The sequence below is a fragment of the Notechis scutatus genome, chromosome 2, assembly GCF_049901735.1.
Source record: "Notechis scutatus isolate UNSWTSFEM ecotype Mainland chromosome 2, rNotScu1.2, whole genome shotgun sequence".
Classification (NCBI taxonomy): Eukaryota; Metazoa; Chordata; class Lepidosauria; order Squamata; family Elapidae; genus Notechis; species Notechis scutatus.
In genome coordinates, this window is record NC_142010.1 from 28,509,114 (window position 1) to 28,797,471 (window position 288,358).

A 288,358-nucleotide genomic window follows, 5' to 3' on the forward strand; every position below is an offset into this window, starting at 1 on the left:
TGTTTTCTTTAACCCCTTTTGTTTTCTGTATTGTGTCCTTTTAGATTTTAATTGTGGAACCAGCACAACTTTTGTCTATGGAGATTCTCATTCAGGTCATAGTTGTCCCAAAGGTCCTCCCCCCACCCCCCAAAAGCAACTGGACTGTTTTGGGGGGAAGAAGTTTCACTTCTCATTCAAGAAACTTCACCAGTTGTGATTAAATATAATTTTTATAGCCCTGTGGTAGATCCATCAAAAATTATGTATAAAGATTTATAGTCATTGGTGGTATCTTAAGTTTCCTTCTCTGTCCTGTAGCAGCCTATTGGTGGCACCAATAAAGCAGAAAGCATATTTTCTAAAGCGCCTGAACGCCAGACAAGGAATAATGGATGGAAACTGAACAAGGAGAGGTTTAACCTGGAAATAAGGAGAAACTTTCTGACAGAGAGAACAATCAACCAATGAAACAGCTTGTCCTCTGAAGTTGTGGGAGTGCCATCACTTGAGACTTTAGTTTGTTTTTTTAGTATTTATTTGAGTTGTCAATCACTTACAGGATACAGGTATAAGAATAAACATAGTTTTGAATACATGAGATACTTATAAGAAAAATAAAAAGAAACAATAGGACAGGGACGGTAGGCACGATTGGTGTGCTTATGCACACCCCCTACAGGCCTCTTAGGAAGGGGGTGAGGTCAATGGTAGACAGTCTAAGGTTAAAGTTTTTGGGGTTTGGGGAAGAAACTACAGAGTCGGGTAGAGTATTCCAGACATTGACCACTCTATTGCTGAAGTCGTATTTCCTGCAATCAAGTTTGGTGCGGTTAATCTTGAGTTTGTATCTATTGTGTGCTCTTGTATTGTTATGGTTGAAGCCGAAGTATTCATTTGCAGGTAGGACATTGCAATGTATGATTTTATATACTATATTTAGATCGGACCGGAGGCGGCGTAGTTCTAGGTTTTCTAGGTCTAGAATTTCGAGTCTGGTGGCATAAGGTATTCTGCAATGAGTAGAGGAGCGGAGAACTCTTATTGTGAAATATTTCTGGACTTTTGTGTTAATATCAGGCATCTGTCAGAAATGGTGTAGGGTCTCCCGCTTGGGTGAGGGTTGAACTAGATGACCTACAAGGTCCCTTTCAACTCTGATTATCTGTTATGTTATTCAAGCTGGCCAAGGGAATGAAATTATGATATGCTGTAGCAAAAAGGAGGGAGCTCCTTTTTCTCTCTAATAAAGTTCGGATGGAGATAAACTGATCTTGGGTCATGCTCACATCATGCAGCAGGACATCTTTGAAAAAACATAGCATGGTTTACAAGATTTGTGACATCTGGCCACAAGGGAAGAGCTGCTACAGACCAGTTGCTGAGCACTCAAGCTAGTAATATTTATGGTGCTTAATAGGAAACTTGACTCTAAATGAACATGGCTCTTTCTTACATTAGGTTAACATGGACATAACCCAAAGCCTCTCAAATGCCTTTAACAAATGGTGTGGCTGGTAAATCCTGGTATTTTACTTCTGGTCTGGTTTCAGAGATATGGACTGTTTTCCCATTTGGAGTAACTCTGCTGGTTCCTTGTTGATTTGAGACTGCAATCTAAATAAATGTGTTACATTTGGGAAAGTGGGATTTTTTGTTACAAAGCTTCAAAAATATCACCCAGAGGGAAGATGGTTACTACCATTAAAAAAACAACAACCTCAACAACCCAGTTTGAATAACTAATCAAAAAGCACAGCTGTTTAAGGAAAAAAAGCAATTACAAAATGGACAGTAATGTAAAGTTAACCCATCTGCCATTTATTCCCATTTGCAGGAAACAAGAGTTCATGTTTTTCCCCGTTTTAGAGTCATCCTTTGATTTCAAAATGAACCTAAAGAAATAGAACAGTGAGACGTATTAGTATCATGTTGGTATTCATTAAAAAAATGAAAAAAAGGGCCAGCTGGAAAATTCAGCCATTTCTTCAAGGTATCTCTCTATAGATTTTATTATACTCTTCCTGCTTCCTTCTCTTTGCAAAACATTTAATTCAGTCCTTCAAATATTCATCTGTATCTTTTAAAAAAATTAGCACAGTACTTTTTTTTGTTTTCTTCCTCTTTCTGTTAGCCACGATCCTGTTATTCTCAGAGAAAAAAGCTCTTCCATGGTATATTTGCATTTTAAAGGTTCCCCCAAGAGAAGCAGAGAAATCGCCAGAGCGACTTCTCATGCTTATTGTTACAAACCACCAGTTCCAGAAGGTTTGCAGACACAAAGAACAACATCAAACTCTCTCCCTTGTCATTTTTCAGATGCCATATGCCAAGTGAGCCATGGAGCCCAGTATCCAGTCGCAGCTGGTGTGACATCCTGTAAGGGAAACTGTCACAAAGTTTGAGAATTTGTCAAATGAGATCCCATGTTCAGCAGCGAGGCTGCATTTGCCTTGTTGAGAAATCAGCTCCGGTTAAGGCCAAGTATCTAGTGACGGGAGCCGTCTGTTGAAATCCTTGAGACCGATGGGAGTTCCGCGAGCATTAAAAATCACGTGTGGGAAAATATGGTAAGCTAAATGTTGAGAAGATTTGATCAACCCACAAGCGCTCAAAATTCAGCGGGGGTGGAATTTTAGCTTTAATTTTTCTATTGCTGTTTGGAAATATTGGTATTTTTGATCACAGAATTAAAACTCGGTTAATTCAACTTGCGTTCACGTTTGATAAAAATCACAATCATATAATGAGATTATCCTGCAATTATGTATTTCATAATTTCTATAACATTAAAAATCACCATTGTTTGAGATCTCAGGAGTCACATCCGAGGAAATCGAGGGCTGCACGTGGCTTGGGACCTCAGATTGTGCCCTTGGGTTGTGACGGTGATCAGAGAAAGGGTTTAGCACGTCTTTTCACTTTTAGTACCATTTTCTACCTTTCATCTCAACATGGCATCTTTTGGTGTTAACACAGAAATTAATCTCTTATGGCTTTAACAAATAGGACTGGATAGTGTACAATTTTCTGTCTCTAGTTTGCATGTGGGAAAGCCAGCCTGGTATCAGGCATCAGGCTAGAAACCAGACAACCATGGCTTCTTGTCCTGCCTTAGTCTCTCTCAGCCCAGCAGTGGGATCCCACTTGTTCCATTACCGGTTTGGTGATCCTGAGCGTGCACCTAATGCGCGTGTGCAGCTTTCCACACACAAGCGGAGGCCTGCAGTACCAAATCAACTGAGAGGATAAAGAAATGTGCAGGGGAGGTTGGGAGGGCCAATCCTGCGCTTTTCTCTTCTTTCTCCTCTCAGCTGATCGTCAAGAGGCCATTTTTACTACCAGTTCAACCGAACCAGGCCGAACCGATAGCATACCACCACTGTCTCAACCCCAGGAAAAAGGCAATGGCAAACTGCTCCTGAACATCTTGCCAAGAAAACTGCAAGCTTGCCTTGTCCAGTAGTCACCAGGACTCCACACTGACTAGAAAGTAAAAAAAAAGAGAGAGAGATAAGTTAAGCATGTACAGGAATCCACTACAACGGTATTCTCAGAGAGTATCTACTACACCCAGAAGCAATCTGTCCTATTGAACAGATCTTCCCTTAGAAAAACTTTCCAGATGTTCAATCAAAATTCACTTTTTAAAAATAATTAAAACCTGTTCTTTCTTGTCCTGTCTTTTGAAGTCTAAAAGACATCCCAAAAATGCTCTTTCAGGAGGCAACTAGACTTTTCTTGTTTTTTCTTTGAAGACATTTCGCTTCTGATCCAAGAAGCTTCTTCAGCTCTGACAGGACGGTGGGGAATGGAAGGATTTAGATTCCTTGTAGACAGCTGGTCATTTGCATCCTTTTAGAGAGTCGTTGAGGCACTTGGAGGTTTATCTATGTCCTCAGGATCACCTGAGTAGTGCAAATCTTCCTGTAGTCTACAATTTATTCTCTGGAAATCCGTTCATACTCCCATACCATTTGAAGGGTGTTCATCCCAATGTGCATAGCTAAAAGTCTACAGAGATTCTCAGTCATCCAGGTCATGGTTGTCCCAAAGGTTCTTCTTTGAAGACATTTCCCTTCTCATCCGAGAAGCTTCCATTCCCCACCATCCAGTCAGAGCCGAAGAAGCTTCTTGGATGAGAAGTGAAATGTCTTCAAAGAAAAACAAGAAAAGTCCAGTTTCCTCCTGAAAAAACATCTTTGGACAAACATGACCTGGATGACTGAGAATCTCCATAGACTTTAAGTCTAAAAGATCTGGTCTCTCTTCTACACAATAGCCATTCAGATGCCTGAAGGCAACCATTATGTCCCTCTCGCAATGTTTTTTCCTTCCCAGGCTAAATATATCTACACTCCAACAATTCCACATTAAACTTTTTGCCCCCAAGGCCTTTTATCTCTTCTAAACATGTTCTTAGTTGTCATTAACTTTCCTAAAGTACTGCACACAGACCTGAATACGGTATTCTGGGTGTGAATTAGCCAAAACACAAGAGAAAGGAACAAGAATGACTTATCTTGATCCTGACACTATACTTCTCTTGAAGCAACCTAAGAATACATTTTTTTTTCAGTTGCATCTCTCTGCTGAATCATTTCAACTTGGCATCCACTAAAACACCCAAATCACCTAATAGGTTCCCTTAGTGTTATATACAGGCAGTCTACCACTTATGACCATATTTGAGACTGGAATTACAGTCGTAAGTTGTGTCGATTATTAAGTGGGTCACCTTGATCGATTTTACAATCTTTTTATGGCAGCTGTTAAGGGAATCACCAATATGGTTAAGTGATTCAATTATCTGCACATGTGCATTTTTTTGCCAGAAAAATGAAAGTAAACTGGTTTCTGGAAATAAATGCCATAATTGTGGTCATGTGACTGCAAACACCGAGGGAGTGGAGGGAGACTTGGCTGTTGAAATTTTGAATCTGGGTTGTAAGTAGCCCCACTGTAGCTCTGAATGCAGTGACGGATTAAGGCTCACTGGTGCTCTAAGCACTGAGAAATCTTGGTGACCTTACTGTACAAACGAAGCCATATTCTCAACTTTGTGGTGTCCTCTTTGGGCCTGGTGCCCTAAGCACGTGTTTAGCCTGCTTAATGGTTAATACACCACTGTCTGAATGGTTGTTAAGTGACTCGTCTTACATCAAGGGTTACTAGTACTCATAGCTTTGACTTTTCCTACTCAAATGCAGGACACTATATTTGTTTCTGTTGAAATTCATTGTCCTGTATTCTCCCTATTGTTCTATTTTGTCAAAATTCCCTTGAATCTTGACATTATCCTCTAAGGTGTTTATTATCCCCCTATTTTTTTTTAAAAGAATGTTTTAACAAATAGCAGGAAGAAAAAAGAAACGACAATTGATTGAGGTACTTCTTTTTGAACATTGTATTTTTAAAGTACAAAGAAGCAATATATTTCTTTAAATGACTGGGGATAAAAAAAAAGGACTAGGTAAAAAAAAATTATGCAAGCATTCACAGATTAAATCCAGGACATATCTTTGATTTGGTGTAATTCAGTTCACATGTAAGGAATCTTTCATATTGCAAATAATAGGAACAAACTAAACAGGTACAAAAGTCAGAAAAGCTTTCTACGCACTCTGATAAAAATAGCAGAAATGGAAAGAAGAGACCAAAGTATTAAATGGTCTTTTCACGTGTTTCTCTGTTTGCCTTTGGAGCAGGGAGAATAGGATTTGCCAAGGCTCTCAAGTGCTGCCAAAGTTTGTGTTCTTTGTGGCGCTCCGTATCTCTTCACATATCTATGCCAACTCGTAATATTTTCCAGTCTCGGGATCAAAGTAGCAGTTTAGGCATGGGTCGTACAAGAGAGTCAGAACTTCATCTTCTTCCTTCCCTTTGCCTTCACCTAAAGGGAAAGGCAAAACAACAGATGATATATGAAAGATTTGCTTTATCTGCAACAAGAAAGAAAGAAAAAGAAAGGAAGGAAGGAAAGAAAGGAAAGAAGGAGTCAGGGAGGGAGGAAGGGAAGGAAGGAAGGAAAGGAAGGAAGGAGAAACCCAACTAGAATGTTTTAAAGTGAGACAATATGCTGTAGGAAATGACTCACAGCTGTACAGGTTGTCTTTGACTTATGATTGGTTGCTTAACAAACATTCAAAGTTACGACGGACCTCCCTGTAGGTATTTACAACTTGGGTCTGAAGTTCCGATGGCTGCCCTATTCAAAGTCATGTGCCTGAATGTTGGGCACTTGGGAGCTGCCCGGTATTTATGGCTGTTGGCAGTGTCCAATGGTCATGCGATTGCATTTTATGACAATTTTGCTTCAAAACTGGCATTTACTTCTGCTTTTCAGCAAAACCAGCCCAGAGCGAACAACATGCTTGCTTAATGACCATGGCATCGGCTTGATGACAGGCTCCATGATGGTTTTAAGTCGAGGCCTGTACTCTATACCAAAGGTCTACTGAATGCAGCAGTTTTTCTCTTAGAAGGGTCAGAGCAGATGCTCTGGGAAACTTACAAGCAAGCTCCTAGGAAATTGAAATATTAGAAGAGATTTCTTCACTACAAGAAATGTCAGACAGTGGAATTATTCTTCATGAAACAGTATGTTTCGCTTCATTGGAAGAGTTTAAACAAAGATTAGATAGCCATCTGAGGTGAATTGGGCCGAGAAAGAATGACTGGCTCAAAGTCACCCAGCTGGCTTCTGTGCCTAGGGTGGGACTAGGACTCATGGTCTCCTTATTTCTATCTGGGACTTTAGCTCACTAAGCCAAACTGTTCTGAACGGTGGTGCCATTTGGTAAAAGAGCACTGCCTTTTTGTTCTGCCGTTCCTCATATTTATACTTTCTTTACCTAAAAAGACAACTTCAAAAAAAAAATATCCCTTAAAAAAACTAAGATAAACCAATGCTGTCAGGTATTTTTCATATCAGAGAGTTCAAACTGTAGAGTAGTTCCTGGTTTAATTTATTTGGATTGGATTTTAAACCCCAATTAATCTTGAAAGTTTGAGATGGTTTCCAGAGCTGAAAAGTCTATAAAGTAATGAACAATTCTAAGCATAAATAGGCGATAAAGGCTAATGTAAGCATTTTTCCGATACCTCATAAATTGGAAAGTCATGCCTCCTCCAAATGTGCAAGGAAGAAGAGCAACATTATAAGTGGAATTGTCCAAAAACCCACCATCCAATTTTTATTGGCCGATCAGGCTTTGGAGCACTATCATCCTCCATCTGCTCTTCTTGATCATCAACAGTCAAAGGGAAGCAGTTGAAAGGTGGGCTGGGGATTAAAACAGGGAGCATAAAATTGGATACTACAACATGTGTAGAACTCCAGCACAGAGGTTGCTTTGCTATGTAAACTGCGTATGCATATTGGAGCACCATCACATTTGTATATATTGACTATGTGGCATTAAGCGGTGGTGGGATTCAAATAATTTAACAACTGGTTCCCCCAGGGTCAGGTTGGACATCATGGGAGGTGTGGCCCATCCCCGTCTTCCAGCTCCGCAATGACCAACCTGACCCTGGGCAAACTGGATGTTAAATTACCACCCCACCTACTATCAAAGTGGATCCCGGGTGCTGTGCTGCAATGGGAAAATGGGAAATGGAGCAGCTGGCATGAGGGAAGGAGGAGGAGCAGGGAGAAAAGGGAAAGCGGCCTTCTCTTTCTTTCGTGCTGGCCATTCCTGCAGCGCACTTTGATAGCGGTGTGTGTATGTGTGTGTGTAATTTAACAACTGGTTCAGTTGAACCAGTGCGAACCAACTGAATCCCACCACTGCCATTAAGTCATTTTCAATTCCCAGTGACCACATAATTCTCCATAATGAGCCTGTTCTTAGCCATTGGAACCGAGTCTGTCCATTTTGCTACTGATTGTTGTCCTTTTTTTTTCTTTCCTTCCATCTTTCTATCATGGCTGACTCGCCACGTGCCCCTGTTCACAACCAGACAACAGAAACAGGGAGTGGGGGGGAGGGAAAGTATTAGAATGCAAGGGAGGCTTGGGAAAGAATGAGCTGATGCAGCCCAGGACAAAAAATCAGGTCAAACACCGGGAACGCTCTGGGCTGCTCAGAATGTTCCCAAAACAAAATGAATACAATTGATTTGTGGACAATGAATTGTGGGGAGGTCCAGGGGGAAAAGGGGATTTTACCTATGCCTGTTTTTGCACAAAAACTTAAGAACTGGCTTTGCTACTTCTGGCCCTATGTGGAATTATCAGTAAAGTTATACTCTTTGTAAAATAATGTCCCAGGAGTTTCTTTTGTTGCATTTACCAATGGGACGGTTGACACTTCCCCAAAATTAGAGTCTTTTCCAAACAGCCGGATCTTTATATGATGTGTCCAAAGTAGGATACTTAGAGCCTGGCCATTTGCGCCTCAGATGAGAACACTGGATTGATTTGTTCAATTATCCATTGATTTAGTTTTCTTGGCTGTCCACAGCACCTTCAGGAGTCTTCTCCAATGACAAAGTTCAAGGGAATCAATAATGTCCTTAACCTGCTTGTTTAAAAATCCAACTTTCATGTTCATAGAGGAGACCAGGGCATTTTACAGTCCGGGGGACACATTTTACAGTTCTTGGGACACATTTGATTTATGGGCAGTCCTAGTCCTGCCTGCTGTGCTGGTAACAGTGGGGGGGGGGGTGCAGGATGTTGGCAGTGTCGGGGTAGGGCAGCAGCAGTGGGAGGTCAGTGAAGCGTCGGCAGAGGGGTCAAGGCATTTTGGGTGGAGGGTATGCAAAAGCAGTGTTGGGAGCAGGGTGGCAGCAGCATTGGGGGCGGGGCAGCAGCGGTGCCACTCCACAACAGTCCCAATTTCTCATATGGCTCCTTAATTGCTCATCCCTGCCACAGAGCGTCACAGGAACACCATGGTTTGCATGATTCGGATCTCTGTAGGTAGAGGTACATCATGGTAGACGTACATCATGGCATTTTCCAAGGTCTTCATGGCTGCTTTACTGAGTGTTAGTCTGTGGTGTATTGTTTTGACTGTTTGTTCCTTTACTGTTGTTAGAGGATCCTAAAAGGCAGAAGTTCAATATCTTCATCGTCAATTCTAAGATGGTTTCTTCTACCTTTTGTAATGAGCTTGGTCTACTTTAAACGCAGTGGTTAGAGTGCAGTACTGCAGGCTATTTCTGCTGACTGACGGCTGCCAGCAGTTTGGCAACTCGAATCTCACTAGGCTCAAGGTTGACTCAGCCTTCCATCTTTCCGAGGTGGGTAAAATGAGGATCCAGATTGTTGGGGGCAATATGTTCACTCTGTAAACTGCTTAGAGAAGGCTTAAAACACTGTGAAGCAGTATGTAAGTCTAAGCTATTGCTATTTATATTTAATTTTTAGTCCCATTTCTTCACTGTTCTCTTCACTGCAATATTTATATATATACAGTGTCCCAAAACATGCATGTGCAGTTATAAAAATATTAAAATGAGAGCAGCAATGTGGCAATGTTAGCCACTGGATGAACAGAAAGTGAATAAAAAAGGGAAGAAAAAGAGCCTTAGTAGAGAAGATGACAAGCCTTCATCCTTGGACAAGATCTATCCGTTCCATTATTCAGTTCCCATCTGCAGCCAGCCAGATGTTTCCAAAAATTTACAAGGTGACAACCCTCTTGCATTATTTTATCCCCATTAGTGGGGTGTTTGCTAGTATATTGATATTGCAGGTGGTGATTTCATTAAGCTATCATGGTTAAAGACTTTTGGTGGACCTATCTATACTTTTCAAGGACATCTGCAATCTTTTTAAAAACTTGTGTTGCTTTGCTATTAAATTACTCAATACTCTTTCTGTACTCTGCTCGCATTCAACAGCATATTGTCTAGCAAGGGCTCCCTGCTGAATTCTAATCTCTAGCACTGATCCAAATATCAAGAGTAAATAAATGTGAGGTATACACACACACACACACACACACACACACACACACACACACACACACAGTATATGGTGGGTGATAATGTTTTCACCACTCTGCTCTAACATCTATTCTGGGTTGCATCATCAAGGCACATAGAGAAACTTGACTAAGAAATTCTTCACTCACTTTGTATCTAGTGGTTCTCGACATTTTCTAATGGAAAAAATTTGTTAAAGCGATGGCAAAGAGCTATGAGCTTACTTGACAAGAGTCTTTTTATAAAAGCTAAAAATAATGTGAATGATACCAAGCCATGATTCACAATTGCACGTGAACAGTTTTCTACATTTCATCCTTTCTTTTTGGCAAATACACAGTAACAATATTGCATGCTAAGCTTCTTCAAAGAAATGGCTTGTTAGGCTAACAGCAACGGGTTTTACAATGTTTGAAATGTATTATTAGCTGGGAACCTAAAAGCTCTGGGTGATGTTAGATGAAGAATGCAGATGGTGCATAGATAACCCTGCACTAAACACTCCATTGTTCCTTCCCTCTGGTCCTTTTAGGGGCTATGCTTTGTTTCATAACATATCTTTCGTACCATCTCCATTTTTTAAAAAGGATATTGAAACAATTTCAGTGGCTGAACCTGCCAAAAGACACTCCACACACAGTATATCCTTGGGACATAAAGACTCTGAGAAGGCATTGCAAAGTGGCAGGTGACCATAACTTTTCTGCTCATCTCATTGTTTTTTGCACAACCCATGCAACCAGAACTAATATAGATTTTAGCCCATGCATTTTGTGTTAAGTGGCTCTGTGAGCCAAGCTCTACGAGTGAAGAGGAGGATTGATGAGGTTCTTAGATCACTGTCCTTTTTGCAGAAAAAAACTAGCCACCTGTTTGGGAATATTAAATGCAAAAAGCTGCTCAAAGGAGACTTGTAAGATATTTGGGGGCTATAGGTGGTCCATATAGATGTCTATAAGTTTTTAAGAAGAGATCAGACAACCATTTGTCTGAAATAGTATAGGGTCTCCCTGCCTGAGTTTGACTAGAAGACCTCCAAGGTTCCTTCCAACTCCGTTATTCTATTATAGCAAGGCAGCTCAAGCTTGATTGGCTCCAAAACAACATTCTTATTTGGGGTATGGCCAGGGGTGGGATTCAAACGGGGTAACCACCGGTTTGGTGATGCTATGCACGCGCGGGGTGCATTTGAAAACAGCTCTAAAACTTACCTTCTACTGCAGCCCTGGTGAGTAAAACAGCTGAGGCGCGGCAATCCGCTCCGCCGCGCCTATCAGCTGGGCTTCAAACAAAGGAAATATAGGACAGACTAGCGGAGGGGTGGATAGGCGGGGGCTAACTCATCTCCGGAACTATTGGTTCACCTGAACCAGTCCATACCGGCTGAATCCCACACCTGGGTAGGGCTATTCTAACTACCAATTTATTTCTCTGTGAGATAGAAAGTGCTGATGATGGAGTTACTTAAAGCCTACAGCTTGGGCCAGGGGTGGGATCCTACTGGTTCTGTCCACTTCTGTAGAACCGGTTGATCTGAAGAGCAGCAAACAGAGAGCATACAAAGAAACCGGTTCTATGTTTGCTGCTGTTTTGGCCCACCCGGGCTCTTACCTGACCTTTATTTCCTGCGTTTTCAACTGCAGCTGCTTTGCGCGACACAGCTGCGGTTGAAAAAGCAGGAAAAAAGGGCTTTTCCAACCGCTGTGCACTTGCATGCAGCGCTGCTCACCTGTCCGGGCAGCTCAGCAGGTTGTAAATTGCACTTGCACGACTCGCGTGACTTGCGTGCGTGCGACGCAGAGCGACAGAACTGGCAGTTATACTGGTTGGATCCCATCCCTGGCTTGGGCCTATATGACTTTGGAAGAGTGCTAGAACACTTTCTTCTCTATGATTAACTCATTAACAGAGCTTTGTTACTTAAAGAGAAATGTCTTATTATGGGAGTGTTGTTAGGGAACTTTGCGCATTAAAACGCTATATAAGAAAGGCAAGTGATCTAATATTCTCCAGATGCTGTGAACATCAGTTCTAATCTGCCCCTGTCATATGGCCAATGGCAAGAGATTATTAGAACTATAATTCCAGCCATCTGGAGATACTTCATTGCCAGCCGTGGTACATTAAGAGCCATCTTCTTTTCTCAATTTTTTTTTTTGGGGGGGGGCTTATTTTAATTTATTGATTAGAGAAAAATGGAGCATTTGTCACAATTATATATCAATCTGAAACGCCTTTTGAAAGCCCAAACTGATGTGATTGTTCTGGGGTTTGCATGTAAACTCTAATTGCTAAATAAATATTTTACTTATTTTTAAATTGGATGTCTGAATGCTAAACTCTCTGTAACACAAATTATATGTAATTTTATTGCTTTGATAATTGAATGATATTAGGGGCCAAGTTGTCATCATCATGCTCCTTCTCCTTGTAAGTAGATGACAACAAATAAAACTGACTTTTCAGACAGTACAACTCCTCCTCTCACACTCCCCTAATGCATATTACTGAATTAAGTACGGGAGTTGATCCAAGGCTACTTTCCATCACATGTTGATCAATGTCTGAAAAAACTGAAAAATCTATCACCTATTAAACTAAAGGCAATCCAGCATGTATCCACTAAGCCACCGTTGTGTTACACTGCATAATAAAGGCAACTGACAGACTACCATTACTTTTGCTTGGGGGAATAATTGAAAGGGTGCAAATCAGAGGTGGGTATTCAGCAGGTTCTGACCAGTTCTGGAGAACCGGTAGCGGAAATTTTGAATAGTTTGGAGAACCGGCAAATACCACCTCTGACTGGAGATTTTACAGTATCCTTCCCCTCCCACGCCCACCAAGTCACGCCCATAGAACCGGTAGTAAAAAAATTTGAATCCCACCACTGGTGCAAAGGATTTACAGAATCAAGACATTGTCACTGAATCAGAAAATGGTACCAACCATCTAACAATGCCATTTGATACAGAGAATTCTAATTCAACATACATTCAGGAAAGGATTGAGGGAACTGCAGCCTAAGGAATAAAACAAAATTATCTTACAAAGCTAGGTTGCATTTGGCTGCTGCATTACAAGAGCAAATGGCAGGATAAGGAAATCACTGCTTGTTCCATTCATGCAAGCTCAGAAGTATTAAAGTGGCCTTTGCTTCGGGAATAAACCTGACTATCTGGATTTGGGATTCTGTTTGAGAAAGACGGCTCCTTGGTATGAAATAAAACTAAAAGAACATGGCACATATTTGAAAAGGGGATTGGTTTTTAAAAAGAATGTTATTCATTCCTTCTCCCATGACTGCATTCCTTCAAGGCCTAAAAGATCTATTGAGGAAAAAAAAACAAATACTTCACAAACAGTCAAGAAGCTATAAAAGAGAGAGAGAGAAAAAAACCTAGGTCTTTTGTATATTCACAATGAATTATGTCTCAAATAAAAGATACCACAGAATTCTTTTACTAGCAATAAACAAAACTGGTTGTTTTAGGATTTCATTAGAGTAGCATATAAAAATCGACAGGGATATTCTGTCCAGTAGTAAATAATCATGGGTTTTTATGACTGGTTTTGTTATTTTCAAACTTGTCTTTTTGTGATTCAGGAAGTTACACACTTTCAAGTAGCAACTGTTGTTTGAAGCACTGTTTCTCCTATGGCTACAATCCCCAATAATTCCTGGAAAGCATTATTGGTCCAAGTAAAAATGTGATTTTTTTAGGAGACTCAGGATTGCTTTGGACTAAAAGATCACAACATTTCATATAAAAAAATCTGCTCTTTGCTCCCTACCCCTCATATATATACAAGTAGTCCTTGAGTTACAACCATTTGTTTAGTGACCGTTCCAAGTTACAACAGCACTTTTCAGGCTTATGACTGGTTTTCACACTTATGACCAGGGGTGGCTTCAAAATTTTTAGCAACCAGTTCTGCCTGGTTGCTGGGTGGGTGGGCCATGGTGGATGTGGTCTAGTCGGCCTCCTGTACCACGGTGGGGGGGCATTTTTGCCCTCCCTGGGCTCCGAAGGCCCTCTAGAGGCCGAAACAGGCTCGTTTCTGGCCTTCCTGAACTTCCGGGAGGCCCATTTTTCGCCCTCCCTGGGCTCTGGAGGCTTTCCTCAAGCCTCCGGGAGGGCGAAAATGGCTTTCCCAAGCTCTGGAGATCCGTTTCTGGTCTCCCGGAGCCTCTGGGAGGCCTGTTTTTCACCCTCCCCAAGCCTCCATGCGAGCCCTGAACTTACCTGGGATCCAAAATGGGCCGTATGGAGATTCCTGGAAGGGGTGGGGTGGACGGGGCCATCCAGAGGTGGGATTTGCCAGTTCACTGAACCAGCCACAAAATTAGCTACCTGTTAGCTACAGGTTCGTCTGAACTGGGGAGAACCGGTAGCAGCCCACCCCTGCTTACGACCATTGTAGCATCTCCACAGTCACATGATCAAAATTCAGGCACTTGACAACTAGCATGTATTTATGACAGTTGCAGTGTCAAAAATCATATCATACAATCACTATTTGTAACCTTCCCAGCTGGCTTCCGGCACACAAATTCAAGTGTGTGTGTGTGTGGGAAATGCAGGTGTTTCACTTAACAACTGCATTGATTTGCTTAACAACGATGGCAAACATGTCATAAAATGAGGCATAATTCACTTAACAACTTTCTTGCTTAGCTCCAGAAATTTTGGGCTCAATTGCAGTAGTAAGTTGTTGTATCTCTGCTGCATTATTATTATTATTATTTAAAACAATTTTATTGATTTTTTAAAAACAAACAAAACAAACAAGACATAAACAAACGAGACATCTGCTGCATTATTCAGGGTGGAAGAAAGTCAGTTGACTGTCCGAAATTCCTGCTGATTTATTTCTTGTATGCCTTTATTTTTATTTTTTCATTTGTTGTTATTGTTTTTTTCTCAGGTTTTATGATACTAACTTGTAGCGCTGGCATTTTTTTTAAAAGAACAACTATACAATATGGAAGCCACCAAGAGTCATTTTAAGACTATGGCAGAGCAGAATTCTAATCAATTAATAAATTCAGGAAATGCCTCTGGATAGAACTGCAAATCACTTTTTAATATGGAATAGTTGAATAGAATCTTCCATGCAATTTTCTTGGCTTTTAAGATTTCTGAGAACAGCAGCAGAGCTTCAGAGAAAATGGAATTTTCATTAAATTAAAGGTTTTCTCAGTTCCACATTTGAAATAATTATTTACTAGGTGTTTGAATACAAAATTATAACGATAATTAAAGTGGCATGTTTAGCATCTTTAACATTATGTACAAAAGTAATGCCTGATCTTGAAAGTTATTCTGCTGTTATAACATATTGTATATTTACATCTTTCTGAAAAGACTCCCTGTTTTACATGGCATGATCTGTGTTAAGGAATCCATTATTAAATTTCCTTCACTCCTACAATAACTAAAGTACAGTCAAATCTTGATTTTATGGAGTCCTTTCAGCAAATATCTGATTTAATGGAAAAAACTGACTTCAGACTTTGCCCTCCAAATATGGAAGAGTCTGTTTTATGGCAAAGTAATATGGACAGTTCACATAAATAACAAAACATGCATGTTTTTCATAAATAATATATTAATTGCATGTAAATTACATTAATTTTGTGAATTATATAAATCGGGTTTAATGGACAATTAGATTTAACGGACAGCTCTTCCTCCACATATTTGCTGCTTGTAAATACACAGTTAAGTTCTCATAGGGAACTGTGAAAATGATAGGAATCCTTGGTGGATTGTAGGGTGCAAAAGGTGAGAAAGGAGAACAGAAGTGGAATTCTTAGGCAAATGCAAACAGTTTAAGATTTCATTCATGGCAGAATTGCTTCATTCTTTTCTACGAAACAGACAGTAGAGTTTTCTTTCTCATTAGGTATAATATGCAAGAACAGAACAATGTGGTATTGGTGGATTCCTATGTAGGGATGCTAAAAGAAGGATTATCTGAGGTATTTGGGAAGGCACAAATTATATACTAATAGAAGACAAAATATGTAACTCAGGGATGAACTATGGAGTCCTTCGTGCTCTCTGAGCATAGGTTTTTTCCTGTAAGTGTTTCATTACCCAACTAGGTAACATCATCAGTGCTATAAGGAATGGGATTTCCTTAATGTCATAATACAGGCACAGGTTTAACCATAGTTTCAACTGGGAAATTTGAGCATCCTAGATCAAGCTAAATCCCAAAATGCCTGGAATTCTTGGAAGCCTGGCACTCAGCCAACAACAGGCACATAGAAATAAAGAACAATTATGTAACTTTTATTCAAAAGAGATAATAGAAAAGTTAAAAGGGAAAAAGGCTAGAACCTCTCTGGCCAGCAATTAACACTCAGAGACAGGCAGAGATTTATACCTGGATTAACACTAGACAATCAAGCAATAAACAACAGTCCTATTAAGGAACTATCAAAGATAAAACATCACACCTATCAACACCAACAGGATAAGCTCCTATATATAAACAGAGAGCAAAGTCCTCTGCCTTTTAGTACTGAAGATGTTACCTAGCTGGGTAATGACATGTCTGCACAAAAATAGCCAAATTCAGAGAGCATCAAGGACTCCACAATTTGTATACTACCTGGTATGTGGAAGAGTTAATGGCATGTTTGTTGCAGTTTCTAGTATCCTTTTGCTCTCACTTCAATTCAGTGGCAATTTTTCCACTCATTTCCCACTCATTCTCACCTTGGGCACTTATGTTTGCTGAAGCTTTGGTATATTCTGCCACCTGTTGGCTAGGAGGAATGATAGGAGGGCTGAAGACTTGTAGCCAATCCCTGAAAAACACAATTTAAGCCATCATATTTCTGAGGAAAACACAGATTAGTTTATGAATTATTCAATGCAAGTTGGCACAACATAACAGGTCCTTCTCTCCTTCTTCTCCTCTATGACTTCTGCTTTTTCATAACTTGTTTCAACTTCATAAGTCTAAAAACATGATGTACTACCAAAATTTATATATATTTATATATAAAAGCTTTCTCATCATGGGCAGGCAAGGGTGGCCCGCTGTAAATCTGCTTTATATTTGGCAGACTAGCAATTTATAATCCTGTACTGTGAAATACTTCATAATCAATAAATCTTATTATACACACTGCATTACCTGTTGCAATGTATGGAAGGATGGCAGTGTCTTAGGATGAGAAGCATAAATACACATTTATGAGACTTATGAGTACTCCATAAAAATGTTCTTAGCAGGGCATATTTAAAAATATCTGCAAACAACTAAGACCTTTATGCATATGTGTACGCATTAATTCAAATTAACACAAAGAATGATATATAAAAAGTCAAAAGTCTACACAACAGCTCAATTCATACAAGTCATATGGAAGGAATTACAACATGATACTAAAGCATACACTATAAAGTGTTTTCTATCATTTGTTTCTAACTCATTATGAAAAGGACGAAAGAAGAATGATAGAAATTAAGGTACAATGATAGATAGTGAATAAAAATGTGACAGTAAGGGTTCGGGTGTCAAAGGAGGAAATCCAACTGAGATGATCCAAACCTTGATATTTCTGGAAGAATACTATCCAAAGTTGTGATAAAAAACCATTTATCAAGAAAACCATCAAGACAGAGCAGATTCAAATGATTGTTTTATTACTCCAAAGCTAGCAAGTTCATCATGCCATTGGTCTCTTGCACCCAGAAGTGCCAAGAACAAGAATCAGGTCACATAAATGTTATGTAGGAAGGCGGAAATTTGTACACACTGGGAGAAGACTGCAAATAAAGAAGGAATTGTTTTACAACCAATAAAGAAAAACATAACTACAAGTACAGTAGAACCTCTGGTCATGAACACTTCTGACCACGACCAAATCGGGTTCCGACCAAAAAATTAACACATCCCCCCATCCCCCCACCCCCCGTGGCTGATTTCCCCTTTCATGGCATTTTTTTTGTAAGTGCCAATTTTCCAAAGTTAGATTTAGGTCACAAATTATGCTCGTGACCAGAGGTTCTACTGTATGAGGTATCTTTATCTTGTAGTCATTTACTCCTAGATATTAGAAGAGGACAGTTGTGCTAGCTGATGTCTTTCAATCAAATTCATTCGTTGGAAAGGGTACAATCAGGCTCTTCTGACATCACTAGGGATGCAACATAGCAGCTTTGAGGTATAAGTGGAGTCCGAACTCTTTTTATTCTAAAAACCTGACCCTGTATTTACAGCAGAAAGAGATAAGACACTATGGCAGTCCTGCCTTCTCTAAAGATGTCCGATGATTGATTGGAACACACACAAACACAAAAACCTGTAAAAGCACGGAGAGAGAGAGCTTGCAAGCATTTTTATCAAATGAAACCTAAGCCATTCTCCTCTCCCTGTAAAACGATTGCCAGTTCACTACATGATGGTGGCATTGGAAGGAATTAGGGGTCCCTCCTAATGGATCAATCCATCAATAAAAAGAGCATTACAACATCTTCTCAGCACTTTGGGACAGTGCCTGACCTGATCCATCTAGAAAGACAACTTGAAGAAAGTGGCTCTTTGAAGAAACAGTCACCTTTCCTGTAGGAAAATCAGATTCTTAATCATAAAAATATATACAGGCCTTTTTTTTTGCCAAACTTGGAAAAAAAAAAAGCATCAAGTGATGTTTCCCATCTCTCCAATTTCTTTATTTTATGAAATACTTTACTTTATGAAATAATGACAACAATGGGGGTCACAAGCAAGTGCTTTCTGAAACTGCTAACAAAAATAACAAATCTAAACAAAGGCAATCAAATAAGCATCAAATATGAAGGAGCACTAAAACAGCACTACTGTGATAAATTAATACTTTAGTTCAGTTTATATTCCTCCCATAGCTGCCATTTTGTGAGTAGGCAATCCCCCATTCATATTTCTATTTGTGTCCACAAACTCTCAAGATTCCAGATGTGCCTCCAAGCACAAAAACGCCAGAAATGTGATTGAGATAATGTTCCACCCCATAACACAATGCCACACTATGAACGGGATTAAAGAAAAACCAAAAGTACACATATAGATTCGGTGAAACCAGGCTTAATAGCAGTAACTGTGAGAGGGATCTTAGAGTCTTAGCGGACAACCAGCTAAATATGAGCCAGCAGTGTGTAGCAGCAGCCAAAAAAGCCAATGCAATCCTAAATTGCATTAACAGAGGGATACAATCAAGATCAAGTGAGGTACTAATACTACTCTATAAAGCCTTAGTAAGACCACACCTAGAGTGCTGCATCCAGTTTTGGTCACCACACTATAAAAAGATGTTGAAACTCTAGAAAAAGTACAGAGAAGAGCAACCAGGATGATTAGGCGACTGGAGACTAAAACATATGAAGAACAGTTACAGGAACTGGGCTTGGCTAGTCTAGTGAAGAGAAGGACCAGGAGAGACATGATAGCAGTCTTCCAATATTTGAGGGGCTGCCACAGAGGGGAAGGGGTCAAGCTATTTTCTAAAGCACCTGAAGGCCAGACAAGGAATAAAATGGATGGAAACTGAACAAGGAGAGATTTAACCTGGATATAAGGAGAAACTTTCTGACAGTGAGAACAATCAACCAATGGAACAGCTTGCCCTTGGAAGTTGTGGGAGTGGCATCATTTGAGACTTTCAAGAAGAGATTGGACTGCCATTTGTCAGAAATGGTGGTAGGGTCTTCTGCTTGGGCGGGGGGGGGTTGGATTAGATCAGTGGTCGCCAATCGGTGGGCTGCGGCCCACAGGTTGGCCATGAGAAAATTTTGGTGGGTCGCAGAGAAATCTCACCCCCAGAGCACCCCCACAAAGCAATTAATCCAGGCTGGGCAGAAACACAAGGCTGCGCCGCCCACATACCCCGTGGGAACCCTCCCCTCCTTACCTGGTAAACTTGCCTGATAAATTGCTATTTCCAACCATCATCTGTTGTGCTGTGCTGGGAGATTTAGATTAGTTAGGAAGCAGGAAATGGTTGGATTTCTTGCTTTCTAGCTAGTCTTTAGATCTTTGGCTCAGCACAGCCAAACCTCCCTTAGGACTGAAGTTTTGCTTGCAAGCAAATTCAGTGCAGACTCACAACAAGCAAATTTGAGAGACTGAGCTAGCCGATGGCACATAGATAGATCACTGAATGATTCTGTGAGCAACTCAATCTGCCTGCTTTGCCTGATTTTGGGTAAAAGTTGCTCTTTTTTAAAATAAAAAATTCAATATTTATATAAATATTTATAATATTTGACATTGCTAGCAAATTTTATGCCATGTGACCTGAGCTAGCTAATGGCAGATCTCTGAATGAATCTGTTATTCTGTGAGCAACTCAATCTGCCTGCTTTGCCTGATTTTGGGTAAGTTGCTCTTTTTTTAAAAAATATATTATATAAATATTTATAATATTTACATACAAGCCATGCCCACCAGTCATATGACCAAGCCACACAAAAATTAGGCCACACCCACAGAACTGGTTAGTGGTCCCTGGGATCTAAAATTATGAGTTTGGTGGTCCCTGAGGTCCAAAAGATTGGCGACCCCTGGATTAGATGACCTATAAGGTCCCTTCCAACTCTGTTAATCTGTTAAAAATATGAGTGCTTAGCAGTGAGAGAAAACCACAGATTGGAAATAAATCTGAAAGCAAGTTCAAGTTGTTAGGAAGAGGAAGTCTTCTCATGCTGAGTTCTCCTTTCCTCAGGACTGAGGAAAGGTGATTAATAGTACTAAGTTAAATTGAATGGAGGGAGCTCAGCTGGGACACTGTTGAAGAATTATTAAGAATTGTTTTAATAGATGATGTGGGGTGGGAGGAGGTTCTTGCCAATTCTCTTTGCCAGAATTTATTTATATTTATTTATTAAATTTATATGCCACCAATCTCACCATCCAAAGTGACTTCCATTTATGGCCAATATGGCTGCAAATTGTTTTGAAATAGACATTGAAACTGGGATGTCGGAAACCAAATCAAGATATATTCCGTTTTTTCTTATAATAAAATCAAACTACACACACTTATTGCAAAATTTCCCTTCTTTAACACAAAATCCAAAATCCAAAAAATAGCTTCTGAGGCTGCATTCTTTGATGTGTGTCCAGTGTGAGCACCTTAATCTTCTTTCTCCATCATTTCCCATATTCAGATTGGGTGCCTTTAAGCTTTAACGGTCCCACGAATAAGAAGAGTAAAGCATTTGAGACAGGCAATATAGAGGATGAAAACAAAACATATGGAAGGTTTAATGAATTCTCATCCAATCCTTCTCCACACACTTAAATATTCAAAAGAAGATGATAACTTGGATTTTAGGTTACCCCCCAATCTCCAATAATGTTAGCAGAATTTGGCTTAAACCTCCTGTCACCACCGCAGGAATAAAGTAATCCAGCATCATTTTCATGACTGCACAGAGAAAATTACAGAACACCATGGATAATGCCTCCTCTAGGAAATAGAAGAAGCGTTTTGCTCCAGTAAATAACACAATTTGTTGGGGAATTCTATAATTAAGAAGGGAATTTGGGTTGGCTAATCCATGATTCTTCATACTGCCTACTTATTACCTTATTCAATCTGATCTACTTTTTGAAACCTGTACGCAAAAGGTTTTGAATAAATGTTTGAAAAAAATATTAAAATCACATTCATGCGGCATTTCAGAGATTGACAAAATTATGTTGGTAAAAGTCAGCACTGAATTGATGGTACACAATGGGCCAGTCAATGTATTGTGGAATAGGGAAATTTAACTTCAGTGAGACACAATATATTTATTTTGAAATGTTTATTGACAGATTCTAAAACCAAACCCAGAAAAAAGCTAGATAACCTTGATAGAAGAGTATTTGTAGCTCAGGGTTGAACTGTGGGATCCTTGCTGCTTTTTGAGCTTAGTTGTTTTCTTGCAGATATTTATTACCTTACTAGGTAACATCTACCTCTAGCTGGGTAATGAAACACCCACAAGAAAACAACCAAGCTTAGAGAATACCAAGGACTCCAAAGCTATGTAAACTACTTCTATAAGATTGCCAAAAAGCACATCCATACAATCATACGTAATCAAGATCAACTTGAAAGAATGATTACACTTTTACAATATGTTTACCGTTCTCATTGCCCCATCTGATACCTGTTGGTTGTGGCAGAAAGACAGCAGCTACCATAGGCACTCACCATGAGACAAAGATTTATAGAGGCTGTATTTGAGAAAAGCTCATGGAGATCAATAAGACTTACGGATAAGACCTCTGCTTAAAGCCCAGCCATGCAGAGTTACATCTATGGTTGACTGACAGTAAGATCCTAGATGGTCTACTGGGTAGTATCAAAATAAAATGCATAAGTTGTTTGCCCTTTGAAAAATAGGATGCTGCTTTCAGAAAAGCCGTGCTGATTCAAGATAAGATTTGCTTTCCATAAACCATTTTGGAATGCCCTGAAAAATGTTGAGGCAGATAAAACTTTCTCTGGCTTGTTTTTCTCCTTTGGCACTTCTGCTGCTGATGGACAGGATGTTCAAACTTCCATGCAGACAATCTGGGGTGAATCAAGGGACAAACACCTGCTCTTTGTCAGCCAAGATAGAGGAAGGGGAAAACAACTTTAATTTTCTGCTTTGCTACATAATGCCACTGATGTGGAAATGCCTCTGTGTGGAATTTGGGGGAAATTTTTTTTATGAAAAATCCATTAAGTTCCGTAAGAGCAAAAATAAATGCAAACTGTGTCCTTTTCCTTCCCCTATGACTGACAGTCAGCTGTGAGAATTAAGAATGCATGCACACAGAGATGTCGAAGGAAACATTTCCATCAAGTATCCCTTGCAGTGATGGGTTTCAAAACACAAGTGTCAGCCGGTAGGTCAGTGTTCCTCAACCTTGGTAGCTTTAAGGTGGGTGGATGCTGGCTGCGGAATTCTGGGAGTTGAAGCCCATCCACCTTAAAGACCTGACCTAGAAGTGCAACTGAGGGATTAATAATGAAAGGAATACCGCAGGGGAGATCAATACCATATAATTAGCCATTATAAAAATGACATCCCAGTGAAGCTTTACCAGAATCTCTATGTAGCAGCCCAGGTTACAGACTCCATAACCCAAATGATGGGAGAGCCTGAGTCAGAGAAAGTTCCATTAAGTCCTTTCCAGGACCAGATCAGAGGTGGTATTCAGCAGGTTCTGACCAGTTCTGGAGCGGACATTTTGAGTAGTTCTGAGAACCAGTAGCAGAAATTTTGAGTAGTTCGGAATACCACCTCTGACTGGCCCTGCCCCCAACTATTCTCTGCCTCCCGAGTCCCAGCTGATCGGCTGGGTCTTCTTTTGTTGCCCTGCACAGGAGAATGGTGCTGGAAAGCAGGTTAGAGGGGTGGGGAGGGAATGGAGATTTTACAGTATCCTTCCCCTGCCACGCCCACCAAACCATGCCCACAAAACCAGTAGTAAAATTTTTTGAACCAGATGATTTAGTGAACCCTACAATCAAGGGTTCTCTTCCTGTTTTTTTTTACTCCCACCCCCAAGCAGGTTTCAATGAGATGCCACCTCATCACCTCCCACTGATTTTATCTAACTTCTTTTAAAGACATGTAAGCAGTAGCAATAGCACTTAGACATATATATACTGCTTCACAGTGCTTAACACTTCTCTAAGCGGTTTACAGTCAGCATTTCCCCCCAACAATCTGGGGCCTCATTTTACTCATTTCAGAAGGATGGAAGCCTGAGTCAACCATGAGCCTGATGAGATTTGAACTACCAAACTGCAGGCAGCCGGCAGGCAGCAGAAGTAGCCTGCAGTACAGCACTCTAACCACTGCGCCACCGCAGCTCTGTTAAGCAAGTGCTATCAACTCCTGTCCCACAGGGTTAGGTAATCCAAGACCCATAGGTTGCATGCTGCTCCCAGTTTTGTTTGGTGAGTCTCTAGAGCATCTGCACATTATAGGCAGACCTTGAGTTACGACCAGAGTAGAGCCTGCCCATTGTGGCTATAAGACATAATGGTTGTGACAAACCCGGTTTTGGTATTTTTTTATTTTTTTTGCAATAGTTATTAAGCAAATCACCATGATCGTTGATTGAATCCATGATCATTAAACAAATGCCGTGGCACTAAGTGAACCAAACGGGATAGGCATGTTTTTGCCAAAAAACACAAGTAGTTGCTAGGTTTTGGTAAAACCATAATAAAACGCGGTCATGTGATCATAGGATGATGCAAACGGCTGTAAATGTGGCTGTGTCATCAAGCGCCTGAAACAATTGGCCATAAGTCAAGGACTACCTGTACTCTGCAAGAATAGCACCGAATTTCAGCAGCATAATTTTACTATTTTTGCCACACGCATGTAGCTTTAGATCATTTCCCCCAATAAATAAATGAACAAGTGTAATGTCCATATGTTTGGTTTTGGGACTTGTGTGGAGAAGAGATGACATATATGTCGTATTCGTGCAAAAATACCGAACATTCAAAAGGGTTCACAAATTTTTAAGCACCACTGCACACCCCGCAGGGCATCCAAATGACAAGTGGTTTCCTGAAACTGGTGCCTTTGTACTTTCAAGCTCTACTAAACCACTGGCATTATCTATAATCGTATATTGTTTTTCTTGCAGAGAAAACTAAGTGATCCACTTAAAGCATGGATAAGCAATCCAAAGCCTTAAGGTGCATGAGGACATTGGCCTAATTCCATTTAGTGTTCTGCAAACCATCAATCCAAGCTTCTCTGAAGAGCAAACTGTCCAAGCCTGCCATGAAAGGGAAGGAAAAGGAGACATGGTTGGTGATTTTTGACACTTCTTCTCCTTTTCTTCTCACATGTTCCACTACCACATCAGGGAAAAAAAAAAGAAATGTTAAAAACGCAGAGGACGGATAATCCCATAAAACTTTAGCTCCATTGATTTCAACCAAAACAAGGCAGTTCCCAGAGAACATAACCCTTACCTTAAAACCCCTCTCCCTGCTAATCTTACTTGATAATACTGGTAATCCTCGACTTACAACAGTTTATGTAGTGAGCATTTGAAGTTACAACAGCACTGGAAAAAAAAAAAGACTTATGACTGCTTTTCAAACTTACAAGACATTGCATCATTTCCATGGTCACATGATCAAAATTCATAAGTGTGGCAAATCTCTTATATATTTTATGACAGTTGCATTAAGTTATCACCATTTATGACCTTCTGACAAGCAAAGTCAATAGGGTAGCCAGATTCATTTAACAACAGTGCTACTAACTCGACAACTGCAGTGTTTCACTTAACAACTATGTCAAGGAAGGTTGTAAAATGGGGCAAAATTCCCTTAAGAGATGTCTCACTGAGCAACAGAAATTCTGGGCTCAATTATAGTGGTAAGTTGAGGGTTACCTGTACTGATTTGAAAGCAAACATACACTTTTAAGCAGGGGTGGGATTCAAAATTTTTAACAAATTTAACAAATGTGGCTTAGGTGGTGGATGTGGCTTGGTGGTCATGTGACTGGGTGGACATGGCTTGATGGTCATGTTATTGGCTGGGTGTGGCCAACTCAATATCACTCACATTGAGGCACGCATCTCCTCGCCTGGCCTCTCATGACTGTGGGGATGCTGCAACAGTCGTAAGTGTGAAAAATGGTCATAAGTCACGTTTTTCAGTGCCATTGTAACTTTAAATGGTCACTCCACACAAGCAAAGTACCAGCATAGAAGGGGAAAAAAACTCCAGAGAAGTTCCAGAGACAGGAAGTCTAGTCCTGCCAAGAATGTAATAAGGGTTAACGGAGAGGCAGTTTCTGTAAGCAACACCAGAATGTTTCCTTCCTGCCTTCCTTACAGGATTAGGCCAGTAATTTCTTCTAACAACTGGTTCTCTGAACTGCTTAGAATGTTAACAACCGGTTCTAGAGAATAGGTGCAAACTGGTAGAATCCCACCCCTGCTTTTAAGCAACCATAACCAGAGAAACAGGAATTTTTCCTGTTGTGAGGAAAAGTTATGTATTTATTTATTAAATTTATATGCCACCCGTCTCATTATCGAAGTGACTCTGGGTGGCTTCTTGCGGGAGGAAAACATCTTCAGAAGCGTATTTCAGAAGTGGAGGCTTTGCTAATGAAGTCAAAGACTCCTTCAGAAATATTCTTAACCAAGATGAGCATAGTTTAACTGCATGACTAGTGAATAATCATCATACTGTGTATATCTTAAATTTAAATACCAAAACACCCAAAGATAGTTTTTGCTTTTAGTTTCAATTCCTCTGTGTTAGTTATGGCAATGTTTGGTCTGGAAATAGTCATGCATCCCTGTGCTCAAAATAAATGGGTTTGGGTCGTGTGTCCCTCCCCCGATATCTGATAGATTATAAGTTCTCTTTCAATTTATTATCCTTCCTTTTTCTCTAAAACTGTTACCTTGATGAGAATGAAAGCAGCTCCAGAGGATAAGGTAGATCTGCAGAGTTATGAATGAGGGATGTTATATAGATAGTGAAAGCAGTCATTTTTCACTAAAACACTGATCACATGAGGTTAATATTCATAATCAAAACAGTAATGTCATATTCTACATTTAAATACAACTGCTAAGACATGATAAAGGACTATAAAGCAGAGCACTTGCTTGTATATTCTAAATATTGCATATTAACATTGATTAAGTAGGCACGCTGCATTAATCAAAAGAGGAGACCTAGCTGGTCAAAACAAGTATCTTTAAAGCAAATGTAACTGCTTGATATTTGCTTTTTTCTTTTTAAAAAAAATAGTTTTCTTATGTGTCTGCTAACAGCCTCTGTAATGTTTGCAGACCTATCTTTGCCATCTTACTTTCTGTAAATACAAGGATTAAAGATGCAATCCATTTCTTGGAAAAATCAATAGAAATGATATCAATATAGCTCAGTTAGTTTTATTTCTCAGTCCAGCAAATTGCCAGAGGTATTAATTCTCCAAGATCTATAAAGAGCTATGCTGCCTGCATGTCCTCTCTATTTAAGAGAGGTTGCAGTGTCTTCCTTTACATAACCAGTATTGTCCTTGCCACTGAGAAATCATACTGATCATGAAAACAAAATAAAATAAATATCAGTAAAATTAAATTCTATAGGCACACTAGGGCTCATTCACATCTCTGGAGAAGGATATTGATCTTTAAACGTTGCATACATTACCAATCTATATGCCTAAATCTAATATTTGAAATGAATGCTGGAGAAAGATTCAGGGATATTAGTGCTCTGACAAATTAAGCTAAGGATAGAATTACAATTAACACATTATTGGGGAATACTATCTTTTTTTCTATAAAAAGTGCAGATGAATGACCGTGATGTGATTTCCTCAAAATCTGACTGAATAAGGTCTAATAATCCCCCCAGTAAAAGTCGGAGCCTGGGCCTGAGGAGGAGGATGAGATGGAGTTAGGGCCAATGGAAGAACAACTGGAGAAGCAGGACGAGGCAGTCCCGGTTCCCTCGGGCCTGGGAAGGGTTGCCAGTGAAAGAGAGTGGGTGCAGGACAACCAAGCGAGGGGGAAGGAGAGGGCAGGCAGCGAAGCAGAGGAGCAATGGAGGTCTGGTGACAAGCAATTGCCTCGAGCACGGAGAATGGAGAGGAGACGGACTCAGCGCAGGGCAACCCGACAACTCGGGAGGAGGGCACCCCGCCCCTCCTCACAAGGCTCACCTGAGGAGTGAGATTTAAAAAGACACCATTGGGAGGGGCACTTGTTGGGAATAAGCATTGCCTTTTTCCAGTCTCACGTGCTGTTACGTCTCGATACTTCGCTGTGCTTTGCCCTGTTTGCCTTGCTTGCCTAGCCCTGTGCGAGTTTGCAACAACACAATCCTGCTCCGGATTGTGCTGCAGTCCCAGTGAACTCTTCCTGTGATGAGAACTCCCTGGAATCAAATTCCCTGAACTGTGGCTGTTCTCAGAACTGTGCTGGTCCTCTGGACTAATAGCAGCCAGGAACTATTGGAGGTGCGTGTTTAGAGGTTGGCTCCTGGACTTGCAGTGAACGGTGGGACTTTTGGGGAAAAGTTTGAGCAATAGACACACGGACAGTTTTCCCCAAACACCATCACTCTGCTAAACAAATAATTCCCTCAACACTGTCCAACTATTTACAAAGTCTGCACTACTATTACTATTAATCTTCTCATCACTCCTTATCACCCATTGTGATGACCCGTAGGCTCTCAAAATAACCCAAAACCCAAAACATACATTAAAGTCCGGTAAAGCCTTCAACTTAACTTCACTGTTTTATTAGGCACAGTTTAAAGTCACAAAAGTAAATAAGGAGGCAGAAAGAAAACCAAAACAAACCACATTGATTGGAGTTCCGAAGCAAGCCAAGAGAACTGATCATAAACTCCAGGAAAATAACCGAGGAGAGTCCATGGGAAGAACGCCAGCAAAGATAAACCTCTAAACTTTACAGAGTAAACACTAAACTTTGACTCCAGCAATTCTAACTGTGTAGTTACATATACATAGTTCCCAGCTGCAAACCACGAGAATCAAGGTAATCTCCTCTTGAGTAGACCTCGCTTTTCCCTGATCCTCTCCTCCCTGCGTGACCTAGGATGGATAGGGGATGGGCCTGGATCCTCCTCTGACTGCTCAGCCGGCCTCTGCCCTTCCCCAGCTTCCTCCACCAACTCTGGAGCCACACTCCCACTTCCTGTTGGCTGTTCCTCCTCTTCCTCAGAGTCAGTCTCCACCAGGGGCATGACCCTATCCCCCACCGCAGGGCCCCCTCTCCCGGGACAGGCGGATGAGGAAGTTGAGGAAACCGAGCATGAAAGTCCTGGACCAAGCGAGGAGCATGAACATCAGTGGCATCGACCCAGGTGAAGTCCTTTGATCCATAACCTTTCCATGCCACCAAATACTGAAATCGGTCTTGCAACTGGCGTGAATCTCGGATGCTATCCACTTTGTACTCCTCCTCTCCCAGAGGGAGCTACTGGGGCTGGCTGTGATGGAGCCAGTCTATGCGGACTGTCGGCCAAGGCAGGGTCTAACAGGGAACGATGAAAAACAGGATGGATACACATGGTCCGTGGCAGGGAGAGATGATAAGCCACAGGATTGATCACCGCCTCGACCGGAAAAGGTCCCAAGTAAAGGTGATCAAGCTTTTTCGATGGTCGCATCATTGGTAAGTATCAAGTAGAGAGCCAAACCCGATTGCCTCCGCTAAAGGCAGAACATCACGATGATGTCGGTCTGCAAACCGTTTATAGTCTTCCTTGGCTCTCTCTAGCTGATCGCGGAGCATGTGGTGCATGGCTATTAACTCCTGTAAGAACGTATCCACTGACGGAACTGGGGAATCAGACGGGGCTAAAGGGAAAAGTCGTGGATGAAACCCATAGTTAGCAAAGAAAGGGGACACATGGGTGGATGCATGTTGAGCATTGTTATAAGTGAATTCTGCTACTGGCAGCACTTCTGCCCAATTGTCTTGTTGAGTATTGCTGAAACAGCGGAGCTACTGCTCCAAAATAGCATTCACTCTCTCTGTCCCCCCTCATCAGTTTCACCAACGGAACTTCTCCCCCTTCTTGAGCAGATTAGAAAGGGGAGCAGTCAAGGCAGCAAAGCAGGGAATAAATATGCGGTACTAGTTTGCAAACCCCAACAGCACATCCTTATCCCGCTGTGGAGGTTCCCACACCTGCAACGATTGTACTTTTTCTGGGTCCATTTCCACCCGGCAGGTGAAATACGATTTCCCAAGAAGTCAATCGTGGTTTGTGCAAACTGACACTTCTCACACTTACCAAACAGGTGGTTATCATGCAAACGTTGCAACACCAGCCGCACATGTTGCCAGTGTTCCTGCAGGGAGTCTAAGTAAATTAAAATGTCATCTAAATAAATGACCACGAATTGATCCAACAAATCACGGAAAACATCGTGCATGAAATGCATGAACACTGCTGTGGCATTGGTTAATCCAAAAGGCATCATGGTATACTCAAAATGCCTGTACCTTGTCCGGAAAGCTGTTTTCCACTCGTCCCCTGCACGAATGCTAACCAGATTGTAGGCCCCATGCAAATCCAACTTTGTAAAGATCTTAGCTTGACGAAGCCGCTCAATCAGTTCAGGGATGAGGGGAAGCGGGTACCGATTCCTCACTGTGACTCAACTTGTGGTAATCACAACACAAACGTAGCTCCCCCAATTTCTTTTTTACAAAAAGCACCGGTGCAGCCAATGGGGAGGTAGAAGGCCGGATAAACCCTTTCCGAAGGTTCTTGTCAATAAAATCCTGCAACGCATCCAACTCTGGTTCTGACAGGGAATATATCCGACCCACCGGCAATTTTGCATCGGGCAACAAGTCGATTGGACAGTCATACACCCGATGCAGAGGCAACTGATCTGCCTCCTTCTCCCCAAACACATCAGCAAAGTCCACCAACTCCACAGGTAGATCCAGGTCCACGGGCGTACCACACTCCCTGCACAGGAGTGCAAGCAATGGTTGGCACACTTCCTATCAAGAAACTGCACAGCTCCAGACGGCCAGACAATCTGTGGATCATGGGCCTGTAACCACTCCAAACCCAGCACCACCGGAAAATGAGGCACTGCGGTAATGTAGAACACGGTTTTCTCCACATGCTGCCCAATACGCATGCAAAGGGGTTTGGTTGCAGCAACCACAGGTCCCAAACGAAGGGGCTGACCATCAATTGTCTCTACCATTACTGGTGGGGACACCTGTTGCTGAGGAATGAACCACTGCTCTACAAAATGAGCATCCATGAAATTGGCTGTGGCCCCTGAGTCGACCAAGACTTGGATCTCCACCGCTCCCATACCAGGCACAAACACAGTTGCTTTCAGCACACGATGCTTCACCAATAACAATTGTGGTGGAGATGTCAAAGGTGGCGAAGATGGCAAGGTTGGTGAAGATGGAGGGCCTAAGGACTTTACACCCTGACCTACAGACCCCCGTAGGCCGAGCGATGCTTGTTTCCCACCACCGCAGGCGTCGCCACTGTGGATGTCTTAACAGGACATTTGGCCACAAAATGGCCTCGATTGCCACAACAGAGGCATAAATCATCAAGACGACATCTATCCTTTTCTACTTGAGTCAGGCGAGGGCGGCCAGCCCCCAACTGCATGGGTACCTCCAAAGGCACTGCCACCAAGGGCGTTGTCTTGCTGGAAACAGATACGGTCTCTGTCCGTCGTCGCACCTGTCGCTGCTGAAGTCTAGCATTGATACAAAGACACAGATGCATGAGCTCCTGAAGGGTGCGAGGGCATTCAGTGCACACCAACTCATCCAGGAGCTCCGAAGACAAACCCTCCTGGAACTGGTCTAATAGTGCTGCCTCATTCCATTGTACATCCTGAGCAACCACCCGAAAACTAGCAATATAATCCATGAGTGAGCCACGCCCCTGTTTCAACTCTCTCAAACGTCTGTTTGCTGTTTGGCTTCTAACAGGGTCCTCAAACATGGCCTGAAACTGACAGCAAAACTTGGCGTAATTGTCCAACACCTGGTTGGGCTGGGTCAGCAGAGGCGTCGCCCAACGTGCTGCAGAGCCTGACAACAAACTAATCAAAAACCCCACCTTATCCTGGTCAGAGGGAAAGTCCTCAGGCTGAAGGCTCATGTAAAGCTGGCACTGCCCAACAAATGCTGGAAATTGGGCCAGTGAACCATCAAATTTATCTGGCACTGCCACTGGGCATTTTTGGCGTGGCTGGGCAGCTTGCATTTGTGCCACCTGTGCAGTCAAAAGAGCCACTTGCTGGGTTAACTGGGCAATCTCTGCTCTGAGCTGATTCATGGTCACCCCACAAAAAGCAAATATAAGTTGAAGGGGTGGCTGGAGTCAAAATGTGATGACCCATAGTCTCTCAAAATAACCCAAAACCCAAAACATACATTACAGTCCGATAAGGCCTTCAACTTAACTTCACTGTTTTATTAGGCACAGTTTAAAGTTACAAAAGTAAATAAGGAGGCAGAAAGAAAACCAAAACAAACCGCATTGATGAGAGTTCCGAAGCAAGCCAAGAGAACTAATCATAAACTCCAGGAAAATAACCGAGGAGAGTCCATGGGAAGAACGCCAGCAAAGACAAACCTCTTTCAAAGTAAACACTAAACTTTGACTCCAGCAATTCTAACTGCGTAGTTACAAACTTATATACATAGCTCCCAGCTGCAAGCCACGAGGAGGATCATGGTAATCTCCTCTTGAGTCGACCTTGCTTTTTCCTGATCCTTTCCTCCCTGCGTGACCTAGGATGGATAGGGGATGGGCCTGGATCCTCCTCTGACTCCTCAGCTGGCCTCTGCCCTTCCCCAGCCTCCTCCACCACCTCTGGAGCCACACTCCCACTCCTGTTGGCTGTTCCTCCTCTTCTTCAGTCAGTCTCCACCAGGGGCATGACACCCATCTCCTCCCACTTGTGACTGTATGACTGTAACTTTGTCGTTTTATGTATCATTTGTATGATTTGATTGCTTATTTGTACCCTATGGCTATTATTAAGTGTTGTACCTGATAATTCTTGACTCTTGACAAATGTATCTTTTATTTTATGTACACTGAGAGCATTTGCACCAAGACAAATTCCTTGTGTGTCCAATCACACGGCCAATAAAGAATTCTATTCTATTCTTATAAAGGGGATTTAAGCCTTCGTTCCGGCTGTGTTGCTTCTGTGCTCAGCCCCAGGTCATCCCAAGTATATATTATTTTGATCAAAAAGCCATGTGTTCCAGAATTCAGTATAGCTTTCTATATGAATATATCATCATTCAGAAAGTTTATGTCATTTCCAAGGTGAAAAATTATTGCAACATAATCTTCTGTGGATCACTTCATTAAATTTTAGATTGCTGACAGCAAGTGATACTTTTAACAATACAGCCATGATTTCATATGTTAAAGGTGAAAAGTAAAATCTTCATCAGGTTGAGTTTTACTGCTTCTGACCATATGTCCATGTACTTTGCTTGGTAACATTCCACTAGCGACTTTCTATTGACTGCTGTGCTAATTAATGACTGCAATAAAGTTAACTAAGTACTTCTGCCTGCTTCTAGATTTATTTATTTATTTATTTATTTATTTAACTTCTCCAGTCTAAGTCTTCAACCTTGGGATTAACCAGGTTGCTTATATTTTTAAATTTCAGTCAAGGTCAACTAAGTCTTCCCACTTGTAATGATTAAGCTTCAAAGAAGGCAGAGAGAAGATAGAAACTGAGCTCATGTTGCAAAAAAAACCATCTCTTAAACCTTATTTCCTTAGCCCTAAGAGAAAGAAATGTATGAACTGAAAATAAAGAAAGAAAACTAATTATTATAAACTAGGCTGAAAGCCTTCTTCTGGGACTGCATATAACTAAAACATCCAGAACTGAATATACACAATGATAAATTATCTTATGTTTAAACTGGTATGAAGTGGAATTAGAGAATGTTTGATCATAACTTTCTAACCCAGATAATTATGTAGTTCCATCCAATTCCTGATCAAAACTAATGGGATCAAGTTATGGAATAGATGATTAGTGCACAACCGGAAAGTTGAAAATTAGAAAAAAAAATATCTTGCAGTTATTTGCATCAAGAGTAGTAAATTTGCATAAACAAATTAAGAAGGTATTGCCAGCAAACTATGATTTTTTTTTCTTTATAGTTTTAAAATGCAGCAGACATGTATATTTTGGAAGAGGGCGACAAATATTGTTTAAAATTATTTTAAGATAAAACCAGAGACCTTTGATGATTTAAAAATGCAATGCAAGTATGACAATACATTACTCTTTACTCTTCTGTAGTGTTATTGTAGTATTAAAACATCATTAAATCAGCACAAACCAACACTTATCATTTCCTGCACATTTTTCACAGTAAGCTGCATTCTGACTATGAGTAATCTGTTAATCTGTTCCTTGCCTTACAATCCATCAAAGTGACAGATTCTTTCCATTCCTAATACATAATGTCCTCATTTACTATATATATTTGTTTTCTTTCTTTTTCTTCTTTCTTTTCTTTTTCTTTCTTTTCTCTTTCTCTCTCTCCCCCTCCATTCCTTCCTTCCTTTTCTTTTCTTTCTCTCTCTTTCTCCCTTCCCTTCCCCTCCCTTCCCTTCCCTACTCTCCCCTGGAAATACAACATCACAATCCTTACACTTGCAACTTCCCACAGCCTTTCAAATATCTAGACAACTACATTCAAAATGCTGTTACCTAGCTGAGATTTGCTTATGTGGCACTTTTTAAATCACTTACACCACAATCCCCAAACCTCTTGTTCTAAAATCCTTCAGAATTCACAATGGGACTGATTTGCACTTTGAAGGGCTTTGATAAGTGCAGCCTGAATAACTGGAGGCAGCATAACAATACTCTGTGGGACCACTCTAAATGCACACTGCCAAACTTTCCCAATTTGAAGAGATCACCTGCATGTATAACCACAGCACTGTGAGATGAACAGGACTTGCTTATCATCTGAAATCAGCTCCGACACAATAAAAAAACAGCCTTTTAAATTATTGTATATAAATACATCCATTAGCCAATAAGTGATGAATTCATAGGGGCTAATTAAATTGATAGGGAAATGAAAATTAATATTTTTCTTTTTCAAGACTTCTGAGTACCAGCATTCAGAGTGGGGAACCCTTCACTGGGCAGCTTAGTTTAGCCCCAATTTTTAGAAAAGTTTCCAGTACAAGTTAATGCGGTACCACAATATGAGACACTGTGTTAACTTCAGTGATCATTCCCCAAGTTCCTAACTTGATATTTTGAAGCTCTTAGACGGCACACATTAATTATGAGCCACGGTGGCGCAGTGGTGAGAATGCAGCACTGCTGGCTACTTCTGCTACCTGCTGCCTGCCTGCAATTTGGCAGTTCAAATCTCACCAGGCTCTAGGTTGACTTAGCCTTCTATCTTTCCGAGCTTGGTAAAATGAAGACCCAGATTGTTGGGGGCAATAGGCTGATTCTATAAACGGCTTAGAGAGGACTGTAAAAAGCACTGTGAAGCGGTATATAAGTCTAAGTTCTATTGCTATTGCTATGCAATTCGGTTTCCAAAGGCAAATAGCTATTTCATCCTTTTGTAAATCCCATTTACTGTCAAGAATTTGAACATGAATATGATTATGATTACATGAAATAGGTACGAATAAAAGAGGACATTAGGACAGGGATGGTAGGCACATTGGTGCGCTTATGCACACCCCTTACAGACCTCTTAGGAATGGGATGAGGTCAACAGTAGACAGTCTTAAGGTTAAAGTTTTGGGGGTTTGGGGAAAAAAACCACAGAGTCTCAAATATCTGTTATAGATTTTGTAGGTAGAGTACATATTATGGAAAACAGAGAAAAAATATTGTGTAAGCTTAAGCCAGCTCATGAAATATTGATTTCGAATGAAGAATTCATTGCTTTGTGTAAATAGTAAGGTAAAATCAGGGTAGCACATTACTGTTTAAATCATACATTTAGATTTTGCCTTTCTTTCTTCAAGCTGTCATACATGGTGTCTCCAAGTCATCCCTCCTCAGACACTGATCAGACCTGGTCAGACTTTCTTTTTATAAATTAGAGAATGAAATTTTCTCAGACCAAACATGGAACACCATCTAGCAGGGCTCTCACTTGTGACTTCATCCAACACGGTATTTTAATATCCAGTAAACAGCAGAAATCCCTGACATTGCTGCGACAAACTTCAATTGCTAAACTACATTGCAGGCCCTTAGATTGACTTATGAGACCTGCCCATGATTTAATGCTGACAGGGGGAAGCAGATGAGACTGCCATTTTATTACCAGAATTTTCTGTCTTTCTCTTCTGTAGGTGCTAACAACAGAAGAATGTTATTTATAAAGCCTTGAAAACAAATATACAGTATTTCAGGTCATAAAGGCACAGTGTTGGAAAGGAGGAGGATCTGCATACCTATTTGCCTATGGAAGAAGCAATCCTTTTTAAAAAATGGTCACATACAATTCTCAGTGTCTTGTACTTATTTTTTATTGCAAAACCTACACTATAGATTGACAAACAGTAACTCAGAGAAGTACCTTGATGAGGTTTGGGATCGCCAACTGGGATTCCTTAGACAATGAAATCAGTTTCTTTTTTATATTGAAATTTCCCTAAATCTTTGCAAGAAATCTGTCTCACATGTAACCTGCATCTGAATAGCCCACCAATTTCACTCTCTTTCCTCCCTCTCCTATCCTCTTACATCTCACCCCAATTTAAATCCTACATCAATCTGTGCATCTGATGAAATGAGCTGCTTACAAAAGTGCATGTCTATTAATAAGGGGGCATGATGGCTCAATGGTTAAAGACAGAGCTTATCAGCTGGAAAGCTGATAGCCCAGGTTCAAGACCCTAGCACTACATGATGGAGTGAGCTCCCGTTGCTTGCTCCAGCTCCTGCTCATCTAACAGTTCCAAAGCAGGCAAATACAAGTAGATAAATAGGTACCATTTCGGTGGGAAGTGTTCCGTGTGCCTCGGTGTATAGTCATTCTGGACACATGATCACAGAAACATCTATGGATAATGTTGGCTCTCTCAGCTAAGAAACAGAAATGAGGACTGCACACTAGAGTTGGACATGACTGGACAGGGGAAACGTTTACCTTTATGCCTATTAATAATATTTGTTCTTCAGAAAAGATGCTCTGAGGTTCCTGATCTTCTGCCATTCAAGATTAAATTAGCTTTCCTCCTATGAGAATTACTTAGCTGTCACTTAACTTTCAGTAATCATTTGTGAATCTTCATGTAGGGATATCAAAGTAAACACTGCTCCTTTCTTTTGTTTCTGGGATTCACACTTGAGTGGTAGCAAGCTTCTATCTAGAGGAGTTGTCACAAAATGATGAAGGGGAGGAGAAGTTTCCAGAGCTTGTACTGAGGGTATAAGTCCAATTCAACCGGCTGAATGAAAGTGGGGGGGATGAGATTACGTTGGCTCCCAGGCACAACTCTGCCAGGCAATTATGGCGGAGGAGAGCTGCCAATCCTGCTGTTGTTCTCATGGTGTGAGAACAAATTGGATGGGGCATTGCATGATTGATGCTTGCCGTTATCTATTTGGAGAAACTCCCTTAAATGAGCATGGAAAGCCAGGAATAAATGCTACTCAGGAGAGCAACTGCTGTGAGTTGAATAATCTGTGAGGACTGAAAGGAAGATATCTTATAAATGATATGAAGGCTCCTTTTGTAGGAGCAGCAGGACTGGCACAGGGATGCGCAACCTGAAGCCAATTCTCTAAATAAAGAAACAAAATGATATCTTGGAGGCTGAGGAAGTCAGCCAACCATGTTATTTAGAAAAACTCACAAGGCTGTGCGCACGCAAACTCGGGAAATTGATCTATGTACTATAACACATAGGAAGGATAACTAATAAACATATAATACATGAAAGAATATGCCCCCTACATCTAGATGCAAGCAGTAGTCCTTTCTGCAAGGATGGAAGCAACTGATATCCTGAATGAAAGCATCTCAAAAGTATTTCCTTATAAATCTAAGCCTAGTATCCTTCTTAGTAACAATAAAATACTTAGAAATCAAGATGGGACTCTAGTCTCCCAGAGAAATACCCTATCAATCCTTTTTGCAGGAGAGAGGAACATTTCCTGATATAACTCTGGACATGCCTTAGAAACAATGTGATAGTTTAGCTTAGAACATGCTATGAGACATTTGCAAAACAACCGACAAGATACTGTTGGAAGAAATATCCACCTGGTTCAGTTCCAAGTGGGGTTCCAAATGGGGAGAAAGACACTGGAAATGGAGGCTGATTGGAAAGATGGTTTAATGGCGAACAGGACCACCAAGCATATGATCCTAGTACAGCTGACCAAATAGAGTTGAGAGAGAGAGATATTTATAACCTCTCTTGGGCCTTGCCCTTGAGCTTCCTGTTCCTGTGCAAGAAATGTATTCTATTGGTTACTGTCAGGCTCCCAGGGGGCTATGCAGGAGTCATAGCTAACTTTTTTAGGCTGTCTGTGTCCCAGGCTTTGTTGAAGCTTGCTGATGCAATGAAGGGGCTTGTTGGGTAATTCTTATTATGGCTGAATGGTTTTGCCTTGAAGGATAATCCTATCATCCTGGAGCTGAAGGTCTTTTGTCTTGTAGATAGGCTGACCCAGTCTTTCTTAATGTGCACCAAAGTATCTGCTGGCGGCAGGGAACTGGGTTTCTGTTTCCTTTAAGATTTTTATTTCTCTTTTAGGGGAAATATTTTATCCTGCCTTTTTGAATATTTCCTAAAATGTTTCTAGGAGAAGGGTGGGTGCTAACTTTCTACAATACTAAGGTTGTTATGGAATCCCACAAATCTTCAATGTGAACCATATGGTCTCCCAAAAAAACTGGCAAGGGGGAACATCAAGACCAAAGACTTGGAATTTGGAGACTGATTCTGTTAAGTGCCTATAGTGGTGCCAATTTCCTCCATAATTCCTGGAACAAGGAATTGTAAACATTTTTTATTTGAAAGACTAGTGACTTGTTTGTTGAGAAGTGAGAGTACTTAACAAGAAAGGTGAAAGAGGGTTGTAACAGCTCCCATTTTCATGCAGTCATTTTGAATCCTATCTGGGTGTCATCAGACTTAGTGCAGAATATTCCACCCTTATCAAAGGGAAGGCTCTCACTTCAGCATCAATTCAGTGGAGCAAAGTCAGGCATGACAAAGGAGGGCAACAAAAGATACCCTGCCTGATAAGCTACTTATTTAATTCCTGTTCCACAGCAGCTTGAAAAAAAAAAGGATGTAGTAAGTTGCTTCTTGTCCTTTACCAAATGAGATAGGAATGGGCATATCTTTTCCCACAAGAAATTAGGGCATTTCGTCATACATGTTGACATTTGGCTATGCAGACAGAGAGTTCCACAAAGTATAACTTGTATCTATAGTCAAGACCTTGTTGATGATCCAAGCTCTGTCAAGGACCTTGGAGTACTCATCTCAAAAGACCTAAGTGCTAGAGCCCACTGTAACTACATAGCCAAAAAGGCGTTAAGAGTTGTTAACCTAATTTTACGTAGCTTTTTCTCTGGTAATATCACACTACTAACTAGAGCATACAAAACATTTGCTAGACCAATACTCGAATGCAGCTCATCAGTCTGGAACCCACATTACGTATCTGATATTAACACAGTTGAGAAAGTCCAGAAATATTTCACAAGAAGAGTTCTCCACTCCTCTACTCATTGCAGAATACCTTAGGCCACCAGACTTGAAATTCTAGACCTAGAAAATCTTGAATTATGCCGTCTTCAGTCTGATCTAAGTATGGTATATAAAATCATACATTGCAATGACTTACCTGTCAATGAATACTTCAGCTTCAGCCAAAACAACACAAGAGCACACAATAGATACAAACTCAAGGTTAATCGCAACAAACTTGATTGCAAGAAATATGACTTCAGCAACAGAATGGTCAATGTCTGGAATACTCTACCTGACTCTGTGGTTTCTTCCCCAAAAACTTTAACCTCAGACTGATCACTGCTTCCACTTTCACCTCTCAGCCCCAATCCAGGAGCCTTCACAGGCAGTAGCTTTCGTGACAAGCTATTTTTGTGTTGAATGATTTCTTTGTCGGTAATTTCAACACAAAAATAAGTTCTGGATTGTTCTAAATATGCAGAAGCACAGAACTGGGGTGCATCATTAACAAATTTACCTCTGTAGCAGGTGGTGAAGGATAAAAGGAGGCACCACAAGTACATTTAAAAAGGGTGGGAGCTTTGAGTTGTTATGGATGGTTACAACAGAATGAGACTAAAGCACAACTGTTCTGCTACCAGCTATGCAAGACGAAGAAGCCTTGCAGACTCCCTGTCAGCCTTCAAGATTTTTCTCCCTTTGCTTTGCTTCTTTCGGCTGTCATAAGTAACGGGGGGAGGAGGAGGGAATGATTATGAGAAGTGAGCTGGAGGTGTTACAAACCAGAACTGTACAAGCTGGGGGGGGGGGGGTACATTCTTGCTTAGGTTTCTATCCTATGCTATGCGCAGCTGCAACCCTTTATCAAACTATGTCAAGGTCAACGGACAGAAGCCTCATCACCACCTGGAGATGCCCACATGATGATAGACACAACTTTTAACTGGATGAGCCAATTGACCTATTGGGGGTGGGAACGTTGCCATTACTTTGTATATGTGATTTACGCGCCCATTTTCTCAGATTCAGAATTCTTTTGTTGCTACCACTTGATTTCCAGTAAAAGATATCTTTTCTCTGATTAAAGGAGTCTAAGTATTTCTTTCTTGGATTTTGAATGGAGCACCAGCTGACACTCCCAGATGTTTCTGTATAGAGTCTCTCACATCCTATGTTTGTTATGGAAGATCCAAAAGGTTTTAAAATAATAATTCTACAACTATCTTACATCTTTTACAATAACCATACTGCGGCATTGGCTGGATGATGATATAAAAGGTGTCAGTGGAGGAAAAGTAACATATTGTCTTATTACGAATAGCAGCAGCCACAAAATCCTGCGCTGCCCTTTTTGCTAACTTTGATTCATGTGTTTATCAGCCTATTAGCTACATACAAATTACCATAAGAGACCTGCACAGGGGAAAGCAGATACTCGGCAAGATCCCAGCATATTCTCATTTCATCTCAGTCCAACAGGCAATAATGAAGCCTATCAGTTACGAGCTGTCAGGACTTGGATGTGCTTCTCTGCAGTTTCATATTCCCATGCATTTAACCAAGTGTCAATTAGCTGTTTTCTTATTTAAAAAAAAAACATGAAAGCTGAGCACAAGCAAACCATTCATTATAGGAATTATGTTTTAATGCTTCAGCAATTCATAAAACACCTGAAGCTGACTTCCAATAACTGGCTGTCTCGCATTTAATAACGCTTGCCTTCTCTCTCGCAGCCGGCTGCTGAAAGCTTTCTCTTATTGCGTGCTACAGATTGCCATCCATTTATTCTTAATGGATGACTAGTGAACAAGGGCTTTAAAGAACACAAACAGACTAAATCAATGGACAAGAGTCAATATAACAATATCTTTAGAGTGGCATAATCAGATCTGTGGAAGGTGCTGTCCAGTAATGTAATAAAAAAATCCTATATTTTGCAGAATTAGGGGCATTCAAGCTCACATTTGTTTAGGACTTCAATTGCTGGAGCTGGTTCGACTTTTATGGCATTCCTTTCGGGGAGTTTGAAGCTCGGATTTCATTTAGGGAGATCAGGAAGGAAATGTGACAACCCAGGTAAATCTTCAGTCCACTTACAGTTAAAGAAATCTAAGCGGGATGGACTGCAACTTAGCATGCTTTCACACGGTTACTCTACCTTCAGAGTGGACAGTTTTTGGAGAGGTGAAGAACTGAGCTTAGTACTTTTTGGGTGGCTAAGGACTATTTATGGTGGGGTGTTGATGGAAATGTGCAGGGCTTAGATTCAAGCGGTGTTTTTTTTCCCCTTTGCGTTTTTGCAATTTGGAAATGTTCTGATGATGTTAGTACCGTACAATGATGCTGGTTTGAAGTGCTATTCAGCCATACTAATCACATGGCCACTCAGGCTGGCTCTAGATTTTCAAATAACCTGCTTTGAGGGCTCATTTCAGCTGTTTCTGATTGCAAAATGGGGAAAACCCATGCTGCTGATTTGAAACAACTGAGACCAGAATTGGGTCCAGGAGCTGCCAAACTAGAGTCCCAAATTTGCATAGTGCCTTGAGGTGGTGATGGTGGATTGTCCTACATTCTCTTCATTTTAATGATACAGTAAGGCCAGTGATTGTGGGGAAGACAAGCAAATGTTGCACATGACATTCTGGAGTACAAGATGATGTTCTCATTTATTCCACATCCATTGGCAAATAAGTGTGGTGACTGCAGTGATGGGACAGTTTCTTTGTTTCACGGGTGAGGATAACAGATAAAGAATCATCTTCCAACAGAGAGACGTTCTAAAGTGTGTATTGCTGTATGCTCTTCCTTCATCTCCTCATTTCCAATTTTATTTATATTTTAATTTTGAAGAGAAAAAAAACCAAATAATCGTAATACTTGTAACATTAGTATCCTAAATTGCAACTAGTATTGATGGAATATCTATTTTTTCCTCCTTCTTCTCTGTATGCATTCCTCCAAAAGTGCCTCAATAACGGAACATTAAGAATTTAAGTATATTGTATAAATATTATTGTACTGGAATAATGTATTGTATCAAGATTTATAACAACATAATACAAATAAAAAAATGTGTATTGCTTGCTTTTACAAGCACAGTGGAATGGGAGGGTGGTAGCAAAGAATTATTGCCAAATAATTGGAGTTTTTGGAGTCAAAAACTATTGGCTGCATTTCACCCAGAAATATCTCAGGAAATTCTAGGGTACTTTTTGTTGACACTTGCCTTATAAATAAGACTTTTGAATGTCTGCACTCTGCAATTGAAAGCTGACAGAGAAGGATTGAGGCATGGCCCATTTCTGGTTGTGTCACATAAATTTTTAAATTATATTTGAAAAAACACTTGTAACGGATGTTGGGACAGGAAACTCAACGGTTGAAGAGCCTACTTCCCAGGGAAATGTGAATAAGGATTGGGGGGTAGTTTTCTATTTAAAATTGGCTTAAAAACCTATTTTGAAGCTGTACTTTTTTTTGCCCACATCATGTTTATACTCCTGACAGCAAACTGGTGAGGAAGGAGCATACAAAGCCTGTTTTGAAGAATTTTATTCAGAAAGTCTATCCATATAGAAGAAATGGGGACATTCACTTGGACCTTGCTCCTGGGGTCACTAGAACTGATTTTTTCTCAACATCCTTTGGGGAATGAGGAGCCCTTGTTCATATTAATCACTGTGTTTTTCTGTGCATACTAATCACTGTGCCCTTGTTAAGATGGGGAAGATGGAGAATCTGAATTCTCAAGGATGGTTACAGAGATATGTTGCTGAATTCCATTAAATTTTATGTATCAACATGGAAATCATGTCGTTCTTATTTTTTGTATAAGATTATGAGGAGAGAATCCAGAGTCAACACACAACTATATGTCAGCAGACAACTCCCTGGGGTATCCCAGATTTTCTGCACCGTTGGATTTTAATTTCTGTTTAAAATGTTCTTTTTAATTTAAAAAGCAACAATAAAAGAGACGTGTATCTGCTGCAAAGCAAAGCACCTGCCTCTATTATCAATTGAATTCTACTCTGAAGCTAAAATGTATGGGGGGGAGAGGAGGAAATGTAAGCTTGGGTGCTAGAGATAGCAGGAAAGTCTCCAAATGTCATAACCATCATAATCTCATGTCAGCCATTTTATGATTGCACCAACAAGGCACCCTCCAAATTCCAAACCTGGTTTTCTTTGTTGTTTTAACTTTTAATTAGGAGCTGCCCAGAGTTGGTTATAAGATGGATGGCTATAAAAATGTTTTAAACAATAAACAAATAAATAAATTCTGCTTTTTCTGATCTATAGTAGGTAATCTGATCTAAGTGGTATAGTGAAGGAGAGGGTTTATGCCTTTCTAGTTGCTAGAAAGAAACTTCTGCTAACCTAAAAAATCCTACCTTTTGCATTTTTATTCTAAATTAATTACATTTAGAAGCACTTTAAATTCCTAAAGTTGGGAGGAGGGATCTCTCAATCATTACAATAATTTAAGATTGCATATATGGAAACCTTCTACTTCAAAGTTATTGAGAGAGTGATTTCTCCTAATTATTAAAGACGATTCTCATTTACTATCCCCTTTATCCTTTTTTCTTTTGATGCAAGAGCAAGGCTGATAAATAATGAATAATGTGTAACAGAACTAATTTTGATTAAGTAGAATGTAAGTCCCTTGGAAATTTACTGAATTCTGTGAAGTACTCAATAAATCCAAATAAAATCAAAGTACCATCATGAATGTTGCTCACTTATTTTGGCACTGGCAAGATAGCTCTATACTTCTTAATGTTGTGCTGTCAACTGCGTATGATCAGGGAAGTTGTGTGATCTCGTTCTTCTAATGAATCATAAAAATATGTCTTTCTTGAACATGCCTTATTCATTTCTTTAAAAAGTACTTATTTGAGCTATTTTGGAGTTAACCTCCCCCCACCCCAGGTTGATGAACATGTGCCAGTCCTTTGAAGCAAGATCCAGATCCAGAACAGAACACAGCCTCTCTTGGAACTCTATTATGATAAGGTATAAGAACAGAGCTTTGAAAGTCTGCCATAATTTCTCCTCTGCCCTAACCCTCTTATACCACACAGACTATGCATTTCTTTCTCATGCTTTCTTCTTCAAGAGATCTTGCATCCCAGGAGGTCTTCTCTCTACTTCTCTGCAATATGTGATGGCATATATTTGCAATGTAGAGCCACCTCCCAAAATATGGGGCACCTCTACTGCATATACAGCATATGCACATTCCAAAACAGGTAGTCCTTGGGTTATGCCAAGTCAATGAAGAAGCTGGCAGGGAAAGTTGCAAGCTGCTCTTGCTGCTTTTCCTCCTAAGGATCATTGCTATGAAATATGAGATCCCTCTGTCAGAATATTCATGAAATGGCAGAGACATGGTAGCAAGATCAGTCAATGAATGGCATAGGAACAGATCAGCCAATGGGAGCTGAATTGGAAACTGAAACTTAAGGAGTGAGTCTGGGCATGACTTATCTCTGATCTGTGGTCTGAGCTCAAGTCTCTTCTTTTTTTTTTTTTTTTTTTTTTTTAAAACAAGTTTTATTAAAAGTTTCAACAACAAACAAATCATTACATATTGAATCTTTCCCTGTTTTTCTACAATAATTTCCCCAATATTCTCATAAAACACAAACAGACACAAACAAACATAAAAAAATCTTTTAGTAAAGTACCTTGGCCCCAGTTACCTCTCTTTGCATGGGCTAAAATAATAACACATATCACTCTTCACATTTCTATCTTATTTAATCCATCTTAATTAAATCATTAAATTTGTATCTTTTGCCCATTCATTTATCCTCTATCTCTTCTTATAATAAAAGAAAAAATTTCTCCTGAAATCACTAATCAGAGTATGATGCCTTTCTATCCTCCCCTAAGTTAGTAAAATTAACATTCAACATAACAAATACCCAATTTGGTTCTGCTTGGTACATTCTATCCACCAAAAATGTTTAAATACATTGTATCCTCCTTTCCTTCGATATTTTATTACATTTTAAAAATCAATCATTAATAAAAACTTCAACATTTTAATTTCTTATTAAATCTTAAAGCATTCTAATTTACTATTTCAAATATAAATATTACAATACCATCTTCTGTACCTTAGCAGAATCTTTCTTACAGAAAATTATATTTCATCCTTTATCTCTAAAAAAATCCCTCTTCTCCCATCCAATTTTAAAGCTTTGAGGCTTTTCTCCGCCTTTCCCCTTTCTTTCTTCCCCCACCAAATCTTCCTGCCCCCTTCTTCTTCTAACCTCTGCCTTGCTGGGATCCCTTCTCTGTTGCATTCCCTTTTTCTCCTGTTTGTTATCATTATATTTACTTTGCATCATGTTTTCTCTTTCTCAAATGTTTTTTAGATCTTAAGTCCTTCATTTTCCTTGCTCTCTTCCTTCCTTCTTCCTTAGATAAGTTTTGGAATTCAATGAAGATGGCGTCTTCGTCTCTTCCTTGTTGTTCTTCTTCCATTTCCATCTGTTCCATTGTCTGTTGGTAATTGACCAGCGCCATTTCTAGAAATAGAAAAGCTTTTTCCATGCCATCTTTGCAGATTGCTTTTGTTTGCTCATATTCATCCCTCAGGTCTTCAAAAAGGAAAGCCATTATAAATAAGTCTTTTCTTTTCTTTATTCCTCTTTCTTCTTACACCAACCAAATATTCCGAGAGAAAGGCAAAACAATCCCAAAATCCACAATCCTCAATAAATCCAAGCAAGCCAAAATTCCCCCTTCCTCTTCCAGGGTGGTATCAAACAAATAAAAAAAAAAGAATCCAAGTCTATATTTTTAAAGCCTTATTAAGATTGTATTTCTGTCCTCAAGTCTTCAAGGCATCTCCTCCAACAAGATCCAAATTTATATATTTTCTTTATCCTCTCCCTTCCGGCTTAATTCCGTCGGGAGGGAGTAAACTTTCCCTTCAACACCTCAAAACAGCCGCTTTTTTTCTCTTGTGGAAGAAATCATCAGAAAACCATCTTTTTCCAGGAATTAAATTAAATAAATCTCAAAGCCCTGGGTTCGACCAAGAAGAACTTTTACTTTCAATAACTTTCTCTTCTTCCTCCTGCGCATACTTGCCCGGCTGCAACTGCTAAACCTGGGGTAGGTGTGGCCAGCACATGCTAACGCATCCGACCCTCAGCCCAGGAATTTGACACCCCTGGTCTTGAAAGTCCTTATTGTTATCATAACCCCAGGACTACCTGCAGCTGGATATTACTTTTTGCGATATAGTCCTTCATGGTATGGACCCAAATTACCTGCAGAAGGAGCTAATCTCTTTACAATATTCAGAGAACATTTAACAATCTATTAGTGAACATTATTATTTAGGTTGCAGAACAGTTCCTTCCTTGCAGCATAAACTCAAGTTCTCTTCCTATCAGCCCTTAGTCCAGGCAAGAAGCATAACCTATCACTACTAACACTATTGTAAGATTACAGCAACAGAATCTTAATTGTCTGAAACTTAGTTGTTTGAAAGCACTTCTTTAATTTAAATTTCTAGCAAATTAGAGAGGATCCTTTCTGAGATGCTTCCTATGTCTTTTTTCCAAATGCGAGCTGGGAGAAGGACAGAATAACAGAGTTGGAATGGACATTGGAGGTCTTCTAGTCTAACCCGCTGCTCAAGCAGGATATCCTATACCATTTCAGACAAATGGCTGTCCAATCTCTTCTTGAAAACTTCCAGTGTTGGAGCATTTACAACTTATGGAGGCAAGTTGTTCTAATGATTAATTGTTCTGTCAGGAAATTTCTCTTTAGTTCTAGGTTGCTTCTCTCCTTGATTAGTTTCCATCCATTGCTTCTTGTCCTGCCTTCAGGTGCTTGGCTAATAGGTTGATCTCTTTTTTGTCGCAGCCCCTTAGATATTGAAACCCTGCTATCTTGTTACCCTTAGTCCTTCTTTTCTCTAGATTAGACATACCAATTCCTGCAACCATTCTTCATACGTTTTAGCCTCTAGCCCCCTAATAATCTCTGTCACCTTATGCATGACAGTTGACTAGTCTGTGGCTCTTCCTCCTGTCTCCCACTTTCATTCCCATATACCATTATAGTTTGCCAGTGGTCTACATGGCTTCCTCTATCTTGAAAACTGATGATCTACTCAGCATGTGGAATACTGGCTGTTGACTATAATAAAGGACTGATTGACTGACTCCTTAGTATGTTTTAATCTTAGAGGCCTTAAAGCCTATGAGGATGACGAATAATAATATCTTTGCCCTTAAATATGTGGCTCCTTTTTCTAAAAAAATTATGCTATTACCATTTAAGACTCTGAATAAATAGTTTTGTGTTGCTCTAGGTTGTATAGGGTTTTGCGACTGTAAAAGTAAGATGAACTCAAATTCTCAAGTATAGTAATCTAACATCTCATGTTGTCAAGCAATGAGTCCACCAAACAACGGATCCAAAATAAATTCTCCTCAGCCATATTCAACAGTTCATTTAATAATTTAGGAATGAGATGGGTATGTTCTAATGCAGTATCCATAAATAAACTGAGCAGTAAAGATCTGAAGAAGTCTTTGCTTCTTCATAAGTTTTCTTGTGTTGCTTTTTAATGTGCAGCTATAAAAAAAGCAACTGCAAACAACTTGCCTGACAAACTCAAGGGACAGCTGGATATCCCTATTAACAGTAATAGGGTCAACTACTCATGGCTATGTTTACTTGCCTCTAACCATCTGCTTTTGCCCCACACCTATGCAGACAATAAATTCAGTTACAAGGAAAACAGTGAAAATGTTCAGTTATGCAATGTTTGCTATTGAGATCTCTTGTAAACTTCTACTCTAGTTCAATATTGAATTACACTAGCACAAAAGTTGTCATAATATATAAATCCTTTTCTGTCCCCTCCCTCCTAATTAAAATGATTCTAGCAAACAGATTCTGACCTTATTTTGAGGCCATTAATGTATTTATAATGGGAAGTGTTGCAACTATAACAGGTTATTATATTGAAAATCAGATGGCACAGGCTCTTTGTCGTAAATATAAAATGAATGCTTGTCAATGATTCATAAATGCATATCAGGAAGCTTGTGTTCCTGTGTCACATTTTTATGACAGTTTTTTTGCCTTTGTTTGACTTGTATTCAGCTGAAATTCAGGGTGTATTAGTCTTATTTAAACATATTGTGCACTTTCCCATAATACCTGGGTCAGGTAACATTTACTAACTTCCTAAATAAAAAGAATGCAACAATTTGAACTGTTGAACAAAAGCAGGATACACTTTTAACAAGTACATTGAAAAACTTACTGTAAACTGCCTAGAGTCACTTAATTGAGATGGGCAGTGTAAAACTGTGGTGAGTGAATGAATGAATAAATAAATAATAAATAAAACTGTATTTCATCTTCTTCGTGTAAGTAAAATATTATTTACACAACAGGAGATTGTTAAAATAGAATAGTGTTTCCTTTGACAGAGTGACAAAATCTTCTCGATTACATCCACCCATCCCATCAGATCTGGCAAAAGAGACAGGCAACAGTTCCCTTTGATGGGACCTTGGAGATGAGTCTTTTTTGCTGGGGCATCTGCCCTCTGGAACAGGGGTCCTCAACCACCGGGCCGCGGACCGGTGCCGGGCCGTGGAGCACTCTTTACCGGGCAAAAGAATTTTTTTAAAAAATGGCAGCTTTCTTCGCCTTCGGTGAATGCTGCTGGGATCGGGATCAAGGACACAAATGAAAGAAGGGGAGGGAGGAAGCAACCGAAGCCTGTCCTGCTCTCTGGCTCAGCTCTCTCAGTCGCTCTCTCGCTCCTCCACCAGCCCAGGAAGAAACTGCTTCAAAGAAGCCGGGGGTGGTGGCTTTTCCTGTCGCCGCAGCTTCCCGAGCGCCCGTTTCACCCCACCCCGCCCGCCCGCGGTTCAATCCACAGTGCTCCGTTCTGCCTGCCTGCCTGCCTGCCTTCTTCGTTTCAGAGCAGCTTCGGCTGATAAAAAGAGGCGAATAGTTATTATTCTCAGCCGAAGCTGCTCCCAAACAACCAGACAGGCAGGCAGGCAGGCTGGCAGAATGGAGCACTGTGGATTGAACCGCCAGTGGCGGCGGGCGGTGGGGGTGAAACGGGCGCTTGAGAAGCTGCGGCGACAGGAAGCCACCCCACCCCGGCTTCTTGGCAGTTTCTTCCTGGGCTGCTGGAAGCGATAGAGTGACTGAGAAAGGAACGAGGCAGACACCTGAGGAGGGAGGGAGGGAGGGAGACACCTGAGGGATGGGGCTGAGGAGGCAGGGCCGAGCGCTCCCTGAACTTGGTGGTTTGCTGGCAGGCGTTTTATTACCGACTAGGTAACAACATCAGATGTTACCTAGTCAGGTAATGAAACGTATGCAAGCAAACTACAAACTCGGATTCTCCCGGTCCTTGAAAAATGTTTCTGCTTGAAACCGGTCCCTGGTACAAAAAAGGTTGGGGACCACTGCTCTGGAACATCAGCCCACCTGAAAGAAGGTTAGCTCCAACCCTTGTGCAAGAGAACCCTTCAAACTTGGTCACCTGGGGATCCCCCAATACAAAAATCCTCTGCTTGCATTACATGTAATATCTTCCCTCTTGTGAGCTTATTTATGTTCATTGCATTTAACTGGACTTATAGAATTACACACACACACACACACTATTTTCTTTTTAAAAATAAAACGTGTGTGTGTGTGTGTAAAATATTTTTAAAAAGTAAATAAAAATACAAATTAATGTATTGTAGGAAAAAAGGAAAGAAAAAGATTTTTTTAAGACTTAGTGCAAGAAAGAAAAAAGAAAAATAATTGCAAGTAAACAAAAAGTACAATTTTAAGTTTACCTCTTACTCTATGGTTACAACACATCTCTATAATTCAATCATCAAAATCATAAATTATAAATTTGATGAATACATGACATACATACATGCATGCATACATACATACAATATGCATTGAAATATTAAGGTTAGTCTCACTGCACATATTTTAGTCAATATCTTGGGACGTGCTTGGAACAATAGTACTTAATTGTGGGATATCTGGTGAGATGTACACAGAATCAAGTTTTCTAAATACACTTTTCTAAATTACACTGTTTTGACAAACATACTGCAAGGTTCTCTTCAGCTGTTCCCTGTACTGCAACTTTTAATAAAAGAGGGGTAATGATTGGCAACAATCAGCACTACAGGTAGTCCTCGACTTACGACCACAATGGAGTCCAAAATTTCCATTGCTAAGCAAGACAGTTGTTAAGTGAATTTTGTCCCATTTTATGTCCTTTCTTGCCATAGATGGTAAGTGAATCACTGCAGTTGTTAAGTTAGTAACATGGTTATTAAGTGACTCTGGCTTGCCCATTGACTTTGCTTACGATTTACATTTGTATCGTTACAATTTATATTGACTGTTTCCTAGTATGATTTGATTGCTTATTGTACCCTATGAGACTATTATTAAGTGTTGTACCTGATGATTCTTGACTCTTGACAAATGTATCTTTTCTCTTATGTACACTGAGTACATTTGCACCAAGACAAATTCCTTGTGTATCCAATTACACTTGGCCAATACAGAATTCTATTCTATTCTATTCTGTTCTGTTCTGTTCTGTTCTGTTCTGTTCTGTTCTGTTCTATTCTATTCTATTCTATTCTATTCCATTCCATTCCATTCCATTCCATTCCATTCTTGTCAGAAAGTTGCAAAAGGCGATCACTGGATGCCAGAACACTGCAATCGTCATCAATACATGCATCATACATACATGCCAAATGTCTGAATTTTGATCACGTTACCATAGGGATGCTGTAATGGTTGTAAATGTGAAAAACAGTTATAATTCACTTTTTCAGGGTTGCTGTTACTTTGAACAGTCACTGCAATCAACTACCCATAGTCATACAGTGTTATATTTGTGAACCAACCTGAAGGTCTTGGAAACAGTCACTACTTGCATCAAACTCCACTTTCATGGCATAGCTCAAGTGTGTGGTAAGAAGGTTAAAGAAGGGTGAATAGAAGTTGAGGTAAATTTATTTCAAGGGCAAGCATGCTTAACTTGGGAAATCTTTTTTACAGTTAACAAGATAGCAGGAGGGCAGCAAGTGCAAGGCCTCATGCCACAGTGATTCTGATTAAGCAAGGTTACCATTTTTCTGAGAATGCTAAGCACAATTAGAGCACTGTTTCTCAACCTTAGCAACTCTGAGGTGTGTGACTTCAACTCCCAGAATTCCCCAGTCAGTATGCTTCTGGAGAATTCTGGAAGTTGAAATACATGCATCTTAAAAGTTGCCAAAGATGAGAAACATTGAATTAGAGCATTGAAGAAGAAGGAAAATAATTTGCCTTTTTAATTCCCCCCTCCCTCCCATAGGCTGTTCTGTATGATGTGTGACATTAACATGGCTTCTTTTAGCAAGCTACATTGGTGGTCAGAATTATTTCTTTAAAACTAACCCATATTGGACATTGTCAGCCTTAGAGACACAGAAATGAAAACCGCTGATTTTTGGTCATAAAAACTAATGTAATGCTATTCCAGAAAGTTTTATTCCAAACATTTTGCTCCTTAACTTAATCTCCCATGTGAAACTCTCCAAAATGGACAAAGTGGAGAAAGAGAAGGATCAGAAAAAAGGACATAGGTTGAGGAGCGATCACATTCACATTTCTCCTGGAAGAGAAATCCAGAAGGCAGAAAGAGTATTATACTGAGTAACATGTATCCATCTTGCTTAAACTTAGTTAGACAGAGAACTTCCATAGTAACTGTCTCTATTTCATTCCACTTGTCTTTCTGAAGCCATGAAGAGACAGAGTGTACTGTATAGTTTATAATCTGGAGCACCTCCTCTGGTTCATTTTATTGTTCATACGGCTTCCACTAAATCTTGCCTTTTTTAGTATTACAAATTGGTAAGTTCATATTATTATCCTTCTGGAAGCAAGCATACTTTATTATTCTGACAGGATTTTAGAATGTCAGATTTTTAGCTGCTGCTTTGGAATACAATTGGGTGCAATCTGTTTTATCAATGTGCTTTTAATGGTATTTTAATTAAGTTTTTAATTCAGATTTTTATTAATATGTTTACTATTTCATTTTTATTGCAAGCGTTGAGGCTGGTGAGGTGGGAATGATTAGTTTAGCTTGAGAGAGATGTTATGCAAAACTTACCTTAGCTCTCCTCCAAGATCATCAAACCCATCAGGTGTCTGTTAATGTGGAAGGATAAAGGAAAAGAAGTCTAGAGTTTAAATTCTGGAAACTGGACCCATATCTCTGTGATTCCTTTGTTCTGCAATGGACAATTGTCCACTGTGTTTTGCCTTCATTCTAGACTACATTTCTAATCTGGCCAAGCAATGTCTAGGGATCTGCTACCAAATTCAACTGAGAGCTGAATTCAGGGTTAAGTATCTGAAGACTTACAATCTACTGCTGTAGCCTAGTAGAATTCAGTGTATCTTAGAATAATCATTTGGGTTCAGACATATGATCTAGATTAGAGGGAGATTCTTTGTTTTCTCTCTCCCCTCTTTCTGGAGAAGAGGGAGAATTGTATCACAGTTGTATGCTGTCCGTTCCTTGAGGAAATATAAATTGCAGCCTGCAATGATAGCCGGCCAGCTGAGCATTTCACTATGTGTTTAAAATGAAGCATCCTTTTCTATATGATTTAAACAGATTTCAGGACCTTTCTTCACAGCCCACTTGTTGCGATTTTAGTCCTCCAACCAGCAAACTGAATTGTTGTGTTTCCTCTCTTCCCTACAGAGCCTTGGGAAGCAGTTTCCTTGAATTTTTTTCAATGACTTAGTACATGTCAACAGCCTGGAGGCCATTTTAGTAGCAATTGATTTATTTTTTCAGATGTTCTATTTCATGGATGAGAATCTCTCTCTCTCTCTCTCTTGTTTTGTTTGTCCATTCTTTCTTTCCTTCTTTTTTCCATTTCAGCTATTATTTATTTTCCCATTTTGTTTTGTTAAGTAAATAAATAAATAGCCATTTCATTTCCTGCCATGGCTTCCTATGCATCCTGAGATGCTTTGTCTTTCCATTCTATACATAATCCGCAGCCACAATGTACTCAATAATCTGACAAAGTCTATAATTTATGATATATTTTTTAAAAAGCCCTATGTTATATTGCATATAATGTTCAGAATGTCCCCTGTTGGATTGCAAAATAGAGAGGATGGATCTCATGTTAAGTATGATTAATGTAACAAATATTATTAATATTACTATTATTATTGTACTTAAATGAATGATATCCAGATACCTCACTGTTCATATAATGATACTGATGTATATTTAAAAACAATTATTTTTTAGAAAACTCATGTTAAAGCAGGGGTATCAAACTTGCAGCCCGCGCGCGGCCCAGATGAATCATAGACTGGCTACCCCCATCCCCATTTTAGCGAAGAGGAAAAAAGTCATGATACGCTATGTGACGGCGTGAGTTTGATACTCCTATGTTAAAGGAATACCCTTGCTGCTTTGTAAACTAAAAGCAATGCAATTGGTCTGACTTTTATCTGTGCCCAACCTCACTTATAATGACTCATTTCCTATTTCCACTAAGATGTCACTAGAGTTCACCTAATATATAGTTTAGTTTAGTTTAGTTTACCTTATTGTCATTGCACCTCGTACAACAAAATCAAACACCACCTTCAGTGCACATCATAACCATGAAAATGAACACAAACACACATCCTTTACACTCCACACATTGAACCGAAAACCCCCAATACCGCACCAATACTGCACTATACAGTAGAATGCAAAAGAGCTACTGCTATAGGGATACAAGCTGTTTTTCAGCGTATTTGTGCTTGTTTTTATTATTCTGTATTGTCTGCCAGGTGGTAATGGTTAAAAAAAAGGGTGCCCAGGATGAGATGGATCTTTGAGAATGTTTTGAACTTTCTTAAGGCAGCAGGAGCTATAAAGCTCTCCCAAAGAGGGGAGAGGGCAACCAATGATATTCTGGGCAATGAAGTTAACCCTCTGGAGTGCTTTCCTATCTGCCACTGTGCAATTGGCAAACCATACAGAGGTGGAATAAGTTAAGATACATTCTATGGTGCAGCGGCAGAATTGTCGCCAGCAGTTTTTCATTCAGTTGTTGTTTTCTGAGAAGTCTCAGGTAGTATAATGTCTACCGGGCCCTTTTGACCAGGGCTGCAATGTGAGCACCCCAGGTCAGGTCCTCTTTTATGGTAACACCCAGAAACTTAAAACTGGCCACTTGCTCTTCTCTGTGTTCATTGATAAGCAAGGGCTGGATGTCTGATCTGTTCCTTCTATAGTCCACTATAAGCTCCTTGGTCTTATTGGTGTTGAGGACCAAGATATTGTCTCCACACCATGAAAGCACCTCATCTCGGTAGGCAGACTCATGCCACCTGGAGATGAGTCCCACCACTCATAATGGTATCACCTATTACTTTCCAGCCAATTTTATTCCAGCCTTTCTAGCATTTTCCCAATCAAAAGCCTCCTAGTTTCTTCACAAACTCCAAGCTGCACAGAACCTTCTTAAGAAAATGAATGGGATAGCATAAAACCTACGGCTTCACTATCTCTTCCAAAGTTGGAAATCCTATTCTTATGCTTCTTTTTCTAAATAGGCATATTTCATAATGATAGAGATATTTCAATATCTCCTGCTAATTTATATAAATTATACTGAATTCCCAAATGCTAACTTATCTGCTTTTTCTGAATTAGTTTTATTTTTGTAGGAGGTATAGTATTTATTAAGCAATCAAATTTTTTTGATTGATTTTTTTTCTTAAAGGAAGCAATTTGATAAGTTTACATGTTAAAGAATACTTCCAAATCATAGACTAGAGAAATGAATCATGTTTTCTTCCTTACTTTTGTTTTGTTTTTGCTTTTGGTTAGAATTTCTTCATGTTATCTATTCTCCAACAATTTGCTGATTTTTTAAAAGGTCAACAAGATGGGCCAATCTTTCTTAGGCTATATATTGCACCTTGCTACATCTAGCATTTTTTTCATAATGATGTAGGTTGATTTCATAATCATGTCTTTCTATATTTATAGCTTAGGAACATTTTTTTGGCAGGCTGCTGAATTCATTGAGGAAATAGCAAGTGATGTATTTTATAGATTACTTGTGCATCTCAAAATGAAATTAAGACTTTAAAGTGCCTGGATCTTGGTATTTGTATTTTCATTAAGATAAATTTTAATTTTTAATAATTAGATTACAGTTAACCAGAATTGTAACGGACTTTGTAGGTCATCTAATCCAACCCACTGCCAAAGCGGGAGACCCTACACCATTTCTGACAAATGGCAGTCCAATCTCTTCTTGAAATTCTCAACTGATGGCGCTCCCACAACTTCCGAGAGCAAGCTGTTCCATTGGTTGATTGTTCTCACTGTCAGAAAGTTTCTCCTTATTTCCAGGTTAAATCTCTCCTTGTTCAGTTTCCATCCATTATTCCTTGTCTGGCCTACAGATACTAGCTTGACCCCTTCCTCCCTGTGGCAGCCCCTCAAATATTGGAAGACCGCTATCATGTCTCCCTTGGTCCTTCTCTTTACTAGACTAGGCAAGCCCAGTTCCTGGAACCGTTCGTTGTATGTTTTAGCCTCCAGTCCCCTAATCATCCTGGTTGCTCTTCTCTGTACTATTTCTAGAGTCTCAACATCTTTTTTATAATGTGGTGACCAAAACTGGATGCAGTACTCTAGGTGTGGTCTTACTAAGGCTTTAAAGAGTGATATTAGTACTTCCCTTGATCTTGACTGTATCCCTCTGTTAATACAATTTAGGATTGCATTAGCTTTTTTGGTGGCGGCTGCACACTGCTGGCTCATATTTAGCTGGTTGTCCACTAAGACTCCAAGATTCCTCTCACAGTTACTGCTATTGAGCCTGGTTTCACCCAGTCTATATGTGTACTTTTGGTTTTTCTTGCCTAAGTGTAGGACTTTACTTTTCTCTACATTGAATTTCATTTTATTAGATATGGCCCAGTGTTCTAGTCTGTCGAGATCCATCTGGATCTTGAGCCTATCTTCTTGGGTGTTAGCTATTCCTGCCAGCTTAGTATCATCTGCAAATTTGGTAAGTTCCCCTTCTATTCCCTCATCTAAGTCGTTAATGAAGATATTGAAGAGTACTGGGCCTAAGACAGAACCTTGTGGCACCCCACTGCTTACTTCCCTCCATGTAGACTTAGACCCATTAAGGACTACTCGTTGAGTACGGTTTGCTAGCCAGTTGCAAATCCATCTAGTGGTGGTACTATCTATTCCACTTTTTTCTAGCTTACTAAGAAGTAGGTTGTGGTCTACTTTATCGAAGGATAAGATTCTTTTGGTTGCTTTATGTACTTCTGGACAATAAGGAACCCTTGCCATGATTATAGATGCGTATTGAGGTTTTCCCCCATAGCAGTGTCAATGTGCTTTTCTCCAGTCCCTCTGATGTGGCAGAAATGTGTGCTGATATGCTTTACTTTGCCTGTATTGGTAAGTCATATTGTGTTTCAGTAATAAGATAACAACTGGTGCTGTCCACCCACATATAAAGCGGGACAACTTAAGGAAAGTGATTGATGGATTCCCTGCTGGTAGGAAAATCAACTAACAATTGCTCTCCCTATGGAGAGAAAAATGGTTATATCAGTTGTCAAAATGTAGACCTTGGCTAGCTCATCTACATGTGTTCATTTGTGGGCGCACATCTGCATGATAAAATAGGCAATGCAACCCTGCTTGTCTGGGTAGAATCTGCATGGATTAATAAGTACTGTACCAATAAAAATGTACAACCCATTTTGGAGGGGACCGGTTGTGTATTTTGTCCAATAAAGCAGGTAACTATAAAGCTGCTCATATTTCTTAAAGCTTTCTAATTCTGCATGGAAGAAGCAGTGAAGCACCTGATCCATAGGAAGGAAGGGTGGGAAGACACAAAGAGAAGTAGGGCAAGGGGCTCTTTGATGCTACTATACCCCCCATCCAGTCCTGCCTCATCTATCAGGAACCGAAGCTTTCTTGCATTGGGAGAGCTAAATAACACCCTCAACTTTCTCATGCAGGGTTTGAGGGCAAGTTCTGGTTGGAGAGAAGGAAGTAACAAGTAAGATACTTGTTGGCAAAAGGCCTACTTTCTTCTCATTTCCTTCTCTTCCCTGCTTCCTGGAAACCTTGTGGTAAGGCTGCTCTTATATGGTTCAGATACATGCATAGCATGATATATATAAAAAGGTAAAGATTTCCCCTGTCCAGTAGTGTCCGACACTTGGAGGCAGTGCTCATCTCTGTTTCCTAGCCAAGGAAATCAGTGTTGTCCAAAGATGCTTCCATTATCATGTGGCTTGCATGGTTATAATCCTGAAGGTGCATGGAAAACTGTTATCATCCCACTGAAGTGGTACCTATTTATCTACTTGCATTTGCATGCTTTTGAACTGCTAGGTTGGGCAGGAGCTGGAGAAAGAATGGAGCCTCTTCCTGTCATGTGGTACTTGAGTCTCGAACTGTCAATCTTTTGGTCATCAAGCCCAGTGTCTTAACCTCTAGGTCACCATGCCCCTATAGCATAATACATTGGTGTCCCAAAGGTGCTTTTTTTCAAGAGACAATTGGACTTTCTGGGGTTTTTTTAAACAACGTTTCGCTTCTCATCCAAGAAGCTTCTTCAGAAAGTCCAGTTGCCTCTTGAAAAAAAAAAAAAAGAACCTTTGGAACATTTTCACAGGTCTAGTGGTCTTCTAGGAGACCACTGGACATGAATCAAAAAAGTTATGTGCCATGCATCAGATTCTCTGGTACCATTGGAGATGGAATGTGTAGGTTTCTAGGGAAGAGTGGCTAGTGAGCCATTTGCCCTACTTTCCTTCCCCTCAACAAATCTATTATTCTAGAGATCATCTGCAAGGTATCAGATAACTTGTGGCTAAAGATCAAGTTCTTCCCTTTTCTTGCCATTCTTCCAAACACCAAAGGTCAGTAAAGTGCTGCACATCTTGCTTTCTGAATTTGCAGGAAAATTGGGGAGGTGATGGTGGGGAGGATGAAGCAAGAATTTCTTATTGGAGTTTGGTAGTTGAGTTAAAGAGAGAATCCTTTTCCTTGACATCAATACCTTCTAGTTAGCTAATCCTAGAATTTAAGAAAGAATCTGTCAGCGATAAAAGTGCTTAAAAATGCAAAAGTGACCACTGGAGAGAAAGAACTTTTCAGTTGTGAACTGTAATGGTTCTGATATGTTTGGAATCTTACTACAAAACTAGAAGAAATTAATCACTTCCCTATTGTTGCATGAAGAAAAAACTAGAAGATTGGAGTAATGAGTAACCACATCTCAGTGAGAGAAGAAGTTTATCAAATAAAATAAAGGAGGTTTTTGTACCAAGAGCTGTAAGAGGAAGACCGTCAAAACGAAGCAATGCCAGTGAGTAAGAATGTCCATAAGCAGATTTAGAAGCTATTCTGCAGTAGGGAAATTTAGAAAGATTTAAGAACCTGACAGAACAAAAAAGGGTTTGAGACTTCAGGGGAAAAAAAAATGTACCATGGAACAGGAGATAAGATAGTGGACCCTCAAGGAGAAATAAAATGAAATGAAAAGTAGAACCTTTATAAACTTTACAGTCTTTGTTGCCTAATGTATAGAGTGTGGAAAACAGATTGAATATATCTGAATTGCTACTACAGAAACTTTGATTTAATTATGCATGGAAAGCTGGGTCAATCACAGGAAGGCTCTTAAAAAATCAAGGTGTATTTACCCTCATCTACCTAGAGATACAGAAATCAGTTCAGTTGCCGGAATTCTCATAAGCCCACTCTTATCTTCTTAATAATATTGCTAAACAGGTGATATGAGAATCATGCTTGGAAAGAACTAATTTTAGTTTTAAGCAGCTGCCAGCAAGCTTTATAGTATGACACAGCAAAAACTGAGGTCCAGACAGTACCAAAGCCCACTGAACATGCTGATGTCTTCAGCAATTCATTGTAAGCTTATCCTCCCCAGTTCTCATCAGATTAAATTCAAAAATCGTAGGATAATTTAACACAAATTTGGAAAAATTCTTCATGCTTTGCTGCAATGCAGCAAAGATAAACAATGGGTAAGAATTTTCTTAATTCTGAAGTCTTTGTACAAAGTGCTTTTGGTTCCTAAGCCAGATTTTCCTTGAGCTAGATTTTTAAGAGTTTTCTAATAGTCATAGCAATTGTTTTAGCAAGGGATTATTTGAAAATCTGTCCCTTAGGCAATCTAGAAAAGGGGACACAATGCCCTTGCCCTATGGAAGAAAGCCTGAGCTATGAGAGTGTCCCGCAGAGGTAGACATTTCACCTTAGCCCGTGCTTCTTATGAAAACAAACTCTTTAGTTAAGAAATCAGCTTCAGTTTAAATAAGCTAGGAAAAGATTCAATGTTTTTCAATTTTTGCCTCTTTTCTAAAGGGGAGCATTACTGAATTCTTGAAACTACTTTCAAGACATAAGAATACAAAAAGATAATAAAGCACTGTTCTAGGTTCAACACAGCCACTTCTGAATTCCAGGACTTGCAATGATAAATACTTTCCAATTTATTTGTTTCCAGAGTCTGCGGACACTGCTATTGTTTGTGGTTGCTAAAAATGAATGCACTGGTTCAAATACACTCAACTGCTGAGCCACATATCAGCAATCAATTCCATTCTTCAAGGTTTCTACTTATGCGTGAGTATAAGTGTGGTCAAGGCTGCAAATACACATTTCTTTTTAAGATGGAGAAACTGGCAATAAGATTCAAGAGTACACAAAAGAAAAGTTACACTGACTGGTTCTTCCCGTATTCTCAACACTTCGGTTTTGCTTGAGCTGTAAACAACAACTTACCTTGGGTTGGACTGAGAAAGAGGGGTCATTTCTTTCTGATAGTGACTTCCTTGATTAACAGGCTGTGAAAGATACAAGAAATAAGGAATCAAACAATGATTTTGCCTGCGTTCTTTCAATGTATATAAATCTGAACTGTAATTAACTGTCGACAAAGTATATTGTGTATATTTAATTCTTACAAAAAGTAAAAAAAAAAAAATACTTTCTTAGTTTCAAAAATTCCCCAAAGAGGTTGGTGGAAATATGGAAGGATAGCAAGGCGCACATCAGTATAATATAAATTCACATAGGCAGTAAGATAATATATTTTTATATTGAATGAATCTGTGACATAACGTTGTGATGGGTAAGCATCTCCTTACATACAGGTTTCACTTTTCAAAGCCTCAGAAATACTTCAAATCAGTTCAACGCTCAATTGTCCTTCATACAGCTGATTCAGAAATATGGAGATTCTCCATGTGTCAGTTAGTACAATCTAGCTGATCAACAAGAGAGCATAAAAATACCACTCAAACAGCACTTACCACCTCTTATGCTTTGTTTAGTTGTTTAGTGAGTTGTAAAAAATAATAGTGCTGAGTGCACTTGTTAAAAGGATTTAAATGCCATGCCATTATGCTTCATGTCCCAAATTTAACAGAACAGTGAATGGTGAAAGATAGCATTTTCCCCATAGAGGTTCAGCATCACTCTTGCTGAACCTCTATGGGAAAGAAGGAGAGCCCCAGGGAGAAAATTCCTAGCATATCCCAGAAATGTACTCCTGAGCTTCCAGTTGTATGTTTAGACCAGCAAAATACTTAACAGATAACAGATAATCAGAGTTGGAAGGGACCTTGTATGTCATCTAGTCCAACCCCCTGCCCAAGCAGGAGACCCTACCACCATTTCTGACAAATGGCAGTCCAATCTCTTCTTGAAAGTCTCAAGTGATGACGCTCCCTCAACTTGTGAAGGCAAGCTGTTCCATTGGTTGATTGTTCTCACTGTCAGAAAGTTTCTCCTTATTTCCAGGTTAAATCTCTCCTTGTTCAGTTTCCATCCATTTTATTCCTTGTCTGGCCTTCGGGTGCTTTAGAAAATAGCTTGACCCCCCTCCTCTCTGTGGCAGCCCCTCAAATATTGGAAGACTGCTACCATGTCTCCCCTGGTCCTTCTCTTCACTAGACTAGCCATGCTCAGTTCCTGTAACCGTTCTTCATATGTTTTAGTTTTTTAAAATATGACAGTATCCAAGCTGAGAAGGGCTTTAACATTGGCCTGATTTAATGGTCTTCTTTTGGCCATTTTGAAAGGCAGATACAAAACAATTTTATTTGCTGCCTGATTATGTCTATTGTGCTACAGCCCACGGGTCGGATGCGTCATGTGTAGGCCATGCCCACCCCAGTTCCACGAAGGGAAAAAATGGTTGCGATACCTCACGTGACGGCGCGAGTTTGACACCTAGAATCCTTTGCTCACATTTTACTGTACTGCGGATCTTATATCAATATTAGAATCTGTTTTATTTCCCCATACCTGGTAAAACTAGTTTTCTCTGCCACTCTGATATCTGATTTCTATGTATAAATTCTGCTTTCTGATCAAAGGGGCTTTAAGCTCCTGGATGTTGCCATATTCTCTTATGCTGCTAGTATGTGAAGATTAAAGCTGACCAATCTTCATCCCTTAAAATAATATAACTGGCCTAACTTTTGAACACTATTAAAAATTCCACTCCTGTCTTAGATTTTTAGCTTTTTGACTTAATTTCAGAGAAATAACATTCAGGGTTGTTTAGAGGGGGAGGGAGGTCCAAGAAGCATAGTTTCCAATGGTAAAATAGTGAAAATAATATTGTATATTTGTATTATTCTTTTAGTTTGTGTTTTATGTTTGGTCCTCCTCTTTTACTTTTAAAGTGTTTGCTATTTTTTTGATTCTATGCTGGTCTTTGACCAAAATTTAAGTATTCTAAAAAAAAAAATCCTACCCTGAAGAAAACGGCTTATCACCAATGTATTTGGAACACCACTGTTTTGTATGTGGAAAATCAGACTTGAAATGCTTCTAGATATACCACAGCTGGAAATAAATTGATTAGCTCCTGAATGTGTAAGGAGATTACCTCATTCTCTTCTTTCCTCAATTCCCTTCCTTCTTTGCAAATTCCAGAGTTGGATTTGATGCAAAACAGTCACTTTAAAAAAAGTGTATTATACTTGACAGCTAAGCAGAAGAATGTATAATTCTCAAAGCTATTATATCTTTTGGAGCATCTGCTAAACAATTTATATTTCAGTAATATTTCCTGACACACCTAGTTACTACATTTCATTTTTTGTTAAACTATCTTTGACTGCAGAGTACAGCTTTAGTGCATTGTTGTTGTTAATGTATGTAAGCATCTGCTCCTGCCTGCTTGCCTATAGGAATTCTGAACCTTTGTAGCTTGAGAGAAAATCCCTCTCTTCCATCCAATTTTATTAAAGCTACAACAAAACAAGAAGGACATTGGATAATCATGCCACAATAGCATATGGTTGAAGCCATGCCTTGTACAGGAGGAAGGTCAAAGTAACTCTGTACATAAATATGAATATTTATATTAAAATGTGAATATTTATATCAAAAATGTACAAAGCCTACATTCTAAAACTCACAGAAAAGATAAATGATAGACAAAGAACGGCCTTCTGGTGGTGCTGTTGCCATAGATTAGACCTAGGGATAAAGAGGTTATCTCAAATTCAGCCAACATCTAGAACAAAAGCAATGCTTTCTAGTGAGAAGTTGTCTATAATCTACAAAGCAAAAATTAGCAAAACTCTGATGAATAAGTAAGACTGGAAGAAAGTATGACTAATTGAAACAAGTCTGGATGGTATCATTTCTCACAAGAAACGTTATATATAACATACAACTTTCTCCCTCAAAGCAAGGGAAACTAAAATTAAGCATCCATTTTTTTAAAAAATACAAGACTTAGAATATTAACATCACCGAATATTGAAAGAAGAAATAAAGTTGGTTACAGCAGTTTTGTTTCACTTGCTATAGAAATGTTGTTCTTATTTTTATCAGCCCTGGAGCTGTAGATGGTAACATATTTCTGGAAGTCTAAAGCAGACCATTAAGCCTTGCTTAATGTCAAATTCAAGTTCTAATAACAGAGTGGAAGAACTTGACATACATATTCATATAGGAGAAAATATACCATAACCTAGTTTAAGAGACTTTCAGATATATAAAGGAATTCTGAATTTATAACAGATATCACACTCTGAAGGACTGTGTAAATAACCACAAGCTCTCTAACTGGTCGTTAGAGAAGACAGTGATAATGTATTACAATGTAGTACAATATTCAGTTTAAATGTTATTTAAAGTTTCATGATAACCTCACATATTTTTAAATGGATCAATGGTTTGACCATCAAAATTTCATGTATTTGGGGCATTTATAATTTGCACACTCCCAGGGGAGCCGTCTATTGTGCTTAGCAAACATAATTGGTTTTTTAAAAATAATCAGGAGAATCCAACAATCATAGAAAATACAGAAATAACCAAAACTCCATGTGAAATCCATTAGAAATGTGAATATGGTCAGTGCTGCAATAAAAGCCCTTCTTCCTGCCTCTGTACTCAATAATTGGAGGAATTGACTCTGTAGTTTCTTCCCCAAACCCCAAAAACTTTAACCTTAGACTGTCTACTATTGACCTCACCCCTTTCCTAAGAGGTCTGTAGGGGCGTGCATAAGCGCACCAACGTGCCTACCGTCCCTGTCCTATTGTTTCTCTTATTCTTCTTTTATTTTTCTTATATGTACCCATTTCATGTATTCACAACTATGTATACACTTATACTTATTATCTTGTAAACAATTGGCAAATCAAATAAATAAATAAAATAAAATTCTGAGTCAGCAGCACCATTCTGTGAAAACAGCCTTATTGTATAATTGACAACAACAACAACCATTTTAGCCTAGTTATTCTGAAGAAGAATAAAGGGAGACAAGCAAGTTCTTAGTTGTGGCAGATGGACAGGACAGCTTAAGGGAATCTGACTTTCAGCTTTTTCCAATAGCCTTGAAAACAAATCAAGAATTTCAATTGCCAAGAATATCAACTTAACATTGCATAGAACTTATAATCCCACCCCCAAACTAAAGGAAAACACCTCAAAAGAATATACTATAAGCATCAGAGTCAAAATCTACTAAGTGATTACCTCAACAGAAATAATTCATTATCCAAAAACATTTTTTTTTAAAAAAATATTGGTTTCAAACTATAAACTGAGGAATGGGGATTCCAATGAACAAAGATTTCTTCATAGGTTCAGATTTTCAAACAGAGAAGCAACTAGAAAAGATTGTTGTCCAGTTACTTTTGATAATGCTCTTTAATGACCAACTCACTGTATTTCAGAATAAATAAACAAAAGAGATATGTTAGTTAGGCTGCAGCTTCTATAGCAGGGATGTCAAACTGGTGGCCTGTGGACCGGATGTATCATGTGCAGGCCACACCCACCCCAGGGTGAAGGTAAAAAAATCTCGCGATATGTCACGTGAGGGCAACGTGATGCAGCGAGTTTGATACCCGTTTTCTATAGCAGATATAAAAAAAGCTATGATTGAAAGAGCTGAGAGCCAGTTTGGTGCAGTGGTTAAGGCACCAGGCTAGAAACCAGGAGATCTATGAGTTCTAGCTCTGCCTTAGGCACGAAGCCAGATGGGTGATCTTGGGCCAATCACTTTTTTCATCTCCTGGAAGGAGGCAATGGCAAACCCCTTCTGAAAAAACCTTGTGAAAAATACTGCAGGGACTTGTCCAGACAATGACTGAGAATTGGACAGGAATGAAGAAGAAGAAAAAAGAGAGTTGTAATAATCTGTTCTTTCTCCTGTCTTGGTTTTTTGTAATTAACTTCTTATTTGGTTCCTCCCCCCCCACCTCATCCATTTCTTTTACTTTACAATCCAACCATGCCTCTTTTTCATTCTTCTGATTAGCATACTTGCACACAGTCCCTATGGCACTCTGTGTCACAATTATTTTACTCTGTTCCAAGCACTTTCTATATATCGCACCTAGTTTATATTCATTTTGCTGCAGGATTAATATATCTTTTAATATTTTTTTTCATCCATGATTCATACTGTCTCTTCCTGCAATTATTCTACCATCCCTCTCAATTTTCCTCACTTCTTATCTTTACTTTTGCTCGGATTTTTTTTTTTGCCAAGGACCCCTCTGGACACTATCAGAATATCCTTCTATCTTTCACCAATTCTCTAAATCTCTCACCATAAGCAATGAAAGCTTTTAGACTGATATTAATCCCTTTGCCCTATATACCTTTGAATAGATGTGCTTAAACAATATCTTTGGGGGGAAAAACAACAGTTTCCTTTAAGCAAACAATCGTCATTGCCACTGATTCAAGTCTTCAAATTCTCTATAGTTTCTTGTATAGTTTGCACTCATCCATTCATGTTATCTGTTTTACTATTTTTTCTCCTAAATCCCATTAATTCAGAATATCAACAGTGAGATGGACAGCATATAAATTTAATAAAAATAAATAATCTTCCCTCACTTTGCTGATTTGGAGATCTGGAATCTTTATTAGAAAGTGAATACTTCCCTTTAGTTCTGAGAATGTTCCCCCCGAATCAATGATGCAGACAGGACAAAATGAATGCCCTTCCAATGTTCACAATATTTCTAATAACAGTATTGAAATATTTGAAGGATATCACAGAGAAGAGAGAGACAACGTATTCTCCAAAGCACCTGAGGGCAAAACAAAAAGTAATGGATGGAAGCTTATCAAAGAGAGATCCATCCTAGAATTAAGGAGAAATTTATTGTCCGTGAGAACAATTAATCAGTGAAACAGCTTGCCTTCAGAAATTGTGAAGGTGCTCCATCACTAGAGGTTTTTAAGAAGAGACTGGACAGCTGTTTGTCTGGAATGGTATATGGTCTCCTGCTTGAGCAGGGGACTTGGACTAGAAGATTTCCAAGACCTCTTCCAACGCTGCTGTTCTGTAATTCTGATCTGATCTGATGGAATGAAAAAAGTGCTAAAGTGTTTTGGTTCTGAATATTTGAATCTCTGCCCATTTCAAGAATGTGCTCATAATTACCAAGAGAAGGATCCAATGAAGTGTATATAGGGTGTGTTAGGGATAACATTGTTTTACCCTAACTGTTTTGGGTAAAGATAATAAAATGATGAATCATGGTTTGTCAGATAAAGTGTATGTGACTTTAAGCTAAAGGAATGTAATTAAGGGTGCAGCTGTAAAAGTACTATATAAGCAGCAAGGCACTCTCTGGCTCTTACTGGCTGGCTTATTGAAGACTGCGTTCTTGCTGAAACGGGGAGTGAAGAAGTGTGTTGATATTTCTCAACGGAGAGAAGATTGGACTGATTTAATGTAAGTGTACTGACATTGGCTATTCAACACGGACTTTGCAAATAGAGTATCCCTGACAAGACTTGACTGAAATTGATATATGACTACTGGACTGTTTACATGACTATGCTATAATTCTTAAATGGAATAAATTATAATTTTGATAGCACAAGCGTATCTGTATTTTTTACTGCGTGTTAACGAGAAGGCTTATCTCACACATTTACCTGTCTTCCTATCTGACTTGGCTGCACATTCTGTTTAGTTTGTTTTCCTTAACACCCGTTGGGGAATCCAGGCTTAACACTGGTTATGGGCCCAGAGAGACTGCAAAGTCAGTTTAACTAGGATAAAAACAGGTTTATGTAAAAAGTGAGATTTTTGTGTTGTTACACGTTACAGTAAACAAACAGCTGTGTTTTATCAATTATATTTTTATATCCATATAGTGAAACATGGCACAAGTCAGTCTACAAAGTTTGTCCCTTATATCCAAGCTGGATGGAACAAACTATGTTTCATGGTCTATGAAATGTAGTCTACTTCTACAAAGAGAAGGTCTGTGGAACATAATTGAAAATCCACCAAACGTAGAAGAATGGGATCCTGAAGATGAGGAAGATAGTCAAAAGATAAAAGAATTTAAAGAGAAAAATGAACAAGCACTTTGTATCATAGGTCTAACTTTAACTGATCAGCAGCTTGTTCATATACACGGAGAGCAAACTGCAGTTGGGTGTTGGCAAAAACTGAGGAGGATTTATGTTCGAGATAACGTTGGTGCTCACATAAATCTAACACGGAAGCTTTTCCGCCGTATCTCCAAAAGAATGGTGATATGCTCAGTCATTTGAATACTATGAAAGGCATTTTCCAAGAACTGCATGAGAAGGAATTAATTTTCTCTGAACTACACCAGGTCTACATAATTCTATCATCATTAGACGAAAGTTTTGATGACTACGTAACTTCCTTGAAATATTGCCTAAAGAAAGCCTAACTTTAACTGATATCACTGGCAGATTGATTGAAGAGGCCAGAAGAAGACTTGAAAGAGATCAGTTAAGGAGGGAGCAACCTCAAAAGGAAAATAATGAATCTCCTACTGCATACACAATTAAAAAGTGTTTTAATTGTGGGGGGAGAGGACATTTTGCAAGATTTTGTAAGAAGCCAAAGCGCCAGAATGCAAGCCAGAATGCTGTAAGCCATCAAAGAAGAAATAAGAATTATGAGTTAGCAATGTATAGTAATGGAGTTGTAAAAAATAATTTATGGGTGGTTGACAGTGGTGCGTCTCACTGTATTACAAATGATAACAAAAAATTTGTAAAAATGTCCATGAGTTCACAACATATCTCATTGGCAAATGGATGGAAAATGAAAGCAAAAGGTCAAGGTATTGCTCATTGTTCTAGTATAAATGAGAACATAAAAATGTTATATGTACCTCAACTTAAATTTAATTTGCTTTCTGTTAGAATGTTGGTTAAATTAGGATACATAGTTACCTTTAAGGGAGATACTTGTTTAATTGAAAAGGAAGGTAAGAAAATTACTGCATCTTTAAGAGGTGACTTATATGTGTTAAATGATAATGGTTTAGAGTTGGCTAACACAGTTTATGATAATAAGAAACCTCATGAAACCTCACTTGTTACACCGAAGGTTAGGTCATTTAAATTTTAAAATGATTAAGAGAACTGTTCAACTATCTAAAGGAATAAGTTTGAAACCTTGTAATAAGTATTTGCAATGTTCTGCTTGTAATCAAAACAAAAGCAAAGTTATACCGGCAAATAGAGTTGATGGATTTACTACCAAAGAGCCTTTAGAGGTAGTATTTGCCGATATAATAGGTCCTAAAAAGCCAAGTGTAGGTGGTGCTAGATACATATTAAGCATAATGGACCACTATTCTAGGTATGGTTTTTGTTTTTTAATGAAGAGAAAAACTGAAACTGAAACTGAAATTTCTTTAATTGGTTAAAATTTGCAGAGAGGAAAACTAAAGGGAAATTAGTAACTCTTATAACAGATAATGGTGCGGAATTTACAAATAATAAATTCCAGAATAGACTTAGAATGGCAGGTATTCAACATAAAAAGTCTGCACCATATAGGCCTCAGCATAATGCATTTATTGAGAGAAGAGGCCAAACACTGCAATCAATGGGAAGGACAATGTTATCTGATTCTGGATTACCTGACAATTTGTGGGGAGAAGCTATAATGTGTGGGAATCACATATTAAACAATGTTGTTAATTCAACAACAGGTGAATTACCATTCACTCTGTGGCATGGTAGGAAACCTGATTTGAGTTATATTCACACATTTGGTGCACCAGCATGGGTGCATATCCCTACACAACTCAGGCACAAAGGACAACGTAGAGCTAAAGATTAATTTTTGTTGGATATCAAGCAAACCATAGATCTTATAGATTCTGGGAACCAGGTACATCTAGAGTATACTGCAGTGCTAGTGCACAATTCCTAGAACATATAGGATGGAATAGATTAGAGCAGGATTCAGATAATGATGTTATTATAGAACACTACAAGAGGCAGAAAGAAAATAATAGTTATAAGAAAAGTCCAATTAAAGAAGAAATCCATGAAGAGCAAATAGAACCAGATCAAGAGGAAATAATTGATCAAGAAGAGATAGATAGTCAAAAACAGGAAATAAAGGAAAGTCCACCTATAAGTCCTGTTATACCTAGACGCACAACGCAGTATAACCAAACCACCTGAAAGATATCAGGCAAGTATTGTTTGCCAAGTAAATAAAGTTCCTACTAGCATAGATGAACTTAAGATGTATCCTGCTAAGGATCAGGAGAATTGGCAAAAGGCAATGGAAAAAGAGTTAAATTCTTTAAAGGAAATGAAGGTTTATGAAGAAACAAAATTACCTCCAGGAGAAAAATCCATTGGGTGCAAATGGATATTCAAAGTAAAGAATGGAAATAATGGGAAAGTAATTTATAAGGCTAGGTTAGTAGCACAAGGATTTAACCAAAATGTATTTGACTATGATGAAGTATTTGCACCAAATCTTAAGGCTACAACTTTAAGAGCCGCTTTAGTATGGGCAGCTAAGAAGAATTATATAGTTAACCATTTAGACTTAGAAACTGCATATCTGCATGCACCATTGCAGCATACAATATATTTGAAAAAACTGGTTGGTATAAAAGATAATAAAGTAAATAGCAATGATTGTTGGAAACTCAAGAAGAGTTTATATGGATTGAAACAATCTGGCTATGAATGGAACCAATATATTGTGAAAGAATTAAACAATATAGGGTTTAAATCTGGTTTAGCAGATCCATGTATGTTTAAAAGAGAAAATAATGGAACGGTGTCATTATTGTTATTATTTACAGATGATATTGCTTTGATTACTAAGACCAATAATGAAGCTACTGAGATTATTTCATTATTAGCCAAAAGGATAAAATTAAAGCATTTAGGTGAAATTAAAAAGTATCTAGGATTGACAATTAACAAAACCACAAAAGGATTTAAGATATCTCAAGAGGATAAAATTTGCCAATTAATTAAATTGTATAAAATGGAACTTTGTAAGCCTGCAAAGACTCCAATGAGTCAGGAAATTTGCAAAATTGATGCTCAAAGTCCCAAATTTGATAAGACCATATATCAATCTTTGATTGGTAGCTTATCATATATAAGCAATTGGTCAAGGCCAGATATAGCTTATAGTGTTAATCAGCTGGCACGATATAATAATGATCCACATCAATGTCATTGGCAAGCACTAAAGAGAATTTTAAGATATCTTAAAGGAACAATGCATCATGCATTGTATCTAGAGGTGATTTGAATCTTAGTGCCTATGCAGATGCAAGTTTTGCAACTGACATAAACACTAGAAAATCAACATCTGGGATGGCTATATTATTTGGTAAAACTTTAATAGGGTGGAGGTCAATCAGACAACAGCATATTAGCTTGTCAACTATGGAAGCAGAATTTTCATGTCTGTCATTACTATGCACTGACTTAATTCTGTACAAACAGTTATTATTAGACATGGGTATAACTGTTAAAGATTCCATTATTGTGTACGAGGACAACCAGGCAGCTATACAATTAGCTACTAATATTGCTGTAAAGACTAGATCAAAGCATACTGATTTAAGATACTTAAATGTTAGAGAATCTGTGAAAAATGATCTAATTAAACTTGAGTACTGCATGACGGAAGAAAATATTGCAGACCAATTTACAAAAGCACAAGGTGTTGTAAAATTTAAAGAGAGTTGTGACAATTATGATTTGAAAGTGTAAATGGATATATTATTGTAATATTTATTATTATTACCCAAAAGGGGAGAATGTTAGGGATAACATTGTTTTACCCTAACTTTTGGGTAAAGATAATAAAATGATGAATCATGGTTTGTCAGATAAAGTGTATGTGACTTTAAGCTAAAGGAATGTAATTAAGGGTGCAGCTGTAAAAGTACTATATAAGCAGCAAGGCACTCTCTGGCTCTTACTGGCTGGCTTATTGAAGACTGCGTTCTTGCTGAAACGGGGAGTGAAGAAGTGTGTTGATATTTCTCAACGGAGAGAAGATTGGACTGATTTAATGTAAGTGTACTGACATTGGCTATTCAACACGGACTTTGCAAATAGAGTATCCCTGACAAGACTTGACTGAAATTGATATATGACTACTGGACTGTTTACATGACTATGCTATAATTCTTAAATGGAATAAATTATAATTTTGATAGCACAAGCGTATCTGTATTTTTACTGCGTGTTAACGAGAAGGCTTATCTCACACATTTACCTGTCTTCCTATCTGACTTCGCTGCACATTCTGTTTAGTTTGTTTTCCTTAACACCCGTTGGGGAATCCAGGCTTAACAGGGTGAGATAATTTGTTTATTACCAAATAAATGTTTAAGCCAAATCAAAGAGGAAATGTTTAGGAAATATCAGGAATTGTTTAATTAAATGCATAAGGAACTCAGAAAGAAATTTAAAATTTTAGATGTGTGTGTGTGTGTGTGCGTGTGCGTGCACGTATGTGTGTACGTGTACTGTATATATATATGTATATATGTATATATGTGTGTGTGTGTGTATGTATGTATATGCATGCATGTGTATACACACACACATACATTTCAAAAGAATATACAGCTTTCAAAGGAACCCCTTAGAGGCTCTACACCAAGAATTATTGAATTTTAGGAAAAAAAAACCCAATAAAAGTCTGTCCGTGAGGAGAAGAATAAACTCCATAGGGAAACCTGACCATTGTTTGTTCAACTTTGTTTGTCCAAGGAAAGAGATTTTTCCCCAGTGGTCTTGGTAGAACCCCAAAGAATCAGACAATCAGCTTTTTATACAAGCATGGGAAAAAGCATTTCAGAGCTTTATGTGCAGATTCCAATATAAAACTGAACAAAGATGCTCACCACTTCTCCTTCTGAAGTCATTGGGTAGTGATTTTTGTTCCTAGCTGAAATAATTAAATTGACCTTAGCTTGATGGATACATCTTTGTCCAACCTTCATCAATCCAATAGGACCTATTGTCAAGGATTGGGGATAATGAAAGCGAACTGACTAATTATAGACCTACCAGGCTTTGGAGTATAATAAACAAATGATGTGCCAAACACTTAAACCGAAGACTCCAAGACTAGCTAGAGCTTAAAGGTATAACAGGAGACAAACAAGTGAGATTTAAAGAGGCCTCAGTGTCTAGTGATATTCTTGTACCTCTTAATGAACAACCAGAACCATAAAGTGAAGACTGCCATAGGCTTGCCTTGATTTAACATCTGCTTTATATTCAGAATGATATTGTGGGAAAAGCTAAAAAATACATTCAGTATAGGAATCTTCTTTTCTGGATTCAGAAGCTGTACTTCCATGCCCCAAAGCTGACTGAAGAATTCTGGGACTTGAGGTCCACAAGTCTTAAAGTTGCCAAGGTTGGAGACCCCTGATTTAAATGAGTCCTGGGGGCTTAGCTAGAGCACAATAAGGAAGGTAGAATTCAACTTACTGCTGGGAGACATGAATTCCAGGTATTCGTGTCATCACTGCTTGTGCTGATGCTAATATTACAATTGTTGATCTGAGAGGCGCTCAACCCATGTGAAAGTCCATTATATTCTAATTCTTCATTTTGCTGCCTTTTCATGCTAGCCAACATCTGCATTTCAGACATGGTCATGTTGCTTGGCTGGTAGTCTTTCCAATTATATTCCTATGGATTACATGAAATAAAACATGAACATTGTACAGATACATCTGAAGAACTGCTTCCAGCGAGAGGGGCAGCATACGAGTTTAATAAATAAATAAAAATAAAGAACACAAACACAGAGATAAATATATTTCTGTACAGATAGTCCTTGTTTGTTCACTAACCATTTCAAGTTACAACAGCAGTGGGAAAAAAGTGACACTTATGACTGTTGCAATCTCTCCATGGTCACATGTTCAAAATTCAGGTCCTTGGCAACTGACTCATATTTATGATGGTTGCAGTGTCCTGGGGTCGTGTGATCACCTTTTGCCACCTTCTGACAAAGTCAACAGGGAAGGCAGATTCACTTAACAACCATATACTAATTTAACTGCTGTAATGATTCCCTTAATCACTGTGGCAAAAAAGGTCAGAAAATGGGGGCAAAACTCACTTAATAACTGTCTTGCTTAGGAACAGAAATTTTGGGCTTGATTGTGGTTGTAAGATGAGGATTGCCGGCGAGCATGTATAATTTGAAAGACAAGGTATGAATGGATACATTTGCTCCAAACTGTGGATAGCAATTCTTTCTCTTAACAGAGAGGAAACTGCAAAATAACAACCCCAAAACAGTATAGTTATGTACAACACTGCATTACAAAAGCTTAGCTTTCTGTTCTATAGTTTTATGGAAGTGAAAAAAGCATTAAAAAACTGTGATTAATACTATATAAAAGGAGAAGAAAATTAAAGCTAATTTAAGTAAGCTATCCTATGAACACAGAAAGAATCAGTAATTATAATCCAATGAATTCCACTGAACTAGAGCATCTGTTACAAGGTGGATCTACATAATTTTCATACAAATACCAGTATGGTTATTATTTCTATGGGATAGCAATGAGAGGTCCCACAGCTTAGATAAAGAAGATGTATTTTATGCATAATGCCTGGGTGGAAAAGGCTTCCATCTGAGATCATAAAAGAAACCCCCACTAACAGAAGATATTATTGGTTTATATATGCCAGACCCAATGGTTTGACTCAAAAATTATTAATATTCATAAACTGCTGCTAATTTATTTATTTATTAAGCATTTTAATCTGCTTCACTGCAGAGGCTATAGTCTCTGGGTAATGCACAAAGCATTAAAAAGCCCTTAAAAACAACAACAACAAAAAAAACACCTTGATAAGCATATGGCAAACTAGATTGCTGGTTGAAATCTTAATCTTTGATCAAAATCCTACTGGAAAAGGATGATATTTAATGCTTTCAAACATTTTATAATGTATGGGCTATGCATTCTCCTGAGGTAAAGTGTTCCACAGTTCAAAAGCGGCTATGAGAAAAGTCTGTTGCACACTTACTTCATTTGCGTGTGCCACTTTCTGCAAGCCTTCCATTGTTGATTGAAAGGGATGGGATGAGTTGGGACATTAGCTAGGCAGCCTCTGATATAATTTTATGTGATACAGGGATTTTACAGGTAATATCCAACACTCAAAACTGAGGTGAAAAGACAAGCTAGTGCAGTTAACTGCAAAATGTGCACAACACCACTTAAAACTGATTTCCTGGGTATTATTACCTTTATTGTCAGAGTACAACATGTGTACAATGAGAATGGCTGAGCCTCCCTTCATGTACCCCCCCCACACACACACATAACTCGCAGCGAGGGCAGAAGTCCTTAACCCAGACTCAGTCTTATTACTTTATGTGACCTTTTTGCACAATGTGCCGGCCCTACAAGACTGTCATACTATGTTGACATGAAGTTATTTTCCATTCAGAAGTCTGACAGCTCACGGGTAGAAACTGTCCTTCAGCCTGTTGGTGCGGCTGGCTATGCTTCTATAGGTCTAACTGCTGCCTTCTATACTAGTTGCATATTCTGGGTTTGCTTCAAGGGCAGCCCCTTTGCTATAGGACAACCGCATGGTGTGATCCACCAATGAGATGCCAAGATTTCTAAATCCCAGTAGGGCTGTAACATGGTGTACTAAACAAAACCTCCTGGCTATGGCTTCCATCTGCTGTTTAAACAGATGTTGTGGCTTCAGGTGGATCCTGGGGTCCCAAATCAACCCCTTCAAGGGTTGTCTGGAGTAATCAACAAGTCTAAATATCTATGGACATTCTCAATCATCCAGGTCATGGTTATCCCAAAGATGTTTTACAAAAGGCAACTGAGCTTCCTTGGATTTTTTCCTTGAAAATGTTTTGCTTCTCATTCAAGAAGTTTCAGAACTGAAGAAGCTTCTTGGAGGAGAAGTGGAACATTTTTAATGAAAAAAAAAAACCAAAACTAAGAAAGTCCAGTTCCCTTTAAAAAGCACTTTTGAGACATTGGGCTTAAAGTGAACAGATGAACAGCATTTCCATCTTGGTTACTTTTGTTTATGACCTTCAGGCTATAAACAAAAGTTCAAAGTTTCACAGAATCACTGGTCCAATCTGGACTGGTGATGTACAATGAAATGCAATCACTATGCTCAACCCATTCAATAGATGAGCAGTTCCTTAAAGATGTTGAATAGCCCGAAAAAAATTTCATTCTCTCTTGCCAAAGGCTGGGTGAAGAGCCAAGTCTTCACAGCTCCTCTGAACAAGAAAAGAGTGTGGGTCATCTGAATCCTGAGGGAACCAAGATTCTGTTATGTAACCCCTTCTTCCCATCTTTAAACCTGGTTAAAGAGACTTTGGGATAAACATTGCTTCCTTGGTTGGACACTGTTGTTAAAGGCCTGGCAATTATTTTAAAGCTGTCCTTTTTTAAGCTTGCAAATCTACCGGAAAGACATAGTGGGGTCTGTGTTTCAAAGCCAGGAGTTACCTGTACAAATGAAGAGAAACCCCCAACTTCTTCCAAATTTAATAGTACCACACTAACAGCAGTTAAGTTCTGTACTGTTTACACTGCTATTTAAATGACAATATAGCAATTGCTGTTTTGGAACTTTAAAAAAAGGGCTGTTTCCTTTTATGAAAATGGTATTTTATCTTCAAAAGTATCATTTTCCTTTTTTTAAAAAAAATGTAGGTGTGTAGTAGGCCATTCTCAGTTTTCAGTGACATGCTTTTGGCAATTCAAATAGATCATTTGTAGAAGCTATTTGAATAAAAGCCTTCTTTGTTTCCTCTCCAGCACCACAAAGCAGGCCATTCTGCACATGAATAGCAACACTGTTTGATCTATATAGATTTAGAATCAATAATGGGGTTGCTTTATATCTTTAAAAAGGAATAGGTTGAATGAATTGTGGGGGTGGGGATGGCAAAGAATTTAAGAAATTCCCTAACTGTGCTCTGTTCTTTAGGAAACCAAATGTGAGCTCATATGGTGAGCCCTTTTGTTCATAAATAACAATGTGCACTCAACATGTTTAATCATAATATTGAAACTGAAAATAATACAATGAAAATAACGCATGGGAAAGAATAGAGAAAGGTGCCCATTATATATTCTCTCTAGTGAAATTTGAAGTGCCCCCAAAGTCATTGTGTCATGGATTTGTAAAGCCAAGCAAATGGTCTTTAAAGATCTGCAGATTTCTCTATCGCAGTAATTCTGTTCTAGAATATCTAGATTTGCATGAATCCTCTCTCCCCAAAGTCTTTAGAATCAGGTGTTCCGGAAAAGTACTCATTTTTACAAAATCTGAACTTCTGATTGTCAGTTTCTATAAAACATGGACTCATCCTTTGACTAGTTAAATTTGTAATGGTTCATCAGTTCTGATATTACCATATTCCTTCTACTCAAGGCCTTTCGTATATTATTGAAGAGGTAAGACCTGTCAATCAAATTAAACACTAGGGTATCTGCCTTGTCATGGGCAGGTCTGCTCTCTCAAGTTGACATTTTCCCTGACATAGGAAACATTTTTAAGGCAGGCACTCCACACTGTATGAAGATGGGTATAGACAGAGATCTATCATTGTTTCCTAAACTCCCAAAGATATTCAAAGTAGTCTAATCCCACGTTACAGAAGAAAATAATCTACACCCCTTTTCTGCTACCAAATATGTGCAGTAATTCAGACCTAAGAATATTACAAGCAGAGACCAAACATATGTAGCACGGTTTACTGTTTCACCTCATCTTTTCACACGAAACAATTTACTTTTAAGTCCAAGGATGGAGAATTTATATTCAGCTAAAGCATAGCCTTGATATGAAAATCAATAATGAATATATGGAAGAAAGTAGGAAGGAAGAAAGGAAGTAAGTAAGTTAAAAACACAAAAAGTATTATTCCAGCAATTGTGATATTATGCATCAGCCTTATGTTACTTAGTTAAATTGTAGTTATGGCTAAATCCTACTCCTGAATGAGTATTTGTTCCTTTTTTAAATAATACATCTGTAAAAGATTGTTTAAAAGTTTCTAGATCTTTCCCCTTTTGTGAACATTTTTCTCATTTGTCTTATTTTGATGGCAGCATCTAGCTGACCTCATCTGTATTTGGACTATGAAGATAATTGTGTAGGGTTAAGACTTAGTTTTGCGGGGGGCATGATGGTTCAGTGGTTAAAGACATTGAGCTTGTCAAATGGAAAGCTTGGGTGAGCTCCCGTTACCTGAGACAACTCCTACCCACCTAGATGTTCAAAAGCATGTAAATCAGAGGTGGTATTCAGCAGGCTCTGACCAGTTCTGGAGAACCGGTAGTGGAAATTTTGAGTAGCTTGGAGAACTGGCAAATACCACCTGACTGGCCCCACCCCCATCTATTCTCAGACTCCCGAGTCCCAGCTGATTGGCTGGATCTTCTTTAGTTGCCCTGCACAAGAGAACGGAGCTGGAAAGCAGGCTAGTGGGGTGGGGAAGGAATGGGGATTTTGCATAACCTTCCCCCAGGAGTGGGGAGGGAATGGAAATTTTACAGTATCCTTCTCCTGCCACGCCCACCAAGCCATGCCCACAGAACCGGTCGTAGAAAATTTTAAATTGCACCATTGATGCCAATGTGAGTAGATAAATAGATACCATTTCAGCGGGAAAGTAACAGTGTTCCATGCAATTCGGTGTATAATCATGTTGGCCATATGACTATGGAAGTGTCTTTGGACAATATTGGCTCCCTTGGTTAGGAAATGGAGATGAGCACCGCCACTTGGTTTGGACACAACTGGCAGGGAAAACGAAGATGATTAGGGGATTAGAGGCTAAAACATATAAAGAACGGTTGCTGGAATTGGGTATGTCTAGTTTAATGAAAAGAGGGATTAAGGGTGACATAATAGCAGTGTTCCAATATATAAGGAGTTGCCATAAAGAAGAAGGAGTCAACCTATTCTCCAAAGCCCTTGAAGACAAGACAAGAAATGATGGATGGAAACTAATCAAGGACAGAAGCAACCTAGAACTAAGGAGAAATTTCCTGACAGTTGGAACAATTCATCAGTGGAATACCTTGCCTCCAGAAGTTGTGGATGCTCCAACAGTGGAAGTTTTTAGGAAGAGACTGGACAATCATTTGTCTGAAATGTTATAGAGCTTCCTGCCTAAGTACAGGGTTGGACTTGAAAGCTTCTAATGTCCTTTCCAACTCTTTTGTTCTGTTGTTCTATTCTGTTATTTCTTTAAGACTAGGATAGGTGATAATTAGGTAATTTTGGGGCTGTTGGCTACTCTGGAAAATTATAAAAAACATTCTGTACTGTTGCTAAGAAAATTAAGTTATATTCACAAAGTTCCATTTGACAGCAATTTTTTTAAAGAAAACCCACAAACATTGGAAATATAGCGGTTGCTCCTTGGTTCAGTCTTAAAAGTTACCTTGATACCCTGTGAATGATAGCTTTGAGAGCCCTCTTATGAAACCCAGATTTTTCTGTTTATTTTGTGGGATAACATAAATAATATCAAGTAAAAATGGCAGGGTGATGTAGACATCATACATCACTAGGACTCAAATAACTTTAAACCAGCTCAAGGCGATTTATACGGTTTTGGAGGACAGAATTTGGGCAGATCTTTTAACATTTGTAATGGTTGTATGAAAATATACAGAGAAAGTGTGAACAGGGAAATGGAACGCTGAAGCCTTAGCTAGAAGAAACAAAGCAACTTCTTTTCCAGAAGTATAGAAACTTTGCCGGATCCAAGATTTGGATTGTAATCTAATAATATTTTTAAGAAAATGTCTTCAATTTTTGAAATGGACAATTTCCTAGAAATGATAACTAGAAACAAAATTTCTGATCTTTTTTTATTTTTGGGGGTTTATATTTGCATTGTTTGTGACAGCCAAATAGAATTTGGAAATTAAACAAATAGTTAAAATGAAATCATTTTTTATTTTTTAATGGGACATTTAAAAGCTTATATTTTCTTTTTTTATGATAAGAAGCATTTGATTAAGCTCTTAAACATTCAACAGATAGACAAAAACCTGTTATCAAAGGTAGTTTTTACGGTTCAGAGATGCACATAATGACATTTGCATTCTCCCATGTTCAAATGATTTATTCAGATTTATTTAAATTTAGTTGCACGTGCAGGAAAGTTTAATTACCCAGCTATCTACTTGGTTGCAATATTACCCAGAGGACTGCACTTCTTTCTTTAATTAAAAAATATTTGAACTTAATAATAGAGGACTCTATTAAAGCATGAATAAAACATTGTAAGTATACAAGTCCTTAAATTTTACTAAGTAGTGAGCAAGTAAGAGTTGTTTGAGCATTTTTAACAGTCATAATGCAGAAGGGGATTAGGAAGGAGGGTTTTTTAAAAAAGGTCTTCATGCATATGAGCTTTGATGCAAAAGCCAATGATGGAAATAGCACTCTCTCCCCCTCCCCAACTCTTCACATTTTCTTCTAGTACTACAAGAGGAGGGAGATAGTAGAGGATATATATCAATGCTTGTAAACTGCAACTGTTTGGTCAATCATCCAGGCAAGTAGGAACTTTTATGAATTAAAGAATTCTATTTTTTCCATCTTTTTTTAAAAAAAGAATGGTAATATACTAATAATTACTAACAGGTTCATTACTGGATTCTGAGGTCTCAAAACACATTCACATTAAAAAGATGAATTTGTTTTGGTTTAAAATATGTGGCTTTCAAACTACTTTGATCCAGTCCATTGTAATCATTTGAAACTTTAACAGATCAAGATATATTTGGATAGATTCAGTCCATCTTTCTCAAAAGAGATTCCTAACCAAGAGTCAACTGCTTCATTGGAGTTTTCCTTGGATACTGATTACTTCAAAAAAGTACTAGAGGTCATTCTAGTCCCACAACTGGTCCATATCTGGTCAATTAATTTGTCCATGGAAGGAAAGAAAAGAACACCGCAGTTGTGTCTGATAATGTCTATTTTGGAAACAGATTATGGAACAAACTTCTGAAGTTGAGGCAAGCCTCCTCACTATAATTTAGGGTAATACAGAAATACATTTATTTATTCAGAAGTTATTTTACAGTTTTTATGTATATTTTTATTGTTCCATATTTTGTATTTTTGAAAATTTGTATTTTTATGGAATAGCCTAGAACCGCTGAAGGAATAGAAGGCAAGTTTATTTTCCAAAATAAATATAAACATTTGTTAGCTGTAAAGAGTATTACCGTATGCAGATAGGCTTCAATGGTGAATGTCTTTAAAGACTCAAAACAAAGAGTAAACATGGATCTAGAGAAAAACAGTGATGACTGATACAATTAGGTCTCTATTTGGGATGCTTATAGAATCAAAACTTCAGTTCCTTGACTTCTTGGCACCAAAAATATAGATGGAATGTAGATATAGCCAGATAGACATGGAACAGGAAAGTCAGGCACTATAATAACAATACTGTATGTTCTAGACAGGAAAATATAAAAATCTGATAGTTCATATTATCAGAACGCAAACCATTTAAACATTCTGTAAAGTTCCTGGTCATTGCAGACTAATTAACCTATCACTTGAGAAAGGGAAATCTAGATATCAGATAAGAAAAATGTAAAATAGTGAATTACTGTAAGTTGTTCATGGCAGCTATAAGAATGAATCAATGAATCAGAATAGAGCTGGAAGGGACCTTGCGGGGGGTCTTCTACTCCAATCCCCTGCTCAAACAGAAGACCCTATACCAGTGGTCGCCTACTGGTGGGTCGTGGCCCACTGGTGGGCTGCAAGAAAATTTTGGTGGGCCATAGAGAAATCTCACCCCCAGAGCACCCCTCCAAAGCAATTAATCCAGGCTGCACAGAAACATAAGGCTGCGTCGCCCACATCGTCCGCGGGAACCCTCCCCGCCCACTCACTCCTTACCCGGTAAACCTGCCTGCTAAATTTCTATTTTTCCTTTTTCCGACCATCATCTGTTCTGCTGTGCCGGGAGATTTAGATTAGCTAGGAAGCAGGAAATGGTTGGCTTTCTTGCTTTCTAGCTAGTCTTTAGATCTTCCGCCTAACCTCCCTTAGGACTGAAGTTTTGCTTGCAAGCAAATTCAGTGCAGACTCATGGCAAGCAAATTTGAGAGACTAAGCTAGCCAATGGCAGATAGATAGATCACTGAATGATTCTGTGAGCAACTCAATCTGCCTGCTTTGCCTGATTTTGGGTAAAAGTTGCTCTTTTTTTATAAATAAATCAATATTTACATACATGGTGTGTTGTGAGTTAATTTTGTGAGTTTGCTTGCAAGCAAATTTTATGTGACAGACTGAGCTAGCCAATGGCAGATAGATCTCTGAATGAATCTGTGAGCAACTCAATCTGCCTGCCTGTTTTGACTGATTTTGGGTAAAAATTGCTTTTTTTATAAAAAAAATTCAATATTTATATAAATATTTATAATATTTACATACAAGCCATGCTCAGCCAGTCACATGACCACCAAGCCACACCCACAAATTAGACCACACCCACAGAACCAGTTAGTGGTCTCTGGGATCTAAATTTATGAGTTTGGTGGTCCCTGAGGTCGAAAAGGTTGGTGACCCCTGCCCTATACCATTTCAGATAGGTGGTTGTCCAGTCTTTTCTTAAAAACTTCCAGTGATGAAGCACCTATAATTTCTGAAGGCAAGCTGTTCCACTGGTTAATTGTCCTCACTGTTAGGAAGTTTCTCCTTAATTCCAGGTTGTTTCTCTCCTTGATTAGTTTCCATCCATTGTTTCTTGTCTTGCCTTCTTTTTTTTTTTAAGAAAGTTTTATTGAGTTTTAACAAAACAAATAAAACATCTTATTTGAGTACAGCATCGTTCCGGGTTATCACATTTCCATACAGACACAATTTCATATGCATATTCATCTTATGTATTCAACTTCATATCTTTTTACTCTTTTTCCAACTTCTCACTATTTCTCCCTTTACTTCTCTTAATTTTCTTTTATGTTTATCTCATTTTCTTCTTATTCAATTGTATTTCTTTTACCTAAATTTCTATATCTTTTTATTCATTGTACATATACTTTTGCCTGTCTTGTTTACAATTTCATATGTTCTCTTCCAACATTCTTAAGAAGCAAAATTCCCCCTATGATTGCCAATCGAAGTGCAACACCTTTAAATCTTATTGTTATTATCATATGAAATCTCATTAAACATTGAATTTGTGCATGCTAAAATTATAACATTCAAATTTCTAATATCTATTATATATCATGTAGATCTCATCATTTAGACTCTGCTTGGTACTTCCCCTTGAAAATGTAAAAAGAAAAATTCTAAAAACATAGCAAAAACAATATATATATGTATGTATGTATGTATGGCATTCAGCTTTGTTCGGGTATTTTCCCACATCATTGTGCTTTTAAAGTTGTAGCAACGTTTCGGCAGAATCTCATCTGCCATCATAAGGCTTCTGTATAGTGCTGTACTGTATATAACACTATACAGAAGCCTGATGATGGCAGACGAGATTCTGCTGAAGCTGTCAACTTTTTAAAAGCACAACTACAATGACGTGGGAAAATACCCGAACAAAGCTGAATGCCATACATGTAAGTACCCACAAAAATTTGAGAATATATATATATATATATATATATATATATATATATATATATATATATATATATATATAAACAAACATTAGTAAACAAAATAGTTATTCAAAATCATTCTAGTACTGGTATGAACCTTGTAAATCTTTCACGTTTCTTTTCAATATCTATCAATCTTTGAGAACAATTGAAATGTTTCCCTCCCTTCTTCATTATTACTTAACTGTTAATAAGCATACCATTGGATAGTCATACAGTTTTATCTTATAAATTATTTACTATTAATAAGCAAAATAATTATTCAAATTCATTCTAATAACTGGTATAAATTTCCCTATAAATGTTTCACATTTCTTTTCAATACTTTATCAATCTTTAGAAACAACTGCAATGTTTTCCTCTCTTCTTTATTATTGCATTAATTATAAACATACCATTACATAACAATACAGTTTTATCTCATAGATGATTTACTTATTTAATTTCTAACTCATTACAGTATTCTACTGTCACAACATTATCTTTTGTACCTTTGCAGAATCCTTACTTTTAACTTGATTTAACCATTGTCTCTGGGTTTTCTAGCTGAGCAAATACCTTTAATCCTAGTACGTTTCCCCTTTTTATTTCCTGTTTTTGTCCCTCATAAGTTCTTTCCCTTTCTATCTTTCCCCCCTTTTTCTCATCCCCTTTTTTTATACCCTTCTCTCTCTAATTTTCCCTTCTGTAGTTTTCTTTTCTGCTTCTCCTTGCTGTTATACTTCTTTTTCAGACTATTTTTCTTTTTGGCTGTTCCCTTTGATCTCAAACTTTTAACTCCTTTCCCCCTTTTCCCCCTTATTACCACACTTTGCATTATTTGATCATTGAAAATGGCTTCTTCTTTGTCCCACCCTTCTTTTGCTCTTAAAGCTTTTCCTTTTGCTTTTCAGGATCTCTATTTCAAGTCTCTATTTATATGAAATCTATATGAAATCTCTATTTCATCTCTAGTTCAGGATCTCTATTTCAAAAAATTCAAATACGAAGCCAAAGGATCTTCCTCCCCTTTCTGCATCTTCTTTCTGTTTTTTAAGTCTCATCTTCAATTCCTCCAGGACTGATGGCATTTTAAACACTTTTGAACAACCACCCGATTGACTTTAAGTAAAAACAGAAAAAGAAAGAAAAAACCAATGCCAAAACTTTTTTTTTAAATCACCAAATGATCCCAGACTGTTCCTTCTTGTTTCTTTCCTTTACTTTTACTTTCTGCGGGTTACTGTATCTTTTAATAAGATTTCAGTTACAATGTATCCTCGGGAGTCTTTTCAAAGTTTCACTGTTAATCCTCTTTATTTTTCCAGGTGGCACTCCATTTTTCCATTATTCCAAGTCCCACCCTTTTGCCTCCACTCTTCTCCTTTTTAGGGCTTTAAAATGACCAAGAAAAAATCTTTATTCTCCTTTTGACACTTAGATTTCAGCTTAAGGTTGCCTATTAGTGTCAAAATAGATTAATATAAATTTCTTTCCATACCATTTGTAATTGTCAATATAAAGCCCTTTTTTAACCTCCTTTTCTCTCTCCTTCGCCGCTTAAAGATCTTCTTTCAGAAGTATCCTTCTAGATATTTTTAGATTCAGGGTACCTTGCTTAGATGTTCTCTGTTGTTTAGCCCGATCTGACCTGCTTTCCTCTTTGTCTTCCTCCTGCACAATCTTATCTAATCGGGTTCTTCTTTGAGGTGGCCATTTCTGACCACTGCTGCAACCCCCTTCGGGGAAGGGAGTTTAGACCAGCCAAGGAGAGATGCGGCTCCCCTCCACTCGGCTAGCAATCTCCCCCCTCTTCACCACCTCTACAGGGTGGCTTCAGCCCCTAATCCAAAGGATCGGGGCACTCCAGCGGCGAGCACAGATCGAAACTGCGCACGATTGCGGATTTCAGTCTGTCGCTGAAGAGACCCAAACCGGAAGTCCATTCCTTGTCTTGCCTTCTGATGCTTTGGAAAATAAGTTGACTTCCTCTTCTTTGTGACAGTATTCAAATACTGGAATACTGCTACCATGTCACCCTAGTCTTTCTTTTCTCTAGACTGACCAAACCCAATCTCTGCAACTGTTCTCCATATATTTTTTGCCTCCAGGCAAAAACTAATCAGCTTCGTTGTTCTTTCTTAAAGTGTGCTTTTCGAAGTCTCAACATTTTTTTTTTTGTAATGTGGTGACCAAAACCAGATGCAGTATTCCAGGCGTGGTCTTTTTAAGGATTTATAAAGCAGTACTCATACTTCACTTGATTTTGATTCTATGTCTCTGTTTATATAACCAAGGATTTTATTAGCTTTTTTAGCTACTATATGGTGGGTAATAAAATCAGGAGAATAAGAATTGAATTGATGGACATGAGTAAAATCCCCCACCCAAACGGCTTGGGGATTTGGACTATGACACTGTTTGGATTTGGACGGTTATCCTTCAATCACTTCATTTTCTATTTGGTGGGGAGGGGAAGGGCTGCAACAATGTTCTGAAGTGCAGAGAGGAATGATCTTCATTCCACAGATCACTACTGAAATTCTGTCAGTTTTCCTTTCCTTTAAACTGACTTGGCAATGTACCGACTTCAGCAGTTTGCTCTTAAAATTACAATAACCTTGCCTTTTACCCTGTGTAGATGTTTGAACTGTTGCTTGATAATGAAACTTCTCTCTCTCCCCCACCTCCAGAAATCCAGTTTGATAGCGAATGGAAGAGAAATTAAATACCGACATTAAAAAATCAGGACAAAAGAGCTGAAACTCAAGCAGACCTTGGGGATTATCCATGCCAGTAAGTGCTTTCCCTACTTGAGAAGTCTAAGCAGCTATCCATCATAACATACAAGAGAAAGGCTTGTGAAAGCTGCTGTGAAAGGGGCGTATTTGGCACACTCGTTCTGGTCTTTCCTCTTTCTTTTGCTCAAAAGAGAAAACATGCAAACAAAGGTTTACACATTTCACATAAAGGACAACCATCTATGGGGCTGGTATTTTGCTCACCTCTTTGTATAGATTAACAAGCAGAGAGTTGCTGGGAAAATGCTATTCATTCCTGAGAGTCTCATAAGAAAAATAAATGCTATAAGCCAACAGTTGAATTTCTTGCCTATTTTTTTAATGCATCTGGTTGCTAGATTTGCATTGTAGCAGGGAGTCACTTATTTCCAGTCTCTACTGGCTTAGTTGAAAAACATGCAATCATGCTTGCAGGGCAGATAGCCCCAAGTGCTACAAACACAAAAACCAAATCTGGTATTTCAAAGAGGCAATCAATCTGTCAAATTCCATGCCTACTACTATTCTAACAATTGGGGGAAAAATCCTTCTTATGTGGAATTAAGTCAGAGAGCAAATAGCTTTACAAAATCTCTTCCAATGGAACATTAACTATGGCATGTAATTATTGACCTGATATCCCAGTTTCATAAGACTTTAGGGTGGTGCTAAAGGCAAATGTTGATCTCTAAGGATTTCAATTAAAAAGAAAAATAAATGAAATAGATTAGGTGTATGAGGAGAAATGCTCTACATGACACTAAAGTGCACCCTTCCCCATCATTTACATTATATTAACCTAGAGGAAATCCATAAGTAGGATACAAGTGTTGAAACATCTTTCATCGTAAAAATGAACAAAATTCTTCAGTGTCTGCAATTGTTCTAAAAAACTTCTTTTCCTCCACTGCTAGAAACTTTCTGTAGATATACCAGCCATATTTAAATCTGGTTAATAAGAATTCACTAATTTTTCTGCCCTCTTCTTTCACTCATTAATTTAAAAAATGCCAAATTACAATCGGACAGATTGGAAATAAGTTGTTTGTGTAGAAAATGTTTCATTATCCCAAACAAGACTTTGTCAGCCTCTGACAAATCTTGGCATACAGACTGACAAAACATGGTAGATAAATAAGTTTTAAGTTTGATTTTCATAAACAAAAGTTTTGATATTTGCCTCTCTTTACTATTAAAAACATATTTTCTATCCAAGGTCTATTTACTTACATTTATCCTCCAGGCAGATTAAGTGTGCCTGGGAGATTATGTACTTACATTGCTAACTATTCTTGGTCCTAATTAGTAGTCCGATTTTGCCATGATTGTATCTTGTCTTTTTTAAAATGTATAATTAATTAATCTTTGTATCATGGATCAACCTGACAGCTTTCCTCCTCTTCCATATGATTGATCTTTGCTTTATCCCATGGAAACACTTTCTAAAATGCTAATGTTATTAACAGATGCAAAAATGCAAAAGCTTAAATATCCTTTTTATTCCAACAAGATTTATAAAAAATACTTACAGAGATTTGGACTATGGGATTTGAGTCCTCCTGCTGGATTTCTTTTAGGGATTTTCTACTTATGGAACTTCTTAATGCACTGATGGAGAAATCTTTTGAGACCCTAGATATTTCCTTACAGGGTTCAGATAGGTTTCCGATCGGGGATAAACAAGAAGTGGGCAACAAGCTTCTTTGAATGTTATTTGCTTTGTCCATTATCACAACAGCATCTTCAGTACACTGTGGTGATATTTCTTCTTCGGTCTTTTTTGTACAGAAGTTGTATGTCCTGCTTTCAGGACTCTTGGATGCCATTTTGGGAAGAATCTCCTTGGATATTACTGGCTGAGGTAATCCTGATATGAAATAGTTATTTGGAAGATTCTGAGCCTCTTCCACTAGGTCCATGTAACTATCATCCTAGGATAGGGAAACAAGACAAAATGAATTATTTTAAATGCTGCTCATTACCATACGTATTCCAGTCTCCCCGGAATATTAGAAAGACTACAATCATTTTTCTCTTGCCTGAGAGGTAATTTTTACATTGATATTGTCTGGAAGGAGGAAAAAAGGATATTTATGAAAAATAAAGCAAGCACAATGAATATTTTTACTTTATGAACATCTAGCCTGAAAATAATGATGATCTGAAGGTCTATTTCTATCTCATTCCAGATTTCTATTGCAGGAATTGTTACACAATTATTTAATTGTTGATTGGAAAAAACAATTTCACAATCAAAACTGCTGTTATACTAAAACAAAAACTGCTTTGAGGCTGAAACATTCTGAATAACGAAGAAAAGTATTTCTTGTAAACTAAATAAAGGGTATTAAAAAAGCAAAATTTTCAGAATAGGAAAAGCCTTGGAAGAAATATTTTCTATTTCCAATTATATTATTTAGATTAAACTCTGATATGAACAAATCCTTTTGTTGTGCTGGAAGCTCCTTCTTAGAAAGTGTAAACCAAACTAGGAAGCTTTTAGTAAACTATATATAATGTCATGTATTTTACTTTTTTTTCATCACGTTGAATAATCCAGTCCTTCTGGCTTGTTAGTTTGGTAGTCTTTACATTTAATTTTAGTCCCCTTTTCCCCGCACTGTGTTTTTTTTACATTCAGCATTAGAACTTGCAGATTCTTTGCATTTTTGGCTATCAGGATAGCATCATCAGCACAGTGGGTTGGTTGTTGCAGTTTCTTCCTCCAGTTTAAAAACCATGCTTATCCAGGGGTGGGATCTGAACTGGTGTAACTACCGGTTCGGTGGCTATGTGTTGCGTGCGTTTGCGTGCTTCGTGCAATTAACTTACTGTTGAGCTACCCAGACAGCTGAGCAGCGCTGTACATGGGTGTGCAGCGTTTGAAAAGGCACTTTTTTCCTGCTTTTTCAACCGCAGCTGTGCCGTGCAAAGCAGCTGAGTTTGAAGAAGCAGGAAATAAAGGACAGGTAAGAGCCCGAGTGGGCGGGTGGGCCAAAACAGCAGCAGACACAGAACCGGTTCTGTGTCTGCTGCTCTTCAGAGCTACCAGTTCTATAGAGCTGGACAGAACCGGTAGAATCCCACCCCTGATGACACTCCTTTCTTCAGGTTTTGTTCCACAGACTAGCCCTTTGAAGTAAGATGGGTTAAGAGACTGTGACTGGCCCAAAACTTTCCAGTTTACCTTCCAAAACTAATTGTGGACTACGGCCTTGGTTTCCCTAAACCCAGCCCCCTGCCCTAACCACTACAAAATAATAACTTTTCTAATTGACAATTCAACTTTCTTCTGAAGACTTTTTTTTCTAGCTCTATCATACATACACACACATCATTTTTTAACACATATCCATACATGAGGAGGAATCCCAGGTGTATTGCCAGTGGAAATACAGCAAAATAACAGCAAGCCTTTAAACCCATCACATTACCTCTCCATTGCTCTCATTTCCATAGAAATCATCTTCCATTTGAGCTCCTCGACAGTCCTTGCTAATTTCTTCTTTCAAATCCAAAGAAAAAGTGCAATCTTCTGAAGAAAGACTCAAGGGCTTTCCATGTGGCGCTGATCTAGGTTTTGAGGAGTAGGTGAAAACATCCTCAGGGACTTCAGCTGCTTCTTTGTTTTTATATGTTTTGTCGTCACTTGGGGCAGAGCCTGAAGCATCATGGGATGTTTCAGAGGCTATCAGCAGAAGACTGCTGGACTCCAATTGAGAGTTTTCTTTGTCAGGAAATATCCATTCATCTGCAAACATGAAAAGTTGAACAATGCGTATGAATGATTTCTGTATGTCTCCTCAGGAAAAAGCAACAATTCATATTGCAATATAGATAAATAGGTAAAAATGATAAAAAAAATCACAAATATTTAAAAAAATGGTAGTAATTCATGTCTTAGACAAGAAGTGGGGATCTCCAGGTTCAAATCCACCATTAAGTATGGAATTCACTTGGAGACCTTGGGGCCTGGTTACTTTATTATTTCTACTATTTATTTATTTATTTATTTATTTATTTATTTATTTATTATTTATTTATTTATTTATTTATTATTATTTATTATTTATTTATTTATTTATTTATTATTTATTATTTATTTTTTATTTATTTATTTATTTATTTATTTATTTTTATTTATTTATTTATTTATTTATTTATTTTTATTTATTTATTTATTTATTATTTATTTATTTATTATTTATTTATTTATTTATCATTCATTCATTCATTCATTCATTCATTCATTTGCTCACCCACCCACAAGACATGTAAGATTGCTCAATTCAAACAATATGACTTTGGCTGAAGTATAGCATAAAATCAAATAAATCAAGAATACTCCCACCATTTAACATTAAACATCTACAACATATAATCATAAAAAGCACAATATAAAAAGGGTTGTTTTGGTGGGGAAAAACAGCGAAATAAATCTACTAAATAATTAAGTAATAATTCTAATGTCTCAGGTTAGAACAAAATGAACGGTCTTACAAAGACCTTTAATTCGTCTGTCTTGCACTACATATTTGGAGAAGTTCTGCTTAACAAGGTCCTGGTTACATGGACATACTGGGGACTTCAGTACGTAGTATGGTGAGAAATCATAGGGCCTATCAATGAGGAATCCTTCCTTACAATGTTACCAGTCTATTGCATTCTCAATTTTACTGATCCTGTCTTTGGTATTATAATTTTTAACCTCTCTTCTCAAAAGAGTCGGGATAAATAAACCAGACTAGACACACATATTTTAATTTCAATATAGATGATTTTGGAGAAATATTAGGCATGACTTTCTCTCTTAATGTGGCATTTGGGTGTTTATTTTGATAGATCATTGCAAGATTGTTGATCCCAAGGTTGCAGGTGTTTTCAGTATTATAGAAGTACAAGCTTTTATTGAAATTAATTATCTACCAATGACATTCCTCCACTTTTGTTCCTCCATTTTCTACAGGTAGTGTGCCTTCCAGTTTATTGCAAGGGCCTAGGCTCTTTATGTTATAAATCTTTTAAACATGTGGTCACAGAACTACTTTGCATCCTGAAACATTAATCGGTGTAGGAGTGCTGGTAAAAACATCCCTAATGAGCAATATTTGTTCTCCATTGTACAAGAATGTCAAACGTTCTTCTAGATGAAGTACAAAGATGTATCTGGTTATACTATGCCGTGTATCCATAAAGTATAATGTAAACAATAAACAGCAACATAGTTTCTACAAGGTGTATCTTGTGAAGCCTTCTCTAAATCCATTTTAGGGGATTCATTGTTACAATAATATATAAAAAAAATCATTCTTAAAAATGATTCAAGTTTGTTCCTATCTGTTAAATCATATCCCGTCATCGACACATCCCCACTGTATTCTGTTTCTTAGTTATGCTGGGATGTGACTGAAATAATTATCATCACATTTCTTAAAAAAGTGAATGTTACTCTTCTTCTCCAAAGAGGATTTCTTAAATATTCCATCTTTTATTTTCAGCTCATGTTTAATTTATACTTGAATCTCAATTCTATAGCTCTGGGCTGGGGGAGACGGGACATGAATATATCCATTTTACCAACTTCCCTTGTGATCAGGCAATACTAATCTCTTTATTTTTGAACAAACAAAAAGCCACTGATATGGATTTAAATAATGGCTGTCAGATCACCCAGAAGCATTTTTAACCCTTTCATTACTAAATTATATTTTGTTGTTTGAAATGATGTTAGGGAAAATGATAACATGTTTAGGGAAAATGTGAAATAACACCAAGGTCTACTCAAATATGCCTCATTCAATTATTTTTATTGAAGATGAACACCATATGCCTTGGTTGCTAGAACCTTGTACACCTTCAGAAACCAATAATATCACCAACTTAAAAAAAGATCTCCAGTTTAGTCTATTTCATTATTAACAGCAGACAAATATGAAAAGTGTAGAGGTTTTATCTCTATATATGTAAACAAAAAAGATAAAGGAGTCCCTGTGAATTTTATTCCACTAATTGTTGCCAACTATTCCGCTAATTGTTGTCAACTCCATTTCAAGGCCACTGTGTCAGCGTTGTCTGAAGATGTTTCTGCGGTCATGTGACCAGCATGACATTGTGCAGTGCTGTTACATTGCTATCAAAGTGGTACCTATTTATCTACTTGCATTTGCATGCTTTTGAACTGCTGGGCTGGCAGGAGCTGAGGTGAGTATGGAAGCTCACCCTGTCACATGGTGCCCAAGTCTCGAACCCGAGCTGTCAAAGCCCAGCATCTTAACCGCTGAGCCACTGTGCCACCCATGTACACATATGTATGTAATATAACCTATTTTCAATTTTTGCCTGAAATTTTATTGTTTTTTTTGCTTCTGACTCATCATGAGCTGATGGTCATCATCTTGGTAGCATTTTCAGCAACTGTTTTTTTTTATAAATTCTTGTTATGTTTTATTCATCAGTGATCCAGCCATCATATCTTCTGTCCCATTTTTATTGTCATTTATTTTTCCATGTATCAAAGTCTTCTCCCAAGATTCTGGCTTCATCCTGTGTGCCCAAAATATATAAGTTAGAGCTTCAGTATTGAGCGTCCAGTGAGCATTCTGACTTTGTCTAATGTTGAATAATTTGTTCTTTCTGCCTTCCAAAATATTCTCAACAGTCTTCTCTAACACCACCATTTAGCAACATAAATTTTCCACGTTTAGATGGATGGTTCCACTTTCACGTTAATATATCACATCTTGGAAAACCTTGGCCCAGACGATAGGTACCTTTCTCATTGTGATATCTGTGCTCTTTAATATTTTCTTTAGTTTTGTCAAAGTCTGTCTCCCAAGTAGGATTGTATTTATTTCTTTGTGCAGAGAAAAGAGGATTGTGGAATGGGATTCCGAGAGTACTCTATTTAATATGCTTTCTGGGTTCACTCTAATTTACAGAAAGCCAATTTTCGCTATGCAAGAAAATTACTTTTTTTGGCCTCATGACATTGAGCAGAGTATTGGAACTAGGCAAAAACTGAATCAACCACAAATACAATTTAGGAAGGGTGGTAACAATACTCTTGGCAATTTATGATGTTGCCCATTCAATAGAAAGTGAAGAACCCCCTTCCTAAATTGAACTTGTGATTGGTTCCATGTTTGCATGGGGAGGATAGATTTTGTTCAGCTAGATACTTTTGGAGAACTAGATAAAATTTCAATTTAACTGAAATACAAATAAGTGGAAAAACTTCTAGCGAATAGTATTGTGGAACTGTGTTTCACACCAATTATTGCACAGTTCAAAATTCATGTAAATTGTGACCATTGTAGCATTGATACTTGCTTACAAATGAAAGAGACGCTTGTTCTAGAGCAAACAAAATCTTATTAGCTCTGAGTCACAAGAAATGCTGAAATTCTTCTATGGGGAGTCAAGGGAGGATATCAAATGTTTCCATATCAATTGTAATGAATAATTCTGTGTAACTTCTTAGGAAAATATGTAAATTACTGTGTAATCATGGTAGTGCAGCAAACATGATAAATACAAGAATGATCACCTAAATGTCTAATTACTTTCACTGCAGAGTCAGATTTACGCTGGAGCCTCTAATTGCAGCCTCACATTTTAATGAAGGTTTAACATGACATAAAAAAGCCGACAAATGATATACAATATTCATTTGTTTTATTTCTTTCTTTGCCACCAATTTCCCTTTGGTAATGACATTGCGCACCTGCTAGAGAAGATATGTTTATACATTTTCTATGCTGCCAGTTTAAAGAATTTCTGTTTGTAACTGGAACAAATCTAACATAAAGCAGTGCATATTATCTTTGGATTATAGATCAATTCACGAAGGAGACAAATACATATTCTGCACTTCCCTTGGATTACTCTATATCTCCACAATTCCCTCCACATATTTCATGTTAATAGACACAAGGATATTTGTTTTCCTTTTTGCAATATTTCAGCATTTATTTCAACTGTATTTATCTGGGACTAGAATCTTTAGAATGCCATACATTCTCCAGGAAAGAGTCAAAAACTAGTTAAAAAGGAACTAAACTGTTTGGTCTTTTCCCCACTTCCTCCTACCATTTTTGTATATTTGACTCAGTATTTGTCACAGTCAGTTTTGACTATGAAATTATTATTTACCTCAGCATTGAGTTATAAGATCAAATTGTGACTCACCTCACTGTTTTTCCATCTGGTTTGCTTGGTTTCTATGATGGGATAGTGTAATTCTTTGTTAATAAACTCTACATATTAATTTGAGAGACAAATGAGATTCAGCAATGACATTATTCAACCTCTGTTGAGAGAACAGAATAATTGATAGTTTTCTTGAGTCATGACTTTGGATGGGATGGTGTTGAGGGTAATGATTTCACCTCAAGGAGCCCTATGAGGAACTTACAAAATCTGAAAACCAGAAATCCCTTTCCTCAGTTTTATTCACCAAAAGAGTTGAAAATATTTTTTAAAAGGTTGTATTTAATCACTACTGCTGGTGCTTTTATAAGCTTGAAGCTGAACAATGACGTGCTCACTATTTTGGACTATACTGGTCACCCAATGAAATAAGTATGTTTGAGGGCAATGGATTACACTGTATATTGTAAAATAAACAGTAAAAAACTCCATATGGTGTAGTGGTTAATAGCAATAGCCCTTAGACTTATATACCACTTTACAGCTCTCTCTAAGCGGTTTACAGAGTCAGCATATTGCCCCCAATAATCTGGGTCCTCGTTTTACCCACCTCGGAAGGATGGAAGGTTGAGTCAACCTTGAGCCTGGTGAGATTTGAACTGCCAAATTATTTATTTATTTGTCAAGCAAGTATTAGATAACAGGTATAAGTACTGTATAAACATGATTATGAATACATGAAATGGATACGAATAAAAAGGAACATTAGGACAGAGATGGTAGGCACGTTGGTGCGCTTATGCACGCCCCCTACAGACCTCCTCTTAAGAAAGGGATGAGGTTAACAGTAGACAGTCTAAGGTTGAAGTTTTTGGGGTTTGGGGAAGAAACCACAGAGTCAGGTAGTGTATTCCAGACATTGACCACTCTGTTACTGAAGTTGTATTTCCTGCAATCAAGTTTGGTGTGCTTTACCTTGAGTTTGTTTGTGTGCTCTTGTATTGTTGTAGTTGAAGGTGAAGTAGTCATTGATGAGTAGAACATTGCAATAGATAATTTTGTGTACTACACTTATGTTGGACTGAAGGCGGCATAGTTTTAGGTTGTCTAAGCCTAAAATTTCAAGTCCGGTGGCATAAGGTATTCTGTTGCGAGTAGGGGAGTGGAGGACTCTTCTCATGAAATATCTCTGGACTTTCTCAACTGTATTAATATCCGATATGTAGTGCCGGTTCCAGACTGATAAGCTGTGTTCGAGTATTGGTCTAGCAAAAGTTTTGTATGGTCTAGTATAATATTACAGGAGAAAAAGCTATGTAGGATTAGGTTAACAACTCTTAATGCCTTTTTGGCTATGTAGTTACAGTGGGCTCTAGCACTCAGATCATTTGAGATGAGTACTCTAAGGTCCTTGACATAGTGGGGGTCATCAACAAGGTTGTGTCCATTCAGCTTGTATTTTATTTTCTGATTTTTTTAAAATCAATATTTAAGACAGAGCATTTGTTTGTTGAGATTTGAAGTTGCCACTTGTTTGACCATTCTGACACACAGTCGAGGTCTTTTTGAAGGGTAGCAGTATTGTCAGTGGTGTTGAATGACTTTACATCATCAGTGAAAAGAACGCAGTTGCTCTTAATATTATCGTAAAGGTCATTTATGTCGAGTATAAAGAGAATTGGTCCTAGAACGCTGCCTTGGGGGACACCGCTGTTGACAGGTACTGGATCTGATAGGGTGTTCCCTATTTTGCCTGTTTGTTGCCTGTTTGACAGGAATGCAGCTATTCAATTATGCAGGTGTCCGGAGATACCATAAGAATTTAGTTTTGAAAGTAGTTTGCAGCTGGCAGTCAGCAGAAGTAGCCTGCAGTACTGCATTCTAATCACTGCACCATGGCTCTTGAAGCTCTTAAAGGCTTTATCTGACAACAGGAAGATCCAGGTCCACTTTTGGCCATGAATGCTTGCTGGGCAATATGTGCCTGAACACTTTCTGGGAGCTCAACCTACTTCATGGGGTTGTTGCAAAGGAAAAATAAACAGGAGTGGGAAGGCTATAGATGCAGCCTTTACTTTCTGAATAAAATGTGGGATATATGTATAATAAAATAGAAGATTATAAAGATTGTTGATGGCATACAAAATCTAGAGAAATATATGCTAACAATGGTCTTACTTGTTATCTCCACTTTTCACTTTCTTGCTCACCATATTATGAACAACTGACATTTTTTTCTGGTATATTTTTTTATTCCCTAAATTGAGTTAGATTATTCCACGAGTGGTCAGAATGACTATTAGTTAGACAGTATCAAGTTTAACTGAAGCCCAGGAGATCAACCATTCATTAAGCAACTGATTCAACATCCAGAATATAAACTGCATAGCAAACTAACCACTTAAAAATATAATATGTTCCACAGAAATATTGAATACAATAGCATTTAAAACTGGCATTGGCAATTATTTTTGCTGAGAGTGTCATTCTTCTGTTCACTGTTTTTTAAAATATATATATATATATAAAGGCTTACAAGAACAATTTCTTCTTAGTTTTTTATCTTTGTTCTAAAAGCACAAGAAATTCTTTATCTATATGCACTTTGTGTAATTCTGCAAATCCTGATTAATGCTCAGAAGGAAATTCCATTCTGAAAATTTTGATTTTCATAATCCCTGTAATGTTTCCTGAAACACAAGAGATGTATTATCTTACACTGAAAGAGCTGTGATATTAAAGAACATAACATTTACACTGCACTGCTGACTCTTTCTGGACCATTGTTGTAAATTTTCTCAATGGCACAGATAGGAAGGTGTGGCTGCCTAGAAGAAAAAAGTTAGAAAAATAATATTGGCTGTCTGCAATCCTAAATTGGAAAGGAATATTTTTTTAATGAACAGGATTTGCTTTTAAATTTGCAAGACAGCTTTAATAGGCAAAAGCTAATCCATACATGTTGATGAAAATTCTCAGACATCCTTGTAGAGTTGTTTGTAAGTTGAGTCATGGCAACTCGAATTCTTTTTCTTTTTGATTTGAAACATTTTGCTGCTTATCCAATTAGTTTCTTCAGTCTGCAGTGAAGTCTAGTTGCCATGATACAACTTCCAGACTAATCCCTATAGGTTTACTCAGTGAATTTTAATTAAGTTATTATACCATAATTAGGTACTTACAGATATGATTTTCACTATGATCCTATTTTTCAACTCCACATTACTTTTTTCCTATAGAATGAGCTCATATATTCAGTTGCTTGTTATCAAACACACAACCATGAATTTAAATAAATCAAGTTATATACCTGCATATGTAAATCTAGGATCAATTACAAAGTGATATGGATACAAATATGACTAAGACGTTTGCAATAATTCCTAAATATAATCTAGTTTTTGAACGGTTCTTGGCTCTGGAAATATTCTGAAATCAAATCATGAAGCTCACTGGCTGACATGATATGGCTTCTGTCAACTCAACCTGGCTCACAAGAATATTGGAAAACAATTTAGTAAAAAAAGAAATTTTCCTCTCCACAAGTATCTTTCCACTGCAATGTCTTATTGCCATCTCCAACATATCACTTGACAGCCTTCCTAATTTTAAAATCAGGTTACTCACTTGTTGAAAACTCAGTTGTCCAAGCAGTAAAGCAGAGAAAAGTGTTATTAAATTTACGATATAGTTCCTTTAAGCAATTAATAAAGAACAATTTAAAAATGTTACAGCATCAGTTTTTATAACTATTGCATCAGCATCTTACCCTTGTCCAGGGAATCTTGATTTGTGTTACAGATATTTTGCATATTTTTTTCATTTAAAGCCATATCGAGAGATAATGGAGACTGTTTGGTCATTACTGTATCTTGTACTGGTTCTGTTCTCTTTTCCAAACTTGGCATTTGGCATGACCTTTTTGTCCTAATGCTTGATTTTATTATCTTAAAAAAAAGATATTTCCTGATGTTATATCAATTCAGTATAAAATACATTAAGAAACTTAACAACTGCAGTGATTCCCTTAACAAGTGTGGCAAGAAAGGTTGTCATATGGGGACAAAACTACTTGACCAATGTTTCCCTTAGCAACAGAAATTTTGGGCTCAATTGTGGTCATAACTTGTGGACTATTGGATGCTTTCTGCAATAAGATTTAAAATTTTACATTTTGGGTTCTTGTCAGAGCAAGAACTTATGCTTCTGCTCTACCAATTGTTTGGTAGGTTAGGGAAGAACATCAGTGGTGGGATTCAATTTTTTTTACTACCGGTTCTGTGGGGGTGGCTTGGTGGGGGTGTCAGGGGAAGGATACTGTAAAATCTCCAGTCAGAGGTAATATTTGCCGGTTCTCCGAACTACTCAAAATTTCCACTACTGGTTCTCCAGAACTGGTCAGAACCTGCTAAATACCACCTCTAAAGAACATGGTGAATTGGTGATGTAATATCCGGCATGGAGAACTAAAGCTTCTCGCCACCTAGTGATATTTTGCAAAGGGGAAATAACAATCTCAATTCCCTATGAAATAGTACCACAGAGAGGAGGTGGGGGGAAAGGGGAAATGCAGTACTGCAGGCTAATTCTTCTGCCCACTGCCAGGAATTCGATCCTAACTGGCTCAAGGTTGGCTCAGCCTTCCATCCTTCTAAAGTCGGTAAAATGGGGACCCATATTGTTGGGGGAAATAGACTGACTTTGTAAAATGCCAAGAATGCTATAAAGCACGGGGCTGAATATAAGTGTAAATGCTATTGCTATTTGCCTTAACATTGAAGACCATTGTAGTGACAGTGATGTCCTCAACAAAGTGAGCCGTGAGAAGTCAGATGGATACACAACCAACTACAATGCAATTATACTTCCCAGGCCACTATATATAGAACAGATAGCTGAGAGCATCCATTCTGGAGATGACTAATCCAATAAAGAAGATTCTATTTGCAACCATAAGACAGTTTGAATCTATTTTCCCAACCTGTCTCATCTTTATTTTGGATTAGACACTTGAAGTGTGGTGAACTACTGTAGATATGATTGACTGATTGACTACTGATTGATGAGCGATAAAAGTTTGTTTTTGCTCCAGATTATGTTGATTTAATGATGCATATTTATATATAACACATGCATACATACACATAAGGGATCTATATTTTTATGACTTGGAATAATAGTACTGTGAAATATTTGGGTATTGGTCTGTTGTGTCTCTCCATTAATCCCAAAGAGCAGATTATTTAAAAGTTGAATATCTCTTCCTTGCTTCTGTAACAGAATTATCTTGTTTGGGGATAAAATCTCTTGCTGCCATTATTCAATGTAGTTCAGTGAAGATAGCATCCTTAATATTAAGACTTGTAATAGCTATTCATGACTGTGAATTTCTTGACTGTTGCCTAATCTTCCTGTTTAAACAATGGAAAATCTCTACTCTCCCTCTATCAGAAAATGTTAAAACATTTACATCTCACTGAAATCAATAACCAATAAAAGTGATACACAGATGCTCTGTCATGCAGCTAGCAAAAAATGTAGCAACATTTTCAGGCTTCAATAATTATTAGGACAAACATATGAAAGTGGACAGAATACTGCTTTTATTAGTATTAAAAACATAGTACTTTGTACTTAAATACAATAGTTTTCATATATGCAAACACATTTTTGCTTAGTGCTTAGCACTATTAACACCCCATCAATAACTTCAAATGTTGATGGATCTTAATAGAAAGCATTACATTACAAGCAATGTTGCAATCTATCTGTTGCACTTGTTATATTATGAGAAATTGGAACTCTGCATTTCAAATTTGACCAGGAAAAAAACATTGAAAGTTTAAATTCCTCTTCTCATTTCACTGCTGTCAAAATTACCAACTGATATGCTTGGGAGGCTGGAAGGTAGACACAGAAATAAGAATGTCCATGAAATGTAATACAGTAGTATGTAGGAAACACCTTGGGAGACAAGGTGAATAGATACTGCCTTGGGAATGGTCAGATAAGAAATAGCATAGCCCATAGCTGAGTAGTGGCCAGGGCAAAAGGCTTCAAAAGGACTCTTCCAGGGGTGGGATGCAAATTTGGTAACAACTGGTTCTGTGGGTGTGGCTAGGTGGGTGTGGCTAGGTGGGCATGGCCATGTGACTAGATGGGTGCACCTTTTTTGGCAGCAACCCCCCAGTTTTTTGGGACTTCTGGGCTTCAGGGAAGCCTCCTGGGGGGCGTTTTTGCTCCCAGGAACCTTCCCTGGGGCCCAGGAAGAAAAAAAATGGGGGGAGACATTTTTTGCTTTCCTTGGCCTCAAAGAAGCCTCCTGGGTGAAGCAGTAAGTAAGTGAGGGGAATCCCAGCACAGCTGATCATAGGAATAGCTGATCGTCTGGAGGGGGGGAAAAGAAATACCTTAAGGAGTGACTGGGTGGAGAATCAGCGATGTTGGGCGTGCATGCAATGTTGTGCATGTGCGATAAGGACTGACTGGGTGGGGAGGGGAGGGGCAGAGAGGGGTGGGGCCAGCCAGGGGCACAATTTGCTGGTTCTCTGAACTGAGCAGAATCATAACAACCGGTTCTATAGAACTGTCCGAACCGGTAGAATCCCATCCCTAAGTTCTTGGATGTAAAGATGATGGTGTGAGAATTGTACACCTGCAAGATTCTGTTAATGTAGCTTTACAATAAAGTATATTTAGTTTATCTGGTTGTGTTTCCTGTCTTGTCTACCTGGTAAGATTGACATCTATAGTGAGCCAAATATTTCTTACATAGTGAATTCTCATTGTTAAAATTTGACAAGGTAGCAGAATGTCAAAAAGACAATAGAAGGCAAAGGGAGGAGCTGATCACTGAAGATCAGCTTTGTGATGTTACCTGAAAGTAAAATCTGACTGACTGCATAGCCCTGTGACATCACTATCCTGCCTTAATACATCAGGGGTGTCAAACTGGCATCGTCACGTGACGTATCGTGACTTTTTTCCCCTTTGCTAATCCGGCCATGGCTGTGGCCAACGCGTGATCCATCTGGTCCATGGGCCATGAGTTTGACACCTCTGTGATACATGGACAGAACAATACTTTAATTTAACACACAAGACAGTTGTCAAAAGGCAGTGAAAAGACATTCCAGAAAATCCCTTTGCAAGATTATAATGAATAATTCTGATATCCTATCAGCCACATTTTTTAGCATCCTGCAATATAACCCATTTTCTTTTAAATTTCTGCAACTCCAAAACAATCTCTCTTTGCACATTTGTCTAACATGAAATTAACAAAGACAAAACAACCCAACTCTGTTCCTGTTAGTCATTCCTTATCCAAGACCGCCCAAGTTTTTTTTTAAATGTATTTATTCTACCTGTACAACTGCCCATCTCAACCAAGTGACTTTGAGTGGCTTATATAGAACCATAAAAGAATGAAAAACAATAGAACCATCCAGAAAATAAATACATTCAGCAGCCGACATAGTTAACCAATTGACAGTAAAGCCAAGAAACAGGAGCCTTCACACATTACAAGGCCTAGGCCTGGGTATATAGCCAAGTTTTTAAAGCTTTGTGAAAAGCCAACAGGATTGGGGCTCTTCTAATCTCCAAGGGGAAAAATATTCCACAAAGCAGGGACTACAGCCAAGAAAGCCTTCTTTTAGTTTCTATCAGTTGACAGTGCACTATGCCCAATCTGCTGGACTGAATTGGACAGGTAGAGACTCTAGGCCAAGTATGGTCTAAGACAGGGGTCTCCAAACTTGGTAACTTTAAGACTTGTATACTTCAACTCCCAGAATTCTCTAGTAGCGGGTCTAAGAGGAAATACAGGCCTCAGCTGATTTTTTCTATACAGGTCTACCATGCCTTTTCCTGTCAGCTGCTGCCAATCAACTGTTTCCTTTTGCCTTTCAGTTTCATTTACCACCAAAGCTAATTAATCTGGACACTCCATGATATCTCAGGATTTGAGCAAATGCCTCCAAATGCCAGTTGCAAGGATATTATCACAGGACAGGTATAGTGGGTAAGGGGAAAATCTTGAAGGAAACATGGAAGTTCTGTTATCAAGACAAAGCATACTTTAAGCCCATAACACAGAGAAAATAATAACCAGCTCCCTAATTCAGTGAAGTACAAGAAGGAGGATGAGATATAACACAATCAGACTGGCAAGATTTTGTAAGGATAGACAATTGTAATAAAAGTAGTTTTAGGCTTCCTGGGGAGTGGATGGTCTACCTAGCAGAAATGACAGCTATATGTCCTACTTTCAGGCACCCAGAGACATCTGATTCACAAATGTAACAAAATTTTGAAGTAAGATAGGCTTCAGCCTGATTTACCTGGGCCATTTGAATGCTCCTTTCTGGGGCTCCAAAGACAAACAGCATTTAATTACAGCTGCCCAGGATTTTCATTTTCTAAAAACACTGATGGGACTCATTTGGGACCAGAGGCATTTTTTTTTTAAAAAAAATGAAGTGCTGGTGTTTTGTTTTGCAATATGAAAACTCTATTGTTCTTGATCAGATGTTTTTTAAGATATATGAAGCCTAATACATGCAGAAAGCAACATCTGGGGGCATACTAGTATCTTTGGATGGTGGTACTGAGGACCTCAACTTTATTACACTACCAATTATGATAGATGGCCAAATCACAGACTAAAAATGGGTACCTTGGAGAGATTATGCACCACAAAGCAGCCTGCCACACTTTTACCGAGGGAGGAAACAGTGCATCAATTTTGTTTGTTTTTCTGTTTTAATTTTGTTTTCTGGGTTAGAATGGGAGTGGGAGGCCTATGGGAAGAAAACCGCTCTCATTCCTACCATTAATCCTCTATATATTCTGAATTTTTTTCTGGTTTAGGAAGACAAGTGAGGGTTGGAATGGGAAGGATTTGTTTTTCATAGGCTTTCTGTTCATGGGTAGTTCTTGAGTTAACAACCACTCTGATCATTTGAAGTTAATGGAATGGGGAAAAAATGACTTACAACTAGTCCTACAAACTTCCAACCACAATAGTATCCCCAAGGTCACATGATCAACAATATCCCCATGGTCATGTGATCCCAGCTACCTTACAGTAAGCAAAAGCAATGGGGGAAGCTGGATTGCTTAACAACCACCTGAATCCTTTTACAACTGCAATTATTCAGTTAATAACCATTGCAAAAAGGTTGTAAAATTGGGCATGACTCAATTAACCACTGCACTGTTTAACAATAGAAATTCTGATCTCAATTGTGGTTGTAAGTTGAGGACCACTGTATTTTAGGTCTTAATTTGGGGGGTGGGGTAAACATACAGTATTGCCACCAAACCACTGTTCTTAAGAATCTTACCTCCCCAGATGCCCTTGATGTGAGCCTTCGGCCTGAGAGAGGAGGTGGCCCAAGGACTTTAGATCCAAATGCAATGTGGGATATATCTTGACTCTTACTGTTACGTATAGTAGCTGATGCTCGGGTTGTTGGAAGTTCTATAAAATAGCAAAATAGTTAATTTAAACTTTGATACTTTGCACAATGATAAATTGTAGTTAATATATTTTTAACAAATCAAAGCACAAGTACTACTACAAATATTCATTCTAGCTAGAAAATGCAAATAGAAAATGTATAAATGATCTCAAGTTTATACAAATGATCTCTAGCTTACACAATTCCTATGATTGTCAAATTATTTTATGGGGAATGCTAATATGCAAAACTGATTGTAAGATGAATGGTTGTACGTATTTGTACAATAAATATGCAAGTAGCTATCCTGAAATCATTCTCATGTAGTTTATATTTGGTAGCAATCTTTATATTGATGTCGCCTCAATATAATAGCAAAGAAACTATTGATAAGTTTATTAGCCAGCAATTTGTATGCCAAGTAGAAAAAGTGGTCTCGCCTAATGAATAGGTATCTACCTAATCTATTCAGAACATATTTCTCTGGTAATTCTCTTTATAGCACAAACAGATAACAATAGATACTAAAATTTGTCCCAACTTCTAACTCTGAGACTCACTGTATTTGAAGGAACAAAAATGTTTCACTGACAATGTGGTTTTATTTCATTAACAGAGCTGGGGGCTGAAGTAATAATTAGACCAGATCTTTTTGTGGTGCTGGAAACAGAGAACTTTACAGTAGTATGTATGTAAAACTGTCTCAATTTCATTGCTTGATATACATTCCTATATTTTTTATTATTAAATATGCAGTTTGATAGTTATTAGGCTTCTGAATCATTCATTTTGCATTTTTTCTAAAAAAACATTCTATTTGGTTTAGTTTTGGTTAAATAAGATTTTTTAAGATTATACTTGTCATTATACTTGTTATACTTGTCACACTCTTATATTGTGCTGAGAATCATGTCTTATTTAGTCAAAACCATTTGCCTAGTTTCTCTTTAAAATAAAAGGGAATTACAAGCTGTAATGCAGGATCTCCTTTTTGCTGTAAGTCTTCGTAATATAACAGTCTATTCTCATGCTTTCCACTGGCCTCTATTGGCTAGCATTGCCTGGATCCTGGGCACTGTTGACATTTAGTTCAAAGGAGTTTTTCAGAGAAATTCTTGAGGGTGAAGTGTGGTATTTTTGCACTTATTTAATCAGAAGGTAACCAAAACATGAATGTCCTTTCTTTCACCATGTATTTATGTATTTGAGTCATATTCCATATTTCTGCCCAGGAGGTTAAGGATGAACATTTTTCTAATGGTCTACAGGCTTTCTACTTTCTTTGGTTTCAATTTAATCCCATGAAAAGACTTCAGGAACAAACAGTTTCCATTTTCAGAGTAGAACATGGCTTCATCCATCTTCTCTAATAATTACATTCAAAGAGAAATTTAAAAGAAATTTACAAGTTCCCTGAAAATAAAAAAAAAATTATTTTTCTAGAAAAATAGAAGCATCTTTCCCTGGGAAAGGAAATTTGTGAGAAGCTAAAAGCCAGGTTTTGGCACAATATTTTTTTCTACCAACTCTGCTCGTATTCTTTATTGTGTGAAAGAGTGCCATTGTGACTGTGTAAGCACCACGAACTAGAATTAGATAATGATTATGCTATAGCAGCATAGATTTGGAAGACATTTTGCTGCATTAAACCACACTTGTCTTAATTCTGAATCTAGTCAAAATGTGACATAATCATTTCCTTGCATTTTTTGTTCTTTACCTCAAAATCCAGGTTTTTTTTCAACTCTATCATACAGATGGCTATTAATGGGAAATATCAATACACACAAGTCTTTTCCAACAACTGTATTTAGGTAAAAATTGGGAGAAAGGGTAAAAAAGATAAATGAGAGCCAGCTTGGTCTTATGGTTAAGACATCAGGCTAGAAACCAGGTGACTGAGTTGGGTGACCTTGGGTGGGTCCCAATCCCCTTCCTTTGACTCCAAGTCATTTCACAGGGTTGTTGTGGAAAAAACAGGAGGAAGGAGTATTAGATGTGTTTGCCACCTTGAGTTATATATAAAAAAGTCTTTAAAAATGTGGACTCTTGACTTTAACTGGAATATTAAAATGGAAAAGATGAAAAATGGCATTTCAAAATAAATCAAAGCTTAAAATTATCAAAGCACTCATTTCTAGAAAGGTCTGGTTTGGGGTCTCTGAAAGGAAGCGAATGGCATAAGAATTCATCTCTTATTCATACTGCTAGATTAAAAATAAAGATTAAACTCTAAAGCTCAAGGCATTCATTTTCTTTAGTTAACAAGAATTTAAAAAGTGACAGAGCTCAGGGATATAGCCACTAATTATTTTACTACTTTACCAACCAAACTTATGCTAATTTAAATGCTGTTAAAAAAGAATTTTGTTTTGCTTTAACATTCTCATATTTTGGGCTTCCGGTGTGAATCATGACTTATTGCAAATGTCTATGGCTATGCAAATGAGTGAAGACAACTGATATGTAGAATGCAAGACTGGCAAGAAGACCAGTCCCTCAAATTTCTCCAGAGAAGGTGAGATCAGGAGATTGCCCAAGAGTGTTCTGAATAGCAGCTTCTCATGGGAGACTGTAAAACAATGGTCTCTTGTGGGTTTGAGTGCCAGGAGCTGAGGGAGATGACATCTTTGTTCTCAGCAGGGACGGAGCCTTTCATAAGGGCACTAAGCCTGTCAAACTCTTTTGTTTTAACCCAATCACTTTTGGAAATGTTCAGTTTAAGCACTATATCAGAGACCTTCAAAACAGTGAGTTAAATTTAACACTTGGTGAGTTTTACTTTCTTTAGATTTAAGTAATTTTAAGTAGATACTCAAGAATTTAAAATAATATAAAATTGGGAAAAAGCATAAAGAAAAAAAGAGAAAGAGAGAGAGGGGGGATTTTGATTTAAGAGAGTTTTAAACTATGGGAGATCAGAAAAGTTTGGAATATTTTTGCTGTAAGATTTGAAAAAATCATATAATTAAGCAATATACTCATGGAAAGAGACTGAAATGGAACTCATTTCATAGTTAGGAAAGGTTTGATGAAAGTCTTTGCTTTTTCTGCATTTTGTGAACTTTTCTGTTTCTTCTTCTAGTTTATATATTCATTTCCTCCGATATGCCATTGTTCTAAAACATCTTCATTTTTTTCATCTTTAATAAACATTCTATCAAGGTATTTATCTACTTGTTCCAGGATATTAATTTGTATTAGTGTTTAGTATCTTTAATAGAAAAATAATAAAATAAATTTAAAAATAATCTCACTATTTTAAGAATTTTCCTCATTCAATTTCATGGAATTAGTACATGAAATATTAGTACTGCAATATAATTATATATTTATAGCTTATTATAGCCAATTAACTTATATTTCTACATAATTGAAATCTATGTTTGATGAAATCCAAGCTGCTTTCCCTAGTTACTTCTAGGTAACTTTCATATTTTGAATTGTTAATACATAAATATCATTGCTTTTTCTTATATAGTCAATTCCCTCTTCCATATAACACAAGTAGAAGCACTCATAGATACAAATATGTTTATTATTTTTATATTCATTTCCCACAAAAGGCCATATATCCTCCAAAATGCCATCGTTCTAAAATTTCTTCATTTTTCCACTTTTAATAAACAGTCTATCAAGGTATTTATCCACTTGTTCCAGGACTATTATTTTTTGACAAATATGCATAATTTGTCATTATTCACTCATTTTTCCCCTGCCTCGGTCTTTGATATACTGATTTCCTGACCCATACTTCTCATGGCATCATACATTCATTGCAAATAATTTTGCCATGGGTTCATTTGCTGTCCAAATTCATATATACTCACACCTCTAACAAAGCACAGCTACAAGTGTACTTAGAATGTGAAATAGGACAGGATCATGTCAATTTGGGGCAATGAAAAGGGCTTGTGTGAGTAATGTGATTTGAGAGTTTTTTTTTTCAGGGGCACCTTCTTAGTAGGCTAGGGACCATCAGTGAAGCCCATAGTGGCCCATGTAACATCGACTTAAGGCAAATTGTAGCCAGGCTGCAAATTATGTATGAACAAACTTTACTATGGAAAGCTGTTTCTATTTTACCACTATTCTTCATGTCTCATCTTTATTCAAAACTCATAAGTTCATCATTTCTTACAAGTGAGGAAGCATCCCCTCCTAGGGAATGGACAAGTACAATGAGTGAACTGGGCAAGCAGGGATATGATTTGCAGTAAATTGACAATAGAAAGGCAGGATTATTTTAAAAAAAGAAAAACCTTACTCTTAAGGCAGAAATGGACTGAGATATATTTTTAGAGATCAATACATATTGTATTTTGCATAGGGAGATGTGATAAGTAAGAGCAGAAATGAAAGAACAGACTTGATATGATGAAACACGTAACTGGCTTTTATTTAAGATACTGTAGTATCGATCAACCTTTAACACATACTGGTCATAGTATGAGGAAAAGGAGACGCCTCTTCCCATAAAGACCACATATTTATATCCAAATATAGTTATATAAACAGTTACATAACACATCTTGTTTTCCAAATCAAAAATACATAGAATCCCATAGGAAAGTTGTAGGTCTTTCCACAAAAATTCCCCCACTTGACATTGGAAGATTATCAACATTCTTTATTCAGATTTATCTCCAGATTTCCTGTTATTCAAATACCAGAAGACTATAATAGGGTCATTAATTTCTCTTAATGTGACCATATAATGTCAAAACGCCCTAGAACATATCTCTAACTTAAGCCAAGTACACAGTTTTGCAATCTAGCATAATTGTCTAGCAAAAACACATTTCATAACTGTTCTGAACTTTTCACGTTCAGACTGTGAACACAAAATGGCTTCAGTTCGGCTCTTTATATTCTCAAGTGTAATAACCAAATTTCACCTATAACAGAGACAAGATAGTTTACACATAAGCACACCTCGCTGTTCTTAATAACGCAATAGCAAAAATGTTGCTCCTGTGGAAACAAAAAGCATTTCAGCAAAGACTGTTAGAGTTTTGTTTTTTAAAAAAAATAAATTACCAATTTTGATTTGTGTTTAGTAGACCACTGCATATTGCTATTTGCAAAGTGAGCTCTTCAATTTAAGCAACCAGACTTGATTCTGTGTTCAATTAAATCAGGTCCCATTATTGGAGCAGGGAAAAGCTTCCTACATTGACTAACAGTCAGGACTTAATCTGGCCCGGGAATTGAAGAAATTAATAGTGTAAAATGTTAGTCAATTTACACATAAGTGAATACATGCAGGTTTTATTAATTTTGTTGAAAGCTTTCAGAGCAATGAATTGCTCTTTGATAGAACAAAATTACATTTGAAATTCAGGGAAATTAGCTGTAAGCAATGAATTAGGAACTTTCAGTCAAGAAAGGAGAAACAAAAATGCATTGAGATAGAAGGCTTACCATGACCATAATATATGGCTGTAGGATGGTCAATGTATTGCTTTGTCCTTATAATTAACAATAAAATTGAAAATAGCAAGATACATGGAAAAACATACAGTGATATCTAAACATTTGTGGACTCTTTTGAATTTTCAATATCTCTGCATAAATATGACCAAACCCATGATAGATCATAGATCATGCTTAAATCATATTTACGTAGCAATATTACACTGCCATGGTCATTGAGGAGTGCTGCTGTGCAGGGCAGCTAAAAGACCAGAGATGGGGTGGGTAGATAGAAAGGCGGGGCAGTCCAAGAGGGAGCAGTCCCTTACCTTACTGAGGCTCAGGGTTGGCAGGCAACAAGCCAGAATGGCTTGGATTCTGTGGGTCCTAACCTAACAACCAGTTGGATTTGATTAACCAGAGCAATGGAGAGTGGCAGGATTGCTGATGCTAAGCAATGCGGTCACATTTACGACTGCATTGCTTAGTGATGAAAATCTGGGTCCCAAATACCCTCATTCACTGAAAACTACTTGTAAACATGTTTTACTTATTACTGAGGCAACGAGGGCTGGTTAGATTAGCTAGGTGGAAACATCTAACCAACTTTGTGAGATCTCAAAAAAGATAGGCAGGATCGGATCTCAGGAGACCACAAGAAAATCTCAGAGCTATAAACTGGTGTTTTGTTTTGTTTTTTTGCACGTTCAAGTTAGTATTGACTCCTAGTGACTGTCTGGATGAGTCCATGTAGTTTTCTTGCCAACATTTTCAGAAGTGGTTTACCACTGTCTTCTTCCTAGGAAAGAAGGGCTCTTCTTGAGGAAGAGAGAGTGGTCCAAGATAATCCAATTAGCTTTGTATCTAAGGTGGAACTAGAACTCAAGTCTCCTGGTTTCTGGCCTGATGCCCTAACCCCGTGATGGCGAACCTATGGCACGCGTGCCACAGGTGGCACACAGAGCCATTTGTGCGGGCACACGAGCCCCAGCCAAACTTACCTGCACTGCACATGCGCATGCCTCCCAGATGAGTTTTGGCCCGTTTGAGACCTTTTTCTGCCTCCCAGAAGCTTGAAGAAAGCCTCCGCAGCCCGAAAAAAACGGGCGTTTTGGAAATATCGGAAGTGCCGAAAAGGGCCCGTTTTTCAGCCTCCAGAGGCTGCAGAGGCTTCCCTCAAGGAGGTGCACACATGTGCAGTGCAGATAAGGGGGCAGGGGGGTGTTGTGCGTGCATGCGCAGGGAAGATGGGGAGCATTGCATTGTGGGTGCTGGCACGCATGCACATGTGCTGCTGCGAACGCACACGCTTTCGGCACACCATAACAAAAAGGTTTGCCATCACTGCCCTAACTACTACACCAAAAAAGGCCCCCTTGCTCTGTAAGACTGGAGTATTGAAAACAACCTGGAAGAAAGCAACACAAACCGTATCCGTAACATTTAATATTTTAAATGAATTAAATATATAAACAAATCCATAATTTTGCAAGAAAACTATTTGGATATGCCCCTGTGATCACCAGGAGTTATGCTTGATTTACACAAGTATTTTTTAAAAACAATTATTTGCATGTGATATTACATAAACATTTATCTCTGCTATCATATTTGCATAGTTTTGTATTAAAGCACATCCACTAAAGCACATTTAAATGGAATCACCAGGTAATTTTACATCAGAATTAAAAATGTTAATAGTGGTATTAAAAATGCTAATAGTGGTATTACATGTTTTCAAGAAATCCATGCCAATGCTTCTGTAATCATCTTGGCTACCTTTCTTCTCTACATTATGCCATGCATCATTTGTTCTTGAACTTTTAAATAAATTGCATTGAAATTCCTAGAAATACAGTACCCTGAATTTTTATTCAAATTGCAAAATAAAATTAAAGTTATCATATAGAGGATAAAATAAAATTAAAAAATAATTATACTATTAACTGTTAATTCAAAATTAAATGAACTCTATTACCCCTTTTCTCAATTACATCAGATACAGAAAGAGTTTCATAATCTAAATTAAATTAACTCCCTTTTTAATTTTGTTGCAATTCTTATTAATATTTTAGTTTCATAGGCAAATATTTTTTGGGGGGAACAAAGTAGCTTGATGGAAGAGCACACATTTTTCAGATTTTGTTTTGTTTTTAAGTAAGCAAAGTTTAATGTGGAGCTTATTATTCAAAAGCAGTTCTAAATTTCACATTATCCCATATCCAAGAAATGGATTCTAAATTCATACTGAAAGACAACACAGTGAGATTCTGGTGCGCAAGATGCAGGGATAACTAATAATTCCATATCCCTATTCACCCTACTAGTAAATTTGACAAGATGAAAAGGTTTACAAGTAGTCCTTGTTTAATGATTGCCTTGGACAGAGATCACAAATACCATAGTAATAAATGGTAATAAAAATTCATTTTCTGTGGGCATTTATTACAACAAAAGTCTTCAGTGTGAAACTGATTAAGGTCTGGTAAGTTTCAGGGAGCAGCTGCCAGCCAGTCCAAGGATTCTAATCAATTAATGAAGCTCACAGATCTGAGCTTATTAACTTGCAGTTGGACTTTTTAAAGAACCGCTATGCTCTGGAGAAAAGCAGCTCAGGAGGAGATAGCTTGTTTAGGAAATCTCTCCACCCTATCAGGGGGCAAAAAACGCGAAAAACTGTGTCAGTCACAGAATGAGGAAACTTTATCTGAATGAGAAGGCAACAACCAATGATCTTCATAGCATATCTCTCTCATTCACCTGCTTATTTAATGCCCATGTTGTTAAAGACTGAGTTGCCAGAACCAACGGAAGTCACAAAATGAGGACAACCTGTACCAATTTCTATAAACGCATTCATTTCTCACATATGTGAATGGCCGTCATTTAGTTCCAGAGAGATAGTCCAATAGGCCCACTTGGAATCAATGTTCTACACAGGAGGTAGTGTATTAAGTCCGTCCATCCATCCACTCCCACTTTTAGAGAGGAAAATAGGCCATTTTAGGGAAAACGTTATTTTGGTTATTTACAGAAGTTATTTCTTTAGATTGGCTTTATTTATACTTACCTTGTACTGAGCACTTAAGACAACTATAAATTTTTAAAAAGTCAGACTATAAAAGTTAAAACTACTAATAAAACTAGCAATTAAAAATTATAGACTCTGAGACCGGACAATACGCATCTCCCTTGAAAAGGATGGATGGGTTAAACACTGTTGTTGTTTCTTGAATAATTCACAGTATCTGAGTTTCTACAAAAGCTATGTGAAAACAAACATGACATGTTATGGCTTAATACAGTACTATGTGTGAATACAGTCAATATCACCTGAACAAAAGTCCTTGGCCCGAGTAGATATAATAAATAAATATTAATCACAAAAAGTACCTAATTCTGGTGAATTTAAAGGTCGGCCTCTACATTTTTGTTCTGTTTGGTGCAGCTTCTTCATGTTCAGCAGCTGTGTGACTTGCGGCACATCTGTATTTAACTGACAGCCTCGAGGAATCGTATCTCTTGGCCCATCAGCTGTAACAGAAGATTAATGAAATCTGAGTAAACTATAGCAAAGACTTCACTTTCTCATTCTGACTATCTGAACAAACAATTAAAACTAATGACTGCATCAGTGTGCAATAGAGATACTGGAACTCTGTTTTAGTTCCTGTATTTATATAATGAGAAGAACCTTTTATCAGTCTCAAGGATCAGAAAGCAAAGGAAAAAAAAGTCCATACATCTGTTCAATTTCAGTACCTTTTGAAACCATGATTTCTTCTGGACGAGACTCATTATTTATAGATTAGAAATTAGCAGCACCAGACATCATCTTTACTTTACCTGAACAGAAGGGTTTAGTTGTTAAATGATGTGCCACAGCTCCCAACATCAAAAAGGATATGGAGACCATTATATCTCCATCTTACCTCTTTCTTACCAATAACATTCTGATGCTATTAAAAAAAAAAAATCAGTGAGGTTCATGTGAAGAACTGATGCACTAAATAAGTTTTGAGATGAATGCGTTAGGGATGAGGATGAGAGGAAAGTTTCAGGCTAAAGGGAACTAATTGGTCTGTCTGTCCATCCATCCGTCCATCTCATAATTGCATATGAAATTATGATTGTATAATTCTCCAAAACAGCCTCCTCCTATGCCTGAAGAGAAAAGGTTTCGATCAGTGTGCGCTGCCTGCTCTAACATATACCAGTGAAACATGGACACTAACCTCAAAATCAATACAAAAGATATGAGTGGCACAAAGAGCCATGGAAGGATACATGCTCACCATTACAAGACAAGTTAGAAAGACGTGTACATGGCTTAGAGAAAAAACAAAAGTATACAATATGTTCAAGAGAGTAAAAGAATTGAAATGGAAATAGGCTGGCAAGAAGAACTGATGCAGGTGGACCAAGGCAGTCATAGAATGGATCCCACTTGATAACTGCCTCAAAACCTGTCTAATTTAGCTAACTATAAGAGAGTAAACAGGATAAAACTGCTGTTGGGAGGAACAAGCTGTCGGAGCATAAATAAATAAGGCTACGCAAAATTTCTAATTCAAGGCAATTTGATCAAATCATCCTTTCAATCTGAAACTTTCAATTTATTCAGAGCATCAAATCAAATCAGACTCTTCTGAATCCGTGTTAAGATTAAATGGACTTTTATACCTGCAAACACACTTTTTAATCAAGTCAAATAAATTATCTGATGATTCAAACTGAAAATTCAAATAAATTCAACTCATGAAAATGCAAATTCAAACCTGATCTTCAATAATTCATATACTCCAAGTGTTAATATGGTTATACTGATACATTAAACTATTTTCCCTTTTTGGCAGAATCAAAATTACAGTTCAGCAAAGAATTTGAGAGGGCAATGCCCCTGGCTTTGGGAGGTTACATTCATTGGCTATGAAGTCACATACTGTGCACCATGGGAACAGATAATTAATTTCTATCTTGTTGGAATGGTTGGTTAAAGAAATGATCTTAATCTTTTCAGGTGTATAAACCTACAACTAGTCACCAGCTGTGTGTCCTTTCCAGAAATCTTAATTGTATATGCATGATTGCTTTTAGCCCACTCTTAAAATAATTTATGTGTGCAGATAAGAATTAATTAGATTTCAGGACAGTAGAATTTCATAATTAAAAATACTCAGCAATTAGCTAGTGTCACAATTTAGATTGTGCAGATTGCTCTGTGATTTCTAAAGCAGTTATGCTATCCATGAAGTTCCTCTTGTAAGTATTTATTTGATCTGTCAATCGCTTACAAGATAATAGGTATAAGTATAAACATGAGTAAGAATACAGGAAATAGGTATGAATAAATGGGGACAATAGGACAGGGATGGTAGGCACGATTGTGCACTCATGCACGCTCCTTACAGACCTCTTAGGAATGAGGTGAGGTCAACACTGAATAGTAAGTTCAGAGAGGTCAATATATTTGAATACTCAAATACTTTGGCCTAGCTTTCATCTGCTCTATGTTGCTACTATATTGTTCCATTTATTAAAGTGAAAAACATCCACTGCAGTTCCTTTTAATATCAGAATGAACCCAACACCTTTGGCATTAAAATTATATGAAGTCTTTGTTCTTTGCTCACTGAATCTAACCCACACAATTAAACAGTGCAATCTGCTTCCTCTCCAAAGAATATTTTTAAGCATATAGGGGTTTGTCCTGACCCTGCAAAACCATTCTGCTAGACATTCATGGTATTTGACAAGCCCAGACAAGCTTATTATCAGTAATGGAGAAGGACTTTATTGCAAAGAACAAATAATTGGTTCATGTTATTGTACACAATCGGTTACATTAGAAAAAAAACAAAGAGAACCTCCAAATGGAAAAAGGGGAAGGCTCTAGGAGGAGTACCTAAGGAGTTTGCCAATCATTTTGTATCAGAAAGCAAATCAATGTCCTAGTTTAATAAGAAGTGAAAAAGCTAAAACAAAATGTGAGAATACAACTCAAGACTCCAGAAAAATATTCAAAGAGCTTTACAGTGAGAAATTGACTTATCCATTAGATTCCAATTCTGTGTCTCACCCCAAGGCTCAGCCTCATTGCTGTAATACTGATTAAAATGAGTAGAAAGTTTCTGACTTTCGGGTGAAATAATTAGCTTCTATTGCTTTATGAAGAAGACAAATTTCTGTTCATTGCTTTTGTAAAAATAACTAGGCACAATTATGCTTTCTTCTGCAATTCTTCTTCTGTATGAATGCTCAAGACATACCAGGCTGGTTTTTTCCTCATAAAACTAAGACAGGCCTCTCTAGTTTATGTACATATTTCTCCTGTTTATCCAAAAAATGAAATCATATCTTCACCATTTTGTTTCCTGGAGAAAATGGGTATCAGTTCACAATTCCTGGTCTGGGGGAGAGGCAGTAATGGTACTGTATTGAAAAGAAAACTGAGATACTGCCTTAGATAGCTGAAAACTATTTCATAAAGTGTCTCAGGTAATGATGCTGGAAGATAAAAGTGAAATACAACTCCTAAAGCAGTCACAGTCCTTATATCTCATGGACTTGAGATGAAATAATAACAGCTGTCAAGATGCTCTTTTAAGAGGAAGCATGCAAAAGAGAAGCTGAACATCCATATTTCCCATAACGTCTCTTTACAATGACAGATATAAGAAGCAGATCAGAATGGCCAAACAAATAGATACAAAGGTTCTCTGGAATGTGGACGAATTTGGTGGAAAAAATGGAGGTGGACAGATGGATGCCAAACCTTGCTAATGGGGCCTGAAATCAGGGGTGGAATTCTACTGGTTCGCACCTATTCTCTAGAACCGGTTGTTAACATTCTACGCAGTTTGGAGAACTGATTGTTAGAAGAAATTACTGGCCTAATCCTGTAAGGAAGGCAGGAAGGAAACATTCTGGTGTTGCTTACAGAAACTGCCTCTCCGTTAACCCTTATTACATTCTTGGCAGGACTAGACTTCCTGTCTCCAGAGCTTCTCTGGAGGTTTTTTTTCTCCTTTGCTGGTACTTTGCTTGTGTGGAGTGACCATTCAAAGTTACAATGGCACTGAAAAAAGTGACTTATTACCGTTTTGCAGCATCCCCACAGTCACGAGAGGCCAGGCAAGGAGAAGTGTGCCTCGATGTGATGTTGAGTTGGCTACGCCCAGCCAGTAACATGACCACCAAACCACGCCCACCAACTAAGCCACACCCACAGAACTGGTTGTTAAAAAAATTGAATCTCACCCCTGCCTGAGATGCTACCCAAAGGAAGCATTCTTCCATAAATCCCAATAAAGCAGGAAGTGTTATATTAAAACAAGGTCATGCTATATCTTTTAATGAGTCTTAGATAATTAGTTCATTAGGCCAGTCCAATGTGTAACACTGAATTCTGCTCTATGCAAAAATATGTATTAAACTGTTCATCACTACAGCAACTGTAGAGCAAGACCAAGTTAAATAATATTGGCTCAGCTAGACTTCGATTACAGCTTCCTTGTTCCCTTCCATTTTGAAGGGCCATAGAACTTGGAATGACTTCTTCATTATTTTTTATACATTGTGTTTGTAATCTACCTAATAATGAAAGTCTGCTGGGAAGATGATTAACTTACTGTCTTAACATAACATTGATTATGAAGTAAAATGGGTAAGATTACAAAAAAAGGAATTTCAATGAAATCTAAGGCGAAAAATGTGTCACTGGTAGGTATCAAGACTCTCAAAGGTAGAAAGTCTCATAACTCTAATGGTTTGTGACCAATCTTCCGGGCAGTCCTTACTTAACCGAACAATAAGAAACATTTATAATTCTATGTCCCATACAGCATATCATCTGCATGATTGGGAGCCACCCAAAGTTTGGTATAAGATGGGCTGCTATATACAGTACATGTTTTAAATACATCAATAAAAATAAATAAATACAAAGGAAATGCCAACTTCCACATCAGGTAGGCTGACTAGAAATCAATGCCACCTAATTCAATCTCATTGAAGAGCGATGGTGGCGCAGTGGTTAGAGTGCAGTACTGCAGGCTACTTCTGCTGACTGCCAGCTGCCTGTAATTTGGCAGTTCGAATCTCACCAGGCTCAAGGTTGACTCAGCCTTCCATCCTTCAGAAGTGGGTAAAAGGAGGTCCCAGGTTGTTGGGGGCAATAGGCTGACTCTGTAAACCGCTTAGAGAGGGCTGTTAAGCTCTGTGTAGTGGTATATAAGTCTAAGTGCTATTGCTATTTGGTTGTCACTCTTTTGAAGACCTTTCAATAAACACTTCAATATCACAGAGTTTTCCAGACTAACGCAAAACCGATTAAGCAGGTAAGGCTGGCAAAGGTGGGCTGCACAAAGACTACAGCTCTGCAAAATAAATTGCCAATCCTTGAAAACCACAACCATACACATTTAAATCAGACCGAGAGAGAAGAAATGCACAATTAAAATACTATCTCCATGGCAACATATTTTCCTTTAAGAATCAATACTGATATACTGTATTTGGATCAGAGTGCAGGAATTTAGTCCAGGAAGGGGAAAAAAAAAACCAAGGGTCCCTGGTGTTCCCTGAGTTTGGTTTTTTTTATTAACTAGATAATATCAGTACTTCAAATATTCTCCTTTATCAGAAAAAAAAGAACAATTAACAATCATGATAACATCTTCTAAAACTTTATCTTTTTCTTCTGATAAACTATAGGTAGTGTTTGACTTATGATCACAATTGAGCCCAGAGTTTATGCTGCTAAGTGAGAAATTTCTTAAGTGAGTTTTGCCCCATTTTATGACTTTTCTTGCCACATTTCTTAAGGGAATCACTGCAATTGTTAAATTAGTAACACGGTTGTTAAGTGAATCTTGCTTCTCCATTGACTTGTCGCAAAAAGATGATCACATGACCCCAGGACACTACAACCGTCATAAATATGAACCAGTTATCAAGCATCCAAATGTAAATTGTGACCATGGGGCATGCTGCAACGATCATAAGGATGACAAATGGTTATAAGTCACTTTTTTCAGTGATGTTGTAACTTCAAGTCACTAAATGAACTGTTGTAAGTGAGGACTATCTGTACAGCAGTGCCTCTAGCATGTGAGCTGTGACCAAGTGGAACCATATTCTGTAACATTTGTGAATCTAAGTTAACAAAACCACAAAACAGTTTTCTAAGTCTCCCTTCCTTTCTGAGACCATTCCTCTTAGAATAGGGGAATTCTTCACTGTCAATCAGATGTCTCTATGTGTTTAAACTAAAGTCATCAACATTTTGAAGTGGAGGATTGTGGTGGAATGTAGTCTGGAGTCTCAGAAAGGAGGGGCTGCTTCCCAGAGGGCAAAGAGGCAGGGGAGCTTAAAATGTCTGGTCGGCAGGAAGAGGGCCTTAACAATTCACGGAATATAGTTGTGCAGATAGTTGCTTTAGTGTGGCAAGATTCAGTCTGTATGAGAACAACAATAAAGAAACTACTCAGAAGTAACTCCACATGTTGTTCTTGGTTTGTGGGGCCTGATAGTTGAACATTAGCTGACTATATATCAGCATCACAATAAGCCTACAAAAAAAAAAAAATCCAAATGCACCTTAGGGCTTCAATAATAGAATTCACTTTTGTGTATTTAAGGAAGTAAAAGTTCTTTTCTATTCTCCAAGATCTGATCTAATGTTTTAAAAAGGATTTTGCCAAAATGGAACTTGTACAAAAAGAGTAATGAGGATGACAGTGGAATGGAAACTAAATCCTGAGAAAACAGGGCATCTTTACTTATAGAAAAAGACTCTTGAGAAAAGATATTTCCCCCATGAATTTGAAGAGACATTGATAGGAGGCCAGGGTTTGTTCTCTACTGCTGTAGACTACAGATATGAAAAAACAGCTGTATGTTATAGCAAGACAAATTTCAACTGGATGCGAACAAAAACTTCCTAATGGTAACAATATTTCATCAATGGAATCAATTATGAAGGCAGAAGGCTGGCTGCATTTTATTGGATGTAATCAAGCAGGAATTGAACAAACGTGATCAAGGATGCTTTAATTTGGATTCCTGCAATAAGCAGAAAGGGGATGGACCAAAGGACTCCTTCCAACACATTTAGTCATATTCTAAACCAAGCACCATATTCCTGCAAAGACTTTCTTCTTTTTTTAAATAATAATTTTGGTTAGGCATCTTGACTGTTCAACCAACTTCTTCTCCTTTACACAGCCAGGAAGACATTGATGAAAAAATGGAAAATCTGAGGACTGGAGGATCTTCTCACATCCTTCAATGGTACCTGGAATGTGTCCTAGTGGTTATGAATCCCCAAATGCCTTGAACTTCATTTCTCTGCTTGAAGATAGCATTTCAGGCATCCATGTTACCCAATGCTCTCCAGGATAACCAAACTATAACATTCCAGATATTGCTGAACTACAACTCCCAACATCCTTCATTAAAGTCTATGTTTCTTAAGGATTCTGGGAATCGTATTTCAATGTCTAAAGTACCACAGGCTTCCTGTTGCTCATTTCTCCATAGTGGCATTGCTGCTCTCAGCTCAGAAAGGCAGAAATAGACTGTATTTGGGATTGTGGGGAAGATTTGAAATTCCATCATGACATCAATAACAGCTGATCTCCATTACAGAGCAGGACTGTATTAAAACTATTTTTAATGTATTAAAAATACATTAAAAATATTGTATTAAAAATAGTTTAGTTTGCCAACCTCAATTCAAACTTCTACCACGTTAACATTCTCTTGTATGCTCCATTTCCATCAATAGGAACAAAAATAGAAGTAGAGTAGTTGAAAGACTGTAAAACTTTCGAGGACAAGTAATCCATAAGGGTGATACATTCAAGAAGGAAAAGTTACAAGATCAGTAAGTTAGAGTTGGGTTAATCAAAACAGTTGCCCCAAAATCTAGTTTCACCCACCTAACTTTTCCCTGAAAATGATCTTGTGAGATCCAGAATATAGTGTAATAAACAGGGAATAATCACAAATAGCTTTGGATGAACCACACAAGACAACATTAAAAAAAAGAATAAAAACAAAGCCAACCACAAGCTAGAAAAAACTTTCGTATTATATAACACAACAAAAAGAAGCTTTTTAATTATTGTTTCCTAGAACCTTTTATTACTTCCTTTTGTAGAGCACTTTTGAAGAAGACTGAAGTCTCCAGTCTAGGTAGAAAACAATGAAGGGAAAGAATCAACTGGATGATATACAGCTGAAATTTTGATAAGCAATGCTGAAGGATGGAGAAAATATTTTTTTTATTGTTTAGTCTAGGAAATGGTGTACAGTTCAAATAAAATATGCAGCTGATGAATAATAGGAATTCATGAATACACTTTATTAGTAAGATACTTAATGTGCAGTTTATTATCAATTCTCTTTTCCTTCCTCAAAAGTCCAATTTCCATAATGGCCAGATTTTACAAGGGAAGTCTCTGCACTTTCATTTTAGAAGCTGCCTTGAGAAAATGACATATCTCAGTTAAAAAAAAACCCTTGATAATTGAATAACAAGCTTTTTTTCAAAGTGTTTAATGAAACACTTACCTGAAGGTAGATTATTAGCAGTTTGTATGCTAATTTAAAGTTGAAACAGTATCTTCCATGCAGTTTTAATAAAAGTGCTGCTTTATAAAAATGTAAATGCTGAACCACATTTGAAACCACATTTAGAAAAGGTCACTTACTCTCCACGAGTCAGAAACGTGCATAGGATGTCTTATGCATCCATTAATTGCCAGGAAACCATCTAAAATCCTTTAGATAATGCATCACAGATTATTACGTTGCTTTCACATGGAAATCGCTTCTGAATTTTGTGCTTGATGTGGAAAAGAATGTAACCGGGACTTGGGGTTTTATAGATTAGATTGATAGATCTTAATAGAAATGACTTGTTTATATTATTATGGAAAAACAAAAAGCTGTGATTCGATGTTAATGCCCTATTCTACTGCAAAAGAGAGAGTCGGAAGTCAAAGTTTATTTATCTTCCCCACCCCCACTTTTTCTCACTTCCCCCCCCCTTTCCCCTCCCCTCTCACTGCTCTTTTATTTACTTTTGTATTTTGCATTTTATATTACATTGTAAACTAATAAAAATATATTATGGATAATGCATCACACAGATCAGAAAGATAAGCCTGGAAATCAGGAAGCACATCTTAGCCATTTGGAATCCCAGGAAGCCAAGCTTAACGTACCATCATCATCTGCAGGGTTCAGGGGGTTTGACTTCAGTGTGAAGATTTTTCTCAGTTTACAGTTGGCTGAAACAATAATGCCATCCAAAGACTGAAAAACAGCGCCTTTGAATAGCTCACTGGTAAATGCCACCAGGTCAATGCACAAATTGCACCACTAAGGAGAGGGAAAAAAAGTTTAGAGACATATTTGCAAAAACTAATTTTCAATAAAATACACTATTAAAAACCAATTGTATTTGTTGCTTGGCTTATATGCCACTTGGGCCTCGTCTGCCTCTAAACAGCCCAAAAGCATAGTTAGTACATAACAGGTTTGATATCATGCAAGCAAAAAGAAGAAGAAAAGAAGAAGAGGAGGAGGAGGAGGAGGAGGAGGAGGAGGAGGAGGAGGAGGAGGAGGAGAAGGAGGTAGTAGTCAAAATTTTGAAAACTGTCTCTCAAAATTTCCGGGACATTTGAAAAAAAATAGCTGAAAAAAAGTGCTGACATTTTTAATGGAGAATAGACAATCCGTGATTGTGGGGTCACTGTTTCAGAGATATTTCTGTTCATAAACAGAAAGACCACATGGGTAAAAAAGTAGAGGGAGCACTAGGGGCTTTTTATTGGCTTCCCCATTGACTTTCCCTGAGGAAAGCTGGCAGGGAGTGTTGTAAATGACAATCACGTGACTGGCTGACCACAACAGCAGTTCAGAGGCATTAAAGTGGCCAAAACTTTGCCAAATTTCAATCCCATAGGAGTCATAGGTCCTGGATTTTGTCCACATTTTTAAAATTATTTCATCTGAGGTAAATTGATTAAAAAATGTTGCTCTGTAGTGTACTGTTTTGCCCAACTGAAGGTTACAATCATACAAGAGTTTTAGTATTCTATCGATATTGTGCAAAAATCCTTTACAAATGGAAATATCAAATCAAATCATGAGCTATGAGTTGTTACATAACAAATATAAAATGCTTAATAAAGGCAAATCAAAATAGTGCAGATTAGACTGTATAGACAAAAAGTGATTTTTTTTGTCTATACAGTCTAAAACCCAATTCACTGGCATGTAAGTAATTACATTAAATAAAGCAATTTAATTTAAGGTTGATGTCTCAGCTGCTCAGGTATTTTTTTAAAAGCTAATTACTTTGGAACTGAATTTTTGGTGAAATTTGAGCTCATTTTCATACAGCTGCTTACTACAAGGCCATTCTGAGATGGCTTACTATCAGGTTCCTAAATTCAACCAAGTTATGTGTGTCAGTTATGATATCTAAAATTCATTTATTCCAAATATGCCACATGTCCTGCTCTGCAAAGTAAGGCTAATTGTGGATATAAAGCTATAGGTTACATAATAATATAGAAACTCCACATCCGTGAAATGTTATTTGCCAATTCCTCCAATGAGGATTTAAGGGACCATTTGGGTTCATTAATAATAATCCCACAAATTACATAAACTTCTGTGTGCATTATGCTTTGTTGAAATTCCGCTTATTTGACAGAAGAGGCTAATTTTTCTATCATTTTTAATAACTGACCAGGCCTAAAAGGATTTGGTGATCGCTTATGCCATGACTCCAGAATGTTTCCACTAGATACATAGATGTATCAGTTGTTCCCAATTATCTTAGTCCTTGACTTGGAGAAAATGCAAGGCCATCAGTGCTCTCTCAATGGTTATAATGGCTAAAGGGACCATATGAATGCATCTTTCCAGAATCTGCCAAAATGATGAGGTTAAGCCAGTAATTAAATATATGAACGTATGTAGGAACACAATACAATTCTGGTATTGTCTTTTTTTCCCCTATGTAACATTCCTCTTCAGGATGTAATTAAAACCAATTCTCCTTCCAGGTAAGACTGACTCTTGATGACTTCATGAATACAAATATGTAGTTTTCTTCACACCAATGAACAAGTGTCGCATCAGTATTTATGTTTTGAGACTTTCTTTTTCTAATTTCTCAGTTTCATCTACAAGTTTGGTTTTTTTCCTGGAGGTTTCCAACCCACAAGGTTTAGCTGTACTTTGCTTCTAAGGAAGAGAACTATTTGTTTTAAGATATATTTAGTTTTAGGTAGTTTTTAGATATTTATTTATTTATTTATTTATTTGGCTTGTCAATTGCTTACAAGATAATAGGTATAAGTAAAAATATAGCTATGAATACATGGATACATATAAGAAAAATAAAAAATAAAAGAAACGACAGGGACAGTAGGCACGTTGGTGTGCTTATGCACACACAGACCTCTTAGGAAAGAGGTGAGGTCAATACTTAGACTTATATACCACTTCATAGGGTTTTACATCCCTATCTAAGCAGTTTATAGAGTCAGCATATTGCCACTAACAATCAGGGTCCTCATTTTACTGACCTTGGAAGGATGGAAGGCTGAGTTAACCTTGAGCAAGTCAGAATCAAACTGCTGGCAGCTGGCAGAATGAGTCTGCAATAGTGCATTCTAACCACTGCACCATCATAGCTCTTATGAAGGGTGCATTAAGATAATAAAGATGTTTTGCCTTTTGGCCATACCCTCCCCACATGTACTGACTTGTTTATGAATTGATACCTTGGCCAGTATCAGATTATTATGTTTAACCTTTCATAAATGTGTCTCCATACAAGTAATTGTTAAAAGTGCACAGGGATAAACTGTATGTGGTGCTCTTTATAGCCAATGATTACTTTTCTTCTTCCTCCCTTGATCTAAAGTGGAAGACCATCACTGGAATTAGAAGGCCCTAATTTAAATTTCATATGATCTTTTGGCATGGTACAGTTTTCCCAGAGCCTTAAGCAACATTCCCAAATTGGAATGTTGGACATGGCAGTTGTGCATATGGTGATCCAGCTTTATTTGTGCAAACCAGAATTCTATAAATGATCTGGAGGTAAGGTGCTGGCTTGTCCAGACTGAGTAGGAAGGAGTTTTGGGAACTGATAGCGTGTATAGACAAACCAGGTTTAATGTCAGAACTCAGTCCTACTCCATTTGGGCAAAACAACAGTGAGTCCTAGTTCTGATAGAGTCCTGGAATGGCATGTATAAAGACAAAAAGCAATGAATAAGGAACCCATTTGATATTAAACTGATATCTGGCACACTCACTAGGACCAACAAGAAGCATTTCTTCTATTCATAGGAAGGTCACATGTATTCTTTTCAGGTAGTCACAGCACCACAAAATTTGAAAACCCCAATTTATAGTATGCTTTTATATTTTTAAAAGCTGGCTTCTGTAGCCAATCAACATAGGTTATAAGCTGTGAGGATCAAAACTGAAACAATTAATTTAAAGTGTTTCAGAAGTACATTCCGATGTATCTTAGAAAAGAAAAATATAACTTACAGTATTTATACTGTATGATGTTTTATTCCACTGAGGATGTTTGCCCCCCATTATTAGTTTAATGAAACAAAAAAGGTTCCAGTAGCAAAAATCAATACATTTCTTGAAGCATTTTGTTTATTTGTTCGTTTCACCTTCCCCCTGGTTTTCAGAAACAGAACTATTACAAGCATGGAAATTCATCTTCCTAGATCATTATTTATTATTGCCGTTGCTTTAAATCTCAACAGATTTCACTGGCTGGGAACAAAATATATTAAAGGCAAGGATTAAGGTGCTTGCTTTTGCTTTTTGAGTACAAAAAGCAAACTGTTCTGAGTGAAATGAAGGGGACATGTTTATATTGTATAGTAACATATAACACCAGAAGATAGGATTAATTCAGAACAAATTCTGCAGTAAAAATTAAACCCACATAGCTAAATTAATTCCTAACTTCTGACTGTAGAAAAGAGATAAAAAAATTAGATATTTTTTGATAACATTTCTAAGGGATGCATAAAACATTGGTATTTCATTTTTTTTAAAAAAACAAAAAGCTATTCTTATTCCTAGATGGTTTTTTCTTCTTTAAGAAAACAGTATCCCCAAATTACCCTTGCAAGAAAACACTGCATATGTAAATAGCCTGGGGGACTACATGACAAACACATTCATATTTGATTTGTGGTTAAGGATATCCGAAAACATGGACATCATCAACAAGGATTATGATAATTAATGACATGATGCACCCAAGAGAAACTGACCACAGTGGAAATGAAATTATAAGCCTGTTGTGGTCCTGTGATGTTTCACTAAGTAACTGTGCTGCTTAGCAACCAAGTTGCTGGTCCCAACTGCAGTCACTAAGTAAGTACTACCTCTTTTTACTATAGATTGCATGATTGAAATGAAATGCATGTTTTCCAGGATATCTTAATTTTGTAAATTAAATCTGAAGCTTATTTCCCTATATACATGAATCTAAGAACTCTCTATTGTTTTCCTTACCCACCCACCACAATTTTTTTAAATTTCAGACAGATATCTGTTCTAGCTGGAATTAATTGCCAGTGATGTAATTGCAGAGGTAACCAAATCATCTTATAGTACAGGATCATTTATCCTAATTCTTATGATCTTTGGCATACCATGTTTGATGTTTTGTATTTAATTTCTATCGGATTTTTTTATTCAAATCAAGCAGATAAGGTGCTGTGCATATAGAATTAATAACATAGCATTATTGGAATGCTTGGCATGAAATTGTGTTTTGGTTCTTATCTACTGAATAGGAATGGGAAGAACAAACAGCACCTGGAAATTGTCAGTATGATTCACGATTGATCTCGTATTCCACCAATCTACTTAAACTTCATGCCACAGAAATGTCTAATGATGATCCAGTTTGTACTACATTGTGTGCATTGCTGTACAATTAATTTTGAAGAAACATGAAATTAACCAGAAAAAACAATTTCTTGTAATCATGATATGCTGGATTGCTGGTAGGAATGACCAAATATTTAAGCACTGCAATAGAAAGTAGAAGAGAATCATACATGACAGTAATCATTTGAACAAGGAAGGAAATATACTTACAATTTTGCGCTTGATCGTAAAGAGAGGGATTTTTGCATGCAGAGGGGTTACAGACAATTCTTTGTGGATCGTCGATAAATATAATCTTCTTTTAATATTTCCTAAATCAGTTATCCTGCAAGAGAGAAAAAGGTGAGAACAGAAATGATAGAAATTGATCTCCATCAATTCAAAAACCTTTCTCTCTGGGCAGCCACAGAAAACCATCGTTCACATGTAAAAGCTTTATATCAAGGACAGCAAATGGAGAAGTTAAATATTATCCTTCTACAAGATAAGTAATGAGATTTCTCTCTCAAATTCATAGTCGCTTCAAGCTGAATACATAAAATCACTTTACATGTTAATTTTATTTCAACGCTACACACTCTTCGCTTGATTTCCATAGCATTTCAAACTTACGAAAGAATTCAATTTACATGAATTGAGAAACCGCAAGCCTTCAATAATCATGCTTCCACCCCCCAGCTCCCTTCAGCTTGTGTAATCTTGGGAAATGCTATCACATCTCTAAAAAGGAAAATCACTGTATGTTTTCATTTTCTAAAAATGCATCTATAATATCATATGGGCTTTGTTTAAAAAACAGATACAAAACATGCTAGTTTCCTCTTCTGATCGCCTATCTCCAAATATCAAACCCACATGCTTAACTGCTATTTAAGCTGTTCTCCAATGATGCCTGAGACACTGTATCTGAACATCACTAGCAGGTTAGAGTCACAAACAGTTTGGTCTCCTAATATGTTGTTTCCCATTTCCAAAAATTTCATACTAGCTACATTTCTTATTTCATAACCGAAAAGTTTTGTTCTATCAGAATGTAAAATTTTAGGCCTATAAATTTACTCAGTTCCCTTTTCCATCAGGCTAGCAATTCCTATTGCTTGCTTTTCCCTTTCGGATAAACAATTTTAGACAAGCTCTCAAAATCAGAATATTTTCCTTTATTTTGGATATACAAGCTAAAAGGGGTTGTTTCTTAGTCTGAATGTCACCAGTTGATAGGTGGCAATGTTCTTGATGAAACTCAAATACTTTGGCCACCTTATGAGAATGAAGGATTCACTGGAGAAGAGCATAATGCTGGGAAAGATTGAGGGCATTAGAAGAAGAAGGGGACGACAGAGAACGAGGTGGCTGGATGGAGTCATTGAAGCACTGAAGGTGTGAGCCTAAATGGACTCCAGAAGATGGTAGAGGATAGGCAGGCCTGGAGGAACATTGTCCATGGGGTCATGATGGGTCGGACATGACTTCGCCACTAATAACAACAACAATGTTCTTGGGACTGCTTATGGGAAAAATAGAAAAAAATAGTTAGGAAAATAATCCTTTAAACACATGACATTTGAAAGGCCACTCACTCTTTTGAAGACAGCAAACCAGAGAAGACTGCTGGTTTGAAAGAAGAGTCAAAAAGGTCATGTATGTTAAGACTGAACAGCCCTGTCTCAACAAAAGGGGAGGGGAGGGATATGACACACCTATCTCCTGTTTACAAGATAGCCCTTTCAGCAGTTCCAAGAAAGTTCCATATCCATTTGCACTATTCAGATGACCCTGAGGATACAAATAAACCTTCAAGTGGCCTCAACAACTCTCAGAATGAGTGCTAACAATCAGATGATTGCAAGGAATACAAATCCTTCCATTCTCCACCATTCAGTCAGAACTGAAAAAGCTTCTTGGATGAGAAGCGAAATGTCTTCAAGGAAAAATAAAGAAAGTTCAGTTGACTTTTGAAAAAAAAAAACACCTTTGGGACAACCATGACCATGGCTCATTCAACCATGACTGAGATTCTCCATAGACAATCCTTTAAATAGGAGTGGGAGCCAATATAATCAATGAAGACTAAACATGCTCAAGGGCAAAAGAATGTTGAGGGGGGAAAAAACAAAATGGAGCAAATCAATGGAATAATTCCAATTATTTTTAAAAAGAGTGTACATCATCTTCTAACAGGAGACCTAAAAAGAGATTTGATCTTATATGAAAAGAAACATGCCAATGAACCAATTCTTTTACGATTAAGAAACTGCTGCACGTTATTTATTCACAAGTTAAAAACAAGCCAGTGTGGTCCAGTACTTAAGGCACCAGGATGGAAAATGGAAAACTTGTGAATTCAAGTCCAACCTTAGCCATGAATGCTGGCTCATTCTCTCTCTTAGCCCAACCCACCTCACAGGGCTGTTGTGGGAAAAATAGCAAGAGGAAGGTTTGTTGGATATGTTCACCTCCTTGAGTTATTTGTAAAAAATAACAAAGGCAGGATACAAATAAATATTTACATTCCGCTATGGTGCATACCTAGTGAGGTTCATAAAATATAGAAAACAAGAACAGATTGTAAACAGTTGAAGACATATCTTATAATTAACATTTAAAAGCCCAGCAAGGAATTCATTTTTACAGCAAATGTAGATGGGTCTTTTCTAGAGCTTCCTTTCGATGCCCTCCTATCAGTTCTACTGGCAGGAAGATTTCATGGCAGTCCTTATTTGCACAAATTTTGCCCTTGTGGATCCAGGGAGGTAGAAACTCTTGCTTATATCCTCAGATAGTGTCCTTTTTTGATGCCACAAGATGCTCTTTGATCTCCTCAATTGTTTCCAAATATGAGTGCCAACATTAATCAATTGTATTACTTTTTAAGGGATGCTAATCCCACACTCATATATCAGATGGCCAAAGATCTTCAAGTGCAAAACTTTCAATTAGATATGTTGTTTTATTATGCTATTGGTTTTTTTCTTTTCTCAATAATGGATTGTTGCATCAAACTATTTCTCATTTTTACTGTAATGGCTGGTCAAAGACTGTAATAAAGGAATTTGATTTGATACCAATTAGTCAGCTGCTGAGACAAATGGGCAGCAAATGCAATTCTTGAGGGAATTCACCCAATAACTTGTGAACAATATAAAAGAAAGCACTGCCAATTTGCACAAAAGACAAGGAGATATATGCAGATATTTATTTCAAGGATTTGTATGGCGACCAGCTCATAACAATACAACCATGTAAAATAAACAGAGAATTACAACAAAACAAAAATAACAACAAAAACCACAGCAACTATGCAAAATGGGGGCACACCAACATGTACTATACAGGCAGTCCTCCACATATCACTGCTCTAAATGTATTAAACTGCTTGTTTAAGTGCAAAGTTCATATATGATATATTCATAAAATTAGGAACCCCAACATTATTTAACCACATGCTATTTTCATGCTTATGCTTTTTAAGTAAATCTTCCCTACTGGTTAATATCAAGTTAATGACAGCTCAATCTCTTGAAATTTCTTTTACCCATTGAAGAGAATGTTGTCAGCAGCACAAGAATTTCTGGAAGGAATTTGTTTGGCAAAGCTTATTTCTCAATAGCAATTGACAATAATTATAGGTATGCCTCCAATCACTACTATTCTATGTTTTTTGGAAGATCTGCAGTTTCCTTCTGGAAAGGTTAAATCTGTATAGGAACTGATAGAAAACCTTAATGAAGATTTGTAAATGACAGAAACAGGAAAATGTGAAAAAATAAACCCAGAACAACCTTGCCTTGTCCTGTTTGGCATAAATAGGGGCAAAGGAAAATTCTGACAGGTATTCTGTCATTACACCCTATAGAGTAGCATTCCTGTGATGTTTGCAGTGTCTTCTGCTTGGTTAGGTGGAAGATAGTAGACAACTGCATTATTGATTTTGGGAACTCCGGGTGGCATCAGGAAGATTATCTGGCCAGTAAACGCTCAGCTCCATCCCAGTTGCACAGTCTCTACCCAAATTAAGGGATTAAGGGTCATAAAAGGGGAATTATTTAAGACAGATACATTCTACAGTATCAAGTTCATTCACTTGGATTTCTGAGCAGGTATAGGCATTTCTGACTTAAAATGCAACATCTGTTTCCCTTCTATTGCTTAATTTATTCCTTGTGAATAAATTATATCCTTCAATTGCTTTATTTTAATAAAGGGAGGCATGTGACCAGATTTATTAAATCATATTTGTCTCTCTGAACTTGGAGTTCATGTTAATCTTCTCACACTCTGAACATTAGTGTATATAATGAAGACCATGCCAAAACTGTTCACATTTTTTCAATGCTTGGCTAAGTAGACCAACATACACACGTTTCACCTAGATATATTTTATCAGTGTTTGTGATGCACAGGCCACACTGAACAAGCACTGGATCATCACTGGCTCCAGATGATTATTTAAACTATGATTCCCCCCCCCAAACAACAACAACAAAAAACAAAAAACAAACAAAACAAAAAAACCACAAAATGAATTTCTTCTATCAGTTCCGTTTACAATATTTTTCCTTTTCTGGTTTTCTTTCAGGGAGTAGAATGGAAGAATGAAGGGATGAATAAAAACACTTGAGTCTAAGATGCCCTACATAAATCTTCAAATCCCATGACAGCACAGATGCAGCTGTTTTGGTGTGTTTGGGTTTTTTTCAATGCCATTTATTTCTACAGTGGTGCTTAAAAATTTGTGACCCTTTTGAATGTTCTATATTTTTGAATTTACACAAGGAAACTTTTGTAGAGAACAGATCACATTTTATGTCACATTTATGCAGAAATACTGAACATATCAACAAGTTCAATTTTTTTTTAAGCATCATTGTATACAGATTAAAAGAGGTAAATTTTAGTAGACTTGTTACTAACTTACAAGTTTTGCCAAACGTCTAGACCTCACTCCTGGCAAACTCTACATTTCATAAGCCAGTAGGTTTGATCGGAACATATTTATTTGCTTCTTTCTGAGTCACAACTCTTTATTTTCCAGTCAGACACTGCTCGAAAAGGAGGGACGCAGTGGCTCATGTGATAAGACGCTGGGCCTGAGCACAGCTGAGGTCGGCGGCTCGATTCCCGTGAGCGAATAACCCCGCAGGGACAAGAAATGAGCCTCCCGATTGCCTACTGGCATTCAGGTGTCTTGTGGGTAAAGATAACACCACCTGAAAAAATTCTTTTCATAGAGACAGCCAACCACCTCGGAGATACCTGGCTAACGCGTGCCATATGCTAAAAAAAAACAACCTGCTGGAAAATTTTTGTCTTACACATGTTGACTATTCTGTCTGTCTCTCATCCCCCATAGGGCTGTCCCAGGGGTGCAAAATATCTTCAACATCTCTTGCTTCAAGTATTCATATTCATCCACTGGCCTTCTCTTGCTTCTGGAGAGCTAGTACTTCTAACAATTTGTTGTACGGTATCCTATTTCTCTTCTTTTTCATTGGGGGAGGCAAAGTTTTTTCAATATCCAATACTTGTATATTTTTTTTAAAGGACCACCACTGTTATGCTTTTCTGCAAAGACATGATAAGTTGTTTTCAGACAGGATCACACACATACCGCAAAATGGTGGATCATAACTTCAGGTTCCCGGCCATCTTTTTAGTTTGTTTCTTAAGGTCATGAATAATGTTTTTAGTGGTACAAAATATATTTGACATCTCGTTTCAAGTATTGGAGTTTTGTATTTCTCTTTTTAAAAAAAAATAAATTTTGTTAAGTTTCCAAATTTTAAAAACATAAAACTTTATACATTGTTATCAACATCAAGATATCTTTTGCATCTCCTCACATTTTTCAGTATATGTATTTACTTATTTCTTTACATCTTACTCTTACTATAAATCAATATCTTTTATCCTTACTTCTCAATCTTCTCCATGGTATATTTACATATTTACATATTCCCTCATTCTTTTCCTAATTGCCATTTTATTTTCTTTTTATTTCTAAACCACTCATACCAGGCATCCCAGGCCCTATAATAAAGTGAATCTTCTTTGTCTTTTATTTTCATCGTTAGCCTGTCCATTTCTATACAATCTATTATTTTTTTTATAACCATGCCTTCCGGTGGAATCCTTTTTCCTTCCAGAGTCGTGCGTATACGAAATCCTTGCAGCTGTTAATATATGTAACATAATATATCTATCTGTTTTATTCCATTTTTGTGTTCTTATACCTAATAAAAAGTTTCCGGATTAAATTCAATTTTCTGATTTGTGATTTCTTCTATCCATTGTCTAATTGTATTCCAATATTTTTTCACTACCTGGCATGTCCACCAGGTATGAAAATAAGTGCCTTTTTCTTTTCCACATTTCCAACAATTTGGATCTGAGTTAAACATTTTTGCCAATCTAGCTGGAGGAAGGTGCCATCTGTAGAACATTTTGTATTGATTTTCCTTGTATGCTGTGGATGTAATTAGTTTGTAATTTGATCCCCACATTCTCTCCCAATATTCCAGGTCTATATTGTGGCCAACATTTTTCGCCCATACCACCATTGTCTCTTTGACCACCTCCTCTTCCATTTTAAAATCTAGTAGAAAGTTATATATTCTTAAAATCATTTTCTTTTCCATTTCTTGTAGGATTTTATCTATTTGATGCTTTTCCATGCAGAAACCAAATTGTTCTTTGTCCTTCTGATATCTCGCCTGAATTTGCATGTATGGCCACCAATCTATCTTTATATTTTGTTGCTGTAATTCTTGTCTCGTTTTTAATCTTCCTTGTGTGTCTAATAGGTCTTTGTAATTCCTCTTTTTTCCCAGATCCGTTGCACTTGGGTAGATTTGTACTTCCATAGTTGACAGCCAGTTTGGTATTTTAGTATAATGATTCTTTTTAATCTTGTTCCACGTCCAAATTAATGAATCTCTAATCATGCGTCTCTGAAAATATGCATGCTGTTTACATTTCCCATCCCATAGGAAACTATGCCACCCTCTCTGCAAGTCGTGACCCTCTATCGACAATACTCTTCTATTTTCCAGGTTGATCCAATCTTTAATCCATACCATAACTGCAGCCTGATAATACATTTCCCAGTCAGGGAGTCCAAAGCCACCCCTTTCTCTTTTTTCCTGTAACATTTTCATTTTTATCCTAGCTTTTTCCCCATCCCAAACGAATTTACTTATTATTCGATCTAATTCTCTAAAAAAGGTTTTATCCAATCTTATTGGTAGTTTGAAAAAGATATAGCATTTTTGGTAGGGCAGACATTTTAATTGCTGCAATTTATATTTGACATCTCATTTTAAGTATTGGAGTTTTGTATTTCATTAGAAACTTTTTGAGCATGTTCAACATTTTGAGATCAGCTGAAGATTTTGATTTTTCCATTCCCCCCCAAGACCTCAGGTTACCCAATATACATTTTTCACTCAAACGAAAATTTTGTTGAGGTCTCCCCCTTTCAATTCCCCTTTAAAATGCTAACAGCTGTCCTGTCATATGAACTCACTCAAGCTTATTCTATAAAAAATGAGCACTTTGCTCATTCTTCTCTTTCCTTTCTGTTTTTACTTTCTTTTCTCTCAAAATACTAGAATTACTGTGGAAGTTTGGATTTCATTATAAACTTTAGGAGCATATTTAACATTCTGAGATTGAAGGCCTGATCACAAAATGCTGTCTCTGTGGAGTAGGCTAGTCACACAATAACAATATTCCCTGCCATCTTTTCTGGCCCACAAGATAGTGACTGTCAGTGTTACCTTCTATTTACTTTTTCTTTCCTGACAGCGGCCAGAGTTTTAAACAATGCTCCTGAATTCAGTTGAATATATTTTTATTTTCTCAAATAAATATTAAATAAAATCCAAGGTTATATTTGGAAGAAAAGCTTGGTGGTGCAGTGGTTAAAGTGCAGTACCACAGGCCACTTCTGCTGCCTGCCGGCTGCCTGCAATTTGGCAGTTTAAATCCTACCAGGCTCAAGGTTGACTCTGCCTTCCATCCTTCCGAAGTGGGTAAAATGAGGACCCAGATTGTTGGGGGCAATATGTTGACTCTGTAAACCTCTTAGAGAGGGCTGTAAAAGCCCTATGAAGCAGTTTTTAAGTCTAAGTGCTATTGCTATGTATTGCATTTTGTTTAAAATTAAAATGTTGTAAAAACTTAACACTGAAATTAGGCAAGAAACCTGAAGTAATTCCAGGATTACATCGGTAATACTTTAAGGTTCCATGAGAGCTAACAGTTCCATATTCAATCTGGAATAAAAAAACAAATATATCTTCAGTCTTCTTAAGTTCTCTTTTGAACAGATTATCCCAATGCCAGTTTCCCCAAGTTTAAACTATTTTGTACATTCAGTTTTATGAAAAGATAATCTGTTTAGCCAAGCTTTAGAAAACTGTACCGGATGATATAGAACCAAATATGTAATCTGCAAAACAGCATTTAATTTGTCCAATATGGATAAAGCCCTGTAATGAATATAAATGTGCACAATGTTTAACTAATGAACCTTTTCCAGGAGCAGCTTATTTAGAACTAAGATTTAACTATTTAGGTTTCTAATTAATTTCATTGGCTTGTCTTCCTTAATTTATTGGCAGGTATCCATTCCATTTTGCTCTTAAGTTTATAAGGCGACCTGTTGCAGATGAACAATCTGTTCATGACTATGACTGGCATAACGTTTTCACTGAATGTCATATTTACTCATGCAAGTAAACTAACACACTTTTATAAATGTATTCAAAAATATACTTAGAATACTGACATATATTAGACATATTGAAAGTTTAATTTGGCAGTAGATGTTTTATCTATATAGGTAGTCCTCGACTTATGACAATTGAGCCTAAAATTTCCATTGGTAAGCAAGGCATTGTTAAGTGAGTTTCCCCCCATTTTATGACCCTTTTTGCCATAGTTGTTAAACAAATCACTGCAGTTGTTAAGTGAATTGTGTGGTCATTAAGCAAATCTTGCTTTGCCCATTGACTTTGGTTGTTGGAAGTCTGCTGAAAGATTACAAATGGTGATTACATAACTCTGGGACAGTGCAACTGACATGCCATTTGGCAAGCGCCCAAATTTTGATAATATAACCATAGGGATGCTGCAATGGTTATAAATGAGAAAACCAAACATATGTCATTTTTTTCATTACTGTTGTAACTTCAAATGGTCACTGAACTAATGGTTGTAAGCCTCATAAAACTGTCATACTGTCATACCTCGGTAATGAAGCCAAATGTGATCCTCAAAATCTCATATAAAATAAATCTGTAGGTCTTTTAAGTACCACAAAATTCTCTGAGAATTTCAGACAAGGCTTGCAGCTAAAAGGCAGGGAGGACACTGGCATATCTCTTTGGGGCAGAGACACACGTTACTTTCTTTTCTTGGAAAAACTTTACCTTCTGTTTCTTTTACACCCTCCATGGTCTAATTATGACTTCTTCCTAGTCCACTGAAACTATTGCAAGCCAGAACCGGCAATGCTTCAGTTTGCCTCCTCTTTCATTTAAACCAGAAACCAAGTGAGTTAGTTAGGCTAAGGGGAAAAAAATCCCTCCAGAAGGCAGTCCACACTCTTGTTCATTACCACTTAGTTAAAAGAAGTTTATAAAAAGCAATAACAGCCTCCTGGCAGGATGTGAGAATTGCTTGGCTGGAAAATTTGTGTGGCGGTGGTAGTGGAGGATGGGGAGAAATAAATGAGTGAAAGGATCAGAAAAAAATATTCTTTCACTATTCATTGGATACAGGTAGTCTCCGACTTACAATGGCACTGAAAAGAGTGACTTATGACCATTTGTCACACTTAACGATTGTCGCAGCATCCCCACGGTCACATGATCAAAATTCAGATGCTCGGCAACTGCTTCATATTTATGATGATTGCAGTGTCCTGGGGTAATGTGATCACTTTTTGAGACCTTCTGACAAACAAAGTCAATTGGAAACCAGATTCACTTAACAGTTGTTGTTAGGAATCTGTCTACCAATTAGTTGGGTTGGCAATATACTATATAAATCTACAATGTATGTTTGTAGCTTTAAGACAAAATCACTGTATTGATTTATACTATATTCCAATTGGTTGATTATAATGCAAATTACCATAAGAGGGAGCTAGAGATCATAGCTTGCTCTCTCTGACATTCTGTCTCTCTGACATTCTGTTGCTATCTAAGATTCTCTGTTGTATTTATGCTGTGCTTATACTTTGATATTTTTGTTTACTGTAAATGACAAAGGCAACCTGTAAGAAGACTTTGTAATTGGATATTCTTTGGACTGTAAAACGTATATGACCTGGACCATTTATTGGACTGTGCTATTTCTTTTCTTTTTTTCCAAACAAACTTTATTGATTATACAACTAAAATATCAAACACATACACAACACACAGAAAAAAAAGTAAAAAGTAAAAAAGAAAATGATTAAAAACTAGCAATTCTATTATCGACAGTCTATGGTTCCTTGTTTGTTATCAATATTTTATTTATTTTATTTATTTATTTTATTTATTTATTTTATTTATTTGATTTGCCAATTGTTTACAAGATAATAAGTATAAGTGTATACATAGTTGTGAATACATGAAATGGGTACATATAAGAAAAATAAAAGAAGAATAAGAGAAACAATAGGACAGGGACGGTAGGCACATTGGTGCGCTTATGCATGCCCCCTACAGACCTCTTAGGAAAGGGGTGAGGTCAATAGTAGACAGTCTAAGGTTAAAGTTTTTGGGGTTTGGGGAAGAAACTACAGAGTCGGGTAGAGTATTCCAGACATTGACCACTCTATTGCTGAAGTCGTATTTCCTGCAATCAAGTTTGGTGCGGTTAACTTTGAGTTTGTATCTATTGTGTGCTCTTGTGTTGTTATGGTTGAAGCTGAAGTATTCATTGACAGGTAGGACATTGCAATGTATGATTTTATATACCATGCTTAAATCAGACCGAAGCGTAATTCAAGGTTTTCTAGTTCTAGAATTTCAAGTCTGGTGGCATAAGGTATTCTACAACGAGTAGAGGAGTGGAGAACTCTTCTTGTGAAATATTTCTGGACTTTCTCAATTGTGCTTATATCAGATACGTAATGTGGGTTCCAGACTGATGAACTGTATTTGAGTATTGGTCTAGCAAATGTTTTGTATGCTCTGGTTAGTAGTGTGATATTACCAGAGAAAAAGCTACGTAGGATTAGGTTAACAACTCTTAATGCCTTTTTGGCTATGTAGTTGCAGTGGGCTCTAGCACTTAGATCATTAGAGGTGAGTATTCCAAGGTCCTTTACAGAGCTTGGGTCATCAACAAGATCTTGACTATTCAGCTTGTATTTTATTTTCTGATTTTTTTTGCCAATATGTAAGACAGAGCATTTATTTGTTGAGATTTGAAGTTGCCATTTGTTTGACCATTCTGATACATAGTCAAGATCTTTTTGTAGGGTAGCAGTATTGTCTGTGGTATTGAACAGCTTTACATCATCAGCGAATATTGGTGATATATTTACAAATACATCTTATTGCGAATATATAATTACAACCTCTTTTACATTTTACATTGTTTACTAATATATTTTCTATTTTTGTTCTATCCAGTCATACCAGCGTTCCCAGCTTCTATAATATTCTGATGTTTCTTTTTCCTTAAGTGCTAAGGTTAACTTATCCATCTCTGCACAGGCTGTTATCTAATGAAGGACCATTTCCTCCGTTGGAATATCTGCTTGTTTCCAACACTGTGCAAAGGTTATTCTGGCTGCAGTAAGAATGTGCAGTATTATATATTTAACTTTTTTAGAAATTTGTCTATTAAATATCCCCAATAAGAAGAATTCTGGTTTTAATTCAATTTGCTCCACCGGATTCATGTTAGGAGACATTTTCGCTATTCTCGAGGGTGAGAGTCGCCATCTATAAAACATTTTATAGGCATTTTCTTTATATGTTGCTGATTTTGTAATTTTATTGTTCCTTGTCCAGACCTTTTCCCATTCTAATAATGTGATGCTACGTCCTATGTTTCTACTCCAAGCTATCATGTTGCCTTTGACTACTTCCTCTTCTAATTCCATCTCTAGTAAATAATTATAAAATTTAGTTATATTTTTTTTTAATCTGGACCTAATAGGATTTTATCTAATTGTTGTGCCTTAGCATAAATTCCAAAATTTTTCTGAGATCCAGATTGGAATTTTTAAATATATATTTATTTTGTTCCAATTAGCCAATAAGGAATCTCTAATTATATGTCTGTGGAAATACTGCTTAATTTTTCCAGTGTCTCATAAAAATGCATGCCATCCCCTCTGTAAATCGTGGCCTTCTAGAAATAAAATTCTTTTAATCGACAGATTTACCCACTCTTTCAACCAAAGTAATGAGGCTGCACTATAGTATAATTCCCAATTTGGGAGTGCCATACCTCCCCTGCTCTTCATATCTTGCATTGCCTTTAGGTTTATCTTCGGTTTTTTCCCTTGCCAAATAAATTTGGTAATTATCTTGTTAAGTTCCACAAAGTAATTTTTATGTATTTTTATTGGTATTGTTTGGAATAAGTAAATAAATTTGGGCAGAATGTTCATTTTTATAGTGGCAATCCTACCTAATAAGGAGATTTGCAATTTAACCCATATCTCTAAATCTTTTTTGACTTGCTGTAATAATTTATTATTATTTTCCATTAGTTTTGCATTGAGCCGTCAACCAAATTCCTAAGTATTTAACTTTTTTTACTATTTGTAGTCCCATTATCTTTTCCAATTTTAGTTTTTGTTTTTCTGTTAAATTTTTAGTTATTAATTTTGTTTTTTCCCTATTAATTTTAAGTCCTGCAATTTCCCCAAATTGATCTAACTCTTTCAATAGTTCTTGACCTGTTTCAATTGGTTCCTCTATGAAAAATACCATATCATCTGCAAATGACTGGAGTTTATATTCTTCTTTTTTCATTTTTAGTCCTTTTATTCCTGGGTTCTGTCTAATTCATATAAGCAATGTTTCCAAAGATAATATGAAGATCAGGGGAGATAATGGACATCCCTGCCTGACTCCTTTCTCTATTTTTATTGAGCGTGTATACTCTCCATTAATTATAATATTCGCCTTTTGTGAATCTTAAATTGTAGTCACGATGTTTTCAAATTTAGTGCCTAAATTCATATTGCCAGTTTAGATTGTCAAAGGCCTTCTGTGCATCCAAGAATATAAGGGCTATTTGTTTTTCCGGGTGGGCTTCGTAGTATTCCAAAACATTTAATACTATTCTTAAATTGTTCCTAATTTGTCTATTGGGAAGAAATCCGTTTTGATCTTTATGTATATATTCATTCAATATTTTTTTCAATCTATTTGCTCTAATTGTGGTAAATATTTTATAATCAGTATTTAACAGGGAAATTGGTTTATAATTTTGTATAAGTCATAAATCTGAATCTTCTTTCGGAATCAATGATATCAGTGTCTCCTTCCATGAATTCAGCATTCTTGCTGCTAGTAGGACCTCATTATATACTTCCACCATGAGAGGTCCTATTTGTTCTCCTATTTTCTTATAAAATTCCCCTGCTATCCCATTGGGTCCTGGGGTTTTATTGTTCTTTTGGTTTTCTATTGCTGCTTTTAACTCGGGCCACGTAATGTCTCTAGTTAACATTTCTTTCATCTCCTCCTTGATTATTTTATCTTTAGTAATAGCCAAATAGTTTCTTATCATGTCCTCATTTACCTCCTTCTTTTTATAAAGATCTTCAAAAAATTTACATGCAATTTCTTTTTTCTGTTCTATCCCTTGTTGGGCATCCCCGTTCTCATCTATTGGACTGTGCTATTTCTTAAAGTAAACTTTAACTTAATTCAGTGTATCAGTGTGTGGCTGAATAATTATTCATAACTACTCTCATAAACGTTTCCATGTGCATATCCTTGTTACTCAAGGGTTATTCTGTATATATCATAACAGTTGTGTTACTAACTTAACTTCAGTGATTCACTTATCAAGTGTGGCAAGAAAGGTTGTAAAATGGGGCAAAACTCACTTAAACGTCTCGCTTAGCAACATAAATGTTGGGCTTAATTGTGGTCGTAAGTCAAGGACTATCCATATTCTTTCTCTGGGTTTCAATCCTTAAAGTCCCACTGTTCTCCTGATTTCTATGCTCTTCCTGAAGTTTTCTTTAGGTGGGAGTCTCAGGTAGGGATGTTCTTAACTAATTATGGGGCTGCGAGCAAGTAAAATCTTCAAACTGGAGAGGATGGATGGACAGATGTTAAAAGGAGTAAAAGGCCAGGCCTCTGACAAGTTCTGCAGTTTGTGGCTCTAGTGGGAAGGTGTAGAAAGGCACTTCATGTGGCTTGGAAATAACATTTAAAAATAAAGGAAGAAGAGTATCCACCTACATCTCCCTAGGAAAGCCTGCTTATAACTGTTTGTTGGTTTTGCTTGTATATTACCACAAAGCATTCACACCTCATAGTGAACAAAGAACCAGAGAACTCATCCTTTCGCTCATTTACTTCCCTCTTCAGCCCCCAAGACTATACAAACACACACCCATCCTGAGTAAACAAATGAGCAGATAAAACAGCCAGCGTAAACATAAATTAATAAGCGATTAAGTTGCTAAATTAAAAATCAATTAGAAAGAAAAACAAGATATTAATTACAAGATGATATAGAGCAGCATTCCCTAACTTTTCCGGCGGAAGTGGGAGGGGGGGAGAGGGAATGATTTTGCATGTCACATGTGCATGCTCTCTTTTCACAAATGAAGCTTTGTGCACACTCACCCACCAGTTTTGCAGCCTGAATGGGCTGTGAACCAGCATCGGGCCACAGACTGAGGGTTGGGGACTCCTGATATAGAGAAAAGAATAGAAACGGTATCAACAATTTGTGCCTTCTCACTCAGCAAATGGTTTCTGGGAAATTTCAGTTTTCAGAAGCTTCTTAAGAGATCTTCTTAAGGTGGAAAAACTCATTTCTGAGGGAACCTGTCCCAAAGAGTGAACACTACTACCCAAAAGCTGTGCCACCAAATCATACTCTTCCTCACCCGTTCCAGTTACTACCAGAAGTATCTTTCAAAAGAAGTAAAATCAAATGGGTCCTTTCTGATTGGATTATGAGTTAACTTGAATGCCAGCCATTAGTCATCCAGCCCTCTGCCCCTTCATCTACATTAGGCATGAATGGTCACTGGTTGATTTGGGACAATTATTCCTCTGGCAGCTGTGTAGAACATCTCAAAAGTCAATTAAAACATTTTGCAGTTTAATATTCAGTAGCTTCTTTGATATTCAGAAACAAACACATACTTAAACGAGTGTAGAAGTTGAATTTTCTATTTGTTTGACATGAAAACTTATAGAAACTGAGTGGGCTTGGGTCATGGGCTATTTTTCTAAGCATATAATTACAATTTTCACCCTTTCCAAACAGCAATTGCTTTGTATAATTACATATCCAAATTGAGTTCACACATTTGCAAAAATCATTTGCTGTGATTATTTTTCCAAGCCCTCTTTTTGCAAATTTTCATGTTCTAACCTGACATACTAACATCCTGACAAACCATCTTGATTGCAGCTTTGTTTTCACAACAGTTTGGTACTAAAATGACAGAGTGGAGAACAGTAAAAAGCAAATGGCGCCGATGAGTTTCTAATAATTTCAAAGTTACTCTCAGTAATAGTTTGTTACAGCCTTACTTTGTGAACATTTTTTGCCAATTAATAAGGATAAGGGAAGCAGGATATTTGCTAAAGTTAGTATTTCCATTTAAAAACATAAGAGTCTTTCTCCTGGATCAGGCCAACAATACTTCTTAATCTATCATTTCTGCCACATAGTACCCAAAAATCAGCAGGGTGCTGATAATCCTTGGATAACTATCCAGAAGCCACCTCCAACTCAAGATGCAATGAACAGTTAAATAATAAACAGTTAATTAACATTAGTAGACAGACCAAACTGCCATTAATATGCCCAGTCCCTTTTTGAAAGTATCTAAATTGGGGACTCCTGTCACATCTGATGCAACAAATTCCACAGCAACAATCAAATAAGTATTTCTTTCTAATAATTTTTTAGATTATCAGAAAATAATCTAATTAGAAAAATAATTTCTAATTATTTATTGGTTAAATTTATTTGCCATCTATCTTGCCGTGGGCTACTCTAGGCAGCTTACAACAATAAAAGCAGAAAAATGAAAAGAAGTGTAAACATAACAGTAGCAAAATAACAGAACAATAGAATAAACAATGGGAAAAAACAAGGATAATATAGCACTTGAGAATAAAAGATGGGCGAGTAGGGAAGTAGGGAGGAGGGGAGTCTAGTAACCACCTCCAATTTATCAGCTTTTAATGGATGATCTTGAACTTCAATACCACGAAGAACAAAATGTTCTTTGTAGTCATATTTTTTTGTAATATGTGTGCCTATCTTTAATATATCTCGCATCTTTTACTCTAGTTACAAAAAGCTGGAGTTTTTCCTCCCTGTGAAGTTGCTTTAACTGGTTTTGTTTCCTTTCTACCAAATCCATCAAGTGAGATCACCAGAACCATGCATCTACTCTAAGTATGATTTACACATTGATTTTACATAAAATTGTTACTATATGTTTTTTTTTCCCGAAGACTCTTCCTAATTTTTCATAACAAGGCATTATGGCATAGCATAACAAGGCACAACATTGCATTTGCACAGTGGTTAGAATGCAGTACTGAAGGCTACTTGTACTGCAGTCGGCAGTTCGATCCTTATTACAGATGCTACTCTCCCTTTACCCATCAGTTACTGCCAGTTCAATTCCCCAAAGTATGTGTGTAAATGTTGGATTTATTGATCGATTTGGTGTCAATATGCATACTACTACACTTTCTTATACCTATGGAGCTACTTTCGACATTTAGGAACACATTCACTCAGTTAAAAGTGATTTTTTTTGGAGTTCTTCACAAATTCTTTTTCATTGTATTGATCACAACAGTTTGGCATTACAGCAAACGTGGTCACCACACTGCTCATCCTGAACTTTGGACTCTTCCTGCATTGATCCTGGGGACCTTTATTTTGAGTTGCAAACTCTCCACTTATTCCTACTCTTTACTTCCTACATTTTATTCTTCAGCAAGTTACTAATCCATAACCTCACCTGTTGCTTTATTTCATGGCTGCTAAGTTTGTTTGAGAGACCTTTTGTAAAGAATTCTGTCAGAGTTTTCTTTGAAAACTCAGGAATATGATACCTATCAAAGCACTCATCTACCCGTCTATTGACACAAAGAAATCTGGGTCAGTGAGACAAGACTCTCCCTTGTAGAAGCCAATTTGTGGAAGCCAAACATTAATACTTTCTGCCTCACTTTGATATTAAGGTTACATGACAAGGACACTGTCATTCCCATCTCAGGAAAAGCGTACCACACCCTGACAGTGCTAAAAAGAAGTGAAATAGCATCAAAACTCAGCCCTACTTATTAGTGGAGTATATAGAAGCCACTGCAGATACCCTGCGGCCTTATTATATGAGAAACACGGTATATATCTAAAAGGCTCTCCATGAACTAATTAGGAGATTATCATTACACAAGCACTTGGCAAAACTGCAGAAAGGAATAACCAAAATGATGATGAAAATTGAACAACTCCCTGTGAAGAAATATGATTGTATCTGTGGCTTTATAACTTGGAAAAAAGGTGAATAAAATGCAGCATGACAGAGAAAATAAGGCCGTTTTAAGAAGGAGACAGACTGCTCCATTTACACAAAAATTGCTTGTTGCTCAAATAATGCCAATAATAGGTAGCCCAACAGTTATCTCCCACCCATTTCTCCATTCCTGGTCATGTCCAAGAGGTTTACTCTCAGGGAATTTAGTTTGGTTCTGTTTCTGCTCCTTCTATTTTAGGGTTCATTTAGTTTGATTACCCATAATTTTCAAGTATTTGTTTTGGGTGAATAGGGAAGGGAAAAGAGAAGCAAACATCTGGTAAGTTATTTTGCTTTGTTTCTTATGAACAGAAATGTGGGACAGATTATTTAGTAGCACCTTTATCTGGTTTCTAGTACATGAGATAGATTTTTAGCTAGTACATTATTTTGTTTCTAATGTGTGAATGATATTGATTTGTGGTTGTTGTTAAACAGGTGAAATGGGAAAGGGATCTGCAGATGGACAGCAAGGAAGATCCTCGATTGGCAGCCATCAGCTCAGGGTTCTTGACCAGAAAAGGGTGGGATACTGGAATATGATGACCAGTAACATAATTAAAGATATTGACAATTGCAGTACTGATTGCAAATACAGAAAAAGGTCAAAGGAATCCCTGTGGAATTTACTCCGGTAGTCATTGCTGACTATAGGGGGCAGTGCTAATCTCCATTTCAAGGACATTGAGCCAGCTCTGTTTGAAGACATTTCTGCATTCATATACCCAGCATGATGTCATGGAGCACTGTTACCTTCCTACTGAAGCAGTACCTATTTATCTACTTGCATTTACATGCTTTTGAATGTTTAGGTTGGCAGAAGCTGAGGCGAGGACGGAGCGCACCCCATTGTGTGACACTCAGGTCTCGAACTTGGGCTGTCAGCTTTCTAGTCGACAAGACCAACATCTTAAACCACTGAGCCAATGCACTACCAGATTGCAAATATGAATTACACTAAAACAGCGTAGACTGTTTAATTGTATTAATTGGCCATATGATGTTGAATGATCTATCTCTCTATCTCTATCTATCTATCTATCTATCTATCTATCTATCTATCTATCTATCATCTATCTATCACATTTCCATATCACCCTGCTCACCTAAGTGATTCTGGGCAGTTTACAATGATGGGAGGTTCCAAACAAATAAAGGAATCCACAAGGGTGGTGTTTTTTTTTAAATCTTGGTAAGATTTGCCACCCCAATTATGGGTTGATATTCACAGATTTGAGGAAGTCTTTAAAACATTAAATAATTCATGGAGAGTAAAGGTATTAGTGGCTACAAGTAGTGGTCGTATCACTTCTAGTACTAGAAGTAATTTGCTTCTGAATAATAGTTGGTAGTCCATATATAGAAAATGTTATTGCTCTCTTCACTTCTTACACCTGTATGTGTCACTATTTTACTATGAAAAAAGCTTCAAGATTTCTATAATACATTAGAAATAAATGCCTAACTCCTAAATTGAAACATACTGTGTTTAAAATAGGTTTCCCATTTCAGTCCACCTGCCATAAATAATCTATTGTTATCTATTGAAGACTCAAGACTGCATATGTCCTCTGAACGCTTTAGATGCAGCCCCCAGAGATTTTCCAAAGTTATTATATTTTTATTTTTCACCACACAGAGGACAAATGTTTAATATTTAATATGTGACTGATGAATAATCATTAACTATGTTTAACATTAATCAAATCAAAATAAATTAGCTTTTAGTTTAGCTTTTTCCAGGCCTCACTAATTTTAAGAAATTAACCTTTCAAGGACTACACACACACACACACACAGACACACACACACACACAACCATAAAGCCTGCCGTACATGAAAGTTTTGTTTTTATATGAACATTTTGTTCTCCGAAATATTCCTTACTACCAGGTAAGTATGATCAACTAAAAAACTACTCAGCCAGCTAAAAGCTAATATAGGAGCTCTTGTTCAATGACCACAACTGGGACTAATAACTTGGACTTAAGTGAAGCGGTTGTTAATTAAGACTATGATTTACTTTAGCTTTCCTTTATTTTACCCACTTGCAAAGGTCATAAATTGGACACTAGCTACAAATATACTTTTTCATCACCATAACTGAATGGTCAGTATCTGAGGAATTGCTAAACAAGGACTACACAAAGCTTTTTCAAGAAGCAATTGGACTTTCTTGTTTTTCTTTGAACACGTTTCACTTCTCATCCAAGAAGTTTCCTCAGCTTCCCACCATCCAGTCAGCTGAAAAAGCTTCTTGGATGAGAAGTAAAACGTGTTCAAAGAAAAACAAGAAAGTCCAGTTGCTTCTTGAAAAAGCATCTTTGGGAAACTGTAGATCAGCCATGAGCTGAATGACTGAGAAACTCCAGACATTAAACAAGGTTTACTTGCACAGCACAGTGGGAAAAAGAGTACTGAATTCATTTTAATCGAGAACCTAAAAGTCACTATGGGTCCTGATGAATGGGCACCTTTTTTTACATACCTTTCTATTCAAACATTATTTTGGGGGAAAAACATCATGGAGAGCATTAAAAAAAGGAAATAAAAAGTGGAAAGACAGGAACAATGAAAGGAACATATATACATATACATACAGTATATATAGTAAAAAGCAAAGTGTGTTGGTTGATTTTTTTAAATATATATTTCTTTCACTTTTTTACTCAAAAGCAGCTTGGAAACTATTTTTGTTCAATGAGGAAAAAGGTGATAGAAAAATAGGATATATATATATATATATATATATATATATATATATATATATATATATATATATATATATATATATATATATTCTTAAGTTTTGTTAGGCCTTGGTTTGTTGGTATTTTCCCACGTCATTGTAGTTCTTTTAAAGTTGTAGCAACGTTTCAGCAGAATCTCATCTGCCATCATCAGGCTTCTGTGGCAGATGAGATTCTGCTGAGCTGTTAACACTAAAACTACTGGCGTGAAATACCGAACAACAACCATACATGTAATACCAGCGAAAGCTTAAGAAAACATATATATATATATATATATATATATATATATATATATATATATATATATATATATATATATATATATGGATCTTTGGTTATTCGGGTTTTCTCCCGCGTAAGATTCAAAGTATCTAGAGCAGCGTTTGAGCGTCCCACTCGCCATCTTCAGGCTGGTGCTTTCGGCTTAGTGCCAGTGCAAGCATTGCACTGCTTGCACTGGCACTAAGCCAAAGCACCAGCCTGAAGATGGCGAGTGGGACCACCAGCGTGCCTGATCACGAATCTTGCGTGAGCACGAATAACAAGATCCACATACAAATACCAGCGAGAACCTCCAGAAAACATATATATATATATATATATATATATATATATATATATATATATATATATATATATATATATATATATATAATCTCCTTTTTGCTTGCTTGTTTTGAAAGTTATCTTTACTTTTTATTTTCAAAAAATACCTTTATCACCAATAAATCTTTAATGTGACAAATAGTAGAATTATTGTACCTTTCATTACTATTTTAAGCCAAATAATGTAGTTCTCTGAGAGGCTATTAAATTTTTTTTACATAATACTTAAGTAACCTTTCTTTACCTACTCTATCAGCATGAATCTTCTACATGTTTTTCTTACAATCAAGAAAATGATTGATTTTACATTGTGGTGCATCATAATTTAAGATTATAATTTTGGTCCCCAAAATTAAAGACATGATATTGTAATTACTTCCCCAGATACCTCTCCAGATGTCAGCTCAGAGAATGAACCAGTTCCTGGCACATCTGGAGGGGAGTTGGTCAATGGCTCCAAACAGCCATCTGAGAGGGATTTGGCTGAAACACAGCTGCAGCAAGACAGCCCTGAGGCTTCAGGTGGGGAAAGCACACAGCTGCAGTAGGTCAGCTATAAGGAAGAGGAACTGCCTTCTGCACCTGATCCACGAACATGTAGGGCAGAGAAAAGGCATGAGCAGCGAAGGTCAGCCAGATTATACTTGTGAGGAAGCAGCTTCACCCCTCTTGATGGGCTGAACCAGAAGCTGACTATCTAGCATAGCAGACAGATGGAGATAATGCTGGAAACAATGTGTTTGGTTTCTTGCCTTGAATTTCAGATTGTGCCTCTTCAGCTGTTTCCTTTGCCTGTGGATTTGTCTTTGTCTTGGAACTTGCCTTTGCCTTGGGTTAGGGTTATATATAAGAAAATGTCCGGAAACATTCAGAAACTAAACAAGAAGCTTGGAGAACAAAAAACCACCAGCATGTACCACCTGAGCTACATATATTTTCCACCATTTCTAATGATATAAGAAAAATAGAAAATCGACTGCTAATAAATGTATACTCCCTATATTTCTCCATGATTTGAAGTACTTGTTCTCATCCTATAAATATCTTACTTCAATGACAATTTTTGCTTTTAAATGTATTATCCGATTCTTTTTTTAAAAAAATCCTATGAACATCCATCCAAGATTTTTTCCTTCCTGCCTCTTCCTCTCAAACTATTTACTCTTTCTTCATATAATAGTTTACAATGTTATCTTCATTCATATGACCAAATCGTGGTCATATATTGGTCACCTATTTTTGTATTCAATCTACCTTCATTCACCTCTTTTGTATTCTCCCTGCTTCTTTTAATCTTAACTATGTCTTATTATTCTGTTTTCCCAATTACACATACACAGCTAGTTTCAACTACTAATTCAAAGTATTTATTGTAGCCATAATTTTTTAACTTAAGTAACAGAAAGCATATTGTAGACTTAAATCTTTCTATATAGAAAATAGAGACATAGAAGTTAGCTTTTCCAAAAGTTCAAAGAACCAGGACAGAAATTCAAAAATAATTAGTTTGAAATTAAAATCAGCCTAGTAATCTAGATTATCCATCACAGCATACAGAGAGAGTCATTGGAAGTGGCAAGTGACAGAATATTCTTTGCTACAAAAAGCCAGACAAGTCATCTTTTTAATAGACCTGTCTACCAGCTTGACTAATTTGATAAGTTATGTTTCTATTTTTTTTAAGTGGATGGTTGGACTTTCTTTGCTCTTTCTTTTATAATTTACAACATATTGATGTACAACGTATTATTAATACTGTGCCAAACATGGGCTCTGGATCAGATGAATCATTCTGTGTCTCCAAATATCTTTTCCACTGAGGCAGGTTGACTCTCAGCTAAGCTCTTCAGCTTCTGAATTTGAATGATTCTGACCGATCCCCAACAACAGTTCTTTTGACTTTTTTTCTTTTGATACACATTATACAAATAACCTTTGTTACTCTCATATTTTTGCAGCATTCTCTTTTTTCTCATTCTGTCAGGCTCCAGAAAAAACAAGACAGACATGTTGTGATTCTTCCAAGCAGGTTTCTTTACTATTCCTCACCTATAAGACAGAATCTTGCCAAACTAAAGCACGCTATCAATCGCATAAGACATATATGCTGGGAACTATTAGGGAGGCGCCATCTTCAAACTTTTTTTCACTCACACAAACTATCTGAAGTGCTCCTCTGGAATGTATTCCCTTCCTCCTGGAATCTGGATTACATTCTATCACACATTTCTTTTTCACTTCAACTTTCTAACAGACATCTTTTTTCATACTTCATAAATCTTTTCACGCTGTTTAAAACAGCCTTCAAATCCTATTTCTTCACAACTATTTCCATTTTTTATGGCATTCAATAAAAAATTAATAATATATGATTGTATTTTCTCTGAGTTTTTCATTTTAACAGTGATTTCTTCCAAATGTTTTCTCTTTTTCCATGTTCATGCCATTTGCCTCACAAGCACAATCAAAACCCAATTTTAAGCTCAGGTTATTTTATGCAAGCCAGAATCTCTAAACCTGAGAATGCCTTGCAGGCCAACATATTGTTGCCTGTATCTTACCAAGCAGGAGGAATATGAAGCAGACTGTCTTAGATGGCAATATAAATATGGCAAACATTTCATAAAACAGTAATAGTAACAGGAGGCAACAGTTGAAAATATTCGGCCACTTATGACACTACTCAAATTAAAACGTCTGGAAATATTTTTCAACTGTTCTTCCTTCCTTCCCTTTCCTCCCTTTCTGCTTTCTTCCCCTTTTCCTTTCCTTTCCCTTTCTTCCCCATTTCCTCTTCCTTCTCTCCTCTCCTCTCCTCTCGTTTCCTTTCCTTTCCTTCTTGGGTATATCTCACTGCAATCCAACAAATCACACCACAATCCAAACAACTCTTGGAAGATTGTGAGGTGTATATGGGAAAATGTTTCAGTAAAACATGTTAAAACATAGATGGACCGACATGTGAATTAGGTTTTCTTTCAACTATTGGGACCCAAGAAATATTGAAGGATTATCATTTTGAAATTCGTCTGAAGGTGAAATGCCAGCCACTGAAGCTATTTTATTATTAAAATATAAAAGCTCTTACAATTTAAACTGTTCTGGCAGACAGTTACACAAGGTCTTGTAATTAAAGAAGAGGAGCTGGTGCAGCAACTCCGAAGCCCACAACTCTAAACCTAACCAAAAAGATCATAGAAGTTATTGGGACACACAAGAGGACCTTTGAAGATTATTTCATATTTGCAGAAGTTTGTGGTCTGCAAGGAGCAGAAATAATCTAGCCAAATTGGCATGAAAAGGATACCGAGTATAGACTATAAGAGAAAAGAAGAAAAAAAGAAATCTCTAAATTACTAGGAGGGAATTGATATGGATGTTTATGTGTAATCAAGATAACCAAGAGGACTGTGTATGCATAGTTTTTAAGTCTAATATATGCATCCTTCATGATTAAAATAATTGCCCATCTGAACTGCAAGCTAATATTGAGAAATACCATATAAAAATCCTTCTTAAAAATTAAAATGTGGAATTACTTATTTTTTAATTAAAATACGTAACTTTTCCCTAGTGGCAAATGCAACATTAAGTCCTAAGAAGAAACCCCGGAAAAGATCAAGACTAATTAATTTAATAAGTCTATTCTGATAAGCTCATGGAAAATGCTTATTAAAGTTATCAAGTATCTATGATAGGTCTTGTTAGAAAAAACAAATGACTTACATAAAATTAAATGTGTCTCTCTAGCCTTTTAAAGCTTTAGAGAGTATCACTACTGTATGTTTGTAGATAATGACAACTTGGTAAGCAGTGTTTACCTACATTTTCAAAGATGTTCAAGTCTTTCATTAAAGCCTTTTCCATACATTTGGAAATCATAGAAATAAAGAACACTTCCTTTTATGGGACAGTATATTTTTCTGATTCTCATTAAAATTTTCTGCATAATATCTATTCTTTCTACATTGCCAGATGAAACGATGTTAGATCACCGTCTTTAAACTTATCCTTTCATAAACCTCCAACCACAGGAATTTAGTTTCAATTTCATTACATATCCTGTAACTGAAATAATTCATAGGAATATCTGCTGCTGGTGTATCTTTTATCAAAATATTTCTAAAGCAATGTTTATTGTACAGCTTTAAAAGGTTAACAATGTTCATGGCAATATTTGCTGTTAGTGTTTCTTTTACCAAAATGTTTCAAACAATATATTTGTTCTGTGGTTTTTAAAAGGTTAATAACATTTATTCTGAAAATTTGAAGTTAGTTGACATGTTACATTTTTACTGATGTTTATCTGGTGTATATATACTTATATTTGGTATGTGTGCAGATAGATGATAGATCATACAGACAATTACTGAATACAATTTCACTCATTTATATAACTGTGGAGAGCTATATGCTACAACTCAAACCCCTGTGATTACTCTTAGCAACCCACAGATAGATTTTTCTCTAGGATATTTGTCCTGCTTGTTTTCCTTCTATCTACCTCAGGATTAGATTTCAGCAGAGAGATAAATTTGAGCACGTTATGTCCAAAATATGATTATTTGAACCTCATCTTTTATTTTTTTTATTTTTCTTATATGTATCCATGTATTCATAACTATGTTTTTACTTATACCTATTATCTTGTAAGCAATTGACAAATAAAAATAAATAAATAAATCTTCTCTGCCAGAAGTGCCTGAAGGCTAGTTGTAGTACCTGTTGTCAATAGTTTGGGCTTTACATTTAATCATAGCCTCATTTTTCATTGCATATCTTATTTTTCATTACTAGAATTTCCTAGCATCTTCTAAGTACAGAATGCCTTTTATGGTATCTTGGATGCTGATATCTCTGTTGTACAGATTTCAGTGTAATACTTCAAAAATAAAGACTGAATGCACCAATTATCACATTAAACAAGACGAAAACCTTCTACGCACCAATTCCTCCCACGCTTTTTACAATTTTGTAAACAACAAACTAAAAGACTCAAGGTCCATCCCACCCCTGATAGGACCTAATCGTAAAGACTGCAACGACGACACCATTAAAGCCAACATCTTTAACACATTCTTTGGCTCAGTATTTGTAAATAGCAATGGATCATGCCCAGCATTTCCTTGCCGAACCACAGAAAACTACAATGATCCAATACATATCGATTTTACAGAAGACAATGTTGAAAAAGCACTATGCAATCTAAAATCATCTCTATCTATTGGACCAGACGGAATATGTGCCTACTTCTTTAAAAAGCTATCCTCTGCCATAGCAGAACTTCTAAGCATAATCTTTGAAAAATCTTTTAGGACCAGCTCCTTGTAACCTATGGTTAGAAACCATGGTCATCCCCATCTTCAAAAAGGGAGACCCCAGCCTAGTTGAAAATTACAGACCAATCTCTTTATGCTGCGTCACCTGTAAAGTCATGGAATCAATTATTAACCAATCCATTATCCTCCACTTAGAGACAAACAACCTACTCTCTAATAAACAATTTGATTTCAGAAAAAAGCTATCCTGTAATCTGCAACTCTTACACTGCAAAAACTTATGGACTACACAACTCAATCAGGGCAAAATAATAGACGCAATCTACATAGACTTCTGTAAAGCCTTTGATTCAGCGGTACACGACAAACTACTCCTAAAACTAAAATCTTATGGTATCTCTGGACTACTGCATAACTGGATAGAAGCATTCCTGTCAACAGACAACAAATGGTCAAAATTGGGAATGTCCTATCAAATTCTGTACCTGTCAATAGTGGTGTCCCCCAAGGCAGTGTTCTAGGACCAACTCTCTTCATACTCTACATAAATGACCTCTGTGATCATATTAAGAGCAACTGCGTTCTCTTTGCTGTTGATGTAAAGCTGTTCAATACCACAAACAATACTGCTACCCTTCAAAAAGATCTTGACTATGTATCAGAATGGTCAAACAAATGGCAACTTCAAATCTCAACAAATAAATGCTGTCTTACATATTGGCAAAAAAAATCAGAAAATAAAATACAAGCTGAATAGTCAAGACCTTGTTGATGATCCAAGCTCTGTAAAGGACCTTGGAATACTCATCTCTAATGATCTGAGTGCTAGAGCCCGCTGTAACTACATAGCCAAAAAGGCATTAAGAGTTGTTAACCTAATCCTACATAGCTTTTTCTCTGGTAATATCACACTACTAACTAGAGCATACAAAACATTTGCTAGACCAATACTCGAATACAGCTCATCAGTCTGGAACCCACATTACGTACCTGATATTAGCACAGTTGAGAAAGTCCAGAAATATTTCACAAGAAGAGTTCTCCACTCCTCTACTCGGGGCGTGCATAAGTGCACCAACATGCCTACCGTCCCTGTCCTATTGTTTCTTTTATTTTTGTTATATGTACCCATTTCATGTATTCATAACTATGTATATGCTTATACCTATTATCTTGTAAGCAATTGACAAATCAAAATAAAATAAATAAATAAATAAAATGTTATTTTGATCTTCTTTGAAGCAGTTATTATCTGTTCTCTGGTGTCCTTTAGCATACAAGTTGAACTTCTTTCTAAATTCATAGACCTTTTAGAAGACTTCCTTGTTTTTTTCATGCCTGCTTCTATCTTCAATGTCTTTACAGATGTTGCTGTAATATGCTTCTTGTCTCTTCTAAAAACTTTCAGAAATTCTTTGTTAGGTTGCTATGTGAGATCTTTGTCTTTCTTCTCTTTGTCTTCTTGTCTCTTTTTGGTGATTTTCACTCTTCTGACACCCAGTTTGCCTTTACTTCTGTTTCTTGATCTTTGGTAGTGTCTTTTCACATTCCTCCTTAACAACTTCTTTCATCCCATAGTACCATACTTCTGGTCCCCTATCAATGAGGCGAGGATTTCAAAGTGATTCCAAAGGTACTCAAGTTCATATTCTACAGACTGGTTGTCTTTCTTCTCTCACCTTATCTTAACTCAGAACATGAATGAGCGGTTTGTGATCTGTTCCATAGTCAACCCTGGTCACATTGTCACTGTTATAACTGAGTTGTTCCACTTCCTTGTGTCAATAATATAATCAACCTGATTTCTGTGTACTCTGGTGATCTTCATGTTTACAGGTGTCATTCTGATGTTTTCAAGAGTGTGTTAGTAATTAAGAAACCCTCCTAGGAATACTGCCATAATAAGGTAGTATAGCAGGTCTTGAGGAAAACAAACTCTGTACATGAATAATATATCATGATTTTGCTTTTATTCCCAAAATCTTGCAACTAAGCAAGCCCTGCCTTTCTGTTTCTGCAGTAATTGCTGTTATAACAAATCAATACATTATCTCATTTAAGTAAGACTTGTTTTCTTTATTTATGATGGCACTCTTGCATGGTAAAGTATCTTAAGCTCAGACTTATGGGAATTACAGATGCTTTTGCAGATTTTCTTGTTGGTTGGTGAAAATCTGCCGCAGAACAGAATGCAAAAAAAAAAAAAAGTTTATTTGAAAAGAAATGCAAAAAAGAACAAATGCTATATAAAAGCACCATATAGTTTTTGCATAATAATAAAGCAAAATATAAAGCAGAAGCTTGGAAGATTTTTATAGTTTTATCAAATGAAAGGAGGGAGATGGAACACACACATCAGAGTAGTTATACAATTCATATATAGAACTGTATGAACACAATGAAGGTACTAGCTAAGATAAATTAATTTCATCAACCCTACCAAATACTGTCCTCTTCAGCAGATTTATATCCCAGAGAGAAACTATATGTAATCTCAATTTAAGTTGAGCAACTTAAAGTGTTCAATTATTTTCCAAAGCAGTCAGCAGCTGTACAAATGCATATTAAGGAATATTTCTATGAAATATTTCTAAGCAGTTGAAGAGAGTCAGTGTGATATAGGAATTAAGGTGCTGAACTTGTATGAGGAATTTCTAGTCCACCCTAAGCCATGGAAACACTATGGGACCTGGGTGATTCTGGGCCAGTCACTCTCTCTCAGGATTTATTTACCTCACCAGGGGACTGTTGTAAATAGGCAATCTAAAGTGTGGGATTGAAAAAGCAGAATATAAATCCAATAAATTAATAAGTATTAAGGAAAATTGTCAATCTCTCTTCTTAAATAGAGACACACACATTGAAATGATGATACCACTCCTGGATTATACCATTCAAATTAAAGGGGTAAAATTTGCACATTTAAATTCTTCCCACGATCCCCCCCTCGGGGCAGGTGTTACCTAAAGTCAATGTTATTAGGTAAGGCTTTTGAGGCTTCTTGCTTCATTTTACCTCTTTCTTCATTTTATGTTTTAGGAATTCTCCAATTCTACATCATTATATTTTGTTTCATTTATCGAATTATACTATCCTTACTTTTTTGCTGATTGCTAACATTTTTTATGTTATGGATGAAAGATGTCAGCCCTTCTGTGTTAGTCAGACAGGAAATGAACTTATTCTACTTAATTGTAAGGCTACATTAATAGAATCTTGCAAGTCTGAAGGCACAAACTCAGTGAAATATAGCTACCTTCAATAAGGCTCTCCAACTGAAATGGATTATAATATATAAATAAAGAAATGCTCCACCATCTTGTGAGATTTTACTCAAGCTAGATTTGAGCAGCAGGACACAATGGAATATTAAAGGCTTAAACAAGTTTCTTATGAGAATGTTATTTGTGGAGATTCAGACACTGTGGACATAGCTTATATATTATTTGAATGCCAACTGTATAAGAGAGACTAATATCTTGGATCATACATCAGGGAAATGGCTATTGGGATTCATACATTAAAACATATTTTATGTGCGGTCAGAAACCAAATATTACATATAGCACATCCCTTCATCTGAACAGAACAGTATAAGCCAGAACTGCATATGTCAGGAGTGTCAAACACACGTTCTCACGGTAGCGTCATGTGACGTATCAGGATTTCCTCCCCTTCGCTAAAACAGGTGTGGGCGTGGCCAGCACATGACGCATCTGGCCCACAGGCCGGGAGTTTGACAGCCCTGGCATATGTGGATCTGATTGGGTTGAATTGTAGGTTGATAGAGAAACAGTACAAAAATATATTTTGTTATACATAATATATATTGTATTAATAGAAGATAATATTTGTAGTTTAGGACTGAAGTGAGGGGTCCTTGGTGCTCTATGAGCTTAGTTGTTTTCTTGCAGACATTTTGTTATCAAACTAAATAATATCATCAGTGCTACAAGGGAGTGGGGTTTTATTTTTATATGCTAGTGGCTTGCCCTGTCAGTGTTGGTGGGCGTGGTCTTGGTGGTTCCTTGATTAGGCTATTATTTACTGTTAGCTTGTATGTCTGCATTGCTAGTTCTTTGATGGGGTATTGTTTTACTTCTTGATTGTTGACCGAGTGTCAATCTCTGTCTTATTGTTCATTTGTATTTTATATTTAGATAGATTCTCATGGATAATCACTAAGGTGTTATTGTTGTTATTGTTGTTGTTATTATTATTATTATTATTGGCTTCATCAAAAATTCTAAAAAACAAGCACAGCTGTCATCTGTCACTTCATTACAATGTAAATGACACATCGAGACCAAAAAAATCACAAATATTAATCTGTCTATACAGGACTTATAATACTATTAATTCCTATAAAATAAATTATACAAAATCCTGTACTATGATGCAGAAATCTCTTGAATACTATGTGGGTGGGGGAATTAATGTTAAATACTATTTTAACCAATTCTGATATTAGAATTGTAACTTAATATACCTACTTCTGCAAAGAGGGTTTAATGCATTATTTTCTAGTGTATTGTGTTTCTGGGTAACTGACATGGAGATCATTGATTTTTATAGAATATGAAATGCTTTAAAGACTCCTAAAGGTTGAGGATTCAGGGAATGCTTATGCTATTTATTTATAGGAACACTACAAAACTCTTCAGATACAATAACATGCCTTTTAGCCAAGTAGTTCATTAAGAAATCAATGCAGAACTTTATAAAAATGTCTATAATGCTTTTAGGGCAACATTACCAATGAATTTCCTTATTGAATACGATAGATGAGATTAACATTTGGTTCAGAGTTCAATAAGCAAATGGCTAGCTAGGAACCTAAAGGAGTCAATCCTCAGATAACAAAGTCACTTCGGTTCTTAAAAAAAGGACAGGCCCAATTCAAGGCAGACTGGGATGAAATACAGGGTAGAGTTGGAAGGGTTCAGAGTTTTCTGAAGTAGGAAAGTCTACACCATAAAGTTAAAAACATATCTTCAATACAAAGAACAATTTATAAGAAGACTGGGTGACATTGGGCCAGACGTTCTCTCTCAGCCCAACTCACCTTACAGGGTTGTCATTATGGAGAAAAGAGAAAGAGGAAGGAGTATTAGCACTGCTTGAGTTACTTACAAAATAATAAAGGCAGGATAACAATCCAATAAATAAATAAAAAACTATAGAAATAGCAATAGCACATAGACTTATACACTGCTTCATAATGCTTTACAGCCCTCTCTAAGTGGTTTACAGAGTCAGCCTATTGCCACCCAACAATCTGGGTCCTCATTTTACCAATCTTGGAAGGATGGAAGGCTGACTCAACAATGAGCTGGTCAGGATTGAACTGCTGGCAGTTGGTAGAGTTAGCCTGCAATACTGCATTCTAACCATTGCACCACGATATAGTACGTTTCATTCCATAGTACGTTTCATTCCATGATATGATCCAACATCTAAATTAGTGATTTACAAATATTGCATTTTATCACACACTGAAGGCTTTAGCAAGAATATTCAAATGTCATTACTATTTTGAAATGATTTAGTTTGCAGATCATCCTTGGCTTACAACCATTCGTTTAATGACTTTTCAAAGTTACGACAGCATTGAAAAAAGTGAGTTATGTCCAGTTTTCACACTTATGACTAGTACAGTATCCCCACTGTCACGTGAACAAACTTTTGGTGCTTGGCAACCAACATGTATTTACGATGGTTGCAGAGTTCCAGGCTCCTGGGATTGTCATTTGCAACCTTCTTAGGGAGAGTCTGACAAGTCAATGGGGGAAATCAGATTCTGTTAATGACCACAGGATTCACTTAACAACTGCAGTGATTCACTGAACCACTGTAGCAAAGAAGGTCATAACTTTAGCCACGATTCACTTAAAAACTGCCTTGCTTAACAACAGAAATTCTGGTCTCCATTGTGGCTTTAAGTCAAGGACTGCTTGTTAAGAGTTTTTAATATATAAGCCTTGGAACAACATGAAATTAGGGGAAGTTCTGGTGCACTTCAACCAGAAAATAGAAAAACAAGTAAGTTGTAATAGCTAGGAGTCCTTGGAGATGTTCATGAAGTCAAGCTCACAACTGAATTTGCATTCTCTTTTTACAATGGAGATTTAAATTATTTTAATGATGACACTTGCTATGGGGTAATAGTTAAGATGCTGGATCAGAGCAAGATGACCTTAGGTTCTAATCTTCCTTTAGGCAAGGAAATAGTTGGTTACCTTGGCCAATCACCCTTTCTCAGTTCTATTCAGCATCAGGTTCAGAACAGAACAGAATAACAGAGTTGGAAAGTACCTTGTAGATCTTCTAGTCCAACCCTCCCACCCAAGCAGGAGATCCTACTCCATTTCTGACAGATGGCAGTCCAGTATCTTCTTACAGGAAGCTTGCTGAGAAGCAAAACTCTTCATTGCTTCATGCATGCATCCCATTTCTATGTGAATTGCAGCAAGTACAGGACAGAATACAGGACCCTCCAAACAAACAGGATAAATGCTAGGAACAACATGTGAATTCTTTCCAGTTATTTCCTCTATAGCAATGATATGCTGGGACAAGATCACAGTCTACATTACATAGAAATAAATGAGATTTAAGAACACAAAACATTTGAGTGTAGGTGCACAAGATTAAAAGCACCCAAATGCAATCTTTAACATTTTATCAATAATGGATTTTTCTTTTATAACAACCACTTTACAACTGCATTATTTCAGTATTACAAAATCCTTTCAGTATCAGTTTACTTGGTGGCAGAAATATGTGGTTATTTTTATGTTTTATGTTCAGTATTCTAAGCAGACATAAGGGAAGAAAAAAAGAGGGAGAAATGTAACCCATTAAATGCTACTATAGAGTCTCTGAGTTTCTACCCTGTTTCTCCAACAATACGGCCTCCCCCAATAGGAAGTCCCAGCATGTTTTAGAAGCAGTTGAAAATATTTATTTAAAATGCATCTCACTGCCTTTTCTTGAAAAAGCTCAAGGCTAATAAAATGAATAAAACGTCAAACTCATAATCTAAAAACAAGGTTTATATAGCAATAAAAAAAATCAGAACATTTTACTTGAATCTTTCACCATCCAAATTGTACAGAGTAAAGATGATTACAAGTTATTTTGAGGTAAGATGGGCGCCTGGATAGATAGATAGATGATAGATAGATAGATAGATAGATAGATAGATAGATAGATAGATAGATAGATAGATAAGGCTGAAGCATTTTTAAGCCCCCATTTTCCTAAACTATTAGAAGCAGGAAGAAGAGGTATAGCATAAACAAACTTGCAACCTTCTGTTATGATAGCCAATCGCAATAAAAATAGTTTTAGTTCTCTATGGAGTTGCTTTTCTGGTCTGGTTTACCTAGTGAGGATGACATAAACAATCTACAGGTAATCCTCAATTTACGAGATCAAGTGAGGTACTAATGCCACTCTATAAAGCCTTAGTAAGGCCACACCTAGAGTACTGCATCCAGTTTTGGTCACCATATTATAAATAAGATGTTGAGACTCTAGAAAAAGTACGAGAAGAGCAACCAGGATGATTAGGGGACTGGAGACTAAAGCATACGAAGAACGGTTACAGGAACTGGACTTGGCTAGTCTAGTAAAGAGAACCAGGGAGACATGATAGCAGTCTTCCAATATTTGAGAGACTGCCACAGAGAGGAGCAGGGTCAAGCTATTTTCTGAAGCACCCGAAGGCCAGACAAGGAATAAAATGGATGGAAACTGAACAAGGAGAGATTTAACCTGGAAATAAGGAGAAACTTTCTGACAATGAGAACAATCAACCAATGAAACAGCTTGCCCTCGGAAGTTGTGGGAGCATCATCACTGGAGGCTTTCAAGAAGAGATTGGACTGCTATTTGTCAGAAATGGTATAGGACCTCCTGCTTAGGTGGGGGGTTGGACTAGATGACCTACAAGGTCCCCTCCACCTCTGATTATCTGTAATCTGTAATATGCCAACAACTGTTGCTAAGTGAGAGTGAATTTTGCCCCATTTTCTTGCCACAGTTGTTAGGTGAATCAGTGCAGTTGTCAACTTAGGAACATGGTTAAGTGAATCTGGTTTCCCTATTGACTTGCTTATCAGAAGGTCCCATAGCCCTGAGACACTGCAACAGTCATAAATATGAGCCAGTTTCCAAATGTCTAAGTTTTGATCATGTGACCATAGGGATGCTGCAATTGTTGTAAATGTGAAAAATGTTCATGTCACTTTTTTCAGTGCTGCCCTAACCCCTAAGGCTCACTAAATGAATAGTTGTAAATCAAGGACTAATAGGGCAGCGTAGTGGTTAGAATGCAGTATTGCAAGGCTAATTCTGCCAATTGCCACCAGTTCGATCCTGACTGGCTTAAGGTTGATTCAGCCTTCTGTCCTTCTGAGGTTGGTAAAATAAGGACTCAGATTGTTGGGGACAATATGTTGACTCTGTAAGCCATTTAGAGAAGGCTATAAAACACTATGAAGTGGTATATATAAGTCCACGTGCTATAGCTATTGTGTTGGCACTGGATTTTCCAGGCAATTTCAAACCAAAACAAATGAATAAATAAATCAAGGCCAAAGAAGAATACATTTATTTCACCCGTGTCCAAAGTAATTATTTGAAGTCCGTTCCTAAAATCAGGAACTGGTCACCTGATTACTATTTATAATAATAATAGATTTATTAATATACAGCATTTTCGTTATGACAAATATGCTTAAATCTTCTAGAAGATTTAAAATGCTTAAAATCATCCAAATAAGCTTAACTATTCTATATCAATTTGATTATGTGTGACACTTTAACCTCAAAGCTGTTACATATAATTAACAGCAGCCAGTATTAATTCATTTGCTTAGTATCTACAACGCATCAAACATGATAATAAAGTTCAGTATTATCTTACAGTAACTCGGCTGAGAAATCTTGTCCCAGTGGTACGTAAATTTGAAGTACCAAAAATTGCTGGATCAGTCCAACTACAGCAAAATAAAAGAAATAAATTAAGAATAACATGAGTATTCATGTATTACTTTCATATTTCTCAAAATGTATCTACTATGCAAAAAAAAAAAAAAGAATTTAATTATTTTTGAAATGTGTTCTTAGAAACAAATTCTGCTGCGAGTAGAACTAGAACAAAACGTAAAATCTAATTTTTTTATTTACAGTTTTCCACTTTGTTGACAGAGTGCATATTCAAAATATATTCTACAAGGACACAAAATTAATTAATGTTTTAACACTGTGACATAAATTCTTCAAAAAATGCATAATAATTGAACCTATAAATGACTAACATAAACTTTAGTTCAACCACTTAAAGAAATTAATACCCCAGCAGAATAGAGTTTAGAAAAACTGTAGACAAGTAAAGGTTTAATTTAATCTGAATGTTCAAAATGAAATGGGTAATTTAAATTGGAAATTTAACAGCAAAGGTTCTTGTAAAATCAAAACCCACTTACAAGCCAAAATGACTTTCAGGAATAAAGCCTGAACAAAATCTGAATGTATTGCCCTTGAAGCTGCTTTAACACTCATATAAAATCTAAATAGAAGCTGCCAATTCTGAGAGAAAATCCTCTCAATTTTCTAAGATCAGCTCATTGTGAACCTTAATGGAACTGACGCTCCAGATACTTACCTGTCTGTCTGTTAGGAATGATAGTCACCTAACAGTTGGGTTGGCAATATATAAACCAGGATAGTTATTTAATACTGTTGTATCTTAAAAGAGAGTGCTGTAATTGTGATTGGCTGAGGTTCCTCTGACGGCCATAAGATGGAGCCAGAAACCTGGTTTGTTCTCTTCTTGCATTTCCCTATTGCCTTTTGCCTGATCATTGTTCTGCTGGAATTGCTGTGAGTCTTGCAAACTGTTAGCAAACTCTGTTTACTGAACTTTCTTTGTGATACTGGACTTCATTTTTGGATTATTCCTGGACTGATTGTATTGAATACTACCTGCTTTAACCATGTATGATCTGGACTGTTTGTTGGACTTTGTTTACCTGTTTACTGGAAGTAAAACCTACATTTTACTATTCAGTGTATCTGCATGCTGGTTGTGTGTTATTCCTCACCACTCTCGCTACATTTCCCTGAGTGCACTCATTCTCCTAACGGGGAATACCTCAACACTGGCTAGTTCATACCAGACTCAGATAACTGAGAGTTAGTGTGAATATGCAGTACCGTATACAGACAGCTGTTTACTGTTTAATTGTGGGTTACTGTCCTGGTAAAGATGGCACAAGACCCGTCAACAAGTCTATCACTGATAACCCAGTTGGATGGAACAAACTGTTTCCTGGTCTATGAAGTGCAGTCTACTTCTGTGTAGGGAAGGGTTATGGGCTGCAGTTCAGGATCCACCGGATGTAAATGCTTGGGATCCAAATGATGAGGATGATGCCAAAAAGTTAGCTGACTTTAAACAGAACAACGAACGAGCTCTTTGTATAATTGGACTAACACTGAGTGACCAGCAGCTAGTCCATATTCGTGGAGAAGAGTCTGCTGCTATGTGTTGGGAGAATTTGAAGAGGATTTATGTTCGTGACAGTGTAGGTGCACACATACATCTTACATGTAAACTGTTTAGAGCAGTGGTTCCCAACCTTTTTTTCGCCCCGCATCCCTAAAGAAATCTCACTCAAACTTCGCACCCCCTAAATAACGATACTTAACTCTAAAATGAAAACAAAGTTAATCCATTGCATAATAAATAAAAATGCCAACATATAGCCAATATCCTATTATTTACCTGGACTTTTTTCGCACCCCCTGGAATATCGTCTTGCACCCCCAGGGGGTGCAAGCACCCCAGGTTGGGAACCCCTGGTTTAGAGCATGTTTTCTGAAAGGTGGAGATATGTTAGCTCATTTGAACTTCATGAAAAGAACTTTTCAAGAGCTACATGAAAAGGAACTGATTTTTTCAGAGCTGCATCAGGTTTACATCATTATTTCCTCATTGGATGAAAGTTATGATGATTACGTATCTTCACTGGAAGTCCTGCCCAGAGATAAACTGACATTGACTGACATAACTGGACGATTGTTAGAAGAGGCAAGAAGAAGGCTGGATAGAAACCAACTGAGAGAGAAACAACCACAAGAAGAGGATTTGTTTTCAACTGCCTATACTGTTAGGAAATGTTTTTCTTGTGGAGCTAGGGGACATATAGCTAGATTCTGTAAAAAGGGAAAACGACAGAATACTAGTAATCACCAGAAGGCAAGAAGAATGTTAATTTAGCTATGTCTAGCAATTCAACTGTAAACCATGATTTGTGGGTAGTTGATAGTGGAGCATCGCAGTGGACTACTGGAAATAGAGAGAGGTTTGTAAAGATGTCTACGAGTAAGCAACATGTATCATTGGCAAATGGATGGAAGAGCAAAGGAGGAGAGGGGAAACCCTTCAGTGGGCTATAGGAACATTTGAGAGGATAAGGGATGCTTGCTGGGAAGACTTTAGCTCTGCACAGAGCTAAAACTATCCGGTGGGCAGCACTTTCATTCTGAAACAGCTGCCTGCTGCAAGGATTTCAAGCTGAGCTGAAATCCTTTACCAGATAGGTCTTTTCCTCTTTCTGTTTAAAAACCTGGAAGACTGATTAATGATTGCAACTGGGAATGCTGGGATTGGAGTTGTTGAGTGCTTAATGACTGCTTTGCTCAACAACTGACATCCCAGTCCCAAATATGGTGGTTAAGCGACGATTACCTGTACAGAAGGAATATTTCATTCTTAAATGCAGATCATGTGCATGCCTAAACTATACTCTTTTAAAAATTCCCCACTTTTCTTCTAAAGCAAGGAATTTACTGTTTGACTGGGAATGCAGTTCAATGTTTTGTTCAGAAAAGTACCCAACTAGCTAAGAAAGACAAAAATAAATTGATAGGAAGAAGCCTGGGAACTAAAGTCCTAACTAGGAACTAAAGTCCTAATAGGAAACAAATGTTTTGTGACCGGTCATGCCCCTTATGAAACCAATCTTGCAAGGAAGCAAAAACCTCCCAGGACAGCTATTTTTTTGCGAATGCCCAAAGAGATATTTTGTAAGTATGCTGTATTGTGCCTTTAACAAAACCTTGACACAATGAGTGTGGAGTAGCTGTTTTAAAATTTCCTTCTCCTGCTTTTGCTTGCTTTCCAGTCTTTCTTGTACTTGTTTTTGTACAACCTAGTAATAACTATTTTTTTTTGGCTCCAGGACTTATTTGAGTTTAAGTAAGTGGCCAGTACTTACAGAGTATCAGAAGCTTGTCTGGATTCTAATGGAGAATTAGTGAACCAGTACCTATGAGTATATACACTTAGAGGCCTTATTTTCCACTTGTAATTCAAAGGAATTTATCCCAAAATGGGAAATGCTGGGAACAGAAGCTTCATTTGCATTTGGCTGCAAGTAGGATAGTGGATTTCTCTAAGAAATTGTACTCTCAAGAAATATTTCTTGTTATGCTGTGTGGGGAGGAAGCCCTAACCATATATAATTCTTTTGAAAGTTTTTCTTTTAAGACACTGCAGTTCCAAATTACATTGAAGGATTTTTGTCAAAGGCAAGAATATACTGCACACCTTGCAGGAATGCTATGTTTCAGTATTATTCATTTTGAAAATATATGCAAATTTTGGTAGATATTATGTAACTCACCATGTAACTCAAAAGGTTATCACAGTGAGTTTTAGTCAATACCTTTTGAAACGACAGGTTTATGATCAATATAAAAGGCAGAAAAATAAAGGAAGTCTTTTGAAGATCCAATGGTGGGGGTGGGGGATTAATATATCCTATGCTGTTGAAATAACCAAAAGCCATTTCAAAATAAGCACAATTAGATTAATATCCACCAAGAAGTGGCAGACAGTAATGATCACTGGAAAGAAATGGGAAAAGGCTCCTATAAATGTTTTTAGATCTGAGAAATTACAAGCTAAAGGCAGCAGTAATCAAAACTGAATAAGTCTGTGTCTCTGTAGTGGGATAGCAAATTAGCCTTGGAATTGTTTTGCAATTGATTTTGAGAAAATCTTGTCATAAATAGGGCACAAAAAGTCATAAAGCATGTAAGTCAGGTCACTTCACAGTAATGAAAAACAATATGGTATTTGTGATTAGATATAAGCAACTTGTTTAATGGAGAATTATTAGATTCTACATCTATTTATAATGTAACTTAAACAGCTTTCCCTTTTTGGTTTACTGATTTTTTGCTAATTTAGCATAAAAGGAGATTGAAGTAAAATTTAAATTTGATAAAGGAGCTGAAACAAATGCTTTGCCACAGAAAACATTTTGGGAGTTGTAAGAATAGCCTTTTAAAGAATGACCTAATGCTTATAACTTATGGAGAAGTCTTTATGCATAATGGTTGCTGAATGTCAAACTTTAAAAACTATATTATTGTTTTGTGATGGAAATTTCTTCTCTTCTAGAATTTGGAAGGACAGTATATGAACCTTTGGCTTCAGTGTGTCTGAGCTTTAAACATAAGAATGATTGTTAGATAATGCTTGATAGATTATATGACAAATGGAAATACCAAGGCTAGCTTCCAAAGAGTTTAGTTATTGCAGACAGGAGGATGCAAGTTATGTAGTATGAGAATATTCCTACAATTGAAGAGATCTGGGGTCATCTTGTAGGTATAAAGTATTTTTTTATTCTTGTTGATGAAAACAATACATATTGTTAGATGAAATTGAAAGAATATTCATCACGTTTAACTGTATCTTTGGGATGATATTAGTTCATTGTTTGATCTACCAACTTAACAATCCCTGAAAAGATATTTAAAAAAAAAGAAAGAAAAGAAAAACTCTTTGACAATATAAAATTGTTACATATTAGAGATGTACTAATTCAAAAATTAAACATTCCAGAGAAACTGGAAATTGCTAAATCACCTCTAAAATTCAGGGAAGGTTCAACATGGTCTAGAACAAGGGGTATCAAACGTCACAGCATCATCACGTGACGTATCGAGACTTTTTCCCCCTTCGCTAAACTGGGTGTGGGTGTGGCCAGCACAAGACGCATCCAGCCTGCGAGCCGGGTGTTTGATAGACCTGGTCTAGAAGGTCTCACCCTTTTTTTTTTTTACTTTAATGTTGAAGAAATATAGCTAAAACTGTAACTAGCCAACTATTATTCAGCTAATCCAATGCTAACTTCATTAACAGCTAGGTCTGTGCATAGCATTAGAAACAGCTGCTTCACAGTACACCTTAGTGTAATCAAAATATCTCTGCAAGAAGCATTTAATGCAACTGTGACCTTTGGAATGATTGTGTAGCTGCTTTGAAAGCACTTTCTAGCTATCTTCCTGTTTGTGTGCTTGAACAGTCAATTCATTTAGTGAAACATACAACTGGGGAACAGCCGCATGAGTTTTCGGAAGGGCAAGGCTGCTTTGACACTTCATAAAGGGATGTTTTGTTCCCATTAATATACTTTGTGCACCACTTGCTCTGAAAGCATCATACAGTCTAGTATGTTTTATGACATTTTATAATACTTTTATACTTACGAGTTTGCTTAGTTTCTTTTGGAAGCTGCATCTTGTTGGTTTGACCGCTTCCTTCCAGCACAAAGACAAAACCTTTCACCTCCTTATCATATTCCTAACAAACCAACAAAAAGATTTATTAGTCATAATGTCTATTTGCCCATGACAGAAATGGTTAGACACTCAAACTTTGTAATTGTTAAGGTGAGTGATGTTTGGTTTAGGTCAGGAATTGCCAGCAAGCCTAAATGTTATTTTATAAGTCTAATACAAGTGGAAAGCGAGAGTATTAAAATGGAATGGATGCAAAGCCTGGATTATGATGGCAAGAAACAATATATGTTAAATTCACTGCCCAGTATAGCATACTTCTGAAATGCACACTGGATCCAGTGAAAATAACTCTTTCTTGTGAAAAATGGCTTTGCAGTTAGGATGTCAGGACCATCTTCCACTTAGTATGTTAAAACATCATCCTTCATTTCACTAACATTTACCGTATTTATTTTATTGGTTTTTCTGTCTTGACAGCAACCTGCCGTATTAAAACAGTTGCTTGCTTCACCGTTTTATCCATATCAAGAAAAGCCCAAGTAGTTTCATGCAATTCGTTTAAGTAAATAAAACTAAAACTTAAATTATATTTAGGAGTGAATAATCTATTTAAGATGCTGACCATATAGGCTTCATGAGGACATCAGTAACTTCCTTCCACACCCCTCCTCTGTTATCTCTTATTTTGTGAAAAAGCCTGGAAATTACCAGATATCTTGAAAACTTGCCCCAAACTTGTGTGTTTTATTTAGTCCTAATAAATACATTTCCTGATTAGGATGTTCATTTTCTTAATAGACTAAAAGAGTTTATTTTATTATGTAGAAAACATAAAGACACAAATATCTTTATCTTGTATGCTGCACAGTGTCATATACTGTATATGATATGGGTGGCTGTATAAATTTCCCAAATAAAAATAAATAAATATGCACACACATACACATCCGCCAAGAGATATTCAAAACTTACAGAAACAAAAAACTTGGAGATCTTAAATACACAAAAAACTAGTAAATTTTATCAGCATGTAGGCATCGAATAGTAATTCGTTTTCAGTTATTCTACTCTAATAAAAAGAATGATAGAGATAATATATTTTATAGTTACTCAAAGCTTTCATGTTTTTAAAGAAAAAAAAAATAAGCTTTATACTTTATAATCAAGCTTTTACCATTTCTTTCCAAAACATACTTTCCCTATTACTGAAGGGTTGCCAGAAATTTTCCATTTGGTCCCAGTGTTCTTGCCTTGAGCACTGAAGATTTCAACAAATGGGCCACCCTGCAATGAAAAAAGAAAGAATCTGTCACATTGTCATAAGAAGTCAACAAGTGTAATACTTAATTCATAACTATACCCATTCCATATTCATTCTTACAGTGAATATGAAGTGTCATTATATGTTTATTTCATCTGGATGCTCAACTGGAAACAAAAACTAGAAGTACATTTTAGTAGTTTATATTACCACAGGAGATGTACTCTTTTCTGGAGAAAATGGATCATGTTGCAATAATTTTCCTTGTAATATAGTTGCCTCTGGAAAGTGTCCAAAAACTTCACCTAGTCTGAATTAATTGGGGCTCTCTAAATAGAACATATTATTTTAAGGTGCTGTGGTTACCCATAAATGTATAAACCTAAAGTGCTGCATGATACAGGACCTGGGTTATTGGCAGAACTGCCTAATATTCAACGATGTTGGACCATCCCATCAGATCTAACAGTGTCCCATGTTCCAATTCCCTTCTGTGAAGCAGTGCCATCTAATGGGCAAAGATATGGAAAAGAAAGCCAATATATTGAAAGACTGAGCAATATGGGACATAAGGACAATAAGAGGTACAGAATGTGGGGAAGATCATTATTTGAAAGTGTTAATGGTCAAACTGTCAAAAGAAAGAAACAGAGAGCGAGAGAGATAAAGGGAGAAAGAAAGAAAGAAAGGGAGAGAGAAAAAAGAAAAGAGAAAGGGAGAAAGAAAAAGAAAGGAAGGGAGGAAGGAAGGAAAGAAGGAAGAAAAAGAAAGAGAAAGGGAGAAAGAAAAAGAAAAAGGGAGAAAGGAAGGAAGGGAGGGAGGGAAGGAAAAATAATGCATGCAGGACAAGTAATAAAAAAGAATAAAAATAATATGGCAACACTAATGTAATGAAAGGTGACACTGAAATTGCTTGTAATAGAAAAGAATGTTACAGAGTGCCACAGAAATGTGAAATTATGCTAATACAGAGCATTAAAAAGATGGTTAGTAGAATGATGAACTGAAAAAGGATGCAGATGAGAAAAATATGTATACAGAATGGCAACAGCAAAAATGAGGACAAGAAAAAGATATACCATGTATGCAAAGAGAAAAAGACAACTGCAGATAATTTATTGAGGGGAATGGTTACGCTTAGAAGGCTGAGAAAATGCAGAATTTTGATGGAAATGACAAAGAGTTTGGGGAGTGAAACGGGTTGAACAAGCAGCATCCAAGAGAGTGAACAAAATAAAAAATTAAAATGATGAAATCACTGGTGATGAAGTGAGGGAATGTTGGAAGCAACATTTTATTTATTTATTTATTTATTGGTTTTTAAGACAAACATAGACAAACAAAACATAAAAACATTAAGCCATCTTCCATATATATACATACAGTGTGTCGCTTGGTTTACAAATTGTTTTGTGCTTCCATTTCATAGTCTTCAATTACAATTACGTTATATATATTCTCATATTTTCAATCAAAGATTAAATACATTAATATCATTGTTAATCAATCATTTGACTATACTTTTATTCATTCATGTTTTATGAAATAATCCATATTTTACTTGTTTTATGACAGTTCATATTATCATCTCAAATCTATCCTACAATCATTTGTGTAGATATAATAAGAAAAGAATACATCTTTATATATTTATTATTTTCTAAGAATCTACATATTTCATTACCATGTTTTATTGTCTAACCATTGATAGAATAGATCCCAAATTTTATAAAATTGTTTATCATCTTGTTCTCTGATTTGAAACATCAATCTACTCATTTCAGCACATTCCAATATTTTCTTAATGATTTCCTCCTGTAATGGTATTTTCTCATTTTTCCAGTTTTTGGCAAAAACAATCCTAGCTGCTGTTAATACATTTACAATCAGGTATTTCAATTCTTTACTATAGGAAGCAACATTTTAGAGGTTAGCATGGCACTGATATACATCAAAGACTGGAACTGAAATGAATACTGTAAATGTTAGTAACCAAGAAAAAAGAAGATGAAAGTCATAAGACGTGAGAATATTGAAAAGTAATAAGGCTGCAGGGTGGATAATATAACATTAAATATGGATATGATTTGCTTATAGAGTAGTAAGTAGTGTGACTTATTTAACATTTGTATGAAGTCTGACAGTTGGAGGAATGCATTATTGTTCCTCAATGTAAAAAGAAAAATAGTGGAAATGATTGAAAAAAAAATATACAGATTTATATGGGGCCCAATTGGTAGTGTGACTTGGGTAACTAATCTCTCATTCAATTCAATACACCCCAAAAGATGAAAACAGAAAGGAAAAAGGCATAATGTCTCACTCAGGCCACTCTGCCCAATTAAACCCTTAAAAAAAAGGTTCATCTAATGCCCAGCCCGAAGCACAAGGAAATAATAAATCTTCAAGAGCATTATTTTATAAGAAGTTGTTATGGGAATAAATGGCATGCTTAATAAATATTTTGGGTTTGTGTAGGGAATAGGACTAGGATTTCTGATGGCTACTTGACTGTTTGATATAATTATGTTTAATGTTTAAGGAACTGTAATGACATTAGAGATGTGTTGTTGGAGCTGTGAATGTAAATGATGCTTTATTGTTGGATGAGAGACGCAATAACTTGCAGCGAATGTTGGAAAGATTGTATGCAGCGTGGAATATGAAGCTAAAAATTAAGTTAACAAAGAAGGTGGAGAGTGGCCGATAAATGAATGTGATTTGAATATAAACTCGAGTGTGATCAATATGAAAGACGTTTGTTGGTGTGGGTCAGGCATGCAGACAAAATGATTGAGCATCAAATTGCAAAAACTGGTATGTGAAAGATGAGTTTCAAACAAGGAGAACAAAAAAAAAACTGTGGAGGGTGGCATACAATTGATGAGATCCTCAAAGAGAAAGAAGTGAACATTTTAAAGAGGAAAGTGTATGAAGCTGTGATAGAAGCAAGGAAGGTTGGTAAGAATACAGACCTATAACAGTAAAGCAAATTGTGCTAGTATAAATTAGATTTTGCTCTATTTCCTTTCCTCTTATCTCATGCGTGTTTACGATTTCCTTCTCATTTTCCATGCTGTGCAACAAACTGCTTATCTTGAAAGGGAGTAACAATGAGAGGACCTGTACAGTATGTATTGAATAGCTACCTTAGCATGGAGGGTTTGTGACTTTTGTTGCTGTTTTGTTGGATGTTATTATATGCACACCTGAATAAAGGTGTTGATCATTATTTGGGACTGACAACTGTATGTTAGGATTATTTTTTATAATATAAATTGTTATAGAAGTATAAATAATGATGTGCAAAGCTCGTTCATTTGGAAACAGGTTGTTCCAGAAAAGTCCCAAATATTATTTTCCCCTTCTGGACATTCTTAGGTGGCTCTTGCAATTTACAGATATAAATCATTTGTAAAGTAAACTGAGATATCCTGGAATAATTCAAACCCTGAAATAAACTGTGTTGTCCAGAATGCCATATCCAGAACACATTGAATATTTTAAAATTTTACAGAATACAATATTTCTGAGTGGATTATATTTTTCTATACTTTATGATGTTTTTAACATTAATATTAATGCTTAAACTGTATGTAGAAAATTGGGTATTTAGTTTTATAATTTGTGAAACCAACACTTTGCATTGAGTTTTGGGGTGGGAAATGGGAATGAACACATTTGTCACTTATTATTTAATCATTATATAACTTCTTATGTTGAGAAAAAATAACTTGGAATAATATGTTCTATACACCAAGTCCCAGTAACTGTAGCTTTTTAGATGAACTGAATATTCTTCAGTGTAAACTCATTACCATAATCTAATCTGAAGGCTATCAACTATGATCAATCCCACTGAATAAAAAAGCTAGGATAAACCAATCCTACTATTTCTTCCACTCTAATATATAGGAATGGGATTCAATCTGAAATACAAATAAGATCACAACCACTGCCAATTATCAGTGTCAGATTGGATTTTACCTGCAATTCATATGGTAGGAGGTTGAAGTATTTTAAAACCCACTTCAAACTCACATAAAGTGACAAAAAGGGACAAAAAGTCTCCTCAAAACAAGCTGGGTACTCTAAAGATTTTGGAGTTTTCTGCAGAAATTCCTTTGATATGGGAAAAGTTTATTTTTATTTATATATATATATATATATATATATATATATATATATATATATATATATATATATATATATATATATATATATATATATATATATATATATAATTATATAACATTTTGTAAACACTTATATAGGTACTCTTAAATTTAATTTCTGAACCTATTATTCAAAAATATCAGTTGTATACTGATTGTTAAAACATTTTCTTCTATTCTGTAAAGTCAAATTTAAACATTTGTCTCCTTTAATTGTTATCTTTAGTTTCCTCCAGTGTTTAATCTTCAAAGTCTCATTCTGTTTCTTTAAGAGATTTCAAACAAAAGCATTTTCCCATGGAAATGATTCTTATAATTTATTCCAAAACCTTATTTCAAATCCAGCTGAGCCCTTAGTCTGTTTTTGAAAATCAAAATTTTATTCAACCTTTTGCTGTTTATTCCAAAATAATTTTAAGTCCTTACATTTGTACTGTATTTAAAACTTCTTTCACTTAAGATTGAAGGAAACTTGCCCAGTACTATAAAACATGGCAATACAAAGGTTCCTAATAGCAGAAAACTGTTAACAAGCAATTTCCAAAAGTGATTAGAAAAGGAAGTATGTGAACCCAGTGTCCTTTTGAAGGTGCCAATCACAGTTTGAGATAAAAGATGGCTATTCTCTCTTCTCTCATAACTCTAAACCCACTGGAGATGGCTATCCTGCAGTTTTTGTGTGAGGAGCTACTATCTGGAATATTTATGGGTAATCTCAAATCCTCTTCTTGTTCAGAGAGGAATTATGAAGAGCAGATCTACTTTCCAGTTCTTCATTCTGTGGCAGTTGCTGGGTATGCTAAAAGCTATTTAGCAGTCCACTATTTCCTCTTTCTCTAAGAAATGCCAGGCAGAATATAGTACCTTCAAAGACACCCTTTCTTCTATCCTTTAACAACCCTATAACATTGATTACACTGATCGAAAATCGCCAACTCAATGTCATACATTGGATTTTGTGATCAAGTAGATTTTGAATCTACCATTCTATTCACTACCCCATGATAGTAATTGTCATCATCTTTAATTCTTCTAAGACAAGGGGGAAGAAATAATGTCTTATGAATATGCAGTTTATATACAGTGTGTACTAAGAGTGTTAAGCATATAATTTTTATTAAACGAATTGTTGCAAAGTAATAGGAATTCTGCCTAGAATCACTGTCAAAAAATTTATATCTGCAGTTGTCATCAATAATTTAATTATTTCTTGATTGTAATCTTGTCTTTTCAAGTTTTCAGATCACATCAGAAAAGTAGAAAAGATTGACAGTGACAAACTCCAATTATAAGGAGTTAAAAATTTGTGGACGTCTATTCAAGTTTTAAAGAAGAGACAAATAGGCAATATTTATATATCTAAGCAATTTTGTCCTCAATATTACATACTATTACAATGCTAGTATCTTTTTTCATTTCTTTTTAAATAAGGACAAAACAACAGAAATATTTCTCCCTTACCTGATATTCATTTTTGAACATTTTAGCAACTGATCAAACGATTTCAATGCATCAGCAAGCAATTTGGTTTTTCTAAAAGTTAGGAGAAAAACAATATTGTATCAGATTTCACGCATGGTTTAACTAAAAACAAAAAAGGAATATATTTCAAGTGTTGATTAGTACTACTGCTATTCTCTAATATAAAGTAAAATAATGTTTTCTTTAAAAAAATTGAACCTGCTGTATTCTGGTTGTTTTTGCTAATATGTTCACATGATTTTTATATAGCCATCTCCTATCACTTTTATTAAGCGAATTGTTGCAAAATAATAGGAATTCTGCCTAGAATCACTGTCAAAAAATTTATATCTGCAGTTGTCATCAATAATTTAATTATTTCTTGATTGTAATCTTGTCTTTTCAAGTTTTCAGATCACATCAGAAAAGTAGAAAAGATTGACAGTGACAAACTCCAATTATAAGGAGTTAAAAATTTGTGGACGTCTATTCAAGTTTTAAAGAAGAGACAAATAGACAATATTTATATATCTAAGCAATTTTGTCCTCAATATTACATACTATTACAATGCTAGTATATTTTTTCATTTCTTTTTAAATAAGGACAAAACAACAGAAATATTTCTCCCTTACCTGATATTCATTTTTGAACATTTTAGCAACTGATCAAATAATTTCAATGCATCAGCAAGCAATTTGGTTTTTCTAAAAGTTAGGAGAAAAACAATATTGTATCAGATTTCACGCATGGTTTAACTAAAAACAAAAAAAGGAATATATTTCAAGTGTTGATTAGTACTACTACTATTCTCTAATATAAAGTAAAATAATGTTTTCTTTAAAAAAATTGAACCTGCTGTATTCTGGTTGTTTTTGCTAATATGTTCACATACAGCCATCTCCTATCACTCTATATATTAGTACTAAACGATTTAGATTATAATGAGTTAAATAGCAATATATGTAATGTTTGTATTGTATATGTAAATGGTACGTTCTAACATACATTAAAAACATAACATGACTGAAAAGTACTAAATCACTTTAATTAAATCCTATTAAAGAATGTTATGAACATTTGAACAGAAGTATTTTTATAGGTTTCTGCTTTGATTCTCGTCAAACATATTTCTTTCTACTACTTACTACATCGTTTATTTATGGAAAAATACACTTTCGGGATCAGAATACATAAGCATTCACTTTACAAACAAGGTGATATAGAGAAGAAGTCAAGGAACTTCAAAGAATTTGTACTATCACATTATCTCATTTGATCCCCAAACAAATTATCTTTCTTTTTCTAGGGTTGGGGATGGAGAAGATCAAGCCTGAATGCAAATTCCTTAAAGGCACCACTTCACTTTCAGATATAAAATATTTGTGCATATGTAGAGCAATATGCAACCCGTCTACTCCTTATCATTTTCTTTGCCTGGAAGTTAAACATAGGAAAATTCATTATGTTCATGTGAAAGCTACAACTTTATTTATATTTATTAATGCACACTTATAAATTCATAAAAATGAAGCTTGAGGTGATAACCGGAATGCATGAATACATTTACCATGAAAGGCTAACAAAAAGCCATACCCCATAGCCAATCCTGTATCTTTTATACGTATTTCTTTCTTTTGCAATCAACCTCAACCACATTACATATTTGAAGTCATACCATCCGTGTGCTGTATCTGGCTCCACCTACATTGTAGCTTTCATTGTCACCAAAATATGGTAACTTTGGTCACAAATGCTTTCCTGAACTGAAATACTCAATGTAAAAACCAACAGAACCGGAACAAACGAACAAAAACCCAGATTACACCTATCAGACATGGGTAGCGGGGGAAAAAATGAAAATCAAGACTATATTTTTTAATTAACAATTGTCTTGTAATGATTCTGTTTTAGAACTATTTTAGATTCAGATTCAGACTGGACTAGGCCACATTAGCTCAAAGTGTTAATATAGTCAAGTCATCCTTCTAATATGAAGGAACGGACTGGGAGAGGTACATAGAAAAGATGAGGATAGCTAGCTATACAGTGGTAAAACTTGTTATCATGACTTTTGGACGGATGGAAGGAAGGAAGGAAAGATTTCCTTGTCAGCTTTCTACAAAGAAATTCAATAAGGAAGTTGGCAGGAAATCGGAGGTCATTCCCATGCTTTTGTTTCTCTATTTATGTATGGAAATATGTCTGAAATGATGACTTAAAGGGGGTGCAGGTTGTCTAGTACGGGTAGTTCTTGACCACAGTTGAGTTCAAAATGTCCATTGCTAAGCAAGACAGTTGCTATGGGAATTTTGCCCCTTTTTACCACCTTTCTTGCCAGTCATTAAGTTGATCACTGCAGTTAAGTAGCTGCAGTAACATGTTTGTTAAGTGAATCTGCCATCTCCACTGATTTTGCTTGTCAGAAGGTTGCAAAAGGCGATCACATGACCCCAGACAATCTAACCATCATAAATACATGCTAGTTGCCATCACATGATCACGGGGATGCTTCAATGGTTGTAAATGTGAAAAACATCCATGTCACTTTTTTCAATGCCATTGTAACATTGAACAGTCACTATACAAAATGTTATGATCTACCTGTAAGCCAATAAATGGCAGAATCATATGTATGAAAATTATGGAAACCAGTGAACATCAACGTTATGAAAGTATATACATGTAGAACAAATTTCACACTGAGCAGTAGCACCCTCCAGAATCCCTGCCCATTCTCAAGCATGACCAGGGCTCCTTAATAGATAACAGATAATCAGAGTTGGAAGGGACCTTGTAGGTCATCTAGTCCAAACTGCCCCCCTCTGCCCAAGCGGGAGACCCTACACCATTTCTGACAAATGGCAGTCCAATCTCTTCTTGAAAGTCTCAAGTGATGACGCTCTCACAACTTCCGAGGGCAAGCTGTTCCATTGGTTGATTGTTCTCTCTGTCAGAAAGTTTCTCCTTGTTTCCAGGTTAAATCTCTCCTTGTTCAGTTTCCATCCATTATTCCTTGTCTGGCCTACAGGCACTTTAGAAAATAACTTGACCCCTTCCCCTCTGTGGCAGCCCCTCAAATATTGGAAGACCGCTATCATGTCTCCTCTGGTCCTTCTCTTTACTAGACTAGCCATGCCCAGTTCCTGTAACCATTCATCGTATGTTTTAGTCTCCAGTCCCCTAATCATCCTGGTTGCTCTTCTCTACACTTTTTCTAGAGTCTCAACATCTTTTTTATAATGTGGTAGCCAAAACTGGATACAGTACAGTCCTTCCTTCCTTCCTTCCTTCCTTCCTTCCTTCCATCCATCCATCCATCCATCCATCCATCTATCCATTCACCCATCATGATAACAAGTTTTAGTACTATATAGTCATTCTCATTTTTTCTATCACTGCCTTCTTGACAAAAGCTGTAATGTTTATTTTTTTATCCTGCCTTTATTATTTTTATAAATAACTCAAGGTGGTGAGCATACCTAATACACCTTTCTCCTCCTATTTTCCTTATAACAACATTGTGAGATGGGCAGGCATGATATTCCCTCAGAAAAAAAATCGGGGCCGGCCAAAGAGACCCCCACCGCATAAAAAATCGCCCGCCCGCCCGACGCGCTCCCGCCGCCGCGTCCCTGCCACGCGCGCTCCCGCCCTCGCACCGACCGCCCGCCGCTCGCACCCGACCGCCGCGCGCACCCGCCGCTCACCCGCCCCTCGCACCGACCGCCTGACCGCCGCAGCGCACCGGCCGCCACGCGCGCCCGCCCACCGTCCTCGCACCGACCGCCGCTCGCACCGACCGCCCGACCGCCGCGCGCCGCCGCGCTCGCACCGACCGCCGCTCGCCCGGGCTCCGCTCGCACCGCCAGGCGATTCCGAAAAAAATCGAATTCCGATTGTAATCGGAAAAATATCATGCCTGGATGGGTTGGTTTGAGAAAGAGTGACTGGTCCAAAGTCATCCAGCTGGCTTTCATGCCTAAGGGGAGACTAGAACTCATAGTCCTCTGGTTTCTAGCCTTTTGCCTTGACTACTAGACCAAACTGACTCTCTTTTGGTATGTTGACATGACAACTTATGATAAAAGTTAAAAAAAATCATTTGATGATATTACCCGGTTTTCCATTTCAGAAACATTACAGAATCAATAAATTAAAAACTTAATATACAGATAGGTTGGACTATGAATCATATCTGGGAATAGAAATCTGAATTTCAGAAAATTAAAGTATCTTTCAGTGGGACATGACTTTATTAACCCTGTCCTGTTAATTTTATATTAAATACAGTATGGCAGACTCTATATTCCCAGTTAGACTCATGTGCTATATTAAAAGTACATGCTTTTATAGCAATAAAATTGTATGTTTTTTTCAGCCTTGGCTGAAAAATGAGCAAATGGCTACTTTATAGCATCCTATAAAGATGTCAAAAGCTGCCGATTTATTTGAAAAATATGCTAAAAACTAGAAGCATTTAAAATTCAAGGTGACATAACTTCACCGTGTTCTTCTGGATCATAAGCACTTTTTACAAAAATAAAACTCCTAAAATGTTAGGGAGTCTGCAAATCAATTTTGCATACATGTTTATACAACTATACACTAATAAATATAAGCATGTATATGCTTTAACAAAAAAACAACACCACCACTTTTAATCAAGTTCTTGAGAAGGTTTATTTATTCATAGGATTTATAGAGCCAAAACAATATGATTCTGACAGTGCTGAACAAAAAAAGCAACAGAAAGACAATAAACCATATAGTAAAAGTTCCCCTCGCACATACATGCTAGTTGTTTCCGGCTCTAGGGGGCGGTGCTTATCTCCGTTACAAAGCCAAAGAGCCAGCGCTGACCAAAGACGTCTCCGTGGTCATGTGGCCATGACTAAACACCGAAGGCGCACGGAACGCTGTTATAAACCATATACATATACAAAAAAAAACCGAACGTTAAAAAAATACAGTACATAAAATGGCAACCAAACTTGACAACTAAACAACTAAAAGGGGATTTTAATCACTAGGATCCAAATGCCTGGAGAAAAATCTAGGTCTGACAGACTCAAGGTTGACTCAACCTTCCATCCTTCCAAGGTTGATAGTTGTGGGGCACAATGTGCTGACATTGTAAACTGCTCAGAGAGTGCTGTAATGGGGCAGTATATAACTATGGGGCAATATATAAATCTGCTATTATTATTCCTGTACTGCAACGGTCTCCAATTTCTGGCACCAGGGACCAATTTGGGAAGAAAAATTGTCTTCCATGGCTCAGGGGGATGGTTTCACGCAACTTAAATCCTGTGCATGCGCAGATGAAGATTTGTTTGCTTGCTTGCCGCAAGCGGCCTGGTTCTTAACAGGCCATGGACTGGTACTGGTCCATGGCCCGGAAGTGGGAATCCCTGCTGTAGTGTATATGGAGGAACCAGAACCAGAATTCTAAACTGCGACCGTTTTTCATGGCATGTCATCTAGTCCTTCACAACCTCCAGACTCTGAGACAGACTCTTGATAGGTTTACTTCGATGGCTGAAATGTACTACTGGATATTCTTAGCATATTAATGGTGTTTCATCCTGTATTGATGGTTGAGCTCACCCAGCAGCTTCATATAGATGTGACAAAAGAAGAGGGAAAGCCTTGAGGCTCCTTGAAAAACAGAGGCCTAAGACTTAACGCTGACTGGAACTAACCCAGAAGAAGGAGGAAAACAATGTCCCCATTCCCAGCCCATGAGCCACTGCCAGGCCAAATAGATACCATGTTTGATGGTATCAAAGGCCACCAAGGAGAGGCAGGATGGATATACCACTGCGAAAGATTATTGACAACACAACCAAAGTTATCTCAGTATACGACCAAATTTGAGCCCAACATTTCTGTTGTTCATTTGTTAAGTGAGTTTTGCCCCTTTTTACAACTTTTCTTTCTTTCTTTATTTATTTATTTGATTTGCCAATTGTTTACAAGATAATAAGTATAAGTGTATACATGGTTGTGAATACATGAAATGGGTACATATAAGGAAAAAAAAAGAATAAGAGAAACAATAGGACAGGGACGGTAGGCACGTTGGTGCGCTTATGCACGCCCCCTACAGACCTCTTAGGAAAGGGTGAGGTCAATAGTAGACAGTCTAAGGTTAAAGTTTTTGGGGTTTGGGGAAGAGACTACAGAGTCAGGTAGAGTATTCCAGACATTGACCACTCTATTGCTGAAGTCGTATTTCCTGCAATCAAGTTTGGTGCGGTTAACTTTGAGTTTGTATCTATTGTGTGCTCTTGTGTTGTTATGGTTGAAGCTGAAGTATTCATTGACAGGTAGGACATTGCAATGTATGATTTTATATACCATGCTTAAGTCAGACCGAAGACGGCGTAATTCAAGGTTTTCTAGTTCTAGAATTTCAAGTCTGGTGGCATAAGGTATTCTACAACGAGTAGAAGAGTGGAGAACTCTTCTTGTGAAATATTTCTGGACTTTCTCAATTGTGCTAATATCAGATACGTAATGAGGGTTCCAGACTGATGAACTGTATTCAAGTATTGGTCTAGCAAATGTTTTGTATGCTCTGGTTAGTAGTGTGATATTACCAGAGAAAAAGCTACGTAGGATTAGGTTAACAACTCTTAATGCCTTTTTGGCTATGTAGTTGCAGTGGGCTCTAGCACTTAGATCATTAGAGGTGAGTATTCCAAGGTCCTTTTGCCACAGTTGTTAAGTGAATCACTTAAGTTGTTAAGTTAATAACACGGTTGTTAAGTGAATCTCGCTTCCCCATTGAGTTTGCTCATCAGGTCATAGGATGTGATCACGTGAACCTGGGATTCTGCAACCATCATAAGTAGGAGTCAGTTCCCAAGCATCTGAATTTTGATCGCATGGCCATGGGGATGCTGCAATGGTTGTAAGGGTGAAAAATGGCCATCAATCCCATTGTAACTTTCAGTCACAAACCAGTCACTAAATGAATGGTTGTAAGTTGAGGACTACCTGTACTATATTATAGCCTAGTATGAATCCTGAGTGAAAGGAGTCCAAAGACTGTGCTTCCTCCAGGGCCATCTTTCAGAGCTGGCAGCAGTGCCTATGTCTCAAAGAGGCATTTACAACTACACAGACCCAACTCACATTTCCCCTCGGAATCTTAACAATCATGCAGGAGGGATCTGGTTCTAGCATACAAACAGCTCTAACAGTGTTGTCTGCTTCTTCAGCATTGTGTCAACTCTGAAGTGAACCTGGCTGAAGCCATCTTGTGCTGCCTCGTAGTTGCCACGAAGCCTGTGAGAGGGAAGGGAGAGGGGAATCAGATATCCCAGCTCACAGTCAAAATAAAAAGTTTTTCCTGTGGGAACCAAGGTCATCATAACAGATGACTGATGAAGGGGGAAGAGCAGGGGTGGGGTTCTACTGGTTCGGACCAGTTTTATAGAACCGGTTGTTATAATTCTGCGCAGTTCGGAGAACCGGCAAATTGTGGCCCTGGCTGGCCCCGCCCCTCTCCGCTTGCCACTCCCCTCCCTACCCAGTCAGTCCTTATCGCGCATGCGCAACATCGCTGACTGAGTTCTTCTCCATCCAGTTACTCCTTAAGGTATTTTTTTTTTCCTCCCGACGACCAGCTGTTCTGAAAATCAGCTATGCTGGGATCCCGCTCGCTGTCTTACTGCTTTGCCCAAGAGGCTTCCCTGAGGCCCAGGAGCAAAAAAAAATAAATGGGGAGGGGGTTGCTGCAAAAAAAGAGAAGCCACGCTTACCCAGTCACATGGCCATGCCCACCTCGCCACACCCACCTAGCCCCGCCCACAGAACTGGTTGTTAAAAAAAAATTAATCCCATCCCTGGGGAAGAGGATCCTGCCAGCTGTATTTATTGGACAATGTGACTGATGACACCTGGGGATGGGGGAAGTTTTACTCTTTTAATTAGGTGAAACCCGCAGGAACCTTCAGAGTTGGTTCACCGGCTGTGCCAATATGATGTATCCAGTAAACATGTTCTTTTGAGGAATCTATCTGACTTGGAGTTCTGCTTTCAATGGGTGCGTTACTCAGAACTCTGACACACTGATGGGCTTCAACTCATCCCAGATAACACACAAGACTTCTGCCTCAATCACCTCATTCAGAGGAGAGGATGACACCTCCATAGGACTTGGCCTAGCTGGAATCCAACTCAGAGTAAGCCTGAATGATTTTATCCATCGCAAACTGAAAATAGTCCTCACAGCTACAGTACCATAAAGATACTCTACCAATCTCTCTTCACCTAGCAGGGGCCAGATCATCCTGAACAGGGCCAATGGCTGATGCCCGGAGGATGCAATAAATGCAGTGAAATAGGACTTTTTAATTTGCAAGCTACAAGCAAATTGCTTGTTACTTGGGGCTAAAAGAACTCTAGAAATTAAGATGGCTTTTCTTCTAAATAATTCATTTAAAATACATAAACTTAAATCCTACGCTTTAGTCTTGCAAAAAACACACACCATTAAAATTTTATAGCAAGACCTTTTCCTGAAATGTAATCAAAGCTAGTGATTTCTGAAGTAAATTTAAACAGTTTGCAGCCTTGGTATTAATAGGATTAAAATAGAATATGTTTCTGTGTACTTGGTATATTAATTATGATATAGAAATAAATAAGAAAGTATATATTCTCCAACATGATATAGGTTATAAATAGCCCTCTTTATTGCTGGAAGCACATATACTCCCAGTTAGCATGATGACATGGCTGAGAGATTTGAGATTACATGACAGATGAAAACTATATAGTAGCAAAATGCTATGGAAAGTTCTAAGTAATTGCTGCAATATAGTGGCCTTCTAGATTTTTGCCACTCAGATATGTTATGCATAATTACTGTGATATATAATACAAGGATTGTTCCTATTATTGCACTTCTCCAGTAACTACAAATTTTCACTGAGAAAATAAAATCAACTATTTTTCTTATTTAATAATTTATAGCAAATATTTAAAAACATTACAAATAATAAAACTTGCTTTTGCATTCACACTTTTTATAGAGACCATGAATCTGTGATAAGCACACTAAAAGGGTAATACTGAAATCACACCAATTACGTCTGCTTCTTCTAACTTTTAAAGCTTAAGATTGAATAATGCTTTTTTAAAATTAAGCATAAACATATTAGCTGCAAATAATTGTATGTATGTATGTATGTATGTATGTATGTATGTATGTATGTATCACCTGACAAACACCATAATTTTCTTAGTGTAGGTCTTTTTACTAAGCTACATGTCAACTTAGTATATGTATAATTATAAGGATATCAAATGCAATAGATAGCCAACTTTGAATTTGATCAACAAATTTTAGTACTTTTAACTGCAGTTATGCGGAAAGTGTTACGGTTCAGTTTCACTGTTAACACTATATATTTACATCCAATAAAGCAATGACAACTTTATGTCACAGCAATAGTACAGTAGAAATGAAGTTGACAATTTTATAGCACATCAATATGTCATAATGCAGGAAAGATAATATGCGGTGTGTGAGCTAGGTTTTAATATGGCAGTTCCACTGCTTTTTAATGTAAAATAGCTGCATAAAGACATCATTGCACAATGGGGAGTAGGGAAAGAATAATTTCTGCAGTTATTTTAGCTAAGATTGGTGTCTTAGGTAATTTAGAGGAAACTTGACTGAAGTAAACACAACTTTCTCAGAAAATAAATGTATTATAAAAGTTGGACAAGACAAAAGTCATTGAACTTTGATGTTGCCTTTGCCTATTTGATTGTAGTTGGTTTCTTTTGGACACAGCATAATATATGAATCCAGTGCAATCATATATGTTATTACTTGTACATGCCTCTATATTTTATGAGGCATGCTCTCATATAACTGCACATACTATACACCGTATTTGCCGGCGTATAAGATGACTTTTTTGCCCTGAAAAACATGCCTCAATTGTGGGGTCGTCTTATATGCCGGGTCGATCTATACGCCGGCAAATAGTAATTGGGAAGCACTGCGGCTGCCCGCGGCTGAGGCACTTTTGCGCCGTGGAAGCGAATCCCGTGAAGCCGAAAGGAGCAGCCAGCCTTCTCCCAGCTCCCAAGGAAACGAGGCTTGCACCGCCCGAGCTCCGCTGAGGTATCCGGCTGGGGCTGTCAGGAGTTGTTACTGCTGGCGCGGCTCCGCGCGGCTGCAGTCCGCGTTGCCTCGGGAAGGAAGGCAAAACCAGGAGCCGCTGCTGCCATTGCAAGCGCCGCCGCGGCTCTTCCTTTTTGCCTTTCCTTCCCGAGGCAACGGACTGGAGCCGTGCGGAGCCGCCAGCCAACGTGTGCTCCTGACAGCAGCCGGTCCCTCAGCGGAGCCTGGGCGATGCGAGCCTCGCTTCTGGGAGCTGGGAGAAGGCTGGCTGCTCCTTCCCGGCTTCATGGGATTCGTTTCCACGATGCAAAAAGTGCCTCAAAAAAAAAAGTGCAAAGTGGAAGGCGTGCGGAAGAGGGCGAGTATATAACAAACTATATTTTGAGTGGAAATGTTGGGGGTCGTCTTATACGCGGGTCGTCTTATACGCCGGCATATACGGTACATATATCTACCTATTTGCTCACTAGGGAATAATCCAAGAAAACAGAATAGGATTTGTATAATAGCACTTATATGATGAATTTAATTGTGAAAAGATCCACTGTATGTGAAAGAGTTGTGCATTTTGAAATTATTAATATGTTGCGATGTACAACTGTTACAATAAATGGACGCTAAATGTTGCAATGGTCAACCTTGTAAAAGTGCTGGATGGACAGTAATGTTGCTATGTGATAAAGTGCTGACTTTGTGGAAAAATACTGGCTGGAGAAACGAAAGTTATGTGGGAAAAGAAAGTAACTGGGCAGGGCTAAGAGTGGAGGTGATAAGACCCCAGCAATGGTATAGTTTTTGCATTAGCATAATTATGTAGATTACCTTATAAGGAAAATTTCCTTGTTTCTGCTATGACGCTTGCAAGCAACCTAATAAAAGGAGGTACCTGCCTTTGTTCAAAGGCCTTCATCCCGAGTAAACATTGTGTCCGTGTGTTTATTTATTTACCATGAGAGGCCCAGGGCTCTGAACTCAGACCCTGCCGTCGCCAGGGTGTGGGCAGCAAAAAGCCACATTAATAAATGTTCATGCAAGGCCAGTATTTCCCTGCTCTTTAACAGGCCTAGCTGCCTCTTGAATCTGAGAAAAAGTTATTACTGCTTCTAAATTTATATTCAGTTTAATCAGTGAAAACCTTGTACACGAAGCCTGAAAAAAATCAGCTTGCTTAAATGAATAGTAAAGTGTTGCTATATTGGGAGACCAGAAGCATTTCTTCTCAAATATCAAATGCATTTGGTATTTATATATACCTATATTTATATATACTCTATATACCAAAAGATCCCTCTGTTAAAGTACTGAAGTTTGCAGATGATAAAACAGTGATCGGTCTCATTTGCATACAGACAGGAGGTTGAACAACTAGCCTTGTGGTGCAACCAGAACAATCTTGAACTAAATACACTCAAAATCGTAGAAATGATGGTAGATTTTAGGAGAAACTCTCCCATACTACCATCTCTTACAATACTAGACAACACTGTATCAACAGTAGAGACCTTCAAATTTCTAGGTTCGATCATACGTCAATACTTAAAATGGACATCTAACATCAAAAAGTCATCAAAAATGCACAACCAAGAATGTTCTTTCTGCGCCAACTCAGAAAGCTCAAACTGCCCAAGGAGCTGCTGATTCAATTCTACAGAGAAATTATTGAGTCTATCATCTGCACCTCTATAACTGTCTCGTTTGGCTCTGCAACCAAACAAGACAGACACAGACTTCAACAGACCTGTATACTGCACGAGTCAAAAAGAGGGCTGTGAAAATATCTACAGACCCCTCACATCCTGGACATAAATTGTTTCAACTTCTATCCTCAAAACAACGCTATAGGGCTGCACATCAGAACAATAAGACACAAGGACAGTTTTTTCCCCGAGTGCCATCACTCTGCTAAACAACTAATTCCCACAACACTCAACTCATTTACTAAGACTGTATTACTATTATTCCTCTCATCCTTCCTAATACCCATCTCTTCCCACTTATGACTATAACAATGTTGCTTGTATCTTTACAATTTATATTGTTTTGTTTCCTAGTATGATTTGATTGCTTATTAGTAACCTGTGACTATCACTAAGTGTTGTATCTTGTGATTCTTGATGAATGTATTTTTTTCCCTTTTATGTACACTGAGAGCATATGCACCAAAGACAAATTCATTGTGTGTCCAATCACACTTGGGCAATAAATAATTCTATTCCATTCTATAAATTGAATACACACACACACACAGAGGAACTTTAACATTCTTTCTCTTTATTGGTCAGGACTAAGTACAAGTAGTCCTCAATTTACAATTTAATTTCAGTGACTGTTCAAAGTTAATAACGGCACTAAAAAAAGTGACATTTTTTTCATACTTGCAACCATTGCAGTATGCCCATGATCATGTGATCAAAATTCAGACGCTTGGCAACTGACTCATATTTATGACAGTTGCAGTGTCCTAGGGTTATGTGAACACATTTTGCAATCTTCTAACAAGTTAAGTCAATGGGGAAGTCAGATTCAAAATACAGATAACACAGTGTTTGTAACTTAACAACTGCAATGATTCATTTAACAACTGTGGCAAGAAAGGTCCTAAAATGGGGGCAAAATTCACTTCACAACTGTCTCACTTTGGAACAGAAATTTGGGGCTCAGTTGTAGTCATACATCAAGGACTACCTGTACCATGTTAACAGTCCTGCAAATATGATGTAAGGATTTTTTTTAAGTGATCTTATTCCTAGGTTGCTGACTTCCATGTTTTATGTGTAAAGAGTAATAGCATTTTATGGCACAAGCCATTTTTTGGGGGGGGGAAAGAGGAGTAAAACTATTATGTTAACAAGATGGATCTTCATCTTCTTCATCTTAGGATAACTTTCACCCTTCCAGGAAGAGCAATATAGATTATTCACACACTGTCAGGGAGGAAATTGAAGAACTCTTACTGAATGCTTTGTAACCTTCCACCATGACCCAGTACCTTTTTTACTGGAATTAAGGCTTTCTTGAAGCAAAATGTGCATGACAGCCATGTCACCTGATCTTGCACATTTTATCTTGAAATTAATTGGATTTAATTGAGTTCAATAAGGTTTAGCTTCCAGCAATGTTTCTTATCGACCAGAATGAAAGAAAAACACTAAAATCTTTATTTTCTCTGACTTAGTAGCAATTAAATAAATCAACACTGAAGTTTTTATAAAGACAGAGGGAGAGAAGAACAGTTACCTACTAATATTTGTTGATAAAGCTAATTCATTTTTAAAAGCACAATCTCAGCCGGTCTTCTAGGATCCTGAAGATTTGCTCAAATAAACAAGTCGTATTAATTACCCTAAGTAAACCTTAGAATGTACAGTATGGAGCAATTCCAATTTATGGTATAATGTGTTACTTATTTATTCAAACATCTGCTTAGTTGTAGGTGTGCATATAAGTACATTAAGATTGTGCACATTGAATAGAATAGAATTTTGTCATAATAAGAAAAAATAAAATACATTCATCAAGAATCATAAGATACAACACTTAGTGATAGTCATAGGTTAACCATTATTATCAGTAAACCATTGTGTGCATAAAGCAAGCCATATTCCCACTTTAGTAAAATTGCCAGATTCTTTTTATTTCACCACGCTTTTTATTGATTATATTCCTGGTTCCCTAAATATAATTTTCCTGTATTGTAGGTTTCATTCTTCAAGATGGCAGGTAGGACAGGCCAATGCTAGTCCTTATCCCTGTGAATGTTGTTGGAAATAAACCTTCTTAACTGAGCCCAAATTACTAAAATGTAAAATTTCTAAGAAATAAAATTACCTCTTTTTATTCATAAGAAATAAAAGTAAAAATGAAATATTCTTTAAAAAAACTTTCTATCAGAATAGTATTTCCCAAAGTGATCAATAATTGATAAAGACTTTTCAATCAGGCAAACCGATTAAATTTACCTGTGATACAAGATTAGAAGGCTTTGATGAATTAAAAGTCAGTAACAGACACAGAAACCATGTCCTATGTCCAAAAATGGTTGGTGTTTAATCTCTTATTAACTATGAATAGCTAAAAGTTCATAAATAAAGCAAGCAAATAAAACTTATGATTGCCTTTTAGAAGCTTAATTCACACTGGGAGCAGTTGCATAACAAAACTTGGGACTGAGAAATCCAACCTGGAATGAGAAATCCAACTTGACACTCACAGGAAATTGTCCTGCATCAAACCCTTCTAGCTCTTTGTCTATGGAGATTCTCAGTCATCTAGGTTATGGTTGTCCCAAAGATGCTTTTTCAAGTAACTGGACTTTCTGGTTTTTCTTTGAAGACATTTCACTTCTCATCCAAGAAGCTTCTTCACCTCCCCACCATCCAGTCAGACCTGATGAGAAGCGAAACATCTTTAAAAAAAACCTCAAAGTCCAGTTGCTTCTTGAATATAGTACCTTTGGGACAGTGTTTCTCAAACCTGGCAAGAATTGTGGACTTCAACCAGAACTCCCTTAGACACCTTATTTTCTAGGAGCTGAAGTCCATAATTTTTAAAGTTGCCAAATTTGAGAAACACTGCAGTCTAGCTATTTATGATTGTAGATTTTCATTGGTTGATGGTTCTGACCATTTCTCCAAAATATTAATTTTGAATTATAAATTAGGGGGGTTGGGGTTTTTTGGTGGTAATGGGGGATATCACCAATCCTTTTTCAGCAGAGCGATCTAGCTCTATATAATTAGCAACTTCAGTTACTTTGGCGGAGAAGTTGGCACTTCCTTTTCTCAAGGGAGGGTGTTTTATTTCATTAAGGCCTACTAGTCTTCTTAAGCACTGTACTAAGTTCGGCTTGATAGGTTGCAAAGTAGGCCATTTCGTCTCGTTCTGGACGATTTGGGGCTGTTAAAAAGCCTCAAACCAACGCGTTAAAAAAAACCAACAGGCTCATTTTATTTGTAACGCACCTGTCGTTTTCTAGCGTTGAGTTTTATTTCTCAAGGGCCTCTCCCAGCTTTCACACTACGGCGTCTCTTCATTTCGGTGCAGGTGTCTATAAGACTACTGCGTATTATTTGATCTTAAAAAGACTCCTCGGCGCTTTCCATTGCCCCACCGCCTCAAGCTGGGCAGGCCTCGTCCTTCCATCTCCGGCGGCCTCGACCCGCCTGAGAAACGCCCCGTCTGTTTTCTAAGCTGCACCGGCAACGAGAAAAACCCAAAGGCGCCTTCTTGCGCCAAAAAGACCGAAGAAATAGCAACTTCTTCGTGCTTTCTTACATCCATCTTACCTCCATCACGTCACGGTCATCCCCAACGATTAAAAAAAAAAAGCCGCTGCTTTTCCATTGCAGCGACTCCTTCCTATTTGAATGGGCTTAAGGGCTGGCGGGCAGGTAAGCGTGCCCAAAGTTGCGCCCTGGAGGAGAGACAAGAGAGCGACCCAGGGGGCCTTACCTGCGCGGCGGCAAGGGAAGAAGACATGAAAGAGGCCAAGGCCGCGGGGTAAAACTTGAGCTTGTTTAACCAGCCTAGTTGGCCTCAAGGCCTTCCCCGCAGGTAGGAGGACCAGAGTCCGGCGGAGACGTGCGCGCCCATCCGCCCGCGCTCCCCAAAGATACCCCCGGGCGCTGCGCCCGCGGGCCAAGATGGCGGGAGCCGCTTGGAAGAGGCCTGGAAACGGCGAGGGAAGGAATCCTCGGCGACCCTCTTCCCGCCCTGGGAGCTGCTATGGCTGCGCTCCGCTGCGCGGTTTCGGGATCCGCCGCCCGAGCGCCGCCAAGTCCCGCCAGGAGACGCGCGAGAAGCCGGCAGAGCCGCTTGCCTTGTGTTTGGGCTGCCATGGTGACAATGCCCTGCAAGCGGAGAGGGAGGAAAGTTGCGCCTCTGCTTCGGAGCCGGGGCTGAGCATCCCTGGGTGCGGGGAAAGGCCCGCAGAGTTTGTTTAGAGCTGTAGGCCAGGGAGAGGGCACCAGGTTGTGGAAGGTTGCTCTTTGCCCTCCCCCTCATAGATAGATAGATATAGATAGATATCGACAGACAGACGGACACGGTAAGTAGGTAGGTAGGTAGGTAGGTAAATAAGATTGATAAGGTAAAATAATTGATAAAATAGATTGATAGACTAGATAGATACATACTCTCTCTATAAAGATAGTCCTCAGCTTATTAAGCCCAAAATTTCAGTTGCTAAGCAAAACATTTATTAAGTGAATTATAATTATATTAGAATCTTACCAATTATAAGTTAAACATCTCTAAATAAGTTTTAAAGAACGCTGGGAATAAAGTCACCCAGCTTCCTTGGGTAAATATATTATGAAGAAAATTCACTCAGTATATATTCTTCCATTAGGCTATCATTGTCATAGAATTTATATAATACAGGCAGTCCCTGGATTAACAATGAGTTCTTTCCTAAGTCTGTCTTTAACACGTATTTATATGTAAGTTGGAACTCGGACTCGTTATGACTGGGCTGCTTATTACAGATAGCCCTCAATTTATGAGCACAATTAAGCCCAAAATTTCTGTTGCTAAGCAAGAGAGTTGTTAGGGAACTTTGCCCCATTTTACAATCTTTCTTGCGACAGTACATTACTGCACTTGTTAAATTAGTACCACAGTTTTTAAGTGAATCTGACTTTCCCATTGACTTTGCTTGTGAGAAGGTAGCAAAAGCTGGGACACTACAACTATCATAAATATAAGTCATTTGCCAAGCATCCAAATTTTGATCACATGATCATGGGGGCACTGTAATGGTCATAAGTGTGAAAATGGTTATGTCACTTTTTTCCAATGCCATTATAACTTTGGTCATTAAATGAATTGTTGTAAGTTGAGGACTATCTGTGTATAGAATCTCTCTAGCTTCTTGGCAGCTAGCAGGGTTGCTGTTATGGGGATGGAGGGAAAAGAAGAGAGCCTTAGGCATGTTGCTTTGAGCTTCTGTGCAAAATCATAATATTGTAACCATCCTGATGGATCTTGTCTTAAAAGATATCCCAAGCATCACTGAGCCAACTTGGTCTGGTCTAGAAAAAAGGGAAAAAGAGGTTGGAGTTGGTAGCATTGAGATGGAAGAGTGCCAAAAAACAAACAAACCCACCCCAGGATTATGGATTTGGTTGGGAGGTGGAAAACTTTGGAATAGCAAAGTCACTTTTCAGAATGAGATGGGTGGCATATAAATTTAATAAATAAATTAATAAAGGGTAAGCCACTTATGAGCTGTTGCCAAGCAAAGTTGAGATCTCCAAGTCTGAATTAAGCCCCTATGCACAGGTATAGGTAAATCTATATTTCTTCTCCCTCATGTTTATGGAAGCCATAATTTGAGGTGTTGTATTTATCCCAGAAATCGATGTATATCTATTTATTGTACCAAAAATGCTCTTATCATTCTTCTCCATTTCTGGTGTGAGAAGGAAAAACATAAATGGCTTTTTCCTGTTAATACATAGAATACGTTTAGATTTTATTTCATTTTATCTACAATTGATGGGATAAGAAGACCTTATCCCCATGTTGTCCATCTCCTTAGATCTGGTTTTAGGCATAATTTTTACATTTTTGATGTGCATAGCTTTAACATTTTAAATGCTTTTCTATTTATCTTTTTATGTTTGCAAGCCATCCAGAGTCAGGGATTTAGATGACATATAAATGTAATAAATAAATTACATGTTTGTTGTGGCAATGTAACTGTGAAGGGAATATGGCTTTGGGCTCTTCAGATTAAGATTGGGATGGATTTAACAGAACAAACCCTGGATAGAAATTGTGATGTCTGGTTTGAACACGTATCTCATTCTGAAAAGTGACTCTGCCTTTATTCCACAGATACATAGAATGTAATATTTGAAGAAAAAGAGGAGCTGTTTAAAAAGAATTTTTAAAAATTCAAATAGAAATGAGAAATATTATTTTAGAAAAAGGGAAGTTACTAAAATGTTTTTGCCTATAATGCTTTTGTTTTGTCTTTTTTGAATTTTATTTTTTATAATTTTTATTTCAGATTTCACTTTAGTGTAAAGTTTATGTGTATTCCTTTTTGTTTTTTGCTTGTTTATTTAATAAAAATAGATGAAAAAGGGAAAGAAGATAATGTTATGAATCATAATTCATAATGCAATCCCTTTCCACTGCCCATGTTTGCTGGGGCAGGTGAGAGTTAGATTTTAAAATAAATCCCTATCAAGTAATAGTCTTTTCATATATCCTGCTCAGCTAAAATTCTGTCTGGGTTTGGCTCAGTGAGCATGATTGTGGCTTAGATTCCCAACTGTCATTAAAAAAAAATGTAGTTTATTTGATCATGCTGATGCCTCATAATTAATGTGAATTTACTAGAATTTCTTGAGTTCATATGCAACAAGGAACTCTTGTTTTCCAAATTTCTGAGCATGAGTGGCAAAAGCGATGTACCCAAAATTCACTATGTCTAGTGCATCTAATTTTGAACTATAGGTTCGAGTTGTGCTCAAATTAACCAGGGATGTTGCTTAAGAGAGAACATATAATCTCTGGTATGTGTTGGGTTCTGATTTTTAGAGCTAAAAAGGAGAAACAAGGCCATATCAAATGCCCATCCCAGACATTTTCAAAACATTAAGACGGTGACCAGAATGATTTTTTTTACTAATTTACAATCACAAGAATGATGGTGAAAATGCTTGCAAACACCATTGTTCTTTAAGGCTGAAAATGATAGAGTTTGCCAGTGTTTTCCCCTCCAGAAGACCCCAGCAATTCTGCCCTTCTGAGGAAAAATCCCTAGTGAACAGAAGTGTTCTGAAAGTCTCAGATGCTGGCATTCACTAGCATTTTTACCAGATATGAGATCCAGTCCTATAACGTGCAAGATAATTTATCTTCTTTGCATGGAGGGGAGGGGAAATCCTTTGGTTTGCAGGGAAACGGACCTCAAATCCAATACTTTGTCCGCTTGCAACATTTCCTGACAACTTCCCCATTGACTTTCTGGGGAAGCCAATAGAGAAGATTGCAAATGGCGATCACATGATTAAAGGGCACTTGTTGACCAGTCGTAAATGTGAACAGGTGGTCAAGTGCTCAAAATGTGGTCACGTGACCAGAGGGGTGTCTGGCATGACATTTGACAACAGCCCAGAAGTGCTTGACAAAGGCTGTTCTGACTAAACGGTCATTAAATGACTGGTAATAAGCCGAGAACTATCTGTACTTGAGTAAATGAAGTACATTGATGATTTTCTCATATTGAAGGGAATGGATAAAACTCAGCTTTTTCTTATATCTGAATAAATGCAATTGAAAGCTTCTTCAAACTATCTTTCTTAATATGGGATTATCAATGACTGAGAAGTTGAGAATGTTGATCAGGGGTGGGATGCTACTGGTTCGGCCCGGTTCTATAGAACCGATAGCTCTGAAAAGCAGCAGACACCAAACTGGTTCTGTGCGACAATCTTTGGGTCGTCTGTTTGGCCCACCCACCTGCCTGGGCTCTTGGCTGTCCTTTATTTCCTGCTTTTCCAACCTCACTTGCTTTGCGCGGCACAGCTGAGGTTGAAAAAGCAAGAAAGAAGAGGATTTTCAAATGCTGCGCACCCGCGTGCAGCACTTGTCAGCTGTGTGGGCGGCATAGCTGATATTTTTTTATGAATGCTGTACACGTGCATGCAGCGCCCGCGCACAAAACGCACCATTACCGAACAGTAACACCAGTTGAATCCCACCTCTGATGTTGATAATAGACCGAAAGCCTTCACAGAATATCAATGCATTATAATTAGACTACTGTTTAAAAAGGAAAAGATTCTCCAGCAATAAGATAAATAATTGATACAATGATAATAATATGTTTTAGTTTTAAATATTCTGTTTAAATATTCCAGTCTCTGAATTTGATTACATCAAACTAAAGTATGGTTATATATTCTTAGCAACAGAGCCAGCTGTTACAATTCTGAAATTCGTGCATTCATAGGAACAATTCTGATCTGTCAAAATAGGACTCTAATCATGTCTGTTGTCAAAAAAGATCTGACAGAGAGATAAGCAATATCAAACTTGCTTTTGTTCAGAATTACAAATGAGCTTGCATTTGGCATTTTCCCTTAGATATTTTTTTTCAAAATAGAAATATGTTTTTAGTTTAGCCTCTCTATCAGTGATGTGCAAATGTTTTGTGGTTGCTTCAAAAACATTTTTGAAGCAACAAGAAAAGGTCACAGGGAAAAAAATTAGAAACCACATTTTCATTAAAGGAAATCTTACCAAGTAATGACTAGATTTCCTGCTGCCAAAGTTACATTTGATATCGGTGCATTGTATAGTTTAGAAGATAAGAATAGCTCAGCTAGATCAGACAAGGCTTATCTCGTACAGCATCCTATTTCTTACAATGCCAAATAAATATCAGCAGAAAGCCCATAAGCTAGGTTCACTTTTCCTCCAATTCCAGTGATATAATCTATATACTACTAAAACTCTCATTGTGTTTATTTGTTTGTCTGCTTGTACCCTCAAGTTAGCCTGAACAGTGAATTAAACTGCAATAATTTTTGAATCAAGGTACATAAAAATCTGCTAATTTAGAGAATGTGTAAAAGTAATCTGAGATGGATTATTCTTGTGGAACTGAAATTTCCATGATGTGTGGTTTTGTTCACAAAGGTGTGGTTGGTTCAGCATCCCCGCAGTCATGTGATCATAATTTCCGATACTCCCTGCCAGCTTCTTACAAGCCAAGTCAGTGGAGAAGCCGGCAGGAAATCGGAAGTTTCTCCCGTTCCCACTGCATTTTTGTCCTCCCATGGTCTTTTTGTTTTATCTGTTTAGATAAGTAAATATTGTCCTATTGTTGGAGTTCATTTGCCACTACAATTATTTTTTCTATTTCACAGGACCATCCAGTATTGGGGTTTAAAAAAAATGGTCAGCCTAAAATTTAATGTTCATTCTGGTCACATCAGATCATACTAGCTTCTCTCAAAGGGGAACCCAACAGTCACGGGGTTGTTTAGTTTTTTTCTAAAGTAACCATAAGTACTTGGGCAGCAAACAAACAAACAAACAAAAGTTCCCTCAAAAGTTCAAAATTGTTTATGTTTGGGGAAAGGAAAAAACATTTAAAATTACTTGGTAAGTTATATATTGCAGCTTCAGTTACATTCATATTTACAAAGGAGCTGAATCTATTGAATACACAATAGTTTAGGCTATCCATTATTTGCTCGCCTGGAGATAAACGCTACGGGAAACAATGAATTTAGTAAAAAATTAGAGTAGAAACCACTCCAGTGTTTGACCTCCCTGGGAGGAAAAAGCTAATCTAGAGCTGAAAATAATACAGGTCCTTAATTCTTACCTTAGAAAAACAAGCAAATTTCCCTCTATCGAAGTTTATGAAAAAGTCTCTTTTTGTCAATGTTTCTCAATATTGGCAACTTTTGTGTGGACTATTGAATTGGCAGGAGGGTTACTAAATGTTGCTTGATTGCTGTTGCTATGTAAAGCTTTGGCTCTATAACAGTTACTCTAAATGATATTTGTGCTGTTTGGGTATGGATTGGCTTGTTTATTAATTTTTTTGAATAATTTTATATTGTTTTCCTGCCATATTTTACCTATGCATATTGTATTATACACTAGAAATAAAGTACATATTCATAGTCACATAAATTACATTGATGTAATTTTCATGAAAAACTTAATACTCTTGGGAGAAAAATCCAGCAGCCAGTGGAGTCTCAAAAGAAACCCGGGATCAGGAAGGGGGGAAAAAACCACGGTGTGTTGCCTTGGAGGTTTGTTTGTATTTCATGGTTCAAAACCATCCATCTCCTTTAGAGAGAGGCTCTTATGAAAGCCAGTCTGATTAGCCACATTAAGTACCTCTGGCATATTTTGACTTTTGGAAAAGCTGGCACCCTGGAGAAAATGGCTAGTTATGCAATCAGTACCAATAAAGGAGAATATCTGCACCTGAGTGAGCAGAGATTAATTCCAAGATTAACATCAGACCAACAATCAAATAATATCCCAATCAAGGAACTGCCAGACAAGCCAACAGTAAATGGCTCAACCAAAAAGCCTCTTAAGACCACTCCCACCAACACTGACAGGACAAGGCACTAGAATATAAACTGAAAGCAAGCCCCAATACTTACTAGCATTGTTGATGTTACCTAGATTGGGTAATGAAATGTCTGCAAGAAAACAACCAACCAGAGTGCACCAAGGATGCAATCAGAGGTGGTATTCAGCAGGTTCTGGCCAGTTCTGGAGAACCGGTAGCGGAAATTTTGAGTAGTTTGGAGAACCGGCAAATATCACCTCTGATTGGAGATTTTACAGTATCCTTCCCCTGCATGCCAACCAAGCCATGCCTACAGAACCGGTAGTAAATTTTTTTGAACCCCACCACTGGATGCAATGTAATGACTTTCCCATAACATAAACTTTATTTTTGCCCATCTGTGGCAGGAAGCTCATTTAATCAATTATGATTTCTTTGATCACTTGCCTTAGAATTAACTGGGTGTGAAAAACCAGTATTCACACAATCTCTTTAACAAATCTTACTCTCAAACATAAAACCTCATTAAGTATTTCTTCTGGTCCTTATGTCCAGTAGCACTGGACATTCTTCCTCTTTGTATCAATCAGAAGGCAATCAGAATTGGACCTGTTTCTGTTTTCTCCTCTGTACACAACTATCTAATCTGGTTGCTACACCTGGGCCCACTTCCCACCATTGCTTCATTCCCAGATTTCTAGGATTAAAGGTTCCACTCTTGAAATATATTTGCTTTTTTCAGAATGTGCAGTTGCGGTTGAAAGAGGAGGTATTTGGGAAAATCTAGGGAGATAAACCGATGAAATAAATTGAAAGGAGAAAAATGTGTCACTGCATTGTAGAAAACAGAATAATTTTTCTCAAGCCAGGCTAAACTGAAAATGGCTTTTGCTCCTTTAATGTAACATTCAAGACCCAAAATAATTAAAAGTCCACTACACTTTTAGACAGAAAGCTCAGCAAAATTATGTGCAAAGGCCTAGGATGAACAAATCCATCACATAAGAAATTACGATAAACAGAGACGATCACGTGTTCACCAAAGGTCAGTGCAATGCACCAAAGCCAATGGATTAATGCATGAATAACATAAGTAATGAAATGCAGATGGGCTAAAATCTGAAAGTCACCCACTAAATGTAGGCACAGAAGCTAACATTTGAAATGCAGAATGCTAAGAAGGAGCAGACAAGGTTACCAAAGAAAAGAACAGACTTCTCCCAGTTTAGCCTTTATAGAATCAATAGCTTTAAAAGCCAACATAAAAGTTCCATTGACATTCAATTAAGATCCAATTACTAGGTTTGAATTCCTTTGCCTTCGTTATCCCTTGAGCCCCCTAAACCAACTAAAATGCCTGCAGTAGTTGATTGTTCAAGACGAGAGAGTGAAATAGCCGGCCTAACATTCCATTTTGCATAGCATAGATTACGTAGTTGTTTACACGACTGGGATGCAGCCCTTCCAATCCTGAAGATAGGAATTACACAAAATTATCCACGTGCTTTTACCCAATCTTTGAGTAACAACCCCGTCCCGCAGTCCCCAATGGTCTCCCTGTTGTCCACTACTGATTCCACAGATTACACTAGGGCTGATAAAGTAATGGAGATTCTGCGATATGAAGATAGAAGAAACGAAAGTAGTATACATCTTCCCATTTCTAGAACTGCAATCATAAAACAAAAGCAGAACACAGAATAACAGAGTTATTACCATATGCTGTCTGGGGAATTCTGGGAGTTGAAGTCCACACATCTTAAAGTTGCCAAGGTTGGGAAACCTTGGCCTTACAGGCTCTCTTTTCTTTGCTGGAACTCGACAGGGTCAGCAGAAGCAGGGGCAATGACATGCTGATCCCCCTACAATTTAATTCCAAACCACAACAGTTGGGCACAGTGTGGGATGTAGTTTAGTGCCTTTGAGAGTACTGGAAGAAGGGAGGACATATTTTCCTACTGTTTACATAACAGAACCAATTACCTCTGTAACGCAATGAGGGCTGTGAGGAAGACAATAATAGCAGCTAAGAAAAAGGAGCTTTTAATTTAGCTGCCAAACCTAAGGATAGGTAGCCCCAACAGAGCAGTAAGCTATGATGAACTGTCAGTTTGGCTGGCTGTTCTCATTATTATCACATACAGTAACGAAAGACTCCAAAGGGAAACAATTTTTACAAAATGGCTTCATCTTTTCAGCTAATGGCAAAAATAAGTTATATTCACCTCTTTCAGTAAGTTCAAATTGTTTTTTTTCCCCTAAGTCCAAAATATGCCTGGTTTATATGGGTAATGCCAGGTGCTTTGAAAATAGGTTCACCTAACAATGCTCTGAGGCAGCCTGCCCAGATTAGCATCTTCCAGTTGTGTTGGACTACAATTCACATCATACCCACCTGCTGAGAATAATGAGTGCTGTACATTTGAAGGATGCCAATTGGAGACAGTTGCTCTAGAATGGGGGTGTCAAACTTGATTTCATTGAGGGCTGCATCATGGTTGTGTTTGTATATCTTATGATATATGATGAATGTATTTTATGACAATTATGATCATGATTTATCACTTGTTGCTTGTATGTATACTGAGAGCTTATGCACTAGAGACAAAAATCCTTATGTGTCCAATCATACTTGGCCAATAAAGAATTCTATCTATCCATCCATCCATCCCATCCATCTATCTATCTTCAAGACTTGGTTATGGCGAGTTGTTCATTTCAGACTTTTTGTTGGGGTTATAGCCAAGAGTCCTAAAGTCAAGATTTATCCCCTTCTCTTTGTCTCAAGGAAACAAAAATCAAGAAGCATGTTATTATTCTTTATTAATAAAAGCTAATTAAGTGGGGGAACACCATTGTTAAGAGTGAAATGCTTGAGAGAGAATGACGGAGAGATTACATGCTTTCAATGCAGTTATTTATATTGGAAGCATTGGACCAGATATTGGCCTAACAAGTATTTATCATTTGTAAACAGTAGATGCCATTAGCTGATCACAAATGGGAAAGAATTGTGACTATGGAAAATTGCCAAATGCCCTGTTATATACATGAGCACTGTCAGAAGAAAAAGAAGTACTGTAGCAGTCCTAAATTATGGAGCGCTGACATTCTGCAAGTAACTCACTGTTACATAATAAGTAAAACATTACCACTCTACTTTTACCATGTTGCTGCTAATTAGCAAGCAAAATGCAAAAGCCCTAATTCCTCCTGGCTCTTGTTCCACTAAAACCCAATTGAAAATGTACAGAAGAAGAAGGGAGATAGTTTGTATTCTAATTAAGTGTTCATCCAATGAGTGGAATTGAGAATGATGAAAAGGATTTTGGGAGTGTCCAAGATCAAAGAGAAGCAATGCTACCAAAAATAGGAGGAAAATGCAATTCAAGTCGCACAAGGTCTGATGGCTCTATTAAAAGCCACTCTAAAATGGATTTTCCTCCTCCTAGTGTAGGGGTGTCAAACTCAAGTCCTCACGGCGGTGTCACATGACATATAGGGACTTTTTCCCCCCTTGCTAAACCGGATGTGGGCATGGCGAGCTCGTGACGGGAGTTTGACAGCCCTATTCCAATGCCTTCCAGGTGTGTGGGACACAATGGCTAGAGGCTGCTAGGTCTGTTACTCGATCTGGAGAACATCAGAGTGCAGAAGACTGTTCTACTAGGAGAATGCCATTGCTAGTGAAAACAATATTTTCAATTGTGTTTATATGCCGACTTGGGAGGATCCATTGCTCAGTAGCATTCCTTACTTTGTACCAATGTTCCACATTCAGTGTGCGTGAAAAAAAGGCCTTTTATTGTGCAGGCACAGCTGCTGCCTTGACTTTTTAACCCTACCCTGTTGACATCTCATATTGCTAGTGCAGTGAGATCACTGAAAGTGGAACTCAAAGAGACTTTCGCCCTACTATATCTGATGGAGAACCAGTTTGGTGGAGTAGTTATGGTAGTGGGTTGTGTATTCAAGTCTAACCTGAGGCACAAAGCCAGCTGGGTGACTTTGGGTGTGTCATTCTCTCTTAGCCTTTGGAAGGAGACAATAGCAAATCAGATAGGAAGATGGGTGGCATATAATTTAATAAATGATTTAAAAATACTTAGAAAAATCTTACCAAGAATGACTTCTCCAGGTAGTGTCCATGAGTCAAAAACTGGCTCAAAAGCAGAAAATAAGTAAATAAAAAGATTTCAAAAATGAGTCAAAAGTTGCAGTTAACAGCTTTAATTCTAATTCCTGTTCTAATTCCTGTTTGGGTGGGGCAGTTTTTAGGTTCAATATGTGTGTATGTATATAAGTATATACATAAACATACATGCACACACTCATGCACAAAGAATGTCACTATGTGACACTGGTTCCATCACATTGACAGTCCAAGAAGTACTGGATAACAGAAGATGCCTCTATGCAAAGATTCTGGTGTTATTCTAAACATATCAGCCTTTTTCAAGGTTAAACAAAGTTGGGAGAAAATTCTCAGTCACCTCATGATTGATTGATTGATTATGTGCCATCACGTCATTGTCACCTCTTAGAAATTACAAGGATAGATTTTCTTCAGGTTGATCTGTCCCTCACATGGTCCTTCACCTCTTCCAAGGGTGCATCATCCCAATTTTAAAAAAAACACCTTTGTGTGCAATACAAGTACCATTGCCTTTCTATAGAGAGATAGAGAGAAAAGGACAGTGACCAGCCACGCTTTGCTTATGGACAGTGTTTAGTTGTCAAAATTTTGAAAACCCACTTCCAGAGGCATTCCTGGAAAAGTCATTTCACATTTCTGGTTGCAAGGACTTAGACTGGATGGGTGAATTTAAACAAATGGTTTGATTGAGCAAAATGGATGCTGCTTTTCCAGCCCACTGTTGTTCCAGTCAGTGATGATAAAATGGTGCATCGGTGGAGTGATGTTTTAAAAACCCAGCAGAAAAATAAGTAGGGCAGGGAGAGGAAAATAGTAATTAAAACAACAACAGTTCTGCGGGCTTTGAACAAGTGAAGGTCGGCATGTCAAGTAAGTGTTATGTCCATTATTCAGTGAATCACCATTGGTAACAGCAACTGCTGCAGAGATTAGAGGGCAACGGGGTGGTGACCAATGACCCAGGTGAGGGGGTGTTCTTGCTCCGTACGACACCAATTAAATTGCAGGACTTTGCTTGGAAGAAAGCGGAGCACAACAGACAAATTGGATGGCAACCCTTGAGCTGGCACAAGCTGGGAAACATGACTTTCAATTTGGAGCAGGGAAACATGGAGAGGGTTTGCATTATTAGAGGACTAGCGGTGAGTAGAAGATATCCCTGCTCTCAAGAAATAGATGATGGTTGGCATTCATGATGGGGCAGCTTGCCAGTGTGGATATTGCCCTGGAGCACGGGTGTCAAACTTGCCAAGTCACGTTGCCGTCACGTGACATATTGCAACATTTTCCCCCTTTGCGGAGCTGGGGTGTGGCCGTGGCCTGCGCATAACACATCCACCCCACAGGCTACCAGTTTGACACCCCTGCCCTAGAGCATTTGTTCATTTTGCATGTTGCCTACCAAAAACTTAGCCTAGTGGTGGGATTCAAATAATTTAACAACCGGTTCTCTTCCCTAATGAGTTCTTCCAACAACCAGTTCGCCAAACTGTTCAGAGAGTTAACAACCGGTTCGAACTGGCTGAATCCCACCACTGGCTTAGCCTGTTTAGGTTGTGATCCTGTCCCAGCTTCCCACCCCCTCTTGACAAACAGTGAATCTGGGAGTTTGTGTCCTTAGGTCAGTGTTTCCCAACCTTGGCCATTTTAAGATGGGTCAACTTCAAATCCCAGGATACCCCACCCAGCATTGCTGGCTGGAGTATTAAGAGTTGAAGTCCCCATATCTTAAAATGGCTAAAGTTAGGAAACACTGCCTTAGATAATATATTACCTAACTTGACTGGATACATGTCTTGTATTGGGCTTCCAGTCAACATTGGGTAGCTATTATGGGGAAAGAGAATGCTGGTCTAAAGAAATCATTGTCCTAATTTAGCATGGCTTTCTGTGATGACCCCGGGGCATGACACAAAAATAACCAAGTCACAAAAATAGAATGAAATCCCTTTAATGCCTCCAACTTGGCCCCAATGTCCAATTATCCTTGGCTGCATATTAAACTCTTAAAGAAAACAAGTTTACAGAGGGAGTAAATGCAGTCCGCACCCAAAGTATTCGAAATAAAAAACCCAACACAAACCACACTGAAGGAATTACTAGTGCAGGCAAGGATGGTTAATTGCAGACTTCTACCAGATAACGCAGCAACCACAGTTGGGAGGAAGCCAAAACACAGATAAGCTCTGACAAGAATAATGCACATTTTGCTTCCAGCAACTTTGCCATGCACAGTTTGTCCTTTTAAGCAGCCCTCCCAGCTGCAGCCTATGAAGGGGATCAGGGCCCCTTCCTCCCCCATAGACAAGGCCACTCACATTTCTCCCTTATCCGCTCCTCCCTGCGTGCCCTAGGATGAAGAGAGGATGGGCCTGAGTCTTCCTCTGAATGCCCATCTGGTCTGTGTTCTCCAGTTTCTCCCTTCTCCAGTTTCCTCCACAACCACTGGAGCCACACTCCCACTCCCTGTCAGCTGTTCCATCTCTCCCTCGGAGTCAGACTCTAACAGGGGCCTGACACTCTTTCACTCTGGGGTGGGGGTGAGGGCAGGTGTCATTGATTGAATTTGGTCAAAGTTAGCATGCCACCTTGCTGGGATTAGTAATTACAGCATTTTAGGCAGTGGATCTCTGGTTGCCACTGAGTCATTGAAAATTATTTTTCTGTCCTTTAAAACTTGGATGATTCTAGGTGCAAACTTCTATTTTCTAAAATTCCTTACATTCTTTCCAAAGGGAAGATACTTCACTAAATGATGGCAGAAGATGAAATATCAACAACGGACACAACTTTCTTTGGAATGGCATGTCCTTTTGAGAGGCCCTCAAACCTACATATCTACAGAATTCATTATAGGTTTTCAAATGAACAAAAGGATTGAATAATAGCTGAATGTCCCGCTTTCTTTTCTATAACATTTTTTCATTTAAATGGTAGCCAGCATGAGAAATATACGTCAGGGAATGTGGTTTTTAAAGGTGTAGGAAAAGACTGATACATTCTAAAGCTCTGACAAGTCTTTTAAGTGTATTTTTCCACCCAGAAAAAAATAGACTTGCAGGAGGGAGCAAGATTTGTGATTGCTGAGATCTCAGTCTTAACTATAAAGCAGATATTGATAACTCCATGCTATATTGCCCTGACATCGGTGATATGTCACTTGGCAGAAATATTTCCCAATGGCCTAGTTGGCAACAGAAGTTCTGATTTGTACTTCTACTATTTCACCTTTTCTTTTGGAAGTTTTATCATAGCCAAGGAGAGATCCAGTATTTTTGTTTGTATTTTGTCTGTGCTAAAGCAATATTCGGTCGGAATATCCCTGATCTGAAATTTGAAGGTTAGGGCACAATTTCCCCCCCTCTCTACTCATCTTAGAAATTTTAAATAAACTTCTCTGTGCAACTTTCATTATCCCTCATTAGCACTCTCATTAGTACTATAATTATTTGGGGGTTTTTTGTGTGTGTGCCCATGAACATAATTCAACTGCCAAATAAAGGTAATAGCGAAAACAAAAATATTACAGACTATGAATGAGGCACTGGCTTGACCTTTGCATGCTCCAATGACCCAAGCTTAGAAATTGAATAAAAAGGGAGACCTTTGCCAAATGCCACATGCTGAGTTTAAGCAACACATACTTGGATGAAAAGGTAAATAACAAATGCTAAATAACAAAATAGGAAGAAACGCAGTCCCAGCAGAGGTGGAAATTGGAGAGAGGAAGTTACAATTACTATTAATCAACAGCTTTAATGTGCTCTATATGTGTTGTGCTTTGCTTTAAATGGTTTTAGATGGGCCAAGTCCTGAAAGGGGCTAAAAGAAAAAGAAATCTCCAGGTATCAGAATTACAGAATAACAGAGCTGGAAGGGGCCTTGGAGGTCTTCTAGTCCAATCCGCTAATCAGGTAGGAAACCCTATACCATTTCAGATAAATGGTTGTCCAATCTCTTCTCAAAAATCTCCAGCAGTGGAGCACCCACAACTTCTGGAGACAAGTTGTTCCACTGATTATTTCAACTGTCAGAAAATTTCTCCTTAATTCTAGATTGCTTCTCTCCTTGATTAGTTTCCACCCATGGCTTTTTGACCTGCTTTCAGGTGCACTGGAGAATAGGTTGACCTCTATTCTTTATGGCAACTGCTTAGATATTGGAACACTGCTATTATATCGTCCCTAATCCTTCTTTTGTTTAAACTAGACATAGCCAGTTTCTGCAACCATTCTTGATATGTTTTAGCCTCTAGTTCCCTGATCATCTTTGTTGCTCTTCTCTGACTCTATCTAGAGCAGGGGTCTTCAAACAAAGCTTAAGACTTGTGGACTTCAATTCCCAGAATTCCTCCTCCAGTCATGTTAGGTCAGGAATTCTGGGAGTTGAAGTCCACAAGTCTTAAACTTGCCAAGTTTGAAGACCCTCGATCTAGAGTCTCAATATCCTTTTTATATCCTGATGATCAAAACTGGATGTAGTATTCCAAGGTCCATTCTTTAAGATCTTTGTGTGATCCAAAAATGATGCAGAATGTGGGGAGTGCTTAAAAATACTTCACTTTTATCCGTAGTATAATAATCTAAGAATTCCTTTGTCTTCTATTGTTCTTTTGTACATTTCTTGCCATTCATGCTTGATAAAAGCAAAAATAATAATAATGGAGAAGCAAAGGGGGCCAGGGAAGGAAAGGAGATTCTTGTACATTTTGCTTTTATCTTGTTGGCATAGTGCAACATGCCGGCTCCAGCCTAAATGGGATGAACATGAGCAAGGATCCATGAATATATGAGATAGAGGACTACCGTTTTATAAAACCTTAGTAAGACAACACCCAGAATACTGCATCCAGTTTTGGTCAGCACATTACACAAAAGATATTGAAGCTTTGGGGAAAAAAATGCAGAGAAGAGCAACTAGGATGATTAAAGGCCTGGAGACTAAAACATATGAAGAACAGTTGCAGGAATTGGGTTATGGCTAATGTAGAAAAAAGAAAGACTAGGGATGACATGATAGCCATTATTCCAGTATTTGAGGGGCTGCCACACAAAAGAGGGTGTCAAGTTATTTCCAAAGCACCAGAAAGCAAGACAAAGAAATAATGGATGGAAACCAATCAAGGAGAGAAGCAGCATTCTGATTGACTGATTAAATGCATTCCTTGAGACCTCAATCATTCATTTTCATCTGGTAGACTTGTGATCGGAGAATAGCCAGGAAGTGCTGTATACCAGTACAAGGAATTGATGAGGAACAAGTGTTAGTAAACTCAAACGTCTCAAATGATTTTCCTTTTTAAAGGCATTGTGCATTGATTTCATCTAATTTATTATGGATGTCCTTCATTAACCTCTGAGGATACTGGTGCCTAGCAACCAACTTCTTAGCCTAGAAGGGAAAATACCCCATGCAGATCTTCTCACTGAGCTGGGAACTTTGTATGCGGTTGTATCCACCATGAGGTAAAGCTGCATTTCTCTAAGCTATCTCAGATTAATTTTAATGTGTTTCTTCCCACTGAGCTTTTTTATCTATCAATTATTCAAGACAAGTCATGCTCAAACTATGTGCATCTGATTTTTCATTTCTGCCTTATAAGAAATACTAGACGGTACTTTGTTCCTTGAGGATGACAAGCTAGGATGACTCAACTGAGGAAAAAAAATAAGAATTATACATGACTGCAAGGAGAGGTTAATGGATTCTTGGGAAAGTCAGAGGTTCAAATATCTCTTTGCTTAAGAAATTAAATATGAAACACTAAGAGAAGAAAGTACAGCACAACAACCCAGAGGAAACTTTTTTAGCAACTGCTTCTACTCTCTGCATAACATTTTGATGTCCTCCAGAAGAGATATTTTAACATTACATTGACCTGGAACGAAACTTCAGCCATTATTTTTTTAATGAGTTCAGTTAAACATCCATTCATTCCAACTTCACAATCCCTCCAGAGTTTCATCCGTCAGTCTCAAGAAACCACATACAACAATATCAAAAAACAGTATTGTGTCATCATTTTGTTCATTACTTTTCCTTACAATTCTCATTCCCTTCAATGCAAAAAAAGTAAAAAGGATTAAAAATTAAGAGAAGAACATTTCAGAGAAATTCTTGGGGGAATGTGGGGTAAGTGAATCTTCTATCTTTTACTACCCAGTCATTTCTCTAGTGGATTGTACTGTAGCCTTTTGGGCTTCTCTCATTCTGATTAAATCATGAGATCTTTTGTTCCATGCCGATTAGTTAGAAATTGTGGAAGTTGGAGAAATGTGTAGCAAAATAAAGGATCCTATCAATGATAAGTTAATAATAATGTTTAGGGAATCTGGCTTTCCCATTGATTTTGCTTGTCAGAAGGTCGTAAAAGGGGATCACAGGACTCCGGGGACACTGCAACCGTCATACATATGAACCAGTTCCTAAGCATCCAAGTTGTGATCAGGTGATCATGGGGCTGCTGCAGTGGTCATAAGTGTGAAAAACTCTCACTTTTTTCAGTGCTTTTGTAACTTTGAAAGGTCATTAAATGAACTGTTGTAAGTTGAGGACCACCAGTACTGATAATGGTGGATGCTGTTTGTTTTCCTCGACTTGATAGACTGTTGAAGCCACATAGTATTTTCATGAACTGCTCAAAAAGACTCTATGTTAAAAACATGCAACTTCGGTGGTTCATGAAAACATTGTGCAGCTTCAGCCCATTTGTAGGTAAGATTTGTCTGTAAATCAGATGTTCTTAATCCAGGAATAGCTTAGAATTGTAGAGTGATGTCCCTAGAATAGCAGCTGAATTGTAATTCTCTCATGTTTTATGTAACAGCTAGTTAACTCCTCAAGTCAAAAAGCTGCATTTCCATAAAGATAGGTGTCATGCTCCTATTGGAGACTGACTCCGAGGGAGAGGAGGAACAGCCGACAGGGAATGGAAGTGTGGCTCCGGAGGTTGGGGAGGAGGCTGGGGAAGGGCAGAGGCCGGCTGGGCAGTCAGAGGAAGTCAGAACCATCCCCTCTCCATTCTAGGGCATGCAGGGAGGAGAGGATAAGGGAGAGATGTGAATGGCATGGTCTATGGGGGACGAAAGGGCCTTGATCCTCTCCATGGGCTGCAGCTGTGAGAACTGGTTAAAAGGACGGACATGCGTATGGGCCAGTGCTGGAAACAAAGCGTGGAAATATCTCTAGTCTGTCATTCCTCTCTGAGTTTGGCGACCTCCCCAGTGTGTGTTCCGAGATCTGTGGACGTCTTCAAGCCCTTATCTTGCCTGGTTCCCTTAATTGCTTCAATGTGGTTTGTGTTGTGCTGCCTCAACATGGCAAGGAGAAGGGTGGGGAGGAAGCATATCTGTGAGAGATAAGAACACTGAGACTGTATGGCAAGGATATATATCATGTTCTAAGATGGGGTGGTCATAGAAATCTTTAAAATAAAGAAAGACATAAATTCCCCAGCAAGATTCCTGAAGATCTTCCCAGATAAAGCTAGCAGGCCCATATATCAGGCAACAGGGATATAAAAAGATGCTGGAAGAAGCTGATTACATTAGTGACAACAGCAAAGGCAACATTTCATACGGTGTGGGAGAAGGTAATGGCAAATCACATATTGATAAAAATAATGCTTAGGATCATCTGAAACAGCTTAGGTCAAGGGTCTTCAAACTTGGCAAGTTTAAGACTTGTGGCCTTCCAACTCCCAGAATTCCTGAGCTAACATGACTGGAGGAGGAATTTTGGGAGTTAAAGTCCACAAGTCTTAAAGCTGTCAAGTTTGAAGTCCCCTGGCTTAGGTCCTATATGGAAAGGAAGATGGCAGGTGCTCAAGCTTGTTTTTGAAAAGCCAGAGGAGCAAAATGCATTATTGCTGATGCATGCTAAATAATTGAGAAAGGCAAAGAAAGTGATCACGAAGAAGTCAGCGTTTTGGTAGAAAGACCTTCAAAGTTTTCCACTCATGCCAATCCATGGAATGTGTTTAGGGGAACCCCAGAACACCTCACTGTCCTCATTTGAACTCGATGTACAGAACATGAAGCCATAGTTCACACAGAATACAGTGAAACAAGCTGGCTCCAGTTCAGGAGTGATATGGGATGGTAAATTCTCTTCTTATTTATTCAACCTATAATACTGAAAACATAAACCAGACTGAATTGGAAGAAGATGAGTGTGGTTTTAAAACTGGATCAACTTTGCTAGCTGATATAATCTGCATGTTCCAGCATTGAAAGTCAAGAAACACAAGGGGGGAAAATTGGACTATCATTAAATATAAAGAAGACCAAACCAATAAAGACAGATCCACCAGCAGCCTTAGAATTATCAATGATGATATTAAAATGATGGAAAGCTTAGGATCAACCATCAACAGCAAAGGAACAAGCGGACTAGCATTTGGTAGGATACCAATGAAAATCTTGGTGAACACTTTGGTGTTGGAGAAGACTGCTGATTTTTTCTGGATAGCCAGGAAAAGAAACAATCAGTCCAAAATTTTCACTAGAGGCACAAATGACCAGGCTCAAACAAAAGACTTAGACCATCTATGTAAAGACTTAGCTTTCTGGTGTAATCAATAATTGTGTTCTGAAAAGTGGAAAGGAAGAGAACCCCATCAAGGTAGATCAATTCAATTGCAGCAATGAGTGCACTGCTGGGAGATCTGAAGTTGGAAACAGAGTCTTGTAGGAAAAATCCGTATGGTTATAAAGAGTTGACATCACCCTGATGGATTCTATTCTATTCTGTTCCGTTCCGTTCCGTTCCCTTCCCTTCCCTTCCCTTCCCTTCCATTCCATTCCCTTCCATTCCATTCTATTCTATTCTATTCTACCTTACCCTAACCTACCCTACTCAACTAATCTGTATTATTTTCTAAGTCTCTACTTAAACTGGAAATTTTGGAAAGGATGGCCCTATATTTCTTACATTCATTTTTTGTATTTGCTTAAGCATAACATATAGAGACAGTTTCAATTGATATTTTAGGGGAGTTGTTAAAATCTAGGACGAGATCAAGATTAGCTAATTAATGACAGGGGATGCTACCTCATTTCAATGCATTTACTTTGATGTACAATGTATATACATTATGATGTATATTGATGATGTACTTTGGGGATCTGTGGTTTGGGCAGACATGCTGATGATATGGCAGGGAACCATGCCCACATGGGGGAGGCTAGGCACACTTAAATGACATGGATTGTAGAAATGCTGACATGGTAAATGACTTACCTGTCCTTTGTGTCATATTTAACTCAAGAAAACTGTGATTTGACTCTCCCAGGAATGTGTTTATATTTAATTAATAGCATGATTTGTTTGAAAGATAAAGTGTACAAGTACAGCTGCAAGCATTAAACATTTATTTAATATCTCTGAGGCATTTTAAACCAAGAGTGCCCAATGTTAATATGTTCTAATCTTTCTCCCATTACAATAAAACCATTTCTACTGGCACTGTTTTGCTTGTATTAAAATTACAGAGCTGTCAACTAGTGAAATCCCTTTTATTCTAGGGCAGTTTTTCAGACTTGGCAAATGTGTGGACTTCAACTCCCAGAATTAGAGTTGAAATCCACACATCTTAAAGCTATCAACTTTAAAAAACACTATTCTTGTCTAGCAAATTTTGACAGCAAAAAACCTGATGACTATTAGATGGCAGCAAAATATTCAAGTTTTCATCTGTTTGCTGCCATGATTAAATACTCAGATGGATTATCTGCAGCCCAAATCCTTACAGTTATTCAGTTGGTCTGAAAATGAGTAACTTTTTCCAGGAGGTGTGGGAAGAAAAACCCAGTCTAGTTCCAAGTTGGAAGAAAGATGCTAGAAATAAAATGGAGGCTGGCTACAAGGAAAGAAGGTCTCTCTTTATTTGGTTTCCAGAAACTTCAGTGACAGCAGCATGTTTCTGGGGTGACTGACAAAATGGCTGAGTGAGTGGATAGACTTGTATAGGGTACTGGGATTTGGTGATTGAGATGCTCCAGGGGATTGTGCAATGTAGTGAGCCTTGTGTTTTTTACTATTTCAATGGTGGTGGGTTAATCCTATTATGTCCTAAAGGTCATGTCCTGTCCTTATAATTTAGGTGTGGGGATGGAAATTCTTAATCCCATCAGCTCTAGTTGGAGAGCTTGTGGCTGAAGGCATTTTATTTATGAATAGATTGGCCCAGTCTTCCTGAATGGATACAAAATCTGCATTCCTAAAGGCCAGCCTCTTCAAGTTTCTTGGTTTGAACCTGTTTTCCTAAGGCAGGAAGACTGGGATTGCTTTCTGCCTTTGTTAAAAATTTTCTCCATTTCTTCTTTGAGGATATACTGCCTCTTTTAATATTCCCCAAAATATTTCATTCTCTGGGAGAGTGGGGGCTTCCCACAGAGTCATATATAAGATAAGTTAGCAATTTAATGAACAAAAGCCATCATTCTATTTTGAAAAAAAAAAGAAATAATTGTTTGTGGACAATTATTATATTAAACAACACAAGAGATAGAGCCTCAGGAAAAAAAACTAAAGATGTCCAAGGAAGTATTCATTGTTTTATCTAACAATGGGCTTGTTACTATAAAGCCTTTAAAAAAGAATGAAACAAAGATGAATGAAATTAAAGTGAAATAAAAGCCCACATTTAAAACACATGAAATCTATTGAATTTAACCAAACAATTAACCATTAAAGGCTTACTTGCAAATGCACAAACTTTTTAAAAAGCTGACCCAACTGACCCAAGTTGGTCCCTTGGTTCAACAAACTGGTTTATTGCAAAATTTTGGGGCAACGACAGAGAAGGGCTGACCTCTGTTGCAGGAGAAACAACTGGCCTATATTATCTCAGAGAATGGACTGGAACAGATGGCAGATGAAGGATCAATCAGCCAGTTTGGGGTAGTCCTCATTAAGGTACCAGGTTAGAAACCAGGAAACTCTGAATTCTAGTCCCATTTTAGGTATGAAAGCTGGCTAGGTGACTTTGGACCAGCTACTTTCTCTCGGGCCAACCCACCTCACAGGGTTGTTGTTGTGGGGAAACTAGGAAGAGGGAGGAACATTAGGTATGTTTGCTGCCTTGAGTTCTTTATAAAAAATAATAAAAGTGGGATATATACAATACAATACAATAAATAAAAAGGGTGTTCTCTCTGGTAGCCTGGACCCGAATTGCAAATAACTTGAAAGATAATATTCATATTTAATCCAGAAACACATTGGCAGCCAGTGGAATATCTTTCCGCAAAGGAGTGGCATCTCCTTGAGTCACTCTATGTAGCAACACCCAACTGCTGAGGAGGAGGAGGAGGAGGAGGTGGAGGGACAGACTGTCTCTTGCCGGTCACAACTAGCTGACCCACCAGAGTGGGAAAGCAAAGAACGTTGCGGGTCCCATCCTCTAGGGAGATACACCCAGGGGTGGGAGTCTACCAGTTCACACCTATTCGCTAAAACCAGTTGTTAACATTCTAAGCAGTTCAGAGAACCAGTTGTTAGAAGAAATTACTGGCCTAATCCTGTAAGGAAGGCAGGAAGGAAACATTCTGGTGTTGCCTCTCCGTTAACCCTTATTACATTCTTGGCAGGACTAGACTTCCTGTCTCAGGAACTTCTCTGGAGTTTTTTCCCCCCTCCTTTTCTGGTACTTTGCTTGTGTGGAGTGACCATTCAAAGTTACAAAGGCACTGAAAAAAAGTGACTCATGACCATTTTTCACACTTACAACTGTTGCAGCATCCCCACAGTCATGAGAGGCCTGGTGAGGAGATGCGTGCCTCGATGTGAGTGATGTTGAGTTGGCCACGCCCAGCCAATAACATGACCACCAAGCCACGTCCACCCAGTCACATGACCAACAAGCCACACCCACCAACTAAGCCATGCCCACAGAACCGGTTGTTAAAAAATTTGAATCCCACCCCTGGATACACCTGGTAGTACCCAGAAGAAAGGCCTTCTCCGTGGTGGCTCCTTCTCTCTAGAACATCATTCCTCCAGAGATTAGAATGGAAGGTCCTTCAGATGTGATTCTGCCAGCAGGCATGGAGGAACGCGGAGCGGGATGGAGCCCATTAAATGGCTGCCTTGAGTCTCCATGTGCGAATAGGTGGCAATATAAGTCTCCTAAATAAATAAACAATTCATCATTATTTCCTTCATCATTTTATGGGGAGTACTTCACAATAAAAGTAAAGTTTGAGAAAGTTCCTACAAAATATGTTAATATGTTCCTACAAAATATGTTTCTAGTTTGATGCTGTAATTACTACACCCACTGGCTCTCAAACTTTCTATGAGTGCTGGCAAATGCAGCAGTTTATAAAAGCAGATGAGAGATAAGTAAATTTAATGTGGTCGTGCTGCAACGGAGGGAGAGGACTTCCTGGGTCACAAATTTTCCCATCCACAAGCTTTGTGATTAAGTCACATGGATGCAAAAGATGTTATTACCACACCCTTCACAGAACAGATCCAAGAGTTTGCTTTTTGATGACTGCTGCTTTTTGATGGTCACTAATTACAGTGAAGAATGACATGTCTTGAAGCCAGAGGTCCTTTCAATACAGACAGTTAATCAAATAAGATTGGTATAGGGAAGGGACAGCTTGGCACATTATTAGTGACTGAAAGTAATGCAGGAAGAATTAATAACATGTTTATAGACTGAGAATGGTTGCTTCTCCTTCAAAGGAACAGTAAGTCTAAACAAATGGAAGGATTGAACAATGTTCAGGAAGACATGAAAAAAAGACTGTAACCTCATCTTCAACTTGACTTATAACTTGAGTAGACATGTTCAGATAAACTCACAAGCCAGAAGATGTTATAGAAGTTGCAGGGCCATAGTTGATCACTGCAAGAGAACTGAATGTAAAAAAGTCCCACACTGTCAGCCTATAGATCTAGAAATCTAAATGTATAATTTTTTATGATAGGGTATAATAACAGAATCATGCAAGCCTGACTGTACTTTATATCTTTTTCTTTTTATATCCCAGTGAATCAGAGAAGAGTTTGCCTGATTCGATCACGTTTTCCAGAACCTAAGGTATATTTCAGCCCTCTCTGCTAATGTCATGGTTCTTGCCAATTTCCCTTGAGGTCATCTCCCTGATTCATCGCACAAGTTCAGCCTATTGAAACAGAACTAAGAAAAACTTTTGCTAGAAATTCTGGATACTTATGGTTCTAGCTTGGAGGTTACATGAGGTTATGTGAGATGGGGGTCTAACAGCCTTTGAAGACCACGCAGAATGTGCCACTAAGATTCATTGGCAAGCCAGCAAATAACAATGATGTTGTTTTCTGTAGAATTCAGCATCACATATCTAGAAAATTTGATTCTTCTGTAATATATTAAAAGGAAAAATGGGTTGAAAAATCTGGGTGCCCCCTCAGGTGATGTCACAGTGATCTGCTCTGCGCCCTGCACTCTTTGACAGACTTACAAAAGGTCACACTGCTTGGATATACACTTCGATCATGCCACAATACCTAGATTATTTCTTTGTTTATGCACACATTCCTAAAATTAGTCAGAATGGGGTAATTTATAATTTATGTTCAATTATTCAAAGTGGGCTACTAGTTTCCCATCTTTGTTTTAGATGAATGTTATTTATATTTAAAATTTGAGGCAAAATTTGAAGTTCTTGCATGGGAAAAACATCATTTAAATATTCTTCCTAGGGAATGTAAATGATTAAATGCCATGCAACTGAAGGGTGAACACTCCAAGACAACAAAGGTAGTAAAATGATTGCTGAGATTTAAAAAAAAACCATCCACCTTCTCAAATAAAAAGCTTGAACAGGCAATGACTGAACTATCAAGGGAATTTTGGGATTGTAACAAAGAGCACAACAAAATGTCATTTGTTAAAAGAAAACAACAAAGATGACTAAGCAGGCATGAAGCGTTTAAAAGATGAATACTCTCCTCAGATTTTCAGAATATCTCCACTTGAAAATTTTCTACATCATTCTCAACTTGCTTGAACATTGCCTTTGACAGTGTTTGATAAACTTACAGTATTTTATGACTGGAGACAGATGGCATGGGGTGCCAATGTTGCTGTTATTCTTTTGTCGGTTGGTCTTGCCTATCTCTCTTTTTCTTTGCAACTTCCATGCTTGTAGTCCTCATCATAACTAATCTCAAAGGGAAAAATTTATTAAATTAATTGATTTAAGAGGTTAGGAGGTCTCTGGAAGACAATGGTACAACGAAAACAGTGGTGGGATTCAATTTTTTTTACTACCGGTTCTGTGGGCGTGGCTTGGTGGGCGTGGCAGGGGAAGGATACTGTAAAATCTCCAGTCAGGGGTGGTGTTTGCCGGTTCTCCGAACTACTCAAAATTTCCACTACCGGTTCTCCAGAACTGGTCAGAACCTGCTGTATACCACCTCTGAATGAAAAACAGGAAACCTGCTCACATACCTTAACTATCCCATAACTATGGTTAAGATCCTGTACCTCTTCTCATCATAATTTCTCTGGAATGTTCTTCTCCTTTAAAAAAAAATGTTTGAATACCTTTCTTCTCCCATCAAATTCACTGAGAATGACTGAAAAAAATACAGCAATTGTTTGCACAGAATTAAATATAGAAGAAATGGATTGGGGAAGTATCTTAGATGTCACAGTAGTAGAACCTGGAGCCACAGACTATAAAGCATTGCCTTGGATGAATTTCCAAGCTTCAGATTGTGAATACTGCAATGGTTGTAAATTGTCTTTTTTCAGTGCCATTGTAACCTTAAACAGCCACTAAATGAATAGTTGTAAGTCGAGGACTACCTGTTCTTACAGGGAGGTGATTGTGTATTTGCTACTTATACTTTTTTTTTGGCGTGCTTCCTACAAGCGAAGTCAATAGGAAAGCCAGCAGGAATTTGCAAATGGTGACCATGTGATTTCACACTTTAAATGGTGCAGGATTCTTTTCATAATAACAATTGGAAGTGCTGTAATTTCTGTCGCTAAACAGCACAGTTACAAGATATTGCACTTTACAACTGCATCAATCAGCAGTGGAAGTTCTAGTCCTAATTACTGTCATTATGTGAGGACTACCTATAATAGAGTTAACAGCCAATCGTTTAACTATTTAGATATACCATTCACATTCTAAGGACATAGACATATAAAATACTGTATGTATGTATATAATAAAAAATTTTTTTTTTTTATTTTTTAATAATTTTTTTTTTTTTTTTGGTTGGTTTTTTTTTTTTTTTTTTTTGGGTTTTGTGTTTTTTTGTTTTTGTTGTGTTTGGGGGTTTATTTGTTTTTTGGTTTTTTAAATATTTTTTTTTTATAATATTTTTTTTTTTTTTTTTTTTTTTTTTTTTTTTTTTTTTTTTTTTTTTGGGGGGGGGGTTTTTTTTTTTTTTTTTTTATAATAAATTTTGTTTTTTTTTTTGGGGGGGTTTTTTTTGTGGGGGCAATGACAAAATCTTTACAACATTACTATACAAACCTGTGCTGTGCCACTCACTCACTTTCACACATCAGTGTGATTTATGGAGGGTTTTAGCTATCTTCCCCCAGTTCCTCCAGTTCCCTCTTCACTCAGCTTTATAACTGTCCCAGCCGAAGCCAGCCATGAGCAAGCCCAGATTAATTCCTCAGGCAATGGTCAATTACTCCACCACAACACAAATAGCAAGCTACTCAAACGGTAAGACCAATAAACAAACATACCCCCCCACACCAAACTTAAAGTACACTCCTGTTAGCTCACGGGTTATAGTAATTCAGTCTCAGGAAACACACCAAGCACACAGCCAAGACCCACACACATTGCTTCTAGCAATGCCTCCCTCTGCCTGCTGTGCTTAATAACTCCTGGTGCAGCATATCAAGAGGACTGGGGCCTTTGCCCGAGAATCTGGCAGACCTCCACTTCTCTGCCCTGCCTGCTCTGAGATTCACTATGGCAGGCAGTTCCTCCTCCCCTCTTCTTGGCTGGCCTGCAAGCTGGCCAAAGCCTGTTCTGCCCGCAGTTCAGGGTCAGTAATTCCTGATGTGCCTGAAATGATCTTATTCCCCTTGAGCCGGCCTGTGAGGAAGTGCCAATTGTCCAAAGAAGACATCACAAAGCCTCATACTTTCCTACTTGTGTTACACAACTTTATATCATTCAAATTGTCTTATTTCATAGTAACTTATCATCTACCAGTGCCAAATCACAAAAGCCTATCGATAGTTATATTCCTGTAACCTTGCCCAATGACATAAATAAAAATGACCACTTCAGCTACTATTATTGCTAATTTTATTTTGTAAAATTGTTCAGGGTGACTTAACATTCAAATCCAATTCAGCACACATCATATAATACATAAAAATTACCAATGGGAAAACTGTTTTAAAAGCAAAACACAAAGCTAATGCCTTCCAAATCATTTGGAAGTAGAGATAGGGGAGAAATTAATATGAATTCATCTAGTTTTGTGCTTGGAACTAAAATGCAAATTAAAAATCAGCCATCCTATAAAATTCATGCCTCTCCAAATTTGGCAGCTCACTTTTCCAATAGAAAAGTGCTAAATTTCACATCATAGAAAAATAACACAAATGCATTTTGTTAGAGAAAGCTGCCTGTAGTAATGTATATTAGATTAGCAAAATTTCATATGCAAATTGTGAAATGTTTATGCAAATGTTTTCCCCATAAATCTTAACACAATGAAGAAAAAAGGTGAACCGAATTTAAGACTCAACAGATAAGGGACTGAGAAAAACCAAAACTAACAGATTTATCCATCCTTACTTGAACTCATACAGAAAAAAACAAAACAATTTCCCTAAAACTAACCAAAGATGAGTCAATTTTATTTACTTAGCTGTGGTTCCAAATTCAGGAGAATCCTATAGAAAAGCATTTCAAATGCCTGCATATTCATTTTTTGGCATTGCAGCGTAACATAGTTAATTAAATGTGTGATCTTAGTCTTCATGGCTTATAAACCAGGCTGAACATATAAACATAGCAAACTGCATGTTATGTAACAAAACATAATAAAGATAAACCTAGTTTTATCTGTTGTGCAAAACCAGCTACTTTCTCATTAATTCTTAGCAACCTAATTAGCAATAGCAATAGCACTTCAACTTATATACTGCTTCACAGGACTTTACAGCTCCTTCTAAGCGATTTACAAGGTCAACCTATTGTCCCCAACAATCTGGGCCCTCATTTTACCAACCTCGGAAGGATGGAAGGCTGAGTCAACCTTGAGCCAGTGAGACTCGAACTGCCGAACTCAGACTAGGGGTGACATGATAGCAGTGTTCCAATATCTCAGCAGCTGCCAGAAAGAAGAGGGAGTCAAGCTATTCTCCAAAGCACCTGAGGGCAGGGCAAGAAGCAGTGGGTGGAAACTAATCAAGGAGAGAAGCAACTTAGAACTAAGGAGAAATTTCCTGACAGTTGGAACAATACTGACTGGGTTTACACATTAAGTTGTAATACCACCTATCTGTTGGGTTTTATGTGTTCTGTAAATCAAGTCGATGTGATCTGTAAACCTTGATACATGGCTTGAACCTAGTCATTTATGGTTAATTGAGTACCTAGACTTTGATTCTGGGAAAAGTGGAAGGAAAGAGAAAAAGGACAACCAGCAGCAAAGTCAATGGACTAAGTTATAGTGGTGACAGTACACCATTATAAATCCCAGGTTGGGGACAGATCATCTTGCAGAAAATATATGTCATCACTAAGAGCTGATGCTGATGATGGCACAGAATGAATGAATGAATGAATCAAGCAATCAATCAATTAATCACGGTTAAGTCAGTACCTAGATTTTAATGCTAGGAAAGATGGAAGGAAAGAGAAGAAGACAATCAACAGCAAAGTCAATGGACTTTATTACAGTGGCAGTTTTGGTCACCACGTTATAAAAAAGATGTTGAGACTCTAGAAAAAGTACAGAGAAGATCAACCAGGATGATTAGGGGACTGGAGACTAAAACATACAACGAATGGTTGCAGGAACTGGGCTTGGCTAGTCTAGTAAAGAGAACCAGGGGAGACATGACAGCAGTGTTCCAATATTTGAGGGGCTGCCACAGAGAGGAGGGGGTCAAGTTATTTTGCAAAGCACCTGTAGGCCAGACAAGGAATAATGGATGGAAACTGAACAAGGAGAGATTTAACCTGGAAATAAGGAGAAACTTTCTGACAGTGAGAACAATCAACCAATGGAACAGCTTGCCCTCGGAAGTTGTGGAAGCGCCATCACTGGAGGCTTTCAAGAAGAGATTGGACTGCCATTTGTCAGAAACGGTGTAGGGTCTCCCGCTTGGGCGGGGGGTTGGACTAGATGACCTACAAGGTCCCTTCCAACTCTGATTATCTGTTTTTCTGTTCACCAGGTTGGGGACACATCATCTTGGAGAAAATCTATGTGGTCACCAAGAGTTGATGCTGCTGCTGCTGGCACATAATCAATCAATCAATCATGCTTAATTCAGTACCTAGGCTCTAATGTTAAGAAAGATGGAAGGAAAAAAGAAGAAGAGGATGACTAGCAGCAAAGTTGATGGATTCTAAGAGATTAGCATGCTTGAAAAGAAGGTTGCCTTCCGTGTTGTTTAATGAAACAAGAAGACATCCCACAAGGACAGCTTAAGCTACTTCATGAGCTGGCAAAACCCCAAGATCAGCAACGCAGGCAGATACACTCTCTTAATATTTCTCACCCTTTTACTTCGCACCCTCCTGAAACTAGAATTTTTTGGGTGGGTGGGGGAAGTGTCCAAAAGACATGCAATTATGCGATTCATCCAAATACAAATGTCCTGGATTTCTCAATGTTCTTTCAGATGTATTATTTAAAACCTGGACTTTTTTTAACCCACCTATTCCCGCTCTTTTATTAAGTGAGCATTTTTCTTCTTTAATTGGCTTGGTAAATTAACAGCTTTGCTACACGAATGAATTTTTTTTTTTGCTAAGGCCAGCATTCTACACCTGTAAAAAGCTCACAATTCATGGATTTGTACTTGGTAAGTCTCAACTTCTGCCAAGTGATAACTTGAAAACTGCTCAGTAAGCATTAGAGGGAAAGCGAAATATTCACCATTTCTGCCAAGAAAATTTGCTTTTTATGCTTTAGAGTTGCAAAATTCATTTTGGGGTGGGGGGCAATGAGCATTAAGAATCTTACCTAGGAAAGTTTTCTGACCTGTAGGATAATATTCATAGCAAAGGAATCTCTTTTTTTTATTTGTTGGAAATGAATTCTTCATCTGGAAATATGGGCTTTCTTTTTAACTACTAGCCGATAATCTGGTGTTGCCCGGGGATTCATTTATCCCAATCCTGTGTTAGACAGGAAAATTCTGTAGTCAGGACTCAGGCTGTTGCGCGGCATCGCAAGTCTATTCCTCTCCTCCGGAGTTTCTTGTCTATGCTGGTGTTTAATTTTTGTAGTGTTTGATTGCACTTGGCCAATCACCTGACATTTTTCTGGAGGGCTAAGAGGGAGCCCTCTTGTGGAGTACTGTGAAGCTGTTACCATGGCAAGTCCACTGTGCTATACAGTAGCAGCCATTTTAAGGCACACCCCCGCCCCCAGGGATGTTAGGGGTGTCTTATTCCCACAGTATTTGTTTCCAGAGGGTAAGTCATCTGTGTACCAAGTTTGGTTGAAATTGCTCAAGGCGTTCCAAAGTTATGTTAGAACATCCATCCATCCATCCATTTATATAGAGAGAGGAGGAGGAGGAGGAGGAGAAGGAGGAGATTTGTTGCAGAATATGAAGAGTAGGAAGAAATCCTTTTACACTTCAGCTTCCATCCTATGTTTAGATGGTTCTGTCACTTAATATCTCTTTTACCCCAATATGGCAGAAATAAGCTGTTGTAGAACAAATATGAGACTTATTAACTACAGCTTAATTTTTATTTTGTCAGAGCAAAACAAACAAAAAACAACAAGCCATCATATCTAAAGGGGTATCTGAAGAGTCCCGAAATCAATTACTATATTTCCTCTGAAAAAAAAAAAAAGAGCTATTTTCTTCTCCTGCCTTTTACACTTAAGACCACTCTGCCCTTATTTTGGGCTCTAAACAGTCTAGAAGCCTCTAACACCTTTAAAGTTGGCCCTGGGGCACAGGAGAGTTCTTATCTTGTAGGAAGGAGCACTAAAGGACAGGGAACTGCACATTTTCACATGCTGGGTGCTATCTTGTGAATGTTTATAATGGTTCAGGGTCCAGAAAGCAACATTAAAAAGTTATAATGTGATGATCTCAGACATCACCGTTGATGTATTGGCTGGCATGGCAGTTCCTTATTTTGGTGACATCAATATAAGAAACAGAGTCCCAGAGCAATATTTCTCACTGACCAATCAACCGACAGATTTTCCCTGCTCCTTCCCTTCTCTGCCTCCTCTGTTTCTCTTCAGTTGCTGCTGATTTCTGCACACATTGCCACCAAGAAAACCACTCAACCACAACATTTTTCTGCTTTCCAAACCACTTCTACCCGAAACAACTGGGCTTTGCTCCATTTTTTTTCCCTAAAATAAGTGTATGCCAGTCCCCATCTGGATCAAAACAGCTTCATTTTGTTCCATATACAAGCCAAACTACAAAAATACCCTTTTCAGTCTGGCCATGGTCCACTAAAACCAGCTGTTTCATGCATACAGAGTTCTGCACATGCCTACTCGTCTCCCTCCTTACCACAATGATTCAAACCAACTTTCCTCAAACATATGTTCTCCAGATGTTTTGGGTTATAACCTCCAGGATACAATGATCATAGTGATCAAAGTGTTACACATAATTTAGACCCACAAATCTGGAAAAGACCATGTCTGGGTAAATTATCTCAAGGCTAGCCTAGAATTGTTGTTGAGTGATGCTCCCAATTTCCCTGCTTGCGGGTTGCCATGCATTCAGCTTGATCTTCACATTGTTGTAGTTCCTCTGTGGTTCAGATTCCTTTTTGCATTGGGCAGGTTTTGACCAGAATTAGAAGGTGTTGTTAGTAATCTTCCAATTTGACTTTGAGATCCTGGAGAATAATCTGGACAATCTGGAACTGCGCCGCCTGAGGTCCAATCTAAGCGTAGTACACAAAATTGTCTGCTACAACATCTTGCCTGTCAACGACTTCTTCAGCTGCAACCTCAATAATACACAGGCAAGGAATCAATACAAACTCAAGGTAAACCATTTCAAACTCGATTGCAGAAAATATGACTTCAGCAACAGAGTGGTCAATGCCTGGAATGCTCTACCAGACTCTGTTGTTACAGCCTCAAATCCTCACAGCTTCAACTTCAAATTGTCTACCGTGGACTTTGCCCCATTCTTTAAAGAGGTCTTTAAAGAGGGCGTGCATAAGTGCACCAGCGTGCCTACCAGTGGTGGGATTCAAATTTTTTTACTACTGATTCTGTGGGCGCGGCTTGGTGGCCGGGGCAGGGGAAGGATACTGCAAAATCCCCATGCCCTCCCCACCCCACTAACCTGATTTGCAGCTCCGGTCTCCTGTGCAGGGCAACAAAAGAAGACCCAGCCGATCAGCTGGGACTCGGGAGGCAGAGAATAGATGGGGTTGGCGGGGCCAGTCAGAAGTGGTATTTGCTGGTTCTCTGAACTATTCAAAATTTCCATTACTGGTTCTCCACAACTGGTCAGAACCTGCTGAATACCACCTGTGGTGCCTACCGTTCCTGTCTCATTGTCCCCATTTATCTGTATTTACTTCCTTTGTTCATATTTATGTTCATACCTATACATGTTTGGCGAACAAATAAAGTAAAAATAATCACCAACGATGCAGAAACTAAATCAGAATAATTTCGCTTTTTTTGAAGGACATCATCCTGGCAGCACATTCCTTAATGTCTGCTTCTGTGTGAATCTTAGGTCCTTGGAACGGAAACACCAAGGCCAGGATTGTGCTCTTTCCTTTGTACTTCTTATCTCTGCTCTGCAGTCGGTAAGCAGCCTGCATTTTTCTCAATCTGCTGCCCCCAAATACAGCCCTGTGTCCAATTAAGAACTGCCCTTTCAATACGTTCCCAGCTTAGCTTCTCTCGCTATCTTCACAGGGCTGGTACAAAAGCTTCCTTGAAGTTCAACTACATTGAATTTCCAGACCTTGCTCCTCAGAGAGTCCTTGATTGTTGCTCTGAAAAGATTTTTCTGTGCATGACCTCCTCATTAGAAATCCTTTGACTAACTCTAACCACTTGCAGGGAGACGTGATCACAGCCTTCGCAAGGATCTGTCACAGTAGAGGATGTTCAGGTAGAAGCAGTGTGGCTGCTTCCCACTTTGTTCTTTCATTATATATAATGGTAATTTATTTTGGTTTCCTTTAAAAAAAAAAACACCACAATTTTCCTAACTGACTGAATGTTAACTCTTTCTTAATGGAAGCTCAGTTGCCATGGTTTGAAGAGCCAATTAGAAACAGATTGTTTTCATTTCAGGTGAAGATTTTATCGCCAGCAAAAATTTTCTCCATCCAAAAGAGATCTAATAGAGACCTCATTGCTTTCAATTCTTTTGTCTTCAAGGAGTTCAGATATTGCAGATACTGGATTTGAGTGTTTTCTCTGTTTCTTCTTTCCATTCTGTAAATTGGATCCTGGCTGGAAAGTTATCCTGCCTTAGAACCCACACAGCTTTTAGTCTCTTTAATCCATCAGTGGATGGCTGGGAAATTCTGGGAGTTGAAGTCCATACACATTAAAAGTTCCCAAGGTTGAGAAGCACAGCTTTAGTCATTTCCCATAAATCTGCTGTGGATAAATGATCTCGCTCAGCATAGATTGTACTATATTTAGGGACCCAATCCTTCATCCAGTAATGGATGACACATTTCTAGAGAGAGGAGAGAGGAATGGGAAACTAACAGGCAATAAATGGGGAGAAGAAACTCTTTGCTCATGTCCCATCACTTCTGTCTAGCCATTTATTCTTTACCTTGCAGTTATCCAAGGTCAGGTGGATCTTCATATTTCTATCAGGTACTCACTGATGGCAGCATGCACAAAAATGAACATTTCCTTCCTTCAAGTTGATGGATCATGTTCCTTACTAACAAAAGGAACGTGTTAAATGGTGTACTGGGTCTCAAAGTGGAGACACTCTACACTGTGTATCACATGCATTCTTTTAATTCCAGCAGTTTAATGACTGCTGTTTTACCCACAAGAGGGGCAGTCCTCTAGTCATTAGTGATATTGTAACATGGCCTGTTATAATATCACTGATGGCTGGGCAAGCCATGTTGCAAGGTGGCCAGACCATTGCATCCCTAAACAGCTCCTCTATGGTGAGCTGTCTCAAGGAAAGCGATTGCATGGGGGGACAAAGGAAATGATACAAAGATACATTGATACATTTTCCCACCACCTGGGAAACCCTGATACAAGATCGATTGACATGACTCACCTTGATCCACCAAGGATGCCAGACATCTGAAGACAGAAGAACAACCACAGCACAAGAGAAGCGAGCTCTCCGCAAAGTCAGAGCTGCAAATGCTGCAACTATGCTGCCTGACATGCGGTAGAACATTCTGTGTCTGTATAGGCCTTACCAGCCACCTGCAGATATATCGTGGACAGCCCACAAGCCATTAGATGTCAAGGTCCTCTTCAAACACGATGGACGAACATCCTCCTCCTCCTTAGTGATATTGCCAGTTTACTTCTCTTCCAGTTTCTTTCCAGGTGCAATTCAAGGTGCTGTGGTCACCTTTAATGTCCTATATGGCCCAGGATCAAGTTATCTAAAGGGGCCGCCTTTCCCTAAAGACATCCTACCAGGTCAGATAGGGCAGTCACTATCCTTGCCCCATCCCCTAAATATTGCCAACTGTTGGGAGCTAGAAAGTGTGCCTTTTTCAGGGCATCCCCTGCCCTATGGAACCTGCTGCCCCCAGAAATTCAACAGAGGCCTCCATCCTTTTAGCCTTCTGGAAAAACTTTGAAGATCCTACTTTTCTCCCAAACGCTGAGATAAGATTAGATAGCTGTATATTACAAGATTGACCTTTTGCCAGGTATTTGTTGTTCTTAATGTTTTAATCTGTTTAGTTGTATAGTTTTAATATGATTTTAGATATTGTTTTAATTTTTGATTGGGAGCTGCTCACAGTTAGAAGGTGAGCAACTATATAAATGTTTTAAATAATAAATTAATAAATCTCCTCGTTCCGTGATTGTACCATAGATGGCTGCAGGAAGGAAACCTATTGGGTAAATATGTTCAGGTTTTGTTCAGGTTTTGTTGAGTTCAACATCTAGTGTCTGCTGGGAAATATCACATTGGTGGTTTTTTTTAACAGCAATCTAGAAGAATTTTGCCATTGCCTTTGTTATAGCTCCTCAGAGTGAGTGAAAATATACAACAATTTGCAAAATATTACCACAGTAAGTCAATGAGAGTCACTTTGGTTAAAGCACCAGGATAAAAACTGAACAACTGGGAGTTCTAGTCCCATTTTAGGCATGAAACTTTCTAGGCTAGCCTATAGCACTGAGGTTTCCATGTGATCTTCTATTCAAGCATTAACCAAGCCTCCTTACATTCCCCCCACAACAATAATCAAAGTTGGCTAGGTGTTATCATCTGCGATGATTTACATTCTAGAATCCTTTGCAGCTGAAGTTGTGGGACATAGTGAAGAACCCTCTATTGGCAGATCTAATCACGTCATTTAGCAAGTTATGGGGTAATAGAGCAATATTAGATGTAAAGCTTGTTAGTCTCTGTAGGGCAGGTGATCCATTTTCTTTCTGTTTCACCAAGTGGTGGTTCTTCATGTAACTGCTGAAGGGACAATTTGGATAGGCACCCAATATTAAAACTAAATAGCTATAGCACTTAGACTTATAGACTGCTTCACAGTGCTTTACAGCCCTCTCTAAGTGGTTTACAGTGTCAGCATATTGCCCCCAACCATTTGGCTCCTCATTTTACCCACCTTGGAAGGATGGAAGGCTGAATCAGCCTTGAGCCTGATGAGATTTGAACTGCCAAATTGCAGTCAGCCGGCAGTCAGCAGAAGTGGCCTGCAATACTGCATTCTAACCACTGCGCCACTGTGGCTCATAGTAGGTATGCCCCATATATATATTGCACACATGCATGTGTATGTATATATAAATAAAACCATAAGAATTTCCACAGACAATTGGGGAGAAGGAAAGAAACAAGAGCTTGTTTCAGATACAATTTTAAAAAGAAAGAAAAGCATCTTGACTTTCTCCTCATTTTCTATTGAGAGACAACATTTATCACTGTTTCCACAGATGTCAACAGCCAGATCCAGATGCCAAGGGCTGGAATGCTTCCAGCAGTAGTATCTGGGCCTGATCCTGGCTCTTTGCCTGCTAGTGTTTGCTGACACTAAGCAGGTGGCCAAGGAGCTGCTTCAAGGCTACTGTGGGAAATGGATTTTCAAGAACTGTTAGGATGTGGTCTAGCTGGGGAGAACTGTACCAACATGTAGACCTGCCTACTCACAGCACAAGGGCATGCCCACAGTTTGGGATAATTCTGATGGGGACTTACTTAATGTACTGGAAAAAAGATGTGGTACTGAGCTTGTGATATCTTTCAGAAGGGAGCTAATGTTGCAAAATCTAGCAGTCTCCTCTGATTATATGCATATAGTAATATGATGGTGAGTTTTTCTCTTTTCTCTTTTCAAAACAAAATGAAGGGACCATGGTTGGTTAATTCAGATTGTAATCTGGCCAGCTCATGCCATCTTCCATCATTCAACAGGGAGGAAACGTGACAAGGATAAAAAGTGAAAACAAAGAAATGGAGTGAAAATAGAAACAAATCTTGCATTAAGAACATTATTTTCAGAGAGCTCTTAGGCATGGCTGAACCAGTTTTATCCCAAAATATTACCTGTGAAAATAGGACATTTCAAGGCCTTTGCATGAGTCACATTGTGTGCTGTTTATTATCTGTTTTCAGTTATTTTCTATGATTTGCAGTTTGAGCTCCAATTATTATTTTTTTTAACCAAGAGATCCCTATTGAGAGGTTCCAAACAGAGATTGCGGTGACATGGTTATGACACCAGTGTCACTTGCGAAACTAAATTTGACTCGATTAGGTCACCACAAAACCAAATCAAAATAAAGAGTAGAACAGTTGCACAGATCCTGAACTGTCTTCCAAATCGCACCAGAAATTTACCTGATATTTCAAAGCTACTATAAATGAAAAGGACTTTTTCTTTGTTCTCTTTGAGGAATAAACATCGAGTCATCTTTCACAAGAGATTTCAGAACAACCATGAAAAGAGCAATTCACGTTTATACCTTGGGGCTTGCTATATTTGTGGAAAGGCTTATACATCCTTGACCAAACTGCATGTTTCAGTAAATCTCTACATGAACAGAAGCTAAAACAAGTTTTATATCAGTGTTTTTCAATCTTGGCAAATAATGTCCATGCAGTCCATGCAGCCCAGTCCGGCCCAATCCAGCTAGCCCCACTGAAGCTAAGCAATCAATTTCATATCTATCTCCCTGGAAGAAAGCATGGAGACATCTGGAAAAGGGACTCGTCGAGTATATAAAGAATTCTTTATGCAGCCATGCTGGTTTCATCTGAGATCTCTTGTTTTTCCTGTCTCAGTGGTATTGTGGTAGCCTGGACATTTATAATATCATTTTTCAAAGTTTCCCAAATATCTTGAGTTGGTTTCCCCCTTAGGATTTCCATCCGTGGAATTGTTCTTAAACTCTCTCTAAATTTGTTGAAGTCAGCTCTCTTAAAGTCTAAGCCACTTGTCTGGAATTATATTATAAGGTCTCCTGCTTTTGTACTGTAGGGGGTTGGATTAGAAGACTCCCAAGGTCCTTTCCAATTCTGTTATTCTGTTATTCAAAATAACAGGGGGATACCTTATACTATTCCAGACAAATGGTTGTCCTGTCTCTTCTTAGAAGCCTCCAGTGATTAGGCACTCACAACTTCTGAGAAGGCAGGCTGTTCCACTGGTTAATTATTAGGAAATTTCTCCTTAGTTCTAAGCTGCTTCTCTCCTTGATTAATTTCCATCCACTGTTTCTTCTGGTGCTTTGGAAAATAGGTTGACGCCCTTCTTCTTTGCGGCAACCCCTCAAATATAGGAACACTACTGTCATGTCACCCCTAAATCTTCTTTACACTAGACTAGACATATCAAATTCCTGCAACAGTCCTTCATATATATTTAGACTCCAGTCCCCTAATCATATTTGTTGCTCTTTTCTGCATTCTTCCTAGAGTCTCTACATTTGTTTTATAATATGGTGACCAAAACTGGATGCAATATTCTACATGTGGTCTTACTAAGGCTTTATAAAGCAATACTTTTGATTCTATGATATTCATGTAATCTTGATTCTGTGTGCCTTGGGTGCAAATCAAACCAGAAGTCACCCATAGCAATTTTTTAACCCAAGTCTCCTCTTTCGAAATGGTTCTGGTTGACTTGTTCACATTTAAACTCTGCTCATTAACAACTTCTGGATTTTACCTACAGAATGACTTAAAAGCTGTCATAAAAGAGGCTAATCTATAATTTCTTAGACACAGCAGGGCCAGCTGCTCTCTTCCAACCCTTGTCATCTCCTTAATCCCTTTTTAATAATGCCTCTTTTACCTTTATGAAGTGCAGCTGAGCTTTTAGAAGCAACATTGTTCTTTATATCAATCATGGGGTCTCTGTGTTTTGTGGGTGGATGACTTCTATTTTACTTAAAGGATGTAGATATATACCCATTCCCCAAATTGTCAAACAATAAAAAAAAATTCTCCCTGTTTTCCCTTTTCTCTTTCTCACTGACCTAGATGACAGGAAATCCTATCCTGCACCTGGCCCACAGCTTTAAAATTAGATTTAACACACATGTAAAAAAATGCAGTGAACTTTTAAATATAAATCAGCCCCCTCCTTCTGGTTGTCTCTTAACCACATACCTTCAAAGAAATTATATTTTTGCTCCCAGCAAATTACCTAGGAGAAAAAAAAATGACAAGAGTAATCTATTTTTTTCACAGCTGGTCGGTTGGCCAGAGTTTCTCATCAAGGCATACATGCTGTTTGCTTCCCAGATGGACAGCCTGGATGAGTAACAAATCCTCAGAGCCCGGGACACAAGGTAGAAATTATGCTGCTAGTGCTTCTCATTTTACACAGGTCTTGCACATTGGTAATTGCAAATGGCCGCCTTCCAATTAAGACCTGCCGGGATAGGATCCTCTGTCTTGTCAGAATGGCTCCCATTAAGGTCTCAGCTGGAATTAAAATGAGAGATTTGGAATAATTACAGGAAACTTCTCTCTCTCTCTCTCTCTCTCTCTCTCTCTCTCTCTCTCCCCCTCCCTCCCTCCCTCCCTCCCTCTCTCTCTCTTAAAAAAACCCAGTAAGGAAAGGAAATCAAATCATGTAACTCCAAGGAACGAAAACCACTTCACCTCTAATGGGAAAATGTGGTAGATTGGAAACTGTCCATGTAATTGTTGGTAAGGGAGGGGAAAAAAATCTAATTTGTGAAAGGGGGCAGGGTATGGATTTATTGTTTTTTTCAAAAAGGGATAGGATATTTTTAAAATGTACCTGTGAGGATGAAATTTCAATTGCTTTTATTTTCCTTCTACCTTTGTTACAGTTAGGGGTTTACACTTCTGGGAGATGTAAAAGTAAAGAAGTCCCCCGTGGATTTTCTTCTGCTATTCATTGCTGATTATAGGGGGCAGTGTTCATTTCAGCTTGATGCCACAGAACGCTGTTACCTTTGGGAGAGGAATAGGGTACAATTTTTTTTAAATTTGTCAATTGCTTACAAGATAATAGGCATAAGTAAAAACATAGTTATGAATACATGGATACATATAAGAAAAATAAAAAATATATAAAAGAAACAACAGGACAGGGACGGTAGGCACATTGGTGCGGTTATGCACGCCCCCTACAGACCTCTTAGGAAAGGGGTGAGGTCAATAGTAGACAGTTTAAGGTTAAGGTTTTTGGGGTTTGGAGAAGAAACCACAGAGTCAGGTAGAGTATTCCAGACATTGACCACTCTGTTGCTGAAGTTGTATTTCCTGCAATCAAGTTTGGTGAGATTAACCTTGAGTTTGTATCTGTTGTTTGCTCTTGTGTTGTTATGGTTGAAGCTGAAGTATTCATTGACAGGCAGGACATTGCAATGTATGATTTTATATACTATACTTAGATCGGACCAAAGGCAGCGTAGTTCTAGGTTTTCTAGGTCTAGAATTTCAAGTCTGGTGGCCTAAGGTATTCTGCAATGAGTAGAGGAGAGGAAAACTCTTCTTGTGAAATATTTCTGGACTTTCTCAACTGTGTTAATATCAGATATGTAACGTGGGTTCCAGACTGATGAGCTGTATTCGAGTATTGGTCTAGCAAATGTTTTGTATGCTCTAGTTATTAGTGTAATATTACCAGAGAAAAAGCTACGTAAGATTAGGTTAACAACTCTTAACGCCTTTTTGGCTATGTAGTTTGTACATATGTATGTAATTTAAATAGAGAAGCAAGGTGTGGATTAATTGGCCCGAATGCCAGCCATGCAACTCAATTGAAGGACATTTATTTTGTTAGAATTCCTCGGCCCTGTTTCAGGAAGTTGCAATTTCTGCAGCTGTTTGTGCAACTGATTGTGTTACTAATGATTTTTTTTTTTGAGGAGCGGGATTCCTTCCTGAGAGATACCAGACGCCAAAGTAATGACCCTTGTTATTAGATGCAGAGCAATCGTAACTGTGCAGATCTAAGCATCATGTTTGTCAAGGCCATCCATCTGATACTTCCAGAAGCTGCCAGACAGAACCTGCTCTTTGGTCACTTCTTGACTGTGCCCTGATTGCTTTACAGTGCTAGTGAGGGATGGTGGTCTTTTAACAATTCCATAATTCCTTGTGGAGTGGAGTCTTGAATGGAGCTGAGTGTTTACTGGCCAGATGCCCTTCCTGTCGCCAATGTGGGGTTTTTTCCCCAGCAGATATATTCTCAGTGTGCCCAGAGGGAGAAAAATCTGCCTCTACCTAGGATCAAACTCACAGCCTCCTGATTGTGAGATGAGAGCTCCACCTCTAGGCCACCGCCCCACTCACGTGTTATCAGTTCAATGTCTATGGTTATTATGTCCATTGTTATCAGTTGCTTCCTCCCCTTTCAGCCCCTTTCATGCCTTTTACCTGTCAACTGGTACAATTTCTGAACTTGAGTTTAGCACTCTTTCAGAGGCATGCTATCTATAGCTGTGTTAAGAAATCGTCCAACTGATAGGTCACAGATACAGATGAAAAATTGCACCAAGCAGGACTATAGCAAGAGGTCTCTCTATTTTCACTTTATGTCTACCTTAATAGTATCATCTGTTAAGCCATCTGACAAGTGGCTAAACCCTCTGCTCCATATCACCTTAAGGAAAGTGATGATTGTTGTTTTCCCACTGGGAGGTGATGCTTTGGAGATAGGTATAAGATATAGATAGCTGCAGATGGTAGATGTAGAGATATATATAGATGTACAGAGATAGATAAATATAGAGATGAGATAGAGATAGAGAGATGTAAAAAGATAGATAGACAGATATAGAGACATAGATAGAGAGATACAACAGAGAGACAGAAAATAGAATATGAATAGCAAAGGTCAAATCTACTGAAATCAGAGCAGGAAGACTACCAGAAGGAACTATATTTGCTTAGATCAGTGTTTTTCAACCTTGACAACTTTAAGAAGTGTAGATTTCAACTTTCAGAGTTATCCAGCCAGCATGCTGAACAGGGAATTGTGGAAGTTGAAGTCCACACTTCTTAAAGTTGTTGAAGTTAGAAATATTGACCTAGATTGTAGATTATTAGTGTTGGGTTGAAACACTCAGCCATAAATTTTGGGCTGGAAGGACTTGGACCTGTGCAGAAATGGATATTCCCAAAGCACAAGACTCTCAGAACGTCTGATTTATACTGTAAGCTTTATTAGGAAGAAAGTGTAAAAGCATAAAAATTCTAAAAAAATATTATTCTTTCAAATGAGAATTCTATATATAGGCACCTTAAAATGGCAAGATTCCATTTGTTTGCCTTTTCTTGTGCTCCTTTGGTGTTTCTTTGGTGAAAGTGCGGCTGTCTGTAGAATATTTTTGGAAACAGCGACCAGTCTTCTCATTAATATGAGAACCAGCTCTCACACTACAAGGACAAAAATATCCCTGTTAGATTGAATGAATCATGTGGTGGAACTTCAGAACCTTAAATTTAACAAAGAGCAGATTTCACTGCTAATATGATTATCAAAATCAGAGTGAAGGGAGTGTAACCTGGCATAGTAACAATGAAGGAAAATATTTTCCTTTTCTTAGGATAGGTGAGAGAAAGAATGACATAATTGACACAATGATATGGCTACAGAAAGTGGAGAAATAAATAGGTTGCCTATTTGTTATGAATCCTTCCCTCTGTGTGGGGCGCCAGGTACACTGCTACAGTTACTTATAAGCTATTATTATTGCTTAATGAGATGGCTGCTAATTTACAGCAGATGACACGATCATCATCGCAGTCAAAGCATGATCAACAATCACTAGGACATTATTAACACAAGGAAAAAAAGTCCACATTTTGTTCCTTCTTTGCTACTGTTAGCACAAATGGCTCTGGGATAATTAAGGGAAAAATGTTAATGAGCTTGCATGTTTTGATTTTGTGGTGGGATTTCTATGAACACTGAGAGAATTAATTGGTCTCACCATTCAAATCTATTAGCACAGGGATAAATAATCTTAGTTTTTAATTGAGAACGAAGAGAAGAAGATGTCTGGATTATACTCACTTCTCCCCAACAAACGGTTTGGTCAAAGAAAAAGATATTGAAGAGCTAATTATAGGTTTTTTTATATCAGGAAAAGAGAACAAACGTCAGGATTTTAAGCCCCTGCCCTCGAAACCTCACTGTTTATGCGCCAGGCAAATACAGCAAGCCATCTAATGCTGAAGTGAAATCTGCCTTTTCATTTCCCAAACGTTTTCTGCACCTGCAAAAGAGGCGTCTGTTTTTCCACCATTTAGCTTCCAAGCAATCTAGCCTAGAATTAAGGATAAATTTCCTGTCGGCTGAGAATCATTAATCATTGGAATGACTTGCCTCTCGAAGTTCTGGGGGCTCCATCACTGGAGGTTTTGAAGAAGAGACTGGACAGCCACTTGTCTGAAATAGTATAAGGCAGTGGTGGCAAACCTTTTTCGGCTCCCATGCTGATAATTGTGTTCGCACTCGCGTGCCAGCACCCAGAAGGCAATGCGTGCTGGGGCCCCCCACCCCCTGCGCATACGCACGTGATCCCCCACAGTGCGCTGCACATCTGCGCATGAATGCATGATCCCCTTGCTGCATGCCGCTCGTCTGCACATGCATGTGCAATTACCCCCATGCGTGGCACATTTCTGCACATGTGCGCACAATTACCCCATGCGCCATCCATCTGTGCATCTCTGCACATGCGACCCCCAGTGCATGCTGTGTGTCTCTGCGCATGTGTCTCCTGCACCCCCTACCACCCATGCATACTGCCAGATACCCGACAATCAGCTGTTGGGTGGCGGTGGTACGCACACATGCGCAGTGGGGCTCTTCTGGGTGAGCTCTCGCGTGCTGGGGGAAATGGCTCTGTGTGCATGTGTGCCATAGGTTTGCCATCACGGATATAAGGAGGATGGACTAGAACAGGGCACCCCAAACTTGGCAAGTTTAAGACTTGTGGACTTCAACTCCCAGAATTCCTGAGCTAACATGACTGGAGGAGGAATGCTGGGAGTTGAAGTCCACAAGTCTTAAAGTTGCCAAGTTTGGGGACCCCTACACTAGAAGACTGCCAAGTTCCCTTCCAATGTTGCTATTCTGTACAGGTAGTCCTTGACTTATGACCAACATTTTCTGATGTTAAATGAGACATTTGTTAAGTGAGTTTCGGCCCATTTTACGAGCTTTCTTGCCACACTTGTTAAGTGAATCACTGCAGTTGTGAAGTAAATAACAGAGTTGTTAAGCGAATCTGGCTTGATTCACTTGATTCATTGACTTTGGTTGTCAGAAGGTCACAAAAGTGAATCACATGACCCCAGGATCTTACCACCATCATAAATATGAGTCAGTGGCCAAGCTTCCAAATTTTTATCACATGACCACAGGGATGCTGTAATGGTCATACATGTAAAAAACAGTAGTAATGTGATGTTGTAACTTCAGATGGTCACTAAATAAACTGTTGTAAGTTGAGGACTATCCATATTCTGCTAAGCCAGTTAGTAGTAATACAGTAGTAATGTGATGTTGTAACATCAGATGGTCACTAAATAAACTGTTGTAAGTTGAGGACTATCCGTATTCTGCTAAGCCAGTTACAACCTACCTCCTATCTATGCAGCTATCTGTCTGTCTGTCTGTCTGTCTGTCTGTCTGTCTGTCTATCTATCTATCTATCTATCTATCTATCTATCTATCTATCTATCTATCTATCTATCCAGCTATCCAGCTATCTATATCTATATCTATATATCTCTATCTCTATCTCTATCTCTCTCCCTCTCTCTCTCCCTCTCTCTCTCTATCTATCTATCTATCTATCTATCTATCTATCTATCTATCTATCTCTGTCTCTGTCTCTGTCTCTGTCTCTGTCTCTGTCTCTGTCTCTGTCTCTGTCTCTGTCTCTGTCTATCTATCTATCTATCTATCTATCTATCTATCTATCTATCTATCTATCTATCTATCTATCTATCTATCTATCTATCTATCTATCTATCTATCTTGCCCATGTGCAGAGCCTTATATGTCTCACAACTGAGCAACATTTTGTTCGATGTCCAAGTATGAGAAGACCAGGGGTGGGATTCAACCGGTGTTATTACTGGTTTGGTGCGTGCACACGCGCTTTGCGCACGTGCACACCAGACACATGCTGTGTGTGTGTGTAAAGCATTTGCAAAATGCCGGACAGCTGACAAGTGCTGCACGCGGGTGCACAGCGTTTGAAAATTCCTGCTTTTTCAACCTCAGCTGTGCCTCGCAAAGCAGCTGAGGATGAAAAAGCAGGAAATAAAAGGACAGCCAAGAGCCCAGGTGGGCCAAACAAATGAACAAACGGTCATCGCAGTTTAATTGGTTCTGTGTCTGCTGCTCTTCAGAGCTACCGGTTCTATCAGACCAGACCGAACCAGTAGCATCCCACCCCTGGAGAAGACCCTTTTGAATCTGAACTTTGTCTTCAGGGATTTTAGCAATCTCCCCCGCTGCAAGCTTTAACTCATCTGCAACTTCTATGACCTCTCTGTTATTCCCTCACCTCTCCCTGTTCAAAATTTCTTTTGAACTACTCTTGGAGCCAAACATCTCAATAACAACAGCGACAAAAAAATCACAGAGAAAAATAATAAAGAAATTCACAAATGTCCAGATAAAGCAGAAAAATCCTCTTCTGCAAATATTGGCAAAGCATCAAGTGCCAGTAAGCGAATGGCTTTAACTAAACAAAACACAAATGTTTTGTGTTTTGGGGCAACAGAACCGAAGATCAAAGATAAGATTGTCTCCCTCCACAAATGGGATTGGAGCCAAAGCTGGAACAGACACCGTGCCTTTAGCGCACTTCCAAAAGGCGAGCTTCCTTTTCACAGTAATAAAATACATGAATAGAAATCCACAAATAACCAGTAGTCATTGCATTTCATTTTAAACCATTCAAAGTTGTTGTTTTTAATTCCAGCGCATCTGAGTATCCCAATCTTAGTGGGACGTTTTATTGTCACACAAAAAGCCCAGAAACCTTTTCTGACTTTAAGCCCAGCAGGCGGAGCGGGTGCTCTGTGAATGTGCCCTAACAAATTATCTCTGGTTTATTAGTTATGGCAGGAACTGAAGCCAATATCATCCTTGCCAGACATACAGCACTTGGCTCCCTGGGTTACAGCAATCTTTGGGTTTTCATGTGCCATGAACTAAGGTCCCTGCTGCTGACTTTAATGGCCTTCAATTGACTTGAATCTGAGCAACTTCACTTAATTGCTTTGTGGAAATAGTCGTTAGTCACCTTCTATTTAACCACATTATATAACTCTGTACCTGCAGGTCATGTTTATGGGCTTTTAAAAATCTAGTCCCTGAAAGTCCTACTGTGTTTTTTTCCAATACTTGCAGCTATAATGAATGGCTTTGAAGCAGAAACTAAAATACGTCTTTGAGTGGGTTTTCTTGCCCAGGACTATAGATATCCGCTGAACACACATTGCACTTAAACCATATAATTAACAAACCATATAATTACAGTTCTGCGCAGCAACCGAAAATGGCAACATCTTATCCCAGTTTTCCTTAGCTATCCCTGAGTATATTGTACTGATTTACATGGCAACAAAAAGAGATTATTATTATTATTATTTAAAAAAAAATTTAAATGAAAACTGGTAAATGGGCTAGGTTGCGGTATGCTCCTGCTTTAATTTGCAGATTATTCTACATTTTCAAATGTAGCCGCAATAAAAGATGGAGCCATCGGAATTTTGCCACAAAAGGAAAAGCTGTTATTTTTAACCCCTTCCTGTCTCCATCAGAGCTTCAATTATGCATTTCCATCCAGATAGCACAAACAAAAACAATTAAGACTTGATAATTTAAGAAATCCCCAGGCTTTCTTTTAAAAACAGGTCAAATATTTTCCTTCCTTTCATTCACCTAGTTACTCCACAGAGTTTCCCTAAATATTTATCACTACTTTTTGGTGGCATTTGCCTTCCTCACTTTTTCCAAAATTCTTCATAAAAATATCAGTGTCAGCACCCGGGAAATCAGAAGATCCAGGCATTTCAAATGTGTATAAAGATTTATTGTGAATATAAACTCTACAAAAGTCTGAACTACTAACGGTCAAGGGAAATTAGCGTGAGTTAAGAATAGAAAGGAATTCAAGGTGGGCTGAGATCTCTTATGGGTGCTCAAGGCCTCATGACTGATGATCAGTAGTGGATTTTTTCCTACCGGTTCTATATGTGTGTGCACTTCGATTTCTTGCCTGGAGGCTGTTGTGCTAACAGCATTTTGCTGGACTACTTGCAGCCAGAGGCTGCTGAAGGTGTGTGTGTGTGTGTGACAGTGGTGGGATTCAAAATTTTTACTACCAGTTCTGTGGGTGTGGCTTGGTGGGCATGGCTTGGCTTGGTAGGTGTGGCTTGGCTTGGTGCATGGCAGGAGAAGGATACACTGGAAAATCCCCATTCCTTCCCCACCACACTGACCTGCTTTGCAGCTCCGTTCTCCTGTGCAGGGCAACAAAAGAAGACCCAGCCAATCAGCTGGGACTCAGGAGGTAGAGAATAGATGGGGGCAGGGCCAGTCAGAGGTGGTATTTGCTGGTTCTCTGACCTACTCAAAATTTCTGCTACCGGTTCTCCAGAACTGGTGAGAACCTGCTGAATACCACCTCTGGTGTGGAACGCTTTGCTCTGGGACTTGCCATAAACATGGGAGCATTTGAGGGAAAACTGGAGCAATAAAGGGGAGTTTGAACTTTCAGCTGACTGCATTGCCTCCGAGTCATTGCCCTGGGTCATCACAGTGGATTTGTTTTGCAATGCTGTCTGCTCAGCTTTCCTGTGCTGGAGTTCAAGGTCTGTGTTTGGTGTTTGGACCTCCAAATCAGTCATATAAGCCACTATGTACAAAACCACTGGTTGTCATATGCAGGCACTATTTTTTTCTCCACAGTGACATTAACCATTCAACTGTTGTAAATTGTTGAGCAATCAGTCATCATATAAGGATCAACCTATTCTCCAAAGTACCAGAAGGTAGGACAAGAAGCAATGGATGGAAACTAATCAAGGAGAAAAGCAACCCAGAACGAAGGAGAAATTTCTTGACAGTTAGAACAATTAATCAGTGAACAACTTACCTCCAGAGGTTGTGGATGCTCCAACATTGGGAGTTTTAAAGAAGAGATTGGGCAACAACTTGTCTGAGATGGTATAGGGTTTCCTGCCTGAGCAGGAGGTTAGACTAGAAGATCTCCAAGGTCCCTTCCAACTCTGTTATCCTAGCATTTGGCAGCTAAAAGATAGCCAAAATGGAGGACTTAATTATCCCATAGAAACATGTGTCTTGTCTTGTCTTGTCTCTATGATCCTCTATGATAGGCAGGTCCAGTGGCCTGGAGATGGAACTCTCGCCTCACAATCAGGAGGCTGTGAGTTCGACCCTAGGTAGAGGCTAATATTTGGAATAGGCTCTCCTGTTTGAGCAGGAGGGTTGGACTAGATGACCTTCAAGGTCCCTTCCAACTCTTATTCCATGATCTTTGAACACAAATTTAACTATTATTACTGTCCCCTCTAACTGAATCATTGTGGGATCACCAACACAATGGGATCACCAACAGTGAAGAAGTGCCAACGGTGGTACTTCTGAGCATAGGGTGTTGCATATTGACCACCTCTTAGTCATAAAGTTTTCAGCATAAGGTTTTAGTCCTAGTCATCAAGTTTACAGCAACATTAAATAAAATGAAGAAGGAATATGGAATCCATAGACTCTATGTCTTTTTCCCCAAGTTTTTTTATTTCAATCTAAACATACACAACAATACATTAACAGTGTGGCATCAATATATCATACATTTTAGTATAAGCAAAGTTAATAATACCAATCATATCTCTTAATACACATATTCACATTGAGTCATAATCCTTCACTGATTATTTTCAACATTTCAATACTCTCTCCTAATGCCAACCACCATATCAGTTAAACATACCCAGTAATTTCATTATTCAATTTCCTCCCCAATTTTTGTTTTTTGTTTTTTAAATAAAAAATTATCATTTGGCAAGCAATGTGGTTCCAGGTTTCACATCTCAATCATCGACTCTATTTCTTGAAGTGCACCTTTAAAAAAAAAGTTTCTACCATCTTTGTAGAAAAGACAATAGTACAAAAGTGTGTGGGAATGAGGTGGAGGGAGCTGGCTATCTAGAATTTTCCAAGCAAAGGTCAATGGTGCATTTTTCTGGAGTGAGCAGTTTATAGATTCCTACTCCTTGGCATCCCTTATCTTAGAAAAACAAATTAGGAAATGACACTGAAGAATCCCATATTTCCTCTATATCCTTCTCCCTGAAGCACTGTGGCTGGTGAATTCTAGTGAAATAATTACCTGTGAGTAGAGGCATAAAGCTTTCCTTTTCGATTTCTCCTGTGTATGGGAATTGCCTTATACGTAGGACTTGGGGAAAAATACATCAGGCATTGGAGATATGTTTCCTTTGTATGTTTATCCTTCCAAATGTTCAAAATTACCAAAAAAGCTTCAAATTTAAAGGAATCCCTCATCTGTTTGGATGTTTAACAGATTTAACAGATAATCAGAGTTGGAAGGGACCTTGTAGGTCATCTAGTCCAACCCCCCACCCAAGCGGAAGACCCTACACCATTTCTGACAAATGGCAGTCCAATCTCTTCTTGAAAGTCTCAAGTGATGGCACTCCCACAACTTCCGAGGGCAAGCTGTTCCATTGGTTGATTGTTCTCACTGTCAGAAAGTTTCTCCTTATTTCCAGGTTAAATCTCTCCTTATTCAGTTTCCATCCATTATTCCTTGTCTGGCCTACAGGCACTTTAGAAAATAACTTGACCCCTTCCTCTCTGTGGCAGCCCCTCAAATATTGGAAGACTGCTATCATGTCTCCCCTGGTCCTTCTCTTTACTAGACTAGCCATGCCCAGTTCCTGCAACCGTTCGTTGTATGTTTTAGCCTCCAGTCCCCTAATCATCCTGGTTGCTCTTCTCTGTACTTTTTCTAGAGTGTCAACATCTTTTTTTATAATGTGGTGAACAAAACTGGATGCAGTATTCTAGGTGTGGCTTTACTACAGTACTGCAGTACTAAGGCTTTATAGAGTGGTATTAATACTTCCCTTGATCTTGATTGTATCTCTCTGTTAATACAATTTAGGATTGCATTAGTTTTTTTGGCTGCTGCTGCACACTGCTGGCTTATATTTAGCTGGTTGTCCACTAAGACTCCAAGATTCCTCTCACAGTTACTGCTATTGAGCCTGGTTTCACCCAGTCCATATGTGTACTTTTGGCTTTTCCTTGCCTAAGTGTAGGACTTTACTTTTCTCTACATTGAATTTCATTTTGTTAGATATGGCCCAGTGTTCTAGTCTGTCAAGATCCATCTTGATCCTGAGCCTATCTTCTTGGGTGTTAGCTATTCCTGCCAGCTTAGTATCATCTGCAAATTTGGTAAGTTCCCCTTCTATTCCCTCATCTAAGTCGTTAATGAAGACATTGAAGAGTACTGGGCCTAAAACAGAACCTTGTGGCACCCCACTGCTTACTTCCCTCCATGTAGACTTAGACCCATTAAGGACTACTCATTGAGTTCGGTTTGCCAGCCAGTTGCGAGTCCATCTAGTGGTGGTGCTATCTATTCCACTTTTTTCTAGCTTACTAAGAAGTAGGTTGTGGTCTACTTTATCAAATGCCTTGCTGAAATCTAAATATATTATGTCCACAGTTTTTGCTGGTCTACCAATTTAGTCACTTTGTTGAAGAATGAAATAAGATTGGTTTGGCATGATCTGTTTTTAACAAACCCGTGCTGACTGCTAGTTATTACTTTACTTGTTTCTAGATGTTGGCAGATCTGTTTTTTTATTATCTTTTCCAGTATCTTCCCGGGTATTGATGTTAGGCTGATTGGTCTATAGTTTCCTGGGTCTGTTTGTTTTTCCTTTTTTGAAGATGGGAACCACATCAGCTCTTTTCCAGTCCTCTGGTAGTTCCCCGGTGCTCCAGGATTTTTGAAAGATATGGTGCAGTGGTTCTGAGATGACCTCTGCCAGCTCCTTTAAAACTCTGGGATATAATCCATCAGGCCCCGATGATTTGTTTTCATCAAGATCAGACAGGTGTTTTCTTACTATTTATTTTTTTTTGCTTATTTTAACTTTTATTTCTGGTCTGTCTTTTACAGTTATGTTTTTGGTGGGTTGAGCTATAGCTTCTTTTTGTGTGAAGACAGATGCAAAGAATGAGTTAAGCAGTTCTGCTTTCTTTCTGTTGCCTGTTACTTCCTTGCCATCTTCTCTCTTTAGTGGACCGACTGTTTCCTTGATTTTTTTCTTGTTATTTATATATTGGAAGAAACTTTTTTTTTATTATCTTTGACTTTTGTTGTAAGTCTTTGTTCGTTCTGAGCCTTTGCTATCCTGATTTCGTCTCTGCAAATTCTGGCTATCTGCTGATATTCTGCCTTAGTTGTATGTCCTTCTTTCCATTTTTTGTACTTGTCCTTTTTTTCTTTCAATTTGCCAGAGAGATCTTTGTGCAGCCATGCTGGTTTCTTCTTGGATTTCTTGAGGAAATCCCTTCAAATTAGTTTGATCAGTTGAGGATTATGCTGAATTTGACCCATTGTCTTTCTTAAGAACCATGTATTAATTAACTTACAAATGGGAATTCCCAACTCATTCACAGGCAAAGTTTGTATTGCCCCATTTGCATTTTGATGTATCAATAAAATTTTTATTGACTGTTATTGACATGGGTATAAGTGAGCACATTTATTTATTTATTTGCTCTTACTCATTCATGAAACTGGAGGGGACATTTAAAATTGCCCTCTCCTTTTTCTTCAATTTTTATTCTCCCTCCCCCCTAAAATTCATTAAATATGCCAGTTGGACTGGGGCTCAGGAGGGCAGCATTCACCGCTGAAAGTGGTTGATGAGCTAAGAAGATTTCATCCTCATCCTGTCCATCTCTTAGTTCTAGGTTCAGTATAGTTTAAAAATCTTAATCTATGTAGATTGAATGTTTTAATATTTTAATTAGTTTTTTTACTTGATTTATAAGCTGTAAGCTGCCCAGAGTTAGAGTTTATGGACTGGATAGCTCACAGGAGAGAGAGGAGGTATAAAAACTTAATAAAATAAACAAATATTTGTAGAAATCTAGGATAGCTGTATAATACCTTATTCGTTATTGCACTGAATTCTCCAGGCAGTGGGCTATAGTTATGATCCTATTCATTGGACTGGGAATCTTTTTGTCTAGCATAATTTAGCCTGCAATCCTTTATTCCCTTCTGTATAGCCCAGTGAATTCAAAGGGACTTCTGAGTAAATATGTATAGGACTGGTTAGGGTTAGAGTTGTTGGAAGAGTTGAACAAACACCTGTAAACATCCCCATTATAGCAATAGCACTTAGACTTATATACTACTTCACAGTGCTTACAGCTCTCTCTATGCAGTTTACAGAATCAGCATATTGCCCCCATCAATCTGGGGCCTCATTTTACTGACCTTGGAAAGATGGAAGGCTAAGTCAACCTTGAGCCTGGTAAGATTTGAACTGCCAAACTGCAGGCAGCAGAAGTAGCCTGCAGCACTGCATTTTAACCACTGCGCCACTGTGGCTCATTATCAGTGAAAAGACCTGCAACATGCCAGAACCTAAATGAAAACCTTAAAAAGAGAATCAGAAAGATTTCACCTAATTTATCTCGGACTATATTGGTTGTAGATTGAGAATAGCCTAGTTGAAATCCTATCTCTTTCAGCTTAATAAATCTTGCTAAAGAAAATCTGTTGAAGTCCAGACATCTTAAAATTGCTATGGTTGAGAAGCTGTGATCTAATGCAGGGGTCCCCAACCACCGGTCCCCGGACTGGTACCGGTCCGTGGATCATTTTTTACTGGGCCGCAAAGCTTGGGCACCGCCATCTTGTTTCGACGGCGCTTCCGGGTTTTTGGTTGCTTCCGGGTTTTTGGTTGGAAAATGCTTCCGGGTTTTCAGTTGGAAAGCGGCGTTTGGGTGCTCGCGCCTTAGTTTTGTCAAAGGGGGGGGGGGTGGCTTCAAACGAAGAGCCGTCCCGATGGCGGTGGAGTCTCGCGTTACTCAGGTACCGGTCCGTGGAAGAATAAATAATCGTGAAACCGGTCCCTGGTTCAAAAAAGGTTGTGGGCCACTGATCTAATGGGTTCTCAGTTGTCTCATTGGGATCAAGAAGCTAACTGATTGGTTATCTTCATCATCATCAAAATAAAAGGAGAAAATCCATTCTCTGTGGTGTTGAAATGTGAACAAATGATGGTAGAAAATTGAAATAATTGACAAATTATTTCTCATGTTTTTAAGAACTATTAAAGGATAATCTCCATTTCCTAGAACAGAGTGAATCCATCTTTCTTAAAGAATGCTGACTGTCTAATATGTTTCACCTAATTGAGTTCTAATCAATCTTATACTATGGAAGCCTATTTCTATCTTCTTAGGAAATATTTCATAATTTCAACAGTGTTTTCTGAACTGTAAAAAAACCCCTGAAAATTAAAGCAAATGATAATGCAATTACTTTTTAAAAATTGTTTGGCTGTCATTTTCTGGAACTGACAGTAAAACTGAGTTTGTTTCCTATGCAGCCCAAAAGTCAGAATATTCAGGTGGTGAGTGCAAAAAGTGGGGACTTAATCAATGCAAGCTTACAATTCACATTTACTAGTCTGGGCAATTTTTTAAATTATTTTTTTTCCAGATAATTAAACTGTGGTTATCATAGAGGCTATTTTACTGTATGTAATTACCGAGTTTGTTTTTTTAACCCATGTGCCTTCTCTTTCCTTCGTCCTTGTTATAATTTTTGGTTGAAACAATTAAGTTTTGTTTTGTACTATTTATATATTTGCAAGGGTTATACAAAGACAAAAGTTGCCTTGAACAGATCTTGACTTCTGATGACTACAAGGATATGTCTGTTTTCCATTCAGCAATGAAATCTAAAGCCAGCAGTAAAACGAAGAAAAGCAGGCACCATAATAAGAAATGTTGACATTCTTAACTAGTGGTGCATTTATTTATTTTTTATGCCACTTTTATACCACTGAGGTATTTCTGAGGGAGAAGAGCAGCTTAAAATAATTTTGATAAACAACTAAGACTCCTAAAGGACATTTGAAAGAAAAGAGTTACATCATGAGGAGACCACCATCAAAAACGTTTATGGTACTTATGGTGGTGGATTTTACTGATAAGTTCGTAGAAGTTTTGATAGTTGTAGTCCCAAGCATCTGAATAGAATCAAGTTGTAAAGTTCATAGGAATTGGGGTTGTTGATTAACATTCTCAAAATTAAAAATTAATAGGGTTAAATAAATTTTGGAGGATGGATTGCCACCTTAATTTCAAGTTCCCCTAAACTTTTTATCATCTAACTACTTGATTTTTATGCTATCTTTTAATGTAAACAGAACACTTACATGGTACAAAAAGCAAAAGCGAAAATCAGTAAAACATGCATTATAAAACCATGTGAAATAGTTAAGGATAGATAAAGAGATTATGGGATTGTCTCATTTTTGAACTTTGTTTAAACATAAATTTATTCTGATTCATTCATTTATTTATTCTGATCCTAATTCTGCATTAGTTTGATCTTGAAAAGGGATTCTTCTAATACATTTTAATACAGTTTTCTTAACATACACATTTTTATATATTTTTCTTTCTATCAGTGTACTTTGGCGCTACCTTATAAGTTTGTGTGTGTGGGGGGGTGTTCTTACATTTTATCCATCATTGCAAAACTAGGTAAAATGTAGATATCAGGTATCACTGGGCCTTGGTTCATGCAGATGTTTGGGAAGTGACATGTGGAAAAGTTCATGTGAACTGAAATAAACACATTTCTTTCCTTCAACTTCAGAAAGAGATGAAGTTCAATTTGACACGGTTCAAGATCATAGTTCAGTCTGTATGTGGAGTTACTGCATATATGACTAAACATATGCAGGAACATTCAAATTATAATTAATGTTGCAATTAGTATCTTGCTAAAACACAATCTAAGGGGAAGCATTTGGATAAATTTTACAGCACAACAGAAGAAATATATCACTATGCTAGATCTAATTAGATTTAGGGGTTCTTAATTCCATCATTAGCAATCATTATTTCCTTTTCAAGCCATGTAATTAAAAACCGCATGAGGAATATCATTTTTTTCCTTCTCTTTTACCAAAGTATCAAGGGTTACATTTTGACAACGATAGTATGATACACAGCTGCTGGTATTTAAATGAGGGAGGTTTTAATGACAACTCAAGAATTAGAAATGCAATCGGTTAACTAAACTGAGGGAATTCTCAGCAAAGATCATTATGTTTACATAAGATTGGTTATGATACAGGGCAGGCTATGTAATTAGTTAAATTATGCTAGGGAAATGGGACAGTCTTGCATTATTTACCCTTTAGTGTATTGTAAAATTGTGAAATCTGCCGCAGCATTCATCTTTCCTGTCCTCCCTGAAATACCACCTCTGTTTTTAATAACAAATGCTGAGAGGCAAAGTCCTACAAATTTCCTAGATTGGCTTGGCTTCGGCAACTTTTAAATTCTGATTTATAGTTTAGATTCATTTTTTTTTTATAAATTACTGTAATTGGTTCCTGTAATGTATTCTGTTATTAAATGTTATTCTGTTACTCAGCATGAGTCTGGGTCAAAGTTAACTTATTATAAATAACTTCAGAGTTTCTTTCCAACAGACACGTTAGTCAGTTTTCTTTTTCTTATTTTCTTTTCTTTTTCTTGATTTATCTTTTATTATATGGAAATTCTTCATAAATGTAAACAACAACAACAAAATCCCAAACAAAAATGAGTCTGGGCCAGAATTCAAGGCAATCAAAATCAAACAGGAAAAGCTTGGGGACCAGCTAAAGATCTCTGCATAGTGTGACGCCTGCCATTTATTGAAGACATGGACCAAGTTTTGAAAAGCAGCTGAACTTAGTAAATTATTCAGCAGGCAAACCTATGTAACCAAACAGGCCATTATCACAGATGGCAGCTGAACATAGTTGTCAGTTGTGAGTGAGAATGAGGGTGCCACCTTCCACAGAATAATAGCAAAACGGGGGAACTTCCGGTTTGTCGGCTTCGCGAGCGGCAGGGATTTGCGAAGCTGCGCGATCCCTGCCGCGCTAGCCGTTTTTGGGGCTCCGATCCGGACGGGTGCGGAGCTAGGCTGCCCTGCAGGGGCAGCTGAAGGTAGGGGATCCGGAGAGGGGTTTGGGGTGTTGCAGACCCCCTCCCGGCCGGCAGAACCCCCTTTTCCCAGGATGGTGCAGCGGCGGTCCGTAATGGCCGCCACAAAGAAGCTGGCAGCCGGGTAAGAATGCGCAGGAGGAAGTGGAGAAAGTTTTTCAAAGGAGAAAGTTTTTCTTGGTTCCTAGGACTCTAAGACATATTTAACAAAATTCCTGAAAAGTATGATTTTCTGAATGATACCTTCTAGAAGAGGAAAAAAGCGGCAGTTTGAATTCTGAAATTCTGAAAGGAAAGCTTACTCTCTTTTCCTACGGAATAAATAAGTGGATATTAAGAAACCTATTTCTTTTAGGTGAAAACTGGTTTTAAGCGATGAGTGGGAAGAGAGAGGACTAAAAAAAAAAAATATTTGTATGCTAAGACTCTGTTGGAGGAGATGCCTTAAGGATTTGAAGACTAAAATATATTGCAATAAGATTTTAAGAAATAGATTTGGATTTTCTTTTTCTTTGATTGATACTACCCCAGGAGGAGAAAGTGAGAACTCTGCCTTGGTTTGGACTGATTGATAACTTTGGGACTGTTTTATTTTTTCTTTGGAATATTCTGGTTGTTGTAAGAAGAAAGAAGGGGAAAAGAAAAGATTTATAATGTCTCTTTCTATTGAGGAACTGAGAAAAGATTATGAACAAGCAAAAAAAAATGGTAAATCTGGTCTGAAAGAAGCCTTCCTTTTTTTTAGAAATGGCGCTTATTAACTATCAACAAACATTACAACAGATGAAGACAGCAGAAGAAGAAGAAGGAGAGGAAGCCATTTTTAATAAATTTCAGAACTCGACCAAGAAAGAAGGAAGAGTGAAAGGAAGAGAAATAAAGGACTTAAGATTTAAAAAAATACTTAAGAAAGGGAAAAATAAGGTGCAAAATCAATATAATGATAGTAAACAAAAGGGAAAAGGAACACGACAGAGAAGGGAAGCCAGTGGGGCAGAGGCTGGAAGAAGGGGGGGTAGAAAGGTTTGCTGGGAGAAGAAAGAAAGGGAAAAGGTGGAGAAAAGCTACAAAGTTTTGAAATTAAATGTGAAAAAAGGAATTTTTTTTAGGGATAAAAGATAAAATATAATTTTTTCAAAAAGATTTTGCAAGGTACATAAGATGATATTGTAGTATGGTATTAGAAATAGAAAACTTAAACGGTTTAAGAGTTGATAAGAGATTAAAATGTTGAAATGTTTAATAATGATTGGTTTTAAAATTTAATAATATGATGGGAGGTTTAGAATATTGAGTTTTAATTAAAGAGTTTAATAAGATTATGGTATTGATGTTATTATAAAATTTCTACTATAGTATTTGTTTTTAATATTTAGATTTATTGTTTAACTATATATTTAATTACTTTGGATGTACTATTTAGATAGAATGTACCAAGCAAAATCGGATTGGGTATTGGGCGTTATTTTAAAGGTTAATTTGATTAATTTAGGGGAGATAGAAAGGCATCATACTCTGATTAGTGATTTCAGGAGAAACTTCTTTTTTTTTTAAGGAGCGAGACAAAGGGACAATAAAGAATGGACAAAAGATACAAATATAATGACTCAAATTAAGATGATTAATTAAGATAGAATTAAGAAGAGTGAAATATGTGGAGAAGTTAATATAGAAAACTTAGAATGGTAAATAAAATAAGTAATGATATGTAAGATGAGCATGAATATAATTGAAGTCCATGAAGAGAGAGATACCTGGGTCCAAGTTACTTTCCAAAAAGATTTTTTTTAATGTTTTATGTGTTGTGTGTATATGGTTTTTTTTTTGGGGGGGAGAATTAATAAAACCTTGCAGAAAAATAGAATGAGAATAATGGTAACTAAGTCAGAAAGAAATAGATGAAATAATAATAATGAAATTGAATAAGAGTAAAGAGAAATAAAGAGAAATTGGACAAGAGGTTTTTTGTATGTTTATATGGAAATGGTTTAAAACAGAATTATAGTTTATCTGACTTGTTAAATTTATAATGGAAAAAGGTTTAAACATGTAATGGATAATGATTTGTGTGTTTTGAAAACTAATAAAACTTGTTTAAAAAAAAAAAAAGAATAATAGCAAAACATGTTCCAGGAGCCACAAGCAATTAAAAGAGAGAAAACAGTGTTAGGTATAACATTGATACCAAATATGGTTTGGGTGAATAAATATATAAAACTTAGATATCATGGTTTAAGTGCTTATCACTTTAAGCACAATGCAGCAGGCAATTAGCCGATTAAGGGTGCGGTTAGAAGTTACAATATAAGGAAGCATTTAGAAGCTGGAAAGCTTACTGTCTGTCTGTAACTGTGTCTGTAACTGTAACTGTGTGCTGCTGCGACTAACTGTGATTACTGACTGTGAGTGCCTGTGACTGAACTGTTATTGTTTGCTACTGTTTGCTGAATATCCAGCGTTTGTTTCTCTGGAGAGTGAAACCGGAGGAGGAGAAGATATCTTTATCGGCTGATAAAGATATTGCAAGGACTCTTAACTTGAACTATACTAGTGAGTCTTACTGGATGGAAATACTGTGAATGAATTAATGGACTGAATGACAATGCTTAAACTCTAACTGGATTAAAAAACTATTTAAACTACAAACAGTGTTTGTGTTCAGTGTGTGTATACTCTGGGGCCCTTCCGCTCTCCTTTGGCTTCCTGGCTTGACTACTGCTGCAATACTCTTCTAGGGGTTTAATCTTCAAAACCCTAACATTGGTTATGGGCCCAGCAGCATAGTCTAACTAACCAGGATATAGCAGAGAGAGTTGGTGTGAGTTGCACATTACTGTAAAAACAAACTGTTTTAATTAGTTTAAAATAGTCAAAATATCTGAAGAGTAATGGCACAAGTAAATTTGTCACAACTGTCCATGATATCCAGGCTGGATGGAACAAACTATGTTTCATGGTCAATGAAATGTAGTTTACTTCTACGCAGAGAAGGTTTGTGGGACATTATAGCAAACCCACCAGATGTGAATAGCTGGGATCCTGCTAATGATGATGATAACGAAAAATTACAAGACTTTAAACTGAAGAATGAGCAGGCTTTATGCATCATAGGACTGACTCTCTGTGATCAGCAGCTTGTCCATATTCGTGGAGAAGAAAATGCTGCAAACTGCTGGGAGAACCTCAGGAAGATTTATGTTCGGGACAGTGTAGGAGCACATATAAATCTTACACGGAAGCTTTTTCGAACGCATCTTCAGAGGAATGGTGATATGTTAGTTCATTTAAACTGTATGAAGAGCATTTTTCAAGATTTGCAAGAAAAAGAGCTTATATTTAATGAACTGCAACAAGTCTACATAATATTATCTTCATTAGATCAAAGCTATGATGACTATGTGACTTCGTTAGAGGTATTGCCAAAAGAAAGCCTCTCATTAACCGAGATTACAGGCAGGCTACTAGAAGAAGCCAGAAGAAGGCGTGAGCGTGACGAGCTGAGAGAAGATAAGAAAGAAGAGAAATTATCTTCAAAGTTTGAAAGAAACCAGCAAAGCAAAGTAAAGCACCTGGAAGAAGAGAATTTATCTTCAACGGCATACACAATTAAAAAGTGTTTTAATTGTGGAGGCAGAGGACATTTGGCAAGATTCTGCAAAAAGAGAAAAAGCCAGAATGTAAAAAGCCAAAGAAAGCATTTGAACTAGCCACGTTTAACAACTCTGATGTGAAGAATAATTTATGGGTGGTTGACAGTGGCGCATCCCACTGCATCACAAGAGATAAGACAAAATTTATAAAAATGTCTACAAGTTCTCAACATATATCTCTTGCTAACGGCTGGAACCTGAAAGCGAAAGGTCAAGGTTTTGCACGTTGTCCGTACATAAACCAGGATATAAAAATGTTGTATGTACCGCAACTAAAGTTTAATTTGCTTTCAGTAAGGGTATTAGATAAATTAGGTTATGTAATTACTTTTAAGGATAATAATTGCATAATTGAAAAAGATAACAAAAGGGTAACTGCAGCTTTAAATGGAACATTATATGTCTTAGATAATAGTAAGAAAGGGGAGGCTCAGACTGTATTTAATAATATAAAGCCTCATGATGAATGTATCCATTTATTGCATAGGCGTTTGGGGCATGTAAATTTTAAAATGCTAAAACATACAGTTGAGTTATCTGAAGGAATAAGGTTAAAACCTTGTGATAAATATTTGCGTTGTAATGTTTGCTGTGAAGATAAGAGCAAAGTATTGCCTGCAAATAGGCTAAATGGTTTCAAAACAAAAGAACCTTTAGAAGTAGTATTTGCAGACATAATAGGTCCAAAGAAACCCAGTATGGGGGTGCTAGATATATACTGAGCATTATGGACCATTATTCTAGATATGGGTTTTGCTATTTAATGAAAAGCAAAACTGAAACATATCAACATTTTTCAATTGGCTTAGGTTTGCTGAAAGAAAGTCTAAGCGACAACTGATAACCCTGGTGACAGATAATGGTGCGGAATTTATTAATAACAAATTCCAGAACAGACTTAAGATAGCTGGAATAGAGCATAAGAAGTCTGCTCCATACAGGCCAGAACATAATGCTTTTATTGAAAGAAGAGGCCAAACACTACAGGCAATGGTTAGAACAATGTTAAATGATTCTGGGTTACCTGATTCTTTGTGGGGAGGCTACAATGTGTGCTAATAACATATTGAACAACGTTGTTAATACAACAACAGGTGAAATTCCATTCACCAGGTGGCATGGCAGGAAACCTGATCTAAGTTACCTGCACACATTTGGTGCACCAGCATGGGTGCATATTCCTGCACAACTCAGAAAAAAAGGGCAACATAGAGCTAAAAGATTTTTCTTCGTTGGTTATCAGGCAAACCATAGGGCATATAGATTTTGGGAGAAAGGCACATCTAAAGTGTTATGTAGTGCTAGTGCCCAATTTCTAGAACATGAAGGATGGGAGAAATTAGAACAGGATGCCAATAAAGATGTAATTATTGAATCCTATAGAAATCCCATTAGTTATCCCTGTAACTTTAAAAATAAAGTAAAGAGAAAAATACAGGATGAAAAAGTGCCCATAGAGGAAGAAACAGATTCAATAGCTGAACAGGATGAGGAAGATGAACAGGTAGTAGTTCAACAAAGTCCTCCTGTAAGCCCTGTAATTCCCAGAAGAACTACACGTGTATCTAGACCGCCTGATAGGTACCAGGCTAACACAGTGTGCCAGATTAATCAAGTTCCTAATTCTGTTGAAGAAATTAAAAAGTATCCTATTAAGGAAAAAGAAAGTTGGTATGCAGCAATGAATAAGGAACTGAATTCATTAAGAGATATGAAGGTGTATGAAAATGCCAAATTACCTGTAGGAAAGAAATCCATTGGCTGCAAATGGATATTTAAGGTAAAAATAGATAAAGATGGTAATTTAATCCATAAGGCAAGGTTAGTAGCCCAAGGTTTTAGACAGAATGCTAATGACTACGATGAGGTGTTTGCACCTAGTCTTAAGGCAGCAACCTTGAGGGCAGCTTTAGTGTGGGCAGCTAGTAAAAACTATATAGTTAACCATTTAGATGTGGAAACTGCTTACTTGCACGCCCCATTAAAACATATTATTTATATGAAAAAAACCTGTTGGTATTAAAAGTGAAAATAAGGATAATAATGATTGTTGGTTGGAATAAGACTGAAAATGTTGCAAGAATCTAAGAACAGTGGGGGCTTTGGACTACCAGATTGGTAGGTTTATAATCAAGCTTCCATATTAACATGAGTGAGAGACTGGATAATTCGTAGACACAGAAGATTATTGGTTTTGGAGAGTCACGACCTTCAATTAGGAAGGCATGCTTTTCTATGGTATGATAAAAATAAAATTCATAGAAATTTTCAAAGACACTATATAAGAAATGCTCTGCTCCAGATATGGAAAAATGTGAAAGCAAAAATCTACATGAAAATCCCAATTTGGCTCTCAACAATGGAAGCATTTATTCATCCAAATGTAGCAAATCTGGAAAAAAATCTTAACATACAAAAACATTTTGAAAGCGGAAGTGGGAGTTAAAACAAAACAAGAATTGCAAAATCAAGGTGTGAACCTATCATGGTGACCACATATGAAAATATAATTGAGATGTGAAAAAGTTGTTAAGACATATGGCTTTTATAAAGAGCAAAAATATTTGATCAAATAATGCTGGGATAGATGAAAAGTTAATAAAGAAATTATATAACTTCTTGTTAAGCCTAAAAATAGAAGATGAGGTAAAATGATGGGTAAAGTTAAAGGTTCCCTTCACATATACGTGCTACTCGTTTCTGGCTCTAGGGGGCAGTGCTCATCCCCGTTACAAAGCCGAAGAGCCAGTGCTGTCCAAACACGTCTCCGTGGTCATGTGGCCCGCATGACTAAATGCCAAAAGTGCACGGAACGTTGTTACCTTCCCACCAAAGTGGTCCCTATTTTTCTACTTGCATTTTTTACATGCTTTCGAACTACAGAAAGCAGAAGCTGGGACAAGTAATGGGAGCTCACTCCATTATATGGTGCTAGGGATTCGAACTTCCGACCTTTCCGATCGACAAGCTCAGCGTCTTAGCCACTGAGCCATCATGTCCCATATATGAGACATGAGAGTATGGGCAAAAATTTTTGGATACACCATAGAATTAGACAAATGGTAAAAACTTTGGGAAAGAAATTGTAAGTTGACAATGTCAACTGCCTATAAAGAAAACCTATATAAAATGTTTTATAGGTGGTACTTACCACCGCGAGATTAGCAAAGATATTCAAAAACATGTCTGCCAAATATTGGAAATTAATTAGACACCGGGTATGTACTATCACATGTAGTGGACACGTGTGAAAGCAAAGAAATATTGGCCAAAAATACATACATGGTTAGAAAAAAATGTTAAAGTTGCATATAGATTATAAGCCAGAAATATTTTTGTTAGGTATAGTACCAGAAAAGTATGATAAGGGAAATATGTATTTAATACTACATGTTTTGACATCAGCAAGAATTATATTTGCACCATGCTGGAAAAATGAAGAAACACCTAGAAACGATATAATCAAAAAATATTAGGGTGTGAAGAAATAGATTGACATTAAAGATTAATGAAGAAGAAGATACAGAGTATTTTCGAACATGGGACATTGTTTTACAAATGGTTGGATAATAGAGGTAGAAATTAGGACATAGAAAAACATTATTATGTAAGCAAATCGACCCAGACAATACACTGTTCACAAAGCACTTATATGTGTAAAATGAAAATGTATAAATAAATTGTTTTAAAAAATATAGAGATAAAAAGATAGGTTAACAGGGGGAGGGAGTGTTCTCAGGCCACCACCCACCCACAGTGGTTGTGTGCCACTCTTAGATTCCAACATGAGTTGGCAGAGCCAGGTCTTCACACCAGTGGTGGGATTCAAAAATTTTTATTACTGGTTCTGCAGGCGTGGCTTGGTGGGCATGGCGTGGCTTGGTGGGTGTGGTTTGGTGGGCATGACAGGGGAAGGATATTGCAAAATCCCCATTCTCACCCCACTCCTAGGGGAAGGTTACTACAAAATCCCATTTCCTCCCCACCCCACTAACCTGCTTTCCAGCTCCGTTCTCCTCTGCAGGGCAACAAAAAAAGACCCAGCCAATCAGCTGGGACTCAGGAGGCAGAGAATAGATGGGGGCAGGGCCAGTCAGAGATGGTATTTGCCAGTTCTCTGAACTACTCAAAATTTCTGCTACCGTTTATCCCTGAAAAAGATTCCTCTTTTCCCATCCAATTTTAAAACTTTGTGGCTTTTCTCCGCCTTTCCCCTTTCTTTCTTCCCCCACCAGATCTTCCTACCCCCTTCTTCTAACCTCTGTCTTGCTGGCATCCCTTCTCTGTTGTATTCCCTTTTTCTCTTGTTTGCTATCATTGTATTTATTTTGCATCATATTTTTCTCTTTCTTAAATGTTTTTTAGATCTTAAGTCCTTCATTTTCCTCTCTTTCTTCCTTCCTTCTTCCTTAGATAAATTTTGGGATTCATTAAAGATGGTGTCTTCTTCTTGCTGTTGTTCCATCTGTTGCATTGTCTGTTCATAGTTAACCAGCGCCATTTCTAAAAATAGAAAAGCTTTTTCCATACCATCTTTACAGGCTGCTTTTGTTTGCTCATATTCATCCCTCAGTTCCTCAAGGGAGAAAGCCATTATAAATCTTTTCTTGTCTTTTTTCCCTCTTTCTTCTTACTCCAACCAAAATATTCCAAAAGAAAAGTAAGACAATCCCAAAGTCCACAATCCTCAATCAATCCAAGCCAAGCCAAAATTTCCACTTTCTCTTCCAGGGGTAGTATCAAACAAAGGAAAAAAGAAAATCCAAATCTGTGTTTTAAAGCCTTATTAAAATTTTATTTCTGTCTCCAAATCCTTAAGGCATCTCCTCCAACAAAATCCAACCAGATAAATATATTTTTTGTCCTCTCCTTCCGACTTATCCCATAAAGCTAGTTTTACCTGAAAAAAACAGGTTTCTCAATATCCGTTTGTTAATTCCGTCTCAGAGTCCTGAGACTCAAGAGGTTTACCAAAACTGGGATTCATACATCACACTAAAGGGTTTAGTTTTGCTGTAATATGTTGGGGGGGGGGCGGGCCCCCGGGGGGGGGGGGGGGGGGGGGGGGGGGGGGGGGGGGGGGGGGCGGAAACCCCCCACCCCCCCAAACCCCTCCCCTCGCTTCCCCTGGGGGGGGCCGGCGCGCCCTTGGGTTCGCCCGCCGAAAAAAAAGAAAAAGGGGGGGGGGGGGGGGGGCCCGGCAAAACTCCTCCCCGCACAAACCAGAAAACCGGAAAACCCCAAATGGAATTATTCTTATTATTAGCGTGTATTGTTGTTACAATAGCCAGGAGACAACAGTGCAGGTTCAGAGTAATAGTTTGGTGTGCCAAAGTACCAGTCTGTTATGGGACACACTTGCACGCTTCCCAAGGTGTGCCATAAAAAGCAAACTGGCTTCTCACCAGAGAGAATGATGAGCAGCTCTTCCTGAGCATCACCCAAGCCCTCCTCCCTTCCTAGAGCTGCCTCACAAATGGGCATCACAATCAGAAAGGTTCTGAGCCATCAAGAATCTGACTGCCTATTGGCCCCAACAATTTGAGTCCTCATTTTACCAACCTCAGAAAGATGGAAAGCTGAGTCAGCCTTGAGCCTGGTGAGATTTGAACTGCCAAATTGAAGGCAGCTGGCAGCAAAAGTAGCCTGCAGTACTGCTTTCTAACCATTGTATATATATGAATTAAGGATTTATCATTAATCTCACCATTAAACTAAGACACGGTTGAAGTCACTGTGTGTTCCCAGTCATAGAATTATTGTGACTGATTTTAAAGATTCATAATATTCCAGCAAGATACTATTACTTACTTTCAAACCAATTTACAGACCCCTCACATCTGTTTCAACTCCTATCCTCAAAATGATGCTATGGAGCACTACACACCAGAACACCTAGACACAAGGACAGTTTTTTCCCGAACGCTATCACTCTGCGAAACAAATAATTCCCTCAACACTGTCCAACAATTTACAAAGTCTGTATTACTATTACTGTTAATCTTCTCATCACTCCTCATCACCCATCCCCCCCACTTGTGACTGTATGACTGTAACTTTGTTGCTTGTATCCTTATGATTTATATTGACTGTTTTCTAGTATGATTTGATTGCTTATTGTACCCTATGACTATCATTAAGTGTTGTACCTTATGATTCTTGACTCTTGACGAATGTATCTTTTCTTTTATGTACACTGAGAGCATTTGCACAAAGACAAATTCCTTGTGTGTCCAATCACACTTGGCCAATAAAGAATTCTATTCTGTTCTATTCTATTCTATTCTATTCTATTCTATTCTATTCTATTCTATTCTATTCTATTCTATTCTATTCTATTCCTGGGGTTTATAGTCTATGATGCAAAGATATGGAAAACTACAACCCTTGCCTTTTGTCATCAAAGTTGTTAAAAAACTGTTTTTTAGTCAAAGAAGACAATGTTATTGAAATCTTGGGTATATATGTATGTTGTCAGGACTCCAACAAATCCACCCCCATTCAAATCATAAGCTGCATCTCAGAGAAAAGAACATTGATTTATTAGAAGTGGACATGTTGGTGTTGGCTGGATGCAGGCAATACTAAAATACATCTTTCATTTCACCCTTGACCCTGGTCTTCGCCCCCACCCTTTGGATGTATATTCTCCAATGGGACACATCCATCCCCAAGAGTCATCAATCATGCTCTCCAATAATTTTCTTGCGCTTCGACAACTTTGGGCTTCCAGGGTGATTATCTAGGCACTTAAGGAATGCACTATTTCCCCCCATTCCCTTTTTCTGGCAGTTAAAAAGACCAAAGGAGGAGGGCTGTAATCTTGCCTGCTTGTCCTCACTTCAGAAGGCTCTGTGGGAGGTCCCCTCTGTTTTGGGCAGCATGATGGGCCCTCCTCTCTAATGGCAGCCCGGTCAAATTCCTCCCTCAGCTCTCCCCAGGGATCCCGATAGGAGCTTTGGGGCTCTGGCTTGTTCCCAGTCCCACATCCATTCCACTCTTGTCAGCTCACTCAGGGGCCTTCCTCCCTTTTTAGGGTGGGGGAACTCACCTTCCAAAGCTATGGTGGGGGGGGTTGTTTCCTTTATTTGTTCAGGCCTCTCAGTTTTGCCTGTGATTACGTCCTTAGCTTCTCTTCGTAGCTGGGCTGCTTCTAGAAGGCTTTCTTCTGACAGCCCCCCGCCTTTGCTGTGTTAGCCTAACTTTCTCTCCACGCATTCCAGATGTCGGGAAGTGATTGAAGAGGCTGGGGGTCAGGTATCCCGGAATGTTGAATTTTTAGAGTATCGGCTAGATGTCAGGACTCTAACCAATCCAGCCCCATTCAAATCATCAGTCTCTAGCCGCTTCTTATAGAAAAGAAAATTGATTTATTAGAAGTGGACATGTTAGTGTTGGCTGGATGCAGCCGATACTAAAATACATCTTTCATTTCCCCCTTGACCCTGGTCTTTCCCCCCAATCCCTGGATGTGTATTCTCCAATGGGACACATCCATCCCCAAGAGTCATCAATCATGCTCTCCAATAATTTTCTTGCACTCCGACAACTTTGGGCTTCCAGGGTGATTATCTAGACACTTAAGGAATGCACTATTTTACCCCACTCCCTTTTTCTGGCAGCTAAAAAGACCAAAGGAATATCTGTTTAGTTGACATATGTAATGTTTTTGCACTTAGTTATGAGAGGACCATCAAATTGTATGAAAATCTTTCTAGGGTTTTGCAGCTTCCCTCAGTTTCCCACACTTTATCTCAGGAAAACACATCAGAAGGGAATTGCTGAAGTTATACCTTTCTTTTTGTGATACGTTTCCTGAGAAACTTCCTTTTGTCAAAAATTGCTGACTTTATTCATTTCACATATTTTTCATCTACTGTATATCCTTTTTTTAAAAACTCTGTATCTCTCCCTGATGTGAGCTGTTTCTAACCACTACCTTTATTGCCACCACAAAACCTAATTACCCCTTTTTGTATACAGCTTCCAAAGGCATATGGTTTCTTTCCGATGCATATTTCATAAGAGAAAAAAAAAACATCTTTTTTGAGCAGATTTTTAACTGGAAAAAGATTTTGTTCATGCAGCATCTGTTAAATGGTGTGGCCTCTTTGGAGAGATTTGCAAGTAACTCCCATAGACACACATGAGGGGATGTTGTTTCAAATCCCTAAACTCTATTCCCTTTTGTCTCCGTTCATATTGTCTGCCTTATGTTAAAGATGAACTTCTAAAGCAAGGAACAAATCTCTAATTATGGAGACATTTTATGGAATACAGAATCTTTTTTTTTAAAAAAGCATTCTGATAAGATTCACAGCCGTCCTGTTTCATATACTATCCCTGCATTTTCTTTTTTTCAAGACAGTCTTGATTCAATTTGATTTATGTTACTTTAGTTGAATTACCTAATTTTTCTGACATTTTCCCAACAAGTTCAGAATGGCATTCAAGTTCCTCTTTTCATTTCATCCTCTCAATAATCCTAAAAAATGGGCAAGACATTTGTGACTGGGAGGGGATTATTCTGTGACCAGCAGGTCAGTTTGGGAGCTGAATGGGCATTGGAACTAATTTACAGTCCAAACTTATGATGCCACTGTCCTCCAGATATAGCTCTCCATCTCTGGAACTTTTCCAGAAGTGGCTGATCACTCATCTCTCCTAGAAAGTTTAATTGGTTCTTCTGCAAATTCCAGAGGACTGGACTAGATCAGATTAGTGCTTCTCAAACTTGGCATCTTTAAGATGTATGGTCTTCAACTCCCAGAATTTCTCTTTAACTCCCAGAACTTTCCAGCATACATCTTAAAGTTGTCAAGTTTGAGAAGCACCGGACTAGAAGATTCTTGTAGTCCCTTCCAGTTCTATAATCTATGAGTCCATATTTTGGAACAGCCACATAATAGGGCTGGAGATTCTAGGTAAAGTATCTGGAGAGTGTCGTGATGGAGAAGAAGACTTGAGGTGTAAGATAGCAATCCTGCATTCTGTTGTTGTGTCTATTATGAATTTCTCCCTATGTCAGCTCCGTTTTTCACATTCATGTACCAGCACACTTTCATATTGTTGGTTTACTTTGAAGGAATACTTATTGGAAAGATGCTGGGACTTTATGCTGGCTTCTAACTTATCTCTCTGATATACCATGTAGTTTTTACATGAGAAATTTAAGGCTGTCATTTGAAAAGATTCCAGTGATGTTTTAAACCCTCTTCATGCAATCAATGGGAAGAGAATTTACTATAGGCCTGCTTTTCACCAGCCAAATGACTCAGTTTTATTAACCTGTGTTCACTTTTTTTTTTTAAAAAAAAAATGTTGATCAGAAACTTAAGCAAAAAACAAACGAGGAAAGTGGCAATGCGATTAGTCGAGTTAAATGAGTTGTGGCAGATGGATAGGGGTGTTGCTCACAAAAGCTTAAATTAACAGAGCATCAAACGCAGCAGGGCTATTGTAGAACAATTAAACCAGTGTTTTTCAAACTTTAACTTGTGTGGACTTTAAATCCCAGAATTCCCCAGCTAGCCTGCTGAATTAAAAATCTGATGTTCAAGAAAATGATTATATAACTATGAAGATAATTACACTAAACCCATAGCCAAGGAGGGAATAATCATTTTCACACTTTGAGATGACAAAAAAAAGGGGGCGGGGGGAAAACCAATTAGTCATTAATGTAGGTAATGTGAATTTTTATTCCATTTTGTCTGCTAATTACAAGAGAAAGAACTTGATTGGGAAAAAAGATTATTACATGTAATGTTTCAATAATATTCTTTTCTGTAACATAATACCTTTACTATGGCCAAGAGACTAGACTATTGGCTTTCTACTTCTTGTATCTTCATAATATGCAATGTGTACAATATTTATAAGATACAATAGCCAGGAGACTTTATATTCATAGTATACAATAGTTATTTTGTACAATAATAACTTAAATTATGTACTATGTATACAATAGTTATTATGTACAATTTCCAGAAGTCTTATAATAAGTTGGGAACACTTTAGAGAAAATCTCAGTTTGAGATTTGTAGTGATAATGTCACCTGCATGCCTACTCAGCCATTCATTGAATTTTCCATTTCCCCAATAGCTTTTAAGGTTATTGTACATAGCACCTTCTATTTACTTGTCTAATTGGCAAGATTAATCCAAGGTGTAAACAGGGAGGAAAGAAAGAGGGAAGGCCCTGTTAGGAATATGAGTCACCTAACAGCTATCTGGGTTAGAAATATATAAACCAGGATAAACATCTTAGTACTATATCTTTAAGGGAATGCAAGAGCATGCAATTGGGTGTGGTTTCTCAAACAGCCATAAGATGGAGCCAGAAACCTGGGTCTCAGTCTCAGAAGAGAGTGTGTCTGAGTGTATCTCTGTTTCCTTCTGTTGGAAAGTATTGCCGTTGCTCCATTTCTTCTAAGTGACTGATATTACTGGATTTAATGTAAGTCTGATACTGAACTGTTTTTGACACTTGGAATTTGATATTTGGATTATCCCTGGATTGAAAACTGGCTGATTTACTTGTGAATGACTTTGGACAGCCTATTTTGAACTTTGCTTAATGTTTCTGGAAGTAAAAACCTACATTTACTGTACAGTGTATCTGTGTACTGTGTGTGTATTATTCAAACACTACTCTCAAATACGTCTCCCTGTATGCGCTCATTATCCTAACGGGGAATTACCTCAACAGGCCCTATGAATATTAAGCAATCCCATTCATTGTAGAAAGCATCTGAGACATAATGAGAATAAGAGTGGGGATAATGCCAGCATCATTTTGAGAATCTGGTTACATAAAGGTCGTCCTTGAGTTATGACTGGACACTTAATGACAGTTTAATGTTCTGATGGACCCACCTGGAGGGTACTTATGAACCAGATTCAAAGTTCCACCCCATGATCATGTCACCGTACTTCTGTTGCTTGGCACTGAGGACAATTTACAACTGTTTGCAATAGACCCCAGCCTAGTTGAAAATTACAGACCAATCTCTTTATGCTGCGTCACCTGTAAAATCATGGAATCAATTATTAACCAATCCATTATCCTCCACTTAGAGACAAACAACCTACTCTCTAATAAACAATTTGGTTTCAGAAAAAAATTATCCAGTAATCTGCAACTCTTACATTGCAAAAAAATATGGATTACACAACTCGATCAGGGCAAAGCAATAGACGCAATTTACATAGACTTCTGTAAAGCCTTTGATTCAGTGGTACACGACAAACTACTCCTAAAACTAAAATCTTATGGTATCTCTGGACACCTGCATAACTGGATAGAAGCATTCCTGTCAAACAGACAACAAATGTTCAAAATTGGGAGCATCCTATTAAATTCTGTACCTGTTAACAGTGGTGTCCCCCAAGGCAGTGTTCTAGGACCAACTGTCTTCATACTCTACATAAATGACCTCTGTGATCATATTAAGAGCAACTGCGTTCTTTTCAAAGATGATGTAAAGCTATTCAACACCACAGACAATATGGCTACTCTTCAAAAAGACCTCAACTATGTATCAGAATGGTCATACAAATGGCAACTTCAAATCTCCACAAGTAAATGCTCTGTCTTACATATTGGCAAAAAAAATCAGAAAATAAAATACCACCTGAATAGTCAAGACTTTGTTGATGATCCAAACTCTGTCAAGGATCTTGGAGTACTCATCTCTAATGATCTAAGTGCTAGAGCCCACTGTAACTACATAGCCAAAAAGGCATTAAGAGTTGTTAACCTAATCCTACGTAGCTTTTTCTCCGGTAATATCACACTATTAACTAGAGCATACAAAACAGTTGCTAGACCAATACTTGAATACAGCTCATCGGTCTGGAACCTGCATTACGTATCTGATATTAATACAGTTGAGAAAGTCCAGAAATATTTCACAAGAGTTCTCCACTCCTCTACTCATTGCAGAATACCTTATGTCACCAGACTTGAAATTTTAGACCTAGACAACCTAGAACTGTTGTGTATTAAGAACCTGCCTGAAGTTCCCCTTCTGGTCCGCCATCTGAGCGGGAGCGCCGATCGCTCCCCTTGGCTGATGCCGTTTGACAGCCGGCTATAAAAGGGAGCTGTCAAACGGCATCAGCTGTCGCCGCCAGCTGGCTGTCAGATTGCATCTGAAGTCGCGGCGACCCTTTATTCCTTGAATAAAGTATGTTAGCCTAGCCCTGGCTCAGTCTCCCTTCTGTAACCGCCGCTCCACAACAAGAACTATGCCTCCTTCAGTCCGATCTAAGTATAGTACATAAAATTATATATTGCAATGTCCTACCTATCAATGAATACTTCAGTTTCAACCATAACAATACAAGAGCACACAATAGATACAAACTCAAGGCTAACCGTACCAAACTTGATTGCAGGAAATATGATTTCAGCAACAGAGTGGTCAAGGTCTGGAATACTCTACCTGACTCTGTAGTTTCTTCCCCAAACCCCAAAAACTTTAACCTTAAACTGTCTTCTATTGACCTCACCCCTTTCCTAAGAGGTCTGTAGGGGGTGTGCATAAGCATACCAACGTGCCTACCATCCCTGTCCTACTGTTTTTTTTCTTATATGTATCCATTTCAGGTATTCATAACTATGTTTATACTTATGCCTGTTATCTTATAATCGCTTGACAAAATAAAAATAAATAAAAAATATCCTGCAGTCACATGATCACCACATTTGCTTAATGACCGCCACAAGAAAGATGGTCAAATTATGTTGGTCATGTGACCCACCTGCTGTCACAAGTTGGTGGTGATGGGTAGGCTCCATGATGGTCATAACTGAAGGACTACCTGTACATAGAATGCACTGCCTCTTTCTTGGCCATTGTGCTTCTCACATATGCATTTAAATTTTTTTAAAGAAATTTAGATGCTGACCAACTCTAAATTGACTCAGTGTGGCTCACAATACTCTTATTGGATATTAGAGCTTATGCCTGCTTCCCGAGATACTAAGGAAGGAATAATGGCTGTTCATATGTTAATACTGTCAACCCTGAAGCTGACCTGGGTGAAGTCATTTTGGAGCTTGAGCGAGGGATAGGGAGTGAGGCAGTAGTGGAATTCATTTTTTTTTTTTTACTATCGATTCCAGGAGGAAAAAGAGTATTATGAGATTTGGGATTTATTTTATGAATGGTTAGATAGAAGAATAAGAAATTGAAATATGTGGTAATAGTAATAATATACTATAATTGATTAATTTTGAATGAGTAAGTGATTATAATTTAGCAAGAATGAGTTATGTTTTCTAAAAAAAATAACAACCATAATGATAATATAATAATTGAATAATATGATATAAAATATTGTTTAGAATGGTTTATAAAGATAATTAAGCAAGAAATGTACAATAATATTAATATGTGCACAAGATATAGGTACCCAACTGACACACTGTAAAATTGAAAGTTGGTTTTATTTGTTGTCTGTTGTTAAAATAAAAAAAAACTTTTTCAATTTTATTTTTTATTTTTACTGCTGGTTCAGTGGGCATGGCTTGGTGGGCATGGTGTGGCTTGGTGGGTGTGGCAAGGAAAGGATACTGCAAAATCTCATTCCTTCCCCACCCCACTAACCTTCTTTCCAGCTCCGTTCTCCTGTGCAGGGCAAAAGAAGACCCAGCCAATCAGCTGGGACTCGGGAGGCAGAGAATAGATGGGGCGGAGCCAGTCAGAGGTGGTATTTGCCAGTTGTCCAAACTACTAAAAATTTCCGCTACCGGTTCTCCAGAACTGGTCAGAACCTGCTGAATACCACCTCTGGCACGGGGATTAGAGATATCTGGGGTTATGTAACCAAAATAAAAATGCTTTCCCCTGGAACATCCCCAAGGATGTTCTTACACTTGGCCGAGAGAAGGGGGAGGATATCACCAGACCAGCGGATGCTGCAGTGATTGGGACATGTGACTGATTGTTTGGGGTTGAGGGAAAAATGTTTACTTTATTTAGGTGAAAATCAAGGGGCCTTTCAGAGTTGGTTTTCACCACATATGTGCCAACAGATTTCCAATAAAGCTATTCTTTGAGGAATTCACCTTCCTCGGAGTTTTGCTTGCAGTGGATTTATTATTTGGAACCCTAATATTGACACAGGTATTAATATTTGTCTTCCCTAGTACATCTTAACCCCCAATGATATTCCCATTTAAGAAACACCCAGGAGTGCAACCCAAATTTTATCTGAGTATGTTGACATTACTGAAAATGATACTTCTGTATTTTTCATGTTAGGAAGCATTTATCATACCAGCATCTAGCATTTATCTACTGGTAGTTGCCTTCCCTATCAAAACCATGAGCTGTTACTGAAATGGGATAGAGAAACTCACAGTGGTTGTGTTTACATATTGCGCTATGCCATGATTAGTTATAACTGCGCTCTGTTGAAAAGCTGTATTTACCTGCTTCTCATATCATGCTGAACCATAAAACATGATTTACAAACTACAAGACTTGAATTCATACATCAAGTGAAATCCAAATGAGTTAAATCATATTATGTAATGGTAATGTACAAGGTGCAAACCAGCCGGGGATGACTTGCCACATAATTATGACACATACTCCTAAAGATTTTGGCAAAAGGAAATAAAGAAGGCCCAATTAACATTAGTTCAGCTCATCACAGGCATTTGTTTTAGCAGTAATCATATTCTGGGTAAAGTTTCTAGCCTGCAACACAAGCTCTGCAGTTAGAGACTGAGAAGGAAAAGTTTACTAAACTCTTCTTTATTATTAATTTACAGTACTAAAGAAATTTCACAACCTCCTGTCTTTGAAGCATTGGTGACAGACGATTAGCAACAATCAAGTCAACATTGAGATAGGAGAGCTAATCCATAAGAATGACACAAGTTTTTGCCAAACAAAGAGAAACAGACTGAACAGGTCCTGTGAGAACTATAATCAAAATGAAAAATGTGCCTTGGATATCCTGACTCCTTAAGAATTGACTTTAATGGTTAAGTGATTGAAAGAAACACTTGTTCACATTATTTCCCATTGAAATATCTTTTTGGTCAGCATATGACCTAATAAAATTTGCAGCTCTTTTACAACAATAACTGTTTATAACTATTGTTGGCATAATTTATTTTAGCCCAGTGATATTGGCTGTTAAAAGTGAGCTTTGCTGGTACAGACAACACACACACACACACGCACACACATACATCAGTATAATCTTTCATATTTTTCATAATTTCTGTATGTCCCTATTATCTAAAATAATGGAGGGCCAATTTTGTGGAGTGGTTAAAGTACTAGGTGGGAGTTCATGAATTTTAGTCCTGCATTAGGCACAAAGCCAGCTGGGTGATCTTGGGCCAGTCCCTTTCTCCCAGCCCTAGGAAAAAGGAGGAAGCAAAGTCAAATCACTTCGGAAGTTGTGGCCAAGAAAATTGCAGGAACTTGTCCAGAAAGTCACCAAGAATCAAAGATTGACTCAAAGGTTTACACACAGAGAAAGCTGAAAGAAGGATTACCTGTCTTGTCTTCCCATATCACTTTGCCAGCATGCATAGAAGTAACTCCTGGAAGCAGAATGGGAGTAGGATTATTCAATGTGAACTGAACAGTGTTCAGTTTGATTCCATCTTTCCTCCAGAAGAAACTACCTGGGGAAAAATGGCTGTATAGATTTGATCTGGGAAGTTATCAATGCCTTTCTTATGTCAACAGCTTCATAGATCTAAATAGGCCCAGAAACCACCAAAGTTGGGGAAGACTCAGCCAGAAAGGAAATAGGAAATATTATTCTAACCAAGCAGTCTCCCACTTTTCTGGCTTGGTGGATCAGTCAAGGGTAGAATGGTACTGTGTGAGTGGCAGACATGCACGTTTGCATGCGTAGCTCTATTTGTGTGAGCAGAAGGCGCGTGCACCCTCCACTCGCAGAAATGGAGCTTTGCACATTTGCCACTGACACAAGTGGAGCTACATGTGTGCGTTAACCCACTGCTTGCATAGCCCAGTTTCGAATGGGAAGTGGCCTGAGGGTTGTGGGACCCCTGTTCTTTATTGCTATGGCTTTATCAAGAGTTTGGGGCAATACATAATGTGTCAATTTTCTCTTGATTAGATTCATTGACGGCCTGGTTGCCCTGTTACAGAAACAGGTCCAGAATATTTTTTGATTTTTGAGAGTAGGAAGAGATGGCATCTTAATTCAGCTCCCTCCCAGCACAAATAGGATCTCCAATCACTTTTTCCTGGTGTGATTTTAAAGCACAAGTAATCCTTGATTTATGACTATAAATGAGCCTGGAATTAGGGTTGTAAGTCGTATCGGTCATTAAGCAGGCCATTATGTGACCACACCCAGTTTTGCAATAGTTAAGTGAATATGGCAATCGAAAAGCAAACAGGTTGGTCTTAAAACAAACTCGGCAGTCATTAAGCAAACCCATTATCTGCAATTTGCCATTTTGCCAAAAACCAGAAGTAAATGCTGGTTTCTGGCAAAAAAAATATGCTATAAATGTGGCAATGTGACTGCAGAATGCTACAAACTGCCAGAAATGCAGGCCATTTGCCAAGCACCCAAAATGCACTCAAGTGACTGTTGGCTATCAGAATTTTGAAACCTGGTAGTAAGTAGTTTTTTGGGAGCCTATTATAACTTAGAATGGACACTAAGTGTAGGTCAAGGACCACTTATAGTATTTTTGCCCTTCTGTTTCCTGTGCTTCATGTCCATTTCGGCTGGTGAATTTACTTCCTTATATGCTATCCTGAAAAGCTGATGGGTGACTCTGGAATGGCCAATCTACTCCCTTGAAAAACCCTGTTTTCAAGATGGCCTCTTGCTGCCTTGATTACAATGTTATTTTAAAGGAACAGCAGCTACATTTTTTTTTCACGTCCTTGATTTGAAATTTACATCTACTTGGTGATGTTTAAATTACACTTTTTCTTTCTTTGATCTTTCCTTCAAGCAACTGCACAAATAATGAAATGGTACGAAGAAGAAGAAGAAGAAGAAGAAGAAGAAGAAGAAGAAGAAGAAGAAGAAGAAGAAGAAGAAGAAGAAGAAGAAGAAGAAGAAGAAGAAGAAGAAGAAGAAGAAGAACAGAGAAGACTAGGGAGGTCAGGGAAAGGAAAATAGTTACTAAAAATATCTGCTCGGTTTCAAACTTGGAGACCTTCTGCATTGGAAGCAAATGTTTGAACCATTGTGCCAGGGCAGTAGCATAGTAACAGAGGTAGGAAAAGACCTTAAATAAACACTTTGAAAATGCAAGAAAGGAATTTTTATTTTTAAACTGGGTGTTGTGCCTATATATAAATATGTGTGTCTGTTTGAATGCTTTTAACTTGTGTCCATAAATTAAGACTGTATATTTATAGAAAATGTGTGTTTGTGCCTATGTGTAAACACATATGCTTTATACGTATGTGTGTATGCATATGTTTTTATGTATGTGTTTCTGTATACATATGCAGAATGTCTATAGAGATTCTCAGTCATCTATCATGGTTGTCCCCAAAGTGCTTTTTTCAAGAGGCAATTGGACTTTCTGGTTTTTCTTTGAAGACATTTCACTTCTCATCCAAGATGCTTCTTCAGCTCTGGCTGGATGGTTCAGTTTTGACATAGAAGGCCTCTATGACCCCTCTTGCAAACCGGTGGGCCTCTCTGTCCAAAATGTGGACTTTGTTGTCTTCAAAAGAGTGGTCTTTGTCTTTTAAATGCAGATGGACTGCTGAATCTAGTCCTGATGTGTTTGTTCTCCTATATTGTGCCATGCATTTATGAAATGAAAGGCAGGGCACAACATATCTTTGGGATGATATGCAAAATGACTGCCTCACCCCAAAAGGTGATTGGTCAATTGGGAGGTTTCAGCCTTGAAAAATAGTCTAGATAGGAAGCAGATAAATTAATTCAACTTTGTTGTAAGATTACATCAACAGAAATTTCTCCCATCATCTATATCAGTGGCCCCCAACCTTTTTTGTGCCACGGCCTGGTACTGGCATCACAAAATGATCCACGGCCTGGTACCGGCATCAGCACGCATGACAAGGCAGGGCGAGCCGAGCGACCGGCCAGCCAGCTGTCCCCCGCTTCTCCCCGCCACCTTCAACTCCTCCTTTGTACCTTTTTTGTGCTTTCTTAATCTCCTCCGCCATCGGGACGGCTTTTCGTTCGAAGCCGCCCCCACCCTTCGATGAAACTAATGTGTGAGGATTCCTTCAGGACCCAAACGCCTCTTTCCAACCGGAAAAGCTCACCCGGAAGCACTTTCTCGTCAAAACAAGATGGCGGCTCCCAGCAAACCGGCGGCCTGGTAGAAAATGATCCACGGACCGGTATCGGTCCGGGGCCCGGTGGTTGGGGACCCCTGATTTATATAGCCCAAGAAACTAGGAAGGATTCCCTTCTTAAACATTTGCCACACCTACATTCCTGTTGTAGGCTAAACTGCCTGTTATCTGTTCATTGCCCTGGCGGCAATTTTGCCCTCTGTCTCCCAACGTCATTTCCACATACATCACTGGATGTCACAGCATCAGAAGAATTCTCCAGTGGGAGGATGTCCTAGCCTACAGTCCAGACTGAATCTTTTTCAAAATGTTGTCAAAGCATCTCAGTTTGGGCAGGAAGTAAAGCCTGCTTACTTCAACTTTCATGAACAAAGAACACAAGCAGCTCAAAAGTATACTGAGGATGTATGCAGACACGATGATTTTCTCTGTAAAAATAGTTTTTTCTGTCTTATCACTGTTTACACGTAATTCTTAGGATGAAATGGCTGAAAAATAGTTACCAGGTTAAAAAAATAGAATGGATGTCATGAGAAAAAGCATTAAAATCATATGAATTTTTTTTAAAAAAATCAGAAGGTAAAAACAGCTGTGACAAATCCATTTGGGTGACTTTTTCAGAAACAACAGGAAAGAGAATGAATGGATTTATTTCCCTTTGGAATAACTGAACGCATAAGCATGAGAATACAATCCTTCCCAAACAAAGGTAGAATATCTTTGTTAAACAGAAGAGCGTTTGCTTTGATTCAAATGTCATATTTTTCAGTGTAACCTGGGTTATGAATTGCTCAGCTTCTTGGAGCTGAAAATGAGGAAAAAAATCTTAGCATTGCTGTAATCATCCCAGAATTGAATGGCTGAAGATAGCCAATTTAAACCAAGCAAAGAAATGTGATTAATACATTGTACATACCCCTTTTTATGTGGGGAAAAAATTACCATAAAATAAAAGTAACTTGTTATAAAAGGCAATTGAAAATGTTTGATAATAGAATCTAAATCCAATTTGGCTTCTTAAGGGAAGTAAAAAAATGATAGGAAAGGAAATTCACCAGGAACATCGCAGTGACATATCGATATATTTATAATGAACATAATACTTAACCTAATTAAGCCTAGGTATATGGATACCTTTTCTCCATTAAACCTCAAAGGCTGAAACAAAACAGCTTTTTCTAATAATATGCCTGCCACAGGGATAACCTCCTTAGGAGATTATTTTGTATGCATCAGGTTTATGAGATTAACAGATCTCGCTTTGTCATTTTAGAGCATTATACAGAAAAAGCCCTTAAATCAGAAAAAAAAACCTGCTAACTTCCTTTTGCTCAAATTGGGATTGGTCTGCCGATCACTTAATAAAGCATTTCTTTGTTTTCCAGGAGATGTTTGGAAGTTTAAAGCTACATTTCACATTAGGAACTTAATACCCCCCACTGTAAGTGTATTGATTTCTCAATAACCAGCCTCATTTATTATTTAAAATGCACAACAGAGTCCCTTAATTCATCTTGGTAATTACTGGCATGTTTATTTAACACGGTAATGGCCTGTAATTTCAGTGGACAAATATAATACTGCTTGTGGGTTTATATGTACACTTATATATACACCTATATACACAAGCATATTTCTCTACTTTTCAGGTCTGTGCTATATTAGTTTTATTCAGTATGCCTGTATGATTTTCAGAGGGATAACTTTTCAGAAAAACACAACTAGTATCGCTGGATTAAAGAGATTATAGTTCATTAGGTTTCAAAGGACCAGAGATTTTCCCTATTTTAGGAGGTGCATAATACAAATACGGCTTTAAGTTTTTAATTGGTAATCTTTGTTAACATACTATCTAATTTTCATGAATGAATTGTGTCTGGAATTGTAATACTTAGTTTTGTTCCATTCAAACCAAGAAGAGGGTGGGGAAGGAGATGAAAAACAAATTTTCCAAAACTGGGAGGAAAGAAAACCAAACATTATTGAACACAATTAAAATTAAAGAAAAATAAAATTAAAGATTGTCTTTAGAAGTCAAATGAAAGCCACAATTTTTGTCTCGTCCTCTTGTTAAAGATATTCTTTAAAGTGAAAAGTGATCCTGCACAAACACCTTTGTTTCTTTATTTTAAAGGCTTGTATGAGGCCTAGAGTCTGGTGGGTCACAATGCTGGGTACGTTGCAAACAATAACAAAAGGAAAGGAAACCATAAAATCAACATCCCAAACATCCACCAACTAATCCTTGGTCCCTAACCCATTAACAATTACAAACACAATCACTAGGATATAGCCTCATCTTATCTTAATGTGTGAAAGAAGAACCAACTTTGAAGACCTTCCAGAAGGCATGGAGAGTAGGGGCTTGTCGGATCTCAGTGGGAGATATGGGAATGACCTTGGGAGATTAGGTGAAGAGATGTTGCCTAGGGCAGTGATCCCCAACCTTTTTTATGGCGCGGCCCGGTACCGACATCAGCTGGGCGCCTCCATCTTGTTTTGATGAAAAAGTGCTTCCGGTGAGCTTTCTACCCGGAAAAGCTCACCGGAAGTGCTGAGCGCCGCCATCTTGTTTTGATGAAAAGTGCTTCCGGTGAGCTTTCTACCCGGAAAAGCTCACCGAAGCACTTTTTCATCAAAACAAGAATGGCGGCGCCCGGCAAGCCAGCGGCCCGGTAGGACTTGTTCCACGGACCGGTACCGGTCTGCGGACCGGTGGTTGGGGACCCCTGGCCTAGGGAATGGTTAAATAAAAGAAAGCATAGCCTGCAGCTGCATAATGTGTGGAGCCAGAGACTTAGGAGGGACTCTCCCTAAGTTATAGGACTGTAAAGGTAATGGCTGGAGAATTGTATTTTCAGGCTTCCAAGATTTTTTTTTAATAAAGTAAGGTTTGTATGGCCGCATGCAGCCCCCCTGAGTTCTGTTTTCACTGGCAGAGGGCTACAAGAGGCCATTGCAGCTGAAAACGGAGCTTGCGAAGGCCATGGGCAGCCCTCCCAAGCTCTGTTTTCACTGGCAAAGAGTTGCAGGTAGCCGTCACAGCCGAAAACAGGGCTTGGGAGACTGTTTTCACTGGCAAAGTGCTTGGGCCACCACAGGAACCCCCAACACAAGTGACGTTGAACTGGCCACGCCCACCTGAGGTCAAACATAACCCTGAAGTTGGCCCTCAATGAAATTGAGTTTGATACCCCTGGTCTACCTGGTAAGGGTGATTTCAATTTTGCAAGTCTAAAAATACTTAGGAAGAGTGAGTCCCTCCTGAACCTTTTGTTCCAACCACTATGCAGCTGAGGGCTATGTCTTCTCTGACCACGCTTGGCCAATAAAAGAATTGAATTGAATTGAATTGAATTGAATTGAATTGAATTCTATTCTATTGTATTCTATTGTATTCTATTCTATTCTATTCTATTTATCTTTAAAAAAATCTAACAAGCCAGAAACAAAAGCAAAGGCAGCCCATTGCAAACATAAATGAGAAATGTACCAAGGGATTCCGCAACCCCCCCCCCCATCTCTCTTTCCCTTTGCCCACTTGACATGGGAGTAAATGACATTTTTACAGCAAAGCTATTTTCTTCCTATATCATTAGAAACAGCAAAGGTCACTTGCATTAATAGCAACTGTTATTATAGTTCTGAACAATGAATCTTCCCCTCTATTGGGTCCAAGAGAGTCATGCTTGCAAAGGCTAATCAAAAGATCTGTGCTTTCCCACATGATGGATAAACAGAGCTCAGGAAGGAAAGTTCAGTAGAGAAAAGACTTCAAAGCGAGTTTATTTCTTTTCCTGGCCTTACACAAGGGATTTTCAGAAAGAGACAGCGTTGTTTTGTTCTGTTCCTTTCTAATGTAGTCTTTCAAATGATCAACACTACTAGAAAAACCATACTTGAGAGCTTTGGTTGTTTGAAAGTGTGAGTGCTTCTATGACTCTGTGGATATCAGGAATTTTAAAGGTGCACCCTGACTTCGCTGAGAGATGATCTTATAGAAAAGATCTTGGATCCAGTAGCTTTTGCCCACACATTTTACAATGGATACAATGGATTTCCAGAGGAAAAATGGCAGATTACAGGAACCAGGAGCACTACTCAGGTTACCCTAAAGACACAGATAAACCTCCAAGTGCTTCAACGGCCCTCTAAAACAGAGCTCTCCAAACTTGGCAACTTTAAGGCTTGTGGACTTCAACTCCCAGAATTCTCCAGCCAGCTATTCTGGGAGTTGAAGTCCACAAATCTTAAAGTTGCCAAGTTTGGGGAACCCTGCTCTAAAAGGATGCAAATGACCAGCTGTCTGCAAGGAATATAAATCCTTCCATTCCCCACTATCTTGTCAGAGCTGAAGAAGCTTCTTGGATGAGAAGTGAAACATCTTCAAAAGAAAAAACAAGAAAGTCCAGTTGCCTTCTGAAAAAGCACCTTTGGGACAAAGGAGCCGTGCTTTCCCACATGATGGATAAACAGAGGTTAAACAGATTGGCAACTGGGCCAGAAAAAGCTGCTAGCCCTATTAGAAATCCACTATGCTCAATTCACAATTTACTACTCATCATCAACTGTCTATTTGCTATTCATCATTCCTCTGTGTGTAACACTTCTCAAAAGTTTTCAGGACTAAAGAGCTGTGGTGGCTCAGTGGTTAGAATGCAGTATTGCAGTCTTACTCTGCCCAAAAGGCAAGACAAGAAACAATAGATGGAAACTAACCAAGGAGAAAGCAACCTAGAACTAAAGAGAAATGTCCTAACGGTGAGACCAATCAATCAGTGGAATAACTTGCCTTCAGAAGTTGTGGCTGCTCCATCACCTGAGGTTTTCAAAAACAGATCGGACAACCATTTGTCTGAAATGGTATCGGGTCCCATGCTCAAGCAGAGGGTTGAACCAGAAGGCCTCCAAGCTCCTTTCCAACTCTATTATTATTTATATTCTATGCACTATGATGAATATATTCTGGGCTGCTGAACATGAGTTGCAGACATGCCCAGACATGCTCATGGGAGCAAAGACAGAGTAGAAGAGAGAAAGATTTATTTATTTATTTATTTATTTATTTATTTATTTATTTATTTGATTTGATTTGATTTGATTTGTCAATCGCTTACAAGATAATAGGTATAAGTATATACATGAAATGGGTACTGTTAGATACTGAGCATGGGCGCAAGGAACGGAGACGAGGCAGAGAACTAGTGAACTTCAACTCTTTATTAATGGATAAGAACAGAGCAAAAACCCTGGGCAGCAGCAGCTCTTTTATAGAGCTGGCTGCTGACCCGTTAACCAATGATTTGCGTTCCAACGTTTAAATTGTACCCAATGAGAGATGTTCAACTAATAGCCAATCAGGCTGCTCCGTGAGGACCAATCCCTGCTCGCTATTCATGGGCCAATCAAAGGTGCAGGATTACGAGCCTGCTTTTCTCGTAAGGTTGACAAGTTTTTATTAAATAGTTTTTATTAGTTCATAACAGGTACATATAAGAAAAATAAAAGAAACAATAGGACAGGGACAGTAGGCACGTTGGTGCGCTTATGCACGCCCCCTACAGACCTCTTAGGAAAGGGGTGAGGTCAACAGTAGACAGTCTAAGGTTAAAGTTTTTGGGGTTTGGGGAAGAAACCACAGAGTCAGGTAGAGTATTCCAGACATTGACCACTCTGTTGCTGAAGTCATATTTCCTGCAATCAAGTTTGGTGCGGTTAACCATAAGTTTGTATCTATTGTGTGCTCTTGTGTTACTGTGGTTGAAGCTGAAGTATTCATTGACAGGTAAGTCATTGCAATGTATGATTTTATATACCATACTTAGATCAGACCGAAGACGACGTAATAAACTGTTCAAAGAGATCCTATTTGGCACAGTGTAGACCATGAAACAACCATCTGTGGAAGCATATTTTCAAAGCTGGCCAAGTTTCTACCAGTCAGCAATGTGGGATACATACCCACAGGTGCTACTTGTACCGTCCTGCACTGTTACTGCTCTACAATACTACTCAGACTTTCTCTGTGTGCTGATAAAAGGCAGCAAAATCCAGTGTGCCTATCACTCAATTACCATGGTTCCATTTCTTTCTTCGCTCCCCAGGAGAACAAAACCCACCATGTTCTCTGCTTTATCAAGAATCTTCAGCCAGAACCAGTCTCCTCTGGCTGAATGTTTCCTGTCTTGGCCATGAAAACAAGCGTGCATCATTTGCGGTCTAATGAAGCCAGATGCTGGCTGCATGTTGGGGGCTCAGCAGGTGCTTCAGAACCGGTGTGCAGTCCCAGGCAGGCAGCCAAGACAAAAGATGTATTGTTCTCCTGGGACAGGCTGCATTTGGAGAAATCCGCTTAAACTCAGAGATCTCTCGGACTTCAACAGTGTTCACTGGCAGGATTTCCTAGTTTGCGTACTAATGCTGCAGTAAGTACCGTACAAGGAAGCTTGGAGAATCATTTTAATTTACTGGAATGCTCTTGGGTACTATGACACAAGCCCTGTTGGACCATGTTAAAAGGTTGGGACTTGAGGGCAGGAGTCAGGCCAGCCTACTATGTATATAAAGTCAGGGTATGGGGCAAGGCCTACTGCATGATAAAACTAGACTTGGAAGGGCATTCTATGCAAACTTGTGTTATATTCATTTATTGATTCATTCATATCCCATTGCAACCTCAAAGGATTTTACTTCATAGTTCCAGAGCTCTTTCTGGCATTTTCCTGGATTACAAGTGTGGGAACTCATTGCCAGAGCACTGAGTTGCTCGACAATAAGATGGATGGCATATATATTTAATAAACAAAATAGATAGATAGTTATGATAGATGATAGATGATAGATGATAGATAGTTAGATAGATGATAGATGATAGATGATAGATGATAGATAGATAGATAGATAGATAGATAGATAGATAACAGAATCAATTTTCCCAACATCTGAATCTGTGGGAAAGTATGTGGGGATTGCAAAGGTGCTACAAAACCACATTCATTTTTATCTAACCAATCCAATTCCAGATATACATTTAAAAAACTGAAATTGGATTGGTTAGATCATGGGTGATATATCGTGACATATCATGGCTTTTTTGCCTTTGCAGAGCCAGGATAGGCGTGGCCTGTGCATGATGGATCTGGCCCATGGGCCACCAGTTTGACACCCCTTAGATGGAACAATGGTATATCGGCTTGAAACTTTTTTTATGAGAACTTTTCACTGTCAGAGTTGAACTCCCATTTTACTTGGCTGATCCATTCACTTGCAACAAAACTTGATCCTTAGCGGAGTTGTAGGATTCCTCAGGGGGATTAGTAGAAAGACTGAGTTCTTGACCTGAGAGACCTGAAATACATGATGCAACAGTAGCAAAGGATTTTCCAGAAAGACTGATCAATAGGACAATTAATCACAGGAAATAGGAGTGGACATAGGACTGAATTGTGAATAGGACTGAACTGTGGGTACTGGGCCTCCAGGCATGAGCTCCTTAAACTAAGCCTCTTGGTTTCTGGAGTTTTTGTCTTGCTGTTTGTGTTGACATGAGATCCAATTGCCAAAAACTAGTGTGATGATGTGGTTGTTAAGGGGTTAAGAGAAGGATCTGGAAAGTCCAGCCATGGAAACTGGCTGGATGACTTTGGGCCAGTTTTTTTAATTAGTCTCTCCAAACTTCCTTTTTTCTCTCTTGCTTTTGTCAGAAAAAAAAAAAAATGCAAGAAAGCAACCCTGAACTCCTGGAGCAAAATAAAATTATACCTTCCCTCATCTCGTGGTATCTCTATTGACACAAAATATATCAGTTGGAGTGCCTGGAACCTGCCAGCCAGCCACACAATATCTTGGGACAGTTCCAGCCACGAGCTTGTTTTAGCAGCAAATTATGGCCATCTTGAGTCAAATTCATTTGCTAGACAAAAAGTGACAGACAAAAAGTGTGTTTGCTTGTGTGTACACATATGGGGTGTAAAATCTTCAGAATGAGAGCTGGGGAAAAATTAAAAGTTAGGAAGCCCAGTAATAACAATGAGTTAATTGTTCTGGCTTTTGTGTCCTAATTTATAAAGTAGAATTATACTTCCTCTTATTTAATGCCAAGAAATACAACAGTGTATTTGTAATTAGGAATTCTATCCACTTTTTCACTTAATCCTTTTACCTCTGCTGTCACATTAATGACTACATAATATCAGGCAATGTTCTCTAGTCATTAACTGCTAGAATAATAGTCCTGCAAATCAGCATTTACAAGCATGCTACAAATTTTGAGATGGCTCCATGGAAAAAGAAGGAGCCAAAATTAAATGTACAATTTCAAGAGACAATTTAAATATTTTTTTCATATGAGTTGCAAATGAAAACGTGTTTCAAGGAAACATGTTGCTTCTGATTTCAGGCAAACAACTAGCTACCTTCCTTGAAGTATTTTGGGACTGCTGGTTTCCCCCTTAATTTAAAACTTCATAGTGGTTTGTACTTCGAAACATTTCTTGTCAATATTGTTTCCCAAGAAATTTATCAGGAGCAAAAGATAAAAGTAACATAGAACTTTTGGGGCTTATCAGTATCCCTTAGCAATAGCACTTAGACTTATATACCTCTTATATACTTATATACCTCTTCATTGTGCCTTACAGTCCGCTCTAAGTGGTTTACAGAGTCAGCATATTTCCCCCAACAATCTAGGTCTTCATTTTACCAATCTCAGAAGGATGGAAGGCTGAGCCAGTGAGAATTGAACTCCTGGCAGTGGGCAGAATTAGTCTGCAATATTGCATTCTAACCACTGCACCACCACAGCTCCTGAAGTTGTGAAAGCATTTGAGAAGTGTTACACACAGAGGAATGATGAATAACAAATAGAAAGTTGATGAAGAGTAGTAAATTGTGCATTGAGCACAGTGGATTGTACAGAATCAGTATATAGTCAATATATTGCCCCAACAAATTGGGTCCTCATTTTACCAACCTTGGAAGGATGGAAGGCTGAGTCAACCTTAAGGTAACCTCACAGTGGTTATCTTGAAAACTTATGTCTGGACAGGATGATCCTAAGCACACTAAAATCCAAGCCAGCATACAGTAAATACTGTGCAAGACAAGAGCAAGTTAGGAGTTGCTAGATACGACCTACAATTAAGATGATGATAATTAAGAACTTAAGTTACAGACTTCATTTGAGAGACTCCATTTGCATGCAATTCCATCTACTGAAGATTCCTGCTCCAAGAATCTCCTATGTCTCTGTGAAGTAAATCAGTACATTCCTGGATCTGATATTCACTGAAATCTCGTGCATTCTTCTATTGCATATTCAGCCCTTGCAGTTCCTATCTACATAATTTATAGAACTTTTTCTCCAGGTGAAAGAGAGAAACATTCTGGCCCAGGGGTGCCAAACTTGATTTCATTAAGGGCTACATCGGGTTGTGTTTGACCTTGTGGGGGCAAGGAGGTGTGGCCAAAGGGGACACGGTCAACTCAATGTCACTCATCAAGGCTCAGTTTTTGGCCACGATGGGCTCTGTTTTCAGCTGCGATGGCCTCCTACAGCCCTCTGCCAGCAAAAACAGAGCTGGGAGGCCATGCATGGTGCACCTGGACTCCATTTACAGCCATGATGGCCTCCTGCAGCCCTCTCCCAGTGAAAACGGAGCTCGGGAGGACTGTGTGAGGCTTCCCTGAATTCCGTTTTAGCTGGCAGAGGGGTTGCAGGAGGCCATCATGGCCCAAAATGGAGCCCATGAGGGTCCTGTGCAGGCCTCCTGAGCTCCCTTTTCACTGGCAGAGGCACTGCAGGCTGGTCCTTCACTGTTTCCAGAATAGTCCCGCAGGCCAGATCTAAGCACCCTGCAGGCCAGATCCAGCCCCCAGGCCTTGAGTTTGACACCCATATAGCCCAATCGATAGGATATCTGTTGCTTGAGATTTGGGGCTTTGACTCCTAACAACCCAAAGCAATATCCCTAAAAGGAAGAGATTGTGAGAACTGCACTCAAAAATATCCGATTGGCATGAGGTTAAAAGCTCTTTTCCTAGATTAGAGAAGGTGTGACTGCAATAAGGTGGAAACAACTATTATGAACTAGGATAACAATTGACATTAAAGTAAATAATATAGAGGAAATATATAAAATGTATATTTTACTCAAACTAACCCTCATTTAAAAAATGAGTGTTTGTTTGTTGCTTTCTTAAAAGTGAGGTATATTTTTGATGCCTGTTAGAGAAATAGGCTTTAGGTCCTTGGATCTGTATATGAGTTTCTTGAAAGAATATTAGCCTTGTGCCTCTATGATTGAAAATAAACAGCTGCATGCTAGTTGTAGAACTTCATCTCTGTTGGAATATTTCAAATGATCTATGAGAAAAGTATATTTCCAAATGATGGGTGAAAATCTTGATTGCCACCACTGAGTTTCCTGCCTGGGATTTCGTGCAAACTACCCAAACTAATTAAGGAAAATTATCCTAATTTGTTTATTATGTTAATGATTGGAATTAATTTATAGTAATTTACTATGTATTACTAAAGATTTATTATGTTTTCCACCAAATGACTTAAGAGCTATAAATCCCATGGTTAAATGTAATTAGTGGAGACATATTTATCGAGGGGGATAATTACATCTGATAAAAGTTTTTCAGTTAGGCTTAATTAAAACAGATTATTCCCTCATAAATGAAAAGTAAATATGATAATTACTAGTTTGAGTTCTATCACATAGAAAAATTAAAAAAAACACATCACAGCACTTTAATTTTCTAAAAGGGTAGGAAGGTAAACTATATAATTGATTACTTCCCAATAAATGATGATTAATAATCTCTGAGAAAGAAACATTTTTACTGGTGTAAACATTTTGCTACTTAATGACTAAAGGGCAGACATTGTTCAGGAAAACTATAAAGCATTAGCTCATTTTTTTTAACAGTGGACTCTAGCTGTTTTGAAATGTAATGAAAAATGTGTTGAACATATTATGCGTCCTTCCAGTAACACTCACACACAAATGTAGCAAGCAAAGGAAAAGTGAGCGAGCAAGAAGTTTTAAACACAATCCAAATAATTGCGCCGAGGATAACATTGTCTAGTCTCTGTTAAGAAGGAAAAACATTTACAACTTAGCCTCTGTCTTTCTTATGTCAATAAGATGTGCTTGTTGGTGAAAATGGAAAGATTAAGATACAAATCAGAGCTTTCATCACTTATTTATTCCATTTCTGCAAAGCACTTTAATCCTAGGTTTGCCTTTTGCAAATCACTTTGTAAATAGAGGAAGGGTGAGCAAATGAACGCCATTTTTTTTTTTAAAAAAGTACAATTCTGTATATTAATGCATCGGATTAAACATTGTGATTAAAATATACTCAGAGAGGTCAACTGAAGCTAGGATCACATGAACATAAAGGTATTTCAACCCTGATATTCATAAGAACGTAGAGGACTTTCGTCTACTCTATAGATGCTTTATTTATTTATTTATTTTATTTTATTTTGTCAAGAGATTATAAGATATCAGGTATAAGTATACGCATGGTTATGAATACATGAAATGAATACATATAAGAAAAATAAAAAGAAACAATAGGACAGGGATGGTAGGCACATTGGTGCGCTTATGCACGCCCCTTACAGGCCTCTTAGGAAAGAGGTGAGGTCAATAGAAGACAGTTTAAGGTTAAGGTTTTTGGGGTTTGGGGAAGAAACCACAGAATCAGGTAGAGTATTCCAGACATTGACCATTCTGTTGCTGAAGTTGTATTTCCTGCAATCAAGTTTGGTGCGGTTTACCTTGAGTTTGTATCTATCGTGTATTCTTGTATTGCTATGGTTGAAGCTGAAGTATTCATTGACAGGTAGGACATTGCAATGTATGATTTTATGTACTATACTTAGATCAGACTGAAGGAGGCGTAATTCTAGGTTGTCTAGGTCTAGAATTTCAAGTCTGGTGGCCTAAGGTATTCTGCAATGAGTAGAGGAGTGGAGAACTCTTCTAGTGAAATATTTCTGGACTTTCTCAACTGTATTAATATCAGATACGTAATGTGGGTTCCAGACTGATGAGCTGTATTCAAGTATTGGTCTAGCAAATGTTTTGTATGCTCTAGTTAGTAGTGTTATATTACCAGAGAAAAAGCTACGTAGGATTAGGTTAACAACTCTTAATGCCTTTTTGGCTATGTAGTTACAGTGGGCTCTAGCACTTAGATCATTAGAGATGAGTACTCCAAGGTCCTTGACAGAGTTTGGATCATCAACAAGGTCTTGACTATTCAGCTTGTATTGTATTTTATAGATACTTATTGTTTATATAAACTTTTTTTCTATGCATGCATGCAATTATTTCTTTTGATCTTTGTCCTAAACTGTGATTTACTATGTGAGAACAAAACTCAAGAATATAAAATACTTGATACAATATTGATATTGACATGACATTGATTATACTGGCTGAGTACTTGGGGGAGAGGAATCAGGGCTGCGGTGGTACATCCATCCTGGTCCTCCTTGATCTTCCAGGAGATTCCAACACCACAGCATTCTTCTGAGTCAGCTCAGGTTGTTGATACAGTAGTTGGAAGCACAATGCTCTGTTGGGTTTCCCCTTCCTCTCCTCCCTCTAGAGTTGATTCAAGAAGGTGTTGAGAGTGGGACTGAGGAGAGATTTATGCTCTAATGCACTGCTCTGCAGGATGTCATATGTGCTCTTTCCCTGCTCCTATTTAACATCTCCATGAAGACACTGGGTGAGGCTATTAGATGATCCAAAGTTCCAGTGGTGGTATTCAATTTTTTTTACTACTGGTTCTACGAGCGTGGCTTGGTGGGCGTGGTGTGGCTTGGGGAGTGTGGCGTGGTTTGGTGGGCATGGCTTGGTGGGTGTGGCAGGGGAAGGATACTGTAAAATCTCCATTTCCACCCCACTCCCGGGGAAGGATATATTGCAAAATATTGATTTCCATCCCATTCCAGGGGAAGGATGCTGTAAAATCCTCATTCCCTCCCCCTCCCACTAACCTGCTTTCCAGCTCTGTTCTCCTGTGCTGGGCAACAAAAGAAGACCCAACCAATCAGCTGGGACTTGGGAGGCAGAGAATAGATGGGGGTGGGGCCAACCAGAGGTGGTATTTACCGGATCTCTGAACTATTCAATATTTCTGCTACCGGTTCTCCATAACCTGTCGGAACTGGCTGAATACCACCTCTGCACAGTTCACTTTTTAAATTGTTTTTAAAAATTGTGAAGTTTTGTCCGGTCTACTCATAGTTTGGAGAGAGTGAAGAGGAGGATGAACAGCAACAATGATTACAATTGCAGAATGAAACCCCCTGTCTACCATTCTACCAGGGCCAGATTGGGGCCAAGTGATGCCCTAAACATAGCCTAACAATGGTGTCCTTCAGCCCTTCAATTGCTTACTTGATAAGACATTAAGTGCTGAAAACCAAAGTATGGCTGTGAAAGAGTTATCAAAACTGGCACTCCCAGTTATATTGGCTTTTCTTTGGTGTCCTAAGCACATGGTTATTTTTTTAATAGTTAATACAAAAAGAGGAGAGGAGAAGTGCAGTATTGTTTACTTCTTGATTGTTGGTCTATTGTTAATCTTGGTGTTCATTTGGGTGTTGATTTCTGGTTGAGGGGGTATTTTGATCTTTTTGATTCCCTTTTGGCTTTTTGATTGTCACTTTTGAATGGTACAGAATGTAGACAATTGACATTAGATCAACAATCAAGAAGTAAAAATACCCCAATCAAGGAACTATCAAACTCAGACAAACACGCTAAGAACAAACAACAGCATAATTAAGGAACACCAAGCCCACTTCCATCAATATTGACAGGGCAAGCCTCTAATCACCACTCCCTTCTAGAAATGATGATGTTATCTAGTTTGGTAATAAAACATCTGCAAGAAAACAATCAAACTTAGAGAGTACCAAGAACCCCACAGTTCAATCCTGACCAACAAATATTTTCTTCTATCAATAAGTTATTAACAATTCAGAAATTGCTTTGGCCTATTCATGAAGTTGTTCTGGTTTCTTGTGATGAACAGATATCAACTTTACATCTGAAGGGGAACTTTAAAATCTAGATGTTAACGTTTCCTCCCAGAACATGAAGCTCAATAGCTTGGAAGAGGTGTGAAGCAACAGAAACATAGTATTTCCCAACAAACCAGGTCAAAATCAAAGAAATCCACAATAATGGCCAATGGTATTAGAACACCAATGGTAATAGGAAGAGCATCCGGCCATTAAATGCTCTGTTAGCTCCATTCAGTTGCTCAGACTCCACCCTGCAAGGGATTATGGGATTGATGTATGAGAACACTGAGGGAGATGCATTCAAACTGGACAGAGTCATAAGTGAATTAAATAGCAACCTTTTTCCACAAATGTTCTACAGAAAATGTAAAACTGGTGCACAAGGGAAAAAACACACCATCAACAAATAAGTTAACAGAGTGATACAGTCAAGATCAAGGGAAGTCCTAATACCACTCTATAAAGCCTTAGTAAGACCACACCTAGAGTACTGCATCCAGTTTTGGTCACCACATTATAAAAAAGATGTTGAGACTCTAGAAATAATACAGAGAAGAGCAACCAGGATGATTAGGGGACTGGAGGCTAAAACATACAACGAACGGTTGCAGGAACTGGGCTTGGCTAGGGGAGACATGATAGCGGTCTTCCAGTATTTGAGGGGCTGCCACAGGGAGGAGGGGGTCAAGCTATTTTCTAAAGCTCCTGTAGGCCACACAAGGAATAATGGATGGAAACTGAACAAGGAGAGATTTAACCTGGAAACAAGGAGAAACTTTCTGACAGAGAGAACAATCAAACAATGGAACAGCTTGCCCTCGGAAATTGTGGGAGTGCCATCACTTGAAACTTTCAAGAAGAGATTGGACTGCCATTTGTCAGAAATGGTGTAGGGTCTCCTGCTTGGGCTAGATGACCTACAAGGTCCCTTCCAACTCTGATTATCTGTAATCTGTAAGTTTTCAACAGTGTTAAAATGGTGGGCAGGACTGGAAGATCAAAGCTGTGCACACGTATGAAAAGGTGGTCTTTCAATCATCACAATGGTGTTTACTATTTTGACATGATTGATCCCCAGAGGACACTTTTAGAGGGAGCTGATGAAGTTGTGATGATTGGCAATCCAAGATAAATACAGACAGCATTAGCTGCTGAAGATTTGTGGTTGGTTTTAGGGAACTACAGTGTTGGCTGGTGCTCCTGAGATTGATTGAGCAATTTTGATTTGCTGAAGGAATGCTGGTTCACGGAGAGTCTGAAATCTCCTGCCCATTATTTCCTTGGAAAACAACCTTTCTCATTTCTCATTATTAAAGTTTCATTTTGCAAAGCTCAGCCAATTAGTCTAAGAAGCCCACACAATATTTACACAGGGAATAAACTTGATTTCCTATAATTTATTCTTCAGGAAGCAGTTTTATAATTGCACAGCTAAAGGCATGGAATCAAAACCAACCTTGGTAATTCTAGGACCAAACGATATCGCTGCAAGCCTAAGATTTCAGTACTTAAGGAGATCTTCTGTTGACATGTGTAATTGTGTACTCCCTGCAAAACTGTATGGTGTGGTGGAGGGAGTAGGGTATAGTAAAATGGAGAAAGAGAGGGAGGGAGGGAGAGAGAGAGAGAGAGAGAGAGAAAGAGGGAAGGAGGGAGGGAAGGAGACACTGGAGGTGAAATGAAAAAGAGAAGATCAGGATGAAAAAGGAAAACAAGTGAACAGGAACAGCAGGCAGAGAAGGAGGGATTCCTGGTGATTTACTGTGGGCTGTTAGAAGAAAATGACTTCCCAATTCATGAATTCACAGCAAGCTTGTTACATTGCCATCTCTGTTATGTTCAGTCTTCGGGATTGATAACATATTACAGAAGTAATCTAGCCCTTTCAGTCTCTGTCATCTAACTCACAGCCAGCTTCACCTTCTTTTATGGCACTGATACAGCTCCGTTTCTACACCATCCCGATTACTTTCATTTTACTTCAGGAATCAGAAATATTTCAAGAGAAAATGAAACGAAGGGAAACAGTTCTGTTCTCTCTGGTGGATTTGTTTATGCAGGCAACCTTTCACAGGGTATTTTATTTTTATTATTTATTTTATCTTAGCTTTTTTTAAACACTTGCCTTTATTTAACTTTATTTAATTATTTTATAAATAATGCAACATGGTGAACATATTTGGTACTCCTTCCTCCTCCTATTTTCCCCACAACAACAATAAAAAGAACCCTGTGAGGAGGGTTGGGCTGAGAGAGAGAGAGAGAGAGTGACTGGCCCAAAGTCACCAGGTTGGGTTTCATGCTAAGGTGGGACTCACCGTCTCCTGGTTTTCCTCAGTTCAATCTGGGTCTTGTATGCTGTTTTTCTTTGAGGATCAACTTATTTAAGAAAAGAAAGGCGTGTTAGTCCTTGGAACTGCTGAGAAAATCTGGAAAAGTTACCGTCAAAACATTGTTCCTAAGATGTTTATGTGTGATTAGACTGTATAGAGCAGTGATGGCTAACCTATGGCATGCGTGTCACTCGTGACACGCCGAGGCACTTTGACTGACACGCCTGTTGGTGTGGGGAAAACCTGCACATTTAGAGGCTGCCTGTGCTCTGCTCCAATCCCTGATCCCTGCTTGTTGCATGGAGGTGTGGTGTCACCGCTGCCGCGAGATCTTTGCAGCAGAGAACCAGTTTTAACCGCCATAAACTGAGGTTTGTCAGTTTCATTACCTCAGGAACGCTACAGGAGGAAAGGAGATCCATGAGGTTCACAGCCCTGTAAGGTGGCCTTCCGAGCCCCACATCCTGCACCTGCAGCCCTGAGACCAGGGAGACGAGTTTCACAGCCCTGTGTGATCACCCCAGCCCAGTCCGTCATAAACCAAATTATTGATATTTCTTGAAGTGACACACGACCGGAGGAAGGCTACACTTTTTCCCGATTTTCGACACACCAAGCTGAAAAGGTTAGCCATCACTGGTATAGAGCCATGATGGTGAACCTATGGCACGCGTGCCACAGGTGGCACACAGAGCTATTTGTGCCAGCACGCGAGCTGCAGGTAAACTTACCTCACTGCGCATGCGTATACCTCACAGCTGATTTTCAGCTGGTTTGAGCCCTTTTTCGGCCTCCCAAAAGCTTGAGGAAGGCTTCTGCAACCCTCCGTTCGTGCAAACTGAATAGGAATTTAAGGAGCATAACCAGAGGTGGTATTCAGCAGGTTCTGACTAGTTCTGGAGAACCAGTAGCGGAAATTTTGAGAACCAGCAAATACCACCTCTGACTGGCCCCGCCCCCATCTATTCTCTGCCTCCCGAATCCCAGCTGATCGGCTGGGCCTTCTTTTGTTGCCCTGCACAGGAGAACGGAGCTATAAAGCAGGTTAGTAGGGTGGGGAGGGAATGGGGATTTTACAGTATCCTTCCCCTGCCACGCCCACCAAGCCAGTAGTAAAAAAAATTGAATCCCACCACTGATTGACTTGTGTGGCTTGCACAACAAGCTTGCCCAAGTCAGTGGAAAACTGACCCAATGAACCTAGCCTGATTAGAAGCAGTCATAATTAGGATTTTATTTATGCGGCAATCACAAATTTTATCATTAGTTTATGAGTCCACGAATTGTGCAAACCCCAATGGTCTGATTTAATAATCAAATTGTGAAAGTTATGCAACCTAGTTGTAGATAAAGTAGACCACAGAGTTTCCAGAGGTACATTAATTAATGCACAGGGGGACATAATGGGCACAGACCATTAACAGTGGTTCATGTGCCCTCTTTAGAATATCTGGAAATAAGCTTGATATATACAAAAAGAATGAGTTTCATAACCGCTGTTAGGAATGATAGAAACCTAACAGTTGGGTTGGCAATATATAAACCAGTATAGTCATTTAATACTGTTGTATCTTTAAGAGAATGCTGTAATTGTGATTGGCTGAGGTTTCTCCAACTGCCATAAGATGGAGCCAGAAACCTGGTTTGTTCTCTTTTGCATTTCCTTTTGCTTTTTGCCTGAACGTCATTCTGCTTGAATTGCTGTGAGTCTTGCAACTGTTTGCAAACTCCGTTTACTGAACTTTGTTTATGATACTGGTAAAGAAAAGGACTTCATTTTTGGATTATCCCTGGACTGATTGTTTTGCATACTAACTGCTTTAACTGTGTATGATTTGGACTGTTTGTTGGACTTTGCTTACCCATTTACTGAAAGTAAAACCTACATTTTACTATTCAGTGTATCTGTGTGCTGGTTGTGTGTTATTCATCACCACTCTCACTATGTTTCCCTGTGTGCACTCATTCTCCTAACGGGGAATACCTCAACAACCGCATTGCATATTTAGTTTGATTGTGTGCAACTTAGAAGTGGGCCTTGTCACCGTAATGTCCTATTTCATCATGATTCTATCTGGAATAACAGTGATCTCCTACATAAATTGCATTTCATGTCTTTGTCCTCTGGGAGGGTTAGTGCGTAGTGGGATTTCCACTATGCTTTCAGGGACATTTTGAGGACCAAGGTCACCCATTCAAACAGATTGCAAAAAACAACAACAACAACACCATAAACACGGACTTGCTCTTTTAGCTGTTTGTTAAATTAAACTTATTTTTTTAAATCTAAGGGGCTGCCACAAAGAAGAGAGTGTCAACTATTCTTCAAAGCACCAGAATGCCGAAGAAGCAGCAATGGATGGAAACTAATCAAGGAGACAACCAAACTAAAACTAAGGAGAAATTTCCTGACAGTGAGAATAATCAATCAGTGGAACGACTTGCCTTCAGAAGTTGTGGGTGCTTCCACACTGGGGGCTTTTAAGAAGAGATTGAACAATCACTTGTCAGAAATGGTATAGGGTTTCCTGCCTGAGCAGGGGGTTGGACTAGAAGACCTCCAAGGTCCCTTCCTACTCTGTTATTCTGTTATTCTTCCTTTCCCCCACTCGTTTAAAACTATTGCATCCAGTAGTTTTATCTCTCCCTTTCCTACAAGACAATTAAAATAGATTTGCATAAGATTTTTGGTTTCTTAGCATCAAGCGTATATTTTTACATGCAGTTTTGGAGGTGGGGGTGGGAAGACAGGTTGGTCACATACTTCTTCCCCTATGCCTCCCTTCCACATACGGATTTAGAAGAGGACAAGAAAATCTTTGTTGTGGGACCATCAGTTCTATTTCTGTGCTGTTAATATGAGATGGGAAAATAAGTAGCATACAGCTTTTATTTTTTATGTTATTTATTTATTTATTTTGTCAAGCGTGCATTTGATAATATATATAAGTATAAACATGATACATGAAATAGATACGAATAAAAGGGAACATTAAGACAGGGGTGGTAGGCACGTTGGTGTGCTTATCCACGCCCCTTACAGACCTCTTAGGAATGGGGTGAGGTCAACAGTAGACAGTCTGAGGTTAAAGTGTTTGGGGTTTGGGGAAGAAACCACAGAGTCAAGCAGAGTATTCCAGGCATCGACCACTCTGTTGCTAAACTCGTATTTCCTGCAATCGAGTTTTGTACAGTTTACCCTGAGTTTGTATCTATTGTGTGCTCATGTATTGTTTGAGGTTGAAGCTGAAGTAGTTATTGATTGGTAGGACATTGTAATGGATAATTTTATGTACTATGCTAAGGTCAGGTTGAAGGCAGCATTAAAATTTCAAGTTTGGAGGCATAGGGTATTCTATTGCAAGTGGAGGAGTAGAGGACTCTTCTTGTGAAATATTTCCGGATGCTCTTGATTGTATTAATGTCCAATATGCAGTGCTGATTTCAGACAGACGAACTGTATTCAAGAATTGATCTAGCTAATGTTTTGTATGCTCTAGTTCAGGGGTCTTCAAACTTGACAGCTTTAAGACTTGTGACTTCAACTCCCAGAATTCCTCCTCCAGTCATGTTAGCTCAGAAATTCTGAGTGTTGAAGTCCACAAGTCTTAAACTTGCCAAGTTTGAAGACCTTTGAGCTAGTTAGTAGTACAATAATACTGGAGAAAAAGCTTCACATGATTAGGTTAACAACTCTTAATACCTTTTTGGCAATGTTGTTACAGTGGGCTCTAGCACTTAGATCATCAGAGATGAGAAGTCCAAGGTCCTTGACAGAGGGAGAGTCCTGTACGTCTTGTCTGCCCAGCTTGTATTTCATTTTTTTACTTGTCTTGACAATATGTAAGACAGAGCATTTGTTTGTTGAGATTTGAAGTTGCCACTTGTTTGACCATTTTAATTATCAGGAGATTCTTTATTTGTATTTCCCCCTCATACACAGGTGTGTATGGCTCTACTTTACACCAGTTCAGCTTGTCTGATTGCAAAGGCCTTGCTTTTGATTTACTGGTCCACTTTGGTGCCTGACAGATCGGCATCCTGCCTACCTTGTCAATCATGAATGCTGAAATGCAAAGGCTCCTGTAGAGGCCACAAAGAAGGAGGAATAGCAAATGGAAAGAGAAGAATAATTATCCTGCCTTAACCTAATGTTGTTAATCTATATTGGCCATTACAATCTTAAGCATCTTGCCTAGCGGAGTATGCAGTCTTGTAGCGCTGGGTTTTTAACGCAAGCAGCGTATCTAATATTAGGGACTGGCTTACCATCCATCATTGTAATTACTGTGTCATAATTTGCTGCCCTCCTTGCCTCTGCTGCAAAGAGATAGAGGAAGCCTTTAAAATGCTTGAGAAGGTTAAGGGGGTGGGTGCTGGGGGGTAGGGAAAGGGGAAGCAATCAGAGAGCGCTTTTACAGTGGTGAAATAAAATTTCATTGGCAAACTCTTTTCATCTGGTAGGCATCGGTGTCATTTTGAACATTTGGGGAGAGGACGAGAAGAGAGGAGGGAGAAGTGGATAGGATGAGGTGGGATGGGAGAGGAGAGGGGATGGAATGGGATGGAGAGGGGAAGGAGGGGAGGGGAGGAGGGGGTGGGATGGGATGGGAGATGAGGGGCAATGGGAAAGGATGGGAAAGGTGAGAGGAGAGGAAGGAGAGGAGGGAAGGGAAGGGGGAGAAGAGAGGAGGGAGAATGGGACGGGATGAGGGGAGATGGGATGGGAGAGGAGAGAAGGGGGATGGAATGGGATGGAGAGGGGAGAGGGAGAAGAGAGGAGGGAGTGGGATGGGAGGGGAGAGGAGGGGCGATGGGACAGAATGGGAAAGGGGAGAGGAGAGGAGAGGAGAGGAGAGGAGAGAAGAGAAGAGAAGAGAAGAGAAGAGAAGAGAAGAGAAGAGAAGAGAAGAGAAGAGAAATCAAATCTAGATTTGGGGGAAGAAGGACTCCCTGGGAAAGAACTGGAGCAAAGTAATGCCAAAAACCTTTTGTCTGCAGAAAGTTATACTCTTTGGCTGGTCCAGCTTGTA

At 38.1% G+C, this 288,358-nt stretch overlaps 1 protein-coding gene and 2 long non-coding RNA genes across 4 annotated transcripts; 1 reads left to right on the top strand and 2 right to left on the bottom strand.

Moving 5' to 3' along the window:
- Positions 1-5,371: 5,371 nt before the first annotated feature.
- On the bottom strand, positions 5,372-189,166 carry CFAP20DC (CFAP20 domain containing). Of its 2 annotated transcripts, XM_087953924.1 has the most exons (16): positions 189,055-189,166; positions 173,456-173,527; positions 167,753-167,842; positions 166,526-166,619; positions 160,884-160,956; positions 125,769-125,883; positions 120,827-120,983; positions 111,987-112,127; positions 103,062-103,198; positions 97,481-97,658; positions 88,998-89,314; positions 87,093-87,494; positions 72,609-72,812; positions 60,117-60,178; positions 16,650-16,741; positions 5,372-5,872 (listed from the first exon to the last, which is right to left on the bottom strand). In XM_087953924.1, the coding sequence occupies exons 2-16, from the start codon at positions 173,474-173,476 to the stop codon at positions 5,766-5,768; spliced, it is 2,190 nt and encodes a 729-aa protein (XP_087810050.1). In that variant the 5' UTR covers positions 173,477-173,527; positions 189,055-189,166; the 3' UTR covers positions 5,372-5,765. The 2 variants fall into 2 exon arrangements, with proteins under 2 accessions (XP_087810050.1, XP_087810051.1); XM_087953925.1 differs by lacking the exon at positions 189,055-189,166 and having other exon boundaries at positions 167,733-167,842; positions 173,456-173,529.
- Positions 189,167-189,366: 200 nt separating this feature from the next.
- LOC148131984 (uncharacterized) lies at positions 189,367-232,092 on the top strand. Its single transcript, XR_015747235.1, has 3 exons — positions 189,367-189,474; positions 212,833-212,874; positions 229,545-232,092. It is a non-coding gene; the product is annotated as an uncharacterized LOC148131984 (long non-coding RNA).
- LOC148131985 (uncharacterized) lies at positions 209,684-215,441 on the bottom strand. The gene is made up of 3 exons (XR_015747236.1): positions 215,309-215,441; positions 213,856-213,976; positions 209,684-211,949 (listed from the first exon to the last, which is right to left on the bottom strand). It is a non-coding gene; the product is annotated as an uncharacterized LOC148131985 (long non-coding RNA).
- Positions 232,093-288,358: the final 56,266 nt, after the last annotated feature.

Bases quoted from the DNA above. Each gene is read 5' to 3' on its own strand.
- CFAP20DC (XM_087953924.1), bottom strand. From the start codon at position 173,476: ATGTTCAAAAATGAATATCAG. The intron at 167,843-173,455 runs GTAAGGGAGAAA...TTTTCATTGCAG, and splicing joins TGTTCAAAAATGAATATCAG to GGTGGCCCATTTGTTGAAAT. The intron at 160,957-166,525 runs GTAAGTATAAAA...ATTTTGCTGTAG, and splicing joins AAAAGAAACTAAGCAAACTC to TTGGACTGATCCAGCAATTT.